Source organism: Thalassophryne amazonica, chromosome 17 (assembly GCF_902500255.1).
Source record: "Thalassophryne amazonica chromosome 17, fThaAma1.1, whole genome shotgun sequence".
NCBI lineage: Eukaryota > Metazoa > Chordata > Actinopteri > Batrachoidiformes > Batrachoididae > Thalassophryne > Thalassophryne amazonica.
In genome coordinates this window covers 58,891,379-59,170,262 of record NC_047119.1, presented here as the reverse complement: position 1 = coordinate 59,170,262, position 278,884 = coordinate 58,891,379, and the positions used below count along the sequence as shown (strand labels likewise).

At 41.3% G+C, this 278,884-nt stretch overlaps 6 protein-coding genes across 11 annotated transcripts; 1 reads left to right on the top strand and 5 right to left on the bottom strand.

Moving 5' to 3' along the window:
* The first annotated feature begins 20,772 nt into the window (after window positions 1–20,772).
* Window positions 20,773–22,527, top strand: LOC117529675 (lymphoid enhancer-binding factor 1-like). Of its 2 annotated transcripts, none has more exons than XM_034192520.1 (3): window positions 20,773–21,077; window positions 21,349–21,452; window positions 22,345–22,527. In XM_034192520.1, exons 1-3 carry the CDS (start codon window positions 20,877–20,879, stop codon window positions 22,409–22,411), a joined length of 372 nt encoding a protein of 123 aa, XP_034048411.1. In that variant the 5' UTR covers window positions 20,773–20,876; the 3' UTR covers window positions 22,412–22,527. The 2 variants fall into 2 exon arrangements, with proteins under 2 accessions (XP_034048411.1, XP_034048412.1); XM_034192521.1 differs by having other exon boundaries at window positions 20,775–21,077; window positions 21,349–21,441; window positions 22,351–22,527.
* Window positions 22,528–28,357: 5,830 nt separating this feature from the next.
* Window positions 28,358–44,669, bottom strand: oclna (occludin a). The gene is made up of 9 exons (XM_034192629.1): window positions 44,600–44,669; window positions 44,264–44,344; window positions 39,794–40,427; window positions 39,524–39,691; window positions 33,223–33,332; window positions 31,949–32,134; window positions 30,112–30,283; window positions 29,833–29,874; window positions 28,358–28,982 (listed from the first exon to the last, which is right to left on the bottom strand). Exons 2-9 carry the CDS (start codon window positions 44,311–44,313, stop codon window positions 28,884–28,886), a joined length of 1,461 nt encoding a protein of 486 aa, XP_034048520.1. The 5' UTR covers window positions 44,314–44,344; window positions 44,600–44,669; the 3' UTR covers window positions 28,358–28,883.
* A 7,114-nt stretch (window positions 44,670–51,783) lies between these two features.
* marveld2a (MARVEL domain containing 2a) lies at window positions 51,784–88,438 on the bottom strand. Of its 3 annotated transcripts, XM_034192342.1 has the most exons (9): window positions 75,737–75,755; window positions 75,581–75,654; window positions 71,009–71,980; window positions 70,701–70,921; window positions 69,258–69,305; window positions 68,868–69,037; window positions 60,692–60,863; window positions 57,462–57,512; window positions 51,784–52,625 (listed from the first exon to the last, which is right to left on the bottom strand). In XM_034192342.1, the coding sequence occupies exons 3-9, from the start codon at window positions 71,961–71,963 to the stop codon at window positions 52,494–52,496; spliced, it is 1,749 nt and encodes a 582-aa protein (XP_034048233.1). In that variant the 5' UTR covers window positions 71,964–71,980; window positions 75,581–75,654; window positions 75,737–75,755; the 3' UTR covers window positions 51,784–52,493. The 3 variants fall into 3 exon arrangements, with proteins under 3 accessions (XP_034048233.1, XP_034048234.1, XP_034048231.1); XM_034192343.1 differs by lacking the exons at window positions 75,581–75,654; window positions 75,737–75,755 and adding an exon at window positions 88,262–88,438 and having other exon boundaries at window positions 69,258–69,302; XM_034192340.1 differs by lacking the exons at window positions 75,581–75,654; window positions 75,737–75,755 and adding an exon at window positions 88,262–88,437.
* Window positions 88,439–97,238: 8,800 nt separating this feature from the next.
* Window positions 97,239–156,986, bottom strand: pi4kaa (phosphatidylinositol 4-kinase, catalytic, alpha a). 2 transcript variants are annotated; one of them, XM_034192338.1, is made up of 54 exons: window positions 156,809–156,986; window positions 154,056–154,172; window positions 153,843–153,936; window positions 152,439–152,527; window positions 149,936–150,008; window positions 149,592–149,854; window positions 149,432–149,498; window positions 148,608–148,756; window positions 148,454–148,519; window positions 148,268–148,364; window positions 147,964–148,155; window positions 147,784–147,884; window positions 146,222–146,351; window positions 146,006–146,135; window positions 143,119–143,214; window positions 142,848–143,031; window positions 142,632–142,732; window positions 140,484–140,652; window positions 138,656–138,706; window positions 137,156–137,264; window positions 136,639–136,775; window positions 136,434–136,567; window positions 136,242–136,324; window positions 136,086–136,156; window positions 135,848–135,972; window positions 134,853–134,934; window positions 134,608–134,691; window positions 134,410–134,499; window positions 132,931–133,050; window positions 132,528–132,620; window positions 132,273–132,429; window positions 132,027–132,154; window positions 130,533–130,691; window positions 129,045–129,196; window positions 127,969–128,076; window positions 127,615–127,835; window positions 124,477–124,632; window positions 124,307–124,386; window positions 124,007–124,206; window positions 123,012–123,099; window positions 122,620–122,787; window positions 122,422–122,475; window positions 119,205–119,325; window positions 116,265–116,394; window positions 116,089–116,159; window positions 115,570–115,642; window positions 112,551–112,731; window positions 110,640–110,744; window positions 109,480–109,605; window positions 109,154–109,274; window positions 104,662–104,821; window positions 104,346–104,435; window positions 103,611–103,694; window positions 97,239–103,486 (listed from the first exon to the last, which is right to left on the bottom strand). In XM_034192338.1, exons 1-54 carry the CDS (start codon window positions 156,905–156,907, stop codon window positions 103,435–103,437), a joined length of 6,381 nt encoding a protein of 2,126 aa, XP_034048229.1. In that variant the 5' UTR covers window positions 156,908–156,986; the 3' UTR covers window positions 97,239–103,434. The 2 variants fall into 2 exon arrangements, with proteins under 2 accessions (XP_034048229.1, XP_034048230.1); XM_034192339.1 differs by having other exon boundaries at window positions 98,792–103,486; window positions 127,708–127,835.
* Window positions 156,987–166,540: 9,554 nt separating this feature from the next.
* On the bottom strand, window positions 166,541–200,756 carry slc25a1b (slc25a1 solute carrier family 25 member 1b). The gene is made up of 9 exons (XM_034192344.1): window positions 200,455–200,756; window positions 175,631–175,738; window positions 174,380–174,479; window positions 173,191–173,329; window positions 171,367–171,451; window positions 169,703–169,807; window positions 169,505–169,620; window positions 169,358–169,431; window positions 166,541–168,438 (listed from the first exon to the last, which is right to left on the bottom strand). Exons 1-9 carry the CDS (start codon window positions 200,564–200,566, stop codon window positions 168,324–168,326), a joined length of 954 nt encoding a protein of 317 aa, XP_034048235.1. The 5' UTR covers window positions 200,567–200,756; the 3' UTR covers window positions 166,541–168,323.
* Window positions 200,757–205,313: 4,557 nt separating this feature from the next.
* On the bottom strand, window positions 205,314–257,492 carry LOC117529600 (huntingtin-interacting protein 1-related protein-like). 2 transcript variants are annotated; one of them, XM_034192429.1, is made up of 26 exons: window positions 257,363–257,492; window positions 257,219–257,276; window positions 257,057–257,133; window positions 256,827–256,964; window positions 252,349–252,474; window positions 250,224–250,407; window positions 247,041–247,129; window positions 246,831–246,947; window positions 242,985–243,086; window positions 242,292–242,486; window positions 242,096–242,206; window positions 231,391–231,585; window positions 231,159–231,306; window positions 229,976–230,062; window positions 228,978–229,085; window positions 228,763–228,899; window positions 226,605–226,715; window positions 226,466–226,524; window positions 226,335–226,365; window positions 226,187–226,249; window positions 221,213–221,313; window positions 220,964–221,069; window positions 216,744–216,867; window positions 216,597–216,658; window positions 215,990–216,502; window positions 205,314–205,808 (listed from the first exon to the last, which is right to left on the bottom strand). In XM_034192429.1, the coding sequence occupies exons 2-26, from the start codon at window positions 257,262–257,264 to the stop codon at window positions 205,773–205,775; spliced, it is 3,066 nt and encodes a 1,021-aa protein (XP_034048320.1). In that variant the 5' UTR covers window positions 257,265–257,276; window positions 257,363–257,492; the 3' UTR covers window positions 205,314–205,772. The 2 variants fall into 2 exon arrangements, with proteins under 2 accessions (XP_034048320.1, XP_034048321.1); XM_034192430.1 differs by having other exon boundaries at window positions 252,349–252,471.
* Window positions 257,493–278,884: the final 21,392 nt, after the last annotated feature.

Sequence of the window (278,884 nt, the reverse complement as noted above, 5' to 3'; positions counted from 1 at the left end):
CATACAGTAGCGTTCAGAATAATAGTAGTGCTATGTGACTAAAGATTAATCCAGGTTTTGAGTATATTTCTTATTGTTACATGGGAAACAAGGTACCAGTAGATTCAGTAGATTCTCACAAATCCAACAAGACCAAGCATTCATGATATGCACACTCTTAAGGCTATGAAATTGGGCTATTAGTAAAAAAAATAAGTAGAAAGGGGGGTGTTCACAATAATAGTAGTGTGGCATTCAGTCAGTGAGTTTGTCAATTTTGTGGAACAAACAGGTGTGAATCAGGTGTCCCCTATTTAAGGATGAAGCCAGCACCTGTTGATGATGCTTTTCTCTTTGAAAGCCTGAGGAAAATGGGACGTTCAAGACATTGTTCAGAAGAACAGCGTAGTTTTATTAAAAAGTTGATTAGAGAGGGGAAAACTTATAGGCAGGTGCAAAAAAATTATAGGCTGTTCTCCAATCTCTGATCTCCAATGCTTTAAAATGGAAAAAAAACAGATGCGTGGAAGAAAACGGAAAACAACCATCAAAATGGATAGAAGAATAACCAGAATGGCAAAGGCTCACCCATTGATCAGCTCCAGGATGTGTAAAGTTTAACGGCTGATGAGAGATTGTGGAGTTTCTTTCGCTTTAAGCACAGCCCACAAAGCGGATCGGCGTGGTCGGAGGTGGCGTCCGTCTGGCTGTTTCGAGCTGAAAACATCCTAATTTAAAGCTCTGTTCACCCAGGACATCATCAGAGAACAGAGAAGTTTCAGAAGAAGCCGGCATCAGGAGTTTACCCCGGCATTCCACTGTTAAAGGAGATTTTGTAATGAAAGAACGTGCGGACGAATTTGCCGAGTCGGATCCGTGACGACGTGGCAAATCCGTCTGCGCCGCGACATGAAAAACACCTCTGTGTTGAAAACCATTTGTAAAATTCAGGCGGCTTTTGATGGCTTTCAACAAGTGAGTATCTGAGAAATTGTTTAACAGCTGGGCATGTTCCAACTTGTCTGTTAAGGTTTCCAACGGAGGTGTTTTTCCTGTGGCAACCGCCTGCGGTCAGGTCCGGCCCGACATGCCAATCTGCCCGCACGTTCTTTCATTACAAAATCTGCTGCCTCGGAGCGCAGATTGCCGTCAGGCGCCGTGGGCCGTCCTTACGGCGACAGTAAAACTCCAAAATCTCTCATCAGCCGTTAAAATTTTCACCGAAAACCAGCTGAATTTATCGAATGGTGTCCACTCAGTTGTGCCTTACAGGTTTTGAAAAAATTTTTATCAAACAAAGCAGCAGTCTCTGAGCGAATGACGTAACCGACAGGCGTGGAAAAAACTCTGGCATGCCCACGAGGGTTCAAGCATGTCTGATGTAATCAAACGTGATTCAAATCCATATAGTTTTTGAAAAAAATAATAAGGTCCGTTACTTTTCTCACAGACCTTGTATACTCAAAACCTGGATTAATCTTTTTAGTCACATAGCACTACTATTATTCTGAACACTACTGTATATATCAGTGAAATATTGCTGTCTGCAGGCACAGCATGCTGGGCAAGGTCATCCCTTGCCCAGCATGCCTATGTTGAACACGTGTTTCTCCACGTCCACGGCAAAACATCCGACTGTGGCCCAGACTAGCTAAAGGCCATGTTTGTAATATGTATTTGTTTATACTATAGCAAGGGTCCTTAACACGATGCTCAGAGTGAAAGCTGTAGGGTTACTTTGTATGCGGTAGCCCCGAGAGTTTCTCCAGGTGCACCTGTTTTCTGCTTCAACTGTAAATAAATCTCTCTGCATCGTGCTCCAGCTGTTTTATATCCACGTCTAATGACATCATGAGAAATTCCACAAGAATATCAATCAGTTCCTCACAAGTGGAACTTTCTGTGCACGCTGTCTGTGGGTACAGGACGTTATATGGGTAAAGTTTTGTGATGTTTCCTTCATGAAATTATCTTTCTTGTAATATTACATTTTTAGTCCAGATCTGCAGGTTGATGTGGTTGAAAACATCATATCCTTTGCAGAAGTATTAACAGTATATGGTGCTTGTTGTTTTCATTGCTGTCAGTGTCTCATGTTGACAGTCGTAAGTGCAGGTTGCAGTCAGGAATTTGACCCCTTTATCTGCACTTAATTCAGCTTTTATCTTCAGAGATAACGTCTTTTAAGTTTTTTTGGGGTTTTTTCTGATGAACGCCAACTCAAGCTCTCATAAATGTCAGAACTGTCCATCTGTCCACATTTAAGAAATATATTCATCCACCCAGATGTCTCTGCTGAATAAACGCTCCACATTTGGGAGCCACATCTTCTAACGCTCCAGTTACCACGGTAACCACGTTGGATATTTTCTTCGTGTGATACACAAAAAAGTTCCTACTTCAGCCTGTGGTACTTCTGGATCTTCTCCTGCCACTGAAGTTGGTGCTATTTAGGATTATGTCCATGACAACAACCCTCTGTCTGTCTCTGTGCTTTTTATTTTATTGTATTTTATCTGGGATTAATGATTTTCCTGTTGCCCTAAAAACAAATGTTTCTTGTGTAACATTAAAACACATGGGTTCAAAGGTCATTTTCTGCTCTTTCACAATGTATTTGCAGTGAGTGAAACTGGAGCGATTAAATAACAGGTGAGGTTAATTACAGCGGTGACCTTTGACCTCTGACTGTGCTGTTGTGAAGGAACACGTGCATGTTGAAGGAAGATGGATGTTGAGCTCAAAGAACTTTTTTCATACAGCAGTATGAACATGCAGTGTGACTGAAACACTAGGTGGCGCTAAAACCATTTAGCATTTTTCACTAAAGGTGTTTGCTCTGAACAGCCTCACTGACAGATCACGTTTATTGAAACCATCAGAATGTTAGCTAGAAGCTCTTTGCTGCCACCTGGTGGAAGGATGACTTGCAGCTTGTGATTACTTGTTCTGTGCTCGTTATGTTCCAGAGGAGCAGCTCCCACAGATGAGCTTCCCGCTGCACTTTCACCTGCTGAGGTCACAATAGCCCGACAACCGACCCTGAATTGGGTCAGATATTGGCCTTTCTCTCCTAGCCTGTGATTGGGTGGTGGCTAAGACGCTGACGTCAGCCTCACTTTGATGTGGCGCGAGCGCTGCTCTCCTATTGGTCGTTTAGGAGTGGGAATTCGCAGACCGAACAGTCCGCCCCTAAAAATCGGTCACCGCCTTTCACATCTGTACATTTTGGACCACAGCAACACGTCTGAAACAGAGTCTCTTCACCCAAAGCAATCAAATGGATTAATGGGATTATTAACCGTCAGATGATAAAGGTAAAATCTCTTAAATCATTCTAGAGTCAGTTTTAAGCAGAAACAAGACTAAATTCTGTATTGCTTTGAAATGTCTGACGCACAGTGAATGCATCTGCTAGCAGCTTGTTTAGCCGCAGCGCTCTGATGGCTTCCTTTTTCTGATGAAATAATGCTGAATTTATGTGGAAATGATTGTTGTAAAAAAGCTTCAGATATCTGTCGCTGAGATAGATGATGACTGATGTGCAGTTTGAAGCAGAAACGAGGTCTTAATCCGTGAATCGCATCATCGGGGGACAGATTTTTAGGGGGACGATTCGGTCTGCGACACCGGTTGTGGGGGGCTGAGGTCACAAAAACACGTGACTGCACTGCTCCGCCAACACAGGTGTGTTCAACCAGTAACCAGCCGGGATGATGTCAGTAGTGTGCTGGTGTCATGTTTCACAGCATCCACCAAAATACGGACCTGCCTTGAGTCCTGGATGGCAACCATAGAGGCAGACACCTGGTTCATCCCCACCTCCCAAAAAGCAGCCTCATTCTGCCATAGCCAGATGAGACATTGGTGTCTCATCCCTCCTAATGATGGGACGGATGACTCTCCTGATGGCTCCCTTCATGACTCTCCTGATGACGTGAATGACTCATTACCATGAACAAAAGACTGAAACTGCTTTGACCTGAGTACCCCATTGTAAACAGGGGACAAAGCGTGTCTCAGACCCCCTCCCTGGTTAAGGCTGGGTTTCAAACATTTCACATAGCATGCCTCCTTCACTCTTCTCTCAAACCATTTCTTCTCTCTGGCTAAGATTTTAACTTCCTTGTCCTCAAACGTGTGGTTAGTGTCTTTAAGGTGGAGATGAATTGCAGACTGAGGTCCACTGGCGCCCTCTCTGCGGTGCTGGTATAGCCTTTTGTGTAAAGATTGCTTAGTCTCACCTATGTAGTGTTCGTTACAGTTTTCCTGACATCTGATATAATACACTACATTGCTCTGTTTGTAACTAGGGATCATGTCCTTAGGGTGAACTAATTTCTGTCTCAAGGTGTTAACCGGTTTAAAGTAAACTGGGATTTTGTGCTGTCTGAAGATCCTCTGTAGGTTTCCCCTACTCCTGCTAAATAAGGGAGAGACACTCCTCTTCTTCTTGTCTCCATCTCCTGTTTATCTGGTCTCTTTGTTCTCTGGGACTTCTGCACTTTGTCCAGGGACCATCATGAGTACCCACATACTGTGAGGGCTCTCCGGACAAGTTGTTGTTCTTTAGCCCTTCCCTCTGCAGTTGTGGGCACCTGTAGGGCTCTGTGTTGAAGAGTCCTGATCACTCCGAGCTTGTGTTCAAGGGGGAGCAGATGCGACCAACTGTGGGCACGAGGCCCTGGCACTGGTATGTAAGCTGGAAAAGACTGCTAAAAAGATAGCTAACTTTAGAAACCACTTAAGATTTAACCTGAGATGCAAACAAAACAATGTTTTTCCCAAATGCATGAAGCAAAAGGCACTAGAAGCAGGTCACACAGCAGAAAAGATCCAGTTTGTTCATTTGTTTGTTGCCTTCACCGTCCCTGATACAGCATCATACAGTCAACACTGCTTTTTGGACTTGAAATCTTCTACATCCAAGAACCAAAGGGGCCAAGAAATTCAAATCCTCATAAAACATCACACTGACCAATAACAGTGTTGATGACACAACAAGAAATGTTCAAAAGAAGTTTGATTTTACTGAAATAATATAAGATTAGGAAAATGTGCCTTAGTGTCAAAGGTCTGATGTTGTCACGGTGTTGAGGAACTGCTCCAGAGGCTGCAATAAAAACACACACATATACATTAATGCTTCCATTGGAATATGATTTTAAAACAAAAGAACAGATAAATCATTCTAAAGTCAGATTTAAGCAGAAACGAAGCGATACTTGGTGACGCTTTGAAATGACCGACGTGCAGTGAACGCATCAGCTAGCAGCTCGTGTAGCTGCTGCGCTCTGATCGGTTCCTCTGTCTTTTCTGATGAAATAATGCTGAATTTATGTGGAAATGATTGTTGTACAAAAGCTTCAGATATCTGTCACTGAGATAGATGATGACTGGAGTGCAGTTTGAAGCAGAAACAAGGTTATAATCAGTGAACCACGGCTAATGACGCATGCGCAGTGAAGGCAAGGTGGATCGATTTTGGGGGGGGGCATTCAGTCTACGACACCGGCACAAAGCAACACACAGCGCAGTGCAGCTGTCATTCCTTGTGTATTATAGGGGTTATACAGGCGTGTTAGGTTCTTTTATGTGGTAAATGATCTCAAAAAGAATTGGACAGGAAACGGACTTCAAAGTTTAGATGTTGTATTGAAAGGTGCCTACACTGATACAGAGTCATCTAACAGCGCTGGGGTCTTGAACAGATGCAACATCTGGAACAAAGGGGCCAGATTTCCTCTCTACGCTAACTTTTATTTCTGCACCTAGGCTGGCCCCATGTGGGCGGTCCTTAGCCTGTCGTGAATCCATGGCTATGTGATTGGCTGCAAAGTGAAGTAAGCAGGTATAAGCAGGTGTCTGTTCACGTTGTGTTCAAGGCTGTATGTAAAAATGTTATGGTTTATGTCTGTGTGTCACGCAACACATCAGTGTTCCATCATGTCGTCCAAATAGATGCAAATACTTTGGTATTATCAGTCAGACAGCTAGAAAAAGATCAGATAGTCATGCCAAATACAAGAACATTTTGGATGCGCGTCGGCCATTTTGTGTTATGCATCATGGAACACTCTGACAAGCGTGTCGATCAGTCAGTGTTAATGCTGTTCAGTGAGGCTTTAATCATGACGTCCATAAGTCACTGATCAAGTGATTATGACACTCATGTCCACAGCACTGACAGCGGGTGTACCGAGGAGACTCTGTCCCAGGCTGCATTCAGGCAGAATGTTTGCAAACTGCCTGATTAGACCGCCTCCTCCACCTCACATCATCGCCTTCCACTTCCTGTTACTCCACGCTGAGTACAGTGACGCCTCATAGCACGTGCACTAACATTAGCGGCTAACATGTTCTATGACATGAAGAATAAATCAAACCAGCCCGAAACAGGACGACCAACAGAACGCAGCACGTCACTATTATTAGGACGTGTTTGTCCACGTGTCCTTAGCTTTCAGCGGGTGCGCTATCATACGACTTTTTAAGAGCAGATGTCTTGTTATTCCTTGGGCTACAGATGAGTTTGATACACACAAGACTGGATTTTGTGAGTTTAATTTTCTTTTTTAATCCCAACAGTTTAATCTTTCTTCTTCTTTGACACTAAAGTGGAACTTTAACTTGTTTCTGTCAAAGTTTTGCATTAATTTTTTTTTCATGGACACACATTTAAAACATTCCATTCTCCTGTGGTTTTATTCATCACTTCATTATTAATGACGTCATCTAGAGTTTGGTCAACCTCGGCTTTTGTGACATAAATGTTGACTTGAACAAATCTGAAATCGTGTTCAAACAATGTAGTTGTAATTTTCAGGCCCACGTGGTGCAACTGCTGAGCAGAACTTATTTTTCTTGATCAGCTACAACCAGGAAGATCTACAAAAGCTTCTGGTCAAAAGCTTAACATTTACTGTTTGATAGAAGCCTTTAAAATGCATTCTTCTGTTTCAAGTTGACCCTGATGAGACTACATTTCCCATGAAACCTTGTTCTTCATCATAGTTCTATCTCACCTTCAACTCCACTGGACATCTTTGACCTCGACCATTTTCAATTGCGGCTGCACGAAAACAAACATTTTTATCAACACAAAGACGTCTCGCTGTAACACAGTGGACACGAGCTCAACAAACTGGACAACAAAATAAATTATGAATTTCTGCTGTCACATTAAAATTTACTTCTTCTCCTGGACTGGATAAACAGTCTCCCTGTTGGAACACATAAAAAAAAACAAAAAAACATTCTACATGTTATCATTTACTTTTTAGCGTTTTGTTTTCCAGGAAAAAAGCAATAGCATCAGCAGTGCAAAGGTGACTGCAGTGTCTCACGGTCATTAGCTAATTTTTTTATTTACTTCACTTGACTTCTGATACTTTATTAGCCTCAAAGGGCAGAAAACTATGTTTTAGCATCTCATCTTTTCCCTGAGATATGGTCACTAGTGTATTTTCAGTGGTGACCTCTGATTTGACCTTGACCTTGATATGACCTGTATTGCAAGATGATGGTCCACTGAGTTTATGCACCTAGTTTGATTGAATGAACTCTTTGTGTTTTGCAGATATGATCACAGACAGCGGTGGATTGTTTCTGATTTCAGTTTATTCAGTTCAGTGTATCGTTTTTATATAGCGCCAAACCACAACAACGCTGCCTCATGGCATTTCATACGGGTGAGGTCTAACCTTACCAACTGACCTGAGCAAGCACACAGGCAACAGTGGTCAGGAAAAAACTCCCTCTGCTGTTTTTGAAGATGAAACTTCAAGCAGGCCTGGCTCAGGGGACTGACCTTTGAACTATGACCTTGACATGACCCCCAGAGGAATATTTCACTGCTTAAAGTTTGATCTTCTGCAGCACCAGAGAAAGAAAAAAGTGAGATTGTCACTTCAGTGTCATTTTTTCACTGGAGTTTTTGGGCCACACTGAATTTCTTTTTTCTTTTTTTTTTTTCTTTTTTTCTTTTTTTGGACTTCGAGAATAAAGTCGTAATATTACGAGAATAAAGTTGGAATATTATGAGAAAAAAGTCGTAATATTACAAGAAAAAACTCGAAATATTATATTATGACTTTATTCTCATAAATTATGACTTTATTCTCATAAAATTAGGACTTTATTCTCATAATATTATGACTTTTTTCTCGTAAAATTACGACTTTATTCTCGTAATATTACAACTTTATTCTCAAAGTCTTAAGATTACGACTTTATTCTCATAATATTACAACTTTATTCTCGAAGTCTAAAAAAAAAAATTCTCTGTGGTCCTAAAACGCCGACGTACATTTTAGCTTTTGTCTGTAAAAATTATTTCAGAGTTTGATGAGATCTCTTCTGTAACTTTGGAGGAGACTAATTTGAGGCTTTGAGCTCTGGAGACAAAACTGAGAGACAGGACAAATAATCTCCTTGTTTCTGAGAAATAATCAATCAATCAATCAATTTTATTTATATAGCGCCAAATCACAACAAACAGTTGCCCCAAGGCGCTTTATATTGTAAGGCAAGGCCATACAATAATTATGTAAAACCCCAACGGTCAAAACGACCCCCTGTGAGCAAGCACTTGGCGACAGTGGGAAGGAAAAACTCCCTTTTAACAGGAAGAAACCTCCAGCAGAACCAGGCTCAGGGAGGGGCAGTCTTCTGCTGGGACTGGTTGGGGCTGAGGGAGAGAACCAGGAAAAAGACATGCTGTGGAGGGGAGCAGAGATCAATCACTAATGATTAAATGCAGAGTGGTGCATACAGAGCAAAAAGAGAAAGAAACACTCAGTGCATCATGGGAAACCCCCAGCAGTCTAAGTCTATAGCAGCATAACTAAGGGATGGTTCAGGGTCACCTGATCCAGCCCCAACTATAAGCTTTAGCAAAAAGGAAAGTTTTAAGCCTAATCTTAAAAGTAGAGAGGGTGTCTGTCTCCCTGATCTGAATTGGGAGCTGGTTCCAGAGGAGAGGAGCCTGAAAGCTGAAGGCTCTGCCTCCCATTCTACTCTTACAAACCCTAGGAACTACAAGTAAGCCTGCAGTCTGAGAGCGAAGCGCTCTATTGGGGTGATATGGTACTATGAGGTCCCTAAGATAAGATGGGACCTGATTATTCAAAACCTTATAAGTAAGAAGAAGAATTTTAAATTCTATTCTAGAATTAACAGGAAGCCAATGAAGAGAGGCCAATATGGGTGAGATATGCTCTCTCCTTCTAGTCCCCGTCAGTACTCTAGCTGCAGCATTTTGAATTAACTGAAGGCTTTTCAGGGAACTTTTAGGACAACCTGATAATAATGAATTACAATAGTCCAGCCTAGAGGAAATAAATGCATGAATTAGTTTTTCAGCATCACTCTGAGACAAGACCTATCTAATTTTAGAGATATTGCGTAAATGCAAAAAAGCAGTCCTACATATTTGTTTAATATGCGCATTGAATGACATGATCAAAAATGACTCCAAGATTTCTCACAGTATTACTAGAGGTCAGGGTAATGCCATCCAGAGTAAGGATCTGGGTAGACACCATGTTTCTAAGATTTGTGGGGCCAAGTACAATAACTTCAGTTTTATCTGAATTTAAAAGCAGGAAATTAGAGGTCATCCATGTCTTTATGTCTGTAAGACAATCCTGCAGTTTAGCTGATTGGTGTGTGTCCTCTGGCTTCATGGATAGATAAAGCTGGGTATCATCTGCGTAACAATGAAAATTTAAGCAATGCTGTCTAATAATACTGCCTAAGGGAAGCATGTATAAAATAAAAATGTATAAAAATGTATAAAATTGGTCCTAGCACAGAACCTTGTGGAAATGAAACTTTTTTGAGATCTTGTTTCTAATTTTCTTTTCCTCTCATGGTCTAAGTTTATCGACCACATTTGATTCAAACTGCTCTTTACACTGTGAAAATATCACCACAGACACTAGATGATGACCTCTGATTTGACCTATGACCTCGACATGGCCGGTGTTGTGAGAGGACGAATCACTGAGTTTATCGATACAGACAGAATTCAATATGAGTAGATTGTAAAATAAGATGGAAGTGCTGAAACGTGTCTTTGTCTTACTGTTGAATGTTTTATTTCCAAAAGTCCAACAGCTTCGAGTTCAACAGCTGTAAACAGCTACTGTGCACGAACAGCCTGTGCACCAGCTGAGAAGTCTGGAAGAGTCATCAGAGATGAGCAGGATGGTGGCTGATATTCAGTGGTACCGAAGATCTGCTTGGCCCACGGACTAACATGTGAGTTTAACTGCAGCTGTTTGTTAATTTCTACCATCCAGCAGGTGGCAGTCACATCTATGAGATATGACTTCAGCAAAACAAAGTGGCTCTTTGAATCCACCTGCTGCTTCAAAGTTCACCAGATGCAAAAGAGTTGGTCCTTATTTTAATTAAATTTATTTATTATTATTATTTAATTTGGTGAGTTACAACATGATGACAGTTACTGTTTTTTATAGGTCTTATCGACACAATCTGGCTGGAATCTGCTCTTTTCATTTTTTGCTGTCCAAACTCCAGTACAGGAAAAAGTTCATCTGTTTCCTCAGACTGTTGGAGGTGAACCAACATATCGGCCTTTGCAGTGATATATACTGTCAGTGTTGTACTCTCCACTGCAAATACTGGACATGGATACTGTTTCTCTCTCTCTTTCTCTCTTTCTCTTTCTTTTTGAGGAGAAATATGCTGATTTTACCAGTAATTATCTTTGAACGTAGTGTTGCAAAATATTCTGCACAAGCAATCTGAATAAATGAAAACAACTTTGATCAAAATACATGAGATCAAAGCCAGTGGTACACTTTAAATATACCGTATTTTCCGGACTATAAGTCGCACCGGAGTATAAGTCGCACCAGCCACTTTATCCATTATAAAGAAAAATAAACCATAGATAAGTCGCACTGGAGTATAAGTCGCATGGACATACAGGTATGTTAACTTAACATGAAAGTTCAGATGATAATATTATGATATTATGATGATAATATCTGCACATTGTTCGAGCACCCATGTGCGGACTCGTTCCTCTAGCTGTGGCCGTCTAGCTTTTAGCCCGCGATTAGCTTTTTTTGTTTTTTTTCATGGTGGTTAGAGTAACCTCTGCTTTCCTCCAGTCCCTCACAAGTTTCTCACTCACTCCAAACTCTCTCTCTGGTGATCAATTACCGTTTTCGGATGCATATTTCACCAGTCGCCACTTGTAATCTGCAGAGTATCCTTTTCTTTTTGGTGGCATTTTTTTCTGGCCTTCTCCATTGTCTTGTTAAGTTATCAGTAATGTTGAAATTTCTATTTTTCTATGGTAGTCAGAAGTCACAGGAACAGTCACACAAGCCTTGAGCGCCCTCTCGTGAGCTGCATTTTACCTACAGATATGTTTGTATTTTGCGGACCACATTGCGAGCCGAACCATGCAGCACCTACCTGCGCAGCTCATGACCTCCCTGTGGTGTCGAAGCCAGCTCCTTCCAAGTGCAGATGCTAATCCTCCGCCGTCGCTCACCCAGTGCTCCCACACAGCTCTGAGCATCAACTCTGCTCACACTGATATCCAAGGGTTGAAGCCGTTTTGTTAGCCCTCCCGGAATAAGCACCGTGTTCGTCTGCTTCACACGCTGTTTCACAATCATTGTCTGGGTGAAGTGAGGAATACGCGTCCAATGTTCTGTTCTCTGATTGGTTATCGCGACCAGCGTGACCTATAGGACGGCTGCCATACTACAGTGCCCATGATGCATTGCATTTCCGGCCATTTTAAATCTTAGAGCGACTCTGTCACGTAAAATTGTTTTATTACGGTAAATTAATTGAGAATCTACCGGTATATTTTTCATTTATAAGTCGCACTGGAGTATAGGTCGCACCCCCTGCCAAAACATGTAAAAAAGTGCGACTTATAGTCTGGAAAATACGGTACATGGTCTTTCAGACGTCATTATCATGTTCACTATGCAACAAAGCCCAGTTATCCATTCCAGTTTTGAGTCACAGGTTGTTGTTGGTGAGCTGATGTAATTTTGGATGTTAACAGGGTTTGTATTTTTAGTAGCTACCTGTGTTTTCATGATGTTAGGTCCATTTAATCCAAAGTTACTGATGAAATAAGCGGGTCATCATTTTTCTTTCGGCGTGGTGTCTCAGCGGTTAGCACTGCTGCCTCACAGTGAGAAGATTCTGGGATTGTTTCCCACCTGGTCCTTTCTGTGTGGAGTTTGCAGGTTGGTGTGGGTTCCCTCTGGGTGCTTTCTCCCACTTCCAAATACATGCAGGTTATGAAAACTGGTAAATCAAAATTGACAGTAGATGTGAATACAGTGATGGCGCCAAGGGGGGCTTAAGCCTCCCCAATAATGAGCCAAGCCCCCCTCAGCCCCCCCAATAATTCTGCCAATAATGTGAATTGGAAATACGAGGGCTGTCAATAAAGTATAGGTTTCAGAAGAAGTCGGTTTCAGCATTTTATCCGGATAGTCCACTGTTAAAGGAGATTTTTTTAATGAAAGACGTGCGGACGGGTCCGCGCGTCGGGACGCAGCCGACGCGGTGCGGCGGCACAGGAAAAACACCTCTGTGTTGATAACCATTTGTAAAATCCAGGCGGCTTTTGATGGCTTTCAGTGGAGTGAGTATATGAGAAATTGTTTAACAGCTGGACATGTTCCAACTTGTCCTTAAGGCTTCCAACAGAGGTGTTTTTCCTGTGGCGGAGCGTCGCGGTGGCTGCGAGCCGACGCTGCAATCCGTCCGCACGTCTTTCATTAAAAAAATCTCCTTTAACAGTGGAATATCCGGATAAAATGCTGAAACCGACTTCTTCTGAAACTTCTCTGTTCTCTCACGACGTCCTGGATCAATAGAGCCTGAAATGTGGAGGTTTTCAGCTTGAAACAGCCTGACGACGGCACCTGAGAGCGCTGAGCGACGTCTCGCTCCGTGGGAAGTCATTAAAGCGAGAGTATCACCTCAAAATCTCTCATCAGCCGTTAAAATTTTCACTGAAAACCAGCTTAATTTTTCGAACCGTGTCCACTTCGATGTGTCTCACAGGTTTAGAAAAAATTTTGATCAAACAAAGCGCCAGTCTCTCAGCAACTTCTCAGACAAAGGAATTCCGACGAGGGGCTGGACGACTCCTCCCACAAGGAGTGCTCACAGTCGAATGACGTCACCGACAGGCGTGGAAAAACTCACGCATGCGCACGAGGGTTCAAGCATGTCTGACGTAAAAACATATGAATGAAATCCATATAGTTTTTGAAAAAAATAAAAAGGACCTACACTTTATTGACAGACCTCGTAAATCTTTGATATAGACGATTTGTGTAAGGTTGATTCCATGCATTGTCTTGAGCACCATTTTCATGAATTCAGTTTGTATACTTATGTACAAGTTTACTGAACTTGCAATCATTCTAAGTGATGTGTGTGTGCATTGATACCACATTTTAGAGGAGCACGGGTGACTAAAACATATACCTTGGTATTTATAAAGCAATTTACTATATATTGTTCATTTCAACGACATTTTGTGGAGCCCCTCCAACAAAAAGTTCCTGGCGCCGCCACTGTGTGAGTGTAACTATGCAATAAACCGATGTCCTTTCCTGTCGCCCACTGACTGCTGGGTTATTGGACTTTATGGTTTAATAAAGTACAATAATTGCATTTAAAAATTTGGGATTCTGTGCTTACTTTTGTTTTAAAACGAGCACAGAAAGTAGACAAGATCAACTTTTCTTCCTGCGTTTGTGACAGTTTTTAACAGGCCACCTTTCTATCCGGAACACCGGCAAGCGCGTCTCCTTAGCAACCAAACGTGTCTCCATGGCGACCAAATAACAAACGCGGTCTGAGCGACGCTGTTTCGACGTCGTTTTTTAAAGAAGAAACATATAAAGGACTTTCGTGGATATTAAGAGAATTACCTGATTTTTGAAACACGCAAGTACTAGAATTTAAGTGTTGTTGTTGTTATTGTTGTTTTTATATAAAACGTTCCAAAACTTTTTTTCATATTAGCAATGAGATAGCTTTGATATTTTTGTGAAAATTGTTTGGATTATCAATAACAAGTTTTTAATCTTTTACGTTTAGACATTTTTACTTTTGCCAAAGTCACGCATTAATGATTTGTGTTTCTGAGCAGGATTTGCTCATTATGTTACCAAAAGATTAAAACAAAGTCCATTAAAATTCGGATCAAATGATTGGGGGGCGAGGAGGAGATAAATATTAAATTTTGTTAGTAGCCTATAATTTTCATCACAATGCCAGGAACTAACAAATGCATTATAAAATGTATTTACTGTATTAATACCTATGGGCATGTGTGATTTGATTCAGTCTGGATCCACTAAATAAGAATAAATGCTCGTGGATGAGGGGAGATCTTTATTAAGTGGTTTATTTTGCTTAAAAGGCTTAAAGTAAATGGTCTGGGAATGTTCAAGTATCAGTTTTATATACTTCAATGAATATGCACCATTTGGAAATGTACTGTCAAAGTGAAATAAAAGTGATGATGATGATGATGAACTGACATATAAATTATTGTGAATTAGTGTGATTTCATAAAACTGTCCACTCAACAACAAACACAACCAGTCAAAAGTTTGGACACACTTTCCCATTCAGTTGAATGAAAGGGTGGATTGGCCATTGAGAGGACCAAGATTTTTCCCGGTGGGCCAATCGATAAGGGGCTGATAGCTGCCGGTGTCGCAGACCGAACGGTCCGCCCCCAAAACTCAGTCCGCCTTTTGTATCTGCGCATGCATCATTTCGGACCACAGCACGTCTGAGACAGAGTCTCTTCACCCAAAGCAATCAAATGGATAAAAGGGATTATTAACCATCAAATGATAAAGGTAAAACCTCTTAAATCATTCTGAAGTCAGTTTTAAGCAGAAACAAACCGTTTTAAGCAGAAACAAGGCAAAATTCCGTGACGCTTTGAAATGTCTGACGTGCAGTGAACGCATCAACTAGCAGCGTGTTCAGCCACGGCGCGCTGATCGCTTCCACCGCCTTTTATGATGAAATAATGCTGAATTTATGTGGAAATGATTGTTGTACAAAAGCTTCAGATATATGTCGCTGAGATAGATGATGACTGGAGTGCAGTTTGAAGCAGAAACGAGGTGTTAATCCGTGAACCGCATCATCAGGGGGCAGACAGATTTTTAGGGGGACCGTTTGGTCTGCGACACCAGGTTTTTTTGTTTTGTTTTTTTGCTGCGCCTTGCCATGGTAACTTTCCCGGCCCAGGGAGAGAGACATGGACTGTCTCACACGGCTCAGCTGTAGCCTGCAGACACAGCATAGGCCCATTGGCTTGTCTGTCAAAAGAATACCTGACCCAATTGTGGCCCTATGATAGGATTCAGACACTCAGGAGTACCAACCATGCATGTTCTAGACACCCCCCCCCCTTTTGTCCAATCACCTTTAATGATGAGAGAGAAACAACACAGCAGAACACGAAAAAAAGTGAGTCACAAAATTGAAAAAAAAAAAACAAAACAGAAATGTGGTGCAGAAAAACTAAGGGAAAAGAAAAAAAAGCTCTTCTAACTGATGCTGCTAAAAGCAGAAACATTTCATAGATGTTTGCTGTGGGGGCTGGCCTGGCAGCAGCAGCAGGTGGTGTCAGACAGTGAAAGTGACAATGTGGCTCCTGCTTCCATGGAGGTGGTACAGGATCAGGTGTGTGCCAGCATGGTGTGGATAAACACTCATTCATATCAATATTTAGCCTTTCATATAACTCTAACCCTAACTTGGACCCTTTTCAGTTGCACCTACGCGTCCAAGTGAGCAACATACTGTGTAGTCATCATTTATTTTATTCAAGCCTCCAGAATATAAAGGGATATTATTCAGTATAGTAGTGCTAATAAGAGCTTGTGTGTTTATATGTACTTTAATGGGGTGAGTTGGCACAGTATCTGCGCGCAGATTTTTATCCCAGTCCAGCCCCGGTTGAATGGGAAAGTGTGTTCAAACTTTTGACTGGTGTATCTTGAAGAGAGTTGTCATCTTCACAAACTTGCCTTTTGATGGAGCCCAGGAGTTCATTTATGGAACTGATGAGTATTACAATAACTTATTGTAAGATGGTCAACTTGATGTTTAAACAGAGTGTATTCTTCAGGAGACATATCAATGGAAACACCTCCTGATGATCTGACACAGTCCAGCGCTGTGTTTGAGCGTGTCGTGGAGGAGATGGAGTGGTCAGAGGTTTTTTCGACTTTCCACTCTGCGGTGAAGGAAATGTTGCGTGATGCAACATGTACACAACCCGCTCCTCCATCTGTCACAGAAGTACAGGTATATGATAGGACAATACAATAGGAGACATTATTTTCCATTAGCAACACTACTGTGAAGTGTGATCACTTTTTTTGCATTTGCAGACTGAAAATGTTCCAGAGGTGCAAAACCCCCAGATGATCCACCTGCAGCCTGTGATTTCCAGCAGTCTAGCTGTATCTTCCCCTCAAATGCCCCCACAAACCTTTACGGCACCCCAGGCAGATGTTTCAAAACCTCCCAACATTATCTACATCCTCGTCACTCCTGGAGGCCCAGCTGAGAGTTTACAGCTTGTTGGTCAACTGTAAGTAAGAAAACACAAATGGAAAAGGAAACGTAAACCTGATAGTGCAGCAAATAGGCAAAATAATTGTGTTTTTGTGGTAAAAGCCTGAAATTTGGCACACATGTTCTAAATTATTTAAAGTTTATTTCCAGACATGGAGGTATCTGGGAGCTGACTTCTAATGACCTACATGGGCCAGTAAAGAATTACACAGGAGTCAAAATTGAAAAATGCTCCAACTGTATTGAAATATACCGTATTATTTGTCTTGTCATAAAGATTCCAAAAAGGTATAGTTTGGACTATCTATGACTGAATGTTATGGAGTTATGGTGTGAAACTGAAGTTATTGTACTTGGCCCCACAAATCTTAGAAACATGGTGTCTAACCAGATCCTTACTCTGGATGGCATTACCCTGACCTCTAGTAATACTGTGAGAAATCTTGGAGTCATTTTTGATCAGGATATGTCATTCAAAGCGCATATTAAACAAATATGTAGGACTGCTTTTTTGCATTTACGCAATATCTCTAAAATCAGAAAGGTCTTGTCTCAGAGTGATGCTGAAAAACTAATTCATGCATTTATTTCCTCTAGGCTGGACTATTGTAATTCATTATTATCAGGTTGTCCTAAAAGTTTCCTAAAAAGCCTTCAGTTAATTCAAAATGCTGCAGCTAGAGTACTGACGGGGACTAGAAGGAGAGAGCATATCTCACCCATATTGGCCTCTCTTCATTGGCTTCCTGTTAATTCTAGAATAGAATTTAAAATTCTTCTTCTTACTTATAAGGTTTTGAATAATCAGGTCCCATCTTATCTTAGGGACCTCGTAGTACCATATCACCCCAATAGAGCACTTCGCTCTCAGACTGCAGGCTTACTTGTAGTTCCTAGGGTTTGTAAGAGTAGAATGGGAGGCAGAGCCTTCAGCTTTCAGGCTCCTCTCCTGTGGAACCAGCTCCCAATTCAGATCAGGGAGACAGACACCCTCTCTACTTTTTTTTGCTAAAGCTTATAGTTAGGGCTGGATCAGGTGACCCTGAACCATCCCTTAGTTATGCTGCTATAGACGTAGACTGCTGGGGGGTTCCTATGATGCACTGTTTCTTTCTCTTTTTGCTCTGTATGCACCACTCTGCATTTAATCATTAGTGATCAATCTCTGCTCCCCTCCACAGCATGTCTTTTTCCTGGTTCTCTCCCTCAGCCCCAACCAGTCCCAGCAGAAGACTGCCCCTCCCTGAGCCTGGTTCTGCTGGAGGTTTCTTCCTGTTAAAAGGGAGTTTTTCCTTCCCACTGTAGCCAAGTGCTTGCTCACAGGGGATCGTTTTGACCGTTGGGGTTTTACATAATTATTGTATGGCCTTGCCTTACAATATAAAGCGCCTTGGGGCAACTGTTTGTTGTGATTTGGCGCTATATAAAAAAATTGATTGATTGATTGATTGATTATGGTGTAAAAACACCAAAAACTGTGACAAAGATCAGTTTCAATTTGTACAGGGGTCAAAAGTTAAAATTGCTCCAATTTTGGCCAAAAAATTGTGTAAATTAGTGGTTTAGAAAATAGGGTTTGCAGCGTGTGTCATGCTTTGATATCACTTTACGGGGTAACATATGTCATTGAATCCAATGGACGTCAACCTTGTTTGACCTTTACTTTGGAGACCAAGCATTCAACACAGTCAAAACTATTCCATGTATTAATCCTATTAACTCAACCAGTATTAGTGTTTAATATCAATCATGTGTATCTGTGACCAATTCATCAAACTAGCTATTCTAAATATGCTCATTGGGCCAAAATTTTCACCTTTGGCCTGTGGGTTTTGTTTGTTTGTTTGTTTTTGACAAATTCAGATCACTTTGTCATTGGCTGACCCTCAGTAATTCCACCCAGTTTGGTCCAAATTGGATCAAATATTTTTGAGTTACTTCATTCATATGTGGAGGGCTGGACAATTTCTACATCTTCAATCATGCCATGTGTAGGGCCACCACAGTATTATGCGGGTATAATACATTTGGTACACATGCTGGTATTTCCATCCCCACATTTTCAGTATATCTGCACTGAATGTGGTGAACATTAAAGTCCTCTGTTTTGTGCAGCAGCTCAGAGCGCTTTACAACAGTTCGTGCTGCCTCGCTGTGAGACATAGCAAGGAAGCAATGCATCAAACAAGAGCAGCACATAAAACCTTCTTACCTGTCTGTCAGGTAGTGCTGTACAAATACATGAGTTCTCCATTCTTCCTGGTGAGGGGCCAGGGCCGATGTGGGCCAGGGCCTCAGCCAGAGCCACTCCTTTGATATCTTGGCTGTGTGCTTAGGGTCATTGTCCTGCTGAAAGATGAACCATCGTCTCAGTCTGAGGTCAAGAGCACTCTGGAGCAGGTTTTCATCCAGGATGTCTCTGTACATTACTGCATTCATCTTTCTCTCAATCCTGACTCGTCTCCCAGTTCCTGCCCCTGAAAAACATCTCCACAGCATGATGCTGCCACCACCATGCTTCACTGTAGGGATGGCATCTGATTTCCTCCAAACATGACGTCTGGCATTCACGCCAAAGAGTTCAATCTTTTTCTCATCAGACCAGAGAATTTTGTTTCTCTTGGTCTTAGAGTCCTTCAGGTGCCTTTTGTCAAACTCCAGGTTGGCTGCCATGTGCCTTTTACTAAGGAGTGGCTTCCGTCTGGCCACTCTACCATACAGGCCTGATTGGCGGATTGCTGCTGAGATGGTTGTCCTTCTGGAATGTTCTCCTCTCTTCACAGAGGAACGCTGGAGCTCTGACAGAGTGATCATCGGATTCTTGGTCACTCCCTTAATAAGGCCCTTCTCCCCTGATCACTCAGTTTAGACATGCGGCCAGCTCTAGGAAGAGTCCTGGTGGATCTGAACTTCTTTCATTTACGGATGATGGAGGCCACTGTGCTCATCAAGGACCTTCAAAGCAGCAATAATGTTTCTTTATCCTTCCCCAGATTTGTACCTCATTTGCAAAAATCTCATAAAACCTTTTTTCACATCGTTATTATGGGATATTGTGTGTAGAACTTTGAAGAAAAAAATAATTTCATCCATTTTGGATTAAGGCTCAAACAATATAGAACCCTGGTTGTATGAGTGTAATAAAACCAGAGAGTTCATGCCTCTCCCAAGGTCCACCAATCTTCTGTTTATGTCTCTGTTGATATTTTGCTTCCATCTCATCATTTTCACTATGCTAGAGTTATTCTCTCTGTGTCTTCTCTGGAGTTCTTTGATCCTCTTTGTTGAGCTTTGATCCTGGACTGTGTTCCTCACCACTAATCTTTAATCCTGATTTCTTATCTTTGATCTTGATCACTCATCTTTGATACTGATCTTTGAACCATATAACTCATTTTTGGTCCTGTCCTTGATCTTTGAACCTCACCAAGGAGGCTTTGTTTTTGACACCGACTGTCTGTCTGTCTGTCTGTCTGTCTGTTTGTCTGTCTTAGCAAAAACAAGCCCACAAACAAACAAACAAAAACTCTTAGTTAGTTCTTAGTACATATGGAATCAGTATCCAAAATCAATAAATCATATGCCTACCAAGTAATTTACATACTTTTACTCCTGTAAAAGTATTCTCACGATTTGTATCTCTGCCATTCTTTATGAATGTAGCTCTGGCAACCCTCTGCATGTGAATGCTGCAAGCAGATCTCACTCTTCCACTCTTCCAGTGAATTCTTCTCTGTTAAGGTAAGTGTGCTCATGCTGAAGATAACATAAGAAAAGGTAGCACTTTATTAATATAGGTTAGCATGTGCTGCAGCCACATATCACCGCATTCACCACACTATGGTACCACCTCGGGCCCGTGGTTGCAGCCTCCTTGGCAGACAACCAGTCTATCCTGACCAATTTCTTAACCACACCCAGGTGAAATATAGGCATCCACTTGGCTTTCTGCAGCCGCTGTGCTCCTCAACAGTGCATAGTGGGTCATGCTCAGAGAACTGTGCCACATATCCAAAATGTCATATGTGATGTTCTTTCACAATGCAAGTGTTATTGCTCACCTTGAGTCTCCCGTTGATCCTTTGGTACTGAACGTTTGACTTTGTGTCCAACACAAGATCTTCTAAAGACACCTGGCACCACAGACATCAAATTGTTGCTAGTGATGGCCAAATGAGGCCTCATGAAGCATTTGGTGTTTTGTTTTTTCCTGAGCCCACTAGTTGGCAACCACCAAAACTATACAATGTTACCAAATACTAATGAGCTCCTTCTCTGTTTTCATGTGTTCCAATAGAAACAACATGCAGGAAACCCAGCAGCATACAGTAGACCCCAGCAGGGTGTTTGTTCAAAGGTCGCCCAACGCCTTTGCGTTCTTTGCGAGGGAGCACAGGTCCGATGTTGTCGCAGGCCACCGTGTGAAAAATAGTCCCACTGTCAACCAAATATTGGGAAGGAAGGTCAGTATGTACACTCCTGTATGCAGGTGTCAGTGTTGACATCTCATTGATGTTTTATGCTTTTATTCAAAGTGATTTTTTTTAATTTTGTAACATAGCAAAGTTAAGTTAGCTACATTGAAACCTGGACCTGTATGACTGAACATTGCTAAGGCTTGGGTAACTTTGTATTTTATGGGTGTGCAGAGGCTGCGGTACTCGTTAATGTGTGCAGTAGATGGGCTGCCATTGTGTCATTGTGTGCATGCTGACAGTTTGTTTTTGTCTTTAGTGGAGAGCTATGAGCATGGACGAACAACTCAAGTATTACTTAATGGCTCATAGTGAAACCTACACCCCCAACTGTAAACCACCTAATCAGCCAAGGATAGCTACGTGAGTATACCAACCTTTGAACAAATAAATACACATGTATTCATAATTAATTAACAACAAAACTACCCAATTTTGTTGCAGGCAAAAATATTGGAACATGTAACTGGCAGATGTTGATTTGTTGATCAGTGTTTCAAATCGAAGAAAGGTCCGTGTTATTTTGTCAAAACTACAAGTCCAATATTGAAAATGTCAATTTATTTTAGCTTCTGAAATACAGCTACTTTAATTTCAGTTCTGATTATAACCTTTGTATGCAAATGTAAAATATCTCTCAAAATACACTTCTCAGCTTTGCAACTATAAATGCAGTTAGACTGGCATGTTGTCTGTACCTTTTTATAGAAAACTAGCAGAAGTACGCGACTTGATCCACTGATTCTAACACTGTGCTTAATTTGAATTATTTGTAAGTTTCAAGTTTATTTTAAAACTGTGGTTGACAACCTGACAAAGGCTTTAAAGTGAACACTATGAAGCAGCGATTCATAATGGAGTTAATCATTCACGTTTGCTGAAAACACAGTCATGCTAACGTTAGTGCTAATGGTAATGTTAGCATGAGCATGTCTGAGCATTGTACTACAAATATTAACTGTGTGAACTGTGTGCGCTTGCATGCCAGTGTGCAAAGAAAATTTTGAAATGTTTAAAATTTCAGGCACGCATTAATTTCATGCCACTTGGGTGAACTAGTCCTGAACATTGTGAAAACTAAATTTATAGCATCACAGCATCAGTGATAATAGTCAGAATAAAAATGTGCAATAAAAAAGCTGCTACTTCTTCAGAAATGCAAATAATTTACATCCTTTTTAAATTTAAAGTGTTTTAACTCATTATTTAAAAAAAAAGTTAGTCGAATGATCAAATGCATTTGTTTGTTTTGCAGCATCCGCAGCCACAGAGCCAATAGACGTGCTGCAAAGAGAAAACCTGCACGTGAGGTCAGGAAGTGAGACGCCTCACATGCATGTTGCAGCGATGCAACATGCTGTGTCGGTAACATGTCTCAGTCCATCCCTGTCTTTGCACTCTGTGGACTCCGAACACAGCGATGACAATGTTTTGTATTACTGGGGGTCACTCATAAATTTGGATATTATTCAGGATTGGGGGAGAGGGGGGCAAGGCCATTGAAGTTCTAATTAGTTTGCAGTATAAACGTAGTTGTTTTCTACAAAGTGAGGCATGTTTTAGATATTTGATTTAGATTCTTGCAGTAATTCAACTGGCTCTTTTTCACATTAGTTTTGTTCACTTGTAGGATACATTTCCATTGAAAGTATTGGAATGACAAGGACAGTTTATTTGTCTGTGATACGCTGTAGACATTTTGGTTTTAGATCAGACGATGGAAATGAAAACATAATTTCAAATGAAACCTTTAACAAATGAAATGGCTTTAACTACACAAAATATGAAATGTCTTTGGTTCATACTGTCTGAAATGAAATAGAAGTTAAAATAAATGAAAGGATCACTGCAGTTTTTTTTTTGTTTTAATTTTTCAAATCATCCCAACTTTAGTTGACCACCCAATTTTAGGGTTCGCAAAAACTTCAGTACATTGATAATTGGTGGAGAGTGCATTCAAAAGTCCACAGGAACATTTTATTTCTATCAGTGCATCTAGAAATGCTTCTAAGTTCATCATCACACTGTAAGTGGAAGGTTTGAGACCAGCCAAGTCAGTCACCAGACATTAATCAAAATAAGCAGCATTATAGGGAAGAGGCCCTGTGAAACCATTTTAAAAAGGGTGCATGAAAAAGAAGAACAAAAGAAGAATTTGGCATCATTGAGTTGCAGGTTGGTGCTGTTAAGTTCAGCAAAAAATACAAAATGAAATATTTATACTATAATGCTTTAATTTGTTTCCGTATTTTTGCTCACCCAAAATTTTTAGGTGGTCTGATGTAAAAGGTGCTAATTTCTATGTTGTTTAACAGATCAGGATTTAAAGTACAGGACATGAAAGCTGACATTCAAACCTGTCTTCTCATACACTATTCATTCACCTTTTGGTTTTAAACCCTGTTTTCAGTGTACAGCAAAGACAAATGAACTGGACGTGTTGTTCGAATACGTTTGGCGGCGATTATGGTATATTTGTGACCTCATTCGCGTCCAGAGGAACAGCAGAGTTTATTTGATCGCTGCTGTCTCTGTTTGTCTATTGGTCTCTGTTTGAGTATAACTACCTCTAAAGTTGAGGATGGTCTGAAAAAATTGGTGTCTAGATGGACATTTGTTCAGGGAAAAGTTGATTAAATGTTGATGATAATCTGGTTCTGTCTCTGACATTTAGCTTTTACAGTATCTGTAACATTCTTCAAACCCTGTCAATGACGAGATTGATTAAGATGAACATAATACTTCCACTATGTTGTGATAAATCTACATTTAATTCCCCACATTCTTTTGGGTGCATCTTGCAGCACAGCTTCAAATTAGGTCGATTGTCACATCACATCCCTTGTTATCGGGACTTCCTGCATTCCTGCATTATTGTGTTTATTCTGTATGAAAAGAATGACCTCATGATCACTTTTTCCAAAACCTGGTTGCAGAATTGACTTCTAGTGACCACTTATACTGTGTTTAACTCATACAATAAGCTGCTATCTCTTCTTGGGCAGGGAACATTGATAAAAATGTGGTACAACCAAATGTGGTTCAGACCAGTACAATTGTATCCACCTGTGGTGAACTTAACAGCTGTGGCTCTGCCCGATGTAAAGTCAGGGGGTCGGTAAAACAGCTTGTACAGTAGTGTTCAGAATAATAGTAGTGCTATGTGACTAAAAAGATTAATCCAGGTTTTGAGTATATTTCTTATTGTTACATGGGAATCAAGGTACCAGTAGATTCAGTAGATTCTCACAAATCCAACAAGACCAAGCATTCATGATATGCACATTCTTAAGGCTATGAAATTGGGCTATTAGTAAAAAAAAAACAAACAAAAAAAACACAGAAACGGGGGTGTTCACAATAATAGTAGTGTGGCATTCAGTCAGTGAGTTCGTCAATTTTGTGTAACAAACAGGTGTGAATCAGGTGTCCCCCATTTAAGGATGAAACCAGCACCTGTTGAACATGCTTTTCACTTTGAAAGCCTGAGGAAAATGGGACGTTCAAGACATTGTTCAGAAGAACAGCGTAGTTTGATTAAAAAGTTGATTGGAGAGGGGAAAACCTATACGCAGGTGCAAAAAATTATAGGCTGTTTATCTACAGTGATCTCCAATGCTTTAAAATGGACCAAAAAAAACAGAGATGTGTGGAAGAAAATGGAAAACAACCATCAAAATGGATAGAAGAATAACCAGAATGGCAAAGGCTCACTCATTGATCAGCTCCAGTATGATCAGAGACAGTCTGGAGTTACCTGTAAGTGCTGTGACAGAAGACATCTGTGTGAAGCTAATTTATTTGCAAGAATCCCCCGCAAACTCCCTCTGTTAAATAAAAGACATGTGCAGAAGAGGTTACAATTTGCCAAAGAACACATCAACTGGCCTAAAGAGAAATGGAGGAATATTTTGTGGACTGATGAGAGTAAAATTGTTCTTTTTTGGGTCGAAGGGCCGCAGACAGTTTGTGAGACGACCCCCAAACTCTGAATTCAAGCCACAGTTCACAGTGAAGACAGTGAAGCATGGTGGTGCAAGCATCATGATATGGGCATGTTTCTCCTACTATGGTGTTGGGCCTATATATCGCATACCAGGTATCATGGATCAGTTTGGATATGTCAGAATACTTGAAGAGGTCATGTTGCCTTATGCTGAAGAGGACATGCCCTTGAAATGGGTGTTTCAACAAGACAGTGACCCCAAGCACAGTAGTAAACAAGCAAAATCTTGGTTCCAAACCAACAAAATTAATGCCTCGCAGATGTGATGAAATCATGAAAAACTGTGGTTATGCAACTAAATACTAGTTTAGTGATTCACAGGATTGCTAAAAAAGCAGTTTGAATATAAGTTTTGAGTTTGTAGCATCAACAGCAGATGCTACTATTATTGTGAACACCTCCTTTTCTACTTTTTTTTTACTAACAGCCCAATTTCATAGCCTTAAGAGTGTGCATATCATGAATGCTTGGTCTTGTTGGATTTGTGAGAATCTACTGAATCTACTGGTACCTTGTTTCCCATGTAACAATAAGAAATATACTCAAAACCTGGATTAATCTTTTTAGTCACATAGCACTACTATTATTCTGAACACTACTGTACATGGTGGATAGGTGCCACAGGTGAGGTTTCGGTCCAGTCTCAGCTGTTCTTTCCGCTCAAAACAGAAAAAACTAGAGCACCGCACTCTTAGAGCGCAAACCTCTGCCAACACTAGTTTTCAATTCCACAAAATTTTACCTTATAAAAAAATTTCAAAGGCAAAGTCCTGTTATAAGTGGCTTTTCATAAGCTATAATATAAAATATATAGATCAAAAAGGCTTTTCAATGTTAAAATCAAATATCCACTAAATCCACAATACAGATCAGACGCAGATCAAACTTGATCTATTTATTGAGCGTGTCAGTCTGCACCTCACTTTCAAATACGAGAGTGATTGGGGCATGTTTGAATAAGATATAATGTTAAATTTACATTAAATGGGGTTTTCAATGTTAAATTTAAATGGCCACAAAATCTGTAATCTGGATCAGATCTGGATCAAACCTCATCGGTAAAGATAAAGAATACATCCTACATAATACTGTCAAATATGAAAGAAATTTGATCTTTTTTGACAGAGTTATGAATTTTTGAAAATACGTTCAACATTAAAAATGATTTTTCTTACTTTGACCTATGAGCTTGAAAAATCACTTCTTGCTCATCAGGATATGAATCTTCAGTAAAAATTTCATAACAATATATGAAAATTTGTGGGCTCCAGACTGTTCACAAACAAACAGGGGTGAAAACATATAACCTCCTCAAACGTTGTTGGCAGAGGTAACAAATAAATTCCAACAGAGTCACTGTCGGAAGAAAGAACTGCAGGAATCAGTCGTGTTTTAGAAAAAACAGACAGCCCTTGATGTTGCCCCAGAACTTTACTCTGGCTGTGAATGAGAGATCATCCAGTTTGTTCTCCAGTGACTGGACACTGAAATCATATCCTTTAAACTCTCAGTGAAAAGTAATCTCAACATCATGAATTAATAGAAATAAACTTTGTCCAGAGACTAGTGAGGAAAGCCACCAAGACCATGTGACAGTCTTGAAAATGTTATTGGCTTCTGCACGTGTGATTGGAGAAATTGCACATAGTCCAAGTTTTGCATTTAATTCACCAGTTATTAGGTTTCATCACAAAATGTTACAGAGAAGGATTTTCTTCAAAAGAAAAACTGAAAGTTCAGTTACAGTTTGCTAGAAGGCATATGAGAGATGTAAGCCTAAATTTGATCTGTTTTGTTGCATGAAAATCCTTCTATGAAGCTATGAGTGGTGATGCAAAATGAAGAATTTGCACTATGCACAATTTCTCCAATCACAGACACAGAAGCTAGTCATATCTTCAGGATTGTTTGTCATCTTGGTGGCTTTCCTCACTAGTCACCTTCCACAGTCACTCAGTTTTTGAGAACTGCTGCCTCCCGACAGATTTACCATAGGGTACCCTACAGTTTGTATTTCCCAATAACTGAGGTTAAAGTCCAAGACATACTATATTTTCCAGAGTATCGCACCGGTCGTCGCACCGGTGTATGAGTCACACCTTTTGGATTTTTATGCATTGTGGTGTATTTTTTTTTTTTTATTACTAGGATTTTATTGGCGTGTACTTTGTTTAGTGTTTTGATTCTTGGGAAAGTTCTATATAAATAGTCATTGCAATTGCCATTACCAAAAATAAAATTGTGAATTTTCAAAATATAAATCAAAATAAGTTTGGCCAAAAAACAAAACAAAAAACATAGCTTATACTCAGGAAGATGTGGTAATCCATCTTGGAAATGTTCATGTATCTGTCCCCTGACCTGTCTAAAGAATGCTGTAGAAGTTGTCATATTAAAGGGTGCCGGTGTCAAAATTCCACCACTCGGCCACGCTGTAACACCTGGCTAACAAATCAAGTAGGGAGTTGCTTGTTGGGGTGAGACACAGTGAGGCCCTTGTGTGCCCCGTGGTTGCCGTGGCAGCCATGAAGGCCCAACAGGAATCTTCAACACGAGGTGGCTAATGGGGCTCTGGTGAAATAAGTCCTCAACACCAGATCAGGTGGAGGATGCTGAGAAGGTGGATGAAGGCTTTTTGTTGTGTGTGTGTGTGTGTGTGACGGTTGATGATCACTGCACACACACCAACATAAAAATTAAACGTTCCACCAATCATTGAATGTTTCATTTCTAATCCACTGTGGCAGCACATGGAGCCAAAATCACGCTCTTGGTCTTGTTGTCCAATAATATAAAAGTAACCGTCCTTAAGGAAAGTCCATTTACTCACGTACTACACTCGAGTGCAAATTTGAGGTAATTATACTTTGAGCTTTCTGATTTTCTGCAACTTACTCAAATCCAACAGCTTTAGCTGGTTTGCAGATTTAGAATAACAAAAATATATATAATCAAAGAAATTATATTATGGCATCAATCAGGCTTCAATTCTCAAACAGTTTGAAGTAAAGTAACATAGAACCTATGTATAAATGTAATATTAGCTCCACATTTCTTTGTTTCAACAAGTAAAGTTATGTACACATTAATGCACCAACAATTATAATCAATTTAAAAATAACCTCAAAGGGGCCTTTCTGCATAATGAGCGCTTTTAATTTTGGTGTTTTAAGAATATTTTGATGCAAATACTTTTTTACTTAGCCACTCAGCTACAGGAATCTCAGAGTTTACTGTGGGAGGGAATAAAAACAGCAACAAAAATGTTTAATAAATGAATTTAATACAGTAAAAGCATAAGAAATACTTGTAAAAGTACATCATGAAACATTTCTACTGATTTATGTGTCTTTGTTCTAATGTTGATAAATGCACCATAATCAGACTGTAAAAAGGATGTTTAAAACAGTTCCCACATATTTACACATTTATATCGACTTTAAAAATGACAATGAGTTAAAAAAAAAAAGAATCTGAAGCTGGGTGAAAGTCAAAATGAGTAAAGCTTGGGATGGATTATGTGTTATTATTCATTCCAGTCAAGCAGCAGAACTCCACTAGCTCACATTTGGAAAAATAAATACAGATTACAGCATTGTAGGCTTCTGACACTCGATACAAACAACAGCTTTATACACAATGGACACCGTGTGCTTCCGAAGTATAAAACAAGCTTTGCGATGACTGACCACTTCATGCACTAAGTGTAGAAGAGCTCCATCTGTTCCAAGAGCTTCCTCATCCTGAAAACGCAAGTCAGTCCCGACGTGGGATCCTCAGCCAGTTCTTCAGGCTCTGCGGTCAAAATCACTGACCATCTTCTTGATGTGCGACAGTTTGCCCTTCAGATATTTACACCTGTGCTTCTTCACCTGATAATCTGCAGACTGGGGATAATAAAAAAAAATTATCCTACATAATCAATATCTATAGATTAAAAGCCAAGTGGCCTCTGTGTGCATGTATGTGTGTATGGCTTCAATCACAAACAAACTGGGGAGAGCTGACATTTGTTGTTTGGTATGTTTATGTAATTTGGGTAAAGGATAAACAGCGTTAAAAAATTCTAAGTTGATAGGACAAATATTTTTGTAGAAATTAGAGATATTAGCTAACAACAGTGAACAATGGGCATTGATAATTACATTCTGGACACACATGCTGTTCCAGTAGGAGGCAGTAAATCATCTATATATTAAATGCAAAGTGGAATCTGTGCATGTGTGATGTTAAGTAAGTTCAAGTACATAATATAATTGTAAATACATGGATGACACAAAAAAGTGAAAATACTTATTTCCATTGTGGTCCATTTAAAAATCAAATGACAAAATAGAAGTAATAATAACATAATAATACTGATAATAATAATAGTGTATATGATTACAAGAACCTAAACAATTTATAAATACATTAAGACAGTAAACTAATATTAAAGAATTATGTAATTAAGAGGAAATAAAAGGGCTGAGCGCTTCCTCTAAAAAAATGTTGAGGTCTAAAATTGTATTCATGTAACATTCTGGACTCACTCCATTCCAATTCATTATAGAAACTTTGCTTAATTTATTACCACCCTTGAATAATGTCAGCTACCTATTTTAGAAACACTACCTAATCTAGAGCCCGTGGATCCCCACGGGCAACACGCTAGTTACCCGCTATTACCACTACATGCTACCAACAGCTTTAATTTGTCAAAATTAAACTGTTGATGTTACTGTGGAACACACATACCTTTTTTATTTTCGTTATCCTGTGATACTCATCCAGAGCATCCTGTCAAAAAAAGAGCAAAACACAGATTTCAGTAGGGGGGGAAAAAAATAATTTTTTTTTGTTGTGCATATATTTTTGGACTGGTTGCACAATCATGTTTTTGGATGTCACATTATTCCCAACATTCAAAGGAATGGACTGTTAGATTCCATGTATATCGGTGGTGACTCCATTTCCTGAAAGTGCTTCAGAGTAAAAGGTATTTTAAGGTCAAAGGGCAGCTGGAGCTGATCTCACCAGGTACTGCGGGCTGCCCTCCTGCAGCTCATCCAGCTCTCGGTCCACGTCGGCCAAGTTCTTGTTGATGCCATCGAGCTCCGCCTGCAGGTCTTTGTACTCCTGGTGGTCACGGTCAAATTCATGCTTGTAGTCGTTGCGCTCCTGCTCATTTGCAATGGGAGGAAACTCACTGAGGCCCAAATGAGAGGAGGGGTGAGGAAAAAAGAATATTAAATATTAAAGCAAAAATGTACAGTTTAATCCACATGTAGTTGGACGCTGACAAACACGTTTAGCTGAGTAAACTTTTCAGGTATCTGATTAATAGTTATCAAAGCTAACTTTTTGGTTAGCTGTGCCCACCACTGGTCAGGAGCACAGAAACTCACTGGCCTTTTATATACACACACAAACACACACGCTGATTACAAGCAAACAGCGCTCAGATGAGGAGGGTGGTTGTCATGATCCTCTGGCTCCCCCTTGTCACTGTCCCTAGTGTAGATATTGTTTGGGGTCCCTGTGAGTTTTCATGTATGTCTGCTGTCTTTATCCTTGTATGTCTTTGGTGTTTATTTAAATGTTCTGAGTCATTGTAGTCTGGTGTTATTGTCAGTTTCATTCCAGGGTTTATTTCATCATGGTTTTGTTTCTGTATTTATTGTAGTTAGTTCTTCCTGTTATATTGTGGTGGGCATTGTTTCCTTGTGTGTTTTGTTAACTTTCTTACTGTGTCTTTATCCAGCTGTTGTCAATTAGTGTTTAGCTGTTGTCAATTAGTGTTTACCCTCACCTGTGTCTCGTGTGGGATTACCTCGTGTATTTATACCCCTGTATTTCTCTCATGTGTCGCCCAAATGTGGTGTGCTTTTGCCATCTTTCTCACCCTCGTTTCCAGTGTACAACTTCTCGTTGCTGAACCTTGTTTCCTAGTGACCATTTAGATTTTGCCTGCCGGTTTGGACACTTTGCTTGTGATTGTTCCTCTCTGCCTTCCTGACCTCTCACCTGCAAATCCCCTCACAGACACTGTTGCCAGTTTGGGACTCCTCTCCCATGTACTGACCTTTGACCTCTACCTGAGTGAGTCATTAAAGACATTGTTGTTGTTTTGTTTTTACTTCCTGGTATTATCTCTGCATTGGGGTCTGAACCCATCTCCCACCCGTGACAGTGGTATGTAGTTTTTGGATCTCACACATTGTTTTGACTTTGACCTTCAAAATGATCTTAATTCGGGACATTGAGGTGTGCAACTGTGAGGAAAAAGTGGTTTCTTGTTCACACAACTCCTCCAAGGCTGTGAAATATTCAAAATTGAAACAATTACAAAAAGGTCTGTAACTTTACATCTGACCTTTTGCTTTGATCTTCAGATGACCTTTATGCAGGACAGTGAAACAGATGCTGATCTCGAAATAGACGAGATATCAAAACCAAATTAAAACTACGATCGTTGCCAATGTTGAAGGATCATTCTGTGTTCCTTACATTATGGCAGTCATCTCAGATTTACTGCATCTTCTATCCATTGATAAACAGGTTACTATCTTTTCCAATCAAATTACTGGCAGGAGCACGTCGGACACACATTAAAATGAAGGAAAATGACAAACCACAAGGAGTCATTGTAGAGATTTGGCCGACTGAGGCTTGTCAAAGTTAAATAAACGTGCATAAAGTATAGATTTAGAGTGAGTGGTCCTTAAAGTCTCTCTCTTGTCCACTCTACCAAGATGTCATGACCTTGAAACTGGTGAAAAACCTGCTCTTTACAGTATTCACCCAACAATAACAAATTACATTAACGCTTAAAGACAAGTGCAACTTGTCAGCAGTTAGAGTTTCTTCTTACGTGTCAAAGTCTGTGTCGTCCAGCTCGTCCCCAGAGGAGGCGTAGTCGGTGTCGTAGTCCTGACCATCAGCCCGACGTGCTCGACCGGGGCGTCTCTTTTTAGGTCGCCCAGCAGAGCTGGTTTCTTCTGAGTTATTGCTGTATGGAGCACCATTCTGCAGAGGGCGCTCTTCTTCAACTACAGGCCTGTGGGGAGAGACAGAGAATTCATATTTTTTACATTATAAACAATTAACGATCAGTTTTGCTGTGTTGCTGTTATTGTAAATCTTCCTTTGTATTTGCAAGTTTCCAGCAGTAGATCCATAATAGTGTGAGTATACAACTGAAAAATGTGTGGTCTGAAATACTGTTTTAAAATGTAGAACAGGGATAGCAAACTGGTGCTGTGGGGGCCACATACAGACGCCACTGTCAATGAATGAAGCCCAGTCATAATATTTAACAATACAGATATTTCAACGTGCATGTTGATATGTTTGCAAACAATATCAACCATGAAGGACTTCAACTTATTGTCATAACAGTGTGCACAAATTTTTTTTTTTTTTTTTTTGGCAGGACTTGAGATATTGATTCTCATTGAAAAAAAAAAAGAAAAAAAAAACACTGTTTACTTGGTTTTAGCACTGTAACCTCTTAGAGACTTAATAATAAATCTGTTGATGTACAACAATATCCTATTCACAAGTTCAAACATAGGAACACAAACCCCTCTTAAATTCTTTGTCAGACTTCAAAGTATTCCTTGATACTCTTAAAAATGTCCGTAACAGGAAAGATGTGAAAACCATAAACTTCCATAAAAGAATGGCCGCTGCCACAGGTAGATGTTTTTTTTTTGTCATTGTCCAGTGTGTTTTTATCATAATTGAGAGTAGATTTAACTTGTATTTTTAGCTTGTGCTGACTAGTAAGCAATTATAAAAAATATTCCGCTCAAATTTCCCATCAAAATTTCCCATCGATGGGATACACAGGCTTAGAAGGGGTTTTGAAGTGGACCTTCTTGGTGGTCAAGGGGTATTTTAGATAACCAATTTGTATGTGAATAGTTTGTAACCATTATTTCAAAAATTTGCAGTTTGTCAGCCTGTAACAACATGTTACGTTTTTGTTTGTGAAGCAGCATTAAACTGTAAAAGGTATGACTTCTTTAAATGTGACCTTGTGTAGCTGTAACTGGATCACAGAGCTCTGAAGTGCCACCTACATTGCACTTGGTGCATAAAAACAGTGTAACTCGTACTTCTTATGGTGGGGCTGGTACTCACTCTGGTGTGTAGCTGTAGGGAGGTTTGTCGTAGTTGGTGCTCGTGTCATCTAGGTGACTCCTGGAACCAGACATAGGAACAGCCTCAGGAGGGACCGACACGTTGTTCACCTTAAATAAATAAATTATATATTTAAAAAAATATACCGTGATGATCAGTGTCCCTCTGTTTAGACAGTCATACACAACACAATGATTCAATTAAATTTATTTATACCGTGCTTTTTAAAATCACAAAAAAAGTAACCCCAGTGCACCTCGCAAAAGTAAAGTCTAATCTTACAAACCCCCTGAGCAAGCGTGTCAGCAACAGTGGTTGGGGTTAACTCCCTCCAACGTTTTTGAGGAAGAAACCTCAAGCAGACCAGATTCAGAGGGGTGACCCACCGCTTTGGCCACTCTAACGATAACAAGGATCAAGTGAACATAACACAGAATTGTAAAATATGCAAAACAGAAATAAGCATCCCAGTGATAAAGTCCAACAGGCATTGTGACACCACGTCCTCAGACGGGACCGCAGCATGGACAATCTTCACTGATATTATTACAAGCAGACAGACACGGGTGCACAGACTGTGGGAGTGGCCACAGGGAGGACAAACAGGAAAAACTAAAGTATCCAAAAGGTTATTGTGTGTGCATGCCAAATATAATTTGTTGCAGGTGTCCAAATACTGTAAATATGGATCCAGTTCTGCCTTGTGTATCTGACTGGTGCTGAACACACAATGTGAGATCACGGATGACCAACACAAAGAAATGAAAAAGAAAAGAGGACATGCACACGTTTACCACAAGAAATTACCATTTATCATTTCCTCAAGGTGGAAAGTACCAAAAACTGACAAATGAAGAAAATAGTTGTAAAAAAAAAAAAAAAAAAAGTCAGGCAGTTTATGCTTTGCTGAAAGTTTGCTGGCAGGGGGTCAAGCTTTCCCACCATTCAACAGATGCAGCCTTTCCAGCGAACATTTTCTTTTTTGTTGTTTTTGCTCATTTCAGATTATCACATGGGATTTATTTGTGCCATGGTGGTTTGTAGCACACAGCATCTGAGTGAGAGAGTTTTCACCACAGGCTGTAGTTCCTGGACCCTGTCCACCCTGCGCTGTGAAACACTCCTGGGACTGTGTAGGAGGAGAGTTTCATGTTTAATAATGTTGTCATGTACTGGTGAAACAGTTCCACGTCATACCTCCTACAGAGTTTAGATGGCGATCAAGTAATCTGTATATTACAGCGGTGAGATCCGTTCAGCTCCAAGCCTCTGACGCGTGCAATGGCACATTACTGCACATGAGATCATGGACAGGCGTGCCTGCCCGTGGTATCACAGATATGATGGGCACAATATTTCATATCATGTCACCCATGGGAAGGATTGGAAATCTATCGGTGCTGTAAGGTCTATTATGGAAATAACAGCCTGTTCAGATCTGCAGTGGCATGCGCTGTGCAACACATTGACCTGCAGTGTCACACGGTGTTTGATTTGATTGGGCACTCTTCACATCCACTGCACATGATGAATGCATGCCACATACATCTTATTACATAAACATTTCCTTTGCCCGGGAAACAGTGAAGGTGGACATATGTGGCACAACATGCTTGCAGGCTTTACCGTGACCGATCCTTCTCAGAGCTCAATCAGATCATTTCATATGCTGTTATGACACCATCAAAATATGTAGATTGCAATCAGATGATGCACAAACTGCACATAGACCGCCGTCAGATGTGTGTCCCATCTCGATAGCGCCAAGAGTGTTTTGAACTGTGTAACACGCTCGGGACAGCCAATCGAATGGGACCAACTACGTATGTAGACTGCTCAGAAACTGTTGTCCATCAGTCTTCAGACCGCACCTCAATACTTCCCGACTGTGGCTGGAAGTGTCATTCTGTTGCCATTCAGCCTCAACTGGCCTATGTGTGACGGGGTCTAAGCAGTCACAACAGCCATTTCCTTTTTTTTTTTTTTTAAACAAAGTCTACTACCATTTGTCCTACCACATTCCTGTCCGTGACACTATATCTACCCATTACTTCCTCATCACCTCTGCTCCTTTCACCCTCATGCCCATTGAAGTCTACTCCTATCACCACTCTTTCAAGTTTGAGTACATTCCCTATTACTTCATCTAACTCAGTCCAGAAATCTACACACACAACATACTTGTGGGGCATATGCACTGATGACATTCATCATCACCCTTTCAGTTTCCAACTTCACATTCATCACCCTGTCAGACCCCCACTTATCTTCAACATACTTTTAACATGCTCTTCTTTTAGAATGACCCCAACACCATTTCTCCTCCCATCCACACCATGATACAACTTGAACCCACCTCCGACACTGATGGGCTTGCGTCCCTGTGTCCTTCAATCAGCGCATGTGTGACGGGGGTATTATCCTTTACACTGAGCAATTTTTCGAACTGGGTGGCACAGTGGATTAGTGGTTAGCACTGTGGCCTCACAGCAAGAAGGTCCTGGGATCACTTCCCACCTGTTTTTTTCTGTGTGGAGTTTCCATGTTCTCACTGTGTGCACTTCAGCTTCCTCCCAAACTTTAAAAATTGACCGTAGGTATGAATGTGTTTGTCTGTCTACATGTAGCACTGCAATAGACTGGCAGCTTGTCCAGGGTGTACACGGCCTCTTGCCCGGTATCCGATGGGATCAGCTCCAGCTCCCTGATGACTTAATTAGAATAAGTGGGTATAGAAAGAATTTTTCCAACTTCTGCCCCACACACACACATATATATATATATATATATATATATATATATATATATATATAAAATCACACACCAACACCACACTAGACTGTCTTGTTCTGTCTCCAGTGGCTTTACCATCCTAAATGCCAGCTGATGTGCAGACCTTCCTGCCAGTCAAAGTGTAACGGCACAGTGGAAAAAGGTCAAAGTAAATGTAAGTAAGCTTACGTTTAATGATAAATATCAGTTGAGTATTGTGAATAATGATGCAAAATAAATACATATAAAAATAATATTCCTCAAACAAATATCAGCTGGGTATTGTGCATAATGGTGCAAAAATAAATAAATAGAAATTGGCTGTATCAACTAAAAATATCAGAATGACCAGATTAACAACCCGCCTGCCGTCAATGATAAATATCAGATGAGTGTTGTGAATAATGAAGTCAGAGGTTGAGTGTATCACTGGAGTACACAGTTCTTGAATTTCACATCCATTTTCAATACTCCATTTTTCAAGTCACAAGCTTTTTCATAATAACCTTCATTTTTATTAAATTTTTGTTATTGATAGATGGACGTCATTTTGTGTGTTGATGTGTCATACAGTCACTGATGGAACTCGTGGAGATAAATCTGGGATTAAACTGTTGCACACCTACATTAATCAAACCTTCAAACTCTGCATCATGTCTGAATAAATAATAATAAAATTAAGGGCAGGTTCAGACTCGTCCTCTTAAATTAACCTGTAAAACTGAACTCCACCCAAATGTTGGCACACACCAGTGTGCACGTATGTGCTGCAGGTCTGAACCGTGACACCACGTCAGCACGTTGTACAGTAAAATGACTCCTCGGTGTCAGGTTACAGTGACACCAGGTGGGCTTTATGGAGTTCCAGTCAGACCAGTTCTACCTCGACGCTGTTCTGAGGTAAACTCACCTTTGACAATTTTCCTCACCTGCGTCTCATTTTTAGCTGTTAAAATAAAGTGTCTCATTTGCTCCTACATCATACGCTAAAAATGACAAGTTGCACACCTCAGTAACTCCACGAGCAGGACGCTGACAGTATACAAGAACATCTCCTTGAACCGTTCATGTTCACTCAAGTTCAAATTCCTGGGAAAAAAAAAAAAGCTCCAGTATTCATAGATTAACTTTTCCCCTCATGGATCCATGTTCAGAAAGAGTAAACGTTTTCACAACCCAAAATGATTTGATGCATTCTGCGCACGACTCTTATACACAGTCACCAGTGGCTGGTTGAACGGCAGAAACTTTTCAAAATCACACGTGACAATATACCCAAAGGTCCTCAGAATTTCCCATGAAGGGAAGACGAACTGCAGAGGTCTTAAAAATCTTTAACGGTTTTGGTGCCCAAAAATAAAACAAGTTCTGTAACGTATATAAACCACCTATTCATGTTAGTCTGGTCCAAGGGGTAGAAGGAGAAGAAAGGTAAAAGGGTGTGATTCTGCTGTTTTTTTTTTTTTTTTAAATCATATCTATTGGTTGGTAAGGTTAGACCTTACTTGTGTGAAGCGCCTTGAGGCAACTTGGTGCTATATAAATGAAAATACTATTCATGAAATGCAGAGGCATTTCTTTTGAAATATTCAATATACTTTGTTACTATTAACCCAAATGTAAATTACATATTACAGACATTATGTGTTTATATGTATAGATCACATTATTGAAGGGTCTTTGATTATTGTTTCCATCAAGGCCATTTATTACTTGGCACATTCCATCCATTCATTCTCTAAACCCACTTAATCATCACAGGAGGGCTCTGGCCTGTCTCAGTGGTCATTGGGTGAGAGACGGGGTACACCCTGGCAGGCCGTCAGCCTATCACAAAGCCGACACACAGGAAGGAAGCTGGAGCAAACCCACGCAAACACAGGGAGAACATGTAACATCCACACATTCGCCTGTGAGCACACCTTGTGGAAGGAGTGGTCCAGCCCCCTTATCGGAATTCCTTTGTCTGAGAAGTTGCTGAGAGACTGGCGCTGTGCTTGATCAAAATTTTTTCAAAAACTGTGAGGCACATCCGAATGGACACCATTCGAGAAATTCAGCTGGTTTTCGGTGAAAATTTTAACGGCTGATGAGAGATTTTGGATTGTTTCTATCGCTGTAGCGCTCCGAGGCGACATCGTCATCCTGTTTCAAGCTGAAAACCTAATTTAAGCCTCTGTTGACCGAGGACGTCGTGAGAGAACAGAGAACTTTCAGAAGAGGTCGGCATCAGCAGTTTATCCGGACATTCCACTGTTAAAGGAGATTTTTTTTAATGAAAGACGTGCGGACGGATTGGTGCAGCCAGCGCGGCCTGCCCGCCACAGGAAAAACACCTCTGTTGGAAGCCTTAAGGACAAGTTGGAACATGCCCTGCTGTTAAACAATTTCTCAGATACTCACTCAACTGAAAGCCACCAAAAGCCGCCTGGATTTTACAAATGGTTATCAACATGGAGGTGTTTTTCATTAAAAAAAATCTCCTTTAACAGTGGAATGTCCGGATAAACTGCTGATTCCGACCTCTTCTGAAAGTTCTCTGTTCTCTCACGACGTCCTGGGTCAACAGAGGCTTAAATTTGGAGGTTTTCAGCTTGAAACAGGATGATGACGTCGCCTCGGAGTGCTGCGCAACGTCCCGCTCCGTGGGAAGTCCTTACAGCGATAGAAACAATCCAAAATCTCTCAGCCGTTAAAATTTACACCGAAAACCAGCTGAATTTCTCGAATGGTCTCCACTCGGATGTGCCTCACAGTTCTTGAAAAAATTTTGATCAAGCACAGCACGTCTCTCAGCAACTTCTCAGACAATGAAAATCCAACGAGGGGGCTGGACTACTCCTTCCACAAGGCATGCTCACAGGCGAATGACGTCACCGACAGGCGTGAAAAAACTCATGCATGTGCACGAGGGTTGAAGCTTGGCTGATGTAATCACACGTGATTCAAATCCATATAGTTTTTTTTTTTTAACTAAAACTGTCGGTTTCTTTTCTAATAGACCTCGTATTTCAATAACAGGTCAGTAAAACTGCTCCATTAAAAAGGGATGAACTTAAAATGTGAAAAATAAAAGTTGAATATCTACAATATCTTTCAACTTATGTCGACATAATGCAGAAGGGAAATTTTAAATACTGACAAATTTTACCCAAAATCAAAAAGTATACAAACAGGTTTGTATGGGGGGCAGTTAGGGGCTTTTTTCCTGGTATCACAGGTTGGTTTGCACATTAAGAGAACTATGGGTCCTAGGCAGAATTTGTTAGAGTTCTTTTTACTGTACATGGTTTCAACATTCATCCAGGCGTTGGCCACACCTTGAAACCAAGCACAGTGAAGCAAAAGAAGGCATTGCACTGTTCTTCCCCCTCCGATAAACATTTGACAGTCGCCAAACAGGTTGCACCACTTCAGCAGAAGAGCAGACTGCGAGCGCACCAGCAGAGACTCATGGATCGACTATGCCAGCAGGCTGCATTTCGTACGTGGGAGAATTCAGCCATTTACCAACACGCTGATAACTCACCCATGCTTCTACGTCCTGAGGAGGGGTCACGTCGTCAATGACCTTCACCCGCTTCCACAAAATGTTGCTTTTGCCATAGCTGTTGATCTTCTGTCGCGTCTTCAGAGCAAAGACGAGCATGATGATCAGCGCTGCAGCAACGAGGAAACCAAACACCACAGCGATGGCCTAAAATTACAAAAAAAAAAAAAAAAATGCAGGGTAGAATTAGCAAACTCCATGTATGAAAATGGCTGCCCTAACGTGCTCATTATATATGTGTGCATTCACCTCCTGAGGCTCCACGACACAGTAGTGGTAGAGGTACTGATTGATAAACACTCCTGAAGGTTGCGGTTGCTGATACTGGGCGCACAGGCCGGCGATCTGGTTGCCGTAGACTGACCCAGTAGACTGGGCCATAGGGTTCACTGCCATCAAGTACACCATGGAGGCGATTAGCATTAGCAATGCTAGAATGGCACATATAATCAACACTGCAAGGTAGAACCTCCGGCTCTCGGAAAGGCTTTGGTGAGACACAACGATGATGAAGATGACCAGGGTGAAGATGAAGGTGATGCCTGCCATAGCAATAATAAAACCCTTCGCCTTCCGAGGGTCGTTGTAGTTGCCTCCAATTCCGCCGTAACCATAGTTGTTTCCAGCTCCATATGCGCCGTCATACCCCCCATAGCTCCCCCCATAGGTCCCCCCATAGCCTCCACCAATGCCAGCAAAGCCAGTCAGCCCCGCCTGGGTGTCCCACGCTAATGTGGACGCAACACAAGCAAATATGCCCACGCACAGCACAATAACTATGATGGCCATGATTTTGAGAATGCCTGGTGGAGACGTCCAGCGGTAGAAATGCTGAAACTCATCGTCTGGGTAATAGGAATATGCTGGCTGGGGTGGGATGTTACTGCAAAGAGTGAAACATAACAAAAACATTGTCTTAATATAGATTTTCAAATAATGACTGGTTTAGTTAGAAATTCTTTAAACATGCATGTTCTGTGCACTTTGTGAATCTGTACTGTTCACAAATGGGACCTGGGCAATATTGGAATTGTGCTACTGCGGAAGACTCCCAGAAGTGTTTAAGGCCATGGTCCACTATTGTTCAAGTTCCAAAGTTTCATGTATTTTACAAAGATTATGTCCTAAACCAAAACAACTTCAGATAAAATAAATTTACAAAGTTGCTAGGTAGCTGACACGGGTTCACAGGATCATCCCAACTCCAGATGTTCTTCAGGAACTAGCAGTCAATATTTGTAGAAAAATAATTCCCATTATTCCATGCTTGCCAATTGTGTAGAAAATAAGCACAACGAAAAGGAAAACTCAACATATAAATTAATTGGATTCAGAACCATCAACTCAACATCGCTGATTGAACTCAGAGGAAATCATGTACAGCATAGAAAAGAAAGTGTACTCAGTGAGAATCTTCATAAATTAAAAAAAAAAAAAAATTAAGAGCATTTGACACCATTAACCACAATATATTAACTGAAAAATGGAAAGGTATGACATCAGGGGAACTGTACTAAACTGGCTGAAAAGCTATTTAGCAAACAGGCAGTAATTTGTACAGATAGATGAATATACACTCAACAAAAATATAAACGCAACACTTTTGGTTTTGCTCCCATTTTGTATGAGATGAACTCAAAGATCTAAAACTTTTTCCACATACACAATATTACCATTTCCCTCAAATATTGTTCACAAACCAGTCTAAATCTGTGATAGTGAGCACTTCTCCTTTGCTGAGATAATCCATACCACCTCACAGGTGTGCCATATCAAGATGCTGATTAGACACCATGATTAGTGCACAGGTGTGCCTTAGACTGTCCACAATAAAAGGCCACTCTGAAAGGTGCAGTTTTATCACACAGCACAATGCCACAGATGTCACAAGATTTGAGGGAGCGTGCAATTGGCATGCTGACAGCAGGAATGTCAACCAGAGCTGTTGCTCGTGTATTGAATGTTCATTTCTCTACCATAAGCCGTCTCCAAAGGCGTTTCAGAGAATTTGGCAGTACATCCAACCAGCCTCACAACCGCAGACCACGTGTAACCACACCAGCCCAGGACCTCCACATCCAGCATGTTCACCTCCAAGATCGTCTGAGACCAGCCACTCGGACAGCTGCTGAAACAATCGGTTTGCATAACCAAAGAATTTCTGTACAAACTGTCAGAAACCGTCTCAGGGAAGCTCATCTGCATGCTCGTCGTCCTCATCGGGGTCTCGACCTGACTCCAGTTCGTCGTCGTAACCGACTTGAGTGGGCAAATGCTCACATTCGCTGGCGTTTCGCACGTTGGAGAGGTGTTCTCTTCACGGATGAATCCTGGTTCACACTGTTCAGGGCAGATGACAGACAGCGTGTGTGGCGTCGTGTGGGTGAGCGGTTTTCTGATGTCAATGTTGTGGATCGAGTGGCCCATGGTGGCGGTGGGGTTATGGTATGGGCAGGCGTCTGTTATGGACGAAGAACACAGGTGCATTTTATTGATGCCATTTTGAATGCACAGAGATACCGTGACGAGATCCTGAGGCCCATTGTTGTGCCATACATCCAACAACATCACCTCATGTTGCAGCAGGATAATGCACGGCCCCATGTTGCAAGGATCTGTACACAATTCTTGGAAGCTGAAAATGTCCCAGTTCTTGCATGGCCGGCATACTCACCGGACATGTCACCCATTGAGCATGTTTGGGATGCTCTGGACCGGCGTATACGACAGCGTGTACCAGTTCCTGCCAATATCCAGCAACTTCGCACAGCCATTGAAGAGGAGTGGACCAACATTCCACAGGCCACAACTGACAACCTGATCAACTATGCGAAGGAGATGTGTTGCACTGCATGAGGCAAATGGTGGTCACACCAGATACTGACTGGTATCCCCCCCAGTAAGACAAAACTGCACCTTTCAGAGTGGCCTTTTATTGTGGGCAGTCTAAGGCACACCTGTGCACTAATCATGGTGTCTAATCAGCATCTTGGTATGGCACACCTGTGAGGTGGGATGGATTATCTCAGCAAAGGAGAAGTGCTCACTATCACAGATTTAGACTGGTTTGTGAACAATATTTGAGGGAAATGGTGATATTGTGTATGTGGAAAAAAGTTTTAGATCTTTGAGTTCATCTCATACAAAATGGGAGCAAAACCAAAAGTGTTGCGTTTATATTTTTGTTGAGTGTAAATCATCATGTAGGAATATCACCTGTGGTTACCTCAGGGATCTGTTTTGGGCCCAAAACAGATCTTTCTGTACATAAATGGCATATGTTGAGCATCCAAAACATTAAAATTTATTCTGTTTGCTGACGACAAACTGAAAAGGTTATTGTTAAGAGAGTGTATGAGGTATGAAAATACATATTTATATTGGACCACAAAATCAGATGGAAACCTCACTGAAGTTATGTTCAATCAAAGATGGGGAGTTATAATTTAGGAAGAGCGTTTAAAAAAAAGCACCGTGTTCACACAACTATGTGTATTTCAGTTTGTGGGATGGATTTGTGGAACAAGTCAGATGAAGAATTTCAGAGATGCACTGATCTAGAGCCCTTTAAAAAAATGCACAGAAGGAACACTTTAAGAACGTATGCAAATGAACATGTTCACAATGACAGATTGTTATGTCTAGCTAAAATAAAATCTTTTTGACTATATCATTTTTTGATTTATTCGATTATATTATTATTATTCCTTTCTTCGAAATGAATTCTAGTCAATTGTCAGACGGTCCCTAACTTTTTTGTAGGCTACTTCTGCATGATATTGGAAGACAAATCACTTGATTGTGCATGCTTCAGGTCACTGCACAGCCAAGGAGGACACATCCAGGCTGGACAAACTGATCAGGCGGGCTGACTCTGCGGTTGGCATGAACCTGTACTCTATGGACAAACTGCTGGACATTATGGACGATGCCAGTCACCTTCTGCACACCGTCATCAGCAACCAGAGGAGCCTATTCAGCCACAGACTGCTCCTTCCCAAGTGCAGGACCAACAGACTGAAAAACTCCTTTGTCCCACAAACCGTCAGACTGTACAACTCCTCACTCAGGAGGAGGAGTAACAGGAAGACAGGAGACAGGAAGGAGAGGAACAGTAGTAGCGAGCTGTATTTCTGGTATTTATATTTACATTTTGCAAATTGTTTTACTTCTACTTTTGATACTCAGTGTGTTTCTTACAATGCAGCTGGAACCTTGATCTCCCTGGACGAGTCTTCCCAAGGGATTAATAAAGTTCTGTCTAATCTAGATAATCTGACACACACACACCTGAAACCAAACCTCGCCCCAACTCCTATATGCCAGAAAACCACCTGTTTCCATTTCACTTTATTTTTATATTGCCAAATCACAACAAAGCTGCCTGAGTAAGATCTAACTGACCCACACATGTCACAGTGGTAAGGAAAAACTCCCTCTGTTCTACACAGAATGTATACCACAGAACATGATTATATGTTTAATGTCCAACACCTTGCTGATTTTGTCGGCGTTGTTTCTCCAGGGATGTGAGCTCGGATCATCACTTTGAACTCACTCTGCCGTGAGAAACACTACACACACTACTGTTACTGTAAAACACTGCAAAGAGTTCTCGTTTATGTCCAGATCACTTCTGACGCAAAGACCTACTTCATAGGTGGACTGAAGGCATCTGTTTGACAGAACACACGAACAAGATGTACTATTCATACTTACTATCCATTATCCTCGTAGGGAGGTGGACTCCCTTTGGGCCTGGAGGACATTGTTGCTGAACCCAGAATTAACAGATTTCTCCTGTTTGGACACAGAAATTAGAAATAAATCACTGTGGCACATCCGTGAGTGGGTTAAAACTTTACAGTATTCTCCTCATGATATTTTTAATTAAGTTATCACATCCTGCTTTTTGACTGGTCTGTATAAAGTAGCAGCCAATCAATAAAATATCTGTTTGCTGGTGGATTGTTAATAAAAAAAAATAATCCACACTGTTTTACAAGCTGCTGTAACAATGAAAATGTGAAAACCTCCAAAAAGGAAAAGACTCACCTGTTGTCAGAATCCTCAGTGACTCACCTGAAGTCTTTCAACTGAACCTGGTGCTGAGATGAAAAACAATCCAGGCCACACCCAAAGCCGTGACAACTCAGCCACGCCCACTGCACAGGTGTCAGGTAACGAGGTGGGAAGTCCTTCCTCCTTTGGAGGACGTGAAATTAATACATAGAAAAAGTAACTGTGTCTCATGTGAAATTAAATTTAAAAAATATCTATTATTATTGTTATTCACCTTTTGGAAGATAACTGTGTTATTATTATTATTATTCATCCTGGTATTCAGGTTTTACCAAATCACTTCAAAATAAGTTACGAATAATATTTTGAACCCGAGTCCTCTTTAAATTGGACAACATACTGCACGTGTCTACATACGTCATCACTTTATATGAGTTATGGAACAATGTAACTAACTATATTTAATAATAATAATAATAATAAAATCCTGCCCAGGGTTACAAATACATCTATTAATTTATTTTTTTTTTCACTCTGCTATGAGGACTTGGAATGACTCACCAAATCATATAATATTAATAACAGATAGGAGAAATATTAAAAAGCAGTTGAAGCACCCCCGCCCAAAAAAAGACAGTGAAATCAAAGTTATAATTAATACTGTGATAACGCTGTAGTCAATTCTATTATTTGCCTTATTTTTTATTTAAAATTTTAGACATATTCATGTTTATAGCTTTTGCCGTTTTTAAAGTCAGTATGTATTTTTTATATATATATTTTTAGGTTTCTGTTTTTATCTCCTGAGCAGCAGTGGAAATAAACACGGTTACTTGTGCCAGCTTTTCTGGGTTACCCTGGTGCTTTTAAAAGCAACTAAAACTGATCTAATATTTTACTTTCAAAGTCTTAATCGAATGATTTAAGATGTAGCATTAAAGTCTATTTTCAGAAGTGATTTTAGAATATATATATATATAATTTTTGACTCTGATGTATTTATTTATTCATGTGCCCACCCTGTCAATCTTTATTAATATGCTATGATTTGGATGTATTAAATCATTTTTTTTTTATGTTGGAGGGTATGAATTGGTAATAAAGCTTAAAAACAGCAGAGGTTGCTTAATATTCTCGAATTAGCAAACATTAGGTGAAAGACAATGATAACATTTACAACCATCATCACTCATCTCTCCAGAGATGTTCAGTCATATTCAGGTCTGAGCTCTGGCTGGGCCACTCAAGGACATTCACAGAGTTGTCCTGAAGCCACTCCTTTGATATCTTGGCTGTGTGCTTAGGGTCATTGTCCTGCTGAAAGATGAACCATCGGCCCAGTCTGAGGTCAAGCGCGCTCTAGAGCAGGTTTTCATCCAGGATGTCTCTGTACATTGCAGCATTCATCTTTCCTTCAATCCTGACTAGTCTCTCAGTTCCTGCAGCTGAAAAACATCCCCACAGCATGATGCTGCCACCACCATGCTTCACTGTGGGGATGGTGCCTGGTTTCCTCCAAATATGATGCCTGGCATTCACGCTAGAGTTCAATCTTTGTCTCATCAAACCAGAGAATTGTGTTTCTCATGGTCAGACTTCTTCAGGTGCCTTTTGGCAAACTCCAGGCGCGCTGCACTGTGCCTCTTACAAAGGAGTGGCTTCCATATGGCCACTCTACCATACAGGCCTGATTGGTGAATTGCTGCAGAGATGGTTGTCCTATTGGAAGGTTCTCCTCTCTCCACAGAGCTGGAGCTCTGACAGATTGACCATCGGGTTCTTTTAAGGCCTTTCTCCCCTGATCGCTCAGTTTAGACGGGCAGCCAGCTCTAAAAAGAGTCCTGGTGCAGCAAAAGAAAATCTGTTTTTATCCACACCATCTGAAACATGTTAAAGTTTCAGCTGACGGCTCTGCTGAAAGCAGACTCATTCTGTTGTTTCATAAAGGGCGAAGAAAGAATGCAAACAGATTGGCTACTATCGTGGCTGATCACCTACAATTGTCTCCTTTTAACATGCACTGTGCAGTGCACTGTGCTCGAGCACATGTAGAGCATTCCTGTTTTAATTATTGCGACACAAGTACAAAGCGCATGAGTGCAGCACAGGTAGTGTGCATGTGTATTGCGATGATGCGAATATGATGGCAGAAAGCTGCAAATGTGGGTCTGACCTCTTGATTTTTTTTTTTTTTTTGCTGGAGTGGTAATAATACAAATAAAAGTCATTGTGAAGCCACGCTTACAGAGGCAGTTTTAGCAGGTGGGCTCGGGGACAACAGCCCACCCGGGTTATGCAATTTGGAATCAGCGAATGAGTGTGACACAGGTGCAAACATAGCCAGGCTGTTAAAGAATATATTAGAAATACATTTGTTATGGATCACTGCAAATACTTTGATTTGAAAAGTAACAAATATTCACCCAGTGAGAAAAAAAGAAAGCCTGTGTAGAAAAAAGATCCATCAAGATGCATTGATAATTGTTCCATAATCAAGTTGCAGACCTCTGAATTGTAAACTAATCAAATCATGAGATGATTAAAGATTCCTACCACTATAGTAGAGAAGCTTGAATCTTCTACTAGACTGGGTTGCTTGATGAGAGGAAGTTTCGCTTCTAATCGCAGAAGCTTCCTCACCTACATTTCTTGCTTGAGCAAGAAATTCCAGACGAAGATTCAAGCTTCTCTACTATGGAAACCCCTTGGACAACTGAGAGCCTTCACACAAACATTCCTACCACTAGTGTATGCATGAGATGAATCCATGGGCAGCCAGCTCTCGAAAGAGTCCTGGTGGATCTGAAATTCTTCCATTTACAGATGTTGGAGGCCACTGTGCTCATTGGGACCTTCAAAGCAGAAATGTTTCTGTACTCTTCCCCAGATTTGTGCCTTGAGACAGTCCTGTCTCGGGCGTCTACAGACAATTCCTTTGACTTCATGCTTGGTTTGTGCTCTGACATACACTGTCAACTGTGGGACCTTATATGCAGACAGGTGTGTGTCTTTCCAAATATGTCCAATCGAATGAATTTACCCCAGGTGGACTCCAATTAAGATGGAGAAAAATCTCAAGGATGATCAGTGGAAACAGGAGGCACCTGAGCTCAATTTTGAGCTTCATGGCAAAGACTCTGAATACTTATGTACATGATTCTTTGTGTGTATATATATATATATATATATATATACACAACAAAAATATAAATGCAACACTTTTGGTTTTGCTCCCATTTTGTATGAGATGAACTCAAAGATCTAAAACTTTTTCCACATACACAATATCACCATTTCCCTCAAATATTGATCACAAACCAGTCTAAATCTGTGATAGTGAGCACTTCTCCTTTGCTGAGATAATCCATCCCACCTCACAGGTGTGCCATATCAAGATGCTGATTAGACACCATGATTAGTGCACAGGTGTGCCTTAGACTGCCCACAATAAAAGGCCACTCTGAAAGGTGCAGTTTTATCACACAGCACAATGCCACAAATGTCGCAAGATTTGAGGGAGTGTGCAATTGGCATGCTGACAGCAGGAATGTCAACCAGAGCTGTTGCTCGTGTATTGAATGTTCATTTCTCTACCATAAGCCGTCTCCAACGGCATTTCAGAGAATTTGGCAGTACATCCAACCAGCCTCACAACCGCAGACCACGTGTAACCACACCAGCCCAGGACCTCCACATCCAGCATGTTCACCTCCAAGATCGTCTGAGACCAGCCACTCGGACAGCTGCTGAAACAATCGGTTTGCATAACCAAAGAATTTCAAACATTGATGATGTTTATCGTGTTTACGTTTTCTATCAACAGCTGCTGAATAAAGAAAACAGCCGCAAAAGTGTCAGTGCAGAAGCAGAGCTGTATTCTGAAGACAGAAAGCACCAATTCATCACTTAGTACGCCACAGAAATCGGTACACTGAATTGGACCGGATCGGAGTTTGTAATTTCCCACTTTCTGGCATGTGATGAATGCAGCATAAGTACAAAATGCTTAATCTATGAAATGGTAGAACTTATAAAATACAATTATGACAAAACATTACATTGTGCTGTTGGAGGAGACAAGCATTAACAAATGTAGCCACTTGTTAGGTACATACAAAACAGCGTGCAGAAGGAGGAAAGAAAGACAAGAATTCTGCTGCGTTGGGGATCTGTCCCAACAGGCAGAGGCGTTCATGTCAGACCGGTAACTCGTGATGTCTAAACAGATAAATACTCAAAGGAAAAAAGTTAGAAATAATATACAGAAATGTAGTGTCTCCATTTTGCCAAAAAGAATCATCGTCAAAACGTTAAAACATTCAGATTGTATAACGGCGGTGTTGTGAAATCTTCAGATATAATTACATTCACAGTATCAGACACAAATTGTGAAAACCAAAGAATTTCTGCACAAACTGTCAGAAACCGTCTCAGGGAAGCTCATCTGCATGCTCGTCGTCCTCATTCAGCTTTCAGGCTCCTCTCCTGTGGAACCAGCTCCCAATTCAGGTCAGGGAGACAGACACCCTCTCTACTTTTAAGATTAGGCTTAAAACTTTCCTTTTTGCTAAAGCTTATAGTTAGGGCTGGATCAGGTGACCCTGAACCATCCCTTAGTTATGCTGCTATAGACGTAGACTGCTGGGGGGTTCCCACGATGCGCTGTTTCTTTCTCTTTTTGCTCTGTATGCACCACTCTGCATTTAATCATTAGTGATTGATCTCTGCTCCCCTCCACAGCATGTCTTTTTCCTGGTTCTCTCCCTCAGCCCCAACCAGTCCCAGCAGAAGACTGCCCCTCCCTGAGCCTGGTTCTGCTGGAGGTTTCTTCCTGTTAAAAGGGAGTTTTTCCTTCCCACTGTAGCCAAGTGCTTGCTCACAGGGGGTCGTTTTGACCGTTGGGGTTTTACATAATTATTGTATGGCCTTGCCTTACAATATAAAGCGCCTTGGGGCAACTGTTTGTTGTGATTTGGTGCTATATAAAAAAATTGATTGATTGATTGATTGGGGTCTCGACCTGACTCCAGTTCGTCGTCGTAACCGACTTGAGTGGGCAAATGCTCACATTCGCTGGCGTTTGGCATGTTGGAGAGGTGTTCTCTTCATGGATGAATCCCGGTTCACACTGTTCAGGGCAGATGGCAGACAGTGTGTGTGGCGTCGTGTGGGTGAGCAGTTTTCTGATGTCAATGTTGTGGATCGAGTGGCCCATGGTGGCGGTGGGGTTATGGTATGGGCAGGCGTCTGTTATGGACGAAGAACACAGGTGCATTTTATTGATGGCATTTTGAATGCACAGAGATACCGTGACGAGATCCTGAGGCCCATTGTTGTGCCACACATCCAAGAACATCACCTCATGTTGCAGCAGGATAATGCACGGCCCCATGTTGCAAGGATCTGTACACAATTCTTGGAAGCTGAAAATGTCCCAGTTCTTGCATGGCCGGCATACTCACTGGACATGTCACCCATTGAGCATGTTTGGGATGCTCTGGACCGGCGTATACGACAGCGTGTACCAGTTCCTGCCAATATCCAGCAACTTCGCACAGCCATTGAAGAGGAGTGGACCAACATTCCACAGGCCACAATTGACAACCTGATCAACTCTATGCGAAGGAGATGTGTTGCACTGCATGAGGCAAATGGTGGTCACACCAGATACTGACTGGTATCCCCCCCAATAAAACAAAACTGCACCTTTCAGAGTGGCCTTTTATTGTGGGCAGTCTAAGGCACACCTGTGCACTAATCATGGTGTCTAATCAGCATCTTGATATGGCACACCTGTGAGGTGGGATGGATTACCTCAGCAAAGGAGAAGTGCTCACTATCACAGATTTAGACTGGTTTGTGAACAATATTTGAGGGAAATGGTGATATTGTGTATGTGGAAAAAGTTTTAGATCTTTGAGTTCATCTCATACAAAATGGGAGCAAAACCAAAAGTGTTGCGTTTATATTTTTGTTTAGTGTATATATATATATATATATATATATATATATATATAGAAATTGGCAAAAATCCCCCCACCATAAAAAACATAGTTCACATCATCGTTATTGGGTATTGTGTGGAATTGTGAGGGGAAAAAATGAATATCATCCATTTTGGAATAAGGCTGTAACATTAAAAAATGTGGAAGTGAAGCACTGTGAATACTTTCTGGATGCGCCGTATAAAAGCACTGTATAAATTTTAAACTTTACATCTGACTTTTTAAACTTGATAGGTGATATTTTAACTTTTTTTTTTCTTTTCTCCAAAATCATATATTTTTGTCTTTGAGGTTCAAACATTCAAGAAAGTTTGATCAAAATCATTATAAAACCTGAATTGTGTGGCTCTCTCACAATCGCTCTCTCACACACACATGAAAATAATAAGACCTTAATAATGTGACCTTCTGTCATAGGACAGAAAAAATCCCAAAGTCACAAATCGAGAAAAAGTGGACGAATGAGCCAGCACTTCTCCAATCACAGAAAAGCCTGTGAGTGCAGAGCACATAAAGAATGAAACAAAACCAAAACTAACAAAAGAAAAATGAAGGGAGCGACGACTTACGCATTGCAGCTGTAAGAGCTAGTTGTCTTGACAACAGGTCTGTCTTCACTACAATGTGTGCATGCACATGCACGTTGCAGCCAGAGACAGCAACATGCATAAATAGTTAAAGTAGTTGATAAAACGTTTTGGTGCTATTGTTTCTGTATGAAAACGCTGCTTTTTGTCCCACACATGGACGAGTCACGTTCAGCCCGTCGGATCTTTAGTTATTGATCCATTCCGATATGTTAATGTTCATGCAAGACGTCAGACTTGGGAGGTTCGACGAAGTTGAATGACAGTCAAACGAAACGCTGATGGTATGGGAACTACGCAAACGATGAGGAAACCTCAAGACAGAAAGCAAAACGGAATACGGACGAATTGAGGTTGTCCTTAGGATTCGTTCACATTTTTCAAGTTTTTGATAATTCTGATGAAGCAGCAGCTACAGAAACTAAGCTGGATGACGGTTAAACAATGTCTCCTAAAGTCAATGTAAGTCCAGATTTCTTGTTTTGTTTTGGCTTCGGTGTCTTTCATTAGTGCCGCGTGACGGACTTTACTGCAATAATAATGATAATGATTCAGTTTGCATCATGTTTATCGTGTTTACGTTTTCTATCAACAGCTGCTGAATAAAGAAAACAGCCGCAAAGTGTCAGTGCAGAAGCAGAGCTGTATTCTGAAGACAGAAAGCACCAATTCATCACTTAGTATGCCACAGAAATCGGTACACTGAATTGGACCGGATTGGAGTTTGTAATTTCCCACTTTCTGGCATGTGATGAATGCAGCATAAGTACAAAATGCTTAATCTATGAAATGGTAGAACTTATAAAATACAATTATGACAAAACATTAAATTGTGCTGTTGGAGGAGACACGCATAAACAAATGTAGCCACTTGTTAGGTACATACAAAACAGCATGCAGAAGGAGGAAAGAAAGACAAGAATTCTGCTGCGTTGGGGATCTGTCCCGACAGGCAGAGGCGTTCATGTCAGACCGGTAACTCGTGATGTCTAAACAGATAAATACTCAAAGGAAAAAAGTTAGAAATAATATACAGAAATGTAGTGTCTCCATTTTGCCAAAAAGAATCATCGTCAAAACATTCAGATTGTATAACGGCGGTGTTGTGAAATCTTCAGATATAATTACATTCACAGTATCAGACACAAATTGTGCTTTTTGCATATTAAGACCATTTTAGTAAAAAAAAACAAAAAAAAAAACAAGTAAATCATTTAAACCTTTGGTTCAACACATGACTTTAAATATACAACTAGAAGGCCACAGAAAACTGCTGCAGAAAGAAATCTATAAAGTCTGGTCGGTAGATCTGTATTTGTATCCTCCGGTGGTGTTTCAGGTCAGAGAATGCAAAGGTCCATCATTCCACTCCATCACTTTGTCATATTCCTGAATCTTCTGTTTGATGTGCGACAGTTTGTTCTTCAGGTATTCACAGCGATCCTTCTTCTCCAAGAAAGACGGATCCTAGGGTGGCAAAGCACAAATCTGATTCAATTACAGGCTTATAACCTTCGCTGCTTTGTCTCACATTAAGTACAAGATGTCTTAAAAAAAGTACAGCTTCATCATGGGTTTTCCTTTTATTACTTTAAGATTCTTGCTTTATGATTTCACAAAGATAGAAAAGCCCTGAAGAGGCTATACAATACTAAGCAAAGGTTTTAGAGACTCTAGAATTTTGAAACTTTTGTCACAGCATTCCTTTTCAACAAAACTCCCAAAATTCGCAAATATTACACTGTCATCCATGAAATTCAGGTCAGTAGGCCTTTCCTCGCTACCACAGACAACTCTACTCAACACTTACAGTGTAGGATCCAGGACACATCCTTGATGAACACCAGTATTCACTGGGAAGAAGAAGTCAGACTTTCTGCCCCGACCATATCTGTGTAAAGACTGGCTATGATGTCCAGCAACTTGTTGGAGATCCCACAAATCTTCAGAGTTGTCCCAAAGAGCAGCCTGGTCAACTGAAGCATTGACACTAAACTGCTCTGTTGGCTGAGTTGAAAGTATTTGGGACTGAATTCACTGCCAGACTGCAGTTTCAAATTTCAGGGCGTATACATTGGGGACTTCTCCCGGACTGCACACAGCTCTGCTGTTATCAGCAAGGCATAGCAACACCTTTAACTTTTGAGAAGGCTGAGAATACCTCAACTTTGGCAAGGTCTCCTCCTCAAGTTAAACCGATGTACAGTGGAATATTGACTTACGATATTATAACATGGTACAGCAGCTGTACTAAACAAGACCAGAGGGCTGTTCAGCGCATTCTAAGGACAGCACAAAACATCACTGGCACACAGGTGCCTACACTTGAGGACATCTACTGGTCCAGAGAGAGACCTCTAAGATTATTACAGGCCCCACTCATACTGCACACCACCTTTTTTAACGGCTCCTCCCTGGCAGGCATTACTGGACCTGTGGACCAGGTACTCACACGCCACAAGCTGCTTCTTTCCCCGAACTGTTAGACAACTGACCAGTACCTGACTTTGGATGCGAACAGATACGTGGTGTCATCACACGTGTCACTTCAGCTGGTGGTACGAATCTTCCAAAGCATACGTGGTCCATTTTCCAACAGAGACCACTCTTAAGAGGGTTTTCTACGCACATTTCTACATTTTTTTTAAACAAATTTATCAAAGAAGCTCTTTATATGCAGACACGGAGAGCACAGGCTTCCAGAAACCTTTAGGTCAGCTGTTCGTGATACTGATCCAGCAGAAAATGCATTCAAAAATGACTGTTGCAGTAATTTTAGTGTCCAGTGTCCATATTTTAAAGTGATGCAGATGTTCTGTTATTTGCAACTGTTCTCTAAACCATAACATTTAAAAGAAGAAGTGAAAAGCAATTCTAACTGGATTCTCACTGTGTTGTTGGCTTCAATTTATTCTGGTGCACATTAAAATCAATTCTTGGATGCATCTCAATGTGGACGTGGACAATGAAAATCAATACAGAAATGTCAATATTTGATTTTATAAATGCTAATTGCAGGGGTTGGAACGTGGCTGCTGGACACTGTTGGTGAGCATTTTTCACATTTCTTACGTAAACCTGTGTTTTTAATTTCACTCAAGTAATTTTTTGAACAGATAATGTACTTTTTATGTAAGTATAATTGTCATGCAGCTTTGTTACAGACTAAAACAGGAGGAGACTACGTATAGAGGAATTGCAGCCTCTATGCTTAGAAAAAACAACTGTTTTTGGACTACATGTGACACACCACAGGACAAGAAACATCTAGTAACTAGTTCTGGCCAAAACTAATCTGTTTTTAAATTCAAAATCTAAAAAACCAAACAGTTTAATGACAAAGTGCCTGTTTGTGCAGCAAAAGAAAATCTCTGTTTTTATCCACACCATCTATAAACATGTAAAAGGTGCAGCTCACGGCTCTGCTGAAAGCAGACTCATTCTGTTATTTCATAAAGGGCAAAGAAAGAATGCAAACACATTATTTGTCTAGTATCGTGGCCGATCACCTACAATTGTCTCCTTTTAACATGCACTGTGCAGTGCATTGTGGTGGAGCACATGTACAGCGTTCCTGTTTTAATTATTGTGATAAGTACAAAGCGCATGAGTGCAGCACAGTCAGTGTGCATGTGTATTGCGATGATGCGAATATAAAAGCAGAAAGAAGCTGCAAATGTGAGCCTGACCTTTTGTTTTTTGTTTTTCTATTTTTTTTGTTGTTGTTGTTTTTTGCTGGAGTGGTAATAATCCAAATAAGAGTCATTCTGAAGCCACACTTACAGAAGCAGTTTTAGCAGGTGGGCTCGGGGACAACAACCCACCCGGGTTATACAATTTGGGATCAGTGAATGAGAGTGACACAGGTGCAACATGGACAGGCTATTAAAGAATATATTAGAAATATATTTGTTATGGATCATTACAAATACTTTGATTTAAAAGTAACAAGTTGTCACCCAGTGAGAAAAAAGAAATCCTGTGTAGAAATAAGATCCATCAAGATGCATTGATAACTGTTCCATAATCAAATCGCAGACCTCTGAATTGTAAACTAATTAAATCATGAGATGATTTGTTGTCATTTTCCATGTACATTGATGCATTAATACACAACACTATGCATAAAAGCAGCGTGCATGCATGTTGAGAACCCACCTAAGAGTATCTGATAATCGCACTGTATAAATAGCAAAAAAAAACAAACAAAAAAACAACACTGCACCAACTTAACCCCTTAATGTCCGAATTTATATAGCTGTATATAAAAAAATGTTTTGTGTGTGTTTTTGCCTTTAAGTAGATGGTAAATAATGTTGAGATTATTAATTTCACTTTTGCACAAAAACTAGATAGTAATATTGGGCATTCTGGTAATGACTTTATGTTATTATGTTATAATGTTATAATAATAATGATGGTATGTTGCAAATTTGTGACAACGGGCATACAGGTCAATTTGGTAAGTTGCATATTTGAGTCAGAGATTGTAGCATATATGCGACGATGGGCATTAAGGGGTTAATGCCGCCTTTGCATGTTGACAGTTGTCATACTGTGCAGTGTCACATAACTACTGTGATCTACAGCTGAAGCTGGAAGGTGCTGAGAGACGGAGAATAATTTAATTAACTGAAAGATACATCGTTTTAACATTTTGCACAACACTGTATGTAAAAAAAAAAAAGGAACCACTGGTTCTGACGGTTACTTAAAAGGTCAATTTTAGTGATACAACACCTTAAATTCAGTTTGTAAATCCCAAAATTATTCAGGTTCACCTGATATAAAAGAGGAATTAAGAAGTTATAAGTTAGTGGAACTAAATTTAGCAGAAGCTTCTTGGTCCGACCTGTTCTCGTGAGGGTGTTGGACTCCATGTTGTCACCTAGCACCTTGCTGCCTTTGATGTTCATTAACAGGATTTCAAGGCACAATCAGTGACCAGAGGGTGTCCAGTTTAGTGACATCAGAATTTCATCTCTGCTTTTTGCAGATGATGTGGTTTTGTTGGCATCATCAGTGACCTCTGAGGTACACTGAGCAGGTCTGAGGATGAGTGTGATGCATATCACCACCTCCAAATCTGAAACCATGGTCCTCTGCCAGAAAAGAGTGGATTGTCCCCTCTGGGTCAGGGCAGAGTCATCACCCCAACGATCTCTGGGTCTTTTTCATCAGTGGGATACGTTCAATCGTGAGATCGATAGATGGATTGAGGCTAATGTTTCATCATCTGATGTTTTGCAAGTGCTGTACCAGAATATCGTGGTGAAGAAAGAAATGAGCCAGAAGGCAAGACTCTCGATTTAGCAATTGCTCCTATACTCAGCTATGTACGTGAACTTTGGGTAATGATTGAAAGAACAAACTCATGAATACGAGTGTGGAAATGAGAACCCTCCAGTGGGTATATGGGGGGTTACACTAAGGGACAAGGTGAGAAGTTTGAGTATCTATAAGGAAATCCGGGTGAAGCCTCACCATTGCATCAAAAGGAGCCAGCTGAGGTGATGCGGACATCTGGTGAGGATGCCGCTGGTGATCTCCCTACAGATGTCTTCCAGGAACGTCCAACTGGGAGGAGGACATGGGGAAGAGCCAAGACACACTAGAGGGATTCAGTTTTGCCCAGGAAGATTTAGAGGACTTGCATGATGATATGGAGGTCTGGGATGCACTGCTTTGTCCAATGCCATGGCAACTTGGACCCGAATAAGTGGAAGAAAATTAATGAATGAATAATTAGTACTCGAATGATTTCAGAGTTAGTTGAAAAGATAATCTGCTGACGAAAAAGTTAACTTTGCTAAGTAGTGTTTAGTGGATTGGTAGAAGTGTGGTGCCCACTCAAAACTACCAATGACACTTAGACTATGCTCTGCTTTGTTCGGGTGAAAGTTTGGGCTAATAGTGTTTTACAGCTCCGAGAGGTAGGTAACACCAAAATATAAGAACCACAACGGCAGCCTGATAAGGAAGGAAAATCTGCTGTGAACTTCTTCTTTACAGTTTTATTGTGTAGAAACAGGCATGTTACATCTATGTTTGGGCTCAAACAACAAAATGATGGGTATTTTTTTGTCTTAAAGGGAGATGAAGACGTGTGATCTGTTTTTGTTTCATGTATTTTGGAGATGTTACATACACTACTTTAATCCATCAGTGTTAAAGTCGAAAAGAACCCAGAGTCACCCCATGGACAGCAGTGAAACAGCTGATCTTTCACCGCGGATAAACACGCTGCTCTACGAATCACATGACAAAAAATAAAATAAAAACCAACAAACAAAAGAAGCTCACGTTTTTCTTCCTCTGGTACTCCTGAAGGATTCTCTTAATGCGATCATACTCCTACAAACACAAAGAGAGAGAGGACAAAATGATGCTACGGGAGGCCGTGTGGATGGTGCAAGGGAGGAATGTGAGGGTGGAGGGGAAGTACAGCGGGAAGAGGAAGCACAAACACAGCAAGCAACAGAATGAGGACATGAGGCACGCTGGAACAACAAAAAGACTTTGTGCGTTAATCCAGACAGTCTGTGTCCAAAACACTTCATCGGGACTCACGTCAAAACCGAATCACTGCTGGACCTGATTTCACAGAAATGAATTAGCACATAAATTCCACATACACCATTATTACAAGCAGTTAATAAAAGTCGTGACTCTTCTACTGAAGGTTTTCAAACAGAGTCCACCTGAGTGGAAACGGATGTTCTATTCAAGAAACATGAAGGCAGTTACGCTGTTCAGCAATCCAAACATAAAAATACCAAATTCACCGTACTGAGGTTTCAATTCTCATATACATCTCGCAAAATCTCAGAGCGGTGGCAGCACCACGGGAATTCAACAACTGGGTGAACTGCTACAGGACGCTGAGAAAACACTGTAATTTCTAATCCAATTACATTTTCTTCCATGAATCTGATTGGTTAAGCGTGTGAGATTGCAGGCCGTATAATACTGGGATAACACTGTCAATTTAGCAAGTTTTCCCACCTACAAAGAATGGAGAGATCGGTGGCAAAATATTCGACCGTTTCACTCCGCGCCCTGACTGGTGTTCTGACAAGATGTGATTCCTGTCAAATGTCATTCCTGTCCTCCGCGCAACTGCATGTCGGGACGTGGAAGTGTTGATTTATGCAACGAGATGCACAATTCGACAGATCACCGGGCGCACGTGCTGCTAGCTGTTGGCGCTGTTAGCTGAGAGCGAGAGAAAGTTGCGTACAGACGACGATGCCTAAATGGGTGAATTTAAGCTACCATGGAATCTGATACAGAATTACATTTTCACATTTGATGGATTACTCCACGCCCTGACCGCTGCTGGAGCGACATGGCCTCGGCTCGACGGTAAGCCTCGCCGACCGAATTACCTACAGAAAAATAAACCGTGCAAAGATGGAATTGAATCAGAATGTGAATAATCCCCTTGTGTCTGATGATTTTAGACGTTCATGCTGTTATACGGTCGCAAATAGCTGTTTTAAAACTCCTTTTTACAAGCTCCGCTAACGTGTCACAGCTAAAGCTCTATTTGGGACTGTATAACCAGCATGAACGTCCGCAAATCAGTCACAACAGAGTTATTCCCTAATTAACCGCTGCACACGGACAACGGCATCAACATCAACAAGGTAAAAGTCTCTGTCTATGGTGCCTCAAACTCTCGTGAATATATTATCTATGTATTTAGATGTTGTTAGTGTTTGTATTCTGTAAACACACAAGAATCTCAAGTGATTTAATCATTATTTACAATGGGAACTGCGTTGAGCCACGACCTCATCCTGCTCTTTTCACTGCAGTGGAAAGTGAAGTTTGCTCTTTAATGTCCTGCTTATTGTCCTTTACAACACTGTTTGTTCCAGAGTAATATATTTAAGATGTCTGAAATTCAGGTTGGGTTTATGAAGTTTCATGTGGATTAAACGGAATAATTGTTTTTGCAAGTTTTCAGGGTCTCATGCACGCATATAAATGTATAAATGTTCTGAAAGGCATAAAAATTTACATTTTGGTTGTATAATGTACATTTGCAACTGTCATCATGTGGTTTCTCCATGTTGTTTTGATTGCAGTGCCTCTCTGGCACCCAAGGGATTATGGGATACATCAATAGGGCAAATTGTACCATGGTTTACTTGTTTTTAATGCTATTCTGAACAGAGAAAAATAGTAATTACAGAGACTCAACGATCCATTTTATTGAAATTGTATAGAAAAATCACAGGGAAAATAGAGTGGAATATTTGGAATTCAATTTCTATACTTGCTTACTCCAATTAAGAGTCACAGGGGGCTGGAGCCTATCCCAGCAGTTATAGGGAGTGAGGGGGGGTACATGCTGGACAGGACATCACTCTGTCACAGGGCTACATACAGACAGACAAACACAAACATGCAATCTGATCCACTGTGGAGATCTGTGCGCACGTCGGTGGATTCACCTGCTCTGGTTGCTCGTCCAGAACAAAAGAGGGATCATCTCCTTCATCATCAGAATCCTCACTGTCTGGTTCAGACTCTGATGATGCGCTGCACACTACATCTTACGCCAATTAAAAAAAAAAAAAAAAAGACACCTCATTTTTTACAAAACAAACACCACCAAACGAACCACACACACTAAATACTCCACCGAAATAATACACACTCCAAACATGTCAAATATTTCTCAAATCTCTCAAATACCAAAACTCTAATCGCTGTGTGCTTTTCTCTCTCCTCGCCAAATCACCCACAATATCCCTTCACTCAGCTACCAAATTACGTGGCTTGGGGATCATTGTTGGCTTATGTAGTTTATTTTCCACCAGTGATGAACACAAATTCATGTTTTGTTTTTTACCTGTGTTGCTTCGGGCAGAGAGGGAAGAAGGAAGGAAAGAAACTCCATTCACGCGCGTCATGCGCGAAGTGCGCACCCACAAACAAAACCAAGTGGAGTGGGTGGGCTGTGATCAAACACGCGTGGAGTTAGTGACTTGTGATTGGTTAGCTTGTGTGTTTTCCACCAATGAAAAAGAAGAAGTCATGTTTCATCCCACTGTTGTCACTGCTGCAGCAGAGAAGGAAATGATCCTTTTCGCTGCGTGTGTGACATAAATGCACAGAAAACGCTAACAAAACTCTAACATTACAAAAACAAAGCAAACAATAAGAAACCTTGAAGAACAACAGCAAAACAAAGTATGGACGAATTAAGGTTTTCGGCGGCATTTGTTGAAATTTTTCGACAGTTTAAAAATCCTGACGAAGCGCCAACTGCAGGAGCGAGGCTGAGCGAAGGTTAAATGATGCCAACGAAAGTCCAGATTTCTTGTTTCGTTTGGGCCTCGTTGACCTTCGTTAATGCCGTGTGACCGCGACATGAACAACAATTTCAGATTCATTCAATACTTTGCTACAAAAAAGTAAAACCAGGTGTTACACAGAACGAGTATGAAGGCATGCACCTGTTAAGAAAACATCTTGGAACATTAATGTGCAAAGTCAATGAGATGGATAGAACCGCTCACCATCTGGTTGCTTGGGTGCTGGGGGAGACTTTGCATCATGGCATCCATCTCATCAAACTTCTTGACGGTCACCTGAACATCAGCGTGGAGTTCTTTGTACTCAGCATACTGGTCGTTAAACACAGCTCGGTATTGGTCCCTCTCTTCATCCAACTTGATTGGTGGGTATTTACTGCAGAAAGGACACAAACAATTACATGTGGCATTAATATAAACTCTGCATGGCACTACCAAGGAACTGGACTAAACTTTCTGAACTACATACTCATATACACAGTGAGGCAAATAAGTATTTGATCCACTGTCAATTTTGCAAGTTTTCCCACCTACAAAGAATGGAGAGGTCTGTAATTTTTTATTGTAGGTACACTTCAACTGTGAGAGACAGAGTCTAAAAATAAATCAATCAATCAGAAAATCACAATGTATGATTTTTAACAAGTATTTGATACAATAGAAAAACAGACCTTAATATTTGATACAGAAACTGTTGGGAAAGTGTAGTGACACGGACCCACAACAGGGGGCGTAAATGAACGGACAATAGAAGGAGTTAAATTTGAACACTTTACTGTTGTGAATGCCACAACCACACACAGCAGATTATAGAATAAATACAAAGTCAATGGATAAAGGTGTCGTGTGGGCAGGCTCGACGATAGGAGACGTCCGTCTAGAGAAGAACCGGAACCACACGATTTCCTCCGCCACCGAACCCGAAGGATACTGGAGCCGCCAGGTCCCGAGTCCCCCAGGTGGCCACCACCTCCGCGTGTCGGATCTGGTACTGCTGGCGAAGAGCAAAGACAGTCAAGTGTGGGTGTGTGTACACCCAGTAACAACAACGGTGGGAATTCCACCTCCACCTCTAACACACACTCGTGCAGCGTCTGTCTATTCACTTATCTGGCGGAAAGCAGAGCGAAGCAGTCGCGGCCCACGCCGGTGCTCCGGGGAGACAGCTGCAACAATGTATCTACTGGAACCAATATTGGAATATTCAGGCTGAGAGTATTACCTCCATAGAAGAACAATATCTCGGCGACGTGGTGGAGGTGTCATCCTGCTTCTATCCGGGGTGAAGTGCAGATGATCAGTGACAGCTGTCATAGTTGATGAGTGACAGCTGTCACCTCGGCTGTTCCTGTGAGGCGGCAGCGCCCTCTCTTGCCTGAAGCCCGCACTTCAGGCAGGGCGCCCTCTGGTGGTGGGCCAGCAGTACCTCCTCTTCTGGCGGCCCACACAACAGAAACCTTTGTTTGCAATTACAGAGGTCAGACGTTTCCTGTAGTTCATGACCAAGTTTGCCACTCCTCCAAACAGATGATCTCCAGATCTTTCATGGTTTGAGTTTCAAGCTCCTTCCAAAGATTTTTGATTGGGATCAGGTCTGGAGACTGGCTAGGCCACTCCAGGACCTCCACTCCTTAGTTGTCCTGGCTGTGTGTTTGAGGTCATTGTCATGCTGGAAGACCCAGCCATGACCCATCTTCAATGCTCTTACTGAGGGAAGGAGGCTGTTTGCCAAAATCCAGTGATACATGACCCCATCCATCCTCCCTTCAATACGGTGCAGTTGTTCTGTCCCCTTTGCAGAAAAGCACCAGCAAAAACAAAGTTTCCACCCCCATGCTTCACACCTGGGACGGTGTTCTTGGGGTTGTTCTCATCCTCCAAACACAGCGAGTGGAGTTGATACCAAAAACCTCTATTTTGGTCTCATCTGACCACATGACCTTCTCCCATGCCTCCTCTGGATCATCCAGATGGTCACTGGTGAACTTCAAACAGCCCAGACATGTGCTGGTTTGAGCAGGGGGACCTTGCATGTCCTGCAGGATTTTAAGCCATGACGGTGTAGTGTGTTACTAATGTAATCTTTGCGACTGTGGTCCCAGCTCTCTTCAGATCACTGACCAGGTCCTCACGTATACTGTAGTTCTGGCTTTCTCAGAATCATCCTTACCACAAGAGGCGAGATCTTGCATGGAGCCCCAGACTGAGGAAGACTGACAGGTATCTTGTGTTTCTTCCATTTTCTAATAATTACACCAACAGTTGTTGCCTTCTCACCAAGCTGCTTGCCTCTTGTCCTGTAGCCCGTTCTAGCTCTCATTTACCTCACTGAACATACATACAATCACTCACTTTTGATCCTCATTCCTGACCTTTGATTGGATTCTTTATCTTTCAACCTAACCACAGATGTTCTGTTTTCACTGGTGTTTGTCTCAACATCTGTCTTGCTTTGATTCTGAAGTCAAGCTCAAAAGAATCAGAATCAAAGGGCACAAACTCACCTTTCATCCTGATCTCTGAACTCATCAGCATGATTACAAGATTAAATGAGTCAGAATCACAGATCAAAGACAGGATCACTGCAGTGTGACTGAAACTTCCAGGATGCCTAAAACCTGGCCTTTGTCCCCTGCCCCACCCACCACAGCGGTTGCTATGCCAACCTACTGCCACAGCCCCTCCCCACTCCCTCCCATGATCTGAGCATGAGGTCATCAGGGAAACGGTTCACACGATGTGCACAGAGCTCCTGCTCACTGCAGTAACAACACCATGGAAATGTCTCGTTAGTAGTAGTTATTATAGCAACAGCTATAGATAAGCTAATGAAAATAATATATGTTACTTTGGAATATCTATATGTATGTATACACACACACACACACACACACAGCAGGTCAAATAAGTATTGTTCGCATCACCATTTGTCGCAGTACGTATATTTCTAATGGTCGTACCAACATGAAATTTTCACCATATGTCAGAAATAAACCAAGTAATCCAAAGATCCAAAAATCCAAGGATTCCTGTTGCTGGACAGCAACCTGGACTGTACAACCCACACCAACCACCTGTACAGAAAGGGACCGAGCAGGTTGTACTTGCTGAGGAGGGTGCAGTCTTTTAACATCTGCAGGAAACTCCTGTGGATGTTCTACCAGTCTGTAGTAGTCAGTGTCCTCTTTTACACCGTGGTGTGCTTGGGGGGAGCAAACATCATAGTTTTGACAGAAACGTGTTAGAACCAGCCGCTCGCCCACTGTTAACGTTAGCTCAATCCCTGAGCATAAACAGCTATGTGCTATTATATTTATCCAGATGGCCACTGGTGAACTTCAAACGGGCCTGGACATGTGCTGGCTTGAGCAGGGGAAACCTTGCTGCCCTGTAGGATTTTAAACCATGACAGCATCATGTGTTACTAATGTAATCTTTGTGACTGTGGTCCCAGCTCTCTTCAGGTCATTGACCAGGTCCTCCTGTGTAGTTCTGAGCTTTCTCAGAACCATCCTTACCCCACAAAGTGAGATCTTGCATGGAATCCCAGACCGAGGGAGATTGACAGTCATCTTGTGTTTCTTCCACTTTTTAATAAATAATCAATCAATCAATCAATTTTTTTATATAGCGCCAAATCACAACAAACAGTTGCCCCAAGGCGCTTTATATTGTAAGGTAAGGCCATACAATAATTATGTAAAACCCCAACGGTCAAAACGACCCCCTGTGAGCAAGCACTTGGCTACAGTGGGAAGGAAAAACTCCCTTTTAACAGGAAGAAACCTCCAGCAGAACCAGGCTCAGGGAGGGGCAGTCTTCTGCTGGGACTGGTTGGGGCTGAGGGAGAGAACCAGGAAAAAGACATGCTGTGGAGGGGAGCAGAGATCGATCACTAATGATTAAATGCAGAGTGGTGCATACAGAGCAAAAAGAGAAAGAAACAATGCATCATGGGAACCCCCCAGCAGTCTACGTCTATAGCAGCATAACTAAGGGATGGTTCAGGGTCACCTGATCCAGCCCTAACTATAAGCTTTAGCAAAAAGGAAAGTTTTAAGCCTAATCTTAAAAGTAGAGAGGGTGTCTGTCTCCCTGATCTGAATTGGGAGCTGGTTCCACAGGAGAGGAGCCTGAAAGCTGAAGGCTCTGCCTCCCATTCTACTCTTACAAACCCTAGGAACTACAAGTAAGCCTGCAGTCTGAGAGCGAAGCGCTCTATTGGGGTGATATGGTACTACGAGGTCCCTAAGATAAGATGGGACCTGATTATTTAAAACCTTATAAGTAAGAAGAAGAATTTTAAATTCTATTCTAGAATTAACAGGAAGCCAATGAAGAGAGTCCAATATGGGTGAGATATGCTCTCTCCTTCTAGTCCCTGTCAGTACTCTAGCTGCAGCATTTTGAATTAACTGAAGGCTTTTTAGGGAACTTTTAGGACAACCTGATAATAATGAATTACAATAGTCCAGCCTAGAGGAAATAAATGCATGAATTAGTTTTTCAGCATCACTCTGAGACAAGACCTTTCTGATTTTAGAGATATTGCGTAAATGCAAAAAAGCAGTCCTACATATTTGTTTAATATGCGCTTTGAATGACATATCCTGATCAAAAATGACTCCAAGATTTCTCACAATATTACTAGAGCTCAGGGTAATGCCATCCAGAGTAAGGATCTGGTTAGACACCATGTTTCTAAGATTTGTGGGGCCAAGTACAATAACTTCAGTTTTATCTGAGTTTAAAAGCAGGAAATTAGAGGTCATCCATGTCTTTATGTCTGTAAGACAATCCTGCAGTTTAGCTAATTGGTGTGTGTCCTCTGGCTTCATGGATAGATAAAGCTGGGTATCATCTGCGTAACAATGAAAATTTAAGCAATAGCGTCTAATAATACTGCCTAAGGGAAGCATGTATAAAGTGAATAAAATTGGTCCTAGCACAGAACCTTGTGGAACTCCATAATTAACTTTAGTCTGTGAAGAAGATTCCCCATTTACATGAATGGGGAATCATAACAGTTGTTGTCTTCTACCAAGCTGCTTGCCTGTTGTCCTGTAGTCCATCCCATCCTTGTGCAGGTCTATTCTGTCCATTGCAATGAAGCACAAAGTTCAGTCAGTCATCAACGCTACACCTGCTGTGATAGAATCATTAGATGCAGAATTGTAAAGCCACATTATAAATACGCACACAGGGACAACAAACACCTGAATTAGGGAGATGTCCAATGATAATTAACATTCAAAAAGGGCACTCAAAATCTTTAAGAACCTTAAAACCAGCCCCTGTGACAACCCAGAGCCAAGAACTCAGCTGGTACTGACACCGACCGTCTTCTCTCAAACACACTCATATGACAACACCGCTACCTAAAAGTACAACGTCAAGAAAATTATTTAAAACACTGAAGAGAAGAAACACAAAGCTGAAATCAATCACATTATTACTGGGCCATAAACAGAGATTATGAACTGACAGATGACCTTTAAAAGCAGAATGGAACAAAACCAAGTATCAGTTCATGGAACACAAACTGACAATCGAGCAAGGAAGGCTCTAAATAAATAAATCATGTTGCCATGCTCTGCCCCAAATAACCTGGAACATGTGGTCAGAGTTTGACAGGTAATGCTGAGACAGAGATTCACTTCCTCCTGGCATGCAAATAATAAAATGAAATAAAGAAATTTTCTGTAACCAGTGAAATTCAGCAACTCCAAATTTCAATGCACATCTCGAAATTAAAACAACCCAAAGAGAAGAACACAGGACAAATCTTACTACCTGATATATCAACGTACCACAACCTGAGTCCCCCCCCACCCCCCACCCCAAAACCACACACACATCATAATGCAAATGAGTAAATAAATAAATGTATGTACTGGGATTGTGCAAAATTCATTAATTTTATAATTGTAATTTTCTATCCTCGTTGCTATCACAGTTCAAAATTCAACTCAAATTCAAGAACTGAATTGAAATCAAAAAGTATTTACTCCATTAAAGACTCCTCTCTAATAAAAGCCCCCCTTGATTTTTTTTTTGTCACACTGCATGTAGTGAAATTGTGAATTCCTGAGAGAACAGAGTAAAATGAAAATGAAATAGCCCTACCTCATTGCCACGAAATCTAATCAAGTCTGTTCTGGTTTTATGTTGCTTATGCAGCCACAGTGCCTTGTATTTCAGACCCTTTCCTGTCACGCAAATGCCTGCCATTCCTCCCCCATCAGACAGCCGTTTTGCTGTTTTGGCCAGGGTTGTAAGCTTATCCTTGTTCCTACACCACTCCCAGATGCGGTTCCTATCGACTAGGAAAATCCGAGCAGCATGGTGCCTCCCTTTCTCTTTTTCGCAACTTTTAGCTTGAACACTGCCGCATAAAAATGTTTGCGCTGAGCAATTTTATGTAACTGTGTAGTAGTTAGTCTTGTACAAAGTACCTCAAAGTGACACTTGAGTGAAAGTACAAGTATCTTACCATAAAATTACTTTAGTAAAAGTTAGTCTCCTTTAAAAATATTACTTGAGTAAAAGACTTAAAGCAGTGGTGTCCAAACTATTCCAGAAAGGGCCGAGAGGCTGCAGGTTTTCTTTGCAGCCACTGACTCCAGCAGGTGATTTCACTGATGAACTCCTCCCACTTGCTCAAAGTGATGTTAATCAGTGTAACATGCTGCAAAGAAAACCTGCACCCTCTCGGCTCTTTCTGGAATAGTTTGGACACGAATGGCTTAAAGTGTCTGACATTTACTGTACTTAAGTATCAAAAGTAAATTTCGCAAGCAAAAGTGTTGAGTAAAAGTAAAATCCAAAATGAGTGGAGACTGAAACAGCAACATGAAAAGAAAACCAGTGTGGTGTCTGGAGAAACCAGAAGGGGGCCTCAGCGCCTATAAAAGTCTGGATGCGCTTCTATCAGAGCAGTTGGTATTGGTGACGGGATGAGTCAGCAACAGGTGGATGTATATAGCTGTAATGTTGTTCTTTTTGTGAAGACGCAGTCTTTTTCCTGGAAGATCTACACACAGTTCTGTTAAACACAACAGCCAGGCTCTTGCGAAACAGAACAGTCATTTATAGCTACACAGTTGTACCAAATTTAAGGAGAAGGGGAAAAAAAAAAAGCCAGCATCACCACCATCAACCACTGCAAAGCAACCAAACGCAGCGCTCTTTGCGTTCTCAAATCCAATAGGTGCCGCCGCTTTTACGCACTGCATCTACACGGAAATTTCAAATAAAATAAATAAAACGAAACAGCCACGCCTGCCAGTTTTTCGGTACGGAGGTTTTCCTCTTAAGTGCGTGTTAACTCCCGTGGGAGCTGATCTGTGTATGTCTGTGTGCGCTTGGAGTCCAAAGTGTAGATGGCCCCCTTTTCACACTCCAGTCTCCTCTTCCTCGGCGGCGCGCAGATTCAACCTGTCATCTTTTACTTATTTATTTTGTCTTTTAAACTTGTTTTATGTCAAACACAGCACTTGCTGCAGGGGTGAAAACCGGACCTCTGCGCTGCGGCTGAAGAGGGTGTCTCTTCCCGGTACGGTGCACCGCTGCTTTCACCTCTGCACACAGGCATTGCCCAATCAAATTTCTTCTACTTTTATATTGTAGTAGCGAGTAACGAAGATGGTTCAGGGAAATGTATCGGAGAAAAAGTATACATTTTATTGAGGAAATGTAGTGAAGTAAAAGTGAAAGTCGCCAGAAATATAAATAATGAAGTAAATTGCAGATTCATCAAAATTCTACTTAAGTACAGTAACGAAGTATTGTAATGTAAGAAAGTGTTTCTACTTTGTTACATTACAACACTGCACCTACTGCATGCAGAAAAACAACATTCAAGTCTGTGCTGCTTCTCTTGCATGCAGTACCCATGTCCCTAAATACCGTAAGGCATACGCATGCATATGCAAACAGTCAATAAATGTTCCCCTTCATGAAAATTTCATGCCCCTGGGGAATTTAATAGAGTAAATACGGTACATCAGTCTTTGTGTTGTTTCATTGTTCTTTCTTTGTTGTTGTGTCCGGTGTTAAATTGGACTTTGGTGCTTTGGACACGTTGGTTTATCAAAACGTTTGTGTGATCTAAGCAGCCTGAGCTGATTTTAACTGAGAGAGAGAAGAAAAGAGCAATTAGATATGAATGATCACATTTATTCTGTTATTGTATTTTTTCCATCTTCTCCATCTTTACATTTAGCTATTCTTTTATTAAATTTTATTTAAATTTTCCATTTTCTAATGCATTTATTTATTCCTCTTCATATTCCTACATTTACATTTTTTTTTAAATTGTCTTTCCTATGGCACCAGTAGTATACTGGATTCACTTTTTTGAGTAAATTGGGGTACTTACGCAATGTAATCTGGCACAACAACAGGTTTTGGGATGTGTCCTGATGGTATCATTCCCTGCAAAATCTTTGGGGGTCCAGTTTTAGGGGTGGCCTGGATGGGCACCACTGAAGATCCCTGGACCTGCTGTGGCAATTTGGGAGCAGAAGCTGAATCTGGAACAGTTTTCATCTGAGGTAAAGCAAAAGAAAGGTCAACACCAATGAATAAATAAATAATTGGAGGGCATCATTCCAGTTGTAGCCTGGCTGCAACAAACTAAAATATTCAGAATAATATAGGATAATAAAATGATTACTCATGAATACAATAATAAATCATGAATTGAATTGAGTAAAAATGTCTTAATATTATTAGTTATTATTATTAATCTGTATTACAGAATGCTTACCAGTGTTTGTGCACCTAGAGGCTCAGAGGGCTGCATCTGTACATGCTGCTGAATAAAACATTTGTATCCCATCAACATGCAGCTAATACACAATGACAAAAAACACAGCAGTGATAATTCGCACAGTGTACGCTGCTGTGCTTCACATATAAACACACTTAAAACCACCGACGGGTGTTTGTCGACGGGTGGGATTTTAGGATCCACCTTCTTAACGGTTCGGAGTTGATGACGACCGTCCTCACAGATCACGTCCCATTATGTTGCAGTCTGTGCGTGAACACAATTGTAAAGGGTGTTTAATGTCGAACCTACCCTGGATCATAAAATTTAGAAAGGTGTGACCAAAGAGCTGGCAAATTTGGACATTTTACAATCTACAGGACTGAGTACTTCCTTGGCACAATAAGAAAACTATAAAAAAATTTAGGGGATCACATTCCATAATCAATGCATAGTTCTGTGAAAAAAATCTGTCATGTGTGTCATCCTCTGACATATATAAAGAAAATGGTCTGAAGAACAGGATTTAATTGTGTTATACTAATGGGGCAATTTCATCTTTGACATCTATTTAATTTATTAATATAATTTAAAGATGTCAATCATGACTACCAGGACTGTTGTTGTGGTCAAGAAAAGAGAATCGTCCGCCGTTTATGTTGTTTATTAATTTATCTCAAGTTGTAGAGAATTGTCTTCACTGTGAATTTAAAAGGTATACAATTATTAAAAGGCAAACTATACACACTCATGTGTGTGTGTGCACGCATGTTTTGTTTTTTAAATATGATGTCATAAAAAAGTGCAAAAGCTCAAGGGTGTAAAAACATTTTCAAAGCACTGTATTACTGTGTTTCTCAATCCTGGTCCTCGAACGCAGTGCAGGATTGCCACCTCAAAGGCAGCGCGGTTTTTACTGCTTCAGCCTTCAATTTCCAAGCTGGGCGGCGCGGACCCCTCCTGCCGAGGCCTTCACCCACTTTGCCTCAATATGGATGACGGACTGCTTCAAGTTTAGAGCAAATAAACAATGTCAAATGTATATGTGTTGTCTTTAATTTTGATGTGTGCCATTATTACTGTACAAGTAATAATTGTGGATTAATTGCTGTATCCTGTCTGGAGTGTAAACATAATTGCCCTTTTTGGGATCAATAAAGTTGTCTGAGTCTGAATCTTAAGAATTGGAGTCAAATCGATTCTTAAAATTTGAATTGATACCCAGCCCTCGTGGTTGATTAGCTGAACATACCTGACTGAGTTGATCTGATGTGATTAACTCACGGACAAATGGAAAATGTGTATTAGTTTGGGTCAAGAGGACCAGGACTTGAAAACACTCCTCTAATGTATACCATACCCAGTAATTTTATAGACTGCTACTGTTGTACTGGAAGTTCTACTCTTTAACCTTAAACCTAAATGTAGCTGAGGTCTTACCTCCTGGTCATACCGTTCTCGATATCTACGTCTGGCTTCGTGCCTCCACAGTTTGAGACAAACGATGGCTCCTATCAGGTAGATAACCATAGTGACAAACAGAAAGATAATGGCAGCGGTCTGGCCAGCCTCTGTTCGACAAAATGCCCCATTGATTCCATTGTTGAACATGGGGTAGGAGCAGAGCCCTCCACGAATTGTGTCTCGGACATAGACAATACCTAAAAAAAGAAACAAACATACATAATAAAATAACAGACAATTTGTTCTCCATCGCCATGAATAAGAGACATCACTACATTACCCACCTGCTGCCATGTACAGCACTGCCAGAGCAAGGTTTATGGTAAACTCAGTCAGAGGCCACCAGGAGGAGTCCAGCAGGATGGTGCGGTAGTACATGGTCATCCCCAGTACTAATACAATCACAGTTACCAGCCAGGCTAACCCTGCCACCACCAACACAAATGGCGTCTTTGGGCCTGTATAGTAGACTCCACCTATTCCTGCACCATATAAACCTCCTCCGTATCCTCCTCCAGGATATGAGTATCCAAACATGTTGAACCACTCATTGTCCTTGTGGATGTAAGCACAGACACAGGCAAATACTGCTGCCCCCAGTAAGAGCTCCACACAACCCAGAATCCTCAGCAGTCCCGCCCAAGATTTCATGAAGCCGTAGCGTTGATGATACTCTTCCACTCGTTCACTATAAGTTAACCCTGTGGGGTGGGTGTGTCCTGACATGGACTCATGAGAGTCCTGATCTTTCAGCAGTTCTTTGTGAGAGTTGTAGCTACTTCCAGAGCCCCCATAGGGATCATGGTAGGAACCAGGAACAGATGGAGAATGCGGAGGAGAGCAACGCACCCCCTCAGTTGTACTGTTGTTGTTGTTACATGAGGAGGAAGGCATGGACCACGCTTTTTTGCTGCTCCTTCCACTACCACTGAAGAAGTTCTTCCAGGAATCCGGGATAAAGCGGTGTACTGGTTTAATGTCGATGGCTGGGTCAGGATCTAGATCAGATTTATCCTCACTGTCGGTGGGGTCAAACTCTGGGCCCACAGGGGGTTGGTCTGGTAGTGGCGGAGGGGGAAGGGGATCAGTGCTCTGAGCAAGGTGGCCCACTCTTTGCTCTCTTATAGGCAGAAGGTCTTGGGAGTCTACTCTAGGTAAAGAGCCTTGAGGAACCTGGTCATAGTGCGGCGCCTGGCGAAAACGCTCAGTGCGTCCGTTATATTCTCCTCCATAGGACATGAGGACAGCGAAGAACCCTGAAACCATGCAACACATGCACATGTATATAACCAGAATTGTAGACACACACATTAATACTTACAAAGTACTGTTAAACTACAGTGCATCCAGAAAGTATTCACAGCGTTTCACTTTTTCCACATTTTTATGTTATAGCCTTATTCCAAAATGGAGTAAATGCTTTTTATTGTCTCAAATTCTACTCACAGCACCCCATAATGACATGAAAAAAATGTTTTTGTTTTTGCAAATTTATGAATAAAAAAAAAAAGAACTAAGAAATCACATGTACATATGCATTCACACCCTTTGCTCAATATTTTGTTGATGTACCTTTGGCAGCAATTACAGCCTCAAGTCTTCTTGAATATGATGTCACAAGCTTGGAGCACCTATCCTTGGGGAGTTCTGTCCATTCATCTTTGCAGCACCTCTCAAGCTCCATCGGGTTGGATGGGGAGCATTGGTCCACAGCCATTTTCAAATCTCTCCAGAGATGTTCAGTTGGATTCAGGTCTGGGCTCTGGCTGGGCCATTCAAGGACATTCACAGAGTTGTACTAAAGCCACTCCTTTGATAACTTGGCTGTGTGCTTAGGGTCATTGTCCTACTGACAGATGAACCGTCGCCCCAGTCTGAGGTCAAGGGCGCTCTGGAGCTGATTTCATCCAGGATGTCTCTGTACATTGCTGCATTCATCTTTCCCTCAAATCTGACTAGTCTCCCAGTCCCTGCTGCTGAAAAACATCCCCATAGCATGATGCTGTCACCACTATGCTTCACTATAGGGATGGTGCCTGGTTTCCTCCAAATATGATGCCTGGCATTCACTCAAAGAGTTCAATCTTTGTGTCATTAAACCAGAGATTTTTGTTTCTCATGGTCTGAGAGTCCATCACGTGCCTTTTGGCAAACTCCAGGTGGGCTGCCATCTGCCTTTTAATAAGGAGTGGCTTCTGTCTTGACACTATACCATGCAGGCCTGATTGGTGGACTGCTGCAGAGATGGTTGTCCTTCTGGAAGTTTCTCATCTCTCCACAAAGGAATGCTGGAGATCTAATAGAGTGACCATCAGGTTCTTGGTCACCTCCCTGACTAACGCCCTTCACCCCAATCTCTCAGTTTAGATGGGCGGTCAGCTCTAGGTGGATCCAAACTTCTTCCATTTATAAATGATGGAAGCCGCTGTGCCCACTGGGACCTTCAAAGTAGCAGAGATGCTCCTGTATGCTTCTCCAGATTGTGCCTCAAGACAATCCTGTCATGAGGCACAGGACAATTTCAGACAATTCCTTTGACTTCATGCTTGGTTTGTGCTCTGACATGCACTGTCAACCGTGGGACCTTATATGTAGACAGATGTGTGCCTTTCCAAATCATGCCCAATCAACTGAGTTTACCCCAGGTGGACTCCAATTAAGCTGTAGAAACATCTCAAAGATGATCAATGGAAACAGGACACACCTGAGCTCAATTTTTAACTTCATAACAAAGGCTGTGAATACTTATGTACATGTGATTACTTAGTATTTTATTTTTAATAAAATTGTAAAAATCTAAAAAAAAAAAAAAAAAAGTTTTTCACATTGTCATTATGAGGTGTGTGTAGAATTGAGGGGAAAATGAATTTGTCTCAAGTTGTAGAGAATTGTCTTCACTGTGAATTTAAAAGGTATACAATTATTAAAAGGCAAACTATACACACTCATATGTGTGTGTGTACACGCATGTTTTGTTTTTTAAATATGATGTCATTAAAAAAGTGCAAAAGCTCAAGGGTGTAAAAACATTTTCAAAGCACTGTATTACTGTGTTTCTCAATCCTGGTCCAGAGGACCAGGATTGAGAAACCTCGAAGGCAGTGCAGGATTGCCACCTCAAAGGCAGCGTGGTTTTTACTGCTTCAGCCTTCAATTTCCAAGCTGGGCGGCGCGGACCCCTCCTGCTGCGGCCTTCACCCACTTTGCCTCAATATGGATGACGGACTGCTTCAAGTTTAGAGCAAATAAACAATGTCAAATGTATAGGTGTTGTCTTTAATTTTGATGTGTGCCATTATTACTGTACAAGTAATAATTGTGGATTAATTGCTGTATCCTGTCTGGAGTGTAAACATAATTGCCCTTTTTGGATCAATAAAGTTGTCTGAGTCTGAATCTTAAGAAATGGAGTCAAATCGATTCTTAAAATTTGAATCGATACCCAGCCCTCGTGGTTGACTAGCTGAACACACCTGACTGAGTTGATCTGATGTGATTAACTCACGGACAAATGGAAAATGTGTATTAGTTTAGGTCAAGAGGACCAGGACTTGAAAACACTCTAATGTATACCATACCCAATAGTTTTATAGACTGCTACTGTTGTACTGGAAGTTCTACTCTTTAACCTTAAACCTAAATGTAGCTGAGGTCTTACCTCCTGGTCATACCGTTCTCGATATCTACGTCTGGCTTCGTGCCTCCACAGTTTGAGACAAACGATGGCTCCTATCAGGTAGATAACCATAGCTCTAGGTGGATCCAAACTTCTTCCATTTATAAATGATGGAAGCCGCTGTGCCCCACTGTCATTATGAGGTGTTGTGTGTAGAATTGAGGGGAAAAATGAATTTTATCCATCCTGAAATAAGGCTGTTAGATTTAAAAAAAATGTGGGAAACGTGCAACACTGTGAACACTTTCCGGATGTGCTGTAAGCAGTTGTGTACAAAAATGAATTCTATATTAGCTGTTGCCTTATCTAGTCTTTAATAAAGGGATGGTTGCAGTGACTGTATTTCAATCAGGACAGCAGGCGTAAAGTAATATCAGATTAATGGGTTCAATTCCAAAGACACTGAACCCCAAAACTGGTCAACTTTGGACATGCTGACCACACACACACACACACACACACACACACACACACACACACACACACACACACACACACACACACACACACACACATCAACCCTACAAGAAAGTGGGAAAACCATGTGGCACAAACAGCCAAAGAGTTGAAAGTTTTGATCCACCCAATTATCTCTCCAGGTAACTGCACTGATGACCACCTCAAGTCAAAGTAAAGACAACGCATTCATGGCCATGAGACAAAATATTATAAACTTTGAGAATAGTTGTACATGATTAAATAATATGCACCTCTGTATCACGATATTAAATAGCAAAAACATTTACAGAGCGAGTTAGCAATTCAGTTCATCAGGAGCAGGACTGTGTTATTATAACAAACCAAATGTCCTTGGTTTTGTCTGACAGTTAGTCTTGTGAGACAAATAGTAGCCACCTCTTGTTGGGAGGATTTAAATACTTGATAGCTTCAAAGCTAAACACAGCAGTTTCTGAAAGTCAACACATCAAAGCTCAGCGGACAGAAACCTGCAGCCAAAGCCACTGGGCGTGAGCGGAGCAGCAATCAGAGAATGCCCCCGCAAGTTGAGTCAAGAACACATGCATTTTTGTGCAACAACAAAGCACTGTGTATTATATCCAGGAATGCACCACTTGCAAGAGCTGTTGCACACGGCACAAACATTTATTCTCAGGAAGAAGTAAGGAAAGTTCTTTAAAAGATATATGATCTTGAAAAGTATCCATTTGAAAATACAGACCTCTTTCACACGTAGTCACTCAACACGATTTACACTGTTCTACAAGGCAAAACAACCAAACAAACAAAAGTCACCTGTAGAGACAAAAAATGCAAAGGTTGTTACAGGAAAAGATAATATGTACAAAAAAGTTAATATTTGTATTATTATTATTACCTCCACCACCAAAGAGGTTATCTTTTCATCCACACCTGCTGGTTAGTTGGTTGGTTTGTTTGTTAGCAATATTAATCATAAGGTTGACTTCCAGGAAAGCTGGAGGAAAGACTGATCATGTTAAGAAGTAGCACACAATTTAAATTACTGTTATTAGTATTATTATTACGTCCGCCAAGGACATAATAACATCATCAGTGTTTATTTGTCTGTCTGTTAGCAGGATTATGTCAGAACTGCTACACAGATTTTGATGAAATTTTCCACCACAGATAGATATTAGGCCATGGAAGACGCCATTTAATTTTGGAGGTGATCCAGATCCAGATCTGGATTGTGGATCAAGTTTCACTTTATATAGGCTTTGAAGAATTACTGTTAGCATGATTATGTCAAAATTACTGTACAGATTTTGACAAAGTTTTTACCACAGATAGATATTAGGCCATGGAAGACTCCATTAAATTTTGGAGGTGATCCAGATCCAGATCTGTATTTTGGATCAAGTTTCACTTTATATAGGTTTTGAAGGATTACTGTTAGGAGGATTATGTCAAAATTACTGCACAGATTTTGATGACATTTTCCACCACAGATAGATATTAGGCCATGGAAGACTCCATTAAATTTTGGGGGTGATCCAGATCCAGATCTGGATTGTGGATCAAGTTTCACTTTATATAGGCTTTGAAAGATTACTGTTAGCAGGATTATGTCAAAACTACTGCACATATTTTGACGAAATTTTCACCACAGATAGATATTAGGCCAAGAAAGACTCCATTAAATTTTGGAGGTTATCTGGATCCAGATCTGGATTCTGGTTCAAGAATTCACTTTACATAGGCTTGTAGATAGAAGCTTGTACATAGAAGCTTGTAGCGTTAATAGCACAGAGAAATAATACACAACACTCGTGCAGTAGGCTATGTCATGCAGCAAAATATAACAATAAAATTAAAATGTGAATCAAGCCCCTGCCCTCTGTTCCCAATTCAGAAATATGACAATTGACCATCATATTACAAATTTAAATCCAGATTATGATCAACTCCCAAAAGTTCCAGTGGCATCCTCCATTACTTCAGAAAAAGATGAGTCCTTCCATCCTTCCATTGATGTAATGTCCAAGTTTTTCCAAAGTCACAACCTCTGAGATCAGAGATTTCCACACAGAGATGGGGGGGGGGTCCTCTCCGATCCATTTTACCATTATGGCTTATTTAGCTAATATTAAAAGCAACTGGATTACATCTTCATTTGCTTCAGCAAATGCAGGGACCATCCCCAGTAGACATAAAAGTGGGTCTACTGATACCTGTTGACCTGTTGCTTTACTAACATTCAGTGGTGGGCACAGTTCCGATAATGCGATAACCGATAATTATCGAAGATAATGTTTTCATTATCGGATTATCTTTTCAGATAACTTTGAAAACCATTATCGGACTAATTATCTTCCAATAAATTTTTGTCCGATAATTTTTAGACTTAACGTGGTAAACAAAGCTGAACAGCTACAAACTCTTACAAAATTTAAAGACAGTTGAGCACCTACCTGTTAAATGTTTTGTAGCAAATGTGTAGTTCTACCCTCTACAAAACAGAGAGCTGCTTCTAGAAGAAACCGCTCTATCCTCTGCAAGCAAAGGAGAACTGGTCACAAAAAAAAACTAATTTCTTTTAACCCCATACTGATACGACAGCAATATCACCCAAGTCATCCAGAGGCATACATTTTTAACTTATGGTTCAAATTTTAACCAAACTAATTTCGGACAAGTTATTTAAATTAACGTCATGTCTGAAGTGAAAATAAAAGATATATGTTTTAGTTTTAAAGTAATGCGCTAATTTTTAAGTTTTAGTGTGGACATGCTGTGTCCAGGCGCATTATGGGTGTAGGATAATCTCAGTACGTTCACAACATAAAAAAATGCATTTGACACACTCTGATCAGGCTCCACAGATAACAGCATTAAACTCTAATGTCTAAAACTCTTGTGAATATATTCTCTGGGTTTATAGACATTACTGTGTTTGCGTTTATTAAATTCCACGCATCTTAAACGTAGCAGAGTAGCAGCAGACACAGATTATCTGGAATTTTGTTTTGGCAAGTTTCTACTGCCATCTACTGGCCAGTAGTGTTCATGGCAGTATTCAAACTGAAGCTGGGCTGATATTTTCAATGACTGTACTCGGTTCCAGCTCAAACTGTACCACAGAACCGCACGGTATAAAAGTTCAGAGCACACAATTTATGTTCTCACACACATTGTACGTTCAAAAACCACACGTTGGACTCGTATTTCCAGAAGCAAAATGTAAACAGAAGCATTTTTTATTCCAAACTTAATTTACAAAAAGTCTCGACGGGAGACATCAAAGTAAAAAAAACAAAAAAACATTACAAGACAGGTCTGAGCTTTGTAGCTCCTCTCAGCTGTGTTTGTGCTGGAAGCCATGTAGTAAAGTGGAGCTTTCTGCAGGGGGCAGGACACTCAAAGACAGAAGTGCTGACTCATTGTTTGGGTCTGTGGTCGCCTTTGATGCTTTCAGAAGCGATTGTGGTGTTAAACTCAAAATCAGCTTGTTAGTAGTTCCAACTGTACCGGAGACAATACTGGAATTTATCGGTTATCGTTATCTGTAACTTCTGATACATTCTTGGGTGGTTTATTGTTTTAGCTTTATCAAAGATAACTTTTCAGTTATCTGATTATCTGTTATTGAATTTAATTTTTTGGTTATCTGTGCCCACCACTGCTAACATTTCCAGAAGGTTTGGATTTTTTTGCATTCCCATAAGCAATGCAACCTGGTGCCTATGCAAGATTTACATTTGGGACAATTTGGTGAAGCTCCTGTTCTATATTTACTATAGATATATGGAGATATGTAGACATGGTGCAAAATATTATACTGTAACTCTTTATATCTACTGCAAATCAAAATTCTGGAAGACAGTCGCAATATCTCATCCCACGCATCATCAATTACACAACTGAGTAAAGTACCCCATGATGTTCTTAATCATAAACGTTTACTCAGGTTCAAACTTGACATCTCAGAGTAGAATCTGGACATAAAATGTTTTTGTTGTGTACAGTTAATAAAAAAATCTATCTCGCGGATGGCAATTGTTTGGGATTTCCAATGAACTGTTCTTCGTATACACAAAGTGCCTGACCTGTAAATATTTGTAGAAGTCTTTGTTTGGTATATGCAGTAGTGGGCACAGATAACCAAAAAATTAACTTCGATAACAGATAATCAGATAACTGAAAAGTTATCTTCGATAAAGCTAAAACAATAAACCACCCAAAAATGTATCAGAAGTTACAGATAACAGATCATTTCCAATATTGTCTCTGGTACATTTCCAACTACTAATAAAACCAATTTAAGTTTTAATGCCACAATAGCTTCTACTAATATTAAAAGTAACACAACAGACCCAAACAATGAGACTACACTTTTTTCTTTGAACATTCTGCCCCTGCTGGAAGCTCTTGTTTACTACAGAGCTCCCAGCACAGAGGCACTCAGAGCAGCCATAAAGCCAGCTCTCTATCAATCTCAATGCTCCGGTCAGGCGGAGGTCTTGAAAAATAAAGTCATACTGACTTATGGTTTTGATTTATAAATAACATTAATACCGATAGAATAACTCCATTAATGTCAATTCTGTCATTTGTACAAAGTTAAAATATAGCATATATCTTTTAATGTTGAATAATGCACTAATTCTGAGGTTTTGTAACAAATACAGGCAAAGGATTCTGGGTAAAAGTGCCTCTGCTAAACACTGATTGGTTCAGTCATTCATTATGTAAACCAACACGTTAATGTGACGTTTGTCGTGTGTTGGTGTTTACAGATAAATGTCCTTTTGTAAAATATTCCATTTTTTTATTTGTAAAAACAGGCATTTTTACGGAGCCCCGGAAGTGTCATCGCAAGATGTTTTGCATGTGGAGAGAATGTGCGCACGTTTTATGATGTGTTCATGCAGGAATTTTTTGGACCGAGTTTCAGGTTAATCGCGCATCCTGCATCATGTAGTGTACATGGAGTAACAAGCTGCGTTTAACATCTCAGGACCACCTCCTGATCGCCGATCGTATGGTCCAATGAAACTCAAACCTGTTTGATATTATTCTGGTCGGCCGTCGTGAGGGTATGCTGCTGAAAAGCTACAAGCATCTAACCGCTCGCACTTCCATCTTTCACCTCATGAAATATTCTTACAATTGCACTCAAACATTTGTTATTTGTATAATATATATATTTATATAACGGCTGAGTGGATCCTTGTCATTTGATTGGTGACTTGTATGTCACATGACATGGATTATTCGAATCATTTGCTGTAGTGTTTCATTGAGGGGGCAATAGGTCTTTTTAGCATGCAATTTTGGTGCTATATGAAATGTGGTATTCCACACCCCAGCCACCACACATGCTCACACTGCCGGGGACGGTGTTTACCTAAACATGGCGGAGTTTGTTTTGCTGGTGGACAATGATTTGAAGGAGTTAACTGACGCTGCTAATTCTTCTAACACACACTAAAAAAATAAATGCACTACGCCATAAGCCATCTGAAGGCATGAACACCTGTTAAGATGAAGTCAGGATGGACAAATTTCTGACACAATTTTTCACTGGAGTGAGGAAAGCAAACGGCAGTCTGCACACGAAGTCAGTGGACGGCATCACGGACAACTGAGAACAATTTTGGACTCCTATTTAAAGTTCGTGTTGGACAGTTAAGCACTGCTGAGGAGCACCAAAATGTAAGTCTGTTTTCTGTTACTTAAAAATTTATAAAATATCAAATGACAAGGATCTACACTCAACAAAAATATAAACGCAACACTTTTGGTTTTGCTCCCATTTTGTATGACATGAACTCAAAGATCTAAAACTTTTTCCACATACACAATATCACCATTTCCCTCAAATATTGTTCACAAACCAGTCTAAATCTGTGATAGTGAGCACTTCTCCTTTGCTGAGATAATCCATACCACCTCACAGGTGTGCCATATCAAGATGCTGATTAGACACCATGATTAGTGCACAGGTGTGCCTTAGACTGCCAACAATAAAAGGCCACTCTGAAAGGTGCAGTTTTATCACACAGTACAATGCCACAGATGTTGCAAGATTTGAGGGAGCGTGCAATTGGCATGCTGACAGCAGGAATGTCAACCAGAGCTGTTGCTCGTGTATTGAATGTTCATTTCTCTACCATAAGCCGTCTCCAAAGGCGTTTCAGAGAATTTGGCAGTACATCCAACCAGCCTCACAACCGCAGACCACGTGTAACCACACCTGCCCAGGACCTCCACATCCAGCATGTTCACCTCCAAGATCGTCTGAAACCAGCCACTTGGACAGCTGCTGAAACAATTGGTTTACATAACCAAAGAATTTCTGCACAAACTGTCAGAAACCGTCTCAGGGAAGCTCATCTGCATGCTCGTCATCCTCATCGGGGTCTTGACCTGACTCCAGTTCGTCGTCGTAACCGACTTGAGTGGGCAAATGCTCACATTCGCTGGCGTTTGGCACGTTGGAGAGGTGTTCTCTTCATGGATGAATCCCGGTTCACACTGTGCAGGGCAGATGGCAGACAGCGTGTGTGGCGTCGTGTGGGTGAGCGGTTTTCTGATGTCAGTGTTGTGGATCGAGTAGCCCATGGTGGCGGTGGGGTTATGGTATGGGCAGGCATCTGTTATGGACGAAGAACACAGGTGCATTTTATTGACGGCATTTTGAATGCACAGAGATACCGTGACGAGATCCTGAGGCCCATTGTTGTGCCATACATCCAAGAACATCACCTCATGTTGCAGCAGGATAATGCACGGCCCCATGTTGCAAGGATCTGTACACAATTCTTGGAAGCTGAAAATGTCCCAGTTCTTGCATGGCTGGCATACTCACCGGACATGTCACCCATTGAGCATGTTTGGGATGCTCTGGACCAGCGTATACGACAGCGTGTACCAGTTCCTGCCAATATCCAGCAACTTCGCACAGCCATTGAAGAGGAGTGGACCAACATTCCACAGGCCACAATTGACAACCTGATCAACTCTATGCGAAGGAGATGTGTTGCACTGCATGAGGCAAATGGTGGTCACACCAGATACTGACTGGTTTCCCCCCCCCAATAAAACAAAACTGCACCTTTCAGAGTGGCCTTTTATTGTGGACAGTCTAAGGCACACCTGTGCACTAATCATGGTGTCTAATCAGCATCTTGATATGGCACACCTGTGAGGTGGTATGGATTATCTCAGCAAAGGAGAAGTGCTCACTATCACAGATTTAGACTGGTTTGTGAACAATATTTGAGGGAAATGGTAATATTGTGTATGTGGAAAAAGTTTTAGATCTTTGAGTTCATCTCATACAAAATGGGAGCAAAACCAAAAGTGTTGCATTTATATTTTTGTTGAGTGTATTTTATATAAAACAAATAATGAATGTTTTTCCCATTCTTTCAATGGAACAATATTTGATTCAGTATTTTGATTCAGTACAATATTTGAATGGTACGTTCTATCTTTCACCTCATGAAATATTCATACCTTTGAACTCATAAACATTCATTATTTGTATAATATATACTAGGTACAGACAATCATCAGCGAGGCCGATATTGAGCGATGCCAATCAGTCTATCCCTAATATATATATATATATATATATATATATATATATATATATACACACACACACACACACACACACAACTCCAAGTCAACTTGCATCAACTGAATAAGGCACGTTAAAGTGTAGGTGACACCAGAAAATGTGCACAAATAATCACTAAAAATGTTGAAATGTTGATAAGTGCGCAGGTGAAGGATAAACAACAGCTGTCTGAAGCTTGCGCTCTATTTCATTCCTCAGCCACGGCCATAATGATACTGCATCATCACAAGAACGGCACCTGCTGATTCAAGCCCAAATCAATTGCAAACACAACGGAGGTTGAGCTGTTTTCAGAAGATTTTTTTTCCTCGGGTGGAGCTCTTTTTTTAAGTCCAGTCTGAAGGTGATTCTGAAGAAGCTGTGTGGGATACAGCTTATGGTTTTGAGCCTTAATTACACCACAATGAGGGAGATTAAACCTTGGAGGAAGACCTTCAGTGTGACAGCAGTGATGATATTGGCAGAGTTCAGGACACGTAATGGTGATTATAAAATAAATAAATAATTAAGGAGATTTCGGCATGCGGGTGGAGAAGATAAACTTTTTTTCCAGCTCTGTGGTCATAATCGACTAATAAAATAAAATGTTAAAAGTTTGTTTTACTATTCTTGACATCAGAAAAAAACTGATGAGGAAGTGTAGTTTTTTTTTCTTAGAAACAGGTACATACATTTCAAATCTGAAAAATGACACAGCACCTGTGAGGGACTGAAAATATCAGATATTTTTTAAAATAAATGTTGTTTCCTTCTTAAAGTGAGATCATCTTCACAAACTGATGAAAACATATCCACATAAAGCCTGATTTTGGAAAACAATGTCTGAAAATAATTTAATTCCTTGTCCTGGCTGAAGAGAAGTCCCCCCGTGACACCGGCAGTTTGGTGCCAGGATACAGCACCAGCACAAGTGTAATCCCTTAACTGCATCTGCGGCTGATGGTTCGAGTCTCTGCTGTGAACGGAGCCTCCTCCTCCTCCACCGCAGGTCTCTCTGCGCCGCAAGTTGAAAGATTGGCAGCACCTCATCTGCTGCACGCAATGAAATTATCCCATGATCCACAAAAAAAATTAATAAAACAATGTGAAAATACTCAGTTTTGCCTCCGTGTGGAGTGGAGATGCTGCACGATACCGGCACACACGCTCGTCCATATAAGTGTTCCACCTGCCAACCAAAATGGTCCTGCGGCCAGGATTAACGTTCTGACACATACACTCAACAAAAATATAAACGCAACACAGTTTGTCGTCGTAACCGACTTGAGTGGGCAAATGCTCACATTCGCTGGCATTTGGCACGTTGGAGAGGTGTTCTCTTCATGGATGATGCAAAGGAGATGTGTTGCACTGCATGAGGCAAATGGTGGTCACACCAGATACTGACTGGTATCCCCCCCAATAAAACAAAACTGCACCTTTCAGAGTGGCCTTTTATTGTGGGCAGTCTAAGGCACACCTGTGCACTAATCATGGTGTCTAATCAGCATCTTGATATGGCACACCTGTGAGGTGGGATGGATTATCTCAGCAAAGGAGAAGTGCTCACTATCACAGATTTCGACTGGTTTGTGAACAATATTTGAGGGAAATGGTGATATTGTGTATGTGGAAAAAGTTTTAGATCTTTGAGTTCATCTCATACAAAATGGGAGCAAAACCAAAAGTGTTGCGTTCATATTTTTGTTGAGTATATAACAAAAAAATGTACAGCACCGACCCAAAGCACTCGGTGGAAACCGCATCATTGTTTAAGCCCCAGTGTTCAAAGAGTGTGAAAAAAGTGCACCTGGTCCACAATAGAACCCCCACAATTCACTCATTCCGATGCACATGGCCCTTAGGAAACTGAAACCATCGGACTCCACCTGCAATAGTATTTTAATAAAAACTTGCAGCAAACTCATCCAGCTGGCACAACTCCAAAAATGAAGCACTTAAACACAGAAATACGTCCAATCTCTAACCAAACAAATTGGGCTGTTAAGTACATGGTTCTCGTGCTGATGTCACTTCCTCCTTCTTCTCCAATATCGTGACTCGCCCAGACGTTCCTGGATTTTAGTGGCGCACAGTTCAAAATCTGAATGTTTATCTCTTCAGTAACCATACACCGGGAAGCATTCATTTCAAACTGTTGTTTAACTGTAGTCTTAAATACGCAAAAAAAAAAATAAATAATACATATCGTGTCACCTAGGGTGGGGCATTGGTAACCGGTTCTTTTTGGGTATCGTTAAGAAATTATTAGATCCACCGACATCAATAGCCTTTCTGCTTAATGATTCCCTTATCAGTCCTTCAGAGCGGCCGTTGTTTTTGGGGGTGTTTGTCAGGAAAATGATCATTTCTCTATGTTGATTGCAGACCCTGAAGGGGGTCTGTAATCAACCGTTTTGGCTCTGCTTTAAAGCTTGAAGCAATGAAACAGTGCTCCAACCCGTTGCTTCGTTGGTTCTTTGCTTCAATGCTTTTCCAAAGCAGCAACTCCGCTTCTTAACCCCTCTCAAAGCCATTAAAATATGTCAATTGTGAGCCACTTCTGTGCAGATTAAAGGCACTAACTGGGACTCCTGTCTTGTTGTGCGAAAGAAACAAGAGTTGCCCTCCATTACGTTCACACAGCTCCAAACGCTGCGCCACTCTCTGCTGAGTCAAGTTAGAATTATAGGAAATGTTTTTGACAAAAACTACAGATTATGTTGATTTCTATTTATGTCCAGAGATCAAGGAAAGGATCCAGTGACCAATTTCATATTTATTTACTTTAAGACTCAATAAAATGTTGTTGACATAGAAAACCTGTAAAGCCTACTTTTAGTACACAGAAAATTCACAAGCAGTATCGATAAGAGAGTCGATAAGGAATCGGATCGATAAGCGGAATTGATAATGGCATCGATAGATAAACTTATCAATACCCATCCCATTTTAAAATAAAATACTGTGATAATTTCTCAATTGTTTACATCTTTTTTAAATAATTTGCAAATTATGCCTGCTCGATACGAGGAGAACCTGCGATGTCACTGTTCAACACACATACTCGTGATAAATAAACACACATCCTTTCTGGCTCTTCCGTTTCCCCTGATGTACCACAGTTTGACTAAAAACACAAATGCTGAACACCTTTTACCAGCATCAAACTCTACTCACAGGGTGAGAGGTCAAGTCATACCTCACACCATGGTGTGTGCAAATAAAATGATTTGTCTTATTCGCAGCACCTTCGACAGCCTTTTACCATGTGCTCATTTGCATGCTCATATTACGATGAAGATGCAATTAATGCTGCAGCACTACTGCAAAATGCAAGACTGCAAAAGCACGTGACAACACTACCTCGGAATGACAATCACTGTTTTGCTGCAGTTAAAACACTCACTGGAAGATTTACTCCAGGACATGGTTCATCATTTCCAAAAGCACATAACATGAAAAGGGAATACAGTGGTCCCTCATTTATCGCGGGAGTTACATTCTAAAAATAACCCACGACAAGCGAAATCCACGAAGTAGTCAGCACTATTTTTTGCAATTATTATAGATGTTTTAAGGCTGTAAAACCCCTCAGTACACACTTTATACACTTTTCTCAAACAGGCATTAACATTTTCTCACTTTTCTCTCCTGTGTAAACACTCTCATTTTTCTTCTGGGCGAGAAGATTATAAACAGACACACACAGAACTCTCCCTTCGCTCACTGCCTCCGGAGGTACGGATGCGGGACCCGCAAAGAATCCAAGTCCTCTCTCGGTGGCCACGGAGCTCTGCGGCTGCAGTCAACATCCGCATCAAAACAGCAAGCGTAGTCTCTGGACCTGTTGCCAGATTTGGCGCAGCTCCGCACAGCAGACAGGAGGGCGGTATGAGTGGCCCGCTGCTGTGTTTACTGAGCCTGCAGACTCAGTAAGCACATCGGAGGCAGTGAGAAAAATCGCAGTGATGCCGACCGGTGCTGTGACCGGCCCGCCTGATAAGGACGCAGAACACAATGCGCTGTAAAAAAAAAAAAAAAGCATGCAAAATTGCACTAAAAAAATCTGCGAAACTGTGAGGCCGCGAAAGGTGAACCGCGTTATAGCGAGAGACCACTGTAACGTTTTTTTCCACATTCCAATTTCTGTAATTAACTAGAGGACAGGGTGAGACAGAAAGATTGTTCTGCTGTGGCGACCCCTAATGGGAGGAGCCGAAAGAAGAAGAATATCTACAGCAACTTTAGTAAACCTCTGCCAACACTAGTTTCCAATTCCACAAAATTTACCTTGGAAAAAAATTTTCAAGGTCAAGTCCTGTTAGAAGTGGCTTTTCATCGGCTAAATTAGATGTGATCGTCATTTGAATCTTTTTTTGTGTGTGTGTGTGTGTTGTCAGGGTGGGGAGGTTCAACTTTTTCAGTTTCTGAATTCTTTTTCAGACAATTTTCACAAAACATTGGTTATCTGTGCACAGTTTGTCATTGCTTTTTGGCAGTTGGTTTCTGACTGATAACTGGAAGATAAACAGGCAGGCATAAAATTGAAACCTCCATCCAATATTGGTGGTGTAGGTAAATCCAAAACTGAAAAATGAGAGTGACTGAGGCTCTTTTGATTGAGATATAATGCAAAATGTACACCAAATGGGCTTTTCAATATTAAATTCAAACGTCCACAAAATCCACAATCTGAATCAAACTTTGTCAGGTGATAGTGAGTGCCAGTCTGCACTTCACTTTGAAATATAAGAGTGACTGGAGCATGTTTCATTAAGCCATAATGTAAAATATACATTAAATTGGGTTTTCAGTGTTAAATTTAAATGGCCACAAAATCTGTACTCTGGATCAGATCCAGATCAAACTTTGTTAGTTGATAAACCATCCTACATACGTAACGCTGTCAAAGATGAAAGAAATTTAATCTATTTTGATAGTTACAGATTTTTGAAAATTCGTTCAATGTTAAAGATGGGGATTTTGACAATTTCCAAAGATTTTTCCTAGAAAATTTAATCAGCTCATGCCTATCAGGATACGAATCTTAAGTAAAAAAAAAAAAAATGTAAAAACTATATATGAAAAATTGTGGGCTCCAAACTGTTCACAAAAAAGCAGGAGTGAAAACATAACCTCCTCCAACTTCGTTGGTGGAGGTAATTAGCATTTTCAAAATGCTCATAAGACTATAATAACACCTACACTAAGTGTAGATTTAAATTTTGAACCCACCCCACCCCTTCAAAATTAAATTCTGGGTGCACCCCTGCCTCAGCCACCCAACAATCAAACTTTGTGGTAAAAGAAAAGAATGAATCTGATTTCCTCAAACAGGAAGTGGAACTATTTTTATTTTCATACAATAAAAGAACATCAGCTGCACCTGATGTCACATGTATAAGACGGACTGTAACGTTAAGAAGCAGTGTTACAGCTGTTACAAACACCTGTGTGACATCATGAGACGATTTAAAGTGTAAAAGTAAATACTGCAAGTAGAAATGACGTCACACCAAAGGCGAGCTGACGCAGAGTTCTCGGTCACAACCTAAAATAAGCAACAACACACCTTCATTCCATTCGCTAACAACGCATTTTCACGTTTTGTGTCATTTCCAGAAAGCTTTGTTCACGATCATTTTCTAACCTATCGTTTCGAACAACTTTAGATTCGCTGTAACCACCGTAAAGTAGCCACGGTGTAACTTTGTTAGCCGCGGGTTTGTTTTTAATTTTAAAGGTTAACATTTTAAATGAGACACAAACATTCCACGGCACTAAACTGGACAGAGCGGAGTTACTCACCTTGTTGCGTTTCCCTCCGTTTCTGCTTCTTTCTCCCATTTCAGTGTAACATTAAACCGCAGGTTCTGCTCTCACACAACCACGTGACCTGCCCATCCCTCTACGTCACCAAGCAGTGGAGCACTTTTGACCTGTGTGAAAACAAAACAAAACAGCCACAAGGCCCGTCTGCTAAGCTAAAACAAACAAAAAAGAACAGAAAAGAAAAGGCTAAAAACAACCCGGTTAGAATAATAATAAAAAAAACAGCCAAAAACCTGTCTGCATTGATAGATAAGAAGATAGATGCAAGATAGATAGATAGACACAAAGTAAAAAAAAAAACCTGACTCTACAAACAACCTGGTTAGAATATAAAACAAAAAACAGCAACAAGGTTTGTCTGCATACCTAAAAAAAAAAAAAAAAAAATATATATATATATATATATATATAATTCAAATTTTAACAAACAAGGCACAAACAGTATGGCACTTTATGGTCAATCTGCATGGAGTAGACAGTTCTCAAAAACTGAGTGACTGGGCAATAAGTAGACAAGTGAGGAAAGCCACCAAGACAACCAAGGAGAAGTTATGGGCTTATGTGGCTGTGATTGGAGAAATTGTGCACAGTGCAAGCTTTGCATTTTGTATCACTTCTCTTAGCTTCATAGTGGAGTAGAGCAGAGAAGGATTTTCTTTCACCAAAACAGATCCAATCCAGGCTTGCATCTCAGATGTACCTTCTGGCAATTTGTAGCTAAACTTTCAGGTCTTCTTTTTAAGAAAATCCTCATCTATACCACTTCATCATGAAGATGGATAACTGGTGATACAAAATGCACAGCTTGCACAGTGCATAATTTCTCCAGTCACAGCCACATAAGCCCATAACTTCTTCTGAGTTGTCTGGGTGTCTTTCCTCACTCTTCTACTTCTTGCACAGTCACTCAGTTTTTGGGAAGTGTCGACTCCATGCAGATTTACCATAAAGTGCCATATTGTTTGCATTTCTTTGTAATTGATGTAAATAAAGTCTGAAACATATTCAGTGGCAGCTTTACCATCAGAAAGCCTCGTCCACAAACTACCACAAAAGACTCCAAGCTGTCAGTGATGTTAAAGGGGCAATACACAGTATTAAGAACAGGGGTATGTAAACTTTTGATCAGGTTCACTTGGGTAGTTCTCTTATCATTTTGATTTAAAAAGAGGAAACACAGTTGTTTGACAATAAATGGCTTCACCCAAACACTAACCATGAGTGAAAAATGTTTTGTGTTGTCATTCATATTCTCTTAAAAATGGCCAAAAAAGCAAAAATACTGCCAGGGTATATAAACTTTTGACCACAACTGTATATATAAGGCTGCATATTAAAAACAACCATGTTTAAATATTAAAAACAAAATCAATGATTAACAAAGGCCTGTCTGCAAAGCTTTAAAAAAATCCCAAATCTAAAAACTACACAGTTTGAACATAATAAAAACAAAACAAACCAGCCATAAGGATGTTTGCATGTCTTTAAAAAGTCTGAATATTATAAACAACCCTGTTTAATATATATAACAACAAAAACAACAAGGCCTGTCTGCACAAATTAAAAATGCCTGCATATGTTTTAAAAAGCCTGAATAGGTTTGCACATCATGCACATTAATTAATTTATTCAATTTATTTACAACACCACAAATGCACAGTGCCCCCTGGACCCCTCTCTGCCAGATGCCCTGAGCAGCTTCTATGCCCACCTTGAGAACCCAAGCGCCCCTGGCCTCAGGGTCACCCAAGCTGCAGTGAGGAAGACCTTCCAGAGGCTCAACCCCCATGAAGCTGCAGGTCCTGAGAACATCCCGGGACAGGTACTGAGAGACTGTGCACACCAGCTGTCTGAGGTGTTGACGGACATCCTGAACACCTCTCTGTCCCAGACAGTTGTCCCCACCTGCCTAAAGACTGCCACCATCATCCCAACACCCAAAAGTTCCACAGTGTCAGGCCTGAGTGACTGTTGGCTGGTACCCCTCACCCCAACAGTCATGAAGTGCTTTGAGAGGTTGATCATGGCACACATTAAGGGCTCCATCGACATCCCAGTTGATGGATGACGTCATACACATGTTGTCCACATGGCCCTCAGTCACCTGGAGATCAAGGCACTCCTACGCCTGCTTACTCTTTGTGGACTTCACATCTGCCTTCAACACAATAATACCACAGATCCTGGTGTAGAAACTCAACACAGTCGGATTGAGCACCATCCCTTCTGTATGATTCATACCTTGAGCTCTTTTAGAAATATTCTCCATGTTCATTATTCCTTGTGCTTTTGCTCTGATGTTTCCTCCGTGTGGCTTTACTTCCTGTTCACTGGTTTCCGGGTTTCTCCACTTCCACGATATTAATGGTTTGTCAGCCTTTATATCCATTCACAATGCAGTACCTCTTTGCCACATTGTCGAGCTTTGTGACTGCTCTCTGGCATTGTTTCGCTGTGTTTGCCTTTGTGTTACTGACCCAAACTGCCATCCTGTTTTCTGAACACACACACACATTATATATATATATATAAGATTTTATTATACAATCTGGTTAGAAACTCCACTGCCATTGCTCCTAAACACTTCCCTTCCTATACTGGTATGTAATCTAGACTACCTGCCTTTCTACTCTTCATAGCTGCCCTCACTACATCCTTACTAATACCTACCACTTCCTGATTTACTCTCTTCACATCATTCAGCCTTTTCGCTCTCATTTTCTACATTAATCAGCTCCTCCAAATATTCCCTCCACCTTCTCAACACTCCCCTCACCCTAACCTGCTGTACATCCTTTCCAGCTCAGTCCCTTTGTCTGTCCAGTCGGGAGACGTTCTTTTCTTCTACATTAGTGTTTAACCTCAGGTATAGCATGCTATATGCCCTCTCCTTAACCACTTCTCTTTTTAGCTTACGGTGCATCTCCTTGTACTTCTGTCTACTTTCATCATCAACCATCTGAATTCCTTTTCACCATCTTTCTCCTTATATATTTCCTGGAATTCATAATTTCACTGTCAAGTCTTTTTATCTTCCTTCAGCCCCTTTCACACCAGGCCTGCATGGAGTTGCATTTGTGCTGCGTATCTATTACACAGGAAACGCCGCGTATGTTGCATGCAGCAGGGGAGACAGCTTGGCCCACTTCTTCTTCTGTGGTTTTGAAGCTTCACTTCCAGCAAAGTTCCACCCTGCTCAGCGTGCCGCTCTCGTTGGAGCGACATCTCTGCTATTTTGGCATTGTGGGATAGCTCACCCACAGATTGAGCTCACCGGACTATTTTTGCCTGACCCAGTTTCCGGTTGTTGCTGGATGAGTGTGAGTATTGACTTACAATCATTTAGGCGTAAAAACACACGAGATACACAAGTTCTGGTGCCAAACGTACTCTTGAAGTTTTTTGTTACCCATGAAAACACACTGTCATCAAGGTCCGGGAACTACTTTTTGCGTAGGAATTCATCAAGCACGTCGGCTGCGGGCACGTACTAACACAGAATATCCAGAAACTGGATAGTTGTTCAGCCAAAAGGAGAGCGTCCACTTTTAGCTTGCAATAAGCTAAGCTCGTGGTGCACGTGAGAGTAAGGCAAAATTCAGCAGAGTGCAGCGGGATGAATAAAATCTAGCAATGCAGGTATGTACTGATAAAAAAACCGAAAAGGATTTTTCGCCGGACTGGTGTAGGGCAGCGCACAATTGTGGAGGCTTGGTGTACAGTAGGGCAGTGTTAGGTAGACTTGCATACAGTAGCGGAGTGTTGTGTACGCTTGCATACAGCACTGCATCCAGTGCTCTGAGCCGAATGTCCTTGAAAAAATTAAACGTTTAATTTTTTCTATCCATTTCACAGACCCCTTTGCATCCCTCAGCGTATTGCCACGTAGGGCTGCATAAGCTCAACGTAGTCGGTACACTGCATTACGCAACTCTGCATTGGCTTGGTGTGAAAGGGTCTTTCGTCCATCCAGATGACACACCCATTACCTTCCTAGCTCTCTCCTTGACCAACTCTGCAGTACTTTTCCAGTGGTTCAAAATTACTTCTCCATCCAATGCCTGTCTCACCTCCATGAATTTCACATGACAGTCTTCCCCCGTCAGGTCAAATCAACAATTTCTTTTCGGTTGGATATCCTACACAGGATATGATCCACCTTGTACCCTTCTTTCTTAAACTAAGTATTCACAACAGCCATTTCCATCTTTTTTGCAAAATATTCTTTCAACTTCCCTTCCACATCCCTGTCCTTGACACCATATCTACCCGTTTACTTCATCATCACCTCTGTTCCCTTCACCATCATGCCTATTGAAGTCTACTCCAATCAGCATTCTTTCATGTTTTGGTACATGTCCTATTACTTCATCTAACTCTCTCCAGAAATTTACACTCTCCATCTTACAACCTACCTGTGGGCCATATGCACTGATGACATTCGTCATCACCCTTTCAAGTTTCGAACTTCACACATCACCTTGTCAGACCCCCACTTAACCTTCAACACACGCTTAATATGCTCTTCTTTTAGAATTACCCCAACACCATTTCTCCTTCCATTCACACCATGATACAAGTTGGACCCACCTCTGACACTGATGTTCTTACATCCCTCCTACTTGGTTTCTTATATGAACAATATGCCTACCTTTCTCCTCTCCATCATACAAGTCAACTCTCTCCCTTTATTAGTCATAGTGCCAACATTTCCCGACTCACTTCCAAATTTTCTCCTGTTCCGCTGCCTCCGGACATGTTTCCTCCTCGACTTCGCCCAACAAAGGTGGTGATGGTATAGTGGTTAAGTGTTGGGCTTTAGACCAGAGCATCTTCAGTTCAAAACTCAGCCAGACCGTCAAATCAATAAGGGCCCTTAGGCAAGGCCCTTAATTACCTAGTTGTTCCCGGTGTGTAGCAGCTCCCTGACATCTATGTGCGAGTGTGTCTGGGTGAATGTGAGGCATAACTAAACGCTTTGAGGTTCTGATGCAGATGGAAAAGCACTCTAAGTGCAGTCCATTTAACAAAGCTGTATATCTTAAAAAAATGCATAACCTACAAACATCTGGATATAAAAATATCTAAATAATAAAATGTAAAAAAAAACAAAACAACAAGGGTACTTAAAAAATTATTGCAAAATTTAAATTTTGACTTACAATATATTCATTCAGGTTGGGACTCCGACGAGGGCAGTCACATCTCCTCCACTCTCCCTTGTGTCTGTTCTCTGCTTTGACCTTCAAGTCCCTACTTCACTAGACTGTGAATTCCTCAAATTATATTGGATTCTGGATCTATTGGACTACTATTGGATTAACCATGGAATTGATCAGCTGGTCTCTGAACTCTATTGACACCATTTTTTCTACAAGAAGGTCAGGACCCGGGGGATCCTACCTGCCTAGATGGAATGTATCCTGCGAGCTATGTTCTCGACTCCTGGAGTTACTGGTGTGTGGCATGCTTGGCACCTTTCTCCGTTGAGGATGTCGAGGATTTATTCATTTTTTGGCTTATGTGCTGCCCTGATCTACCGGAAAATTGGCAACACAGTGGCATCAAGATCAATGGTCCCTCGCTTGTCCGTCATGATTAACGAGGTTGGCAAGGCAGTGCATTCTCAGACTGCGATGACTCTTGAACTCAGCCGCAAATTGGATGATATCTTGGAGCAGATGCGTGCCTTGCAGTTGAAGTTTAAGATTTCAGAGGCCGGTGAATATTCTTAATTCATAATCGGGAATATTCTTAATTCATAATTGTGATTTGGTTGTTCAAGTGGAACTGTTAAAAGTGTTTTTCACTGCTCAAACCATAACATTACAGGCTTATCAAGCCTGAAGTTCAAATTGCCGACTGTTTTCCTCCAGAGGAATTTCTTTGGCCTGGGGATCATTTGGCTGTTTCTTATCTCAACTCACAAACTGCTTTTCACAGGATTGAAGCATGCTCCATTACCTCCCCCCACCCCCTCAACACTCCCCACTCCGGCGCCTGCTCACGTCACTCCTTTCCCCTTCTGCGGGGGCGGTGCAGTTTTAGCTGCAGCCCCCGTTACTCCCCCCAAAACAACAGCAGCGCATCTCCGGGTTGCTGCGTGGCCTTCACCCACTTGCCTCAATTCGGATAACAAACTTCTTCAAACTTAGTGTACATAAACAACGTCAAATGTGTATGGGCTGTCTTTAATTCTGATGTGTGCCATTATTACAGTAAACAAGTAATAATTGTGGACTAATTGCTGTCTGAGGTAACTGGAGTGTAAATGTAATTTCTCCACTGTGAGATCAATAAAGTATATCTTATCTCAATATTATAACTGACACAAAATACAAACTCTGACTTTACAAATTCTGTCATTTATTATTTACAGTCATAATTGTTATCCAATACCTTATAACTGATACAAAATTAAAATTTTGGCTTGGCATCATAATTCTGCTTCTGTTTATTCATTTCATTAAAAGAAAATCAGTACAGGGGGTATTTCAGAAAAGTAGAATTTATCAATTCTAGCTAATGGCTTTTTACTCTGGCAAATCTGACCAGGTGTGACCAGGTTTATGCTATAAATACAGGCTTATGAGGAGGTGAAATTATCATTACCAAAAACTAAATACCGTGGCAGTAACAACAGAAGGAAGCATGCATGACATACAGAATGCGTAAGACCTAACATTTTAAATTTAATAACCACGATATTACCTGAAACTGTCCAGAATAGCCTAAGCATTTGACGGACCCACCAATGAAACACATTAAATAATTTAAAATCAAGGAAAACCTTGATTTATAAATGCTGAAAAAGACAGAATGAAAATGTGATTTCTTTCATTATTTTCAGGAACATTTTTAGGCTACTGCACCAGTGTTTCCCAAAATGTTACATATGAGCCACAATGCAAAGGGAGGAGACTGAACCTCAAACAAATGTGATTTGATGTACAATTATATTTAGTTTCCTTTCTTCCAACATTTTTTGTTTTTTCTTTTTTTAAAGTTTTTATTCAGTAGCCTCCAGGCTACTGCTAGTTTTAGTTACAGTGCATCCAGAAAATATTCACAGGCATTCACTTTCTCAACATTTTGATATGTTACAGCCTTATTCCAAAATTGAGTAAATAAATTTTTCCCCTCACCCCATAATGACAACATGAAAAAGGTTTTATTTTAAGTTTTGCAAATTTATAAAAAAAAAACAAACAAACAAAAAAAAAAAACTAAGAAATCACATGGACATAAGTATTCACACCCTTTGGCAACAATTACAGCCTCAAGTCTTCTTGAGGCTTTTTGTTAAAATCTATTACTGAGCACCTCACCTTTGCTAAGATGCTGAGTAAACAGCATGATTATTGCACAGACGTGCCTTAGACTGGACACAATAAAAGGTTACTCTAAAATGTGCAGATGTTGCACAAAAAGACCATTAGGTGCTGAACCACAGTGTGGTCAACAGGTGATCTGTCTCATGTAGATCGTGCAAGAACTGAGATGACCTCCAGGAATTGTGTACAGATCCTTGCAGCATGGGGCTGTGCATGAACATGCTGCAGCACAAGATGATGGGAGATCTCAACTGTAGAACATCGGACCTCAGGGCGACGTCACGGCATCTATGCATTCAAACTGCCATCAATAAAATGTACACAGGTTCCTTCTCCATACTTTATGTTGTGGGTCACTCTGTTCACAATGCTGACATCAGCAAACTGCTCGTCCACAGTGTATACACGCCACCTGCCTGGCGTACAGCGTAAACATTGGATTCATCTGAGTGACGAGAAAAAAAATCAAGTGACATTAAAGTATTTGCCCACTTATCGGTTATGACAACAAAGTGCTGTCAGGGAGGACGATAAACACTCAGATGAGCTTCCCTGAGATGATTTCCAACAGTTTGTGCTTAAATTCTTTGGCTGTGCAAACTATTACATCAGCTATCTGGGTGGATGGTCTGAGATCTGAAGAAACCGCATGTGGCGGTCCTGGACTGGTGTGGTTAATGGCCTACAGTTACACGGCTGGTTAGATGTACTGCCAAAACTGACACGCTGCACCTGCCACGTCAAACAAACATGTTGCACTTATGTTTTTTGTGGCTGCACAGTGTTAATCCAAGTCTCACAGCAGTCACTGCACTCGGCACGGCTTCAAACATTCTGTACTACTTGGACAGGGCTTTTTTGTTTTGTCCATGTCTGTTTTGCCTGCTGCGTCCACCTGTGCGCTGTGCATGCAAATGGGTTTCCGCATAAGAAAACCTCTCACTTCTCAGTGCACCCACTGTAGGGCAGTGCGACTGTGATTATGTGACTAAATCCAACCCTTGGCACTCAAATGTTGCATCACTCCAAAAACAAAAATTTATTAAAACATGCTAAATGTACTTGCCCCCAAAACACACACACACACACACACACAAATCAATATTTTCTCAAACCTGTATTGTTGAGCCAGGCATTACTGAGGTGGCATTGTGTTCCGACTTTCACCTTGATGAATCAAGTCTTCATCAAGATATTATGTAGACAAGTTTTCAGAGACTCTGCCCCCTGGTGTTGGCAATTAGAATCAAAACACCCAATACTGAAATGTTTTGAGGTTTTAGAGAGGTGACATTTATTACCAAGTTTCACCTTCATACATAACATCTTTATGAAGATAACCCTTGTGCATCTCTCTCACACTCACACACACACACACACACACACACACACACACACACACACACACACACACACACACACACACACACACACACACACACACACACACACACACACACACACACACACACACATATAAACAAACCAAAAAAACTGGGACTCAAAAGCCTTATTTTGAGATCAGAAACTCTACAGTTAGTGAAAGTTTTCACTGGTAATCTCCTCACTGAGTATATATAATACATTTACCAAAACACAGTACATGATTAGCTTGATACTGAAGAGACTGTAGACAGCTTTAATAAGTAAAGATTTAGGACAGACACAACAAAGCCACAACCTGAGCAAATAGAACAATAATACTAATTCAAAGAGGAAATATTATATGTTGACCAACAACATTTTAAAATCTCAACATTGACGCACAGTAGCAGACAAACGGGCTCAAACTTGTTTCAGGGAGAACACGCACCTTTTTAAACCTCAGCTTTGTTTTGTTTTTTTTTTTAAAGATGTTTTGAGGGTCATCGTTTCACTCAGAACAAAAAAGAATTTAATTGGTGCATTGCTGACTTAGAATGCAGACAACACCGCAGTCTAATGCTGCATTTACACATAACGATGACAAGTCAGGAACACCACGAATGTAAATTCATGACAGGGATCACAAATTTGAATTGAATTGGATGATTTGGGGCAGAGGCATCAGGTGCTGGCACGGAGTGCTGCCACTGTTACGATTAATGGCACGAATTGCTGGCGATTCATCTGGAATGATTATGCACCGTCACGAATATTGTCCTGCGCTGTTGCGCACCATTGTGAATTGTCACGTACTGCCCCAAAACTGTTTACCTACCTGTAAACAAACTGAAGAAATGCGGTGCGGCAGGGTTTATAACAATTGTGAGCGCGCACCTGTGAGAAATCAGTGATTCGTAGTGGGGCACAGTGATACGCGACACCGCATGAACCATGTGACCATCTTGTCAGTTTTTGACAGCTTTCATGTAACGATGCCCGACAGTATGGACTCTAAGAACCATCAAGAATACACTACGACTGCTGTCACACTCCGTTACAGATCACCATGTATCGAGGCGCTCAGTTGTGAACTCCAGGAATCGGGGATATTTGTGAAATTCGTGCAAGATTTTTTTGCCAGCCAAAAACATGCTCCACGAATATCACATGTCACATACCGACATGCACTGTTAGAGAACCTATTCAGATGCGTTAAGTCTCATTAAGAATGTCAGGAATGTGCCACAGATGACGGGAATATGATATTCAGAAAGCATCCTGCCTATGCGTAAGTGCAGAATAACCAGCTAAGTGACAGGACGGGGCAACAAGAAAAACTCATCACTGAATAGCTGAGGAGCTTGTTTTGTTAGACCCTGTGCCCCTCATCAGCAGTATTAAAAAGGATAATTACATTTAATCATGTAAACATGCACATTTACCTCTGCAGGGAAACTGTCCGTGCAACTGGACACTTCTAATGTTGCCTGTTCAGTGGGGAAAATAAGCAGTTTCCTCAGTATTCTTCATGCCAAGTCCAATAACACTCAGTAGCTGGTTAGCCTGTAGCGGTGTTTGCATTCTACATCATTAATGTGCTGATTAAGTTTCGACCAAATGATAATATGTCCCCCAAAACCTTTAAAAATAGAGCCAAGATTGAAAAAAATGTCAGAGTTGTCCTATAAACTAACAGCAACTACAGTTAATGACAATAAAATGAACGTCATGACAGCTCCCTCAAATATCCTTAAAAAAAAAAAACCCATAAGAGCCAGTTTTTATAAGTCAGGCATGTGGTTTATGACCCCTTCAGATTTGTCCAATTTTTTTTTTTTTTTTTTTTAAATGGGTAGATATGTTAAAAACAAATGCAAATCACATTTTTTAATCCTTGATAGGGTCTGCTTTTTTTTTTTTTTTTTTTTTTTTTTAGGAAGTCCTGGAAATCTGGGGTCAAAATGAGCCAAATGGCGAAAACACAAAATTTAGGTTTTCAAATGCTCAAATTTCCGTGCGTCAAATTGATTTTCATTTGTGTTAGTCTATCAGGTATGGACTCTTCAAAAATGTAAAAACTTTGGCAGCTGACTCAGGGCGCAGGCCATAGGTGGCACTGCAAATCACAATTTTTTGTAATTGTGCATATTTTCACAGGGGCGGTGTGGCCTGCGCCCTTCGTCAGCCAAGGTCTTTCATGCATATAATGATAAATTAGGACCTGTAACTTTGATTTTGCTGAAAATTTTGGTGGCTGACTTTGGCCACACAAGTATAGGGGGCGCTTGTTGCCTCCAAAATGCAAAATGACCACTTTTTCGCATAGTGATTTCCCCATGCGCCTTAAGTCAAAAGTAATAAAATATGGCTCATATTGTCACTCAGCATCTCTAGTTTCAGTGGTAAAGAGAGTTTTGTGGCTGTTTTTTGTATTGAACCTTTTTACACGAGTTTTGTTGGACCACTTCACGAAGAGGCCAGATATGGTAAATTGGCAACTTCCTCTGATTTTCATGAAACTTGCAGTATTTGGCAAAAATGAACACTTTCAAATAACCATATATTTCATGATCCATTTGTCCTATTGTCATCAAAGTTTTGTACATTTTTCATAAGAACCAAACCTTGTTTATTTTTTGCAGTTTAGTTCCTATTTGGCCACCAGGTGGCAGCCTACAGCAAGAATGGCTTGTGACACTGCACTCAAACTTACAGAAGCTTGTTTACCTTGTTATGGGAGCAAATTCCGCAAGTTTCATTAAAATCGGAGATAGTTGCCAATTTACCATATTTGACCCCAAATTTCCAGGACCAAAAAAAAAAAAAAAAAAAAAAAAAAAAAGCAGACCCTATCAAGGGTACAAAATGTGATTTCTGTTCCTTTCCAATGTATATCTACCCATAAAATTTTTTGGGACAAATCTGAAGGGGTCATGACTCACCCTGTAATAGAAATCTGCCTGACTCTTATAAAAAACTGGCTCTTAAAGAGGTTTTTTTTCCTGTGTACTTTTATACCAATATATGATTTCATCCTTAAATATGTTGCGGTAAACATACATACAGTGACTCATACTGCAGCAGTTCTCATAAAACATTAAATTGATGAGTATTACAGCAATCTCATTTGTTCAACACAAATACATCAGTACACATGAAGATATTGCATAAGGTTAGGGTTTTTTTCTTTTACTCAAGTATCACTACAGTTGTGAGAAATGGCTTCTTAGGTAAAATTATCATCTGCATAAATAACAGCAATATACTAAGTCAACCCCAAACCAAGGAGGCTGGACACGAGTAGAATACTGGAGCGGAATGTTTAAAACCGGGCTGCACTCAAGGTAAAGGGCAGGCAGACGTGTTTGAACACAAGGTAAAAAATAGATCTATCATCTATATTTACAGTCAAGAAGATATGTGTTTGGACAGAAACCATTTTTTATATCAAGTCCACCACAATGGAGTTGAAATGAAACAATCAATATGTCCTTGTCATGTGAGGAGATGAGGAAGATGAGTGGTACAAGAGTGGGACTGTTACCCAAAAATCTGGGGTTCAATTCACATTGAAGCTACCAGTTTGTGTCCTTGACAAGACACTTCACCTGCACTGTCCTAGACCACCCAGCTGTAAATGGGTACCAGCCTCAGATGGGAAAGTAACAAGTGATGGATTGTTGTCTGTTCAGTTGGCAGCATAGACTCTCAACCACTTCCTTGTACGATATCTAAAGGTAACAACGGGCTCTGACAGGGCTCAGGACCTGTACAGGACTTACATGTAGTTGGTGGTACACCAGTGTATCAGTCATCACTGGTGCGATGGTGTACCACAATATGAACTGAGCAATACTGTGAGAAATCAGACCAACAAGAACACCTGCCAGGCCAAAAATATATATTTATATAATATAATATAATATGTATTTATATTTCTTTTCACCTTTGACTTTTCCGTTATGAATTTGGCTGTTTGTATATGAGTGAATTTCTGTTATGCATGGGTGTCTAATAAATTCAAATTTATATGTATATATATTTTTAATCATGCCAACAAAAATTTGTATCAATTATTTCAGTGCAGCTACAGCTTGGATCAGCAGCACTGAGGCTGTGATGATCAAAGCTCAGTTTTTTCCCCCATTTCATAACACCTGTTCAATATTTTTATTCTAAATGTACCGCATTTTCCGGAGTATAAGTCGCACCTGTTAAAAAAGGCCTGTTGAAGCCGCACTGGAGCATAATCACGTTTTTTCAGTATTATCAGATAATTAATCTGGGATTTTTTGTACACTGCAGCAGTGTATGTCTTATTATTGGCATTTATTCTTTTAATATTAACAGGTTATTAATTGAGCCAGCAAGGTTAAGAAATCGTTTATTATGGCTGTTTTTAAGCTGCATCGTCAAAATTTAATAGATATTTATGGAGTATATTCATGTCCAACTTGGTTTTCCTAATCATGTTTTTAGCTTTCTGGTTTGTAAAGAAGTTTCCAATCTGTTCTTGACTGTTAGGAGCTGTGTTTTCATCTTGTTGGGCTTCATTTTGCATGTCCACTTCAATCTTGTTTGCTGTTAATTCCTCTAATTCAACGAGGGAAAACATCAAATGTCAAAGTTGTAAATCTGATACGTGATTCGGACTGATTGTCATGGTAACGGTCTGATATGGGAAAATATCAGACCGGAAATCAGCCAATCAGAGCAGACGTAGCGTCGTAGCCATATAATAATATAGTTTATTTTGTTTAGTGCTTTCATTCATTTTAAAGTCTTATATAAATAGTTACTATAATTATTATTCTGAATAACAAATACATGATTTTTCGGTATACAAGTCGCACCTGAGTATAGGGTCATTTAAAAGCCTCAACAATCTCTAACAAAACAACCACAGATGTGTTAAACATTTAAAACTGTAAAAATCTTTGATTCATGAATCTTTTCATCCAGATTTTAACTTTGAAGGTGCAGATATGAAAACGTAAAAGATATAATTGAAATTGGTTTTGCACAACACGAACCTCTTTAATCATGAGCTTATTTGAGCAAGACTTTAATATGGACTATTTTAATTTCCAAGTGTTTGAGGTTTAATATTAAACATCTACCAAGTCCCACAATTCCATGAGTGCTTTCACGGACATTCTCTTGCTATGAATATAGTTTAGGCCTGAGAGTTTATCTATGACCTCTGCTTCATATGTAACAGAAATACAACCCAGATGCTTTCATTTTACCTCGCATTAATAAGCTCCACCCAGATACATTCAATATTGAGAATGCATATTATTACTCTCCTATATCTCCCAATTGACAATGACACTTTCCATGGTTTTAATGAGCAAAATATACATTTTTTTTTAATAACATAAAAGGACAGGATATGCTTGTCCTCCCGTAACTCTGAGGAAAAAAATAAGTAATACTGTGATATAACACCATCACTGTCCAAAAAGGCAAAAAATACTATGATATTAATTTTAGGTCTTACAGCCCACCCCTGTTTGACTGCGTCATTTCAGCTCCATTGTGGTGATGTACAGAGGCAAAATATAAATTGCTGTCCAACTGCTTATAAACCTGACTGTACTCGTTAAACATGCAGACTGTGAGCTGCATCACATCCATGCAACCAGTTTAATCTCAAAGCCGTTGCATGTCTGGCTCTGAGGGCGCGCATCAAGGCAGCACAATTAATTCTCTAAAAACGGTTTAAATATCCTCTTCACATATAACATCTATCAGTAACAATTCATTGAACAGCAACTCATCTTAATGTGATTATACAGTAAATACTACAGCATATTTGGTCGGTTTTCTACTTACTTTATATTGTAAGGAGCACTGTCAGACTTTGATTAGTACATAAATATTTGAATTTCATCTATACGTTACCTCATCTCCTTGTCTAAATCGAAACACTGAAATCTAATTGTTCAGTTATATAGTTACAGACTTTTAAAACGTTTAATGTGTAACATTTAATCTATTGATTTTTTTTCAGGCAGGCAAAGCCAATGAAGTAGTCTGATTAATAAAGTACACAAAAGTGCAAAACAGCATAGTACAAAGAACATTCTGTTAAGATAAATTCTGAACAGACAATTTAACAAACATAGTAAATATGGCTCCCTTTGCTGCTAGCTTCCTCTTGTGTTTTTACTTAAAAAAAACAAACAAACAAACATAAAAAAAAACAGCGGCATCAAGAACGAACACTTAAAGGGTGATTCAAATCCCTGTTCTGGTCAAAGTTATACATGTTCTTAACTTTCAAGTTAAAGTTATGCTGAATAAAAGTGGAAAATTCTCATCAAAGTGCCACAATGTTGTCACTCACTCCACCCCACCCCCCCCAACAACAAAAAAAGGTTTGCATTGCTTGTGTAGATATTTGTAAAGAACATACAGTAGAAACTGGAACACAAGACCACGTCTTCAGTACGGAATTTGGTTCTGGTAGTACTGCAGCATGTCGTACGTTTTGCTCCTGTTGGTGGAAAACAGAAATGTAGATTAACGCTGTATATTCCTGAATAATTCATACACTTGTGATAAAGCTTTCATGTGAGAGGATGGAAAACTGTGTGAAAATTATAATTTTTTTTAATCACCTGCTGCTGAGGAAACAGCTTTGGATGACTTTGATGATGTATGCCGCTGCTTCTTTCTCACTCATTTGAGGATTAAAGCGTCCTCTGATAAAACACAGAACATTCAAAACACAGTTTCTAACATACGGTGCAGCACTGTACAAATGTTTTAAGCATTTGACAAAAGGTACTGCAAAAATGTTTTGGGGGGGGGGGGGGGGGGGTTCAGTAGGTAAAAAGAAAATCCTATTTGAAGTGTTCAAATATTTTTATCCAACAAAAATCCATTAAGATTTATTTATTTATTATTTTATTACATTTTTTTATTCTTTTATTTAATTTTTGATTTAAAAACCTAATAAATCATCAAATCCCAAATCTCATTTCAATAATTCAATTGCTTGATTTAATTAATTTATTAAAATAATTTCATAAATAAACTTGCTTTGTTGACATGCTTATACAATTTTGGTATCAACAGTTGCAGAAACTCAAGTTTTTTTTCTCTTTTGCAGATTATTCTTCTTCAAAATTCAAAAATTATTAATGTAACTTTTGATATTATAAATATTTGAAACCAATGAGTGTTTTTTCATGTTCACCCTGTATATAAACACACACACACACACACACACACACACACACACACACACACACACACACACACACACACACACACACACACACACACACACACACACACACACACACACACAAATCATCACTTTGTGAACATGTTTAGGTCATCTTACTAACTTGAGGAGTTTAATAGTTTGTCCTCTGAAACATGGCAGTCCAGTGTCCAGCATGAGGGTCACTAAAGAAACCACAGCGTCCATGTAGGGTCTACGTGTTGACAAAAAAACAAATAAGAACAAAATTCAAGAACTTACAGAAAGTAAGAAAGCAATAAAATACAATATAAAACATCCCTTATGTTGATTTTTATCCACACCTTCAATGATAAGCAAACTCTCACAACCCTCAAGTGATTTAAACCAAGAACCCCAAAAACTCAGCAATCACTGTGTTACAGGGGCAGCATGAAATTCTGCTGTGAGCACTTTCTTACCGAACAGACAGATATCCACGGACACACATCTCCATGAACCATTTGAAGGGCGTGGCCTCCATCTTGCCTCCCATGATCATCACCATCTCATCGGTCAGCTTGATGTCTGGCTCCCAGCCCAGGTTCCCACCAGGAGAGCTCTCAAACATGAAACCAAAGTCTGAGCAAACACACACGTCAGTGGAAAAAATATTAGCATTCCCAAAGCGTTACAGTTCAGTGGCCCATATATGCACTTTGTATAAACAGCACAATGAATAATGAAGACAGACCTTAAGTCACACAACTTTAATCTTATACTCAAATTCTTTTGTGCAAGTTTCTAAGTGCAGGTTTCTATATGCTCTTAAATATGATCAATCTGTCTTTATTAGTTGGCTATGTACCACAGGCTTTTAAGGTGGCAGTAATTAAACCATTACTTAAAAAGCCATCACTTGACCCAGCTATCTTAGCTAATTATAGGCCAATCTCCAACCTTCCTTTTCTCTCAAAAATTCTTGAAAGGGTAGTTGTAAAACAGCTAACTGATCATCTGCAGAGGAATGGTCTATTTGAAGAGTTTCAGTCAGGGTTTAGAATTCATCATAGTACAGAAACAGCATTAGTGAAGGTTACAAATGATCTTCTTATGGCCTCAGACAGTGGACTCATCTCTGTGCTTGTTCTGTTAGACCTCAGTGCTGCTTTTGATACTGCTGACCATAAAATGTTATTACAGAGATTAGAGCATGCCATAGGTATTAAAGGCACTGCACTGGTTTGAATCATAGTTATCTAATAGATTACAATTTGTTCATGTAAATGGGGAATCTTCTTCACAGACTAAGGTTAATTATGGAGTTCCCAAGGTTCTGTGCTAGGACCAATTTTATTCACTTTATACATGCTTCCCTTAGGCAGTATTATTAGACAGCATTGCTTAAATTTTCATTGTTACGCAGATGATACTCAGCTTTATCTATCCATGAAGCCAGAGGACACACACCAACTAGCTTTACTGCAGGATTGTCTTACAGACATAAAGACATGGATGACCTCTAATTTCCTGCTTTTAAACTCAGATAAAACTGAAGTTATTGTACTTGGCCCCACAAATCTTAGAAACATGGTGTCTAACCAGATCCTTACTCTGGATGGCACTACCCTGACCTCTAGTAATACTGTGAGAAATCTTGGAGTCATTTTTGATCAGGATATGTCATTCAATGCGCATATTAAACAAATATGTAGGACTGCTTTTTTGCATTTGCGCAATATCTCTAAAATTAGAAAGGTCTTGTCTCAGAGTGATGCTGAAAAACTAATTCATGCATTTATTTCCTCTAGGCTGGACTATTGTAATTCATTATTAGCAGGTTGTCCTAAAAGTTCCCTGAAAAGCCTTCAGTTAATTCAAAATGCTGCAGCTAGAGTACTGACAGGGACTAGAAGGAGAGAGCATATCTCATCCATATTGGCCTCTCTTCATTGGCTTCCTGTTAATTCTAGAATAGAATTTAAAATTCTTCTTCTTACTTATAAGGTTTTGAATAATCAGGTCCCATCTTATCTTAGGGACCTCATAGTACCATATCACCCCAATAGAGCGCTTCGCTCTCAGACTGCAGGCTTACTTGTAGTTCCTAGGGTTTGTAAGAGTAGAATGGGAGGCAGAGCCTTCAGCTTTCAGGCTCCTCTCCTGTGGAACCAGCTCCCAATTCGGATCAGGGAGACAGACACCCTCTCTACTTTTAAGATTAGGCTTAAAACTTTCCTTTTTGCTAAAGCTTATAGTTAGGGCTGGATCAGGTGACCCTGAACCATCCCTTAGTTATGCTGCTATAGACTTAGACTGCTGGGGGGTTCCCATAATGCACTGAGTGTTTCTTTCTCTTTTTGCTCTGTATGCACCACTCTGCATTTAATCATTAGTGATTGATCTCTGCTCCCCTCCACAGCATGTCTTTTTCCTGGTTCTCTCCCTCAGCCCCAACCAGTCTCAGCAGAAGACTGCCCCTCCCTGAGCCTGGTTCTGCTGGAGGTTTCTTCCTGTTAAAAGGGAGTTTTTCCTTCCCACTGTCGCCAAGTGCTTGCTCACAGGGGGTCATTTTGACAGTTGGGGTTTTTCTGTAATTATTGTATGGCTTTGCCTTGCAATATGAAGCGCCTTGGGGCAACTGTTTGTTGTGATTTGGCGCTATATAAATGAAATTGATTTAATTTGATCTAAGAGAAATGGCCCTTATTTCAGTAACAGGTCAACACTTACTGTCCTGTGAAGAGAAACTTTGCAGAATGTAAAGAATAAAATCTGGATATCACTTTCACTTGTGGTGACATAATGCAGAAAGAAAATGTTTTTGTACATTGTGACTTGTATGATCCAATAAATAAATAAAAATATGGAACTCTACAACTGGTCCAAAAATCTGCTTGAGGGACAGTTATGACATAGCAGGTCATGCACCATAGGAAAATTTTGTCTTGTTCACACATCAATGCCGGGACCACACAAGAGTTTCTCAAAGTCTTTCTCAAAGATATTTGAACACACTGACAGGAGGAACTAGGATTTAATACACCTGATCTGATTTAATACAACTGTGGGAATTAACATCCTGCTTGTTTTTTACAGAGCAACACTTGAGAGCCTCATTTGTTATGGGATTACAGCGTGGTTTGGTACCCTGTCTGTCCAGTTGAAAAACAAGCTTGCTCACATCCATTAAACAGTCATGAAAGTAGTAGGACTAAAAGATTACCTGCCTATTCAAGCCTTATATGAAGAGGCAGTGGTAAGAAGTGGGAAAATCATTTCAAAGGACCCAGAGCATCCTCTTCAGTGAATATGTCCTGCTGCCTTCAGGACGGAGACTGAGGGTGCCACAGTGTAGGACTAACAGATTTAAGTTGTCCTTTGTCCCATCTTCTATTAAACTGCTGAACACTAGATCTTCACGTACATCAAATTCTCTGCACAGTACTTAACCTACACTTTACCAACTCTGTGGCTGAATGTGTGTTGTTTGTATCTGTTTTATTGGGGTTTTTTTTGTACTGTTTTTAAGCAATATGTAGCACTGTGCCCAGGACAAATTTCCCTTTGGGGACAACAGAGTTTTTTCTATTCTATTCTATTGATAATGGACAACCCGCTTTACCAAATGAACTTCGGTCATCCTAAAACTGAAAAACAAACAAACTTAAATGAGGCATATGGTGCATCCAGAAAGTATTCAGTATTCACTTTTTCCACATTTTGTTAAGTTACAGCCTTATTCCAAAATGGATGATTTTTTTTCCCTCAAAATTCAGCAGCAGGAACTGGGAGACTAGTCAGGATTGAGGGAAAGATGAATGCAGCAACGGACATAGACATCCTTGACCTCAGCCTGGGGTAACGGTTCATCTTTCAGCAGGACAATGACCCTAACCACACAGCCAAGATATCAAAGGAGTGGCTTCAGGACAACTCTGTGAATGTCCTTGAGTGGCCCAGCCAGAGCCCAGGCCTGAATCTGACTGAACATCTCTGGAAGATCTGATAATGGGTGTGCACCGACACTCCCCATCCAACCTGATACAGCTTGAGAGGTGCTGCAAAAAGGAATGGACAAAACTACCCAACGATAGGTGCAGCAAGCTTGTGGCATCATATTCAAGAAGACTTGAGGCTGTAATTGCTGCCAAAGGTGCATCAACAAAGTATTGAGCAAAAGGTGTGAATACTTATGTACATGTGATTTCTTAGTTTTTATTTTTAATAAATTGGCAAAAAAAAAAAAAAAAAAGAAACAACAAAAAACCTTTTCATGTAGTCATTAAGGGGTGTTGTGAGTAGTAGTTTGAGGGAATAATTTAATTTACTTTATTTTAACATTTATTTATTTGTTGTAATATTACAAAAAGTGGAAAAAGTGAAGTGCTGTGAATACTTTTCGGATGCGCGGTACAGTCTGAGATTTTTATCAGCACAAAATCTCAGACAGATGTAAATAGTGGTGAGCTGATAGTGACATCTGACAAACACCTACAGAAAGCAAATACCTCACTCTACCTGTTGGGCAAAATTACACCAAAAAAGTCTACCAAAACCAATAAGTCATTCATTATACATCACACAGCTTTCAAACAAATCACATCACCTTATTGCATTCATACCAATGGCAAATGTGATTACACAATATCTAAAATCCCAGTTGTTACACTTCTTCAAATTCACCTGTGTTTTGGCATTTCCTGGAACAGAACTAGAGCCCAACTTAGATGGATTTATTCTGTAAACAATCATGTCAATACCGATATGTTTGTGAAAGGCTCATATCGGCTGATACTACTGACCAACTGATATATCTGTGGGGCTCTACACAGAACCTCCCGCAAACACCACACAGGCTCTATTCTTACATTTCATAAGTAAAACTCTGATCATAAGTAAAAGTTAAAACCAAATGTGCGTGTATGAATGTGTGATGGAAGCAACGTAATTATAGGACACAGTGTTCCAGACCGATGTGGATGAGATGGCCTTTGCTGTCCAGCATGATGTTGCCGTTGTGTCTGTCTTTAATCTGAAGCAAGAACAGCAGCAGACTGTAGGCGGCCATACTGCGGATGAAGTTGTACCGCGCCTGTGGAAAGGAGAAAACGTGAGATCACACACATTTTGCTAGAGTTAACGCTGGCTCACAGATACTTAACATTTACAAAACATTTCCCTCCCTACCTGCGGTAATAATAAATAACCATGAAGGCGTTTGGCAGTGATGCTTCTCTTTGAAACAAAGGATCCATGCAGGTTAATAGAACAATGGTCAAAGCATTAAACCAACACACCTTCTGAAAATCCAGGGTGGATTCATCTCCGTACTGGTTGCAGAAGTAATCGTACATCCCGAAGTCAGTCTGCCGGCCAAGTTGGTCCCGGGATTTACAGTCTGGGATACACTCGATCACGCCACACTGAAGCAAAGATCAGTTCACAAATAAATGACTGTTAAAATAAAATTCTGGACTATTTTTCATTGAGGAACTTTTCACTTTATGTTGCCTTTCCTTCCGTCCACTTCCTGTGACCCCTGACATTACTGCCCACACTGTCAGTTAATACTGAATCTCTGCTCTGTACACCTTAGCAGAGTTCATTTTTAAACCCAAATAACACAATGCCCCAGACTCTAAACAGACGATCACTTGTTTTGATGTTCATAAAAGTGAACCTGGTTGTGTTCCCACCATTAAGCTGGACTTGATTAAATCCACTCCGTCTGTCATCAAGCTGTCTCACTGATGAGACCTCATGAGATGTTATATTTTTATTTCAGTCTGTTAGTAAGATATCTCAAAAGAATATGAAATGTGGAGGAGAAGCCGGTCATGGGTCACGTGAAACCTGATTCATTTATGGTGTGGATCCAGATCAAGCTCTGGATCTGGCCTTTGATCTTGGATATTTGAAAAGGACATGAACGATGCAAAGGCAGACTTTGGGCTAAGGACGAGTTGATTACATATGGGTGTGGATTTGAATCAACGGATGAATTTTGCCCTTTATCTTTGGGCTTTGATCTTGATTTATTTGATTTGATCGTAATCCTGATTACAGCAATCAGGATCATCTTGCAAAAATGTCAAACAGCAAACTGCAATTAAAACATAACCTCATTGTGAAAGTTCAAAGATCAAAATCCAGGATGAAAGTTAAGCAATCAATATCCAAAGTAAGAGATTCAAATCAAGTACCAGATCACAGCGCAGGATTAAAGATGGGTAGTCAGAATTAAATGACGGCTCAAGATCAAAGAAAGTTTTTTAAAGAGACCATGTAAACAGAGAACTGTTGAAGGAGGAAAGATTTCTTTGACTGCCCTTCTAGTTATAACAGAAAAAAAAAAACTGATTGGCAAAGCTTAAAAACATGCATGCTATCAAAATTATGAACATTTTAACTGGCCACAGGATCTTTAGGTGGTGGTACAGAGTAAAGAAAATCTTACCCCTGGTGCAGTTGCCACCACTCTGTAGGGGAAAACAAACAGATCAAGACCCACTAACTGGAAAATATTCTTGAAAAGTCCAATAATCTGCAGAGCGAGCATGTCCTGTAGTGGAGAGGAACAACAACAACAACAGAAAGATCATACAAGAGGAATTTAGACTTCAGAGTCTCCTCCCCTAAAATGTTACATTAAATATCTCAGTGTGTTTCACATTAACTCAAACATCGTGAGAGTGAAAATACACAGAAAAATGTGATTTATTTTCATAAATACTCTGACCTCCACATTAATTCAGTGGTGTTACGGCAGTAACGCTATCCTGGACTGTCTCTGGAGAGATCAATTTGTGCATGTCTGCATACAAAATTACACTGACATTAACAGGATTTCAGAAAGAAATGCAGGATGGCAAAACATTTTTACTAGGTCCGGGTATTTAACGATGCTCCTCAACTTTGATTACTAAAAAGTGCACAGTGACACCACCCAGTCTCTCTTGAATAAACTGATTAAATTAAAACATTAAGTATGGAAGTATTGTATTGTAGAGTAGAATCCATTCTGTTTTTGTGTGGCTCTGGATACAACTGCATATCTTGGAAATTTTTGCTTTGGATGAGGCTTTTTCCAGTACGTTTTGTTAGTTTCACAACAGGAAATACAAAGAGAATAATGTGAACATGCATGAACAATATTATAAAATGTACAAAATGATCAGAATTTAAAACAGTTATGGACATAGGTTTACATACGTCTTATCTTAAAATGTTTAAACCCAGTTGATCAAACTATATGTGGATTATGTCAGACAGATTATCTATTTAAAAACAGTTGGATTTGGAATGGATTTCAGTTTTTATTCACAATTTCAGATTTTCACTGGGTTAAAAGTTTACACAGTCCAAGTTGAATGCCTCTTTAAAAAGCAGGAAAGATTCCATAAGATTTCAGAAGTGAATGGAATTATTTATAAAAGCTTTTAAATGACAAACTGGCAAGATAAAGGGTTGATTGGTGAAGCTTTGGCTGCATTAAAAAGTCCACCTCTAAACCCAGTGCCTGGATCTCCACAAGTCCTGTTCCTACTTTGGAGCCGTCTTGAAAAGATTAATGGAACCATCACCAACTGTACATGCTATTGCACAACAACATAAGACAGAGATCATACGGGGTTTATATCACTGAGGAAGGAGGCCTGAATTAACAAACATCAGAGCCCCAGCAAAGGAACTGATGGAGGTCAAAGCATGAAATGTGACATCAGTCACCTTTAACAGAGCACTCCACTGCTGTGGCATAAAAGACCGCTGACAAGGAAGGAAGAAATTAATCCAAAACTGAATTTAGAAACAAAATATTTAATTAAATCAATAAAGACATGGTTCAGCATTTTTCCTGGTGATCAACTGTAAGCCTGGTCAAGGTTTTTACGTTGATTTTAGAGTAATGGCTTTTGTCTGTGGCCAGCAGCATTTTAGGACATAGTGCGATGTTATGTGTTTAGAAAAGTTGAGGTTTGATTTACATACCAGTGATGAATGATAGTTAAACCATTCTCTGAATCCTCTGCCCACCCACTCTATGATAATCTGCTAATAGGTTCCAGCAGGACCACCGGCAGCATGAACTCACACAAAATATACCTGAATGACTGTACTACTGCTAATACACCTTTATTTCCACTTCAACTTCTGAAGTCACCCCCAAGGAGGTCACAAATCAGACCAGTAGCTGCTGGGAGGTTTGAGTTTGAGATGTGTCTTCTTACAATACTGTTTGTCTAATGGAAGCCAGAAACATCTGAAACTGTTTTGTAGGTGCGGTGATGCTTTATGTATTGGTCTTCATTTTACCTTCTACGTTAAATGAGCAACGTGTACATGTGGTTTGGTGTTAAAGACACAGTACCTGTCGACAGTCATCTCCCACTTTGAAGATGGCAGCCTGCCAACAAGCTCTGCGTGTTCCATCTGGGTTCTCCTCTCCATCTTCTGTGGAGTCCATGTGGCAGCTAAGACCCTCCCGTTCCAGTTCATTCACCCCACAGCGCTTCACCTTAAACTTGGCTAGATAGGGAGCTTTGGCAGCACTGCGACAACACAGAATACCATGAGATAAATACAAGTATATTGCATTAACTATTTAGGAATGGGAGCCATTTCTATGCAGTCTGCCATTCCCAGAGGGCATAAATAATTAGACAATTTAATGATGAGCAGTTTCACGGCCAGGTGTTGTCTGTTCCTTTCATGGCAAAATAACCAGATGAAAGGTATCGAGATAGTTCCAAGTGTTGAATTTGCATCTGGCAGCTTTTCATAGGAACTCTGACATAGGCCATAATTAGGCTAAAAATCAAAATCAACCTATCAGACAGATAAGAGAAACTTGCCCAAAGTGTCAAAATCAACAATGTGGTATATTCTTAAAAATAATGAATGTCCTGCTGATAAGCAACAGCAAAAGGCCTGGAAAATCACGGTGCAATTTTTTTCCTGGGTGAAGAAAACTCCCTTCACAGTATCTAGCCAAGGTAAGAACACTAAGAGTATAAGGTGCAAACCATGGGTACCACTCAAGAGTACAAAGACCAGAATAGACTTCTCAAGAGAACATCTTAAAAACCCTGGCCAACACGAGAACAAGATTCTCTGGACAGATGAAAGCAAGATTAACTTGAAGCAAGATGATGGGAAGACTATGGAGAAGAAAGGTGTGGCTCCATGGGCATGTATGGCTGCCAAAGGGTCATTAGTGTTTAATGATCACGTGACCGCTGATAGAAGTACCACAATGAATTCTGAAGTATTTGGGGCAGGGGTCTGCCACATGGGGCTCTTTAACCCCTCTGCAGCGGCTCCCCTTACCTTAAAGGCTCTGTGTCAGTGAATGTTTTTGTTTTTTGTCCTGTGAGGCAGCATCTTTTAAGTAGAAAATTTCAGAGGATTTCAGACTGAGTCACGCTATGACATAACTGGAGCACCTTGGCAGGCCTCCAATCACACGGCGTATCTTCACAAAACAACTAAAATAAAGCGAGCCACACAAAACATGAAATATGTTGGTTTCATACAGTCTGCAGTTATGTAAATAGAAGTCAAAGAAAATGTCAGGATCATTAGGATCCCCCCTCCCCCAACACCAGATTTTCTGTAACATCCCAACTTTTTAGATTTGGGGTTGTAAAAAACAAACAAAATTAAAAAAAAATACAAAACTGTATACAAAAAAACCTTAGAAGCTGTGTTATCTTTATTCATTCATTTTAAAGGTCAAATATGTTTTGCGGCTCCAGAATAATTTTATTTGTGGAAGACGGGACAAAAATAGCTCTCTTGACAGTAAAGGTTGCAGATCCCTGATTTTGGGCTATAATATCCATTCAGATTATAGACTGTACACATACTGGACAAAGCCTACATGAAGCCACCAACAGGTCTCCTATAGAGACCTGGAACAGCCGACATGAAGCCAGTATCTGGGCATCGCCATGTTGACGGCAGTGACACGATGAGCTCATTAATGCATAAAGGGGTGGAGTCTGGGTGGCTCAGTGTGTGATGAAAAAAGCCTGAACATGCCCCTCTCTTGGAGTCTGCCCACCTAACAGGCTAACCTCGGTTCGGGTGTTTATTAAATAAGATTGTTGAGGACTGCGTGGTGGTTCACTTAACGATTTACTTTGGTGTGGATATAAAAAGTTATGAGACACTAATTTCCTCAGTAACCCTACATTAACGAGACCTAACGCATGAAGCTACCGACAGCTGCTACAATTGCTAACGCCGTTAGCATACAACATTAAATAGAACAAGAGCTTCATTCAGTGTGAATATTGCAACAGAAACATCTTAGATGATCAGTCAGGATGTTTCACCACACAAGAACTATTATTCCAGGTGTTTGTACTAAAATACTCAAAACAAAACAGACACAGTGCTCCACAACGGCTAGCAGCCGCACTGAACGGACTGAGTTACGGTCGGACACTACGAGAGCCGCAGATGCTAGGCTCAGCCGCTTTCAGTCAAAGTGGCCACGCCTCCAAATTAAAAAACTTTGTCTTAAAACATCTTCAACTAAGAAGCTACAAAATAAATAAATAAAAATCACCACCATACAGTTGTCATGGAGGAGGAAATTATAGAGCCCAAAACCGTTATTTGTACAAGGCTATAGACATGTTTATTTTTCCTCTAAAGTTGGACATTTTAACATGGACTCCTATGGGAATGTGCTCTGTTTTAGAGCCAGCCTCAAGCAGCCAGTCAAGGAACTGCAATATTTTTCACTTCCAGGACGGCCTCATCTAACGCCATTGAAGTTTACTGCTCAGATCAGATTCAGTCAAATGCTGCCAAACAGAGAAGGATGCTTCAAAGTGCAGATGGATCATTATCCATCTGACTCAAGCGCTTCTGCCAAAGGAAACCAAAGTCAGTTTCTCACTCAAAGAAATTCACTCCTCAGTTAGTGATATTTCAATTCCACTGCAGTGGTGTACAGAAGGAAAACTACAAACATTGTCAGTCTCCAGGTACTTATGTACCTGACTGATAATTCAAGTCCAGAGAACTCAGCAGTTTTAAAACTCATTTGTTCCTACCATTACCAAACTTAAATAATGCTGCTTGAAGCTGAGGGGAGTTTGTAACAGTTTCATGGTGTTTTACTATGGGGTGTGCAATATGTGGTTGTAATGTGCATTGTGTATTACTGTGGCATGTGTGCAATATTCTTTACGCACAGTTATTGTGTGAGTGGCACAGTTGTGCTGCCTTGTTTATATGTAATTAGTTTTACTGTGATTACGAAGCCATTTGAGTCCAAGTTGAATTTCTTCCGACAGGGACAATTAATTGTATCAAACTGTATGAATTTGTCAAAAATATATATATATGTATATAAATAATAAACCTCTCATCACCTCTGCATTGGTGTTCCAGACTTGTAGTCGATGTCGAGGACAATGGCTTCAGGATTACTTGGTAGGTAACAGCCTATAAAACACACCAAGAGGAGGCAAACAACTGTAGACTATACAAAAAGGGTCACAAACATCACATTACATCTTAAATTTACAATTGACTTAGTTATACATTTAACTGTTTTCCTTTTACAAATCCTTCTCTTATACCTAAGAGAAGCAAGTTCTATGCAGGCTCTGAGGTCCGCGTTTACCCCCAGATACATCAGCATTAAGTGAATGAGAGTCTACTACTCTCGCTGGATGGGACGTCACTCCATCGCAGTTTACTTCTTTCTCCAGCGCTGATGCCCATTTATAGCCGGGTAAACTCGGACAACACAGATGAAATGTCTTGTGGAATTGGTCTACACATTGGTCGTCCAACTTCTATCCCAGAAAGCCACCTGCTCGAGAAGACCCAGGACATTTTAATGGTGGGACGCAGCATTAATGACCTGTTATTTTATAAATAGTTACCTGGCTGCACTTTGATATCAGACAGAGCTTTGAGACAAGCCCTTTTTCTCTCGTCCCCCTTTGGAACTGGCCTGAAAGACAAACAACGGTCGTCAAATCACACAACATTTCTTCCTTTCCAGGATTTTCCAAATAGGAATAGTGAAGCTTTTGCTAGCTGGAGCAAATGAATTTACTTTATAACTGCAGACACATTTGTGATCTTGTTGAAGAAGTCAAACTCCCTCTGGTAGAAGTCCTTTGCTGGGCCCGACAGAGAGCCTGTGATCTCCTCAACCATCTGCTCCAACAGCTCCCCAATGTCCGCTACGTACAAAGATTAATGAGACGATGTAATTACACCAATTTAACTAGTAGACTTAAACACAATAAGACAGAACATGAATTTAGCATATATGAGCCAAATACACAACATGCTGCTAAAATAACACAAGTGACAAGAAAGAAATACAGGTCTATTAGAAAAGTATCCGACCTTATTATTTTTTTAAAAACCATATGGATTTGAATCACGTGTGATTGCATCAGACAAGCTTGAACCCTCATGCGCATGCGTGAGTTTTTTCATGCCTGTCGGTTGCGTCATTCGCCTGTGAGAGGCTTTGAGTGAGGAGTGGTCCACCCTCTCGGCGGATTTTTATTGCGAATAAATGTCTGAACGATTTGGAGCTTTGCTGCATCAATTTTTTTCCAGAAACTGTGAGAGACCTCCAGGTGGACACCGTTCAAAAAAATAATATGGCTTTCAGGGACGATTTTATGGGGATTAAACAGATTACGTAGTGTTACTGCCGCTTTAAGGACTGCCCACAACTCCTGAGAGCGCGGCGCTTCCAGCCCCCATCGACAGGCTGACACCCCGCTGGAACAACCAGATCATTTCCAACGTGAAGGCTTTGTTGATCCGGGACCTCGTCTGACTTTCACAAAAGGCAGAAGATGTGGACATCAGCGCTTTTTCGGCACATTCCACCGTTACAGGAGTTTTTTCATGGAAAGAAAAGCGGAGGGACGCGCCACGGAGCCGTTCATTACAAGGGACAAAACCACCTTGGTGTTGGTCTCTCAGGACGGCTTTCAGGTGGATTTCAGATGGATTCCGGTTGCTTTCCAGTCATGGGAATATCCGATTGTGAATGAGCTGGACATGCCAGAACATGTCCCGTGAGGCTTCATCACGGCGTTGCTTTGCGCCGAGCGGCTGCACCGCGACGCGCGGAACTCCTTCGCACGTCTGTCTTAATGTGTCGAAAAAGTGCTGATGTCCATGTCTTTTCACAATTCCTGTGCTAATCAGATGACATACCGGATCAAGACAGCGTCCAGTTTAAAAATGAACGGCACATTTCACTGTTACAGGAGTTTTTGTCATGGAAAGAGAAGCGGCTCCACCGCGTGTCACGGTGCAGCCGCTCGGCGCAAAGCAACGCCGTGAAGAAGCCTCACGGGACATGTTGGGACATGTCCAGCTCATGCACAATCACAATTGGATATTCACACGACTGGAAAGCAACCGGAATCCGTCTGAAATCCACCTTTAAGCCGTCCTGTGAGACCAACACCGAGGTGGTTTTGTCCCGCGTAATGAACGGCTCCGTGGCGCGTCCCTCCACTTTTCTTTCCATGAAAAAAACTCCTGTAACGGTGGAATGTGCCGAAAAAGTGCTGATGTCCACATCTTCTGCCTTTTTGTGAAAGTCAGACGAGGTCCCGGATCAACAAAGCCTTCACGTTGGAAATGATCTGGTTGTTTGTGCGGGGTGTCAGCCTGTCGATGGGGGCTGGGAGCGCGCCACACTCTCAGGAGTTGTGGGCAGTCCCTAAAGCGGCAGTAACACTCCGTAATCTGTTTAATCCCCATAAAATCGTCCCTGAAAGCCATATTCATTTTTCGAACGGTGTCCACCTGGAGGTCTCTCACAGTTTCAGGAAAAAAACTGATGCAGCAAAGCTCCAAATCATTCAGACATTTATTCGCAATAAAAATCCGCCGAGAGGGGTGGACCACACCTCACTCAAAGCCTGCTCACAGGCGAATGACGCAACCGACAGGCATGAAAAAACTCACGCATGCGCACGAGGGTTCAAGCTTGTCTGACGCAATCACACGTGATTCAAATCCATGTTTTTTTTTTTTTTAAATAATAAGGTCGGATACTTTTCTAATAGACCTCGTACATGTGGAGCATGAGCTAAAGATAAGGCATGGACACTCTCCGCTCAGCAGCTGCCACTCAAAGCAACCACGCCCCCAATTATACAGAACTTTATGGCTTAAAACATCTTAAACTAAGATATAAAAAAAAAGAAATTAACTGCCCATACAGTTTCCATGGAGGAGGAAACTGTTGAATGAGAACAAAACCGTTTTTTTGTACTCGGCTGTAAACATGTTTATTTCTTCTCTAAAGTCGGACATTTTAACATGGAGCACTATGGGAAAGTGCTCTGTTTTGGAGCCAGCCTCAAACAAGCCAGTCAGGGTACTACACTTCCGCGTCGGCCTCAATTCCAGCGGGCTCAAGTTGCCGCTTGGTTATAATGCACATCGAAATGCTTTTTCTCATAAAAGTTTGATGACAAATGAGAAAGAGAATTACAAGATCATAAATTTACCACATCACAATATTTTCTGTGATAACTGCAGTAGTCATCAAACCATGCAACCCTAATAATGTACCACATATCGTACACAATACCAGGATAGAAAATCATAATAATCTAAGTTTAATTCTGAGTGTAGATGTACATTACCCTTATTATTTAATTATCAGTTATATATATGATGTCTTATCTTTCTTATGTCTTATTATTTCATATTATATATATCCTTTTTCTTGAGCAACTTGGGTGGGTAGTGAGAGTTCCCATGGGATAAAAAAGCTTTTCAATCTACCATCCCTGGTTCTCAAGACCAGGCACCTAAGTGGCTCTACTCTTTTTTACTCTTCCTTTTTAGATATACCTTAGTATACTGGCATAGTTTCACCTTAGAATTGGAATATATAAGATAAACCTACTGAATTTTCATGGAACTCTCTGAAAAGAGTGGCTTTAGGTAATGTAACAGATGCATGAGAGGTGCTGCAGTAAATGTGAATTAATTTAATGCTCACGATCCTTCTGGTGTCCCTCCTCATCCAAGTAGATGTTGGTCTTCATGTTCCAGATGAACTGGTGGGCGAGTAGCTGAGACGTTTGTGCTGCCCACAGGATGTATTCTCTCACATAACCCATCTGTGCATGATGAAGTATCAGGGTGCACTGTGATCGCTCGTTCTAGTTAAAGACATCTTGACACTACAGAATTTGCTGTTGTTTGGCATTTTCTGATCATTTATATCTATTCATAGAAGCAACACACTGAGATCATTAACAGTCTTTAGGATCCAGATCAAAAACCAACTTTCCCCATTTCCAAATATATAATGTTATCAAACTATGTGTTGACTCAATTAAAATGGCTGCTTCAGTTCCGTATAAGTATATTACAAAAAAAAAAAAAAAAAAACTTAGAGGCAGATCCCATGAAAGGAGCATTTCATCAACCTGGCTGTAAACCAGGAGGAAGTTCTCAATCCAAAATCAACATAAAAAGCCAATCCCAGCAGTCACTGGGCAAGAGGTGGGGTACGCCCTGGAGAGGCCGCCAGTCTATCGCACGGTCGACATATAGACACACAAACACATTCATACTCTCACCTATGGTCAATTTAGAGTCATCAATTCACCTCACCTGCATGCCTTTGGAAGTGGGAGAAAGCACATGCATGTGGTAGTCAATACTGAGGCCACAGCCGATACTGAGCGCCTGCCTCCCATGCCAGAGTGGGAGGAGTCAATCACAACATAACACAGAACCAGAGAGGGTAAAAGTCACTAAACTCCACACAGAAAAGATCCAGGTCAGAAGTGATCCTGGGACATTCTTGCGGTGGGGCAACAGTACTAACTATGAAGCCACCATGTTTCCTGTCCAAACAACATTTTCCAATTATCAGTGCACGAGTTCTCAAAGCGCAGGAAAATCAAATGTTCAAAATCAGGCTGTAAATTTTGTAATAGGGATGTAGAAGAATTGATAAACACCATGTACTCTAAAAGTTTAGATGTTTTTGCTACAAAATTGTACAGACTTGACATACCTGCATCGCCTAGCAGATTATATATATATATATATATATATATATATATATATATATATATATATATATATATATATATACACACTCAACAAAAATATAAATGCAACACTTTTGGTTTTGCTCCCATTTTGTATGAGATGAACTCAAAGATCTAAAACTTTTTCCACATACACAATATCACCATTTCCCTCAAATATTGTTCACAAACCAGTCTAAATCTGTGATAGTGAGCACTTCTCCTTTGCTGAGATAATCCATCCCACCTCACAGGTGTGCCATATCAAGATGCTGATTAGACACCATGATTAGTGCACAGGTGTGCCTTAGACTGTCCACAATAAAAGGCCACTCTGAAAGGTGCAGTTTTATCACACAGCACAATGCCACAGATGTCGCAAGATTTGAGGGAGTGTGCAATTGGCATGCCAACCAGAGCTGTTGCTCGTGTATTGAATGTTCATTTCTCTACCATAAGCCATCTCCAAAGGCGTTTCAGAGAATTTGGCAGTACATCCAACCAGCCTCACAACCGCAGACCACGTGTAACCACACCAGCCCAGGACCTCCACATCCAGCATGTTCACCTCCAAGATCGTCTGAGACCAGCCACTCGGACAGCTGCTGAAACAATCGGTTTGCATAACCAAAGAATTTCTGCACAAACTGTCAGAAACCGTCTCAGGGAAGCTCATCTGCATGCTCGTCGTCCTCATCGGGGTCTCGACCTGACTCCAGTTCGTCGTCATAACCGACTTGAGTGGGCAAATGCTCACATTAGCTGGCGTTTGGCACGTTGGAGAGGTGTTCTCTTCATGGATGAATCCCGGTTCACACTGTTCAGGGCAGATGGCAGACAGCGTGTGTGGCATCGTGTGGGTGAGCGGTTTTCTGATGTCAATATTGTGGATCGAGTGGCCCATGGTGGCGGTGGGGTTATGGTATGGGCAGGCGTTTGTTATGGACAAAGAACACAGGTGCATTTTATTGATGGCATTTTGAATGCACAGAGATACCGTGACGAGATCCTGAGGCCCATTGTTGTGCCAAACATCCAAGAACATCACCTCATGTTGCAGCAGGATAATGCACGGCCCCATGTTGCAAGGATCTGTACACAATTCTTGGAAGCTGAAAATGTCCCAGTTCTTGCATGGCCGGCATACTCACCGGACATGTCACCCATTGAGCATGTTTGGGATGCTCTGGACCGGCGTATACGACAGCGTGTACCAGTTCCTGCCAATATCCAGCAACTTCGCACAGCCATTGAAGAGGAGTGGACCAACATTCCACAGGCCACAATTGACAACCTGATCAACTCTATGCGAAGGAGATGTGTTGCACTGCATGAGGCAAATGGTGGTCACACCACATACTGACTGGTATCCCCCCCAATAAGACAAAACTGCATCTTTCAGAGTGGCCTTTTATTGTGGACAGTCTAAGGCACACCTGTGCACTAATCATGGTGTCTAATCAGCATCTTGATATGGCACACCTGTGAGGTGGGATGGATTATCTCAGCAAAGGAGAAGTGCTCACTATCACAGATTTAGACTGGTTTGTGAACAATATTTGAGGGAAATGGTGATATTGTGTATGTGGAAAAAGTTTTAGATCTTTGAGTTCATCTCATACAAAATGGGAGCAAAACCAAAAGTGTTGCGTTTATATTTTTGTTAAGTGTATACACACACACACACACACACGTTCAATATAGCTAACAATGTTTGCTTCATAATTTGGATGGTTCAAAATTTTCTTCCAGGTGAGACTGTCAGTGGACCGCACTAGTTTGGTGGTGGCAACTGTGCCACGTTAACTTTAACTCACTTTTCTGTACATCACTCAATAAAGTCACTCACTCTTTTAAAATACTGTAAGGTTTGTGAATATAAATTCTGATATTCCATCTGACTTCTATAGACCATTTAAAAACATGAAATGTTTGGAGTGGGGAAATTTAAGTTTGAAAGTTTTGTAGCCAATGTCTGTGTGTAAATTAATGCAAAGGCCTCACTTGCTGAGTGGCTACTGATCCTGAAGCTGCATTAATAACAGCTATATGAGCAAACAGCATGCATAGAGGACCAGGAGGGCCTGAAACCTTAGAAAATTTGTCATTTATATTTTTTAGATAATAAAAATCCAAGTTTTAAAACTTGTTCTATAGGAAGTAAAAGGTTACCTTGTCATAGCGGAGGGCCTGTACAATCTGAGGAATGTAGAACAAAATGGCATCCTAAAAATAAAGCACAAAGTGTTGAACAATGAATTACTGGAAATGACTTTCATACATTACAGGGGGTGGGGGTGGGGGGGTAAATAATCCCTGTGAGCTAGTGGAAAGACTTCAAAAAAACAACACAAAGTACATTCTACTCACTGGAGGGAAAGACCGCAGCACTTTTACCCCGTACTGAGCAGTGAGGGGATGAGGAGGATACATGCTGCTGAAGTAGGACAGACCGGTGGGTGGATCTGCTGGAGCCCAGCATAAGATGTGGCTCAACTCAGGAGAGTCAGCATCAATCGTGTGCCACGTGACCAGGAACTACAGAGTCATGAGAAAATACCTGTACTTATTCACAAACACACACACACACACACACACACACACACACACACACACACACACACACACACACACACACACACACACACACACACACACACACACACACACACACACACACACACACACACACACACACACACACACACCACAAAAGTTACATTTCCAAAGATCATCGTTTCAGCTTTGATAAGACGTCGAACCTTGACGGCCTCAGGTACGTCACTGACTGCTCCAGGGTCCAGTCTCACCAGCCTGGTTACCTCAGCAACAATGGCCTCATTTTTGAACCTGGCAAACAAACCATGAATGTATGAAGCTGTTTTTAATAGAACCCCCCCAAAACACACACACAGACACGGAATAACTCCCTTGTGTCTGATGGTTTGCGGACGTTCATGCTGGTTATATGGTCGCAAACTGAGCTTTACGGCGATGCGTTAGCGGAGACGTAAAACGGCTATTTGCGACCGTATAACAGCATGAACGTTCGCAAATCATCAGACACAAGGGGGTTATTCCCATTCTAATTCAATTCTATCATTTGCATGGTTTATTATTCTGCAGGTAATTCTGTCGGCAAGACTAACCATCGAGCCAAGGCTGCGTCGCTCCAACAGCGGTCAGGGTGCGGAGTAATCCATCAAATGTGAGAATCCATCAAATGTGAAATGGTAATTCTGTATCAGAATCCACATCAGTACTTCTGTATGGTAGCTTAAATTCACCCATTTAGGCGGCAGCGGCGGTACATGACTTTCTCTCGCTCTCAGTTAACAGCACTAACTGCTAGTAGCGCGCAGCCAGTGTTCTGTCAAATTGTGCGTCTCGTCACATAAATCGACAGTTCCGCACCTCAATAATATTCCAGAGGACAGGAATGGCATTCGACAGGAATGACATCTCATCAGAACAACGGTCAGGACGCGGAATAATACATCCAAATGTAAAACAGTCGAATATTTTGCCGCCGTTACCCCAATATTATACAGTCTGAAATCTCACACGATTAACCATTCAGATTTGTGGGAAAAAATGGAATTGGATTAGAATCTCTGATTGACTCCACTAACCCCGTGCTTGCCCTGTTAATTACAAGAAAACAAAACTTTTTTCTGTTTCCTGAAAATCTGCCACCACATTACTAACAAGACACACTGAACAAGAGAGGAGGAGGAGAGAGAAAATGAATGAAAACCTATTTGGCAACTGGATAGCCAGGTAGGGTGCAATATTCCAGGCCAGGTTGACATTGTCCTTCCACTGTTTCTCAGTCAGACTGATGTACTTGGACCTCCAGTTGGCGATACTGGTCTCCACGGATTGCTCTGTGAAGATGGCCAGTTCTTGGGTGGAAAGGGGGTTGTACCATGTTGTCAATCTTTCAATCTCACTGGCCTAGAAAGACATCAGAAGGCAGATGCTGATGAAGAGCAGTCACTATAACTGGAGTCAAAATCACAGAACATCTTTGGCCAAAATGATTCTCATTGCTCACCAGTAAGGAAAGCAACAGCGTCCTACGTTTCATGTAGTATTTATGCAGCTGTGTCCCTCTGTTATTTTTCTTGGATGTGCCTGATAACAAAAAAAAAAGGTGCGGTAAACCGGATCATCGTGTAGGTTTTGGGGTTTTTCCCTATGTCATGTAGCTGAATTAATCAGTACCTGATTTCTTGGAAGTGGTGGACATGCCACTGGACAGTGGGTAAGTGTTGATCCAACCCTGGCTGCTCTGCTGGGAGCGAGAGCTGGAGTCCACAGTGCTCCTGAGATCAGCGGCATTCATCACTGTCAAACTATTCAGTGATGGGTCCTGATTATCTGTGTAGGTATAAATACATTCACTGTGACCCAAAACATAAGAACATGTAAGCTCTCAGTCTCCCGTTGCCTCTGGATACCTTCATCATCATACATACAGTACAGGTCAGGTCTGGGAGCATGTGCTGGTGCCGCACATCTCTATGTCCACCACGCTACGGAAACACCCTGCCTCCTGGATGGCAATCAGTCAGGCAGTCGCTCCATCCCCATGTCACAAAAGGAGCCATATATCTGCTGCAGCTAGGTGACATGTGAGCAACCCCAACTCTGAGAAACACTCCACGTGGACAAAACGTTACAGCTGATGTACCCTTGCATTGCAAGTGATACTCCTCATCTGAATCTCGTCATGTAACCGTTTGTTTAACGCATGTCACTCCAGTGCTACCCATCGATCCTACAAAAACGCCTTGTACCAAGTATATCCAGTCGTCGTTTTAGGTCACTGGATAACTTCCCAAGTCCAGCGGTCCAAGTCTCACAACCAAACAGGAAGTGCCAGGACACTAAGGATTTGGACCTTCACTGTCCTTCAAAGCTATAAGCAACACGAAACACCTCCATCCTGAGACCTCATGACCCCATAAGCTCTTCTAAGACACCTCTCGATCTCAAAGGCCAAAGACCCAAAAGAATGAATGTCACTGCCAAGATAAGTGCATGTGTCAACAGGTTTGACACATTGCCATAAGTGTATTTATATACAGTCCATTCAAAGTCGATTCAAAACTTGGGCCTTAGTCTTGATCCAGGACAATCTTAAACTCAGACACCGTGACTCCTGACTTAGTCTCTCATGTGCTGCAATCACCAATTCGTCAAAGATTATAGTATCCCCTGTGAAGTAAACCTTTCCTCGCCAACAAAGGCACATAACTGAGTCTTTAAAAGCAACATTGTCGGTACCAGAACACATCCCTACTCCTGCTCTGCACAGCACTCACAGTAGCTCTGTACAGACGGGCTACGACGTCCACAAACATGTTGAGGATCCTGCAAATTCTCATGGCCCAGACAGCAGCCCAGTCAACCCAATCAAACACAAAAATCACCAAAAGTTGCAAAGAAATACTGCTGACATTTGTGCTTGTGACCATTGAGTACTCAGAGCTAAGATCTGGTTGACATTTTATTTCCTGGGTGTGAAGCCAGACTGCGCCATTCACTGAGAAACAAGTAACTAGGACTGAATCCTCTTGAGAATAATCCTTGGACGTACCTTTCTTCCAGGTGATCACCCTTTCCTTTGGGTAACAAGTCCTTTCTTACAGTCCATAGGGATGATACCTGTCTCCCAGACTGAAACAAAGATTATTTGCAATGGCAGAAGAACAGCTCCACCTGCCTGGACGAGCTCAGCTCCAATCCTTAGATCTGAGCCTCATAATATGCTCATTGATGGGGGTGACATCTGACACCATCGGAAGGAACCAGCTCACCACCGAAACTGCCAGAACTGCACGGACCCTTGGGGTGACCAGATCAATAGCTGCTGTATCCACCAAGATCTGGCAACTTCCAGGTCTCCAAACATCAGCCAGCTCAGCCATTGTGATGCAGAGCTTTCTAAACTACCTCAACAACAGCAGTATACAGTCCTCATTATTGAGAGAAAAGAGATTTCAGGTGCCCGCCTGCATGAGCTGCCTCACTTAAATATTTCATATAGTAGCTGAAACTTTCTTACACACAGTCTTTCTCATTCAATATTAAGAATTACAAAGAGTGAAAAATGAGCAATATGGTTATGATAATGGGTAGCTGCTCTTCTGTTTTGATGGTCATGCATGTAAAAAGGCAGAAAATCCAATCAAAATTAAAAGGAAAATTAAAGCGCAAAGGACAAAAGGGAGATGAATCTGGGCCAGCATTTGTGGCTAGAGGATTTGTCTACCTTAAATGGTTGGATGTGTATGAGAATGAGACCATGTCTGTTCTCGTGGACGCGAGGAATGAAGACGACAAGAGATTCTGGGATGGAGAGAAAACATATTCCAATTTTTAGTGTTTTGACTGATACCAATTTGATAAATTGAGGGAAGAAGCAGATGGGTGAGCTGATATAATGAACAATCATGCATCTTAAAGCAGATGACAAATTTGTGTTTCTCCTCACAGCTGATAACTACGAATTAAAGTAGAGTATAGAATAAGTAAAGCCAGTGTCCCATTGCGGATTTATGGCCCCATCACGGTAGGTTCCCATCACTGCATGTTTACCCACATGCCCACCGTTATCTACTTTTACCACATAGATATCATACACGTATATAATATCTATGCTTTTTCCAGAGTGATTTGTGCACCTCACGGCACGGAGCCACTGCACACAATCGGTACCCACTCCAGTTCAATGCTCACTCCAAAAAACAGAACGAATAAAAAAATCTGCATTGTATTTTAACTTCAGCCTTTAATTGTAGCTTGGCATCAAAACAATAGCGCGACCAAATCTGCATTCAAGCAGAAATGATTTATTTTAAAGAAATAATCTGTAAAATTTAAATAAAAGGCATATTAGACCCTATATGTACATATTACATCCAATTATTCAAGTTCTGTGGATCACCCGTCCCGCCAAATTTTTAAAAATATGTTTAAAACTTTCCAGATTGGTCACCTTGTTCTATAACATACTTTTACTAAAGATTACTGGTTTTCAGGCCCTGACTGGGTATTTGATTATTTTTCTATGCTTGCACAAAAAGGTGCACAATCAGGTGTCAAAAACTTTCAATGGGAATCCAGCTTAAGACACTGAGAAAATAAGACGACGAGACAAAGCTCAATATAATGAGATTGGAGAATAAAATAATATCATCAGAAAAAAGACCAGCAAAAGAATAATAAATTATACTCATACTGTATATAGACTTCTGGACCAATCAGCATTGTGAGGACAAACTATGCCAAATTTGACATGCGTAAAAAGCATGCCACTGCTTAACTGCAGCCCGTGCGCCATGGTTTTAGGCTTACTTAAGATTGATATCGGAGAAGTGCTGGACACGATAAGCGATCCAAATATCCCAGCAGAGAGGGTGCTCGGGGTTGGAGTAGTGCCAAGCTCACCAGGTGGTACCAAGTGGCACGCAGCCAGGTACTTCTTGTCAGACAGGATGCTAGCATAAAACCGAATCATGATACTGATGTCCTCGCGGAGACGCTTGTCACCCTGGGTGGGAAACTTTGGAGACACGCTGGAGATGAAGAGAACCAGAAAACAGAGTTAACAGTTTTTGCTACTTGGGGCTATTTTTATTTTATTCTTTATACCTTTTCAGGCAAACAAATAAAATGCTAACAAGCGCACGCAGCACTGTAAGGACACACCTGAAGTAATCAAAGGCTGTGGAATAGATCTTCTCTCGCAGCACATTTCTTACAGTCGCATTGGTAATGACATCAGAGTGGAGTAGAGCCAGACCAAGAGTCAAAAGCCTGAAGTACAGAGAAATATACTGATGACAAATTCATCATATCCACGTAAACTGAAGGAAAAAAAAAAAAAAAACCCTCTGAAGCCCTCTGGACAAAGATAGAGTAATTTTGTTTTGACCAAATATGAGGAAAGTGGCAATAAGCCAGTAATTTGTAAGAAATTGCCAGAAATTTGTTAGCTTTCTGGGGGCTCGGGGGGCCCACAGGGATTCATTTGAAAGTCAGTGATGGTCAGGCGGAGATGATGGTCTCGTGGTTAAGCGCTGGGCGGGAGACCAGAGGAGCCTCGGTTCAAACGCCGTCAGGCTGGAAAACCACTAAGGGCCCTTGGGCAAGATGCTGAATCCCCAAGCTGCTCCCGTTGTGTAGCTAAGCACCTTACATGGTAGCACCCTGACATTGGTATGGGTGGATGTGAGCATCACTTCTGATTCAGATGAAAAGCGATATATAAATGCAGTCCATTTAAAATTCAACTCACCATGACCAGACAGTCCCTCAAGGATGGTTTGCACCAAATTTCAGAAACATTTTATGAACAGATTTTCTGTAATAAATCAAACAATGATCTTTTAAAATGGCTTTTTTTTTATGTGTCCCCTCTTGGGGGTCTCTTGGGGGGCGGGGCATAAAACAAATGAAGCACAATGGGTTTTATTTTCCTGTCTGTAAGCTGCCTCCCAAAGAATCTTTAGGGCAAATTACAGAAAAAGTTACTGAACAGCACCCCCCCCAATTACTTAAATATGAAAATCGCCTCTTCTTTCTTTGCCTTCTTTGTTAGGTCCTGGGGGCACCAGGCCTCAACTTTTTTGAAAAAGTGGGATGGCACACAGTGCACGGCACAAGGCGTACCAGGGAGACATCTTGATGGCATTAGTCCTTTTGGCTATTCTATAGGACTAAACATGTTTTGAACATTCTATTCTAAGTACTCTGAAGACAGTTTACAGAAAATATTTATTCACCTGAAGCGAGGTCCAATAGCAGCTACATGGCGGTTGAGGCTACTCGTAGCCCCACCAACATTCAGAGAAATGGAGCGCTGAAGCAAACTGCCAAAGATCTCCACTTGATCTGCACTAGAGTACTTGGCTATCTCAAACCTCTGGACTAGAAACTGTAAGAAAAAAGTGGCAAAAAGGGACAAGATTAACACAAAAAGCTGTTTTCAATACAGCCCCTCTCAGAAATGTACCTCATTATGCCAAAAGCCTGGAGATTTTGATGTCCGTCTCATGGTCTTAAATGCCTGTGTCAGTTTTCTCTAAAATATACAATGGTCTGTTGACGATCTTACGAGGTTGGACATTACAGCAAGCTTTCTGAAAATGGTTCTAGTCCACTCAAATCTGAATTGCGAGTTGTCACAGTAACACAAACGCTACAGCAATACAAACCTATATGTAAATCCGTTCGGCTGCTTCTTTGTTTCACTCAGGGTCGCTACAGCAGATCAGAGGTGGATATGCATGTTAATTTGGCACAACTTTTACACTGGATGCCCTTACTGACACAACCTCACATTACATGGAGAACAAGCAGGGGTGGTCTTGAACCAGGAACCTTCCACACTGGAAACAAGTGCATTTAATTGCTAGGCCACCACTCCTGCCTGAAATATACATAAACTTATATATCCTGCAAAAAATGAAACGCACAAATTCTAAATCCTTCTTTTGTGTACCACAGACTTTTGACAATGATTACTTTAAAAAGATCAGGTCTGGGAATGTGTGCTCATGCTGTGCATCACAAGCACAGCATCATATTGTAGAACTGCGATAGTTCATGGACGGCAACCACCCAGGCAAACAACCACTCCATCTCAACCTGTTGAAGGCAATCATCTGTCTGCCGCAGCCACGGCAAACATGCATGTTCCCTTGTCCTTTTCTAGTTGCTGGGTTCTCAACACTGAGGCTGTTCCCTTGTCCTTTTCTAGTTGCTGGGTTCTCAACACTGAGGCTGTTCCCTTGTCCTTTTCTAGTTGCTGGGTTCTCAACACTGAGGCTGTTCCCTTGTCCTTTTCTAGTTGCTGGGTTCTCAACACTGAGGCTCCTGAGTGCTGGATCACACCCAGAGAAATACACCACATGGCTAAAACATCATAGTTAACGGTCCCCAACAATGCCACATGCTAGCATTAGCTGATGTATTTGTATGGTTGAGCATCCCTCATGCTCATAATGATCATTAGTTGAGGATTAAAATGTAAAAAAAAAAAGGGTTTTAAAATACATCTAAGTAGCCTGTGAGAAAGCCAAACAACAATGCTGCGTTCACTGTGATGACATTTTTTAGGCGCTACTCCAAGTTGAAAATCCTCTGCTACCTGTGACAGAGCCGAACGTTTAGAAATCCAAATAAGCAACTATTTTAATTGAATGATAATGCCAGCAATGTTATGTACTGTGACTGAAAAGGCTTAAGAAAGGATCATCTCAGTGTCTCACCTCTATCCAAATGTGGTGAGGAGTAACCTCTGGAGGGCAAGGGACAGGCTGACTCTCCTCTGATGCAGCCAGAGGATCAGCTTCCAGCTGAGCATCCGAGAACAAGCCCATCTTCAACTCCACAGTCATCTGCCATGCTCCTGCCATCTCCCGCATAAACTAGGCAGGCAGAGAGGCTAGTGTTTGTGTAAATACACACACACGCGCAGAACATAATTTCATACGCAAGATATAATGGTGCGTTTACACATAAGCAAGACACGTTACGAATGTCATTTTTCTGTCATTCGTGACACATTCCTGACATTCTTAATGTGACTTAACACATCTGAATAGGTTTCTTAATAGTGCGTGTTGGTGCGTGATATTCTTGATATTCGTAGAACATGTTTTTGGCTGTCAAAAAATCTTCCACGAATGTCACACACCGCCCTCATTTCATCTCATGTCGTAGAGGTCGCAAGTGAGCGTGTTGATCCGTCTTGATGACTAGTGATCCTTAACAGAACGTAACAGCGTTTGTGGTGGTTCCTGTGATGGTTCTTTGAGCTCAAATTGTCACGCGTTATTACGAAGTGACACGGAAACTGTCAAGTTTTGACACGACTTGTAACGCGGTGTCACATTTCACTGCGCGTACAACGAATCAGTTTTCTGTCATGTGCGCACAGTGTGATGCAGTATGCTGAAGAGGAATAGTTACGCGAAGTTGGCCAAGTGTGATTCCACAGTTCCTGCTGAAGCTCCTCCTGCTGTGACCGATGAGCAGGAGAACGACTCTGAGCCAGAGGAACCAGAGGAGACTCATGTGCAGCCAGACATCTCTGCACCTCCTCCAGTCCGGCGGAGGAAGAAGAGTGCGCACAATTAAACCCTGCTGCACCGCATTCAGCTTCATTGCTGCAGTATGCTGAAGGAGGACAGTGATGCCAAGTCGGCTAAAAGTTTCATTTCAGTGCTCCTCAGCACGCTCCTACAGATGTTCCACCTCCTGCATGTGCCTGATGTTTGGGAAAACGCGCGAGATGAGAGCCGCATGAAGCCACACATCTGGCTCTCAGTCCCCTCCTCCTTTCTGTGCCACTCCATGGCACAGAGCCCAACTAAGCACGCAATCACAAAGTTCTGCTGTGCATTAATATGGATTTTGAGGAGAAAACTTTGTTCAGCAACTGATGGTTGGATGAATATGGGAGTGTGTGTGGAGACAAATCACCTTATTCACAACGTGACAGAACTTAATGATGCGTTGTTGCGCGCAACAACGTGGAACGTTATTCTTGACCGTGCGTAATGGTTCCTGATAATTCTCCAGCAACACGTGCCATTAATCGTAATGCGTGGTAACAGGTTGCAGCAGTTCCTGAGGACACTTGATGCCTCTGCCCCGAATCATCACATTCGTGATCAGCGGCCAAGAATGTATACTTCGTGGCATTCGTGACGTGCCGTCGTTATATGTAAACGCAGCATAAAACTAAAATTGGTAAGTACCGGTACTTCAACACCAGCTCGTGCTGCCAGCAGCCACTCCCAGCAAGCAATAGCAGTTTCCATGCCGTGCTCTGTGAACATCTTAAGAGGAGACCAGCAGAGGTGGTGCAGCAGCTGAGGGTCACAGTCTTAGCAACCAGGACAGACAAGAGACACAAAAATGTCAAAACAAATCCACGGAATGCAAGATGATGGTAATAAACTTCACTGTACATGGAACAGTAAAGAATAAATAAATAATCACACCTTTGGTGCTGATGAGTAACGCTGCCAACTTGAACATGGCCTCAGTGAAGGCCTCAGGCTGTGCAGAGTCCAGAGCTTCTCCCATCTCTTTAACCATCAGCCGGCTAAGATCAGACTGCGCACGTACCGTCTGTGCAAAGTGAATCATACCTGACACCTGGAGATAACACAGCACAGGTCTGAGCAAGATCAAAACAGGAAAAAGTCCTTTTATTTTACACAGCAAAATGACTGAAAATATGATGTGATTGTTACCTCTCCTGCATATCTGTTCCTGAGGTTGAGGGAGGCCATGAAGTTAGAGTAGTCCTTTTTCACACAGGCTGGCCTCTCAGTCAGCTGAGTTGACTACATGTGACAGCACCAAAAAGAGCAACAAAGACTAAATTTAGAAAAATTCTGAATAATTCTTCACCTTTTTTTTTTTTTGTTGTTGTTGCTTTTTGTGTTTTTTTTGGGGGGGGGGGGGGAGCACATGATATCACAATAATATCTGCAATTTATATCAGCATGTGAAAGGACCTTGTGAGTGACACGTGTCCCACAAGGTTCCATCTTGGAGCCCTTGTTATTCCAATTTCAGATTGATTAGATTTGCACTGTTACAATTCACCAAACAAAGAACTATCACAAAATGAAGTATCAGTTGGTGACTCACCCCAAGAGTGACGCTTTGTCTGTTGTAACCAGCAAAATGCAGGATGCTTTCTGTAGCCATGGCAAGACCTGTGTGCTGGGAGAGGCCTGACACCCAGTTCTGATGTTTGTTCAGATACTCCTGAATTCAAACAAAACAAAACACATACAGTGCAATGGTTAAAAGAGTCTGAAGAAAAGAAGTCTCCTCCAAATATCATTTTCATGGAGGGCAACAGCTCGTTATTCAACCAGTAATTACAGTGTTCCAGGTACAACAGAGGCACAACCAAGAAAAATGTCACTTTAAAACATTCATGGAAACTATTAGATACTTCTCTTTGCAAAAAGCAACAAAAACTAAATTTAAAAAATGGAGGTGATGTAAATGTTAATTTGAACAAAAAAAAAAAGGAATGGAGGTGAACTATAAAAGTAAAAATATGAAATAATTTAAGTAATTTCATAATTTTTAATATATATGAATGTTCCAGAACCATCCAGCAGGTGACAGTGTTCACCAGGTTGTGATGTCTGGTTTCCTTTTCATGTGGACTCTAAAACAATGTTTAAAACTGGGGTGTTTGAAATTGGGAAGCACTGTTTAGAATTATTTGCACTAACAGTGCAACTACAAAAGGTCTTGGCATCAGACAGCCACGTGTTTTATCTATGCTGTTCTCCCATCAGAGGGCCCATAGCTCTCCACGCAAAATTCTGCCTGAAGAGGAAGTGGGCCGATGCATGAGCATGGTCATTATCACGTACATCGCAATGGCAATTTCAATAAAATGTCTAATTTCATCACAAATAAAAGGCATATCACAAATTCTGTAACTCGCCTGATTGTGTTCACTTTTTGTCCTTTTTTCATTCATTAAATGTATTCCATATAATTTAATTTAATTTCAGATGGGTGTTTAGCCAACTTTCTTCAACAAAGGGGGGTGGGCTGATACTTGGCCCTGGGCCCTCCAACGGGCAAATGTGGTATTCGTAACTTTACTTTCCCGTGTTGTTGTGCATTTCCTGTGCTGGCACCATGGTTCTGCTGGTAGCTGCAAGCTTAACTCCACCCTTGGTGGAACAAGACATGTCTTTGTGATGTTACATAGGCAAAACAAAGTTGTTTTGGGGATAGAGCTGGTGAAACAATGTTCACCACAAACTAACTAGTTCATCTTCATTATGTGCAGTTTTAATTTGTTGAATTAAAAGATAACAATTGTTTTTGAGTAATCATCCACAGAAGCTGGCTGGGATCACCAAACTTAACCCCTCATCTACATTTTGAATGTCTAAGCCCTACAGTGTTGCCAGAGCAGGAAAGAGGGTATGAGTGAGATCATAATTTCAACTGTTAAGTACAGAATACTCAATCAGTGTTTGTCAGAGTGCTCATTTATTTTAACTCTGTGAGTGCTCAAGGTATAGAGATTTTGTTATTTCTAAAACCCAATGCTTCTGCTGGATCTCATGAGAAGATTTCAAAACACATTACCTGTAGGTGAGATTTGGTCACGGATGGAGCCCATTTCATAGCCTCCTTAAGGATCTCTCCACATCGAGCTGCAAAATCCTTCACTATGCTCTAAAAACAAGGTGTCCTGTTAAAGTTATGTTTACAACATGCTTACATCTGTACTGAGGAATAGGTAGCATTATATTAAACTGGACATTGCTAGAATAACAATCTTACCTCTCTGGCTTCATATGTATCTGGGACAGTGATCCTGTAAGGCGTGTCTGGTATGTCATAATAAGGTTGGTCTTTGTGAATGTCCTGCCATAAAATATATACATCACCATGAATGCAACATATACACATCTATCATTACAGGCATAAACACACACTATATATATATATATATATATATGTATATATATATATATATATATATATATATATGGCTTTACTGACGTGTACATGGATTCATTACTTACTGCACTGAGTGAGACAGAGAGCGTCTGCAAGATGTCCAACATGGTTTTCAGCACGCGACCACTCCACAACAAGTGTGGAAATCTGAGAAGAGAATTGATATCATTATACATCTAACTGAAATCCTTTGCTCTGATTGGCTGAATCGAGAGTAATAATTGCAATACTTTTCACAATAAATCATCCAAAGTTAACAATAGCCACATTATTGACTGATTCTGCACCATTTCGGGCAACATTATGAGCAACTGCAGACTGATTTTGTCATAACGGGGCAACAATGTTTCACGCATGCGCAGGGGTGATGCATCGCAGACGCCATCAATGATTTGTTTCTAGTAAAAATAACCAAAAATAAAAAGAATAAAAAATAACTTGGCAAATTTTTCACACCATTATAAAGTCACATTTATGAACTACAAAGATGTATAATAAAACAAATGGTGACTGGTTTATCTGGCAGCATAATGGAATGTCACCCCTCAGGATCATTGTTCCAATAATGATCCCTCGGGGGATTATTGTTCCAACAATGATCCCCCGAGGGATCACTATTTGTATAATGTTGATATTTCTGGGTGTGATCAAAAACTTTAAATAGTTTATACTGTATCAAGTACAGTAATAACAAATTACGTCCGTAAGTCAATTCAACAATGACATCAAAATTTTGAGATGAACCAGTGCTTTACTGAATCACATAAGGCCCCCAAACTCGTGTTCTTAGTGGTAAAGAATTGTCTTGATTTTTGACTTTCACACATACACCCCTAACTCCTGCAGAGTGTTCTTTACCTGACAAACTGCTGTGGAGCTAATTTCTTGTGGCCCTGCTGCTGATGTTCCACCAAAGTTGATTTAGTCCCAACTTAAGTGACATATTGATTATTTTATGTTAAATCAACTGTGGCTGCACACAGAGCCCAAAAGATTATTTTCAGGTTATTATCAAATATCGTATGGGGCTAACACTACATATGGATGAATGCATTCTCACGTTTCAGCAAGGCCAGACAAATACTTGTCAGCCACTCTTCGGATCCTCTTGTGAATGTGATTGAAGTTGACCAACAGGAACTGAGCGTGACATTCTAACTCTTCCTCATGAGCTTTAGTTTTTGGCTGAAAAGAAACAACTTCATCACAGTCTGTCCACATGGCATAATGATACAGAAACCCAACATAACGCAAAAACAATGAAAAGTACAAAAGCAGGAAAACGAAAGAGCCCTTACTTTGTCAGCCATCATCTGTAGGAAGACCTCAAAAACTTTGTCACCAACAGCAATTACACACTGCATCATACCTGGAAATGATATACAAGATATTAGTACAATTATAGAACAAGTGACGCCATGTTTTTATAGGGTTTGGCTCGCTCTTCTGCCTACCAGATTTATCCTTTTGTATTGCTCTGTCTTCAAAGTATCGAAACATCACCTGAAAACGATCAGAGTCCAGAGCATGCAGCATCCTAATAAATGTTAGAAAAATGACAACGTAAGAATAAGCAACAAATTTAATGATGCTAAAAAGACAAGTGCATATGGTAATAATGGAATACACATATACATTTTCCCTACCTCATGTATTCTAGTCTGTAAACCGAAAGCAAATACGTGGACATGGCAAAGTCCAATTTATTGATGAGAGCAGCCACCTCAGGAGGAGGATCAAGAAGGTTGATGATGGTACTACGCAGATCATTCAGCTCAGCCTGAAATTCAATAATCAATCATAAACTAGTGCTGAAAGTTTTACTGTACGGACATGTGCGCCTTCTCTTACTGGAGTGACGGTGTCATTCTTCAGTGCAGAGTTGTACTGTAGTTCAGAGCGTAAAGGTTCTCCGCTGGGAAATGTGAGCAGTGACGATTTAGTTGCAATTTCGCAAACTCCCTCATACCATTCTTCAGGCCACAGACCTGAAGAGTTCACCATAAACAAATCACAACAGACAACAAATAAATAAAAAGGGGATCTTACGATGTGAGCTCAAACTGTACTACAGTAGGGCTGGACAGTAGGACTTTAACTGGTTAGAGTTTCATAGGTTTTTATTATTATTATTATTATTGTTGTATTTTATTTTTTGCAGCACTTTGTATGTATGAATACAAAATGCTATATAAATATTATATAGCTTTATATACATTTTATTACTAGGGAGTATCACTTTATGGTATGATGGAAGCAACACACTGCACATGGTCCCAGACTTGACCTGTATATGCACCATCTATATTGACAGATAATTTTAAAAAAAAGTCAGACAGTTTATATAGTATTAAACACTTATCTCTACCTGAACCCTCAACAGCAAATCCCATGACCACAGAATACAGCCAGAAGTCCCTGAAAAGCTTCTGCAAACGTGGCTTTGCCTCCTTGATTGGTGGTAACCTCTTCGTGAGCTAAGATTAAAGAGAATGAATTACTGTAGTTAAAGCAGATATATGACCCCAGTGAGCATCACAAAAAAACTAAAACATTGTTGTAAGTGATGACTTAGGCTGGTGTCTCATTGCCAATTTTAGGCCCAGGTTGACGTCTGGATTCCATATAAGTGGTAATCAGGTCTGACTGTCTACAGCTGTGTGTCCCCAGATCACTGCCCATTACAGGTGTCATTGAACGCAGCACCATGTGCTCAGTCACAGTGTGCATGTGCGCTAATGTCTGTGGTATAACAACACGTTACAAAGCAAGAACACATCTGCTAACATTTGAAAAAAATGTATTCTTCTGAAGAGTGTGACATCCTTTTCATGGGAGTATGGATGTATATTACATTGGCACATGAGATTTAAAGAAGTCAGCCAACAGTGAGTCGTTGAACTGCACACACATTGACGGCTGCGCTCACTTCACAAATACATAATACAATCTGCAATGTATCTTAATTTCTTAGACTGTAGCCTGGCATCATCAAAATAACTGACGTGCCCAATCCACATTCAAGTGGACATAATTTACAACAAAAGACACTGACAAATAAATAAATAAAGTCATTTATAAAAACAACATCTGTACTAATAAAATACACGCAGTGTGTGCTGCCCAGCACCTGGTATGCAACAAGTACTGCATACAGCTTATACGTAAACCACCACTGTGCTTTTGCTATAGCAATGAGCAGAGCTGTGCACACTGACATGGAGCCATGCCAATCCCCCACCGCTCTCCCGGCACACAGTTATGACACCGCTGTGTACGATCTCTGTCCACTCAGATCCATGAAATCTATCTGCCCCAAAGTGGATAAGAACCTGCTTTATATTTTAATTTCAGCCTGTAATTTTAACTTTGCATCAAAGTAACTGAGCAGCCAAATAAACATTCAAACAGAAATTATTTATTTCAAGGTGCAGTAAGGAAATAAAGACTAAAATCACCTGTAAAATTAAAGTTAAAAAGATGGATATCGCACCCCCATTAGCAGAAATTATAAATCCAATTATTCACATTTGTGGATGACGATGGTTCACAGTGTCACAAATTTGTTGAACATTTTCAAAACCTTTACAACAGTCTGTAACACCACGGTTACTCACTATAGCGTGACCCAACTGGGTATCCAATTGCTTTGTTTACTCACTACAGGAACCAAACAGATGCCAGAAATTGGCAACAGGAGATCTGCTTAATGAGCAAATGGCTCAAACATGGATTGTAGACATTTTTGTGATTTTGCCTATATGTAAACTTGATATTATAGACTCCAACTACAGTGTGCCACAAAAAGATCACAATTAAGTTAACTGCTTCCATCCAATTACTTAATAACCAAGTTGCAAATACTCACCACTGCAATAACTGGAATAAGCACACCAAGGTTTCCAGCACTGCTTGAAGCCTACAGATAAAGCATGAGAGCACAAATGAAACAGCTAAAACTTTGTTTAAAAAAAGCAACTTGAAATCAACACAAACACTTCTAATGTTGCATTCCCATGTTGGCTGTAAGCAGTAGATGTTCCATTATTTAAGCGCAGTCAACCTGTTTAAAATCAGGTAAACATGAATAATTTGCTGGATTATTTAAATGCAGTCACCCTGTTTAAAAATCAGGTAAACATGAATAATTTGCTGGACTATATACAGGCATGCACATAACTAGTACTCATGGTGCTTGTGCATGCTAAAAATAAATGATGTGCAGCAGAAAACACAAGGGAAGCACTTTATAAGAGGAAAGCAATGACAGATTGTAGGAAAGGTGTTTCCCTCTGTGTGCTGTCTGCTGTGCATCAGTGATTTTTAGCACATGAGCATGATGAGTACCAGTTATGTGCACCCCTGCTTATATAAATACAGTCACCCTGTTTAAATCAGGGAAACATGAATAATTTGTAGATTTATTTGTGTGGTCATCCTGTTTAAAATCAGGTAAACATGAATAATTTGCAGGATTATTTAAATGCAGTCACCCAGTTTAAAATCAGGTAAACATGAATAATTTGCAGGATTATTTAAGTGCAGTCACCCAGTTTAAAATCAGGTAAACATGAATAATTTGCAGGATTATTTAAGTGCAGTCACCCAGTTTAAAATCAGGTAAACATGAATAATTTGCAGGATTATTTAAGTGCAGTCACCCAGTTTAAAATCAGGTAAACATGAATAATTTGTTGGATTATTTAAGTGCAGTCACCCAGTTTAAAATCAGGTAAACATGAATAATTTGTTGGATTATTTAAGTGCAGTCACCATGTTTAAAATCAGGTTTGTTGGATTATATAAATGCAGTCACCCTTTTTAAATCAGGGAAACATGAATAATTTGCTGGATTACTTAAGTGCTGTCACCCTGTTTAAATCAGGTAAACATGAATAATTTGATGGATTATATAAATGCAGTCACCCTGATTAAATCAGGTAAACATGAATAATTTGTTGGATTATTTAAGTGCAGTCACCCTGTTTAAATCAGATAAACATGAATAATTTGTTGGATTATTTAAGTGCAGTCACCCTGTTTAAAATCAGGTAAACATGAATAATTTGATGTATTATATAAATGCAGTCACCCTTTTTAAATGAGGTAAACATGAATAATTTGCAGGATTATTTAACTGCATTCACCCTGTTTAATTCAGGGAAACATGAATAATTTGATGGATTATATAAATGCAGTCACCCTGTTTAAATCAGGTAAACATGAATAATTTGATGGATTATATAAATGCAGTCACCGTTTAAATCAGGTAAACATGAATAATTTGTAGGATTATTTAAGTGCATTCACCCTGTTTAAATCGGGTAAACATGAATAATTTGGTGGATTATTTAAATCCAGTTTTAATTTGTCATGCCTAACATAAGAAAAAAAAGAGAGAGAGAACTAAAGAGCAGTAGCTTTACAAGAGCACCTTACTGCGTACCACAGCAGTAGACCCATAATTAATGTAGTGAGTACATAGGAAACACCACTTCGATAACTTTTTACTTTGAAGAGAGGTGGCCAAAAATGCAAGACAAGGCAACCTATTTCCACTCTACGAAAACCTTTTGTGATCAATTTAATTTTGAAAAATATTAAACCAGTATAAAATTAAAATTTCATGCACTAGTGTCATTGTTAATGTTGTTCTTAAGGGTGTGTGTGTGTGTGCACGTGCACCCATGCCATACCTTTAGAGTGGGGCCTTTGTCCGAGGCCCTCTCACTGGCTCTCTTTCCTTCTAAACCCAGTTGAACAAACAGCTCAAGCAGGTTGACCAAGAGTTCATCCACCATGTGCTCAGCCTGAAGGTTCGCTGCTATGTTGCCCAGAGCATTTATCACCGCCAAGGAACAGTGTCTATACAAACAAAGTCGAACTTAGTGCTCAAGACAAAAGCATTAGCAATACAATGTTCTCTGATTTTGGTTATTGCATACCAACTACAAATAAAAATCATGTCATCATCAAAAAGAGTCACTGAAAGAGGTCACATTTCCACAAGCTAGTAAAAGTCATCAGGTGTCATAATTTAAAATACTTTAAAAGCACTAAAGCTAAATGCAATGATAAGACAACATAATAAATGACACACCTCTCAACCCACTGTAGGTAGGCATAAGGCAGTACTGTAGACAAATGACACACCTCTCAACCCACTGTAGGTAGGCATATGGCAGTACTGTAGACCAGGGTATAAACTGTTTAAATGTTTAAAGTTATCAAAAATTGGATACCGCCCAACTCTAAAACATTTATCCTTTCAAGTTAAATAAATAAATAAAATGACCACCATCGCTTTGGGGGAACTAATGCGTGTGAACTTCAAATTGTAGGGTACCATAATACGGCATAGCCAACAATCATTTCTACCAAATTCACATCTCATTCCTCAATTTCCATGAGCAGACTAATTTTTTGCCAAACTCAATTCGTCACAATATTTACTGAATTCATGTGATGTAAGTTTTCAAAGTCAACATTCATTCCATCTGTCAAGAGGTACACAAAAGGTTTAATTGTTTGATAATCTCAGTCAGTACATGATTATATACTACTGGAGAAAACCAGGGAATACAACAGAATTTTTTCCCCATGCACAAAAAAAAAAAAGTTCAAAATAATTTATGTGGTACAAGTATGTATGATTGCCTTACCTTATATGTGGGCAAGTTTATAGAAGTTGATTAAGTAATATGAAATACAGTGAGAGAAAACAAATCATGCACGTATAATTATCAAGTACTCCCCAAACAAATTTGTTTAAGATGAAAATTTCAACAATGCGAGATCAACTGTTGCACCACTTCCCTGGCTGTTAAATAATCCTTTACATGCCACGGATATAATATATAGATCACTTTGGACCATTGTCCCCACAGTGGATATAATTAACAATTCAAGTCCTATTGAAGACTGTTAAAATACAAAGCATTTTACATGTAAACTTGGTACCAACGCATGTTTTCCAGCTGGCTCAAAGGGAGTTATCACATGGTGGATGATAGTTTCAGCTCAGTTTGGTTGAGAAATGAATGATCCAGATTCATGATTTTAATTTTTCTCCTATAGGCCAAATGGGCGCTGAAAACTAGCTCATGGTCATGTCTTTGGGCACAGACAAGTTCAGCTACATCATTTTAGGCCTGCATTTGGCTTAGCGCAGGTAAGTGTCTACATGTACAGACAGAACTGTGGGTTTGCAATTACACACACACACACACATATATATATATATATATATATATATATATATATATATATATATATATATATATATATATATATATATATATAAATAATTGTATAAGGTAGGAGTGTAATGCGACAGCGAAAAATTAGACATGTACCAAACTATGGGCTGTGTACCGTAAACAAACCTGACCTCAGCAACACTGACTATGAATTATTTTGTCCTTTTCAGATATTTATTTTTAATGGGATTACAAAAAAAACAATGTAAAAACTTCAGAAAGAATATTCTGAAGGTGGAAAATTTAGATCCTCAACCCAATTGTTGAACATTTCGAGTGACATTATTGAATAATTTTAATTTTGTGAAGACTTTTGTTCTATACTTGTATGAGGAAACCTGACAGGAATAAACTCTGAGTTAAACCATACCGTGACTCACACCCAACCATGAGGGGGGTGTATTATTACACCCCTAGTATAACTTTATTTAACCAAGTTAGTCCCATTGAGATCAAGATGTCTTTTACAAGGGCGACCTGGACAAAAAAGTTTCCAATTCACCTATCCTGTGTGTCTTTGGATGTGGGAGGAAGATGGTAGATAACTGTTTTCACACAATATGACTCCTTTGAGGTGCTGGTTACCTGTAGCCATGGTCTTTGTAGTCTTTGGCAGAATAGATCATGGAGCTGGCCTTCACACTTATCTGCTGGAACAAATTCCAAACTTCCTGATAGATGTATTGCTACAACAAAAACAGAAAGGATTATAAATCTAGAAATTTCAGAAGTTTCAGAAGTGGTGTCTATATTATTTGAAATCAAAGCATTTAAATCAATAGAGACCATATAAACATTTACATTGCCTGTGATGACCATGCAGCCTAGCTGGTCTATGATGAGGACATCAAGCTGGGAGGGGGGCTGACAGAATTTCTGCTGAAGGATCTGAAGGATAGGCTCCATCACTCTAGGAGTGTCTCGTAAGGCCACAGCAATGTGACCCAACGCTCTGATGGTGTGGTCTGGGATCAAATGGGCATCTCTTGAATAACAGAGGGAAACATTACTAAGGATTTCAACCAGGTGGATGTCAAACAAAAACATCAGAATTGCAGGACCCTTGACTTACTTATCATTTTCCTGATATATATACAGACGATTAGACAGACTGGCAAGAAAAGCTTCCACGATTACATTATCCATCGTCAATCCAGCTTTCAGGCACCTTGGACAGAAAGAAGAAGCAAACAGTGACGATGTCCTTAAAACTCCTATAGTTTAAGGCTTTGGGTTTACATATGAAAATTCACTAAGGTATATCTTCTATTATACATTCCAAATCTAAAGTACAACTCTACTAGTGTACACTAAGTATATCTAAATATCTAAAAAAAGAAGAGCAGAGCCACTTAGGTGCCTGGTCTTGAGAACCAGGGATGGTAGGTTGAAAAGCTTTTTTATCCCATGGGAACTCTCCCTACCCACCTAAGCGGCTCAAGAATATGGACAGCATGTATATAAGTGACATTTACACAATCAGGGTAGTAAACAACATCATACAGGAGAAGACTGTAGTATACATCTACCTAGTCTGTAGACTTGTAAAATTAAATTATAGCTAGTAGGCTAAGCTATAAATATGGTTATGTTATTATAGAAACAGAAGCTATGATGTAATATGTTTTAGGCTTCTATCTAAAGTTCACCCTGCTAGCTTACTATAGGAAGACAAAATCCATACTCTACTATCTATTGATATCAATTAAAGAACCCATAAACTGAAGAACCATTAAAAATCTAAACCATGCAAAATAAAAGTGTAAATCACGAAAGTAGGCTAACTAGTATAGCCAGAATAGCTACCGTTAATTTAGCCATTAACTAGCCAACTGTACTTTGTTAGCCAACAAAGCTGGTAGCTGCCGTATAAAGTACAATAGCATCGCTTCAACCTACAATAGCAGTATTAACAACAAATACATATAACAACAAATGTAAACAAAAGTGTGCATTAATGTTAGCTTCCCAAACAGAACAGAACCGTTATTATTATTATTATTATTATATGTTACTGCCAAACTACACAAGCATTAAATCAAATCTTGGAACCATAAAACTTTACACTGTTCAGGATGGAAGGAGTCTAAAGTTAACACCCAATGAATAAAGTTTACGAGGTCTATTAGAAAAGTATCCGACCTTATTATTTTTTTCAAAAACCATATGGATTTGAATCACGTGTGATTGCGTCAGACAAGCTTGAACCTTCGTGCGCATGTGTGAGTTTTTTCACGCCTGTCGGTTGCGTCATTCGCCTGTGAGAGGCTTTGAGTGAGGAGTGGTCCAGTCCCCTCATCGTTGTTTCATTGTCAGGAAATGGCGGAATGATTTGGGCTTTTTTTTCCCCATCAGAATTTTTTCAGAAACTGTTAGAGACTGGCAGCTGGAAACCATTAGAAAAATGTATCTGGCTTTCGGTGAAAATGTTACGGGCTTGGTAGTGCCGCATGGCGCACAGCAACGCCGTGATGAAGCCTCACAGGACACTTTCTGGCATGTCCAGGCACATCCACAATTTCTCGGATAATCACTCGATGGAAAAACCACCGACAGCTGTCTGAACGCCATCTCAAAGCCGTCCTGTGAGACCAAAACGGAGGTGGTTTTGTCTCGCTCCAGTAGCGAATCCATCGTGACGCGCGAAGCCTCCGCTCAGCTTTCCATGTCAAAATCTCTTGTTAAAAGTGAAATCTGCCAGAAAATGGTTGATGTCCAGCTCTTGTGATAACCAGAGAAATGGCACACGATGGTCACGGATCCAGACAGCCATCCGTTTAGAAATGAAATGGTCGTTCAGCCTGTCGATGGTGGCTTCGGAGCGCGGTGCGCCCCACAGCCGCTGAGGGCCGTCCTTAAAGCGACAGTAATGCTCATTCTCTACCAAGCCCGTAACATTTTCACCGAAAGCCAGATAAATTTTTCTAATGGTTTCCAGCTGCCAGTCTCTAACAGTTTCTGAAAAAATTCTGATGGAAAAAAAGCCCAAATCATTCCGCCATTTCCTGGCAATGAAACAATGACGAGAGGGGTGGACCACTCCTCACAGGCGAATGACGCAACCGACAGGCGTGAAAAAACTCACGCATGCGCATGAAGGTTCAAGCTTGTCTGACGCAATCACACGTGATTCAAATCCATATGGTTTTTGAAAAAAAAAAAAAAAAAGGTCGGATACTTTTCTAATAGACCTCGTAGCTTGAAAAATCCAACAGAGTGTCAGGATCACAACTAAGAAAGTGATGGAGCTGGAGGCATCCGATAGAAATGTGACATCATCTACCATTAAAAGAGGACTACGTTACCATGGCCTAAAAGACTGTCAACCAAGCAAGGAGACATGAATCAAAAATCCAAAGTTTGCAGATGATCACCACTACAATTCCCTGTCTTTTAAGACATAAATGAACTGTTCAACCATAACATTTATCATTGCCGGAAAAACAGGCCAGTGTACTCAAAGCTGTGACACAACGGTCTGCAGACAACAAAGTGAAAATGCTGGCATGATGATAATAATGATGCAAAATCACTGATGTGATACCTATTTATAACAAAATTGTGAGCCAAACTGGGGATAAAGTGTAAGAGGTAGCAGGCCCATAAACTTGACTGATGTACACCATTTTTGTCAGACGGAATAACCCAAAAGTCCAGCAAGGAGCTTGCAGAATGCTATCCTGTTTGATTCAAGATAAGCTATTAAAAAGATAAGACAACTTGTACATAAATGTTTGTCCCACTGAAAAACTGTAAATATAAGTTGAAATAAATATCTCAATAAATTTGAATAAAAACTGACAGAAATAAAGCAGACATTCTAGTTGACTTAACATATGTGTTGCTTCACAACAAGAAATGTGTGGAGTTGGGGAAAACTGAGTTTGAAAGATTTTAGCCGAGATATATTTAAACTTGTGACCTCAACTGTACACTTTCACTGACCAAGTTGTGCTTACCTGCAGATATTATCGATGGAGATGTCCCGCAGCTGTTCATACATGGAGGGCTGGTTCTTCTTACTGGACTGCGTGGTGAGGGTCGACTGAAAATGTTCGTTGGTTATGTGGATCTTTATCTCACTTCCTCCTTCACAAGTTGATTCACAACACAGAACTGGAATCAAACTGTTTCAGAACAATGAGGCATTCAGCTGCTGAGTGTTTGGTTATTACCTGCAGTGTACTGACTGTGGTATTTATGGAGCTTCACTAAAACAGGAGACGGAACGACCAAGAAGTCTCTCAGTGACGTGGTGACAGAGTGGGCTACCACTGGAAAGCGCTCACACAGACGACCCAACCCCTGAACACACACACACACACACACACACACACACACACACACACACACACACACACACACACACACACACACACATTTACATAGTACTACCAACAATGATAATCAGCAGTAATATTCTTTTTTAAACTCATTTTTTGTAGTAGTAAGTATATCAGCAGAGCATCAACCACTGAGCATTCTTCATTAACCAGCTGTCCAATAAAAGAAAATTAATGTCTCTTATTCAAGTCTGTACAATTCCAGTGATCTTCAATAAGATCACAAAATGATTGCACTGCCCGCCCCTCCAGTGTTTCCCCTAGAATATTTTTTCAGGCCCAGTGTCACTGACCGAATGGTCCCCCCTAAAAATCAGTCCACCCTGCCTTCACTGTGCATAAGTCATTTCTGTGCGTCACCAGCAATTCACAGATTATTGCCTCGTTTCTGCTTCAAACTGCACTCCAGTCATCATCTATCTCAGCAATCATTTCCACATAAATTCAGCATTATTTCATCATAAAAGACCGGGGAAGCAATCAGAGTGCCACAGTAGCACATCTGAGTCCGACTTGCTGCTGCGCCTACGTCATTTCGGCGTGATTTTCCAACTGTCGCCTAATTTCTGCTTAAAACGGACTTTAAAATGATTTAAGAGGTTTTACTTTGTCGTCTGGTGGTTAATCATCAAATTATTGCCTCTGATCGCTTTGGATGTAGAGAGTAAGACTCAGAGTCAGACTCAGACATGCTGCTGTGGTCCGAAATGACGCATGCACAGTGAAGGTTTGGTGGACCAATTTTTAAGGGGGGACCGTTCGGTTGGCGACACTGGTAGTACTCACCAAAAAACCCCCACCATCCATCAGCAATGTGTATTATGCAGAAAAATGTGAGGTGCTCAGAAGTGCAAAAGCTAAAGTTAAATGATGTGTGCATTACTTAAGACATCCTGCCACAGCACTGCACTGGGGTCAAACAAACAAACAAACAAACCCCCCAGCTCCACCTCCACTCACACGGTGTAGATCATCACAGCTCATGACATTATAAACTTCCTGCCAAGATAAGTCAATGTCTCTATAAGTTCAACACTTTCACCACATACAGATACGCGTCTGATGACTGAGTCCAGCAAGTCCTTAAAAGCCTGGATCTTAGGCTTCATCCCGGACAAAGCCAGGCACTCCAACTTCTCACTCAGCTGTAATCAACGTATACATTATTTCCACAAAGATCACAGCATTGTCCATGAAGTTAAGGTCAGCAAAACCTTCCTCATAAACAAAAGGACAAAGTCATGACTTTCTATAACCTTAAACCAACACCCAGTCCATGCAAGCACTGAACAGTGTAGGAGCCAGAACACATCACATAATGACTGTGCACACCACAGTGAACACTGACAGAAGAACACTGGATAAGAAATAAAAATCAAGCAGCAAAATGTCACCTGTAAGCAGCAAATGAGGAGGGGCATGTGAGCAATGATGACTTTGCTCGATGTCTTCGACTGGAGCTTCTCTGATAATTTGGTGCAAAGGTTCTCAGCTCCTTATGAAAGATAGAAAGTTTGCAGAGATGACTGCCAGGACAAATGGTGTCTTCTCAAGCATGTGAAGCCAAACCTTACCCTGCTCCTCGGTAACAGCCCACACCATCAGATCCACACAGGCGGCGTTGGCCTGACAGCGCAGCTTGAGTGGGCTCAGTTCACTCTGAAGGTACTCCACATCATGCAGGATCCTCTGCAGCTCTGACTGACTGCTGCTGAACTGTTCCAGGACAAAGTCGTGAACCTCCTTCACAAAGTCTATCTGAAGATCTGAGGAACAACATCAATTAATGAAACTTCAATCCAATTTTATTAGAGGAATTTGAGGTTTTAAAATCCCCAACTGCTGCATAATTTGAAGGATAGGGAAACATTTTCTAACCTTTCAAATTGTACAGGGTGTCCCTTAGCATTTTAAAGGTTGCTACATACAGTGGGTCACTGAAGGTTTTGTAGTACAGATGAATACCAGGATTCAACTGCCAAAGGAGGGAAATAAATAAATATGATGGTACATTTCAGGGGATTAAAAAGGCAGACAAACAGCTACAGCATTTTGAGGTCATACCTCTGTCAATTCTGTCAAGGTGTCATCCAGGGATTTCAAAAACGATTCAGAGACAAACTGATTCACCTTTTAAAAACAGACAGTTAAAACAGATTTTAAACTTTTTGGACACTTCTTAGCTCTAAGTATATCCACAGAACATTGTGCTGCTAACCATGAGAAGGAGCTGTCTAAGCATATCAAGAGGGATATGAAAGTCTCCACCACTGCTGCCAGTAAAGAGAGGAGAAACCGAGAAGCTGGAGCTTATGGTTGAGAAGTAGTAATCAGGATCCACTGCACTGCCATCAGGGAGGTAAGAGCCTGAAAGGGGGGAAGAGAGACATTGTAACTCAATAAATCACTAAAGATTCCTGAAATGACAAGAGCTCTACATCTGTTATGACTACAATCCAACCAATATATAGAATTTTGGGGGCCAATACAAATATTAGGGAGTAAAAAAAATTAACACCACCAATATATACATGAAAATTGGCAAGGATTCCTAATATTTCATTTTCAAACCCTTATGAAAAGAAATGTAACTGAGCCTGGATGGTTTTTTTTTTCATTTTAAAAGATTAACTTTATTAGATACGAGTATAACTATAAATATAACCAGCATACATCATGCTGCCGTCACACTGTCTTCACCCAGCTTGCCAGTCCCCATGTTGCATCACCCAGCATATGGATAAAATACACTTCTCCTCTATTTTGGTCCTGCCTAGGTGCCAGCATAGTGACCCCTTGTCACCCGTCACTGTAAAACTCCAAATTTGACTGAAAATGATTATAAGCTTGTCGCTTTGCCTCTGTCTTTTGTAGATAATGTGACCAAGGGGTGATGTGGTCCCAGCCATGCTTGACAGCACTGAAAATCATGCTACTGTGGCTCTTTCTACTGGATGATATGTTTGTGAAAGGCTCCTGTCTGGAGATATTATTGGCCATCTGATACATCGGTCGAGTTGTAGTTAAGACCATTTTGTTTACCTTCGTAGTAGTGTGCAGAGGGATCTGCAGGTGAGCTGGGGGTGAGACCTGCTCTCTCTGGACTGGCCTGACAAAGGACAAACATGTACATCAAACTTCTCCTTCATGTTTCCTACAAACCATTGGCAAATATAACTGATTTTAAAAATTGTTTTCATACCTGCTGTGACATACTGGACACAGAAGAACCTTTCCGCCTCAAAGTGTCTGCCTGACATACTGTGAGCAAAGAGCTGGGCAAGATACAACGGAAGTCATTGAAAGACCGGCGGTGAGTTACATCACCGTCGTCATCAACGGACAACACGGGAGGGACTGGTTGGGGGAACAGCTTTGAGAGTAAAGGCTCATCAGTGTTGGTGTATCTGCCAAATGCTCGGGCCACGCCAAGTAGACATGGCACTGTGTACCTGCACAGGTACTCTGTAAGAAAACAGTGCATTCAAAATGTTAATTTGCAGAAAAATTCAAGTAACACACAGAAGTTATTTTTCATGTTGGTACCTTTATCATGAGACTCTGGAGTCTTGCAGATACTGTGCAACACATGCATAACATCCATAACTGCCGCCAGGATCTGACAAAAATGTAACAACATGATACAGTATAAGCCAACTCAAACAGAAATTCTATCAATCTATTGCTAAAATTAAAAACAATACTTAGGCAGAAAGTAAATACAGCTTATTAGTACCACAGACCTGCCAAAATCCACAACTCAATACCTCCCTTTATAGAACAGAATTAAGGAATACCTCAACATATGCCATGCGATACTTGATGCACACACACTGGCACTCGCCGCCATTACTGGTGACCGTCGGCGTGTGACCGCTGCACGTGCATGCTGTGTTCAATGGCATTTAATGTAACATGTCACTGCTGCTTCCTTGACAGTGTTTTATTAAGTTTGTTTGTTTTCTTCCATTTTATCTTGGATTTGGAGTTTCTGAACAACCTGATGCTTTCTAGCCTGTCACACATGGTGTGTGAGTGGCATGTGCATGGAGAGTTAGTATTGTGTAAAGGGACATCTGCGCGACAAGTGAAGCTGAGTGGCGAGTGTTCTGAACACGTCAAAAGTTTTGAACATGTCCAAAACACTTGCCACACTGTGAGGAGTGCCAGGCACGATGTGGCGTTATGTGAAATGTTTGTAGCGAGTAGTGGAGCATTTGTGGCAGACAGTAGTGAGTGCTGCACACGCCTCTATACCCCACACACAAGCCTTCTATGTGAGAAGGGCTTTACAGTGTAGAAAGAAAATTTACAAAATCAGTGCCCTGACCTTTATGGCTCATGTTCATGTTTTGTGCTCTAAATATCAGCTTCACCAAAGATGAAATGTTTTCATTCCCATTTATTTCTCTGTTTACCAGCAAAATCTCTCAAAAACAAAGACTTCAATCAAATTTGGAATGATTCACCTTGGGGCATGAAATAATACTCAGTAACATCATGAGGCCAATGTGAATCCAGGATAATTTTGAATTCATATTTTTTAATATCTCACAAGGATTTCAATGTTATTTGTATTTTGGCACAACATTTGTGTGCATCTGTGGGCATTTTAAAGCATAACCAGGGTTTCACTCAGCCCACACTGACTCGTCAGATCTGAATCTTTAACACCAAATCTATACCACAGCATTTAATTACGAATGAAGTCTGTATTGCTGTCCAATTTTAAGATATTCCTGTGTTGTATGCTCACTCCATATTAAAGCAATGTTACACTTTATTAAGGTGCCTGACAGTTTCAGATTGGAAAAAGGAGCAGCAATGATACACAAATACACTGAAGCTGCCAGAATATAAACAGTGCACACATGGGTCCAAAAGAAAATACCGACACAAAGAGTCTTTACATTGGTTTGTGACAGCCACATTAAAATTTTGCACATTTTGCTTCAGATCTGTGGGTGGACAGCAATGTAGCTTAGAGAGACTAACAGTGACATCTGTGTGGAGGAAATAATAGCCATGTCCTTATTGTAGATGAGGGCACCCAGGAGCCTAATTCTGACGGAGCCTGGAAGTGAAAACCAGGTCATTTTGATGTATGCGCTTCCAATTACAGACTTCAGGGGTCCCGAATCTGCACATTTTGTATCTCTACCTGCTACACACAGCTGATTTAGAGCACTTAGAACTGAGACTACAACAGCAAAGTAAAGGGATCGTTCGGAAATTAAATTTTTTTTTCCCAGTTTCAAATCAACTGCAAGTTAGTCAAGTTGATCATAAAATCACGCTCCAACCAGAGTACATGGAAATGAGACCTATGTACATAAGGCACAGAGAACAAACACTGCTGAACAGCTTCATTACATTTTAACAAGTGACCAACATTTGGTAACTTCAAACATGCAGTGACTGAATTATGAAATGAGCAAACGCAAACATCACGTGTCCATTTTTACAGAAATATAGAAAAGCCAACACAAATGCAACTACACAGCCCCACAGCATTCAAAGCAGTTTCTTCAGAAGTGAGGAAATTACTTTTGCAAATCATCAAAAATTCATACTCAGCCAAATCTGACAATGACTCAGCTGAATCACCCGCAGCAACGCTGTTTAATCAGACTGACAATGACCTCTGATGTGCTAAAATAAACAGCACACAGAGCCACAGCAGAGGACTGTTCCTGCCCCGAGCAAGCAAACAAAGGTTTAAAGCTTTAAACCTCACTTCACAAGTCACAAACAGACAGAACATCTTCTCAACTCAAGGCCAATATAATGTAAGAATTGATATTACTAACAGATGACTCTAAACTGACTTTAGGTGTGAATATGGGAGTGAAATTTCTCTCTGGATGCGTTAACCTGGACACAGATTGTTCAGGGTGCACTTTTTCACCCAATGTAGGTTTGCAGAGAGAGGGTCTTAATGGGCTCAGTGAAAGGATATCAATGGCTGGATGGTTGAGATTAAACTTAGTCACAGTTTGGTGAAAACCACAGGCTTGCAATGAGTCTTCACATCAACAAACACACGCACCTGTCCTCGTAAGGTCTCATCGCGGTGGGCAACATCTGACAGCAGCGTTACAAGACAAAAGCTGAAGTTCTCTGCAACAGGAAGGCTCTCTGCAAAACAAAGACAACCATAACTTAAAACACAAAAACACCTGAGAGTATCGGGCTGGGTCCTGATTGAATTTCAAAACTTTTGTGATACCATTGGAAATTCTCCAATACTATTGAGAATATTTATATATATATATATATATATATATATAAAGAGAAATCTCACCTTCCGCAAGCCAGTACAGGCATACAAGAATGTAATACCATGAACAATGATTGCCAGTAACTGACTGGTTAATAAAACATTACAAACACGTCACAGATACATGAAAGAAAAACATTATACCCAGAAAACTGGCTCAAGTGTGTGCTGTTTTTCCAACTCTAACACTCTTTGTGGGCCCTAGAGCTTTACCGCTTCTTAGTTGGACAAACTGGTCGCTATGACTACTGTAACTGATAAGTACTTGGATGCTTAGTTCCATCATCTTTGTCTAGGATGTTGGACATTCATCTGATAGACTTTAGTTGATATATATTTGGTAGTATGGTCAAACCAGATGCTCACCCCTGTTAGTCTAATCTGCTTGAGGTTTCTTCCAACAATCAAAAAACACAGAGGGAGTTTTTCCTTACTACTTTAAGGTCAGACCCATGTGAAACACCTTTCAGATGACATGCTGTGATTTGACAATTAAATTAACAATGCAGTGGTTCATGAGGTCCAGCAATCATAGTTCTTAGTCTGATGGTGAGTTTACCCATGTTATTCATTTATATTATATTACATGTTGAACTTGTCGTAAATAAATCATTTTATGTTTAAACTGAGTGGAAAAAATGGCAAAGTTCTGAAACATAAGGGCTTAAATTTTTAATGTAACCTTTATTTAACCAGGTTACCCCATTGAGATCATGATCTCTTTTGCAAGGGAGACCTGGACAATTATAAAGTTTCCAATTCACCTAACTTGCATGTCTTTAAATGCAGGAGGAAACTGGATTACCCGGAGGAAACCCACGCAAACACGGGCAGAACATGCAAACTCCACAAAGAAAGGCCACAGGTGGGAATCGAACCGTGACCTTCTTGCTGAGAGGCAACAGTGCTAACCACCAAACCACTGTGCTGCAAAAATGGAGAATTTATGCTTTATGTTTTGAAGCTATTCTGAAGGTGCCACAGAGCTTACAAATAAAACAAAGATTTGTACAGTCATATAATTTTTCATTTAAAATAGATTAAAAATATATATTTGTATCAAAAAGTATCCATATTGAAGTCAATGTATCAGCATTGGCACTATGTCAAAAATATTTGAACAATACCCAGCCCTAGTTTCATAAAATTGTAATAGAATCAAATTAGATTTACCTTTTCCTTTGCGCTCTGAGCTTTCTTCAATCCATTGTACTTTATGAAGCCCTTTAAGTAAGCCCAGAAGGTAGGGGACGATAGACTCTTTGTGCTGCCACACAAATATTTTGTTGCATGTTAGCAAAGACAACTGCTACAGTAGGTAATGGGAGACCAACATGAGCTACATTCACTGTATACACAATCACAAAGAAGACAACTAACATTTACCTGCAGGTCTGACTCAACAAGAAAGATACCCAATGCAACAACAGCGTCCCTCCTCCTCTCATCCAGGTGGAAGATGCCTCTGAAGTCCACCGGGCACATGCATTGTAATTTCTGCACCTACATAAAGATATCATGCAGATTAATTCAGCTTCACTTATCAATGCACCCAGTGGGTGCAGTGAGGATGTTAAACTAAGCATTCAGAGACCCAAGAAAAATCAGATGTAGAATCAAGCTCACAAAATGAGTCACACCACTTACATGAATGTATTACATTATCAGTTGGAGTAAATCTCTTGTGATAAAATATCTGAAATGGTCAACCTCTGTACTGAAGAGCCCAGTTGACAATTAAGATGCATTTAAATAGATAAATAAAGTCTTACTGCCCTGAGACAGACTGGTGTCCTGTCCATGGGATACCCCACCTCACACCCTGTGACTGCTGGGATAGGTTAATTAGAGTAAGCCAGTAAAGAAAATGGATGGATGGATAAAGTCTTATTATTACTTTATAAATGCAGTCCTTTTACAATTTTACCACTGTCTGATGCTTCATTGAAATCCATGAACTAGTTAAATTGCTTACAAGTGTCATGGACAGACAGCCAAAGGGGGTTCATAATTAGCAATCCTGGTGGATAAACACATCTCGACACACCTTCACTCTGGTTTAGGCTGTGTCTTTAAACTTTACAATTCAATCCTTTAGAATTTGGTATCCTCTTTGAAAAGTACAATGCTGAATTTGTTTGCTGACATAATGCTTGTCTAGTTCCATTAGAGATAATGACTTTGTCAGCTTAAATGTTTTTCAGTTATGAAGCCAAACCACTTTCATTTGGCATTAATGAGCAAAATTCCATTGAGGTTCACATTAAGAGGGATAAATTCATTTAGGCACACACAGAGGTCACTAAGGCATACGTGCCTGGATCAGGTCGGAGCAAACTTATAAAGCTGATGAAGCCTAAAGAGACAGTGATGGAAATAATGAGAAATCTAGGCTGCTCTGATGCAGAAAAAAATAACACCAGAACAAAAAAAAAAGCAAAAAGTCTATAATTGATAAGCAGTAACAAACAAATAAATAAGAAGCTTATATCGAGCTAATTTCAGCCACATGTGCTCATAAATTAGTTAACACCATTTGTTAAGCATAGTGGGAGTTCACCAGAGGTTGGAGTTCACCTTGTTTGCACTTTACTTTGAGGTGGTGACTAATCCAATGAGCTCAACCAGTAATAAATTGTTCTTTCTTTATTTCTAAACTAAATTTCGACAAATTTAACTTAGACTCCTCAACAAACTGAAATTGTTTTTCACTTTATTATTTATTTATTTATTTGCGATTTTTAATCCCATAACTCAATAACTTTAGTCCATAGATAGTACAAACTAGAACTTTTTGGAATCCTTGTGATCAGCCAAATATGGCGGCATACTTATAAACACGATTAGGGCCTTCTTATATTCTGGTCCCTGCGTTATCCTCAATTGAACCCAAAGCGGGTATACAGTAACTACAACTCTGAGATGGTCATACATTTTTGTGAAAAACATAGCATACTGGAACTGGAGTCTAAATGTTGTTTTGACACCTCAGGTGGTGCCAAAAACTTGTGTGGCTTAAGGACTTTTACTGGTATAAAGAGGGGCAAGGGACCAGAACCTCAGACATGCATGCATATATATATATATATATATATATATATATATATATATATATATATATTTTTTTTTTTTCCCCTCACACAGAATACTCAGTCTGATGATTTATTTACTATGTGAAACGAGAGTTTCTGTCACAACATTTGTATTAATATTAATACTTAGAGCAATACAACGACAAAGTAAGGCCCTTCAGCTTGTTCCTTCTTTCACCTGTAGTCGCCATAGGTGATCTGCATGTTGATTTGGCCCACATTTCACCTGGCTGCAGCACATATGAGTTACTTTCACTAGGCAGGGATGGATCGTTGTCGATGTTTATGACTGCAATTCAAGATGTGCATTGGTTCCATGGTGTGGTGGATGCAGTGAAGCGCAGCATCATTGTCAGGTCCCGGACTTGAGGCTGAAAGTCTACACCACAAGAACATGACTCTTGTGTCATTGCAGTGCTCAAGTGCTTATGGTATGTCACGTGCATAATAAAACCCAACTGTCACATTCATATGCTATTGTCCCCGCCCAATGGAAGAGGATCATTGAAATGGGTTGGGTTCAGCCCTGTTCCTCACAACCCTAGCTGCTGCAATAATTCAACTGTTCCAGGTATGACTTTCAAATCAGACACATTTTGTCCACAATGTTGGACAAAGTTGGATGTAATCCCACTGTGATGCAACAAAGTAGGTCACTGTTAAAACTCATTTTACATATTAATAACACGCTACATGAGATGGGGACACAGATTACACTTTTTTTTGGAGTCTGCAGTACATCTAGTTTAAAATCTATTGATAAACACATACAGACAAGTAACATATATTTAAGTTAAAAAAAATGTTAACATTATCCAGCACTAGCCAGTAGCAGCTAACTGTAACCGTGTCATGCTTAGACAAGTCACAATTTAGCACACCTGAACTCAAATATACGAGCATAAACACTGCACCCAATAAAACGCTGCAAAAATGAAATATAATCAAGTTAAGGTCGTTTTTGTTTACGTCAAATAGATCTGACAGAGATTAAAGCTAGCCGGCTAATGCCATTAGCGTCAGGTACAACCACAGAATTACAGTCACCTTTTCTATGGGTGCGTGCCGGTGAGCTGCCAACGACCGTGCCAAAGATAAAACGGTGTTAAAGTAAAATCCCCTGGTTCCTCCTCCATTAAAAGACATGTTTAGAGAAGCCGAAATGCTGTGCTACATAAAAAACGGCAGCAACATCCTGAGAAAGTCGCACTGACAACTACGGCAAGCACAGCGTCCAAAATACTGTAAAGGTCATTACTGACTGCCGTCCTGGCTGTGGTCGCCTCATGATTAAACACATAATTAAAGTATTAAAAGTGCATATACAACTTTTATCTGCTGTGTCGACGCCGAGTGAAAACAACGGAGCAGCCGAAGGGACTTACTTACCGTTGTACAAGGGTCTAGTTTGGGGTTTATGTGTATCTTTTTAATTAAAGTTTTTTATCAGTTTTAGTTATTTTTTATGTGCATTGTTGGATTGTTATCATTGGTTTATGAAAAGCATTAAAATTATTATTTACTTATTTATTTTTGGATCCAACTAGCATTTAAACTATAATGAAGCAATTACGTAATTGTGAAATCCAAGATGGTGGACCAACATGGACACAAAAGTACGAAAATCCCTAGAAAAGTAATTTTGGTGAATTATCCCATGTTTTTGGGATCCAGGAGTCTAAATAACCATATTTTAACTGTAATTACAATTACAAAGTAGTATTGCCAACTCCAGCAGAGTGAAGTAGTGTTGGGCGTGGCAGCATTGCAGCCCCATGGTGATTGATTTTATTTAGTAAAATTCAACTATACATTGTATACATGTACATTAAAATACACAAGGATAACACAAGAAAGTGATAGAACACTTACTTACATTGTGGTCCTTTGACACTTGAGGTAATGAAATGAACAGGGAAAATAATAATAATATAATAATAAAACATTAATACTGACTAGTTATTTTGCCATCTTGGATTATGTCATTTCAGCCAATCTGCACTTTGTACGTCACCATCAGACCTCGCTTCTCCACACTGAATGTAAAATCCATCTGTCTTCCGTAAATCAGGCCATCCACACTCCATTTGTCAGACACATTTAATCTGCACCGGGATTTACAAATAGCCAAAGATTTACAAAGTGAATTGGTGTTCTTACCACCAAACATAATGGTCATCCTTGCTCCCAAGATTCTTGATGACTGTTTGCCTGATTTGGGAGCAGAAATGCATTCAGACAGATTTCAATAGTTGATTCACCATTTGCAAATTTCCATGCTGACTTTTTGCCAATACCATAAATGTACAAAGTTGTATCATATCTCATGAATGTGTGAATAACCAGCAACCGAGAATGCCTACGTTTTCACTTGCTATTTGGTGGCTTTGCCACAATTTCAATTGGCTGAGATGGATGAAGCTTTGAAAAATTAAACAGCCACCTACAGTTGTGTTCAAAATAATAGCAGTGTGTTTAAAAAGCTGAGCTAAATTCAAAATCCTTAAAATATCTTTTATTTCCATACATGCAAATGCATTGGGAACACTGCACGTTCTATTCCAAATCAAGACATGAAGAAAAATGTATCAAATTTGATGTTACTTTACATAAAGTTAAGAAAAATGAATGGACTATTCAAAAAATAAAGATAGCAGTGTCTACATTTGTGTTTACATACTCAAACATTTACAGTATAAATTGAAAAATGCTTGAAGATTTATCTTTTCTGTGAATCACTGAACTAATATTTAGTTGTATAACCACTGTTTCTGAAAACTGCTTTACATCTGTGACATGGAGTCAACCAACTTCTGACACCTGTGAACAGGTACTCCAGCACCGGACAATTGGACTACGTTCCACAATTCCTCTGCATTTCTTGGTTTTGCCTCAAAAACAACATTTTTAAAGTCATCCCACAAATTTCCTATTGGATTAAGGTCCAGGGATTGGGCTGGCCACTCCATAATGTTAATTTTGTTGGTCTGGAAACAAGCTGCTGCTCACTTGCTGGTGTGTTCGGGGTTGTTGTCTTGTTGAAACACCCATTTCAAGGGCATTTCCTCTTCAGCATAAGGCAACATGACCTCTTCAAGTATTCTGATGTATTCAAACTGATCCATGAACCCCGTATATGATAAATCAGCCCAATACCATAGTATGGGAAACATCTCCATATCATGATACATGCTCCGCCATGCTTCAGTCTTCACAGTGTACTGTGGACTGAATTCAGTCTTTGAGGTTCTTCTGACAAACCATCTATGGGCCCTAGACCCAAATGAACAATCTTTTTTCCCCATCAGACCACAAATGTTGCACAATTTCAATTTTGGCCAGTCAGTGTGTTGTTTGGCAAACTGTAACCTCTTCAGCGTGCCATTTTTTCCAACAATGGGACTTTCTGGGGGATCTTGCCCATAACTTGGCTTCACATAGATGTCTTTTAATTGTTACAGTATCACAGGTAACTCGACCTTCTTTGATCACCCTGGAGCTGATCTTTGCCGAGTCTTTGTCATTCTGGCTTTTCTTCGATCCATTTGAAGGGTGGTTTTCCATTTTCTCCCATGTCTTTCTGGTTTTGTTGCCATTTTAAAGCATTTGAGATCATTTTGAGCAGCCAATCATTTTCTGCATTTCTTCATGTTTTCTCCTCTCCAATCAACTTTTTAATCAAAGTATGCTGTTCTTCTGAACATGTCTGGAACGACCCATTTTACTCAGATTTTCAGAGAGAAATGCAGAACAACCAGCATGTACATTTGTTGCCTTCATCTTTAAATAAGTGCCACCTGTAAGGGTGCAGTAAGGGTCACAGAAAGAAAAATGCACTTTTTTTTTCCTTGAAGAACTTAATATTCCTTTTTCTTCACTTTCTGTAAAGTAATAATGAATTTTATCAATTTTTCTTTGTGTTTTCATTTGGAATGGAATGTGTCATCATTGCATTCATGTGTATGGAAAGAAAAGCCTTACTGAGTTTTTCAATTACACTGCCATTATTTTGAACACAGCTCTACATAGAATTGTAAGGCTTGGTCTGAAGATCAACTGTGCCTTTTTGTTTGTTTGTTTTTGTTTTTTAGATAAGAAACATGTTTGGCCTGTGAAAAAATCTTCAAGCTTTTCCATAAAATCCACTTGATCCAAGGAATCCAGTGGTACCAATATTAAAAATCTGGGTTATGGTTCAAAAACTGCCTGTTTGCCAATTGTTGGCACTATAGATTACAGGACATTAGTGATGGCCAAACAAGGTCTCATGAAGCATTTGATGTTTTTCTGAGTCCACAAGGTGCCCATGTCTATTCAAAGAAATGGTTCCAAGGAAACTGAAGTGCATTGTGCTTTGAATTCTTTAAAATTACACTGCCATCTAGCGAAATAAACAAACATGTTTCTTAATGCCTGTTTTGGCAATCACTACTTTAGACACAGACGTGAAACTTGTTTCAAATAATTTGAGAACTGTCTCCAGTAAGTGTACCAAATTTCAGAGTTTGATGACATGAAATGTGAGGCATGCACAGATGGCGCACATTTCTATTGAAACAAAAACAATGTTCACAATAGTGATGTAGCTGTAATCTCTGTAGTCATTTATAACCCAAATTGTACATGCAGGTTGCAATAAGCAAGACAATATAAACAGTCAGATCCAGTCTTTATTCAATAACATACACAATACAATCATATAGATCGAAGGCACCAACTACACTACTGGTAGCTATTAATATTGAATGGGGCTGCGCAGTCTCATTTAACCCCTTCATGATATTGCGGTATTTGACCACTTCAGGGGACAGCCTGCCACTGCGCAACACAAACACAGCATCACTTCATATGGAAAGATCGTGTACTGTTTTGTTTCAGCTACAATCATCAAAGCAGTCACGAAAAGTGGAGTTTTTCAGTTCCCAGTGGAGAAGTTAAGAAAGGGAAGTTTCTGTGTAGGCTCTCAGTTGTCCAGGTGGTTTCCACAGTAGAGAAGCTTGAATCTTCGACTGGACTGGGTTGCTTGACGCAAGGACGTTTTGCTTCAAATCGCAGAAGCTTCCTCAGCTAAAATTCTTGCTCTGGAAGTCTGACTTTTGTCTGACTCTTGTAGAGTAGAATAAAACAGAAGCCAACAAAAGCTGGAGTTTTAAACCTAACCAGACCCCTCCTACTGAGAGGCAGACTGCTATAGGCTAGTGACTAAACAATAGCTCTAATTAGCAACTATTGTGCTATAGTTAGCACACCTAATGGCAGGACAGCTGTCCCTCTAATGATGGGATGGATGCCTTTCTGATGGCTCCCTTGATGACATGAATGACTCATTACCATGAACAAAAGACTGAAACTCCTTTGACCTGTGTACCCCATTGTAAACAGGGGATAAAGTGTGTCTCAGACCCCCTCCCTGGTTAAGGCTGGGTATCAAATGTTTCACACAGAATGCCTCCTTGACCCCTCTCTCAAACTATTTCTTCTCTCTGGCTAATATTTTAACTTCCTTGTCCTCAAACGTGTGGTTAGTGTCTTTAAGGTGGAGGTGAACCACAGACTGAGGTTCACTGGCGCCCTCTCAGTGCCAGTGGAGGCGCCAGAGACAATCCAGCCTCAGTGTACCATGGTCTATACAAAAATGTAGTACAGCCATCCCAGGGTGGCAGCTGTAGCCAGGTAGGGATCAATGAAGAATTACAAAGAGGTCAAAATGTAAAAATGCTCCATTCATGTTGAAAACTATACCACATTATTTACCTGATCACAATGATTCCATAAAGTATAGTTTGGACTATCTATGACTGAATGTTCTGGAGTTATGGGGTAAAAACAGCAAAAATGGTGACAAAAGGTCAATTTCAGTTTGTACAGGGGTTAAAAGTTAAAGTTGCTCCAATTTCAGTAAAAAATTATGCAAATTATTGGTTAAAATAAAATGATTAATAAATGGATAATTTAACTTTTGACCCCTGTACAAACTGAAACTGACCTTTGTCACCATTTTTGCTGTTTTTACCCCAAAATTCCATAACATTCAGTCATAGACGGTCCAAACTATACCTTTTTGGAATCTTTATGATCAGACAAATAATGTGGTGTACTTTTCAAGATTATTAGAGCATTTTTACATTTTGACTTCTGTGTAATTCTTCATTGACACCTACCTGGCTGCAGCTGCCACCCTGGGATGGCTATTCTACATTTTAGTATAGGCCATAGTACGCTAAGGCTGGACTCTATGTGTTGTTTCATCACCTTAAGTGGTACCGAAAACCTGCATGGCCCACGGACTAAAACAGTGCTTCCAGTTTGCTGTCACTAATTCATGGTAACAACAAATAGTTTTGCCTGGAAGGCCACAAGTAACAAGTGTGGTGAGTGACAAGATAATCCTTTCCCTATAGTGAAGAACAGTCAGTCAGATCAAGAATACCCACGAGAGGTATGCGTATCCGAGTCAAAGTCAACACGCAAGAGTAGACTTCAGTAGTAACTGCAGGTGGTTTACCTCAAGATGTAAACTTAAAAACAAAAAAAAAAAGGACAGACTGTGGTGAAAGGAAGGAAGTGCTGTAAAAGTGTACACCACCTCTGTGAAACAACGTGGAAGGATGTCGAGTGCTGATATGAGCGTGTGCAGCTGCCAAAAGTACTGGTTCCCCTTGTCCAAGATCTGACTGCTGACAAAACTGGCATGGTTAATTCTGGAAGGTTAGATGCTCACATGCAGCCAAAAGGAGATTACTGCAAAAGCGACCAAACTCTGGAGACTGGACAAGAATCACAACAGACAAACGCCACCTCCTGCAGGATCCAGACAGGTGATCAACACGATCAAAGCATTTGCAGCTAAATATTTAAAAAGTTACCGTTGGACCCTTAGAAATGGGGAACCACATGCAAAAAGTGCTGCAGTTTCTACACTGTTCACCAGATACCACTAAACTAACGCACCATTGTCACCGAGTCTATAACCAAGTCGCGATAGAAAAATGGTCTGTACTCGCCGTCACCATCAGCAACTCCCACTGCGGTTGCAGGCTGGTCACAATCGGTTCGGAAAAGAGATCCCTCTTGGTCACTATCACCCCCCATCAGTCTCCAACAGGTGTGCGAGTGAAATGAACTGTTTAAAACACTCGCACAAGTTGTGTGGCCAGTTAACAGATACATGGGTCTTATAATCAGTCTTGCTAAACTCTCATGTCTCAGCTAACTCTCAGCTTGATCCTGTGGGTCGTAAGACTCTCAATAGACTCTGCATGGGGTTGCATCAATGATCACGGATATTAACATATTTTTCACTCGCAATGCAAGCTTGGTGTAAACGCAAGTAACAGATCACAACAGAAACAAGCTAAGAGTTGTGAGAGTTGACAGAATGTCATAATCTTATAGGTCTTATATACGTTGGTCTCAGTCCGTTGTAAACGGGGCAAAACACTGGAAGGCTGCACTTTGAGCGCATGTTCCTTTTTGTTTTGTCCCCCCCCACCCCCTTCTCTACTCAAATATTTCACAGTTTAAAGCTTAATATTGCCCCAAATAATTATGGACACACTTATATATTCTTGTCACAATTTTCAGTTAATAAAAGATAAAAGCAATTAATATGTTCTCAATAAAAGTTAAAAAAAAATCTAATAAAACAATTAGACAATTCACTGTGGAATGAGATTAAAGGCACTGATGACATTTTGTAAGCAGGCAGGTTTATACAGTAGTCACAATTTTTTTTTTGGGGGGGGGGGGGGCGGAGGGGGGTGCCAGAAAAAAACAACTATCATATATACTCCCCAGTGCTATTTTATCATATCTGTGATGCAGCAAACCGAGCTCCTCTGTTCTTCACCAGAAACTCAGATTTTAGTTGAGAAAAAAGAAACCTGCTCCCTTCACCAGAGGAATGTGGGGCAAAGTACTGCAGAAGACACCACAGTGTGTAGCGGTATGCACAAAGTATGTGAATCCTTGAGATTAGAAGCATTTTCTTTTTTTAAGGTCATAAATAATTGAAGCTTCTCCACAGAAAAAAAATTCTTAAATCATCTCACTTTAAACTCAAAAACATATCTGCAACATGTTATCAATGAAATTAAAATATCAAAGCTAAAAGCAGCATTATGTAATTACTTTATTAGAATCTGACAAAAACTTGCAACTGCCAAAAACTTGCAACTAATAAGTAATGTAACTAATAAGGTAATTAGTTATCTAATTTGGTTACGCTTAAGATTGAGCAATCAGCAAAGTTACTAATCAGCAAAGTAACTTTTCTAAGTACTAAATCTTAAAAATAACCAAGTTAGATTATGAGTTACTTTATTAAATATATTCAGCAGCTGCCGACAAGTTGTCTGCAGCTGCTAATGAAGTAGCTGTAAAATATATCGGTATAAAGTAACTAATGGAGTAACTTTTCAAGTTACTTTCCCAACACTGACAATAAGTAACTCATTACTTTTACAGCCATTTTGCTTTACACAAGACTGGGCATAAATATATTGTCCCCAGTCTGTTAGTGAAGCTTAGGGCTAGCGGCCAGTGATCACTTTAGTAATTTCTGTGTTTTCTTGTTTTACTGCTGATGAATTATACCTTGGGTGTAGTTTTTTCTGGCCAACTGATTATACTCTTTTTCTCTCTGTTTGAGGTATGGATGACGTCACATAGGATTGGAGGATTGACAGGTCCAAACCACAAGGGGCCAGACTGATCACGAGATACCAGGCCTGAAGCAGGTGCTGCATGCTGCAGTCTGCGTGAAAGTCACCCCATCATGGGAACAGGCCCACTGACGGCGTGAAGAATGCCGGACGACCCCTGCCTGTGGTACTAAGGCCTGCGTGGACTTCTCACCTTCTTTATATTATGTTGTTTGATTTCCTGTTTTCTGTTTCTTCAGCTTTTAAAATTTTGCGAAACCTTGTAACTGTTAGAATGGCCTAAGTAGTGGGTCACCCCTTTCAGCCTGGTCTGCTTGAGGTCTCTTCCTGAATATAATCAGAGGGAGTTTTTCCTTACCACTGTCGCCTGTGTGCATTTTACTTGCGTGAAATGCCTTGAGGCAGCTTTGTTGTGATTTGGTGCTATATAAATTAAATAAATTGCAAATAAAAATTAACATATGAATATTTCCAAGTCACAGAATATTTCAGAACTGATTTACATCTTTTATTAAGAAATGGAAACAACAATGTGGTAAATCTGTCTGATGTAGGCAGATCTCAAAACCTGCAGGATTATGAAAGAAGAGACTACTGAGGGAAGCCACCAAAGCACACCGACAACTCTAAAGGAGCGATAGGCTTGTATGATTGTGACTGGAGTGACTGCACATCATGCAACTTTTGAGTGTTGTTTCACCAATCACAGCTACAGAGGGAGTGGAGCACAGGAGTACTTTGTCACAAGAAAACAGATCAAATCTCGGTTTAAGTCTCGTGAACTAAACTGTAGATGAAACTTCTGTCTTCTTTAAAGAAAATCCTTCCTTATTGCACTCCACCATGAAGACAAAAGTTGCACTATGCACAGTCTGTCATGGGTGTCTTGGTGGCATCCTGCACTACTCTCCTTGCATGGGCCACTCTGTTTTTGAGAACTGCTCACTCCAGATAGATTTACCATTAAGTATGAGCCTATTTTTTCTTAATGAAAGATGTACATCAAGGGTGCAGGGAGATCACCTGCCCTGCACGCTTTCCATGTTGACCTGCCAGAACCACAGCTGATTGGTCAGGTCTGGTGCTTCCTAGCTCTTGATTGGCCGAGCTCACCTGACTGAGTTAATTAGCAGTGAGTGGAGTGGGAAGAGTTGGAAAACATGTAAAGCAGGTGATCTCCAGGAGCAGGCTTGGTGACCCGTAATGTAAATAAAGTCCCAAGACATGGTCAGTGACTTGACAATGTTCATTTATTCATCTCCAGTGTGTACAAAAAAAAAAAAAAAAAAAACTGGCTGTAAAGTGATGATTTAGTCGCACTAAAATAAAGGTTGCCCATAACTATGCATACCTGCCAACATTTGAATTTACTAATGTGGGACACCTGTGTGTGACCGCGAGCGCCAAGGGTGCGAAACGCAACTAGAGAGGTCCAGGGGCGTGCCGGGACCCACAAAAATGCGGGACTAATGGGCGTCCCGCACACACTCATGTGAGACGTGGGACACGGGGGTAAATACCGGGACTGTCCCACCCAATGTGGGACGGTTGGCGGTGCTGCCTATGTACTCCATTGTTTGGGCAATTATTTTTTTGTTTATGTTATATTGTAAAGACATACTTTCACCAAATTTAAAAGGGGAGACTTAAATGCCGAAAAGCCCAATATTTATTTAATTTTTATATGTCATAAGAAATTTAAAGCCTGTGAAACCCCAATAATCAAACCTTTGCTTGCTACCACATAACAAAAATAACCATAAGGGGAAACAACTGTTTTTTTTTTGTTGTTTTTTTAAATGAAGAGTATCTTTAACAGTTTAGAAGAACCAAAGATATGAACGACTTGGAAAAAAAAAAACTGCCTGGAATGATTCACTCTGTGCAATTAGTGAGTAAAGGCAGCGAGGTGATTTGGACCCTTACCTTCAAAAAACAAGGTCCCCGATTCAAGTTGCATCAGGAAAGACAACTGGCGTAAGACATGCAGATTCATACCAGATGTACTGTGTTAACCTCCAGCAAAATGCAACAAGGCAAAAGAAACTGGTGACTAAGTAAACGCACCATTAAATGAAATACCCAAAGTGAGCCACATGACACAGAGGCACTTTTCAAAGCTCGACTGCAGTGAGTACATCAATTTAAAGCCGCCACGCAACTTTCATGTGAATAACTTTGCACCACCTTAGTATTTCTAAATAAACTAAAAAGTATATATGCAAGAAAACCGATGAATCTGCATCATGCAATCATGGTTAATACGGCCAACCTGATATCAGGTATCTACGTCTTAATATACCTGAAGCGGCTGCAACATGTCACAGTTAAGTGTAAATTATTCAGAGAGTGTATATTAGGTAGTTCTTGGGCTAAACAAATCTAAAAATGTGCATATAAAAATGAGTTTATGATTATTTGAATCTTTCATATTTTCAAGTACAAGTTCTTTTGCACTGTGTTTTAAACATATTGCTTTGGGGGAAGTATTGGTTTGATCTTAAATGATCTTTAAAGTACTGTTGGTAAGTCACCACGTGTTTTCGTCCAAATATCAATTCCCTCTTAGGGAATTTCCCACATTTAGAATGACACAGAATAGAGTAATTCACTACCTCCGCCAAAGAGGTAATGAGTTCAGTGCTGTTGTTCCGACTGTTAGTGGGATTATGCAAAAACTGCAAAACTGATTTCCTTTAAACTTGGTGAAAGAGTGGGGGATGAGACAAGGGAGAATTTGTGAACTTTTGGAGTGAATCCAGTTAAGGGGTTTGAATCCAGGATTCCCCCCCACACACACACACTTTCTTTACCACTGAGAGGGAATTTTTCAGCATTTTCCTGAGTTCTTCAAGATGCACAATTCTTTATGGGCAACGGGGGTGAATCAGAGTTATGCAGTGTGCTAATATCAAGAAATATCTGTATGTGTGTATTTGGCTCGCATATCTCTCAGACTGTTTGTCGGATCAATCTCAGCTTTCGGATATGGCACAATGATGTGCATCCTTCATCATGAAAAGTTTTGGGATTAATTTTCAAAACTTTTATTTTGAATTCATCATCATTATTATTGGCACAAGACAGAACGTTTTCACCCGCCAGCTTCGGCAAAGATCACTCTCTGCCTTAAACAGATGCCTATCTCTAAACGTGTTCACGGTTGAGACAGAAAAAAATAAAGCAATAAATAATACACAAACAGTATGAGAGATATGCGAGCCACAGACAGACACTTCTTGCTTTATGATCACAAGGCGGAACGCTCTCAGCGCCAGCTTCGACAAAGATCGTCAACAAGGATGAGTCACTCTCTGCCTTAAACAGATGCCTATCTCTAACCCGTTCACAGGGAGAGACGAAAAAAAATAAAAATAAATAATAAACAAACAGTCCGACAGATATGCGACCCACAGGCGCTTCTTGCTTCATGATCACAAGGCGGAATGTTCTCAGGTTCTCACACGCCAGCTTCAACAAAGATCGGCAAAGCTCCCACTTTTCTACATGCTTACTACGAGCACTAGTATCTCATAATTCAGGAAAATGTTCCCTCAGTGTAAAAGAAAGGCCCTCACCCCACCCTTTCACCAAATTAAAAAGTAAATAAAAATATTCTCTTGAACAGTTTTTGTGTATTTGTGCTAAAATACATCTCTAATAGTTACATGTGATGTGTTGGCGGAGGTATGAGCTCAGGGGGCACTATCACATTCTTTATGCAGATTAGGCTTCAACTTGCAATATCTGCTGCAAATAAAATCAATGCCAGGCCAACGTCGTCACTTAGAGGTAGACATTAGAACCTGCAAGCAGCGTTTAAGGAGACCTGACGTGGTTAGCAATGTGCGCAGTTCGTCCTAATGTCCCCGCTTGCAGAGCGCAGGAGGGTGTCCGCTTCAGTCCGTCTTCCAAACCAAGTTCAGAAGCTTCACAACTTCCTCATAGATGACAAAGACGATCGCCACATCCAGGCATACTCGGCCCAGTCGAGGTACGGTGCCTTTGTAGAAGCTGAACGCGACAAAAAGAGGAAATGTTACTTCAGAGCCATAAACATTACTCACTATCTCTGCCTCTTAATGGTCCACCTCCATCCTACAAGTTGAACTGCATACATCCTACTCCAACCCCAGTTCTCTCAAATCATTAAAGACCCTTTTTTAGGGGATTCCTCAGTCATGACTGAGCTGAGAAGTGACAAATACGGTGCCTTGTAAAAATATTCAGCTCCTTGGTATTTCATACATTTGAATTTATTCCATTTCAAATTAAATAAAAGTAAATCAGGCTTCTCAATATAAAAATTATGTTATATATAAAAATTATTTAAAAAAAAACCCTTGCACATTCCCGTGACACACTGAATGATGGCAGAATCCATATAAAGGTTGATTTGGTGAGACTCAGACCATCAGAGGGCACTGCAGAAACTGTGACACAATTCTCTGAAAAAACAATCAAGTAAAGCTGGAAGGATTTAAGTTGTGGGTTTTTTTTTTTTTTTTTTGCTTCATCTCATGTGGAACTTGTTAACAGAGTTGTACTTTATCAATGACCAGAACAGTTTTCTCCTCCAGCATCAGCCCGCCTGTGTGACAACTCTGCTGTGGTGACGACGTAGGAGTTCTTAGCCCCTCAGTGCCCGATGTGCACATTCAGGATTCAATGGCTCCATCACCACTTCAAAACTGATAAACATGAGTGGATCCATACCCTCATTTTTGAGGGTGGAATTACAAAAGATCAGAGACTACGATGTTGGCACTATGTGTCAATCTCAGCCATGTGCGATCTGTCCTGTGATAAGGCACCGTCTGATTGCAATCCGATGTAACTAAATTATTTGCAACAAGAAGAATCAATCTTTGCATTAAACATCTGTCTATAATGTACAGTTTGGCACATCCAGAAAAAAAAAGTTTTAACTTACGCCAATGGCCCCTCATATTTCAGGATCTTGACTGCACAATCCACTGTGCCTTTGTACTTGTGAGCTTCGAGACCCTGTCGAGTGACATGCAAACATCTTTACTTTTCTTGAGAATAAAATGTGTGATTCTGCGTAACCAAAGTTTACCTGCATCCTGGTCTTTATGACGTCCAGGGGAGTGTTCCCAAACACACTGGCAGCTCCAGCAATTGCTCCAAAGAATCCAGTAACCAAAGGATTCATAGCTTTGTTAGGGTTGTCACCTTTGTATTTTAAATAAATAAAAATGAGTCATGATCCTTTTGCTGTAATAGCGATTCTGTGAGATGTTCCAATCACACGCACCTTTGTACGAGTTCTTCAGTGTTGTCATCACATAGAAGCGAATGGCCTGATTGGAGCCTTGTTTCAGCACGGTGGCCGTTAAGCCTTGGTATGTCCCCTTCAGGCCTGGAGACACATTAGTGTAAGAACAAGAGTGCACAAAATCCCCCGCTGGCTGCTTTAGTACAAGAGCTTGTTACATTCTGATGACATTTCAAGGTATCTGATGACATTTGTTTTGTCAACACACATCAGCTGCACTAGCAAAAACTGTAAAATTAGCTCATTTTAGTGAAGAATTTATTTCCTAAATCAAGAGAAACATTTCTTGCTCATGAAACACATGATAGAATAATATATTACTTCTGCAAGTTAACCTGCTGATTCTGACTCTGCACTGAAGAACAGAAATGAAAAGGAATTTTGTATGATACACCTTATTTGTTATGTGTGTATAATTGTAAGGCAGTTCTGGATAATATATACAGATAAGTAATACATATTTTGTGTACAACATCAAGGAAATAATATGATGTAATAATAATTATGTAATGTAATGAAACTGTCAATAAGCTTTTCACAGGCCATAACTCTGCTAAAATGCTTATAACTCAACTGATCCAAAAATGCAACAAGAAGTTTTACCAAGTTTCACAAAATGTCTCCAAAAAGGGTGAGAGCAATTGATTTCACACCGCCAACACACAACCCCTAGTCTAGGTTTGTTAATCAAGTACCATAACTCTGCTGAAATGTTTCCAATTCAAATAACAGTATAATATGCATATAATCAATGTACAGTTCACAAGTGAGGGGACAATGGAGCGTGAGATTGGCCGGAGAATCGGTGCAGCAGGGGCGGTATTGCATTCGCTCTGCCGTTCTGTTGTGACAAAAAGGGAGCTGACCCAAAATGCGAAGCTCTCGATCTACTGGTCAATCTTCATTCCTACTCTCACCTATGGTCATGAGTGTTGGGTCAGGACCGAAAGAACTAGATCGCAGGTACAAGCGGTCAAAATGGGCTTCCTCAGGAGGGTGGCTGGTGTCTCCCTTAGAGATAGTGTGAGAAGTTCAATCATTCGTGGGGAGCTCAGAGTAGAGTCGCTGCTCCTTCGAGATGAAAGGAGCCGGCTGAGGTGGTTCGGGCATCTGGTAAGGATGCCTCCTGGACGCCTCCCAAGGTACGTGTTCCAGGCACGTCCATCTGGGAGGAGACCCCGGGGAAGACCCAGGACTAGGTGGAGAGATTATATCTCCACACTGGCCTGGGAACGCCTCGGGATCCACCAGTCAGAGGTGGTCAATGTGACACGGGAAAGGGAAGTCTGGGGTCCCCTGCTGGAGCTGTTGCCCCCGCGACCCGAACCCAGAAAAGTGGTTGAAGATGAGTGAACGAGTGTTGAGTGTGTATATTACCAACCTATAACAAGAACTTGTACCAAGTTTCAGTAAATTCCTCCTCAAAGTGTGAAAGGAGTTGATTTCAGAACACATACCTTTTTGGGGATGGACAGATGGACTAAAAACTGACCTAACTACTTAGAGTCAGTAGCATTTAAAATTTGTTATCTCATAACAAACTGATAGATGACTGTAAGATGACCAACAGCCTGAAGAAGCATTCCCTATCTGACAAAATTATTATGTGGTGAAGACAGAACAACCGGTGACAACCAACTTACCTTGAGATCTAATAATCTCTCTCACGCCATGGAAAAACCCTTTGTACTTTGGATTTGCTGATGTCTGATCATGGATGAATTTGACCTACAATGAGATGAAACACTGTGGAATATTGAAGTCAGAACAGATGGCTCTAGTCCTAAAAATGAACAGCTATCAGTTAACCAGACATATTGTCCACACAATAATAATAATAACACAAATTTATTATGTAAAAGAACACAAGACAAAATGAACCATTTAAAAACAGTTGAACAAGATGCCTAAATGCCTAAATACATAAGATTACAATTAAAGCACAACAATTTGTAGTGTTATTTCTGCCAATTCCTATCAGCCGTAACACTGTGACCACCTGCCCGATATTGCGTAGGCCCCCTTTTTGTCACAAAAACAGCCTTGTCCGGTCGACTCAGGAACTCCACTCGACCTCTGAAGGTGTGCTGTGGTATCTGACACAGAGATGCTAGCAGCAGACCCTTTTGTTGGATTGGAACACATGGGCCAGCCGTCGCTACCCACGACCATCCATAACCCTGTCACTGGGTCACTGGTTTGGACATCACAATTTGATCTTTGTGAAAATCTCTCAGATCTTTATGCTTCCCCATTGTTTCCACTTCCAACAAGTCACCTTCGAGGACTAACTTAACTTGCTGCTTAATATTTCCTACCCACTGACAGGTGCCATTGTATCAAGTCAGTCAATGTTATTCACGTTACCTGTCAGGGGTGGTGGCCAAATGGTTACGGCGCTTGGTTTCAGTGCGGAAGGTTCCTGATTCAAACCCCACTCCTGCCGGTTTCTCCGTGTAATGTGGAGCTGCATCACGAAGGGCATCCGGTGTAAAACTTGTGCCAACTCAACATGCAAATCCACATCAGATCTGCTGTGGCGACTCCGACTGAAAAACAATGGAGCAGCCGAAGGGACTTACTATTCATGTAACCTGTCAGTGGTCACAAAAGTATGGCTGATAAATGTACGTCATATCCCGTAGACGTGTCTGCCACCGGCTGGATGGTTAGTGGATTCTGGAAAATTAGAAATAGCTGTGGCTCAAATTACATGTCTGTCGCCTGCCCATGGGGTTAGAGCCAATTTTGACCTAACTGGTGTCACTACAGAGAGCAAAACAAAATTTTGCAACTGGCTAGATTAGGTCAAGGCCTCTACAGTGATATATGATAATGTTTCCTGGTCAAAAATGTAAAAATGGTCCAATCATGTTGAAATGTATAATAACCCCACCCCCATCCCTTTTTTCGGTCTTATAGTAAAGATTCCACAAAGGTATTGTCTGTGCTACCTTCAGTTGATAATTAAGGAGTTACAGAGTAAAAACAGTAAACACCCCGCTTTTAAACATCATAACACAACCACAGCTACAGTTTTGTCAATTCTTTATCATCCTTTTCATGATAGTTGTAAGAATAAGTCGAAGCTGACTTGGCTTCAAAGCCACATTCCACAGTTCCGGTGTGGGAACATTTTAGGTTTAAGCTGAATGAGAAAGCCAATTAATGTAAACAATCCTGTATTCAAAGCTAGTTACTGTGACACTCCTAACTTTGAATGACTGTACTGACAACATTATAATGTGGGATTTAAAAGATTAATAACACCGATTGGTGATGTATACCTTAATTAAGGGTAATTACTGTGTAGCCAAGCCAGTCCACTAACCAGACAGTCTTTGGGTTTTATTCTTGACTATGGCTGAGTGTCAGTGTACCCGAGCCAGATGTTCAACCCCTGAACTCTGTACGCAACTTTAACCTCACAAATCCAAATGTCGGAAAAGAAGAAAAAGACACTGTACCTTGATTGTCTCCATAGGACACACTACGACCACAGCTTCTGCCACTCCAGCTCCAAGGCCACAGAAGAATCCTTGAGTGCTGTTGAGTTTACCATGCTCATCACGCATCTTATTACTAAGGAATTCAAACATTCCAAATCTGGAAACATCAATGGAGACACAAACAAGTAAAAAAAAGTTACAGCTCTTTCTTCATTATGATGGTCCAGTACAGCACCCGTATGACTTCAGACACGGCACCAATCCATCTATCGATATCGTGCTCAATCTAACCCAGGGATGGGCAACAAGGGCTGAGGAAAACCTGCATTGTCTTGGCCCTTCATGGCACGATTGCCCACCCCTGATCACTCCGACTATTGAACAACAACCTGAGATACTTAAAGTGCTCCACTTGGGGGAGTCTGGTTGACACTCAGTTGTGGAAGTATTTTAACTAATGAAATGAGGTTGACCACATGAAACATGGAATGTATTGGGAAAACAAGTCAATGTGACCTGACCTTTTTTTGTGAGGGGCACATTTTCCACACATCCCAACGCTTTCTTTATACTAGCATATTCAGCCCTGTGTCACAGACTGAACGGTACCCCCTAAAAATTGGTCCGCCCTGCCTCCACTGCGCATGCGTCAGTTCGGAGCATCAGCAGCTCATCCGAGATGGACTCTCTTCACCCAAAGCGATTGAATGGATTAATAGGATTATTAGCCATCAGATGATAAAGGTAAAACCTCTTAAATCATTCTAAAGTCAGTTTTAAGCAGAAATGAGGCCATTTTAAGCAGAAATGAGTGACAAATCTGTGACACTTAAACTTGAAATGACTGCGGCGCAGTGAACGCAACAGCTAGCAGCTTGTTTAGCTGTGACGCTCTGATCGCTTCCTCTGTCTTTTATGATGAAATAATGCTGAATTTATGTGGAAATGATTGTTGTACAAAAGCTTCAGATATCTGTCGCTGAGATAGATGATGACTGCAGTGAAGTTTGAAGCAGAAATGAGGTGATAATCTGTGAACCGCGGCTAATGACTCATGCGCAGTGAAGGCATGGTGGGCCGATTTTTAGGGGGAACCGTTCGTTCTGCGACACCGGGTTCTCATTGTTTATAATATGATAGTGATACAGACAATATCATAGTGTCACAACTCTGTGTGTGTGTGTGGGGGGGGGGGGGGGTCCTATACCTGACAGCTGCTTTGGGAATGGAGCCGTAAACAAGCGAACTTAGACCTCTGTAAAGACCTTTAATCCCGTGATCATTCACCGTCTGCTTCACGCAGTCAACTGTACGACAAACGGATGGGGGAGAACAAAATGAGAGAGGAGAAACCAAAACAACGCCAATTTATTTCACATTTATCACACTCTGATTCACCAAAGATTTTTTTCTTATTTTAAATCATTAACTGAGCCGTTATGTACTAACAAAGTTACAGTTTAAAGCTAAGAATTAAGATTTGCTGAAGACAACAGCTCCCACAGAGAAAACGGTTCTTTGCCAAAGTTCACAAGCTCTCAGACAGACAGATATCAAAGGTCAACTTCCTACACAAATACACGTTTTCACTCAAACCTGCAACAACACCACATCTGAATTTAGTGTGAACTACAGAAAAATGTTACACACAGTCAATTCTAAATATCTGGCACTGAACACAACTGCTGATAAAATCTGAAAAATTTTCCACCAGTGCTTCTTTGTCTTTATATTTTTCACACACTAACATGAACAGCAGACAGAATCGGTGTTTTGTGTGTAGCCGTGTGCTGATGAGTTAATTCATGTCCAACCATTCATCTTTTGAATATTAACAACGAGAGCAAGTACACAATCCCGGCACTGCTTATATAACAGGGCTGCCTAATTCGACGCCCGTGGGCCATGTAAGGCCCACCCACCCTTTGGATTGGTCCCCAATTCACAAGCTCTTTGCTTACTAATAAATTACTGTTCAAGAAATGCTGAGTTTTTATTGCTTTCAAATTTTACATTAAATTTAGAATGTTCAGTTTATATAAAACATAACATGAGATTCTTTCAGCAGCACACACGGGGGACCCGCTGTGGATCTGCATGTTGATTTGGCACGGGTTTAATGCCGGATACGCTTCCCAACACAACTCCAGATGTAGAAACTGGGCACTGGTGGGCTTGGAAACCAATACACTGCTCCACCTTGACACTATAATATATGTATATTCACATAACATTAACATTTAATTCTGCTCTGCGACACGCAGGTCATTTTATGACCCCTCAAACAAAGCAATTTAACCTCATGATTGTGCATTAAGTTAAATCAGACAAATGCACATAAATAAGGAAATATTATTACAATTAACCTCAGATGTGATAACGGCAATAAAATGAAGGTTTCTTATTATGTGCTTTTGGTTCTGTCATAATTCAGTTAAATAACATCTTAAAAACTCACCAATGCCTTTGTATTTTGGAGGATTTGCCTTCTCGTCCAGCTGCAGCTGTGTTTTGACATACTCTGTGGGGAAGGTGATGCAGATTTCTATCCCACCGGCAATCCCACCTGAAATTATTAGAAAGAAAAATAAAACGTGAAGCACAGCCTCATTTATCTAAGAGCCAAATCTTCATTGTGCCCAAAAATATAAATAAATCAGTTAAACAAAATACAAATAATCATGGAAATACAAACAGGAATAAATAAAAGAATGAAGTGTATGCAGAAAACATTAAGAAACACATAAAAGAGTGATTTGGATCATTATTATTTATTTCCACATTAATTCATACATTCATTTCTGCATTCATTTACACACACATTGACAGTTTGGCCCTTAAAGGGGTGAATCCACTGATGACAGCATGCTATGTGATACACCATAACAAAGTTTTTCCCACAATGCACTCTGACAGGCTGGCACCGGTGTCGTGGTCTGAGTTTGCGCCGGTCTCAATTCACCACGCGCATTCGCAAATCGATTTTTTTTCGCGGTCAACTTCCGGGAGGTCTAGAATTACCATTTCTTGCGGCGATCTTCAATCGAGCAGACGTATTTTGAAACACACACTTTTGATTCAGAAAATTTGAAGTGAGACTATATTTGTGATCGATTTTTTTTTTATTACCATTTCTTGCGGCGATCTTCAATATGGAGGAGGAATCACTTGTTTCTGAGCCTCAAAATGAATGTCAGGAAAACGCACACCCCAAAGAAGAGCGAAACCAGCGATTTTCAACATTCAGGAAAAAAATGTCCCAACTGATAGTCTTCCTACAGACTGGGAAGTACTCCAGTGATACAGACAAAAAGGACCATCGCAACATCAGGAACCAGTCCAAGAAGCATGTTTGGGATGAAGACAGTAAGTACATATCTTTTTGTAGTCTAAGCTGGTAAATTCAGACTTGCAGGCTGGAAATTTCAGAATAGCTAGGTAACTAGTAACCAGAATTATAATGGTTAAATCAATAAGCATCAATATAAAGTGACAAGGTTTACTTGTGGTTCCAATTAAAAAAAATTTAATATATTTGCTTGGCAAATTTGGACCAGGGTCAGTAACACACAAGTCTCAATATACCAAGATGGTAAAATCAGACTGGTGGTAAGTTCAGACTGTGGCTGCTACAGTCTCATTTTACCTGGTAAATTCAGACTGGTGGTAATCTCAGACCGTGACACCGGGTCTGACCAGACTTGGTGAGATATTCTGTGGTGCAGTCTAGCTGGGGCCATGCCCCAAACCAAGAGAGTAAAAGTTAAAATACATATGAGTTGGAGCATTTTAAAATTTTGACCCTGTGTAACACTTCATTGACCCCTACTTGGGTACAGCTGACACCCTGGGATGGCCAGCATATATGTATTTTTGTGTAAGCCATGTTATACTGAGGATGCAATTTCTTCAACTTCGTCGTGAACCTTTCGACGTTCTCTGTCGAGATTATTGCATTGGTGGGTGTCACAATGCAATTCACTGCAAGAACAGTAGGGGGTACACTGTTTTTTTGTAAAGATACTGGCTTGGTATCGCATGACATCTATGGTCATGAAAATCATCGACTGTGAAACTGGAAAAGTGAGATTTCAGAAATTATGTAGTTAGTGGACCAATTACTTCCTGTGCGCTTTCTGTGCGGTCTCAGATGTCTCAACATGTAGTTAGAATTTTTCGGAGGTGCACATCAGGCTATGGAGAGTGGATAGGAAGGGGGTGCAATGATGCAGAGACCTCTGCATGGCTGCAAAGTTGCACACCCATAAATTAAAATACAGCAGCACATGCTGGCAGACAACTAAGTGTATAATTACCAAAAAACAAAAAAAACAGGTTTTGCAATATAATTGTGCACCAAATATCATGATTCAGTTTCTTGTGGTAAACAAGTCTGCAATGTATTTGCAATGTTTTTCTGCTGTAGTCTTCATGAGACTATTAAATGCCAAAACTTCGAAGGACTCAACAAAGATTCCACAGTATCACAAACCATCTGTCGCTCAGAGTTCTATCTGCACGCGGCCGGCTCCACCTTAAATCACTGGGTGTCACATCTGCAGTTCAACAGTAAACATGCAGAGTGCAGCTGATTGGTTCAGCTGATCTCAGTGTGACTCTCCCAACAGGGGGTGTGAGTGCAACCTCACAGCACACATTGTCTGCAACACTTCAGCTCGATCTCATGTCCTCAGAAGTGTCAGATTTGCAAACACTAGAATGCAAACTGCTTCCAGTTCCATCTGCGACAAAGTATCTGACCTCCATCTCTGTGCTTCTATAAACAAATGCCTGTGCTCACTCAGTCCACCTGGCTGTGAAAACCTCATACAAGCTTAGACAAGTGATGAGTCCTGGAATTAATGTTGCACCTATAATTTTACAGTGCATCCAGAAAAGTATTCACAGTGCTTCACTTTTTCCACATTTTGTTATATTACAGCCTTATTCCAAAATGGATGAAATTCATTTTTTCCCCTCAAAATTTTACACATAGTAATACCCCATAACGATATGTGAAAAAGTTTTTTTTTTGTTTTTTTTTAGATTTTTGCTAATTTAATAAAAATAAAAATTAGAAAGTAAGTATTCACAGCCTTTTGCCATGAAGCTCAAAACTGAGCTCAGGTGCATCCTGTTTCGACTGATCATCCTTGAGATGTTTCTACAGCTTAACTGGAGTCCACCTGGGGTGAATTCAGTTGACTGGACATGATTTGGAAAGACACACACCTGTCTACATATAAGGTCCCACAGTTGACAGTGCATGTCAGAGCACAAGTCTGGGCAAGAGTACAGAAACATGTCTGCTGTTTTGAAGGTTCCACTGAGCGCAGTGGCCTCCATCATGTGTAAATGGAAGAAGTTCAGATCCACTAGGACTCTTCTTAGAGCTGGCCGCCCGTCTAAAGTGAGCAATCGGGGGAGAAGGGCCTTAGTCAGGGAGGTGACCAAGAACCCGATGGTCACTCTGTCAGAGTTCCAGCCATCCTCTGTGGAGAGACGAGATCTTTCCAGAAGGACAACAATCTCTGCAGCCTGTATGGTAGAGTGGCCAGACAGAAACTACTCCTTAGCAAAAGGCACATGGCAGCCTGCCTGGAGTTTGCCAAAAGGCACCTGAAGGACTCTCAGAGCATGAGTAACAAAATTCTCTGGTCTGATGAAACCAAAGTTTAACTCTTTGGTGTGAATGCCAGGCGTCATGTTTGGAGCAAACCAAGCACCATCCCAACAGTGAAGCATGGTGGTGACAGCATCATGCTGTGGGGATGTTTTTCAGCAGCAGGAACTGGAAGACTAGTCAGGATTGAGGGAAAGATGAATGCAGCAATGTAAAGAGACATCCTGGATGAAAACCTGCTCCAGAGCGCTCTTGACCTCAGACTGAGGCGACAGTTCATCTTACAGCAGGACAATGACCATAAGCACACAGCCAAGATATGAAAAGAGTGGCTTCAGGACAACTCTGTGAATGTCCTTGAGTGGCCCAGCCAAAGCCCAGACCTGAATCTGATTGAACATCTCTGGAGAGATCTGAGAATGGCTGTGCACCAATGCTCCCATCCAACCTGATAGAGATTGAGAGGTGCTGCAAAGAAGAATGGGCAAGACTGCCAAAGATAGGTACACCAAGCTTGTGGCATGATATTGAAGACTTGAGGCTGTAATTGCTACCAAAGGTGCATCAACAAAGTATTGAGCAAAGGATGTGAATAGTTATGTACAGTACTGTTCAGAATAATAGTATTGCTATGTGACTAAAAGATTAATCCAGGTTTTGAGTATATTTCTTATTGATACATAGGAAACAGGGAAACAAACATGGCAAACCAGGAGATTCAGTAGATTCTCACAAATCCAACAAGACCAGGCATTCATGATATGCACACTCTTAAGGCTATGAAATTGGGCTATTAGTAAAAAAAATGTAGAAAAGGGGGTGTTCACAATAATAGTAGTGTGGCATTCAGTCAGTGAGTTCATCAATTTTGTGGAACAAACAGGTGTAAATCAGGTGTCCCCTATGTAAGGATGAAGCCAGCACCTGTTGAACATGCTTTTCCCTTTGAAAGCCTGAGGAAAATGGGACGTTCAAGACATTGTTCAGAAGAACAGCGTAGTTTGATTAAAAAGTTGATTGGAGAGGGGAAAACTTATACGCAGGTGCAAAAAATTATAGGCTGTTCATCTACAATGATCTCCAATGCTTTAAAATGGACAAAAAAAAAACAGAGAAGCGTGGAAGAAAACGGAAAACAACCATCAAAATGGATAGAAGAATAACCAGAATGGCAAAGGCTCACCCATTGATCAGCCCCAGGATGATCAAAGACAGTCTGGAGTTACCTGTAAGTGCTGTGACAGTTAGAAGACGCCTGTGTGAAGCTAATTTTTTTGCAAGAATCCCCGGCAAGGTCCCTCTGTTAAATAAAAGACGTGCAGAAGAGGTTACAATTTGCCAAAGAACACATCAACTGGCCTAAAGAGAAATGGAGGAATATTTTGTGTACTGATGAGAGTAAAATTGTTCTTTTTGGGTCCAAGGGCCGCAGACAGTTTGTGAGATGACCCCCCAAACTCTGAATTCAAGCCACAGTTCACAGTGAAGACAGTGAAGCATGATGGTGCAAGCATCATGATATGGGCATGTTTCTCCTACTATGGTGTTGGGCCTATATATCGCATACCAGGTATCATGGATCAGTTTGGATATGTCAAAATACTTGAAGAGGTCATGTTGCCTTATGCTGAAGAGGACATGCCCTTGAAATGGGTGTTTCAACAAGACAATGACCCCAAGCACACTAGTAAACAAGCAAAATCTTGGTTCCAAACCAACAAAAGTAATGCCTCGCAGATGTGAAGAAATCATAAAAAACTGTGGTTATACGAGGGCTGTCAATAAAGTAACGGCCCTTTTTATTTTTTTCAAAAACTATATGGATTTCATTCATGTTTTTACGTCAGACATGCTTGAACCCTCGTGCGCATGCGTGAGTTTTTCCACGCCTGTCGGTGACGTCATTCGCCTGTGAGCACTCCTTGTGGGAGGAGTCGTCCAGCCCCTCGTCGGAATTCCTTTGTCTGAGAAGTTGCTGAGAGACTGGCGCTTTGTTTGATCAAAATTTTTTCTAAACCTGTGAGACACATCGAAGTGGACACGGTTCGAAAAATTAAGCTGGTTTTCAGTGAAAATTTTAACAGCTGATGAGAGATTTTGAGGTGATTCTGTCGCTTTAAGGACTTTTCACGGTGCGAGACGTCGCGCAGCGCTCTCAGGCAGCGTCATCAGCCTGTTTCAAGCTGAAAACCTCCACATTTCAGGCTCTATTGATCCAGGACGTCGTGAGAGAACAGAGAAGTTTCAGAAGAAGTCGGTTTCAGCATTTTATCCGGATATTCCACTGTTAAAGGAGATTTTTTTAATGAAAGACGTGCGGACGGGTCCGCGCGTCGGGACGCAGCCGACGCGGTGCGGCGGCACAGGAAAAACACCTCCGTGTTGATAACCATTTGTAAAATCCAGGCGGCTTTTGATGGCTTTCAGTGGAGTGAGTATATGAGAAATTGTTTAACAGGCAGGACATGTTCCAACTTGTCCTTAAGGCTTTCAACAGAGGTGTTTTTCCTGTGGCGGAGCGTCGCGGCGGCTGCGTCCCGACGCGCGGACCCGTCCGCACGTCTTTCATTAAAAAAATCTCCTTTAACAGTGGAATATCCGGATAAAATGCTGAAACCGACTTCTTCTGAAACTTCTCTGTTCTCTCACGACGTCCTGGATCAACAGAGCCTGAAATGTGGAGGTTTTAAGCTTGAAACAGGCTGATGACGGCGGCTGAGAGCGCTGCACGACGTCTCGCTCCGTGGGAAGTCCTTAAAGCGACAGAATCACCTCAAAATCTCTCATCAGCCGTTAAAATTTTCACTGAAAACCAGCTTAATTTTTCGAACCGTGTCCACTTCGATGTGTCTCACAGGTTTAGAAAAAATTTTGATCAAACAAAGCGCCAGTCTCTCAGCAACTTCTCAGACAAAGGAATTCCTACGAGGGGCTGGACGACTCCTCCCACAAGGAGTGCTCACAGGCGAATGACGTCACCGACAGGCGTGGAAAAACTCACGCATGCGCACGAGGGTTCAAGCATGTCTGATGTAAAAACATATGAATGAAATCCATATAGTTTTTGAAAAAAATAAAAAGGACCGTAACTTTATTGACAGCCCTCGTACAACTAAATACTAGTTTAGTGATTCACAGGATTGCTAAAAAAGCAGTTTGAACATAATAGTTTTGAGTTTGTAGCGTCAACAGCAGATGCTACTATTATTGTGAACACCTCCTTTTCTACTTTTTTTTACTAATAGCCCAATTTCATAGCCTTAAGAGTGTGCATATCATGAATGCTTGGTCTTGTTGGATTTGTGAGAATCTACTGAATCTACTGGTACCTTGTTTCCCATGTAACAATAAGAAATATACTCAAAACCTGGATTAATCTTTTTAGTCACATAGCACTACTATTATTCTGAACACTACTGTACATGTGATTTCAAAAACACTTTTTTCATGTCATTATGGGGTGTTGTGAGTAGAATTTTGTCAGAAAAAAATGAATTTACTCCATTTTGAAATAAAGCTGTAACATAAAATGTGGAAAAAGTGACGCGCTGTGAATACTTTCCAGACGTGCTGCAGGTGCAGAATCTATGTCTTTATAAGTTTGCGTGATATTTTTTATCATTTAATAAAATGCCTGAAATTGACCAACAGCAAAATTAAATTCTTTCAAATACTGAAATACTACTACTAATACTACTACTACTAATAATAATAAAGTTGTATTGTACAGATGTGGTCAAAGGAAGTCTCTGTGCTGACATACACTGTAAAGATTTGTCACTACTACAACCAAAGTAGCATGTGGAGGCCTGTGGACCTTCACGAGACAAAAGTAAAATGTGTAGTTCTTTCTCAGAACATTAAACCATTTTTATTACTATTACATGGGAGAAAATTTTGGATTATTCACAAGCAGAGATGTAAAGGCCCCCTGACACTTGCACAATATTGATCTGCGCACATCATAGTGATGATGCCACCCGCTGTGTTCCCAGCTGGACACCATGTTTTGTTCCACCTCCTGCCAAATTAATTAATGGTACTTGTACATGTTGTATGTGCACCTTTATGTTTTACAATGTCAATGAAAATTATAACTAATGATATTATTTGTATAGTCTCATTTAGAAGAGTGAAATAAAGAAAGTGGATTTAGTCAATTTAAATAAAAAAGGTCAAATTAAATAGAAAAAAAAAATACAAAAATCATGACTTGTAAGAAAAATAAGTTTTTTTTGTTTGTTTGTTTTTTTTAAACCAGCCCCGTATAGTGGTGAGCAGTACAACCAAAAAACTATCACTTTTTTTTTTAAATTCTGAACAGGGGTACACAGAGTATTAATTTAATTACGTATAATCTCCAGCCTCAGTCTCTTCATTCTCCTTGTTCTCTACTATAGCCATAGAACCTCAACGCTAAATAGTACGTCCCTTCAGCTGCTCCCTTGTTTTTGCTTGGGGTCGCCACAGCAGATCCAAGGTGGATCTACATGTTGATTTGGCACAAGTTTTACACCAGATACCCTTCCTGACGCCACATGACATGGAGAAATGTGGCAGGGGTGGGGTTTGAACCTGGAACCTTCCACAATGAAACCAAGCGCGCTAACCAGGTGGTCACCACCCCTGCCAGAACCACTCCAAGCTAATAACTTATTTTGCTACCCAGCTAGCTAGTAAGCGTTTACTTTTGGTACTTTAAGTGTATTTTGACAACAATACTCTAGTTTCACGAAAGATTTTCAATGCAGGACTTTTAGTTTAGTATTTTTACAATATTTACACTATTTGCTTCTCGGTCTGTTGGAACACACGATTGCCAAGTTGGTGGCGGTAATGTGCCAACAGCTTTTCCAACTACCGTTAAAGTTGCAAGATGAATTAGTTATTATCCGCCCCCCGTGTGTTTGTACATTCCGTCTCTTGTGGTATGAATGAGTAAGAGTGAGAGGGCTATTGCGTGTCAGGGAAGGGGAACTCACCCCCAATACGCTGTCTTAATGTAGACATTGTCTACTGTAAAATGTTCATCACATTCTGATTACGTCCACTGGTTGATGTCAGAACATCCTTGTTTCTTTTTTCTGTACCCTTCCCTCAAATGGAAAAATCAATAAAAAGTTGCAAGATTAAGAAGAAAGACACACACACACACACACACACACACACACACACACACACACACACACCCTGCTCACTTAGCTAATGTTACATTACCATTATTAATCAATGATAAATTCTGCAGTAATGTTATCTGTTTGCTATGGTACACAGGTGATAATAAAACTGTTCAGACTAGAAGTTAACTGCGGTGAACACTGTAACCTTTACTACACACAAAACACAGTTTGTTACTTCAAACCGTGTTCTGATGTATGGAAGCGTGTTGCATTCACTTGATAAAATTTATTTTGGTTTGTTTTTCGGAGTAATTATTTGTATTTTTTCTGAGTAATTTATTTTTTGTCTGTTTTTTGGAATAATTATTTCTGTTTTTCTGAGTTTTTCAGAGTAATTTATTTTATGGTTGGTTTTTCAGAGTAATTTTTTCCTGATTTTGGAATTTTTTTTTTCTTCTATTTTTCGGACCAATTTTTTTCTGAGTTTAGAGAGTATCTGAAGACGCATTCATTCATTGAGAGCTCGATTTGGTAACAAACATGACATTGTTCAGTTTAATCAAGTTTTACTTTGATCTGGGTTTAAGACACTGGGAGATTGTCCTGTCTTTAAGTCATATAGATGGTATTATCATTAGTTTATCAACTCTACGCAGGCACCTGAAAAACAGAACAACAACAATAAAAAAAATAACTCTGAAAAACAGAAAAATAATTACTCAGAAAAACTGGAAAAAATACTAAAAAAAAAAAAAAAAAAAAAAAAACCTGGAAAAAAGTAAGAAAACAACAAAAAAAAAAAAACCTGAAAAAAAATTGTCAAAAACAAACCTAAAAATAAATTACTCAGAAAAATAAACCAAAAAATAAATTACTCACAAAAACAGAAATAATTATTCCAAAAAAAGACAAAAAATAAATTACTCCAAAAAACACAAATAATTACTCCAAAAAACAAGCCAAAAAATAAATTTATCAAGTGAATGTAATACGCTTCCATACTGTAGAGTCTTTCCGATGTACACACTTTTTGACAGGGACACTGTAACCTGTGATGTCCTGTCACAGTTTCACAATGAGATGAAAATACATTTATTCACAGTTTATGGATAACTGATAGCTGTTTGTTTTAGTTATACAACAACCCGTAATCAGAAAATGATTGGACGGTATGGAAAATTGGGGGAAAGCAACAATTCATACATTTACTTCTACTTTGCAGACAGTATGAACCCAAGACACTGTATTTCATGTTTTCATTTCCTTTTTTATTAATATACATCCAATTGTGCAACGGCCTGCAACACATTCCAAAAAAACATTTTTTACTACTTTGTAACGTTGCCATTCTTTCTCGCAAGTCTAAAGACGTTTTGGCACCGAGGACACCAAGTAATGAAGCGTTTCAGGTCCCATTTTGTCCCATTTGTCTTGAAAACACATTTTAAGGTATGCAGCAGTGCAGGGTTGTACTTGCTGCTTTTGTTTCAACATTTTTAAGGTATGCAACAGTGCAGGGTTGTCCTTGCTGCTTTTGTAGGCCATATTTATTGTATGGCCTTGCCTTACAATATAAAGCGCCTTGGGGCAACTGTTTGTTGTGATTTGGCACTATATAAATAAAATTGATTTGATTTGATTTGGTTTCAACATTCTCCACACATTCTCTATTGGGGACAGGCCAGGAATGCAGGCAGGCCAGTGTAGTACCTTTATCCACTTCTTCTGTGGCCATGCCTTTGTAATGTGTGCAGAATGTGGGTTCTTGTTGAAAAATGCATGGACGTCCCTGGAAAAGATGTCATCTTGAAGGCAACAATATATTGCCCTAAAATCTCTGTACTTTTCTGCATTCATGTTGCCATCATAGAAGTATAAATTACCGTTGACAAAGCCACTGACAACTCCATGGACACAGCAATATTTGGTCTATAACTGTACATAAACTATAAACCAGCCAGCTTCAAAAGGTATAAAGGACTATCCAGACTGTTATTACTCTGGATGGCCCTTTTTTGTCTTTGGTCCAGAGCACATGGTGTCCAAAGTTTTGTCACTGTTTCTGAATTTAGCCTTAGTCTTTTGTCAAATGTCCGTTTTAGTTTTAGTCATATTTAGTCATTCACCCATTTTTATTTAATCATGTTTTAGTCGATTAAAAATCTGTTCATTTCTGATTACCATTTCAGTCAATATAATGTCCCAAATAAGGAATGTTAGGGCCCCTTCACACATAGCATGAATAAGTAGAAATCAGGGCGAATAACAGCGAAAGAGCACAAATGAATGAACCTTGAAATCATTGAGCCGACATCGAGAGGGACATACGGTCAGGCAGGCGTGAATGATCCCACTGCGATGGTTTTGTGCACGCTCGTGCCCGTGCATGAACACAGTGCGAGCAGCTGGAACGTGTGGAACCACATCGCACCGCTTACGTGGAGATAAAATAAATAAATAAAAACCAGCTGGAACGTGTGGAACCACATCGTGCCGTTGCTGTGGAGAAACAAAAAATAAATACGCACCATAAAAAACGCCGCAATGCCCAATATTTAATCCCTCTTATCGAGCGGATAATACAAGTATGATCCATCTGTGCCTCTGTATATGACCCATGGTCACAGACGTACAGTCATGAAATAATATGAATGAAACAGTGCGCTCTCATTATGTCTTATTATGTCCAATGGGCTATATAAATAATTAATACAATCACCGGACACTGATAGATTAGATATTGGTGTATAATTAGTGAAAATCACTGGGTTGATATAAATAATAAATACAAGGAGACCCAATACAGAACCCTGCGGTTAAATAAATGGCACTTGTGGGATTCAAACCTGCAATTTACAAAAGCTCTGATTAACAGAAGAAAACTTTACCACTGCGCTACAATCGCTGTCTTATAACAGGAGTGTGAAATGCTTAAAATCAACAAGGAGATAAAATTATGTTTTCTAAAAAAGAGAAATTAGACAACGTATGGACACGTGTGTCGGGCTGGCCTGCACATCAGCATTTTATGCAAGTGTGCCTTCCCCCCCCCACCACATGTGTTGGGGGAGTGGGGGGTCACGACACACGCACGATACACATGCCGCATGTGTTGGGGGGAGCCGACACACTGGCACGCCACGTGTTGCTTTTTGCCACGCCACATTAGTGGGGGCACTTAGACAAATTTCACAGCCAGCTCGAAAGTGATTTTCTGCTCACTGTTTTTGTGCTAACAGAGCGAATGGCCACACATTTTCTAAGTGTCAAGTGAGCGGTGTGGATGTTCGTGTGTGTCACCTGGAATTTGGCTGACACCTTCCACAAAAGGGATTGAATGGGCTCTCACAGGGCACTCTGTGTCTTTCGGCTGCTGGTGTGCATGAATAGTTGCAGCGACAGGTGTACGAGGCATTAGAGGCAGCTCCGATTTTTCACAAATCGCATGCAATTCCTCCTTCATGCTAGTCAGCTTCAATCATGTTATGTGTGAAGGGGCCCTTATCGTTACTTGACAAAATACACTTGTTGAATTACTGAAGGCTTATGGCAGCTGTGCCCAACCTTTTTTGAACCAAGATCTACTTTAAAGTTAACAGTGTATCCAGACCTACCAAGCCATATCGAACGCCATAGCAGGACGTCCCACGCATTCAAAAGATGAAAATGGAGATATACTCAACAAAAATATAAACGCAACACTTTTGATTTTGCTCCCATTTTGTATGAGATGAACTCAAAGATCTAAAACTTTTTCCACATACACAATATCACCATTTCCCTCAAATATTGTTCACAAACCAGTCTAAATCTGTGATAGTGAGCACTTCTCCTTTGCTGAGATAATCCATCCCACCTCACAGGTGTGCCATATCAAGATGCTGATTAGACACCATGATTAGTGCACAGGTGTGCCTTAGACTGTCCACAATAAAAGGCCACTCTGAAAGGTGCAGTTTTGTTTCATGGGGGGGGATACCAGTCAGTATCTGGTGTGACCACCATTTGCCTCATGCAGTGCAACACATCTCCTTTGCATCATCCATGAAGAGAACACCTCTCCAACGCGCCAAACTCCAGCGAATGTGAGCATTTGCCCACTCAAGTCGGTTACGACAACGAACTGGAGTCAGGTAGAGACCCCGATGAGGACGACGAGCATGCAGATGAGATTCCCTGAGACGGTTTCTGACAGTTTGTGCAGAAATTCTTTGGTTATGCAAACCGATTGTTTCAGCAGCTGTCCGAGTGGCTGGTCTCAGACGATCTTGGAGGTGAACATGCTGGATGTGGAGGTCCTGGGCTGGTGTGGTTACACGTGGTCTGCAGTTGTGAGGCTGGTTGGATGTACTGCCAAATTCTCTGAAACGCCTTTGGAGATGACTTATGGTAGAGAAATGAACATTCAGTACACGAGCAACAGCTCTGGTTGACATTCCTGCTGTCAGCATGCCAATTGCACGCTCCCTCAAATCTTGCGACATCTGTGGCATTGTGCTGTGTGATAAAACTGCACCTTTCAGAGTGGCCTTTTATTGTGGACAGTCTAAGGCACACCTGTGCACTAATCATGGTGTCTAATCAGCATCTTGATATGGCACACCTGTGAGGTGGGATGGATTATCTCAGCAAAGGAGAAGTGCTCACTATCACAGATTTCGACTGGTTTGTGAACAATATTTGAGGGAAATGGTGATATTGTGTATGTGGAAAAAGTTTTAGATCTTTGAGTTCATCTCATACAAAATGGGAGCAAAACCAAAAGTGTTGCGTTTATATTTTTGTTGAGTGTATTTTTATTTCAGTTTTTATTTCATGCAAACATTTTAGTCTTCTTGTTTTTTGTCAACAATAATGCATGTTAATTTCATCTTATTCAGTGTTTTAGAACACTGATGTAATGCCATCATCTCGTTTTCGTCATAAAAAAAAAAGGTCATTGAAAAATATATTTCGTCTCATCTGACAAAATTGACATTGATGGTCCAATCCAGATGCCTCTAAGCCCAGTCAAGTCAACACCACTTCTAGACAAGGTTAACAGGGGGCTTCATTTTTACACAGTAAAGTTTTAAGTGGCATTTGTGAATGTAATTCTGTATTGCAGTGGTTTTCCCAAAGTCATATCTTGCTCATGTGGTTATATCAGCTATTGATGAATTAAGATTCTTGATGCAGTGCCATTTTAGGGATCAGAGCTTACAGCTGTTCATCTTAGGCTTGTTTGCCCTTTACTGAAATTCCTCCAGGTTCCTGGAAATCATTTGATGATATTATGCACTGGAGACGGAGAAATATGCAAATCCTTCCAACTTTTCTTTGAGGAACATTGCTTTTAAACATTTAAACTTATATCACGTATTTGTTGAGAAACTAGATATCCTCCACCAATATTTCTTCCTCAACGACTCAGTCTTTCATGGACACTACCTTTGTACCAAATCATGATTACAATCATCTGTTGGCATCACCTGTTTGACATAATAGGATGTTTTTAGCCTAATTACTAGCCCTAAATTGCCTGTCCAAATGTTTTTGGGAAGGTGTAGCAGATCTTAACTGCAGGAATGAGTGTGTATTAACAAATGAAATGAAATTGAGCACAAAAAATATAAAACATCTTTCATCCACAGTATTTGCAATGAAAGAGAAGTAAATGATAAAATGGACTGCATTTATATAGCGCTTTTCCATCTGCATCAGATGCAGAAAGCGCTTTACAGTTATGCCTCACATTCACCCCGATGTCAGGGTGCTGCCATAAAAGGCGCTCACTACACACCGGGAGCAATAGGGGATTAAAGGCCTTGCCCAAGGGCCCCGAGTGATTTTCCAGTCAGGCGGGGATTTGAACCAATGATCTTCTGGACTCAAGCCCAACACCTTAACCACTAGACCATCACCTCACTAGACCACCACCTCAAAGTAAATGGAAGAATCACTGCAGATATTTTTTTCCACTGTATTTTTCATACCATCTCAACTTTTTCTGATTTGAGGTTGTAAATGTAAACATTAGTAAAAATGGAAGCGTGCTCACGTTAACGTAACATTTACCATAAAGATGATCAGGAACACAGCAGGTTGAGGTGATGTGTTCCCTCTTTCTCACATCAAAGTGATGTTGCAATGCTGCCAATATCGGCCTCGTAATACACACTGAGCCCTGAAGTTCGTCATTCTGTCATTGATTAACTGTTAAGTCAAGCAGACCATTGGATTCCACGTCAGAATCACTGTTGCCAGATTCACTTGGCAAATATCCCCACCCGCAGCAAACATCACACAAAAAAAACAAAACAAAAAAAAAAACACCTTGACATCATTATAAGGAGTCACAGAATCCCTAAAAATTAATTAATTAAAATCCTGTTGTGTTGTTGTGAATTCTGTTGTGAAGAAATATGTAATTTAATATTTGACCTTACTTTCAAATGTTTGACGATTGACTTGAGAATTTACAATTTCTACATACTAAATATTCTGCCTGACGTCTTTCCATTGTATTTTACATAATGACCTTAAAAATTAACATCTGAACATGACAGTATAATTTATAATCAATGTTGCAGACGGCAGAGTAGTGTTCAGAATAATAGTAGTGCTATGCGACTAAAAAGATTAATCCAGGTTTTGAGTATATTTCTTATTGTTACATGGGAAACAAGGTACCAGTAGATTCAGTAGATTCTCACAAATCCAACAAGACCAAGCATTCATGATATGCACACTCTTAAGGCTATGAAATTGGGCTATTAGTAAAAAAAGTAGAAAAGGGGGTGTTCACAATAATAGTAGTGTGGCATTCAGTCAGTGAGTTCATCAATTTTGTGGAACAAACAGGTGTGAATCAGGTGTCCCATATTTAAGGATAAAGCCAGCACCTGTTGAACATGCTTTTCACTTTGAAAGCCTGAGGAAAATGGGACATTCAAGACATTGTTCAGAAGAACAGCGTAGTTTGATTAAAAAGTTGATTGGAGAGGGGAAACTTATACACAGGTGCAAAAAATTACAGGCTGTTCATCTACAATGATCTCCAATGCTTTAAAATGGAAAAAAAAAAAAAAAACAGACGTGTGGAAGAAAAAGGAAAACAACCATCAAAATGGATAGAAGAATAACCAGAATGGCAAAGGCTCACCCATTGATCAGCTGCAGGATGATCAAAGACAGTCTGGAGTTACCTGTAAGTGCTGTGACAGTTAGAAGATGCCTGTGTGAAGCTAATTTATTTGCAAGAATCCCCGCAAAGTCCCTCTGTTAAATAAAAGACATGTGCAGAAGAGGTTACAATTTGCCAAAGAACACATCAACTGGCCTAAAGAGAAATGGAGGAATATTTTGTGGACTGATGAGAGTAAAATTGTTCTTTTTGGGTCCAAGGGCCACAGACAGTTTGTGAGACGACCCCCAAACTCTAAATTCAAGCCACAGTTCACAGTGAAGACAGTGAAACATGGTGGTGCAAGCATCATGATATGGGCATGTTTCTCCTACTATGGTGTTGGGCCTATATATCGCATACCAGGTATCATGGATCAGTTTGGATATGTCAGAATACTTGAAGAGGTCATGTTGCCTTATGCTGAAGATGACATGCCCTTGAAATGGGTGTTTCAACAAGACAATGACCCCAAGCACACTAGTAAACAAGCAAAATCTTGGTTCCAAACCAACAAAAGTAATGCCTCGCAGATGTGAAGAAATCATGAAAAACTGTGGTTATACAACTACATACTAGTTTAGTGATTCACAGGATTGCTAAAAAAGCAGTTTGAACATAATAGTTTTGAGTTTGTAGCGTCAACAGCAGATGCTACTATTATTGTGAGCACCCCTTTTCTACTTTTTTTACTAATAGCCCAATTTCATAGCCTTAAGAGTGTGCATATCATGAATGCTTGGTCTTGTTGGATTTGTGAGAATCTACTGACTCTACTGGTACCTTGTTTCCCATGTAACAATAAGAAATATACTCAAAACCTGGATTCATCTTTTTAGTCACACAGCACTACTATTATTCTGAACACTACTGTATAAGAGGTGTGCGAGACTGCAGCTTTTGCTTCAATGCCTGATACAAGAAATATGTTTTCATATCTCAAAAACATGATGTCACTGGCAAAAACAAAACACCAGATTCGGATTCAGCACCCCCCAAATGAACCAAAATCCCTTGAACAACTCCATGCGAGAAAAATCGTGTTGACCAGTGTTATTTATTGCATAACATATGCTGCATTAGGAATATCTAGGTGTACCTAATAAATTGGCAAAGGAGTGTCCATGTAAACAAACTTTTACTGAATTAAAGTCATTTTCAGCTTATCTGTTTGAGTGCTTCGGTTTCACTGTGTGCTTCTGTTTTTTGATCACTGATCAATATCTCATGTTTGAACAGAGCACAGTGGGATCAATGTGCAAACACCAATCATTCATTTGACTGAAATCCATCTGTAGACGGAGCTCTTGCGCCCATGCAAACACCAGATGAAACAACAGAATGGGAATGTAAAACCTGACTTAAACAACAGATAGAATGTGCGACTGGGGATGACACCAAAACACTCCAAATTACTGATGACTGCTGATTGCTGCAACATGCATGGTTTCAAAGAATGCTCTGAAGTTTGTGTGAAAGGCATCATGTGTTGTGCTGTCACCTGCTGAACTCTGCCACCTGCTGGACAGTTCAGGAATGTGCATCCATATCAAATTTGTAGTTCATATTCCTGCCCAGGATCTGTACATGCACTACAACAGAAGATGTTTACACAGACAAATTTGCTTGTTTCTGTCAGATATGGCAACTTTTTTTCTGAAGTTTCTAAATCTTTGGACAGATCAGGGGCATGTTTCAGAAAGCAGGTTCAACAAACTGAGTGTAAACCTGAAGTCTGGATTGACTCATTCTGAGCTGGAAACCTCAGACTTTTTGGACATTCCACAGTATTTTGCAGTATTATTTGCAGTAATAATGGTTCGTATTCTCTTGACTAATAAAGAAAAACAGGCCCACCTGGACTTTCAGGACAGTGGATGAAAAATATGGGAATATGCTCAGGTTGAAATGCAGAAATTAAGTACATATTCCATGAGATGAATTGTAAATTGCAGTTACATTATACTACTTATGTGTACATATAGAGAACTTATTCTGTGCCTTGTACGTTTTTCTTTTCAGGCTGAATATGCAACCACATGTAGTGTCACGGAGGGGACATCACGGACATTTGTCCACTCCTTCATATTGTATAATAGAACAGTTCTTTCATCTCCTAAATACAAAGTTTTAATTCCTAGCTGTTTTATGTCATCATGACAATACAGAAGTCAATGTTCAAATTAATTTACACATCATATTTAATAGCTTGGGCTGACAGGGCCAAATTAAGTCAGAAGAATTAAAGCTGTACGGCCTTTGGGTTTTTTAAGATTTAAGTCATGCAAAAAAAAAAAAAAAAAAAAAAAAAAAAAATTGGCACCACTATAATTTTATTCCTCAGCATGTAATATTATATTACCAGTAAGGTCAAAATTTGCACTGTCTGGAAACAATTTAGAATTTAAACCCCTGATGGGTAGAAATTCAAGTGATCATATGTCATGACCTACATTTGGTACTGATGTCATAAATCCCGCAGGGGCATCCCCCAGTCTGCTCAAGCGATGCTGGGTAGGATACGGCGACAGCCAATCAAAGTAAAGAAAAGCAGTGTGACGTCAGCCGGCTGCTAACTCGAATCGAACACTCCGAAACAGCTTATTTCTGTATAAATCAAATATGTTTCTCTTATGTTTTATAAACATTAGTGAGAAATAAACACCAGCTAACACCTCTGAATTGATTCACAAGACATCTTACGCAGTGGAAGACAATCCCCCAACATGTCTTGGTCAACCAAAGAAAAGACATTTTGCCTGGAGGTCTATTTCACCAACAAATCATACCATTTGACTTGACTTTTATGTAAAGTAATAACTGAAACTTTGGGGAATGATTATACACAGACTGAAGTTTAAGTCTTTGTCAGATTTATTACAATTTTTATTAGTTCTGGGGCACTGGATGTGGGCTGATTTTCCTCTTGGTTAGTTCTACAACCATGGATCAGCAGAAAAGGGGAACGTATCTTGGCCCTATACAATTGTGAAAATGTTTTGTTCCCCCATGACATTTACTACTGCCAAGTTAATTTATAATGTATAATGTACATAAACGTTCATAAGAGGATATACATTTTACTCAAGCTAGTGATGGAATGTAAAAAAAAAAACAAAATTCACCTTATTTGTCATGTTACGGACATTTTATACAAGGATATGCTATTATTTTCTGACATGAAACTATAAATGAAAAGTCATATGCTATGATGTCTGTCAGAGGTGGGACGAAGTCTCCAGCAAGTCACTCTCAAGTCATGAATCGGCAAGTCGCAAGTCTCAAGTCAAGTCCCAAGTCAAGTCTCAAGTCATAATGACCACCAATTGGTGCAAGCTGACTTGGGACTTGAGAGTTGCCAATTCACGACTTGACAGTGACTTCGTCCCACCTCTGATGTCCGTACATGCGAGGGACAACAATATCTATTACTGAATGAAAGACTTCTACAAGAAAAAGAAATACTCCTGCCATTTAACAACTGTCCCCAGCATGATACTGGATTTTGCTTTTTGGACAATTTAAAAAAGTGCAAAATTGGGATGAAACAGGTTACAATCGTAAAGGCTGGCTTATAAAAAGTGCAGACCTGGCAACTGGCTGTCTTATAAAGTGCAGATTTGGCAACCCACCCGAAAACAAAAGTAAGGAGCTGCACCAGAACTGCAACAAACACTTCTGCTTCAAATTTTTACCCAGATGTCCGATCAAGCAAGACTACAGACACACGGAAATTATCATGCACTAACAACTATTTGGCGACTCGGGATGAAATTTTCGAATAGCTGGAAAATTTCACTCTGATTTCAAAACTGGTGCCAACAATTTTTGGAGACTGTGCAATGGTTCTCACTAACACTTTATTTTGGTGTGGACAGTATACAAATAATGAATGTTTATGAGTTCAAAGGTACGAATATTTCATGAGGTGAAAGCTGGAACATACCATTCAACAAGGCTTCGCCTCGTTGAATGGTATGTTCCAGCTTTCACTCATAAACATTCATTATTTGTTTTACATAACGGCTAAAATAGATCCTTGTCATTTGATATTCTATTAATTTATAAACAACAGAAAAGGAACTTACATTTTGGTGTTCTGCTGGTAAAGTCCAAATTGTGACGTGTAGTCTGTGATGCTGTACACTCACTGACTTCGGACTTCCATAAAAAAAAAAAAAAAAAAAGGACTTCGTGTAAAATCACATCAGCTTTTCATCTGAACAGCTCTTCATGCCTCTTGATGGTTTACAGCGGAGTGGATTTTGTGTGTGTGTGTGTATATGTTACAAGAAGTATCTTAGCTCAATCAAATCTTTGTCTTGTTTGTGGTGTTGTCCTGCGTGCGTGTGGTGCACTACAAAAAAAAAAAGACTGTGTACTCCTTAGTGCAGCGAAAAAAAAAAATCTCTTCAGAAATTAGTCCAGCTTTTAATTCTAACTTTCTGCAAACAGCCTCCAGGCGGTTTACAGAGCAGTGGATTTGTTTTTTGTGTGTGTACGCGCGCACGCTGTGTGTGTGCACGTTGTGCGTGTGCACGTTGTGTGTGTGCGTGTGTGTGTGCGCATAGGTGTGTGTGTGTGTGTGTGTGTGTGTGTGTGTGTGTGTGCACGTGCAGAGTGCAATGGTACCAAATGTATGGAACCAAATTTGCACTCTATATGGAACCAGGCTGCACTCTAAATGCAATGCAGCACAAATGGGATGAATTAATCTATGTCATGTGACATACAAAGCAGCAATCAAATGACAAGGATCCACTCAGCCGTTATACAATGAAAGTTATCCGCTGCTTATTTACTCAGTAAACGTGCATTAAATGGACCAACCGACAGCTGTTAAAAGTTTTAACACCACTAGCATACAACATTAAATAAGACGAGTTTCACTCGGTGTGAATATTGCAACAAAGATGTCTCAGATGATCCATTAGGACGTTTCATCCCCACAACAAACTGTATTATTCCAGGTGTTTGTAATAAAATACTCCAAACACACACAAAAGCGAGTGGCTACATTTCATTTGGAGACTATGAGAGGTGCAGTCTATGGACACAGCTCTGTCAGTCAAAGCAACCACACCCACAATTATACAGAAATGTATTAATTAAAACATCTTAAACTAAGAAGTTAGAACTGTACAGTTGTCATGGAGGAGGAAACCATCTATATGGACCAAAACTGTTTTTTTGCACCAGGCTTTAAACACGTTTATTTCTGCTCTAAAGTTGGACATTTTAAAATGGGCTACTGTGGGAATGTGCGCCGTTTTGGAGCCAACCTCAGGCGGTCAGTCAAGGAACTGCACTTCCTGGTTGGGGTGAAAATACGAGCTCAAATGTTGCAGCTTAGTAAGTTACCCATGCGAAGAGCTTGGGGCGACATGCTGCGATTCAGCTATATTAAAATATGAAATTCAGTACTTTAACATTTCCCTGAAGCGGAACTCTGCTGAAACTGACCTCTCACGTGAGTCACGGACAGTGGCGGTCCTAGAGTGATTTACTCCCCGGGCGAAACCCCCTGCATGCCCCCCCCGCGCACACTAACGTGGCCACCACCTCCGCCCCACCACCCATGAAAACACTAACTTCGTCCAGAACACCCACAATCCCACAAATTAACTCACAACAGCTATTTTCAAGAACAAATTTCCAGTTATAATGACTACTGCAATAACAAACACAAAGAAATTGGCACAGTCTAATGTGTCATCATCCATGGACTTATCTGCAATGATCATCTCAAAAGTTTGCAGGAGGGCATCATAATTGTTTGCCACAGTGCTCACTATCTGTGATGTGAAATTCCATCAAGTAGGAGCATTTCTGGGCAACCTTGAGCAACCTGCAGACTCAAGAAAAGACATCCTCTTTGTGGATTTTGAGAAAAATGTGGCAAACCCAGAGAGTGATGCAAAAAATATTCTGCACTCAGATAAGCATTTAGCCCCCTGAGACAGAACCAGATTCAGTCTGTGTGCATAGTAATGCACAAACATTGCACTGGGGGCTGTTGCTTTAACTTTGGCCTGCAAACCATTGAGAGCTGAAGCCATGACAGCAGCCACGGCTTCTTCGTAAGGAAGACTATCAAATGGCTTCGCCAAAATCCGGTCCACAACATTCAAATTGTCTGCCATTATGTGCAGCTTGCTACCTAGCTAGCTGGGACTGGTGTGAGGCTCGTGTGAAGTTTGTCCGCCTGTGAGTGCTTTGTGACGGTGGAGGAGCTCAGCAGCACCCGCTGCTCGGTAGGGACAGAAACTGTGATAGAAGTCAGAAAGAGTGATAGACGTCAGAAAGAGTGATAGAAGTCAGTCTCCAAACACAAGCAGCTACAAAAAAACACACCAGAAATAGAAGCTCGATTTGTCGCTAGTCATTTTTAACAAAGAAAATGCCGCTAAGAGGATTAGGAAAGTCTCCAGTTCAACTCAGAAAAGAATGAAAATTAAAAAATGCTCCCACGGATGTTTACACCAAAAGATCGCTGATTTGCTCATTTCGCTGTCAATCAAAAAGGGATTCAGCCTCAGACAGATCATCCAATCATCATGCAGAAGCTGAGTGTCCGGGCCAGCCGAGGCCCGCCCACTGCCCCATAGACCCCCAGACACGCTGAGCGTCCCATGGGCGGGACAAAGCCCAGCATTTATCCAATGACTCGTCTCGTTTCGCTGCACTCTTTGCTTCGCTACTGTTTATAGCACTGTGAAGCTGCGGGAATGAGTGAGAGGAAAGCTGCCATGTAAATCGTCCCTCAAATCGCCACGTAACGTAACCACGAACCCCCCCCCCCCCCCCCCGTCAGGACAACCCCCCCCACCCCGTTTTTTTTTTTTTACTGTTTTTTTTTCCCGCACGGTCGTGCCGCCCCCCCCTGCGATGCCACCCCGGGCGGCTGACGGTCGGCCCGCCTCCAGGACCGCCCCTGGTCACGGACCACAAAATGGCGCAAGATTCACAACTGCGAAACAGTGAATGGACGAAACGTAAAGAAATGGAACAAAATGGGGACTGGTAATTATGAAATGGGGGTAAATAATCATGAAATGCGAACAATAAACATTAATTTCATGAAATACATACCTTAATTGCCTACCCAAACCCACGTAAGGCTATAAAACTCTATTACCTAGTGACGATTACCAATAATCGACGAAATGGGATGAAATGTTGTTGGTACTGACTTCTGAGATGGATTGTGACATCAATTTTGCATTAACCCTCTGGGGTCTGAGAGCATTTTTTGGACAGTTCACTCGCCTGGCATAAATGTTTTATTATTGCTGTTAACAGCTCTCCCTGCATCCCACAATCAAGTTTTATGTCTCTTTTTTTTCAGGACAACCTGTGCTTTCAGAATATATATTTTTTATTGTGTTTTATAAGTGTAATAAAGGTTTACAATCAAAAATAGGCAAGGAAAAAATAAAGCAAAAAATCATTTTCCACACACATTTATTCAAAACACACAGCAAACTATAATAAACAACTGTTTTGACACTTTATAAAGGTAGTTTGAGGTGAAAGACTGAACAACAAAAATGTTCAAACAATAAACACAAATGGACATTTTGAACAATATATACAAAATCGTCTATGCGTTTTGTTGTCCAGTGATATGGTAAACAAGTGCTTTACGCAGAGAAAGCAGAGTTATCCAGTAACATTCACATGCAACCTAGTGGAGCGCTCCTGATGGTTACACACTCTTTGTTTGAGCACATGACATTGTCATCAGAGGCTCTCCGTCTGCTCACTTTCGCTGTGCGTAATGGCGCAGGGCGCACTGAGTATGTACTAATAGTATGTACTCATTGGAGCACCCAGGGGGCTATTTAAACGGGCCAACTAGTAACATCACTCCTGAAAATGATCTTTGGCTTTTCACGGGAGGTAAATCTGCCCTAAGATTGGAATTTGGAAAACCATGTGATGGTAAACCAATTCCTACTGGACACTCACATTGCGCACATCATCACACAGCTTCTATGAGGAGTACAAAGATGGCAGATGGCTGGCTCAAAAGTCCGTGGAGTTAACTTTTCAGCAAAAAAAAAGTATGTTTCTATCTCATATCATTAAAAAGTTATTTATAATTTAGTAAAGCTTGGTCTTAGCCGTTGTATACGACGGCGTCGACCCCAGAGGTTTAAGCATATTTTATTATGCGAGTAACCTAAGATATAAAGTTTGTTTTGTCATAATTAAGTACATGTTAGGGATGTGAATGGTACAACAACTCACGATTCAATTAGATTCCGATTCTTGGGGTGACGATTCGATTCAGAATCGATTTTCGATTCAAAGAGCTCTGAGAAATAGTTATATTACTTAAAAAATATTTATGTTTAAGATAATGCAGCTTTACAAGGTTAATCAAGTGATTCTAGATGTAAATTTACTTATCTGCTTTGCTCGTTCGGAGTTGGCTGGCAGTTTAGCGAAGCGCTGGTCAGTAGTTGGCAGAGACCACTGCTCCCCTCTTTTAGCTCCGGGTGATAGCGTAGCATGTGGGCTTGCGGATTTGAAGTGTTTCTGAAGTATTTGACTTTCATTTTGCAGATTCTGCACACTGCATAAGTCATGTCAGGCTCCTTCTTACACAGCAAATAATAAAATCCAAAATGCGCCCAAAGATTTGCCTTCAGCAAAGACGGTGCTGGCTGAATTAGCTCTTCGTCCGCCATGCTAAGCTACAGCCACTGAACTCTGCAGCGCACGAGTGTTTGAAGCACGCCGGACAACCCCCCCTTGCGGGGACGCTGTAGTACGGAAGCCGTTGCCTGACTGAGATTACGTTTAAAAAATGCTTTTAAAAAAATCGATTCTTGGACATTGTGGATCGATTCAGAATCGTAATAAATAAGAATCGCGATTCGGACGACACCCCTAGTACATGTATCTAAATGTAGCGTAAGTTTAGGCCCCATGTCGCATTTTAGTATGGCTCGTTGTGATTTAGCACTATATACACTAACTGAATTGTAATGGTCTTAAAAATGATGACTAGAGTCAGTATTTAGCATCACAGATTGACCTTAGAATGTAGGACAAAGGTGAGAAATTTTAAGAGGAAGCACACAGCCCCCCCCCCCCCCCGCGAGCCCCTTCAACCGGAGGTGGATACGCCCCTGTTAACTCTGCGTTTTCACTAGAGCTGGTTTGTAAAAACAGGCTCAAGGGTATCAAACATCCGGTTCCAAATATTCTGCTGATCTGTGACTTAAGACTTGAAGATTGAAGTTGTGAGTCTTTTAAGTTTGGCGCGCGCCTCCAGCTGCTGTTGTCGCAGCTGTAAACACGCAGGTAAAGTGCTTAAAAACAAAGCGGGCGACCTGCGGTAGAGGCAACACAAACTTCCTTACCTGCCAGAATGGCTTTCCCGGGATGAGTCAGTTTGGCTTTTCCCGCAGGAGCAGCAGCAGCCAGACACTCAGGTCTGTGAAATGGATTCACACATCGGTTCCGTCCGGACATGACTGCGGCCCAGCACAACTTTGTTTCTTCTTTTTCAGTCAGCGCGGTCGAGTTCGACGCTACCAGCCCGGACAGCCTTCAGGTCGCGGTGGAGGACCCGAGCTTCTGTGGACCATTGGATTTGCTCTGATAAGGTCCGTGGACTTTTGACAGTAATAAAGTTGCCTCCGTTAGGGCGGGCACGCGGGCACGCACGCACGCACGCACGCGGAAAGACGCCCTGTTTGTCACAAAAACATTTAAGGAGGACCGGAGATATTAGCTGGTGGCGTTTTTAACATGCCGACAGCAGATGGCGCTGTTTCATTTCTATTTGACTGATGGAGAGAAGCGCATAGAAGAAGTGGTTAAGAATTAGCGGCGAGTCTGACAGGCAAAAATAAAAATGAACCTAATCTTGCAATGAAAATGCTGTCCATCACATAGATAAAATGACACTAACTAAATAAAGACTGCATGCTACTGTACATCCGGAAAGTATTCACAGGAGTTCACTTTTTCCACATTTTATGTTACAGCCTTATTCCAAAATGGAGTAACTTCATAATGACGTGAAAAAAAGTTTTTTTTTTGTTTGTTTTTTTTTTTTGCAAATTTATTACAAATTAAAAAAAAACTTAAATCAGATGTACATAAGTATTCAGCCTTTGCTCAATACTTAATTTCTCTGGGTTGGCTGTGTTCACCATTTTGGCAGTGGTGACTCAAGGATGTTTCCAAGTTAGAGAGAAAGGGCAACATTTTACACATCTATGCACAGTTCCCTGTTTAGTAATGTGTCTATATATCACCAGTTTTTCTTCTGCTGTTGGTTACAGCTTCACATTTGCTTCTACAGTGCATATGGGAAGTATTCACAGCGCTTCCCTTTTTCCACATTGTTATGTAACAGCCTTATTCCAAAATGGAGTAAACTAATTTTTCCCTCAAAATTCTACTCACAACACCCCATAATGACAATAGGAAAAACACTTCAATTTTTTTTTTGTAAATTTATTAAAAATAAAAAACTTAAATCCAGTGTACAATACATAAGTATTCACACTCTTTGCTCAAAACTTTGTTAATGTACCTTTGGCAGCAATTACAGCCTCAATTCTTCTCGAATATGACGCCACAAGCTTGGCGCACTCTGGCTGGACCACTCAAGGACATTCACAGAGTTGTCCTGAAGCCACTCCTTTGATATCTTGGCTGTGTGCTTAAGGGTCATTGTCCTTTCTCATGGTCTGAAAGTCCTTCAGGTGCCTTTTGGCAAACTCCAGGCGGGCTGTCATGTACCTTTTACTAAGGAGTGGCTTCCTTCATTCCACTCTACCATATAGGCTTGATTGGTGGATTGCTGCAGAGATGATTGTCCTTCTAGAAGGTTCTCTTCTCTCCACAAAGGAATGCTGGAGCTTTGACAGAGTGACCATCGGGTTCTTGGTCACCTCCCTGACTAAGGCCCCTCTCCCCTATTGCTCAGTTTAGACAGGCAGCCAGCTCTAGGAAGAGTCCTGGTGGATTTGAATTTCTTCCGTTTACGGGTGATGAAGACCATTGTCCTCATTGGGACCTTCAAAGTAGCAGAAATGTTTCTGTACCCGACCTCAGATTTGTGCCTCGAGACAATCCTGTCTCTGAGGTCTACAGACAGTTCCTTTAACTTCATGCTTGGTTTGTGCTCTGACATGCACTGTCAACTGTAGGGCCTTATGTAGGCAGGTGTGTGCCTTTCCAAAAAGTGAAGCGCTGTGAATACTTTCTGGATGCACGGTACGTATAGACCTTCTTTCTTTCCAACTACTTTTTTGTGGAGCCACCTCTAGCGAGAACATTCATTCATGTCCATCACTGATTTTCACTTTTACACCAGAAATACCTCATTTATGATCATTTTGAACAAACAAACGTGCAAATGTGCACTGATAAAGAAATCTGTTGCTCTCTGCACAGCACATCTGGACCCAAAAGTCATATTAAACCCTTTGGAGCTTTCTGTACATTGTGTAGAAGAACGTATTTTAGTCAGCTGGATGTCTTCTACCTTGAAATAAATAAATCCCACAATATAATCATTGAGCTTTCAAATGCCTACTTCTGTGTCAATAAAATGCATAATTGCTCTGTGTGATCCAAATGAGAACGGGGAAAAAAAATTACATTTTTTGTCCATAACAATTTCCATTTTTGATGAACTGAAAAATTGATTACACCACAGTTCAAATCATGTATAAAGTCAAAAACAAACTTTTTTCCTCAACATGTCCAAGATGTGTTTAAAATGAGGGAGTCCAGCTGCAATTTGAGAGGAATGTTAGTATTTAAGAAGTCAAAGATTCAAACTTCTGTAAAAAGTCATTGCATTTCTGTTAAAGGTGTTAATATTTGAAATAATTGTCCTGATAACATCAAATTATCTGGTACTTTAGTCAGCTTTAAAAGGCTCTATAAGATCAATATGATTGCTTGTTATAATCTGATGAACTCGGTTTATAGATTTGTTACTGTTTTGGGGAATTGTACAGTGTGTTTGGTTGTGTGTGTTTTTTTTTTTTTTAATTGATTAATTTATACTGTCTGTGTTGGCATTTACTGTTGGAAGTGTGTGTGTGTGTGTATATATGTATGTATGTATGTATATATATATATATATATATATATATATATATCTATATCACGAGGTCTGTTAGAAAAGTATCCGACCTTTTTATTTTTTCAAAAACCATATAGATTTGAATCATGTGTGATTGCATCAGCCAAGCTTGAACCTTCGTGCGCATGCGTGAGTTTTTTCATGCCTGTCGGTTGCGTCATTCACCTGTGAGTAGGCTTTGTGTGAGCAGTGGTCCACCCCTCTTGTCGGATTTTTATTGCGAATAAAAGTCTGAACAATTTGGAGCTTTGCTGCATCAATTTTTTTTCCAGAAACTGTGAGAGACCTCCAGGTGGACACCATTCGGAAAATTCAGATGGCTTTGAGGGACGGTTTTATGGGGATTACACAGATTAAGGAGTGTTACAGCCGGTTTAAAGACCGCCCACAGCGTCTGAGAGCGTGCCGCGCTCCGAGCGCCGATCAACAGGCTGAATCAACCAGATCATTTCCAACGTGAAGGCTTTGTTGATCCGGGACGTCATCTGACTTGCACAAAAATGGCAGGAGACGTGGACATCAGTACTTTTTCGGCACATTCCACTGTTACAGGAGTTTTTTTCATGGAAAGAAAAGCGGATGGATGCGGTCTTGGCTTTCAGACGGCTGTCGGTGGGTTTTCAGTCGTGTGACTAACCGAGAAATTGTGGATGAGCCTGGACATGCCCCAACATGTCCTGTGAGGCTTCATCACGGCGTTGCTTTGCGCCATGCGGCTCCACCGCGACGCACGGAATTCCTCCGCACGTCTGTCTCAATGTGCCGAAAAAGTGCTGATGTCCACGTCTTCCGCAATTCCTGTGCTAGTCAGAGGACGTCCTGGATAAAACACAGTGTCCAGTTTGGAAATAAATGGCACATTCCACTGTTACAGGAGTTTTTGTTATGGAAAGAGGAGCAGAGGAATTCTGCGCGTCGCGGCGGTGCCGCATGGCGCAAAGCAACGCCGTGTTGAAGCCTCACAGGACATGTTGGGGCATGTCCAGGCTCATCCACAATTTCTCGGTTAGTCACACGACTGAAAACCCATCGACAGCTGTCTGAAAGCCATCTCCAAGCCGTCCTGTGAGACCAACACGGAGGTGGTTTTGTGCCGCGCCATGAGCGGCACGGTGGCGCATCCGTCCGCTTTTCTTTCCATGAAAAAAACTCCTGTAACAGTGGAATGTGCCGAAAAAGTACTGATGTCCATGTCTCCTGCCATTTTTGTGTAAGTCAGATGACGTCCTGGATCAACAAAGCCTTCATGCTGGAAATGATCTGGTTGTTTCAGCAGGGTTTCAGTCTGTCGATTGGCGCTCGGAGCGCGGCGCGCTCTCAGACGCTGTGGGCGGTCTTTAAATCGGCTGGAGCAGTCCTTAATCTGTGTAATCCCCATAAAATCGTCCCTCAAAGCCATCTGAATTTTCCGAATGGTGTCCACCTTGAGGTCTCTCACAGTTTCTGGAAAAAATTGATGCAGCAAAGCTCCAAATCGTTCAGACATTTATTCGCAATAAAAATCCGACGAGAGGGGTGGACCACTGCTCACACAAAGCCTGCTCACAGGCGCTGGTTATGTGATCACCAGCCTGAAGGATTGCTATGAGTGAAAGATCATCTTGAAAGAAGATGGAAACGCTAGCGAAGAAGCTATTCCTTCACTGATCTACGAATAGAAGTGTGACAAAAATGTAACCTGCATGTGACCCCCCCCCCCCCCCCCCCCCCCCAAAAAAAGGACAAGCATTTCATCCCACGCTCAGTTTTATTTATTTATTTATTTATTATTTTAAAGGACATAGAGTAATCTGGAATTTTATTTTTTGGTACCCTGGAATCTTCATCAAAATGTTTTGTTATACCCCCCCCATGAAAAATATGGTGAAAAGTCATAGTCCAAGGTCAAAATTCTGGCCCAAAACTCTTACATTGGGTGACCTTGTTAACTCAAACAGTTTGAGTGAGTATGGATTAAATGTGGTGGAGTGCTTGTGTGTTAGTCACAGATAAAGTGGTTCAGTTTGGGATAAAGTTGATAAAACGTCAAGGCCACAGAGAACTACGTTTTCTGGAATCGCAAATAAATAATTTGCATGACTTGGTGACGTAAAACATGTAAGGTGCTGGTGTTGCCCTCAATGAGTGCTCCTTCTAGTTGGCCTTTTTTTTTTTTTTTTTTTATATATATCAAAAAAAAAATCATCAACAACAACAACAAAAAACCCTTGAAATGTTAAAACAGTTCTTATATACAAAGACATACATTCTGGAATAAGATACAATATCAGCAATTTTGTTGGGTATTTAATGTTATATCACCTTTTATTTGGTGCATGAAGTATAGTTTTATTGTTAAAATATAGATGAGTGAGATATGAGGGAATAATAGTCTAGAAAAATCATATTTATGTTCCTCTGAGGATGACATGAGTTTGACTAAACGACGTATTGAGACAACAATTTACAAAATTCTTGCTTCAGTGTGATTCCAAACCAGTGTTTTCCACTTCAGAAAGGACATGCAAATTGTGCTGGGATCACTGAAGCAGAAAGGTGCCATCAGGTCCTCTTTCATACAAGCAGACTTCAAGATTCTCCTCCTCCAGCTTCACCTCGTTTGAACTGCAATTAACCGGGAAGGGAAAGAAACAGTCATGTGGAGTTTCTAACAATAAAAATAATCTTTGTATATATCAGGAAATGAGTACATTTTTCCCTATAGGGTGCGACTGACTTTCAAACTGCCCCCCTCCCCCTACCAATAAGACTACTGGACTTGTGGCACAGTCTTGTTTTTAACACCAAATTATTCTAAATATACAGAACTGTTTTCCCACCAACATTATGTTATTAAAAAAAAAGTGGTTAGATTATTATTTTTTCTATTCCTTTCATTTTCTCTCTTAAATGTGCTATGAATGATCTTTTTGCCACTAGATGTCGCACTTGTGCCACTCTTCATGACCTAAACAAAGATTTAAAAAAAAAAAAAAAAAACTTGCCATAGGAAAATAGACATTTTCACGGCATATGTGGGTTATCTTCAAAGGACAGGTATGATGACGGCGGCATAATATGTCAGAATCGTGGTCCTATTACTTGCTTACTTCTAGTATATACTACAGTAATAGTAGGGTTGTAGGATCCAAACCAATGTGGGTACATATGGAGTTTTCAGATGTAGAGAATGTATAGATTTTGGAGCTAGAACTCAGCACATCTAACAATGGACCTCACTCACGAGCTGTTCTTAAGAACAAATTTGTTCCTAAATCCTGCTTATGAAGTTTTTACAGAGATAATGGCATTCATCAATAATACGATATTGCAGTGATATTTCCGTGATATCTCTGTCCATTATTATATGATGTTCTCCACTCAGATTGCAATAGCCAATCACAGATTAGCCTTTCTGTCCATCATTTACCTGTATTTTGGCATAGCTTGGCGCCAGAAAGTTATGTTGGATCCAGAAAGGCTAGGACCAAAAGTTATATTGGATCGGTTCCCACTGACCAATAGCGTTAGAGCTTACTGCCAACAGCTAGCCAATCAGAGCGCAGCATACGAAGGTCAGGAACTAGCTGACAGATGCTGGTTGAAAAAATGGCAACAAACATGTCAACAACAGCAGAAAATCGTCTGCCAGCGAGGTTTGCTGAGTTCAGAGGAGGAACTGGTGGAAATATTGAACTCCAAGGATGCCAAAAACACTAAGAAGGTAGACAAGCACGCTACTGATGGTTTAGAAACAATCATCGCATCAAAATCGTCGATCACAGCAATTGGAGCTGAATCAACAAATTGTCACTGGACAGAACTTGACAGGCAAGGGCTTGCAAAGTTGTTACGAAAATTTTACGCTGAGGTGCGGCTTAATTTGCGAGGGGGGTGGAGAACATAATTGATGGATGGCAAGTCGTCCAACATAGAGAAATATTGGATGAAGAAAAGTTATATTGGACGAGGCGTAACTTTTCTTCATCCAATATTTCTCTATGTTGGACTCCTTACCATCCATTATTTGTATATTATGTTTTGGTAATTTACAGAGTATTGTTTTTATTCTAAAATAAATTAAATGTACACTGTAAGAAACGATAGCCCCATTAAGTTAAGTGAACTTGTGTCTTCTCTTTTCTAATGGCAAGTTTAAGATATTGGACTCACGTTTATATGTTTTCAAAATGTGAATTTAAAGCTATCCATTGTCTTCACTAATTGTGAGTTGAAATGATGCTTATCTTTAAGGTGAGGTAACTGATATTCAGTTGAATTAATTCACATCTTCACGGCAGCTGGTGACCATCAGTTTTTACAGTGTAACCTGCACTGAGGCTACTGAATAGAATTTTCTTCCTGGAGCAGTACCTCCACCTCTGAACTGCTGCAATTCTTTTTTCTCTTTGCCTGCTGCGCTGAAATTGATTCGCTTTTTGCTTTCTGCATTTTGTTTCCTCTTTGAGATCTGTTGTTGAGAAAGTGTAGGTACACGGACCCACAACAGGGGGCGCAAATGAACGGACAATGGAGGAAGTCAAATAACAACACTTTACTGTTGTGAATGGGCACAACAAATACAACAGATTACAACAATGGACAAAAAGCCAAATCACAAAAGGTGTCGTGTGGGCAGGCTCGAAGATAGGAGACGTCTGTCCAAAGCAGAACCGGAACCACACGATTTCCTCCGCCACCAGACCCCGGGAATACTGGAGCCGCCAAGTCCCGAATTCCCAGGTGGCCACTGCCTCCACGTGTCGGACCTGGTACTGCTGGCGAGGAACAAAGAAACAATTAAATGTGGGCGCGTTTGCACCCAGCAATCCGCACAGCAGGAAAACTACCTCCACCTCTCGTTGGAAAAGGAGTCTGTTATACAACGCACAAAAGTCACAAAAGGTTACTGTCACACAGTTAGCTGAGAATGTTACCTTCCAGGTAGAACGATATCTCGGCAAAGAGGTGGAGACGTCGTCCTGCTGATGTACCCCTGCTGATTGGTAACAGCTGTTGCAGGTGATGCGTGACAGCTGTCACCCTGGCTGCTCCTGTGAGGCGGCTGCGCCCTCTGGTGCCTGGAGCCCGCACTCCAGGCAGGGCGCCCTCTGATGGTGGGCCAGCAGTACCTCCTCTTCTGGCGGCCCACACAACAGGACCCCCCCCCCCCCCCAACGGGCGCCTCCCGGCGCCCGACCAGGCTTGTCCGGGTGGCGGCGGTAGAAATCGGCCAGGAGGGCCGGGTCCAGGATGAAGCTCCTCTTCACCCAGGAGCGTTCTTCGGGGCCGTACCCCTCCCAGTCCACCAAATACTGGAAGCCCCGGCCCATCCTACGGACATCCAAAAGTCGGCGTACAGTCCAAGCCGGCTCGCCATCGATGATCCGGGCAGGAGGCGGCGCCGGACCCGGAGTACAGAGGGGTGAGGAGTGATGAGGTTTAATCCGGGACACATGAAACACAGGATGGATCCGCAGTGAGGCCGGCAGCTGAAGCCTCACTGCGGCTGGACTGATGACCTTCAGGATCTTGAATGGGCCGATGTAACGGTCCTGTAACTTGGGGGAGTCCACTTTGAGGGGGATGTCCTTTGTGGATAACCACACCTCCTGCCCTGGCCGATACGCAGGGGCCGGGGTCCGCCGACGGTCTGCATGGGCTTTTGCCCTCATCCGGGCCTTTAGCAAAGCAGAACGGGCGGCACGCCACACCCGACGGCACTTCCGTAGGTGGGCCTGGACCGAGGGCACACCGACCTCTCCCTCAACCACTGGAAACAACGGGGGCTGATACCCCAGACATACCTCAAAAGGGGAGAGGCCGGTGGCTGAAGACACCTGGCTGTTATGGGCATACTCGATCCAGGCCAAATGGGTACTCCAGGCCGCCGGGTGTGCGGCAGTCACGCAGCGCAAGGCCTGCTCCACCTCCTGGTTTACCCGTTCTGCTTGCCCGTTGGTCTGAGGGTGGTACCCGGACAAGAGACTCACCGTGGCCCCCAGTTCCCGGAAGAAGCTCCTCCAGACTTGCGAGGAGAACTGGGGACCGCGATCGGAGACGATGTCTGTTGGAATCCCATGCAGCCGGACGACGTGGTGGACCACGAGGTCCGCTGTCTCCTGGGCTGTTGGGAGCTTCGGGAGGGCCACGAAGTGGGCCGCCTTGGAGAATCGGTCCACTATCGTGAGGATGGTGGTGTTACCCTGGGACGGCGGGAGGCCTGTGACAAAATCCAGGCCGATGTGGGACCAGGGGCGATGAGGCACAGGCAGCGGCTGGAGTAGACCTGATGCCCTGCGATGGTCAGCCTTGCCCCTGGCGTAGGTGGTGCAGGCCTGGATATAATCCCGGACGTCGGCCTCTAGGGACGCCCACCAGAAGCGCTGCCGGACAACTGCCACGGTTCTTCGCACCCCTGGATGACAGGAGAGCTTGGAGCCGTGACAGAAGTCCAGGACTGCAGCCCTAGCTTCTGGTGGGACGTATAGTTTGTTCTTCGGCCCAGTTCCGGGGTCCGGGCTTCGTGCCAGGGCCTCCCGGACGGTTCTCTCTACGTCCCAGGTGAGGGTGGCCACGATAGTGGACTCCGGGATGATGGGTTCCGGTGGATCCGACAACTCCGTTTTGACTTCATCTTCATGTACCCGGGACAAGGCATCCGATCTCTGCTTCTTGGTCCCGGGACGGTAGGTGATCCGGAAGTCAAAACGGCCGAAGAACAGTGACCAGCAGGCTTGCCTGGGGTTCAGCCGCCTGGCGGTCCTGATATACTCCAGGTTCCGGTGGTCAGTGAAAACCGTGAATGGCACGGACGTTCCCTCCAACAGATGTCTCCACTCTTCAAGAGCCTCTTTCACCGCAAGGAGTTCTCAATTGCCGACGTCATAGTTCCGTTCGGCCGGGGTCAACCTGCGGGAAAAATAGGCACACGGGTGAAGGACCTTATCGGTCTTCCCGCTCTGGGAAAGCACGGCTCTTATCCCTGAGTCCGAGGCGTCCACTTCAACCACTAACTGGCGACTAGGATCGGGCTGCACCAGAACGGGTGCAGACGAGAAGCGCCGTTTCAACTCCTTGAACGCGGCATCGCAACGATCCGACCAGGTGAAGGGGACTTTTGGTGAGGTCAGGGCTGTCAGGGGGCTAACTACCTGACTGTAGCCCTTAATGAACCTCCTGTAGAAATTTGCAAAGCCGAGGAACTGTTGCAGCTTCCTACGGCTAGTGGGTTGGGGCCAGTCTCTCACCGCCGCAACCTTGGCCGGATCAGGAGCGACGGAGTTGGGGGAGATGATAAACCCCAGGAAGGACAAAGATGTGCGGTGAAACTCACACTTCTCGCCCTTCACAAACAGCCGGTTCTCCAACAACCGCTGCAGGACCTGACGTACATGCCGGACATGAGTCTCAGGATCCGGAGAAAAGATGAGTATATCGTCTAGATATACGAAGACGAATCGGTGCAGGAAATCCCGCAAGACATCATTAACTAATGCTTGGAATGTCGCGGGGGCGTTTGTGAGGCCGAACGGCATGACCAGGTACTCAAAGTGACCTAATGGGGTGTTGAATGCCGTCTTCCATTCGTCTCCCTTCCGGATCCGAACCAGGTGATACGCATTTCTAAGATCCAGCTTAGTAAAGATTTTGGCTCCATGCAGGGGGGTGAACACGGAATCTAATAATGGCAACGGGTATCGGTTGCGAACCGTAATCTCATTCAGCCCCCTGTAATCAATACATGGATGAAGTCCGCCATCTTTCTTGCCCACAAAAAAGAAACCTGCCCCCATCGGGGAGGTGGAGTTCCGGATCAGCCCGGCAGCTAATGAGTCCCGGATGTAGGTCTCCATTGATTCGCGCTCAGGTCGTGAGAGGTTGTACAGCCTGCTGGACGGGAACTCAGCGCCTGGAACCAAATCAATGGCACAATCGTACGGACGGTGCGGGGGAAGGGTGAGTGCCAGATCCTTGCTGAAGACGTCAGCACCCAGACGGCCAATCGATCCGGGGATTGTGCTTTAACATCCATGGGATGCCCAAAATCACGCGGGAGGTAGAAGGAGTTACAAAAAACTCAATCTCCTCCCGGTGGTTTCCAGACACCACCAGAGTTACTGGTTGTGTCTTGTGTGTGAGTAAAGGGAGGAGGGTGCCATCTAGTGCCCGCACCTGCAATGGCGAAGGAAGCGCCACCAGAGGGAGCCCTACCTCCTTTGCCCATCTGCTGTCTAGCAGATTCCCTTCTGACCCCGTGTCCACCAGTGCTCGGGCTTGAAGGGTTAAATCCCCGCTCAGGATTGTGACTGGGAGTCGTGTGGCAATTTGTGTGTGTCTCACTTGAATGTCTTGACCCCCCCTTAGCCCAGTCTCTAAGGGTGAGTGTTGACGTTTTGGCCGTTTGGGGCAGTCGCTCTGTTGAGCTGCAGAGAAAACACTCTCCACGGATCAGCCTCCCCATTTTGGCCCTGTGCGTTTCCCTAACAATGTCACCAGGGGGAGCTGTTGCCCCACAAAGCTCTGCGGCTGTGGAGCGTGGGGAGGGCGGCCCCTTTTCGAACCCGGAAGGGAGAGGGGGGCGCGTATCCGGTCACGTCCTTCGCCTCGCTCCCGACGGCGTTCCTCTAACCGATTGTCTAATCGTATAACGAGATCAATAAGCCCGTCTAAATCCCGCGGTTCGTCCTTGGCCACCAGGAGCTCCTTCAGGACCAACGACAGTCCATTTACGAAGGCGGCACGGAGGGCAGTGTTATTCCAGCCGGACCTCGCAGCCACGATGCGGAAGTCGACTGCATAAACAGCTGCGCTGCGGCGCCCCTGTCTCATTGACAGCAGCACGGCTGAAGCGGTCTCTCCTCTATTTGGGTGATCGAACACTGTTCTGAACTCCCTCACAAACCCATCATATATCAGAAGGAGCCGTGAATTTTGCTCCCAAAGCGCTGTAGCCCAAGCGCGTGCCTTGACGCGAAGCAGATTAATTACATAAGCTATCTTACTAGCATCAGTCGCGTACATGACGGGACGTTGTGCGAAGACGAGCGAACACTGCATAAGAAAGTCCGCGCATGTCTCCACACAACCCCCGTACGGCTCCGGAGGGCTTATGTATGCTTCAGGGGAAGGTGGGAGGGGTCGTTGAACGACCTGTGGAACGTCACTGTTGCGCACAGGATCGACAGGAGGGGGAGCCGCAGCAGCGCCCTGAGGGCGCGCTTCCACCTGCGCGGCGAGAGCCTCCACCCTGCGGTTAAGGAGGACGTTCTGCTCGGTCATCAGATCCAGCCGAGCCGTAAAAGCGGTGAGGATTCGCTGCAACTCACCGATCATTCCTCCTGCAGACGCCTGTGCGCCCTGCTCTTCCATTGGCCGTTCAACAGCCGGTTGACGCCCCAAGGGGTCCATGACGTTGGCCGAGATATCCTGTTGAGAAAGTGTAGGTACACGGACCCACAACAGGGGGCGCAAATGAACGGACAATGGAGGAAGTCAAATAACAACACTTTATTGTTGTGAATGGGCACAACAAATACAACAGATTACAACAATGGACAAAAAGCCAATCACAAAAGGTGTCGTGTGGGCAGGCTCGAAGATAGGAGACGTCTGTCCAAAGCAGAACCGGAACCACACGATTTCCTCCGCCACCAGACCCCGGGAATACTGGAGCCGCCAAGTCCCGAATTCCCAGGTGGCCACTGCCTCCGCGTGTCGGACCTGGTACTGCTGGCGAGGAACAAAGAAACAATTAAATGTGGGCGCGTTTGCACCCAGCAATCCGCACGGCAGGAAAACTACCTCCACCTCTCGTTGGAAAAGGAGTCTGTTATACAACGCACAAAAGTCACAAAAGGTTACTGTCACACAGTTAGCTGAGAATGTTACCTTCAAGGTAGAACGATATCTCGGCAAAGAGGTGGAGACGTCGTCCTGCTGATGTACCCCTGCTGATTGGTAACAGCTGTTGCAGGTGATGCGTGACAGCTGTCACCCTGGCTGCTCCTGTGAGGCGGCTGCGCCCTCTGGTGCCTGGAGCCCGCACTCCAGGCAGGGCACCCTCTGGTGGTGGGCCAGCAGTACCTCCTCTTCTGGCGGCCCACACAACATCTGTGTCTGCTCGTGGCCATGCAGCCTCATGCCCCTTCATGGGCATTGATGGACCGTTACTCATGCTAATCATATGTTAATTAGGCTCACTTACGTGGAGATGGGATTCATTAAGTTAAGAACACAGCTGCGAGCAATTCTGCGGTTTAAGAACATGTTGATGATTCTGATGTAGAGTTTTCTTCGGAACATCTTAAGAAGGAATCTAAGAAGCTATTGGTGAATGAGGCCCAATGTGCACTTGTGGCGTAAATTTATGGCATAAACTTGAAATACTGTTGTGTGGGCCGCCCGAAGAGGAGGTACTGCTGGCCAACGCCAGAGGGCGCCCTGCCTGTAGTCGGGTTTCAGGCACCAGAGGGCACAGTTACTACCCAGGAGCCAGGACTGACAGCTGTCAGTAATCATCATCACTGCACCATAAAAGCCTGGAGGAGACACCACATCTCTGCTGAGATATCAGTTTACCACTCAAGTAACCTTCTCAGCCTTTCTCTGTGCCGTACGCACATATTGAATGCTAACCTGTTTGCAGTCGTTACCTACCGTAACTAACAGCTTGGAGCTGGTGTATTGGAAATTTGGAGGAGTCGGCGATTCTGCTCCTAAATTTCTTCGTGTTCAGTAGGCACTGTACGAACTGGTTTTCCTGCTACCTGAGAGTGAAGGACTTGTCACTCCAGAAAGAACTGTGAGTTTGCTGACTGCTTACTGGGTGTCCACACACCCACCATTAACCTGTTTTTGTTCCTGCCAGCAGTACCGGATCTGACCACCTGGGGACTCGGGACCTGGCGGCTTCTGTATACTGCAGGTCTTCGTTGGCGGTAGAACCTTGTGGGCCCCGGCTCTTCTCTGGATAGGCGTCTCCTACCCTCGGGCCTGCCCACACGTCAGCTATTGTATTTTGTGATCGACTGTCTAAAAGCAGTATTCGACCTGTTGTGCACATTTGCCACAATAAATTGTATTTATTGGATTATCTATTGACCATTCATTTGCGCCCCCTGTTGTGGGTCCGTGCATTACACTTTCCCCAACAAATACACCAAAGTCGCCGTGACATGTATCAAGCAGTGCGCACCTGCCCATTTCTGGCATACGCCTGACGTGATCTTGATAAATGCGGCGGGTGGAAACGATCGTAATTATAATAAACACGCCCATAAATATTCAGACTCCGCTTCAGACACACCCTCATTTTACGACATGGAAGCCGGGTAGACGGCAATGAAAAAGAACTCCACCAATCACGACGCGTGCCAATAGAGCGTCAAAAGCGGCCGTCGTATTAATTGTTTTGTAGTATATAATCAATAAAGTGTTACAGTGGTCCCTCATTAATCGCTGGAGTTACGTTCTAAAAAATAGCCCGTAATACGCGAAACCGCGACGTAGTCAGCGTTATTTTTTACAATTATTATAGACGTTTCAAAGCTGTAAAACCCCTCACTACACAGTTTATACACTTTCTCAGTCAGGCATGAACATTTTCTCACTTTTCCTCTCGTGTGTAAACACTCTCAAAGTTCAAACCTTAGTAGGAAAATACCAAACTGTTTTCAGGCCCAAACATTTGTTTGAGAAATAAAAATAGAACGTTTCCTTATAAATAATTATGATGGCATTTAGAATTAACTAATTAATTTTAACAATCAACGAACGAGGTCGGACACATAAGAAACCAGTATTTCACAGATTGGGCCTCTGCGTCCTGACCTTTTCCACTCACATCTCGCTGCAGCAGGTGTGTGTTTCCGTGTGACAAACAGTTATGAGTAGTTGTTGGCGCTCTTTTCTCTTGTGGGCAACAAGATTCTTATAAACAGATACGCAGAACACTGTGTAAAAAAAAAAAAAAAAAAAAAAAAAAAAAAAAAGGCATGCAAAATTGGACTAAATGCTCCGCGAGACTCCGAGGCCACGACAGGTGAACGGCGTTATAGCGAGGGACCACTGTGTTCTCTTTTCACGTCAATAATTCTTGACATGTGGATATTTGCTCGCTCAATTAATAAGACACGCCTAATCTGTCAGATTTCTTTATTTTTTAAATGTATTTCTGTATTTATTTTATTGTGTCAACTGAATGGAGACGACAAAACCTGGTTGCAGCACGAGCGAATTAAGGGAATGATGAAACTACAGTTGTTATCAATTTCATAGTCTAAAACGATCACACCACATGAAGTTAAGCTCAGCGCTGCTCTGGCTCCAGGCTCGAAGTCTGGAGAAAAAGGCGAGCAGCGCTGTCTTTGCAGTCAGCGCTGTGACCACGGCTCGTGCTCCATAACAATCCCGCAAAAGCGGGATTTGTATTGATTATTATGTAGTATAATCAGGAAAGTGTTATTTATGTAACATATGCATTGATTTGTATAATGGCACTGTTTATCATGTTGATCATCTTCATTTTTATGTGGATTCCAGCGCTGGTTCATTTTGGTGTATAATTTACGCCACCTCTCGACCTGGTGTATATTTTCAGCGCAGCGTACGCCAACGACCACATTGATAAATGCCAAGTAGCGCAGCCGTTTTGGCGTACACCCCATATACGCTCAAATATCGCCGTACACAACATTGATACATGAGGCCCAATGTCACTAAAAAAAAGGGAGTTCACACTAAAGTGGTCTGTTAATGCTGTTGGTATGCTAGTGGTGTAGTATCCTATTACACCACATTCTTACCACATTCTTCAGCATGTTTCCAGATTTGATGAAGATGCTGGGCTTCTTGAAGTGTGGTTTGGTGGTCCCTGTGGTGTTCTGCTGGCTGGGCTGGTCCTGAGAATTGGAGGCAGTGGCTGCGTTTGATGTAGGCTGTGCCAGAGGGGAAGACTGAGGTTGTAAGTAACTCTGGGTTTGGTTTGGTGAGTACGGCTGAGCTGCGGTGAAGGGCTGAGCCGGGGTGTAGGGCTGGGAGGATGTGTAGGAGTGTGTTGGAGTGTAAGACTGAAGCGGGAAGAAGGCCGGCGTTTGAGGTGATGTGTAGAGACCGGACTGAACCATGGGGTAAGACTGAGGCTGGGAAAATGGCTGAGGTGCTGTTGTGGAGTTGAGCAACAACGATGCCGGTGGCGATGGTACGCTAAGATCCTCTGCGGTCGTCCCAGAGACACCGAGATCGTAGTGTCTCTTCCTCAGCTCACCCAGACGGACACGTTCCTGCTCCAGCTCGTTCTCCAGCTGCAGCACCTTCACCTGAGAGATTCAAACAGAAAGAAGAGTCTTACATGAAACCAGTGGACACAAGAACAAGCTTAATGTGCATTTCGGTGCAAGCGATGATGCTGACCTGAGCCTCCATTTCTTCTTTTTTCAGCTTGATCAGGGACAGGCCGGAGAAGTCCATCAAACCTGTGAAGACAGCGGAAGAAAGGTCGTCGTCGTCATCACTCATCCTCCTGCCCGTAGGTGCATTAGGCACAAAGTTATCTCTCACCTTTGTCAGTGATCTGCAGCTGCCCGTGTTTGGTGGAGGTGACGACCACAGCCGCCATGTCATTTACGTGCCGTGACGCCTGCTGCAGCGTGTGCAGCTTCTTGTTGTTGCGATCAGCCTTCACCTGAAAACATCATAGTTCTACTCAGAATATTTATGTAGACGTCTCACAAGTACGCAGTCCTAATTAACATTAGCACATAGTGACAGTGTGGCAAACAATACCGTTTTTTTTTCCACCTTGTTGCTCACCAAACTGCACTGTATGTGTAACTAAAATTGTTCAAGTTTGATCGTTCAGGCTCATCCAAGGTCAGCAGTCATGTAACCAACAGAAAGACGATACATGACGTCATATTACTGAAACTAGGAAATGGCGATTCCAGATGTCTCCTACATATAAGAAGAACTAAGTCATCTTCGGGCCCTGAGACCCGCTGGTGCCCGTCCTTAACCCTGGATTCCATAGAAAAGGATGATCGTCTATGGCTGTGTCTCAATTCAGGCGCTGCATCCTTCGAAGGCTTTGTTCTACAAAGATCTGACCTTCTGAGACAACAGAGGCTCAGCCAATCAGTCTGAAATGATACGGTCTATCCCACAGAGCATTTACTATTGCGTCATTAGCGTTTCTTGCCCCTCCCCTAGTCTCCTGGCAACCTTGACAGATGAAAAACGACAAGCTAGCTAGTAGTGGGTAAAACCTGGAATGTAGCAGTCGTTTACAATACTTATTTATGCTTTGCTTATAAACATTACATATTGTATTTAATTTAATTGTAAAAATGGAGCCCAACCTTCCTTCCTTCTTTTGTTTAAAAAAAAAAAAAAAAAAAAAAAGTAAAAATCATGCATTGACTCTTGGAATTGTTTGGGCTGTGAGGGATACACCCGTTGTATGCTTTGTTTTGGGGAAAGAAGGGTACAGTAGTGTTCAGAATAACAGTAGTGCTATGTGACTAAAAAGTTTAATCCAGGTTTTGAGTACATTTCTTATTGTTACATGGGAAACAAGGTACCAGTAGATTCAGTAGATTATCACAAATCCAACAAGACCAAGCATTCATGATATGAGAAAGAACAACTTTACTATCATCAGTCCACAAAATATTCCTCCATTTCTCTTTAGGCCAGTTGATGTGTTCTTTGGCAAATTGTAACCTCTTCTGCACATGTCTTTTATTTAACAGAAGGACTTTGTGGGGGATTCTTGCAAATAAATTTGCTTCACACAGGCATCTTCTAACTGTCACAGCACTTACAGGTAACTCCAGACTGTCTTTGATCATCCTGGAGCTGATCAATGGGTGAGCCTTTGCCATTCTGGTTATTCTTCTATCCATTTTGATGGTTGTTTTCCGTTTTCTTCCACACGTCTCTGTTTTTTTTTTTTTTTTTTTGTCCATTTTAAAGCATTGGAGATCATTGTAGATGAACAGCCTATAATTTTTTGCACCTGCGTATAGGTTTTCCCCTCTCCAATCAACTTTTTAATCAAACTACGCTGTTCTTCTGAACAATGTCTTGAACGTCCCATTTTCCTCAGGCTTTCAATGAGAAAAGCATGTTCAACAGGTCCTGGCTTCATCCTTAAATAGGGGACACCTGATTCACACCTGTTTGTTCCACAAAATTGACGAACTCACTGACTGAATGCCACACTACTATTATTGTGAACACCCCCTTTTCTACTTTTTTTTTTTTTTTTTTTTTTTTTTTTTTCTAATAGCCCAATTTCATAGCCTTAAGAGTGTGCATATCATGAATGCTTGGTCTTGTTGGATTTGTGAGAATCTACTGAATCTACTGGTACCTTGTTTCCCATGTAACAATAAGAAATATACTCAAAACCTGGATTAATCTTTTTAGTCACATAGCACTACTATTATTCTGAACACTACTGTACATTTGTCTGTTGCATTTCAAGGAGCCTTCGAAATGGGCAGCGTAGTCGTGCCACTGTGACATATGCAGCCGATGAATGGAGTCTTTGAAGGGTGCGGCCCCTGAATTGAGACAAAGCCAGTGTCTAATGTCATCTCGTTTTCTTTGCTTTCTCCCTGTCTGCTCTCACGCCTGTGTTCACTCAGCCGTCTGGGCCCGGTTTTATAAAGCAGTCTAATTTTGTTCAGTCAAATTAACTCACTTAGTTGACTAATCTTTTGACGTTAGTTGTTGCACAAAGCCCTTAGTCAGCTAAAATTTCACATCACCCGACTAAAGTTTTTAGCCTGGTACAGAGGAGGCTAATCTTACTTTAGTCAACAAAACTTCAGTGTCTTACCTCAAAAAATGGTGGCTACGATGAACCACCACACCGCTCGTATTCAGTGGTGGGCACCGCTAACCAAAAAGTTTGCTTCATAACCATTAGTCAGATAACTGAAAAGTTATCTTTTATGATGATAAACTGATAAAAAATTATCTTTATTACAGATAACCGATAATCGATAACTATTAGCACTGATTTGGACGTGGCCACATCAGATTTCACTGTTGGCTTCTGATAAACCAGTTTCACTTTAAGCACCCCAGGGACTGCTGGGTAAATTCAAGGATCACAAACACAAAGAACACATGAAAATGAATAAATAAAAAATAAAACCCCAAACACTGTCATCATCTTTCAAAAGCAGTAAAACACAGTATTAGAAGTCACAGTTATATCGGATTAGATACACTGTCATTATGAACTAAAAGCTGTTGCTTTTTTCGTATGTGTTGAACCCTGCGGCTTAAATAACTGAAATACATCCATTAATGCATTGATTGGCAGAGTAAAATACACGTAGTAAATATAAATTCTTACCTGTAGTTTCAGTGGGATTCATGACGAAAATAATCCACATAAAGTGGCCTTTTTTTAAAATCCAAAACAGTGTCTAAACGTGAAGAAAGTCCCTCCTTCTGTACACACAGCTGCCCCGTGAGAGCTTCTCTCCCCCACGAGTCTTGGCAATTAAATTACAGCCACAAAGAAATAAAATAAAAAAATAATGTTAAAATTAGTCTGTTTTGTTTTTGTGTTGAACGGGCTCACTTTAACGTCCAAAGTGAACCTGAACTACACTACCCACAATGCTCCCTGCATCGACCGGCCAATCACGTTTTGCGCTTAATGATGACGCCATCAGCAAGCGACAGGCAGCCAGTCTGCTCAGTGGCTAAAAAACACACAACAAATGGACAAAAAAAATGTTTGAATTTAGGGTTTACAAACGTTTTTGACCGTTAAACTTTACCAGCAAAGAAAATATTAGCGGACTGAAAGTTATCGGAACTAAATTTATCAGAAGATTATTGGTCCGATGATGGTTTTGAATCTTATCTGAAAAGCAAATCCGAAAGCAAAAACATTAGCTTCGATAATTATCTGCTATCAGATTAGCTGAACTGTGCCCACCACTGCTTGTATTCTTTCAAAAGGAGAGCTTCCTTTGCTTTTGGCCATGGTTGCAGCAGACGACTGTCATGTGTTTGTGACAGTTCTCACACGAGCCACCGGGCTTCGCTGTTACACTGAGCAACGTTGTGTGCACAAAAAGGCTTTATGGAAGTGAGTGAGTGAAACTGCTAGGTTAAGAGCTAAGTATGTTAATAAAGCCAGTTAATGGAACAAAGGCTACATAGTTCATGACAATGACCAACCTGGAAGTAAACAAAACTGTTGCGCACTGGCGTCGTCTCTTGACAACGGCATACGTTAGGCCGTTATGCCCGTGAAAACCGTTGACTAAGGTAAGACAGCTAATCTACAAGTTTAATCATCGCTGTGAAATGGTGATTAGACAGATATGTTTGGGTGACTAACTGTAGTTGACTAAGTTTAGTAGACTGAAAGATTAGATTGCTTTATGAAACTGGGCCCTGGTGTACCTACCCTTAATTGTCGATCACTTCCTAGTTTACTTTAACCCTGCTTTTGTGTTTCTCCATTGCTGAGATGCCAGTTGTTTTTCCCTTTGTTTGTTTTATATTTTTCAAGTTTGATGAACAGTTGTCAACTTCTGCTGCCTCTCCGTATTCCTGATTGTAGTCTGCTGATTCTGGACTTGTCAGTATGATCAAACTTCTGGATTACCCATTTACTTTTCCCTTTAGAAAGACTGTTACTCACTGGACTGATCAACTATGTACCCGACACAGCAATGAACTAATTTCGTTTAAGAAAGTTCATGAAGTTCTTGAAAAATACATTATGACTGCTGTTGAGTTAGTACCTTGGAGGCAGCGACAAGCTGTGCAGTGCTTCCAGCAATCTCATGGGAACAAACGATAAGCTCCTCATATTGACCATTCTCTCCCACAACCCGATCAGCTGATGCTCTGACAGAAAACAGGTAAATATACAAATCGACATACACGTGCACAGCTCATTTTGAGTACAAATGCATCATATAATTGGAAAAGTACATTAACTCATATAACTAATAATCTAACAACTACACTTGTTGGCATCTGATACTTACAGCAACTCTGTGGCCCCCCAGCCCACAGCTTTAGAGGCAGAGATGAGTCCTTCTGTCCATCGAGAGTTTTTTGCATAAAACTCATCAACAGATGCTGCTCCCTATTGGATGAAAAATACAAGTTGCATGAATTGCTGTATCTCTTTAGTTTAAAATAACTTCAGTCATTCCTATTCACAAAATTATACTATCATTTGAGAAACATTTGGGTGGGTGGGTGTGTGTGTGTGTGTGTTCCACTACTCCTCCGAGGTGCCTGGCCCATCTTCTTCCAACTCTCTGTGTGCATGTAGGTGGACTGCAGTATTTGCCCTTAAAGGGTTTGTTTTTACAAAGGTCAACGACACTGGAATCAACAGCCAAAAATCATTGGGTTCAAATTCAGTTTGCATTTAACAAGACACACACACACACACACACACACGCACACAGTATATAACCCTAACCCACTAAAGTCAAATTTGCCAAAGCTCAGTCATTAAGGTTAAAGTCATTTATGCGTGTTCTACCAAACCTTTATGTCATGGTTCATGTTTCTGGTGTTTGCAGTGTTCTTGGTATTTTTTAATTACCTTTGGTTATTATTTCTTATCGATTCCTCACCCTTCTAGTGTTTCTACTTTGTGCTAATTACTCCTCATACCCTCTCTCCGAGTGAAACCTCCTCTGTGTCAGTTTTAGTCACACTCTTATTTAGTCATCTCCTCCGTGTTTATTTTCAGTGGCTTTACTTTCTGTCATTTGGGCTTCTGGGTTCATGTCCACCTTTGTTTCCTAATTGATTATTTGATACACTGTTTAATGGTCATAATTCCTTCATTTCTTTGCCAGATTTTCTCACGTCAAAGCCTGCTGTCTTGTGTTTGACCTACAGTCACTGACGCACACTGCCATCCTGTGTTCCTTCAGGTTATCCTGTTGTCTTCTGGACTTTCTACTTAGTATGATTGCCTCCTGTGTTTTTACCTTATGCCTGTTCCACTGATTAGCCTGTTTGCTTTTCCCCTCACAGACACTGTTGTATGTCGGACAGATTTCCTGGTTTGTCCCGACTGATCCTCTATTTCAACGGTTGACCAATCTGTATTTTTCCACCCAGTGGCATTTGTTGAAAGGATTTGTGCTTTGCTGTACTCTGACCTCAGTGACAACAACAGCTAAGAATAAAGCCTCTTAAGATTTTACATCTGTGTTTATCGAGGTAAAAAGCAAATTTAGTGGGTACTGATATAATCATTATTTTGCGAGTTTGAAACCTTGGTGTTAACTGATGTTTGATACTGTTTGTATGGCCTAAAGGCCATACAAACAATATCAAACATCAGACTCAGAGGGGTGACCATCTGTTTAGACCCTAAACAGATGGTCACCCCTCTGAGTCTGATCTGTTCAAGGTTTCTTCATCAAAAAAGGCCAGGGGAGGTTTCCTTAACAATGTTGCATATGTGCTTGCTCAAGGTGGTTGGTAACCTTACCCTTGTGAAGTGCCTCGGGGTGACTTATGTTGTGATTTGGCACTATCTCAATAAGCTGAATTCAACTGATTGCACTTGACAGACTGCTGTTCCAGAATACTGTTCAAGCACAGAGGTTGCATGGAATTTAAAAAAAAAATCATTAATTGTAAACATTGTATTTAATATTTAACATTATTCTGTGCTTGTGTCTTTACGAATACATGTCTCCTTATGTAACAAGTAAACCAAAAATAGACCCACACAGAGTATGTGTGGGGCATCATGGCTGGGCACAATGGATGTAAAGTGCTTGAACATGCTCAGGTGCTGTGACATCAAAACAAAATAAAGTAAAATAAAATAAAAAAAAATCACATTTTAAATTATTGCACGAAGAAATGCATATATAACTGTGCAAAGTTGTCTGTGTACAGTATGTTCCAACTGCAGAATGCCTCATAATTATTCGCCAGTTTGCTAAAACACTACTGATAAAGCAAGAATTAAATGTTGAAATAGGAGAGCATTTTTGTTTTCTTTTCTTTTTAAATTGCCAGTACGTTAATATGCTTAGTTGTGGCAGAGTTCATGTATAATGAAGCACAAGGCACAAATTGCAAGTGGATGTAATCCTGATCTCACATTATAAGAGGACAACACAAGGAGTCACAGTAAGGAATTATTTAAAAGGAGCTCATATCTGGATCTGAGAAAGTTCTCATTGACAAATGAGAGTGGTGGATACACGGAACAGCCTGCCATAGGATGTAGTAACAGCATTGAGTGTAATCAGTTTGAAAAACAGATTGCACAAAAGCTGGAGAAATAATGGTAGGAAATATAATATAGACAGCATTAGATTAATCAATAAAATACACTACTATTTCAGTACAGAGTTGTCTTCCACATCTGAATAAAGAGGTGCCTTTCACCTGCATCTAATAATTTAAGTGGCTCTCTACATCACATTACTGTTCACTAACAATGGTGCATTTACTCTTAGCATGTCACCCGCAAATGTGTCCACCCCATCGTGCAAAAGTTTGTATTGTCCATGCAATTTAATTCTCATTATCTGGGGTCTTAGTAAATCAGGCGCTTGATCTTCTTTTTGGAGGACCCGATCTGCCAGTCTGTGCAAAGCTGGTGTGCAGTAGAGGTGGGCGGATCGATCCTAATATCGATACCAACGCGGGTATTGATATTGAACAATCCTTGTGTAAAAAGATCGATACTCAAGCTTTTTTCTCTACTGCACGCACTGACTGCTGCGCACGCAGATTCATCAAAGTCTACTCTCTGTAAGAGCAGCGCTGCGCTGTGTCACACAACACAGAGCAGCGCACCCTTGTATTGTGGTTTGTCAGCCCTCTATCTCAGATTTTAAGTTGTGTTGAGTGATATTTTTTAAACAAAAATGTTGATTGTGATAAAGTATTTTGTTGTCACGTACAATGTTTGGCGAAATTCTATCCTAGGTCTTTTGGATCCTTTGGATTTATGAAGCTTAAATATGAAAAAGTATCGGTATCGATATATGCGATACTGGGCCTGTATTTACTTGGTATCGGATCAATACCAAAATTCCCGGTATCGCCCACCTCTAGTGTGCAGTACAGCACAAGTGCCATTGCAAATTTTGTCATTTTCATGCTCAGTGATCACATTGTTTAAATCGTAGGAGTACTTTGAGCCATCTGTGCACCCATGGGCGTACTGTTCTTAAAATGACATCAGTCAGGGACTGTGTTGGTGCATTATGATGCAGCAGAATGTGATTGCACCACAGACCACAAAAAACCTGATCTAAAGTTTAGTGCAGTGTTTTGTTGTTGTTTCCATGGTACAATAATGGCTGATGTAAATGAAGTCCAAGGCATGTTAAATGACTTGGAAATGTTCATGGTTGCATCCTCTGACTTGTTGAAAGAAAATTTGCTGCCGAGTTACAAAAAATGGTGTCACTGCCCAAATACTTATGGGCCTGACTTGTATATGACATCTTTGAAATTTGGCAAAAAAAAAAGTTGAATTAAAAAAAAAACACTATTGAAAATGTACGATACAATGAGTAACATGGATTCACACAAATTGAATTTAGCGGATATTTGATTTTTAAGACTGAAAAGCCCTTTTGATCTATATTGTGTATTTAGCTTATGAAAAGTCACTTCTAACAGGACTTTGACCTTGAAATATTTTTTCCAAGGTAAAAATTTGTGGCATTGGAAACTAGTGTTGGGGGAGGTTTGTTTGTTTGTTTATTTATTTATTCTAATTTTCCATAACATCCCTGTATGGAGTTAAATTTGTCATTTGTTAAATGAATACCTCCAAATGCACAGAGGGTGATCTACAAATATTCCTTGATTTGCACACGTTTTGGAATCCACAGACACAAATTTCCAATTTGTAACTTGTCTTGTTTTTTTTTTACAAATAAATGTGTATTTGTAAATGTCGTTTTTTTTTTCATTTGTAAAAAAAAAAAAAAAAAAAAAAAAAAAGGCATTTGCAAAACTGAAAATTCTGTTTTGCGAAGTGATTCAGCATTTGGGGATCACCAATCACACGCATTCATCGTTTTTCTCAGTTACACAATATTGAGAAATTCTGAGCGCAAAACTGCTCAGAGGTTCACAAATATGTAGGTCGCTATTCACACTCCCCTCCAGTAGATGGCAGTGTTGTTCTATGGATTTTGAAGGGGGGGATGACACAGAGACTCAGTTTAACTTCCCATAATGCCTTGTGCCTTTTGGCGCGTGTATCGGCTAATGGGCAAACCTTCAGAATTACCGCACATAGAATTAAAAGCTATGTGCGGTACTTTCACTTTGTAAAAATTACAGATTTGCTGTTAATGTCGATAAACTGTCCAGAATTAGTTTTGTTTGTAAATGAAACCATGAGTAAAACTCCAGCAAACCAACACACGCACCAAAAGGCATTATGGGAAATGGCATTTTCTGTTTCCATCTGATCACTTTCCACTGTCAAAATACAAAGAGCAACACTGCCATCTACTGGATGGGAATGTGAATAATGACCTATATATTTGTGAATCTCAACTGCAGTTTTGCGCTCAGAATATCTCAAAATTGCGTAACTGAGGAAAACGCTGAATCCGTGTGATCGGTGATCCACAAATGCTGAATCACACTTCACAAACAGAATTTTCAGTTTTGCAAATGCCTTTTTTTTACAAATGAAAAAATGATATATTTACAAATATGCATTTATTTGTAAAAACCAACACACAAGTTACAAATTGTTTGTGGGTCTCAAAACATGCAAATCAAGGACTACTTGTATTTGTAGATCACCCTCTGTGCATTTGCAGGCGTTAATGAGACAAATTTGACTCCATATTCCAGCTTTTTCTGATTTGGGGTTGCACTTGAAAGAAACCTTAAAAACCAATGGTGAAGCAAAGGCTGCACTGAGAGTCAGTGTTTGGTTACAGAAAGTCACTCCTTTGATTTGACTTTGAGAAGATGGGGTCACACCAGCTTACCCTGCCTCCTTCCACAATGTCTTTTTGTAAGTCAGTAGCAGCTGTCACCAGCATATGAACGGCCTGCAGAGGAGAGACACGACAGTTACTAATAAATATGAACGTCCACATCTGTTTACAGAACATTGTCTGAAAGCAGACCTCCTACCTTCATCAGATCTGAACAGGATCCCAGGATACTGCCATGAAACAGGAAAAACCCCAACAAACAGGTAATTAATATGTGGAGGAAAGCTTTAGAAGTGGAACTCTGGGGGTCAGTGTTCTCCATTAGCTCACCTCTGGTTGACCTCTAGTTTAATACCAGTATTGTCTCTCCTGGCCTGACTCAGCATCTCCTAAGGACAAGATTAAAGATGACAAAGTTTGGCCTATGTGTCCAGAACATGGGGTATTTTCTGTATTGATGTGTCTTTACATCCATGCGCAGCACAGCCTCTTCGATAGCCGTAGACGTAGCAACCATTTCTTTATCCACCATGTCTCCCAGCTCCTCCTTCAGCACATCCTGCCCTTTGGGGCGGAGCTCCTAAACACCAAATACGAGCAAGATTCTTACAGTCAACATCAAAGTATGACTGGACAATTAACCGTGTTTTACAATGAATCCAAATATGTCAGTGTTAAATGGGTCGGGTAGCGGATCAGGCATAATTTTGCGTTTATTAATATTTGCGGTTGGTTTGAATAAAAGTCTTGGGCAGGTTTGGGTCACTCATCAATGGACCTGCACATCACTGTTTCCAAGTCAGTGGATGTGTGTTGGACATCTTTTACATCAATCATAAAGGAACACAAATGGTGAGTTCAATCTGTTTTGGGGTAGAAGTTCTCAAAAACTGAGTGACTCTGTAAGATAAGTGAGGGAAGCCACCAAGCTACCTGTGACAACTCTTATGGAATTATAAGCTCCCATTATCAGCAGTTACATCTTCATGGTGGATTGGCACAGACAAGGATTTTCATACAAGAAAACATGAAATCTAGGTTTCTAGGTGTGTGGATTCCAGCTAATTATAGCTGAAATTTCAAGTCCAATTTTTCAGAACATCTTGAAGAAGAGGGAGGCAGCAGAAAGTGATTGCACCACAGACCACCAAAACTGTGGCCTAAAAAGGAACAGGTGGTTTTATGGTGTAGGAGTTGCACTGTATAGGACTCACTTCCAGGTCTGTGTTTGATGCTACCTGCCTGTGTTCTTGGACAGGACACTGCATCTGCATTATCTCAGTTCACCCAGCTGAAAATGACCATCAGCCTTGGATGATAAAGTAACCCATGGATGTATATCAGAGGAATCCCACCCTGGTAGAGTCATAGACACACTATGGAATCCAGGGATAAGCACCAGCCCAATGGGCCTCAGGGCCTGTATAGGACTCACTTCTACTGCTTGTATTTTGTTTGCCAATTGGTGTACAGAAGCAAAATTATTGCCCAAAATGCTTATGAACCTCAGCTTGACTCAGCTTTGCTCACTGCACCCTACCATCTCTTGAATCCCTATCTGCCATTCTGACCATTAAGGTATTGCAAGAGCTCCAGAATGTGCAGACAGGCTACAACATTGAAGCTGGTACCCTTTTACAGGTGGGTGGACTGAGACAATGTAGATTAAGTGTCTTGTGAAAATAGACAGGTAACGTGAGCAGGATTCAAACCCAAATGTAGTCCACGGACCAAACAGGATTTCGGAACCACTTAAGGTGACGAACAACACTTAGAATCCAGCTTCAGGGCCTGTTGGTTTGGTTAATAGAGTAATACCTGTAATTGTTTGGGTTAATAGGGTTGTAATAAGGAACAGTTTTCACCAATCTGTCATGTTTAGTTATCATGTTACAGGGTAATATATGTCACATGTTATAGAATCCAATGTACATCAACCTTGTTTGACCTTTACTTTAGAGACCAAACATTCAACACAGTCAAAACTATTCCACTTAATCATTTTATTTCAACCAGTAATTTTCATCTTTTTTTTTTTTTAGCAAAGTTGGTGCAACTTTAACTTTTGACCCCTGCACAAACAGAAACTGACCTTTGTCACCATTCTTGCTGTTTTTACCCCATAACTCCAAAACATTCAGTCACAGATAATCCAAACTATATCTTTTGGGAATTGTTATGATCAGACAAATAATGTGGTATAGTTTTTAACATGATTGGAGCATTGTTTACATTTTGACCTCTGTGTAATTCTTCATTGACCCCTACCTGTCTATAACTACCACCCTGCAATGGCTATCATACATTTTAGTATAGGCCATGGTACACTGAGGCTGGGTTCCAAGTGTGGCTCATCACCTTATGTGGTACCGATTAGGTCAAAATTGATGACTGACTCATATACTAATGTACTTTATCCACTCAGCTAGTCTACACAGGACTCTACGCTCCATCTTCCATCTAGGAATTGTTAAAATTACAAAGCCAGTCCTCAATGGCAATTACGATATGATACATTTTAATATGAAGTTTTATTGTAATATCTTCCAGCCCTGCATCGACGTTGAACGTGTGCTGAGAATTGGATGGATTTGAATATTTTGTGACATATTTTAGAGCTACCATACCTGTCCCAGAGTGAGGATGTGCTGCACAGTGTAGCGTATTGCGGTGGGGTCAGCTCGTTGTAAACTGTTCTGGAACTTCAGCTCCTTTAAGAACTGAAGGCAGTGATTTGCACAAGTCCGACAGCTGTCGGTTAAACCTCCAAGAGACAAAAAACTAAGTTGAACTTTTTGTTATTTTAATGGTGTACATTGTATTTACTGTGTGTGTTCCTTACGGTCAGCCTGGTCGGTGGGAGCAGAGTGTGATGTTGCTGATCCGTTCACGATAGTGTCCGCAGCAAGGTGAGAGAACTGAGTGACTGCTCTCAGCAAACCACTCGCATCTAAGGAAAAGATGAGAACATCATGTCCACTCAGGTATTCCAGATTATAAATTGCATATTCAATGGTGCCTTCTGATGTCACTGTTCCAAGTTCTGACCCAGAGGGTTTCCATTTGGCATTGTTCTCCAACTTCAGCCACTTCCCAGGTGATGTTTGCCTGGTGCCCCAACCTCCTGTTGTGACACTGCCGTACCATGATCATTGCTGTTGGTTCCTCAAACCTTGCTCTGAAGATGTAATACTGTAAATTTTGGTGTGGGCATTCACTGCACTGTAATCGTGGTTGGCCATAATAATCAAATCAAAGATCTGGAACAAGAAGTTGATCACTACCATCACCAACCTATGACTGATGTGTCCAGTAGCAACATATGGATTTGAATTTGACACTGATGACAGAGGACAAATGAATTTGAGCTTTTGAAAATAAGTGCATCAGGAAGCTTCTGAAAATCTTATGGACAAAGATGACGACGACCAATGAACAAGTCTACAAAATGGCAACAAAAGAGAGCGTATTACTGAATTACGTTAGATCTTGCGAACTAATATACTTCGGACATGTGATGACAGATCTTGTGAAAGGTGTCAGAAGCTATGGAAGACCAAGAATATGCTTGTTTGACAGCATCATGGCGTGGACTGGCTTCCTGGGAACTAGACTACTACATGCCACCAGAGAGACACATTGGACATGGCATTCAGGGCCTCCTAATGGTTTACGAAGACCATAGCAGGCCTCACGTGTTGTTTGTGGTAACCAGTAGGAGATATGATGTGATTCAGCTTGGATTAAGTGAACTGTGTGACGTGGAACTATAGTATCACAAAGTTTACATCATGAGTGTGAACATATTTCTCCTGCTTATTGAACACAAAACGTTCATACCGTTCTTGTTTCCCAGGTAGACCGATTGGGTCTGTTGCATTTTATCTATAGAACCCAGAGTGATTTCAGCACGGTTTATCAGATAATCTGAAAAAAAGCAGGAGAACTGGTGAAAAAATGGGAAAGAAATGCAATATTTCAAGAGAAACGAATCAATGGATTTGGCAGCACAGTGTCGTTTGAGGGCGGGTGCTAAAGGGGTAAAATACGACGCATATGACGTAATTTTTCTACATCTGGAGACAGCCCTCATCTGTCCCCAGCAGAAACACGGCACTTTCTCTTAGTTTCTTGGCAAATTAGGTAGAGGAGGTGATGGTCAAGTGGGTAAGAGCTGGGATTGAGACCAGGGGATCCTTGGTTCTAATCCCAGCCTGACCGGAATATCAGTAAGGGCCCTTGGACAAAGTCCTTAATCCCCTAGTCCCCGTTGTGTAGTGAGCACCATGTATGGCAGCACCCTGACAATGGAGAGAATGTGAGGCATTATTGTAAAGTGCTTTGAGCGTCTGGTTCAGATGGAAAAGCGCTATATAAAATGCAGTCCATTTACCATAAATTATACACAAACAAAGTGAAAATGCAAAGAAACAGTGACGATGCAGTGGAAACCGGACATGTGTTGCAGTTTGTTTATGACCTGGAGCTCAAACGTGTCGAGGCGGTTGTGCAGGCGAGAGAACGGAGCTACTCTGGTTAGCTGTGTAGGCTAACACTGATCATCATGACCTTCCCATTTGCCTCGTCTTCCCTTCTCCACTGGGAACTGAAAACAATTGCACTTTTTGCAACTGCTTTGGTGGCTGCAACCGAAAACAAAACAGTACACCATTTTTCCATTAGAATTGGTGCTTTTTATGGGGAGAGACTAATCCCTGGGTGGAGTATGGGAGTGTAAGCACAAACCATTCGGAGGATGGGGGTTTTAGTGGAAACCATTTTAAACCGGCACGTCTTAAACCGGCAACATCCGCTAGATGACGGCGAGTATGCTTTGAAGTTTACCAAGCTGGGCTGAACGGTTTGTGCTAAAAGTCCCACACTCCACCCAGGGATGTTGGTGCTGGATGTCCCCGGATGTGGTCAAATCCGGCGACATCACGTAGGGTTTCAAACAAGACTGTGCTGCCCTATTGTGACCATGATATTAAGTACAGTGTAATATGACTGAAATTGGATTTACCAGGTGAGGTGATACAGCGTAAATGTATGGGATCATCCAGTTTGGCCACAGCGTCCAGGATGATGCCCTCAGCTTCCACCACAGCACACTGCAGTAGAGAGAACTGCTCGTCCTGTAGCTTCTTAGCCAGCTCACCTTCACGGTACGCCTACCGTCAAAGACACAAACTCATTGGCACCGAGTCTTTATGAAGTTCACCGAACCGTGCCATCATCACAAACGATCACAGTACCTGCTGCTGTAACTGGGCATGTAAGGTTCCCACTTCCATGTTGCTCCGTTGCCGTTCCTGCTCTAGGGAGCTCTGTTGGAACTGCGCCTGTTGTCTGAGGGAGTTCAGCTCAGCCTCATGCTCCCGAACAGACCGCAGCAACACTTCCTTCTCCGCCTGCAACCCTGCTAGTGTACTGCTCAACTGGGTACCACTCTTAAAGAAAGAGAGTGAGAATAGAAACATCAGTGGGAGAGTGCATGCCTACACATCTCTTCTTTGGCCTTCCTCTTCTCCTCCTGCCTGGTGGCTCCATCCTCACCATCCTTCTCACTATATATCTTGCATCCCTCCTCTGTACATGTGCTAACCATGTTACCTCTTTGACATTGTCTGACCGTCATCCCTGCGCTGGTCCTCTGATATGTTCATTCCTAATCATGTCCATCCTAGTCACTGCCAAGGAAAATTGCAGCATCTTCAGCTCCGCCTCCTGTCTTTTTGTTAGCACCACTGCCTTTAAGTCGTACAACACAGATGGTCTCACTGCCAACTTGTAAACTTTCCCTTTCAGTCTTGTAGATACCCTTCTTCTGTACCTGCCAACACTTTCTGCTGGACCCTCCTACCATACTTTGCATTATTTTGAACAGTTGGTCCCAAGTTATTAAACACATCTACAGTACCTTCACCACCTCCTCTCCTTGCAATCTCACCATTCCAGCATCCTTCCATTTATTCAGGTACATATACTCAGTCTGGAAACTTCTGACTTTACTTCCCCTTCTCTCCACCACATATCTCCACCTCTCCAAGCTCAACTCAACCTCCTCTCTACGCTTACCTTGTCCAACCTGTTCACCACTCTTGCAAACCAGAAAGAGGTCAGAGACCATCCTTGATTCAAATTCACCTCCAACTTGAATACATCTGTCATTCCTACTGCATTTCTCACAGTGTCTCACAGATGTCTCTTATACGTATCCATCACCATTTTCACGTGCTTCTTTGCCACTCCCAACTTCCCCACCTACAATACCACTAGACGTTTCTTAGCACCCTATCATAGGCTTTCTCTAAATCCAATGCAATTCATTCTTGCCTTCACTATGCAAGATAGTTTAAGTTCGGGAGTATAAGCTGATGTCGTATCACGTCCATGTCACATCCACCACAACACTAAACTGCCCCGGGTCCTGGATGGCAACTACTGAGGAAACCAATGGGTCCATCTCCACCCCTCAAAAGTAACCACCCATCTGTTGCAGGTAGGTGAAACGTGGGCTTCACCTTGGCCTTCTCCAACTGCTGTGGTCCTCAACACTGAGGTACCTGCATACTGATTCACACCATCATGACCAAAATGCTGTCACTCAAAAAGCTGACACTCCTTCACCATGTAAGTCATGCTCTTCAACTAAGTCTCTGAAACTGCTGGCTAAGGCTAAGCGTAAATTTGGTAAGATTGTAATTCACGTCGGCAGTAATGACACCCGGTTACGCCAATCGGAGGTCACTAAAATTAACATTAAATCGGTGTGTAACTTTGCAAAAAACAATGTTGGACTCTGTAGTTTTCTCTGGGCACCGCCCCAATCACGACCGGGAGTGACATGTTTAGCGCATGTTCTCTTGAATTGCTGGCTGTCTGAGTGGTGTCCAAAAATGAGGTGGGCTCATATATAATTGGCAAAGCTTCTGGGGAAAACCTGGTCTTGTTAGGAGAGACGGCATCCATCCCACTTTGGATGGAGCAGCTCTCATTTCTAGAAATCTGGCCAATTTTCTTAAATCCTCCAAACCGTGACTATCCAGGGTTGGGACCAGGAAGCAGAGTTGTAGTCTTACACACCTCTCTGCAGCTTCTCTCCCCCTGCCATCCCCTCATTACCCCATCCCCGTAGAGACGATGCCTGCTCCCAGACTACCAATAACCAGCAAAAATCTATTTAAGCATAAAAATTGAAAAAGAAAAAATAATATAGCACCTTCAACTGCACCACAGACTAAAACAGTTAAATGTGGTCTATTAAACATTAGGTCTCTCTCTTCTAAGTCCCTGTTGGTAAATGATATAATAATTGATCAACATATTGATTTATTCTGCCTTACAGAAACCTGGTTACAGCAGGATGAATATGTTAGTTTAAATGAGTCAACACCCCCGAGTCACACTAACTGTCAGAATGCTCGTAGCACGGGCCGGGGCGGAGGATTAGCAGCAATCTTCCATTCCAGCTTATTAATTAATCAAAAAACCCAGACAGAGCTTTAATTCATTTGAAAGCTTGACTCTTAGTCTTGTCCATCCAAATTGGAAGTCCCAAAAACCAGTTTTATTTGTTATTATCTATCGTCCACCTGGTCGTTACTGTGAGTTTCTCTGTGAATTTTCAGACCTTTTGTCTGACTTAGTGCTTAGCTCAGATAAGATAATTATAGTGGGCGATTTTAACATCCACACAGATGCTGAGAATGACAGCCTCAACACTGCATTTAATCTATTATTAGACTCTATTGGCTTTGCTCAAAAAGTAAATGAGTCCACCCACCACTTTAATCATATCTTAGATCTTGTTCTGACTTATGGTATGGAAATAGAAGACTTAACAGTATTCCCTGAAAACTCCCTTCTGTCTGATCATTTCTTAATAACATTTACATTTACTCTGATGGACTACCCAGCAGTGGGGAATAAGTTTCATTACACTAGAAGTCTTTCAGAAAGTGCTGTAACTAGGTTTAAGGATATGATTCCTTCTTTATGTTCTCTAATGCCATATACCAACACAGTGCAGAGTAGCTACCTAAACTCTGTAAGTGAGATAGAGTATCTCGTCAATAGTTTTACATCCTCATTGAAGACAACTTTGGATGCTGTAGCTCCTCTAAAAAAGAGAGCTTTAAATCAGAAGTGCCTGACTCCGTGGTATAACTCACAAACTCGTAGCTTAAAGCAGATAACCCGTAAGTTGGAGAGGAAATGGCGTCTCACTAATTTAGAAGATCTTCACTTGGCCTGGAAAAAGAGTCTGTTGCTCTATAAAAAAGCCCTCCGTAAAGCTAGGACATCTTTCTACTCATCACTAATTGAAGAAAATAAGAACAACCCCAGGTTTCTTTTCAGCACTGTAGCCAGGCTGACAGAGTCAGAGCTCTATTGAGCTGAGTATTCCATTAACTTTAACTAGTAATGACTTCATGACTTTCTTTGCTAACAAAATTTTAACTATTAGAGAAAAAATTACTCATAACCATCCCAAAGACGTATCGTTATCTTTGGCTGCTTTCAGTGATGCCTGTATTTGGTTAGACTCTTTCTCTCCGATTGTTCTGTCTGAGTTATTTTCATTAGTTACTTCATCCAAACCATCAACATGTTTATTAGACCCCATTCCTACCAGGCTGCTCAAGGAAGCCCTACCATTATTTAATGCTTCGATCTTAATATGATCAATCTATCTTTGTTAGTTGGCTATGTACCACAGGCTTTTAAGGTGGCAGTAATTAAACCATTACTTAAAAAGCCATCACTTGACCCAGCTATCTTAGCTAATTATAGGCCAATCTCCAACCTTCCTTTTCTCTCAAAAATTCTTGAAAGGGTAGTTGTAAAACAGCTAACTGATCATCTGCAGAGGAATGGTCTATTTGAAGAGTTTCAGTCAGGTTTTAGAATTCATCATAGTACAGAAACAGCATTAGTGAAGGTTACAAATGATCTTCTTATGGCCTCGGACAGTGGACTCATCTCTGTGCTTGTTCTGTTAGACCTCAGTGCTGCTTTTGATACTGTTGACCATAAATTTTATTACAGAGATTAGAGCATGCCATAGGTATTAAAGGCACTGCGCTGCGGTGGTTTGAATCATATTTGTCTAATAGATTACAATTTGTTCATGTAAATGGGGAATCTTCTTCACAGACTAAAGTTAATTATGGAGTTCCACAAGGTTCTGTGCTAGGACCAATTTTATTCACTTTATACATGCTTCCCTTAGGCAGTATTATTAGACGGTATTGCTTAAATTTTCATTGTTACGCAGATGATACCCAGCTTTATCTATCCATGAAGCCAGAGGGGACACACCAATTAGCTAAACTGCAGGATTGTCTTACAGACATAAAGACATGGATGACCTCTAATTTCCTGCTTTTAAACTCAGATAAAACTGAAGTTATTGTACTTGGCCCCACAAATCTTAGAAACATGGTGTCTAACCAGATCCTTACTGTGGATGGCATTACCCTGACCTCTAGTAATACTGTGAGAAGTCATTTTTGATCAGGATATGTCATTCAAAGCGCATATTAAACAAATATGTAGGACTGCTTTTTTGCATTTACGCAATATCTCTAAAATCAGAAAGGTCTTGTCTCAGAGTGATGCTGAAAAACTAATTCATGCATTTATTTCCTCTAGGCTGGACTATTGTAATTCATTATTATCAGGTTGTCCTAAAAGTTCCCTAAAAAGCCTTCAGTTAATTCAAAATGCTGCAGCTAGAGTACTGACGGGGACTAGAAGGAGAGAGCATATCTCACCCATATTGGCCTCTCTTCATTGGCTTCCTGTTAATTCTAGAATAGAATTTAAAATTCTTCTTCTTACTTATAAGGTTTTGAATAATCAGGTCCCATCTTATCTTAGGGACCTCGTAGTACCATATCACCCCAATAGAGCGCTTCGCTCTCAGACTGCAGGCTTACTTGTAGTTTTCCTAGGGTTTGTAAGAGTAGAATGGGAGGCAGAGCCTTCAGCTTTCAGGCTCCTCTCCTGTGGAACCAGCTCCCAATTCAGATCAGGGAGACAGATACCCTCTCTACTTTTAAGATTAGGCTTAAAACTTTCCTTTTTGCTAAAGCTTATAGTTAGGGCTGGATCAGGTGACCCTGAACCATCCCTTAGTTATGCTGCTATAGACGTAGACTGCTGGGGGGTTCCCATGATGCACTGTTTCTTTCTCTTTTTGCTCTGTATGCACCACTCTGCATTTAATCATTAGTGATCGATCTCTGCTCCCCTCCACAGCATGTCTTTTTCCTGGTTCTCTCCCTCAGCCCCAACCAGTCCCAGCAGAAGACTGCCCCTCCCTGAGCCTGGTTCTGCTGGAGGTTTCTTCCTGTTAAAGGGAGTTTTTCCTTCCCACTGTAGCCAAGTGCTTGCTCACAGGGGGGGTCGTTTTGACTGTTGGGGTTTTACATAATTATTGTATGGCCTTGCCTTACAATATAAAGCGCCTTGGGGCAACTGTTTGTTGTGATTTGGCGCTATATAAAAAAATTGATTGATTGATAAGTAATCGGTTTGTTTGACACAAAGGCATTCCACTTTTTGGGTACCCAAGGATCCTCCAAAGAGCCACAGTGCAAAACATCTATTCATTGCCTTAGGTTAGCACCAAAGTCTTACAACTATGTAGTAAGACAGAAAGCAGCAGGACCCAAAATACTTTGATCATTGGTCTCCTGTAAAGACATCAGCATCTCCAGACATCTTCTGATCTCAAAAGCCAGAGGACCCAAAGCCATGAGACAACAAGTTCGTCTTTCACTGCAAACAGATACACATCTAAGACATCTATGACATAATTGAAGGCCTAGATTAGATTAGATTCAACTTTGTCATTGTGCAGAGTACAGGTACAGGACCAATGAAATTCAAGATCTTAGTTTTGATCCAAGATGAGCGCATACCCAGACAATTAGATTCCTGTCTTTGCTTCTCAAGGGCAGCAATCAGGGTATCCAGTGATTCCACAAAGATCACAGCACACATCAACCTCTCCTCACCAACAAAGGTACCTAAGTAGCTGGTTTCCACAATGTTACCCAACACCCATGCCAAGGAAGCACCGAACAGTGTAGGAGCCAGAACACATCCCTGACAAATGGCAGTTTTCACTGAGAAAGGTTCATAGTATCTGTTGCTGCTCTGTACAGCACTCACAATACCTCTGTATAAGCTGGCTGTGATGTCTAGCTACTTCCTGGGGATCCCACAAATTCTCAGAAGGTCCCAGAGAAGAACTCTGTCAACTGAATCAAACATTTTGTGAAAATCAATAGAGACTGCAAAGAAGCACTTCGGATATTCACGCTGGCATTCAGCGAGTACTCGCAGAGCGAGGATGTGTCAATGGTGGCCAACGTTGCTATGAAGCCAAACTGAGCAGCACATTACTGGTATTGTCTACACCAGCCTGTCTCAGAGTGGTCCCTGGACCACTCATGGGCTGTGAGCAACGCCTAGTTGTTGTTGTCCATTCGGCTCCTCCCATTTTGTGTTCGGGGTCGCCACAGTGGATACAGCCAGAGCCGCATTGGTAGTTGGCACAACCTTTACGCTGGATGCCCTTCCTGACGCAACTCCAGTTTTACCTGGAGAAACACACACAGCCGTTGGTTTTCCAAAGAGGTCTCCCATCCAAGTACTAACCAGATCCCGCACTGCTTAGCTTCTGAGACCTGATGGGATCAGGCTGACACAGAGCAGATTGGCGAGCAACCCCTCGTGGTCTGTGAATATATTGGTAAAATATCACATTTTAAAGTAATACAACACCAATTCCAGTGAAGTTGGGACGTTGTGTAAAATGCAAAAAAACAATACAATGTTTTGCAAATCCTCTTCAACCTATATTCAGTTGAATACACCACAAAGACAAGATATTTAATGTTCATACTGATAAACTTTATTGTTTATGTGCAAATATTTGCTCATTTGGAAATGGATACCTGCAACACATTTCAAAAAAGTTGGGGCGGGGCAACAAAAGACTGGGAAAGTCGATGAATGCTCATGATTGGGTCTAAAAGGAGCATCCTCAAAAGGCTCAGCCGTTCACAAGCAAAGATGGGGTGAGGATCACCACTTTGTGAACTACTGCGTGATAAAACAGTCCAGCAGTTTAAGAACAATGTTTCTCAATGTTCAGTTGCAAGGAATTTAGGGACTCCATCATCTACAGTCCATAATATAATCAGAAGATTCAGAGAATCTAGAGAACGTTTTACACATAAGCGACAAGGCTGAAAACCAACATTGAATGCCTGTGACCTTCGATCCCTCAGGCGGCACTGCATTAAAAACCAACATCGTGTAAAGGATCTTACCGTGTGGGCTCAGGAACACTTCACAAAACCATTGTCAGTTAACACAGTTCATCGCTACATCTACAAGTGCAAGTTAAAACTCTACCATGCAAAGTGAAAGCCATACATCAACAACATCCAGAAACACTGCCGCCTTCTCTGGGCCTGAGCTCATTTGACATGAATAGACACAAAGTGGAAAAGTGTGCTGTGGTCTGATGAGTCCACATTTCAAATTGTTTTTGGAAATCATGGACGTTGTGTCCTCTGGACAAAAGAGGAAAAAGACTATCCAGATTGTTACCAGCGCTAAGTTCAAAAGCCAGCATCTGTGATGGTATGGGGGTGTGTTAGTGCCCATGGCATGGGCAACTTGCACATCTGTGATGCCACCATCAATGCTGAATGGTACATCCAGGTTTTGGCGCAACACATGCTGCCATCCAAGCAACATCTTTTTCAGGGACGTCCCTGCTTATTTCAGCAAGACAATGCCAAGCCACATTCTGCATGTGTTACAACAGTGTGGCTTCGTAGTAAAAGAGTGCGGATATTAGACTGGCCTGCCTGCAGTCCAGACCTGTTGCCCATTGAAAATGAGTGGTGCATTATGAAGCACATAATATGACAAGGGAGACCTCGGCCTGTTGAACAACTGAAGTCGTACATCAAGCAAGAATAGGAAAGAATTCCACCTACAAAGCTTCAACAATTAGTGTCCTCAGTTCCCAAATGCTTATTGAGTGTTGTTAGAAGGAAAGGTGATGTAACACAGTGGTAAACATACCACTGTCCCAGCTTTTTTGAAACATGTTGCAGGCATCCATTTCAAAATGAGTAAATATTTGCACAACAATAAAATGTATCATTTTGAACATTAAATATCTTGTCTTTGTGGTGTATTTAATGAATATAGGTTGAAGAGGATTTGCAAATCATTGTATTCTGTTTTTATTTACATTTTACACAATGTCCCAACTTCATCGGAATTGGGGTTGTATTTGTAGTTTATAAGTCTTTCTTAAACTGTTGAAAATCAACTCCAAAGTCTGATAGATAGCAGCATATTTGTGCTGGTTATAATTTGTAATATGCAAACAGAGTGGTACGCAGACCTGTTGTTTTTGGAGATTTGGGGAGTTATGGTCTGCAACTTTTTTTTTTTTATTGGTTAAGTGGTCCTTGGTCGGAAAACGTCTGAGAAACACTGGTCTATACAAGCGACCAAACATAGTTACCTCAGTCACATGATAAATTTTAGTCAAAATTTGTCCTTTGTGTTTTGAGTAGTATACACAGACAGACAAATAGTACTGCAGCACATAACTGAAAAAATCCTTCAAATGGTGATGCAAGTACCAAATTTGGCACAAATACGAGGTCTATTAGAAAAGTATCCAACGTTATTATTTTTTTCAAAAACCATATGGATTTGAATCACGTGTGATTACATCAGACATGCTTGAACCCTCGTGGGCATGCGAGAGTTTTTTCACGCCTGTCGGTTACATCATTCGCCTGTGGGCAGTCTTTGAGTGAGGAGTGGCCCACCCTCATCGATTTTTTTTCTTCTTCTCATTGTTTAGGAATGGCTCAGAGACTGCTGCTTTGTTTGATCAAAATTTTCTCAAAACTGTAAGGCACAACTGAGTGGACACCATTCAATAAATTCAGCTGGTTTTTAGTAAAAATTTTAACGGCTGATGAGAGATTTTGGTCTGGTAGTGTCGCCGTAAGGACGGCCCATGGCGCCTGACAGCGATCTGCGCTTCGAGGCGGCAGCGTCTCGCCGTTTCAAGTTGAAAACTTCCACATTTCAGGCTCTGTTGACCCAGTAAGTCGTCAGAGAACAGAGAACTTTCAGAAGAAGTCGGCATGAGGAGTTTATTCGGACATTACATTAACGGACATTTTGTAATGAAAGAACGTGCAGGCAGAGTCGCATGTCGTGCTGGACCCGACCGCGGGGGGTCGCCACAGGAAAAACACCTCCGTTGGAAACCTTAACGGGCAAGTTGGAACATGCCCAAGCTGTTAAACAATTTCTCAGTTACTCACTTGTTGAAAGCCATCAAAAGCCGCCTGAATTTTACAAATGGTTTTCAACATGGTGTTTTTCCTGTCGCGGCGCACACAGATTCGCCGAGTCGTCACAGAAACGACCCGGCAAATTTGCGCGCACGTCTTTCATTACAAAATGTCCTTAAACAGTGGAATGTCCGCATAAAGGCCTCATGCCGGCCTCTTCTGAATCTTCTCTGTTCTCTCATGACGTCCTGGGTGAATTAAGCCTTAAATTACGATGTTTTCAGCTCGAAACAGGCCGACGACGGCGCCTGGAAGCGCTGCGCGACGTCCCGCTCTGTGGGAAGTCCTTACAGCGACAGAAACACCCCATAATCTCTCATCAGCCGTTAAACTTTTCACCGAAAACCAGCTGAATTTCTCGAATAGTATCCACTCGGATATTCCTCACAGGTCCAGAAAAAATTTTGATAAAGCAACGCGCGCCGTCTCGAGCAGCGTGTGAAACAAAGGAATTCAGCCGAGAGGGCTGGACCACATCTCACTCAAGGCCTGCCCACAGGGAAATGACATCACCGACACACGTGAAAAAACTCACGCATGCGCACGAGGGTTCAAGCATGATTGGTGTAATCGCACGTCATTCAAATCCATATAGTTAAAAAATAAAAATAAAAGGGTCGGTTTATTATCTAATAGACCTCGTACACCTTAAACACCCTTTTGAAAAGGCAGGGTATCCACTTGAATTTTCAATAGGCAGACAGGTAGGGGTCAATTGGAAGAATTACACAGGGGTCAAAATTAAGATGTTTCAATCATATAGAAAACTATACCACATTATTTGTCTGATCACAGAGATTCCAAAAAGGTATAGTTTGGACTATCTGTGACTGAATGTTATGGAGTTATGGGGTAAAAACAGCGAGAATGATAAGTCAATTTCAGTTTGTACAGGAGTCAAAAGTTAGTTGCTTTAATTTTGGGAAAAAATTATGCAAATTATTGGTTGAGTTAATAGGGTTTTAAAAAGGAATAGTTTGCATCATGTATCATGTTTAGTTATCATGTTACTATTATATGTCTCATAGAATCCAACGGACGTCGTCATTGTTTAACCTTTACTTGCCAGATCAATAATTTCACCATTTATTTTGTTTTTTTTACAAAATTGGAGCAATTTTAACTTTTGACCCTTGTACAAACTGAAATTGACCTTTCTCACCATGTTTGCTATTTTTTAGCCCATAACTCCATAACATTCAGTCATAGATAGTCCAAACTATACCTTTTTGAACTCGTGATGATCAGACAAATAATATGGAATACCTTTCAATATGATTGGTGCATCTTTAAATTTTGACTCCTGTGTAATTCTTCAATTGACTCCTACCTGGCTGCTTATTGAAAATTCAAGTGGACCCTCTGCTTTTTCAAAAGAGTAACATCTAAGGAGTATTTGTTCCAAATTTGGTGCTTGTATCACCATTTGAAGGATTCCTCTGTAAATATTCACTTATCTGCTGCACTATAGGACCAATCACATAACAGGAAAATGCACCAAGCTTACTTGGCAGCAATTTTCCTCAAGGATTTATTTTCTTACCATTTCCTTGCATTGGAGGGTGGTGTTTGCACGTGCCAGTTCTGCCCGTGTTGAGTCCAGTTCTCGTTTCAGCCTGTCAATCTCTAACTTCTGCTCTGCATTGATGGTAAGCTACAGAAAACGGACAAGACACATGCACACCGTCAAAGCGGTGTTTTGTGAAGTTTTCCTCTGTGTTCTTGTTGTCGGCCCGTACCTGCTGCTGGAGCTGAGCTCTCAAAGCCTCCAGCTCTCTGTTGTTTCTGTCTCTCTCCAGATCCATGGAGCTCTGCTGCTGTTGAGTCTGTTGTTTCAGTGAGAAAAGCTCAGAGTCCTTCTCCATGGCTGATTTTAGGAGCACCTCCCGCTCTGCCTGGAGTGCCGCAAGGTTGCTGCTCAGCTGGGACCCCTCCTGAAGAAAATACCATGGAAATAACAGAAACACTGGTTCAACAGTGTCTCGTCCACACACTGTGGCTGCGATGCGCACAGTGCAAACTGGCTGTGTGGATGTGCGTCACCTCCAAAATTTAATGGAGTCTTGCATGCCCTAATATCTATCTGTGGTGAACATTTTGTCAAAATCCGTGCAGTAGTTTTGATGTAATCCTGTTAACAGACAGACAGACAAATAAACAAACGGCGATGATTTTATTACGTCCTTGGTGGACGCAAAAACAAACAAAAAAACCAACAAAACAAACATGGTTTGACATAGTTCTGAGTTGGGACGGCAGGTGTTGGAGAAGTGGGCGAGTCAAAGGAGATAGGCCTACCACTTCCACTGTTTGGAGAAGGTGACATTTGCCTACAGTGCCACCAGGGACAGTGTGAATTTATAATGCTGAAACACTGATTCTGATTTTGTACTGATGGGGAAAACATTTTGCGGGAAACGCATCTTTCTTACCTTCTCTTTACTTTCTAGGGCACTACGAAGGTGAGCAAGCTCTGCTCTCTGCTCCAGTAGCTCTTTATTCAGGCAGTCAGCCTCCTGCTGGTATTGATTAATCTGATAAACACAAGACACATGTTACCAATAAATTATCAATACAGTACCAGTATTGTGTGTGTGTGTGTAAGTTGCATGTGTAATTTATTGCTGCATTGTCCAGTGTGTTGTAATTCCCAGCATACACTGGGGCAGTGTTTTATTGGTAGTCTTGCTATAAATGCTCATTATTGTCTTTATTACCAGGCATGCACATAACTGGTACGCATGGTGCTTGTGCGTGCTAAAAATAAATGATGCCCAGCAGAAAACACAAGGGAAGCACTTTATAGGAGGAACGCAATGACAGATTCAGATCAGGTGAAATGTGGGAGCATGCACTGATACCACATGTTGCCACATCCACCACACTATGGAACTGCTTTGGTCCTGGATGGCAATTACCCAGGCATATGACTGGTCCATCTTTACCCATTGATTCTGCAAAGACTACAGCATCACCTTCAAAGTTAAGGTCAATATCAGGCATACACATAACTGGTACTCATGGTGCTTGTGCATGCTAAAAATAAATGATGCGTAGCAGAAAACGCAAGGGAAGCACTTTATAAGAGGAAAGCAGTGACTGATTGTAGGAAAAGTGTTTCCCTCTGCTGTGCATCAATGATGTTTTGCACACACGAGCACCATGAGTACCAGTTATGTGCACCCCTTTATATAATGTTCCTTAAGCCAGTGGTTTCCCAAACCCAGCCGAACACCCAGTCTGTGCAAGCACTGAACAGTGCAGGAGCCAGAACACATCCCTGGTAAATACCAGTACTCACTGTGGAAAAATTCAGAATTTCTGCACAGAACTCACACTATCTGTGCACAGGCTGGCTGTGATGTCCAGCAACTTCCTGGGAATCCTTCTCAGGATATCCCAGACAGCAATCCGGCCCACCAAATCCAATCTTTTTTGAAACTCAACATATAGGCAGTACTGCCCATCTTCACGCTTGCGTTCAATGAATACTTGCATAACTAGGATGCTGTTGATGTTTATCTTCTTTGGTGTCAAGTTCATCAACAGCAGCAAGTAACTGATGCTGAATCCTGTTAAAATCACACACTCAAATTACTCAACCATTCTCAGTTTTAATCCTTACATTAACTGCAGCTGTTTCTCAAATTTGAAGAGATCGGTGTTGATTAAACTCTGTGCAAGTGTAATTATTTACGTTTATGAAGGTGTCACTTTGACCTTGTTCAAAAGTTGAGTTAAAAGTGGTAAAAATAAGTTTTTGTGCCACACTCTAAGTTTTCAGTGATGCTGTTTTGACCGTTTTGATGCCTTCAGGTTGAGGGTTCAAACCCAACGTGAGGACTGTCGTCAGTACAACTTTTTTTTTTTTTTTTTTAATCAGAACAGATTTGGAAATCAGACCAGGTTGAATATTTTACTCTTTGGATTGTGTTTGTTCATCTTAAAGTGTGGAGTCGTATAAACTGAAAATGTTTTAATTATGTCAGAGATGATTTTAATACTGGTGTTTCTGTCGCATACAAGTATAAACCACAATGGAATGTGTGTAAGTGGGACACAAGCTTCCCAGGGAGCGCAAAGCTAAAGTCAGCCACTCGCTACATCATGATTCAATGCGCTCATGTTGGATCAACGCAGTACCATATCAACGTAACTCAAGTGTATTTCAGAAAAACGACAGAACACAGGACACACACACACTATGGTGTGTGACTCCTTCAAAGCAGGAGCACTGCACAGGTTTTCCTAAGTGCATTCTAAACCCGAATGTTAAAATTAATTAAAAAGATTAAATAGTGTAAACTCAAAGTTTTAAAAAAAAAAGTTGGACTTACTTAAATATTTCAAGTTTGTGTAACATGATCTTGCTTATTGAGTAACTTAAACTCAGAATTTTTGACTGACTTGAACTAATTGTATATTAAATAAGCAAAACTTCAAAGTATAACTTAAGTACAACTTCAAAGAATTAAGTAATCATTTATGGAAATATTTGAGTTGACTTAGCAAACACTGTAGCAGGGATGGTGGCCAAGTGGTTAGCACTGTTGGTTTTGGTGCAGAAGGTTCCTGGTTCAAACCCCACCTCTCCCACATTTTTCTATGTAATGGAACCCTGAGTGGTGACCCTGAGTGAAAAGAGAGGGAGCAGCTGAAGGGACTTAATGAACACATTAATTTAATTGTAATCATGAGGTATAAGTAGTATATAATCAAAACTTTTAAGTTCTGCTAACTTGTTTGGATTTACAGTGTGTGGCTGATGCAGAGCTCTGCTCAGAGGGAGAATTTTGAAAAAAAAAAAAAGAGTAAACAAATAAAAAAAACTGTGCGCAAAAGATAATGATATCCCACTTTTGAAAAGTTTGCATACACATAATGTACTGTGCACAATTTCCAAGTGCACATTTGAGATCTAAAATAACACCATGTGTGATAGATGTTATATGTTTATGTGGAAAATCAATACACCTCACAGTGCAGTGGGGCCGAGAGCAGTGCCATCTCAGCTCACACACCAACTTCAGCAGCCCTACGTCACCCCTGGGAGCCCTGATGGGTTATAAGGAGGCAAGCACACAGTGCACCCCCACCACTACAACAAAGGACAGAGAGATGGCACTCCAGACACAGTTCAAGCTCATGGTTGTCCTGTTGGTCTCACGTGCACCTGATCCTGGATTGTGGTCTTTACCAGCTGTCAGCAGGACTTTCCTCGCAGTTACTGAAAGTTTCCCCAAAGTCAGTCCAAAGATGGGTTTTATAATCTCTAAATTTGAACACAGCTGATCCACTCACCTTGCAGTAGGACTGTAGGTCTCTATGATCATGGCATTTATATTGCATCATTGCGTAGTGAACGGCCAATGCACTTTCCCTTTCAAAATAAAAGCATGCTTGTTTGTACATTAAATTGCAGTAATAATGTATTCTATGAAATCCTTGTCTGGGCTTTTCAGGAAGATTACTTACAAAATAATAATAATAATACAATTTATAAAATATCCTCTACTAGTAATTTTTATTAAACTGGCTGAATGTTGTCTTGCTCACTTTGGTAGATAAAGAAATATTCACTGAATCATCTTTAGTGTTCTGATATTGTATTTGTAAAATACAAGTACCAGCTGTGATGCTGATCTAACCACACAACCACGCTGGGATTTGGATAAATAGAATATTGGCAGTTCTGCTTTCAAAATTTAAAACTGGAGGGTTTGATTTATGCAAACCTTTTTTTGTGACTGATTTGTTAGAACAGGGATATGATAAAGAGCAAAGTGATGCTGACAAAAAAAAAAAGTATTATAATTCAGTGGCTTTGTATACACATATTGCAGTAAGAAACAGCTATACTGACTTAATAAAATCTATGAAACACATTCAATTGATTGTTTAGGATTAGGGTTATACCAAATGAAATGCATAAAAATATAACAGCTAATTTTATCTTAACTTTACATTTATTATTTGAGTTTATTTCATTGAATTACAACAAATTGTATTTTCTGAAATACACATAATTTGTTTGGTAAATTTCATCCAGAATATTTGGAAAGGACAAATATACTTAATATTTTTACTTAGGTTTACCAAGATCATCAAGTATATTTAAATGATTTCACAGCTTTTTAATTTACTCAATATTTTTAAGTGTAAAAATGTTTTGCCAAAAAAAATTGAGTAGAGCACAGCAACAGTTTTTAGAGTGTATCGTTACAGCCTTCATTTATTTCTAAAAGTATACGGTTAGGGGATGCTGTCCTATCTGTCACCTTGCTTTGTTTCTCCTGCTGCAGATTTGCCATCTCAGTTTCGAGCTGCTGCTTGATGTTCAGTAATTCATCATGTTCTTGTTTGGTACTGGACATAATCTTCACTGCGTCCACATTCTGCACGTAGACACAAACATCAACAAATGAACTGTGAAGAATTTTTCAAAAATCCCATAACATGAGAAACACGCTGTAACAACAAGTTGTTACCTTTTTCATCAGGTCAGCGTGACTGCTGACCAGCTCTGCATGTTTCTCTTTAAGTTGAGAAAAGCGAAGTTCTGCGGCCTGAGCTCTACCTGGGAGACAACACATATCCAAAATCATGTTTGCCGAAGTTTAATCCCACTTTTAACCCTTTAAGAACATCCCCCCCACCCCCTCATTTTTTAAAATGTTATTTTATTTCCACCAAAATGACAAACCCAAAAGTACAGGTTCATTACACATGAGGAGTCATTTGACAGAAAAACACAGGATTTTACTTCAGTTTATCCATTTTCCTGCTCGGAATAAGATGGTGTGATGTTTCTAACTATCATAGGTGGAAAAACCCTGGCTGGAGTCACAAAAAAAAAAAAAAAACCTGGAGGGAAAAAAGAAAACAAGGTGACCTAGCATATTGTTGTCCAAAAAGCCCTTCCCCGGCAGAAAAGAGTTGCGTGAGCACCCACATTTGTTTATATGACAGCAAGAAACACCCAGCGTCTCATTTAATGTACACCGATAAAAAGTACTCACCCACAGCCAGAACCAAGCATCTGTCCAATCTGCTGTCACAGATGACGTGTGTAAGTATATATATATATATATATCTATATATATATATATATAGATATATATATATGGGTGATTCTTAGACTACGGGCACTTATTATGTCCTTTGATCATACTGTATGAAAAACAGAAAAAAGGGGAAATTTCACACCTTTATAGTTATCTTTACAATGAAAGTGTTGTGGCTGGCGTGCCTGGCTGGCTTTTGTGTTTCTTTTGTTTCTGTCTTTTGGTTTTCCTCCCAGGTGGTGCGCATTTGGGACTGAGTGGCTGTGTAGCTGAGTTTATCAGGACCTCACCCTGATCACCTGAGGCTGATCACCTGCGGCTCGTCAGGACTCACAGCTGTGGTGCATCTACATAGATTGGAACATGGTGGCATTTAAGACTGGAGTACACAGTGTGTATTTGCCAGAGACTCGACCTTGTGACCAGACGGGTGAGATCGTCGTCTCTAGAGCCATCTCCCATCAGTGGATGCAGAGAACGTCCAGGTTTGATGCATGGTCTGTGAAAGAGGAGGGGGTGAGGTCTCACGCTCGTCAGCACACTTCCTGAGGTACGTTTGGTTTTGTGACTAACATTTATACAGTCAGTAAATGTGGTGTCCCTCACACCTTATTATATTGAGCTGTATGTTAGTCGTTTAAATCAGCTTCCACTGCAGTGGAGTTTTGTGAACAGGGTGTTCTATGCCTGCAGGGTGGGAAGCTGATTTGCAATTAAGCCAGGAAGTGTTTGCTGTTTGTACACCTTTGAGTGGTCTCTCTGTGTGTTGAGTGTGGACTCACATAATGATTTCTTCTTTCACAGACTCAGTTTGTCGTGGCCACCTGGGGGGTGTCGGCGGGGTCCTTGGGTCCGAACAGTTTTCTGGCTCCGGACCGTTAACGCTGCTGGGAGCGCACCGCAATCCACCACGCCAGACCGCGCACTCTTTTGTTGTTTTCGTATCACTTCACTGTTATGTTTATTAAACTCTGTTATCCTTTGTACCGTGCTCTGCTTATTTCATACTGGGTCCTTCAAACGCTGGTCGGTTCTCCGGGCTGCGTCCGACACATAACAGAAAGTGTGTTAAGAAGTTTGTTCTAGTAGTCTATGATGACTTTTTCACCTTTTTTCAGCATCATTATATGCAAATATTGCCGTTTTGTGCTTGTCCCACACCCAGACTTTTGATCTTCAATGATAAAAATGAATGATAAAGAAACGTTTTTTCTAATGTTTTAAAATATCTCTGAATAAAATATCAGTAATATAATCAAAACATAATTGGGGTATTTAATGTCATACAACTGTTGTGATTTTTTTTAAATAAAATGTAGTTGTCCCACACTATTGCCGTAATTTCCACCACAGCACTGTAATGTCCCTTTAAACAGTTTGTATGAAAGATTGTTTGGGTAGTTTCTATGGAGATAAACAGTGACATCAGAGCACATGTATATAGCGCCAAATCACAACAAACAGTTGCCCCAAGGCACTTTATTACATTTACAAGGCCAATAGTGCCCGTAGTTAAAGAATCACCCATATATACAAATTCAGAGAAAAACTTTAACATTTAGATTAAGAGAAGAACTTTAACATTTAGATCTCTCTGAGAAGTGACACCATCAGGAATCTTTGAAGTTATATCTGGATCACAAGGTCATAAAATGTCATATTTCAGCTCATTTTTTTTCCCTCGTGAGGGTAATGTTTCCACAGATATCTACCTTTTTGTTGCGAAATCAGAAATATAAAACATTGCAAATGTTAATTTCAGGAAGAATCTTTAATTTTTGGGGATGATGTGGTTCTGTTGGCTTTATCAGGCAGTGGCCACCAATGAGCACTGAGCTTGTTTGACACAGACTGTGTAGCGACTGGGATGAGAATCAGCACCTTCAAGTCTGAGACCATGGTCCTCTGTCAGAAAAGGGTGGACTGTCCCCTGCCCCAAGTGAAGGAGTTTAAGTATCTCGGGGTCTTGATCACAAGTGGGGGTAAGTTGGAGCTTGAGGTCGATAGATGGATTGTGGCGGCATTAGATGTTTTATGGACCATGGTGGTGAAGAAGGACCTGAGCCAGAAGGCAAAACTCTGAGTTTACCAGTACATTTACGCTCCGATCCTCACCTATGCTCATGAATTTTGGGTAATGACCAAAAGAATAAGGTTGTGGATGCAAGCAGTGAAAATGGGATTCCTCTGTCAGGTATCTGATCTTACACTCCTGGACAGGTGAGAAGCTCAACTATCCGAGAGGAACTCTGAGAGGAGCCACTGCTTCTTCACATCGAAAGGAGCCATCTGAGGTGGTTGGGAACCTGGTGAGGATGCCCCTGGTTGTTTCCCTAGGGAGGTCTTATAGGCACATGTCCAACTGTGAGGAGGCGCCGGGGAAGATCTCCCAGCTGGATTGGGAACACCTGGGGATCCTTCAGGAAGAGTTACAGGACTTGGCCAAGGATAGTAAAGTGTGGGATGAGTTGCTTGGTCTGCTGTCATGGTGACCCAGACCCGGTTATGTAGCAGAAAATGAATGAATTAATGAATTTTAGGGAGCAACTTCCACCTGCAGGCCATTCCAGTTTTAAGGGTTAAAACAAAGCAAATTTGTGCACTCACTGTCTGCCTCCTTAAATCCGATTTGTGCCCCAACGTTGGCGACATTAGCACTTCGTAAAGCGTCCACCTCCATCCGCAAGTGTTCATTTTCCACCAAAGCCATCTGTTTCTGGGTGCGCTGGTCCTCGACCTCTGCTTCCAGATGGTTGACTTGAGACTTGAGTTCAACAACACACTTTTGAGCCTGAAGAAAGGAACAGCAGTGTCAATGTTTCAGTTTTTTTTTTTACATCATCACTGGACCAAATTCAGGATAGTAACCAAGAAAGCTCATTGGCTGAATCTTTATGGATGATAAGACATTACAGTGTTTTATTTTCATGTCACTCCAACCAGTGTGTCTGTTAAGTTAACAGCAACAATAACCGTAGAACAAATTAAACATGTCAACACCTCAACAAGCAAAAAAACAATACAATGAAGAGATGATTCCTATTCCCTATGATTAACATAGGGTGCCTACGTCATTTCGGAGCATCAGTAGCGATTCACCTATTATCGCCTCATTTCTGCTTAAAACAGCCTCGTTTCTGCTTAAAACTGACGTTAGAATGATTTAAGAGGTTTTAATTTGTCATGTGATGGTTAATAATCACATTATTCCCTTTGATCGCTATGGAGAGTCAGACTCAGAGAGTCAGACTCAAAGAGTCAGTCTCAGACACAGGCGCAGTGAAGGCAGAGCGGACCAATTTTTAGAGGGGATCGTTCAGTTGGCGACACCGGTTCAAGGCCACCCCTACCCATTCTCCATGTAATGTGGAGTTGCATCTGACTTAAAATTTGTGCCAAATCAACATGCAGATCTGTATTGGATTTGCTGTGGAGACTCCAAGTGATGAAGTGAAAAGTTAAAAGAATTTACTTTTATGTTGATTTAGTTTTAGTCATAGTCTTGACTAAAATGTTATTTAGTTGCCTCCGGCAACAAAGTTGGAAGAGGTTATGTTTTCGCCCCGTTTGTTTTGTGAACAGCCTGAAGCCCACAAATTTTTTTTTAATATATCATTATGATTTTTTACTGAAGAGTCTTATCCTAATAGGCAAGAACTGATTCAATTTTCAAAGTCAAATGTCAAAGCCAGGAAAAATCTTGGAAAACTGGAAAAATCCCTATCTTTAACATTGAAAGAATTTTCAAAACTTCATAACTCTGACAAAAAAGATAAATTGTCTTTCATATTTGACAGCATTATGTAGGATGACATCCTTTATCGACTGACAAAGTTTGATCCGGATCTGATCCAAATTACAGATTTTGTGGCCATTTAAATTTAACATTGAAAACCCTATTTAATGTGTATTTTACATTATATCTTAAACATGCTCCAGTCACTGTCATATTTGAAAGTGAGGTGCAGGCTGGCACTCACTATCACCTGACAAAGTTTGATCCAGTTCTGATCCGGACTGTGGATTTTGAATTTAATATTGAAAAGCCCATTTGGTGTATATTTTGAATTATATCGCGATCAAAAGTGCCTCAGTCACTCTCATTTTTCCGTTATGGATTTACTTACACCACCAAAATTGGATGGAGGTTCCAATTTTATGCCTGTTTTCTTTCTTCCAGTTATCAGTCGGAAACCAAGGGCCAAAACGAAATGACAAATTGTACATAGAGATATTCTGTGAAAATTATCTGAAAAAGAATTCAGGCACTGAAAAAGCTGAAAAACACCACAAAAAACTTTGATTCAAGTGCATGAACTAAATACATACTCCTGATATTTGATCGGCTCTAATTTAGCTTATTAAAAGCCACTTCTAACAGGACTTTGACCTTGAAAATTTTTCTAAGGTGAAATTTTTGTGGAATTGGAAACTATGAGAGCGCTGCTCTAGTTTTAGTTATAATTTGGTCATCTGACGTATGCACTGGGCAGTTTGGCACAGCACAGAGGTCTCAACACAATACGGAAACTGTTGGCAAATTCTGATAAGTAATAGTAATAGTAAATAAGCACCACTGTTAAAGGAAGGGTCCATCTACAGTACAAAAGACACCATCCCACCTGCACCTCATGGTAGAGGCAGTCCAAGAGGTGGACATGATTGACCTCCAAACGACGAGGCCAAGAACGCTCACTGACTGTACGACTGGAAGGTGTGTGAGTCTGCTTACCTCAGTCTTAATGAGCTGCAGCTCTGGTTTCAGCACCTCGAGCTCCTTCCTCAGGTCATCATTCTGTGTTTCTCTGAGCTCTTGTCCAGCATCAGGTGCACCCATTTGGTTGAACAAGTAGTACTGCTGTGAAAGGAGAATGATGTCAGTATGACTGTATTTTCCAGAGTATAAATCGTGCTAGTTTTTAATTCGTTTGGAAGGTCCTGCAACTTATACACTGAAAAATACTATGTATATATATATATATATATATATATATACACTCAACAAAAATATAAACGCAACACTTTTGGTTTTGCACCCATTTTGTATGAGATGAACTCAAAGATCTAAAACTTTTCCCACATACACAATATCACCATTTCCCTCAAATATTGTTCACAAACCAGTCTAAATCTGTGATAGTGAGCACTTCTCCTTTGCTGAGATAATCCATCCCACCTCACAGGTGTGCCATATCAAGATGCTGATTAGACACCATGATTAGTGTACAGGTGTGCCTTAGACTGCCCACAATAAAAGGCCACTCTGAAAGGTGTAGTTTTGTTTTATTGGGGGGGGATACCAGTCAGTATCTGGTGTGACCACCATTTGCCTCATGCAGTGCAACACATCTCCTTCGCATAGAGTTGATCAGGTTGTCAATTGTGGCCTGTGGAATGTTGGTCCACTCCTCTTCAATGGCTGTGCGAAGTTGCTGGATATTGGCAGGAACTGGTACACGCTGTCGTATACGCCGGTCCAGAGCATCCCAAACATGCTCAATGGGTGACATGTCCAGTGAGTATGCCGGCCATGCAAGAACTGGGACATTTTCAGCTTCCAAGAATTGTGTACAGATCCTTGCAACATGGGGCCGTGCATTATCCTGCTGCAACATGAGGTGATGTTCTTGGATGTATGGCACAACAATGGGCCTCAGGATCTCGTCACGGTATCTCTGTGCATTCAAAATGCCATCAATAAAATGCACCTGTGTTCTTCGTCCATAACAGACGCCTGCCCATACCATAACCCCACCGCCACCATGGGCCACTCGATCCACAACATTGACATCAGAAAACCGCTCACCCACACAACGCCACACACGCTGTCTGCCATCTGCCCTGAACAGTGTGAACCGGGATTCATCCATGAAGAGAACACCTCTCCAATGTGCCAAACGCCAGCGAATGTGAGCATTTGCCCACTCAAGTCGGTTACGACGACGAACTGGAGTCAGGTCGAGACCCCGATGAGGACGACGAGCATGCAGATGAGCTTCCCTGAGACGGTTTCTGACAGTTTGTGCAGAAATTCTTTGGTTTCTTTGGAAACCGATTGTTTCAGCAGCTGTCCGAGTGGCTGGTCTCAGACGATCTTGGAGGTGAACATGCTGGATGTGGAGGTCCTGGACTGGTGTGATTACACGTGGTCTGCGGTTGTGAGGCTGGTTGGATGTACTGCCAAATTCTCTGAAACGCCTTTGGAGACGGCTTATGGTAGAGAAATGAACATTCAATACACGAGCAACAGCTCTGGTTGACATTGTGGGCAGTCTAAGGCACACCTGTGCACTAATCATGGTGTCTAATCAGCATCTTGATATGGCACACCTGTGAGGTGGGATGGATTATCTCAGCAAAGGAGAAGTGCTCACTATTACAGATTTAGACTGGTTTGTGAACAATATTTGAGGGAAATGGTGATATTGTGTATGTGGAAAAAGTTTTAGATCTTTGAGTTCATCTCATACAAAATGGGAGCAAAACCAAAAGTGTTGCGTTTATATTTTTGTTGAGTGTATATATACAGACTGCCCACAATAAAAGGCCACTCTGAAAGGTGCAGTTTTATCACACAGCACAATGCCACAGATGTCGCAAGATTTGAGGGAGCGTGCAATTGGCATGCTGACAGCAGGAATGTCAACCAGAGCTGTTGCTCGTGTATTGAATGTTCATTTCTCTACCATAAGTCGTCTCCAAAGGCGTTTCAAAGAATTTGGCAGTACATCCAACCAGCCTCACAACCGCAGACCACGTGTAACCACACCAGCCCAGGACCTCCACATCCAGCATGTTCACCTCCAAGATCGTCTGAGACCAGCCACTCGGACAGCTGCTGAAACAATCGGTTTGCATAACCAAAGAATTTCTGCACAAACTGTCAGAAACCGTCTCAGGGAAGCTCATCTGCATGCACGTCGTCCTCATCGGGGTCTCAACCTGACTCCAGTTCGTCGTCGTAACTGACTTGAGTGGGCAAATGCTCACATTCGCTGGCGTTTGGCACGTTGGAGAGGTGTTCTCTTCATGGATGAATCCCGGTTCACACTGTTCAGGGCAGATGGCAGACAGCGTTTCTGGCGTCATGTGGGTGAGCGGTTTTCTGATGTCAATGTTGTGGATCGAGTGTCCCATGGTGGCGGTGGGGTTATGGTATGGGCAGGCGTCTGTTATGGACGAAGAACACAGGTGCATTTTATTGATGGCATTTTGAATGCACAGAGATACCGTGACGAGATCCTGAGGCCCATTGTTGTGCCATACATCCAAGAACATCACCTCATGTTGCAGCAGGATAATGCACGGCCCCATGTTGCAAGGATCTGTACACAATTCTTGGAAGCTGAAAATGTCCCAGTTCTTGCATGGCCGGCATACTCACCGGACATGTCACCCATTGAGCATGTTTGGATGCTCTGGACCGGCGTATACGACAGCGTGTACCAGTTCCTGCCAATATCCAGCATCTTCGCACAGCCATTGAAGAGGAGTGGACCAACATTCCACAGGCCACAATTGACAACCTGATCAACTCTATGCGAAGGAGATGTGTTGCACTGCATGAGGCAAATGGTGGTCACACCAGATACTGACTGGTATCCCCCCCCAATAAAACAAAACTGCACCTTTCAGAGTGGCCTTTTATTGTGGGCAGTCTAAGCCACACCTGTGCACTAATCATGGTGTCTAATCAGCATCTTGATATGGCACACCTGTGAGGTGGGATGGATTATCTCAGCAAAGGAGAAGTGCTCACTATCACAGATTTAGACTGGTTTGTGAACAATATTTGAGGGAAATGGTGATATTGTGTATGTGGAAAAAGGTTTAGATCTTTGAGTTCATCTCATACAAAATGGGAGCAAAACCAAAAGTGTTGCGTTTATCTTTTTGTTGAGTGTATATATATAAATTCAGGCTTTTCTAGGGTCCAAGCTCTAAACAAAATAAACTCCTAATAATGAAAGAATAAATATCAGTGATAAACTTACAATGCAAAAACTCCAACATTAAAGGTTTAGTGCCACTAGGTATTTTAAGATTTAATTCATAAGAATAATTTTCTTTGGCACCACTTTAGTTTTATTCCTTAGCATTTAGATAAGGGATTCATAATATGATATTGCTAATATGTTCAAAATTCATGCTGTCTGGAAACAATTTAGAAATTCAACTGCTGAGGGGGAGAAATTCAAGAGATCAATTTTTTTTTCAATTTGTTTCATTTATATAGCACCAAATCACAACAGAGTTACCTCAAGGTGCTTCACACACGTGAGGTCTAACCCTTACTAACCCCCAGAGCAGCAGTGGTAAGGAAAAACTCCCTCTGAGGAAGAAAACCTCAGCAGACCAGACTCAAAGGGGTGACCCTCTGCTTGGGCCAATGCTACAGACATAATATGACAGAACAATTCACAAAACGAATATACAGGAAATGCTGCTGGTGCCCAGGACAGGAGGGTTTGCCCAGCACAAATACCACACCCATCTCTGGATGGAGCTGCACCTTAACAGAGAGAAAAAAAACAGAATCAGCCATCAGAAAGACAAGAAATACAGTATAATTTGTCAGCATTAAACAACAAGAAAAAAACAGGAAATACTAGGTGATCACAGGCCACTAGCCCTAAACTTCACTAAAAGACCCAGAATTTAGGTAAAGTGAGGCTGTGGCACAGTCCATTTCCTAATAAAAGACTTAGAGTAAAAAGCGTAGAACACTATACTATGTCAGTATGCTTAGCCATCCGAAAGGGAAATAATTGTTTTAAGTCTGGGGATGCTATGAGCAACATTTTAGTGAATCTAGAAGTGATTACAATAAATCTTATATATCTTATATCTATCTCTTCTATCTTAAATAGGAGTTAACGTAAATGGATCACAGGGAATCTCAAACGTCAGGCATGTGCACACGCTTCCTCCTGTAGTTAGTCTGCGTGATGGTGATGAAGGAAAAGACAATATTCACTATGGAAATTCCTCCCAGATAAATATGTCCTCTTCATTAAAATAAACTGTAATTTTATAGTTACAAAATAACCTACATCATAATCATTGGATGGCAAGTAGAAACTACATTTTCTCAGTTTTGTCAAATTGAAAGGCCCTACAGCTTTAAAGAAGTGATAATACAGAAAAGAGGTGTGACTTATATCCAGAAATACAGTAATCAACTACATGATTTATGATGCAGGATGATACCTGTGACATTTGTTCTGCATCTCTAACGTCTGGTTTTGGTTCCACGGCTTCGTCCTCATAAGGTTCACTACCCGGCATTACCACCACCGGCTTCTTATATTCAGCCCAGGCACCGGCACGGAGGAAGTTTGGAGGAGACTGTGAATGTATAAGAAGTGAAAGAGAAGTAAAACAGGAGCAGTCACATGCATGGATGTCAAACCTTTCGATATAGCACAACCTATGCTTACATCTGGGAGATCTGGGATTTGGATGATACTTTTAAAGAACTCGCTTTCTCTGCTCTGTTGAAGACTACTGCACGAGGCTGCAGAGCATACAACAGACACACAGCTGTGAGTCACTCACAACAGACCGAACTATAACCATAAGGAGTTATAATCAAAATAAACCTTGTAAATAAATCACGGAATCGTTCTCGATGTCCCAGAAGAACATCTGGACTGACGCCTGTAAACACCAGGATGCGACCAAATTTACAATTGATCTAAAAATTGTTTTTTATTAAATGCAAAGGAACGTGTGGTTGTCACTTAAGCGTGAAGTTTGAACAACAGTAAAACAGAAAAATGGTACAGGAAGCTGCAGTCCAAGTATGAGCGGTATCAGAGGTGTCAGTCTGCACTGCCCGGCTGGGGTCTGGATTTGGCCCTGTTGGCATCCAGCTGACGCCGAACTTCACACAAGAAAAATGAAAAAAGAAACTTTACATCAATTAAGAGGTACTCATGGTACATTAATATGTATATGTCGCAGATATGAACAAGCGAAGCTCTTCGCATCTCACCGTGTGATTTAGGTCCTTCAGACTTTTTTAAAATAATACTTCTGGGGAGCATTAGCATGGCTAAAAAAACACCCCCAGACCCCACCCCACCCCCCCCCCCCCCACCTATAGCCCTCGCCATTTTAAACATTTTTACCTTATTTATATCTCACATGCCTGAAAAAAGTCCTCACCATCTCATTTACATCCTTCAGACTTTATTTTCTGTAAATGCTTCTGGGTAGCATTAGCATGGCTACTAGTCCTGACCGACCTGTCTGTCAAGGTACGCGTCACCTTCAATTTGCTTTCCCGGATTCAGTGTCAACTCAACATTTAGCATTTCCTGTTTCAGTGTCGACTATGCATTACATTCCCGCGATGATCTCCTCTATCCATGAATATCCTCTTTCTCTTTTTGTAAATTTTAGTTTTTTTTGAAATTGTGACAAACAAAACCTACAGAGGAATAAATATACCAGTGCAAAAACAACATAATGAAAAACAGGCTATATTCTCTGCTGTACTCCAGGAAGGTTCAACATTTGACATTTCCTGTTTCACGGTGGACTCAAAATTTGCCATTTTTTGTTTCAATGACAACTTGCCACTGCATTCCACAAGATCCCATGAGATCTCCTCCATTGTCAATCAGGAAGTGTCGATCCAGGAAGTGTTCAACATGTGACATTTTCTGTTTTAGGGGCGTCAGACTGGGGGGGAGGGGGGGGGGTGTAAAGGGTACTATGTACCCAGGGCCTAGAGCATGGGGGGGGAGGGGTGGCAAAAAAAACCTGGCATTAAATACATTTTTGGGTTGCATGTTATTAATGTCCATACAATTCATGTTGTTAAAAGATATAATTAGAATGAAGGTATAAATGTTGCAAAACATAATTCTGCTCTAACAATAATATTGAATGTTCTCTGAGGGCCCTTCCACCCCTGCACAGTTGTACAATGGTTTAGTCCAGGCGCACAGCTGACCCCCCCCCCCCCACACACACACACACAATCCAAATGGGATCTAACAGAAAGAGTAGGTGTTAGTAGTGCTGAAACAACTAATCGATTTAATCGATTATTAAAATAGTTGTCAACTAATTTAGTCATCAATTAGTTGTTAAATACCTTTGTTTTACCGCAAATGTTTTGTTTCTTCCATTAAATCATCGTTTCTGCAGCGCAGCTTGGCTTTGAACCTTGAACCAATCAGAAGCAGTGATTCGCAGATCGAAGCAGTGATTCGCAGATCGAAGCAGTGCTTTGATCTGGTGCTTTGATGATTCAGTGTTTTATTTTGCTAATCTTAATTTTTCCCACTAAACCCCCAAAGAGCATACCGGTATGTCTGTGAGTAACATTTACCTTTTTATGTTAAACTGACCTGTTAGGGTCTTCTGAAACAGTTGATAGATGTATTTTATAACCTTAAAAACGGGACCGATGCTAACTACGTTAGCATGTCTAAGCGTTTTCAATGTGAAGTTAGCAATTAAGCTGTTGCAGCTGTAAGCACATTTGTTTTTCTGTATAATAATTCATGGCTCAGTGTTTGTTGTCATAAAGAGTCAAATGTATTACAAATTGTAATATTTTATTTCATTTATTGTATTATATACAATAATAATACTAGAAACAACAACAATAATCGTAGTAATAATAACGAATAATGCCCACAATACAGTTTTAGAGAAACGGACAAAAAGAATCTAATAAAACAACAACAGAAAAGATTAAACCAACTAACCAATGACATCAATAAATATAGAAATTCTCTTTTCCTGTGAACACCTAGTGACTCTTAAACCTCAACTTCATCCCTGTTTTATTAAGTTTATGACAATTGTTTCGGTCAACACCACATCTAAGTTGTGTTTTTACACAAGAAAAAAAGAAATAATAGCCAGTAAACTGCACATTTGTGTCTTTTTTCATGAAAATATCTTATTAAATATAACATATTACACTTTCGTCAGGCCTTTAAAATACTTTCGTGGACTCTTGCTGTAATATGTTGTCAGTGGTTGAGAAAGTTGCTGTAGGCATCTAAACCTGATGGAAATCTCTTTGTGGTGTGTCGGTGATGTATGTAGTGCAAAATAAAAACAAAACACTACTCTAGGTATGTTTTTGGACGAGAATATAACATCATAACTTTGTTACAAGGTCAAACATTGAGTTATGTGACAAAGGCCTTTTAATAATAACTCAAAGAAGTAATGGCAAAACTACATGTAAGTAAAAACAAACAACAACAACAAAAAAACGATTAATCGAAAAAATAATTGACGATGAACTGATTAGTAAATAATCGTTAGCTGCAGCCCTAGTGTTTAGGCTGAAATAAAAATGTCTTTCCTAAAAATCAAGTCCGGAGTTCAAAAAAGAAGAGAAAAAGGACAGGCAAAGAAAACTAAATGAGGGAAATAGGCTGCCTAACTAAATTATTTGAAAGAAGGTGAGCTTGAAAGCCTAGCTATATTGAGTTGGGGTATTGCTCCCCCAACTTTAAAAAGGGTTCTGACTCCCAGGTGTGATCTAAGGTATACATGATTTAGACCTGGTTTGACTACGCATTAGAAATTTGGTGTTTGCGTTAATAAAAAAGAACATAACAGTGGTGTGGGGGGGAGGGGGGGTCTTCAATATGGCTAGTACCTAGGGCCCAGAATTGGGTGCTACGCCCCTGCCTGTTTTTACTGTGGACTCATAATTTGGACCCTTTCTGTTTGTAACTCCTGGTACCAGCTTCTAAGTGCAAAGAGTTGCCACCCTCTGGACTAACCTGTCTCAGCCATTTTCAGGCCAGCTTCCATGTGATCCATGAATTCCATTGTCAGGTCTAACCTAGAGCACATGAAGACATGCAGGTTACACACATTTAATAATAATTAAAAGAAAAGTCTGCAAACCAGGAGAGTCTTCAAAGATCATTTATGCCTGTAGTCCCTCATGCTTTAGTGCTGCTGAAGGATACAGAACACTGAGTGATCCATGTGTACATTATTACCCCTACGCAGAAGTAAGCCAACTTTAGGAATCAAAGAAAATGTGCATGTTTGTCAATACTGATATCTGCAGTAGAATGAAGGTATAGTTGTGAGATTGGGATGCTACCCAGTGACCTAAGTTGACGATTACATGTCTAGCAGTTGGTCTTTTTGATGAATGCTCTGGGACCATTGGCTAATGAGCGGTTACACAAACTCGACGGGTGTTCATGTAGGCATGGACAGCTCGTGGTACTTGTGTTATTGTGCTGAACTTTTAACAAAACTATACAGAACGGGGAAACCCGACACTGTCACTATGAACTTTTACTCCATGCTTGACTTCTTAACGGAACCAAAGTTTGTGATGTTCCTGTATTGATAGTTAGCATGCTAACATCTCAATGTCTTGTATATCGTTTCAGAGATATTATCTGGTTACAAAAACAGTGTTTTTAGATTTCGAAGTGTTTATTTAAAGTAACAATTACAAAATAAAAGAGAAAAATGCAAAACTATTAGGTTTATATGGAAATACAGCTGTTTCAGAGACTATTCTGCCATCTGGATTTTGTTCAAGCAAGCAATCAGTGCACATCATGCTGTCTCATGCTGGATCATCACTGCGTCACATCGCTCAACATAAACTACACTGCATGTGTATTTTGCCCTCGCCTAGCTGACAGTGTCACCATTTGACTCTTGTAACTGTAAAATGCCCACACAGTGGATGGCAGCTGGTCACTTTCCCTATGTCGCAAGTATCCAGCGGGCCACAACATTTTTGGTTGTATTATATTTTAAAATCAATCACCATGATATCAGTGTAGCTCCAACGTCAATCTCCCGCTGTTGTAACAATGTCCGAATATGATATTGATACAACATTGAAATGTTTTTAGGTAGCTGATGTGACTAAGGGGTTACTGGTGCACCCGTCTCTTAAAGGCAGTGATAGCTGAGACTCTGAGGGGGTGGTTACCATCCAGGACTTAAGATCCGTAGTGTGGTGGATTCACAGGCGTGTGGCACCAGCGCAGGTTCCCAAACCAGACCAGAGACCATTGGTACTAGAACTATACACTGAGAAAAGAGAATAGTTGAACTAACGTAACTGAATTGTTTCAATTGGTAACATCTAAATTAATTAAGTTGTTTGAACTTAAGTTAGTAAGTTAGAGTTGATCTAACTTACTAACTTAAGTTCAAGCAACTTAATTCATTCATGTGTTACCAATTGAAACAACTTTTTAAGTTGGTTCTTTTTTCACTCATTTGTAGTTATGTTTATTTAAATATTTCTTGTCTTATTTATTTGTTCATTGAAGTCAATGTATCATCTAAAGGTAGGACAGTCAAGATATGATGACATATAATCTCAAGTTTTTATTTCTAATTGAAGATCTAATACAACCCCAATTCCAATGAAGTTGGGGCATTGTGTAAAATGCAAATAAAAACAGAATACAATGATTTGCAAATCCTCTTCAACTTATATTCAACTGAATAGAGATAAACTTTATTGATCTCACAGAGGAGAAATTCACAATACAGCACAAAGACAAGATATTTAATGTCCAAACTGATCAACTTTATTGTTTTTGTGCAAATATTTGCTCATTTTGAAATGGACACATTTCAAAAAGGTTGGGACACCTAATTGAAAACAGGTGAGAGTCATGATTGGGTATAAAAGGAGCATCCCCAAAAGGCTCAGCCGTTAACAAGCAAAGATGGGGCGAGGATCACCACTTTGTGAAAAATTGCATGACAAAATAGTCCAACAGTTTAAGAACAATGTTTCTCAATGTTCAATTACAAGGAATTTAGGGATTCCATCATCTACAGTCCATAATATAATCAGAAGATTCAGAGAATCTGGAGAACTTTCTACACATAAGCAGCAAGGCCGAAAACCAACATTGAATGCCCGTGACCTTCGATCCCTCAGGCGGCACTGCATTAAAAAACGACATCATTGTGTAAAGGATTTTACCGCGTGGGCTCAGGAACACTTCAGAAAACCATTGTCAGTTAACACAATTTGTCGCTACATCTACAAGTGCAAGTTAAAACTCTATCATGCAGTGTGAAAGCCATACATCAACAACATCCAGAAACGCTGCCACCTTCTCTGGGCCCGAGCTCATTTGAAATGGACAGACGCAAAGTGGAAAAGTGTGCTGTGGTCTGATGAGTCCACATTTTAAATTGTTTTTGGAAATCATGGACGTTGTGTCCTCTGGACAAAAGAGGAAAAAGACCATCCAGAGTGTTACCAGTGCAAAGTTCAAAAGCCAGCATCTGTGATGGTATGGGGGTGTGTTAGTGCCCATGTCATGGGCAACTTACACATCTGTGATGGCACCATCAATGCTGAAAGGTACATCCAGGTTTTGGAGCAACACATACTGCCATCCAGGCAATGTCTTTTTCAGGGACGTCCCTGCTTATTTCAGCAAGACAGTGTTAAGCCACATTCGGCACGTGTTAGAACAGCATGGTGTCATCATAAAAGAGTGTGGGTACTAGACTGGCCTGCCTGCAGTCCAGACCTGACACCCACTGAAAATGTGTGGTGCATTATGAAGTGCAAAATACGACAACGGAGACCCCGGACTGTTGAACAACTGAAGTCGTACATCAAGCAAGAATGGGAAAGAATTCCACCTACAAAGCTTCAACAATTAGTGTCCTCAGTTCCCAAACACTTATTGAGTGTTGTTAGAAGGAAAGGTGATGTAACACAGTGGTAAACATACTACTGTCCCAGCTTTTTTGAAATGTGTTGTATTTAAACAAAACAATAGTTTATCAGTTTGAAGATTAAATATCTTGTCTTTGTGGTGTATTCAATTGAATATAGGTTGAAGAGGATTTGCAAATCATTGTATTCTGTTTTATTTACATTTTACACAACGTCCCAACTTCATTGGAATTGGGGTTGTAATACAAAACAGTAAAGGATATCTGAGACCCTCTCCGGGCCATTTGACACCCTTCAGTAGCAGTGATGCATGATGGGAATGCATGGTTATCCTTGAAGACTGCCCCTGTAGAAACCTACACTTTTGCCATGTCAGTTCCTGCTTCCCTGTCCACCGTCTCATCGCTGGCCTCCAGGTTTGCTGGAATTGTCTTGTGCTGCGGAATCATTATTTTTAAAAGGTCATTTGCCTCAGTTTTCATCGCCTGATAGTGATATCCGAAGTAACTAACAATAAACCAAATCGTTACCTTTGTATGAAAGTCCATTTTGAGGCAGAGGTATTTGGCGTACAGAGCCACAATGTGGCCATATCGATCATGCAAGTTTCCCTACAGCCGATAAAAACACAGAAGTACTCGTTATTTGGTAATGTTTCAAAACTTGTGGCTCTGTCATGGCAGATAGTTACCCAAAGAGTTCCCATAGATTTCACGATTTGACAGTGTCGAAAGGAATCCTCAACAGCCTGTAGGTCAGACACAAAGGACAGGAAATGAATGCAGTGTATTTTACAGGGAACGTTAAAGCAATAAATGGATGTATGGTGATAACATATCTGAACTTACATTTCTGTGTCCATCCCTCAACACTTTGTGAAGCAAGTAGCAGAACTTCCAGCTGACCATGGAGTTGCTGGACAGAGGCAGGTTTGTGGCGTACGACCAAAAGGTGTTGGCTCCGCCCTCTTTATGTGTTCCCAAGATAATAGCTTTACATTTGTTAAGGAAATTTGTTGTGTCCAAATATGTACAAACTGCAAGTAACCTCATGGCCTTTCTGAGGAACATCTAAGGAACTGGGTGTTTGACGTGTTGACTGAGAACATTCATTCAATCAGTTTTCAAAAGCTTTTTGATCAGTAAGAGTACACATTTACAGTGGATACTCTTATTTTTGTTATACCATAAACCTAAGCTCCTTTTAGCTCTAAAAGTACTAAAAGTATTTCAACTGATATTAAAAGAAAGACGCACTAGAACACTACAAAAAACAAAACAAAACTGTGGGTACAAAAATCGTAGGATTGCTCCTTCATGGCAAAATCCCATGTCGAAATCTATTATTATTATGATTATGATTATTATTATTATTATTATTTGTATTATTATTATTACTATAATTACTGTCATCATCAACTGGGCCCAGATAGACTTTAAGCCAGTCAAGTCCAGGTCTCTGGTTGTGAAGAAGGGGAAGGTGACAGACCAGTTTTGCTTCTCACTAGGAGGCATCCAAATTCCATATGTTGGAGAGAAGCCTGTTAAAAGCTTGTGCAAAATCTACAACTGCACCTTGAGGGACACTGCAGCACTTCAAGCAACCATTGACCAGTTGGGAACCTGGCTGACAGCAGTGGACAAGTCTGGGCTACCAGTCAATTTCAAAGCCTGGATTTATCAACATGGCATCATGCCACAACTTCTCTGGCTACTGCTGGTCTATGAGGTGCCAGTGTCCACTGTTGAGTGCTTCGAGCAGAAGGTCAGCTATTTCCTGCTGAAGTGGTTGGGCCTACCCTGAAGCCTAAGTACCATCGCCTTGTACGGGAGGAAGAACAAGCTGAAACTACCTCTTAGTAGTTTAACGGAGTAGTTTATGGTTACCTGAGCAAGAGAGGTGCTACTGTATAGAGACTCCAGTGACAGCAAAGTCTCCTCAGTTGGCATTGAAGTAAGAACTGGTAGGAAGTGGAGTGCTCATAATGCAGTCCAGCAGGCGGAATCAAGGCTGCGACACAGTTAGCTGGTGGGAGCAGTGGCATCCGGTCAGGCAGGGCTTGGGAGCAACCCAAGACCCTGGTACAGCAAAGCCCAGGTGAAGGAAAGACACCAGTTGATCCTGGATGAGGTCTGAGTAGAGGTGGAGGAAGCCACAGGGGGCATGGACCCGATGGGTGCAGGCAGCAGACCGGAAGATATTGTTGTCAGAGCTGTGGAAGTCTGAACCACATCGGATAAAGTTCTTGGTTCAGTCGGTCTATGATGTTCTCCCCAGTCCATCCAACCTCTTCCGCTGGGGCCTGGCAGACACTCCACTGTATCCAATCTGCCAGGGAGGAGGATCGCTGGAGCACATCTTGAGAGCACTGGGAGATGGCCGCTACCATTGGCAACATGACCAGGTGCTGAAGGTTATTGCAGAGGTCATCAGCACAGGGATCTCTAGCAGCAGACAACAGCAACCAGCAGGGTATTCCATCACCTTTGTAAAGGCTGGGGAGAAACCACGGCAGAGCCTAAGACCAACAGGAGGGCTGCTGGCAACAGCGCGGGACTGGCAACCGAAGGTTGACCTCGGGAGACAGCTTAAATTCCTGGAAAACATAGTCCTGGTGTCAGAAACAACAAGGCAAGTGGTCCTGCTGGAGTTGACTGTTACCTGGGAAGACCGGATGGAGGAGGCCTTTGAGAGGAAGAGGGCCAAGTATGAGGAGTTGGCAAGCGAATGCCGAAGGGGATGGAGGACTCGATGCAACACCACTGAGGTTGGCTGCAGAGGATTTGTTGGCCAGTCACTCATCAGAGCACTCAAGATGCTGGGAGTGAAGGGACTGCTTTGCAGAAGAGCCATCAAAAACATCACTGACGTGGCAGAAAAGGCATCAAGATGGCTGTGGATCAAACGGGGTGATCCGTGGACCGTTAAGCTACTCAGACACAAACAATCACCTCCGGCTGGGTCGCCTGAGCGAGGGTGTATGATGTTGAGAGACCCGAAACACCCAATGACCCCAGGGTACATCACTGAAGATGTGCCTGAGTTGCACCAAAAGTGTTTGTGAAAACCATTATTATTATTATTATTATTACTATTATTATTATTATTATTAACTCAGCCACATGGGGTGTGCAGCCAGTACATTCTGAGTGCCAGTCCCAAGCCCGGATAAATGAGGAGGGTTGCATTAGGAAGGGTATCTGGCATAAAACAAGCCAACCCAACTATGCAGACTAAGAATCGAATTCCCAGCCCGGGTTAACAACGTCCACCACCGGTGCTGTTACACAACAGGATGCCGGTGGAAATTGGGCTACTGCTGGGAGAAGACGACGAAGAAGAGGAGGAGAACGTTTCCACAAACAGCGGGAGAAGAAAAAAACTAGAAGGGTGGAAATGAGAGTAGGGACTTTGAATGTTGGTAGTATAACTGGTAAAGGGAGAGAGCTGGCTGATATGATGGAGAGGAGAAAGGTAGACATATTGTGTGTGCGAGAGACCAAGTGGAAGGGAAGTAAGAGCAGGAGCATCAGCGGTGGGTACAAGTTGTTGTACCATGGTGAGGACAGGAAGAGAAATGGTGTTGGGGTCATTTTAAAGGAAGAGTATGTTAAAAGTGTGTTGGAGGTTAAGCGAGTGTCTGACAGGGTGATGAGTGTGAAGTTGGAAATTGAAGGGGTGATGATGAATATCATCAGTGCATATGCCCCACAGGTAGATTGTGAGATGAAGGAGAAAGAAGATTTCTGGAGTGTGTTAGATGAGGTGGTGGAGAGTGTGCCCAAGCATGAAAGAGTGGTGATAAGAGCATACTTCAATGGCCATGTTGGTGAAGGGAACAGAGGTGATGAGGAAGTAATGGGTAGATATGGTATCAAGGATAGGAATGGGGAAGGACAGATGGTAGTTGATTTTGCAAAAAGGATGGAAATGGCTGTGGTGAATACCTACTTTAAGAAAAGGGAGGAGCACAGGATAACATATAAGAGTGGAGGAAGGTACACACAGGTGGACTACATTCTTTATAGGAGGTGCAAGCTAAAAGAAATCAAAGACTGTAAGGTGGTGGCAGGAGAGAGTGTCACTAGACAGCATAGGATGGTTGTTTGTAAGATGAATTTAGAGGTAAATAAGAAGAAGAGAGTGAGAGCTCAACAAAGGATCAGATGGTGGAAGCTGAAGGAGGAAGACTGTTGTGTGAAATTTAGTGAGCAGGTGAGAGAAGCACTGGTTGGAGGGGAAGCAATTTTGGACAACTGGAAAAGTACTGCAGATGTGGTGAGGGAGACAGCTAGGACAGTACTGGGTATGACATCTGGACAGTGGAAGGAAGACAAGGAGACTTGGTGGTGGAAGGAGAAAGAGGTTGGCGAAAAGGTTTTGGGATGAAGAAAGTAGATGGGAGTACAAGGAGATGCGGTGTAAGAAGCTGCCTTTAAAGCTGTACAAGAAGTTGAATAGTAAGGAAGGAGAAAAGGACTTGTACCGATTGGCCAGACAAAGGGACAGAGCTGGAAAGGATGTGCAGCAGGTTAGGGTGGTAAAAGATTCACATGGTAATGTGCTGACAAGTGAGGAGAGTGTGCTGAGAAGGTGGAGGGAATATTTTGAAGAGCTGATTAGTAAGGAAGAAGTGAGGGCTGCTATGAAGAGGATGAAGAGTGGAAAGGCAGTTGGTCCAGATGACATTCCAGTGGAGGCATTTGAAATGTCTAGGAGAGATGGCAGTAGAGTTTCTAACCAGATTGTTTAATAAAATCTTGGAAAGTGAGAGGATACCTGAGGAGTGGAGACGAAGGGTGCTGGTTCCTATTTTCAAGAACAAGGGTGATGTGCAGAGCTGCAGTAACTACAGAGGCATAAAGTTGATCAGCCACAGCATGAAGTTATGGGAAAGAGTAGTAGAAGGTAGGCTTAGAAAACAGGTGAAGATCTGTGAGCAGCAATATGGCTTCATACCGGGAAAGAGCACTACAGATGCAATGTTTGCTCTGAGAATACTGTTGGAGAAGTACAGAGAAGGCCAGAAAGAGTTACATTTGTATTTGTGGACTTAGAAAAAGCTTATGACAGGGTGCCCCAGAGAAGAGCTGTGGTATTGTATGAGGAAGTCTGGAGTGGCAGAGAAGTATGTTAGGGTAGTGCAGGACATGTACAAGAATAGTGTGACAGCGGTGAGATGCGTAGTCGGAATGACAGACTCATTCAAGGTGGAGGTGGGATTACACGAAGGATCAGCTCTGAGTCCTTTCTTGTTTGCAGTGGTGATGGACAGGTTGACGGATGAGATCAGACAGGAAGCCCCATGGACTATGATGTTTGCAGATGACATTGTGATCTGTAGTGAGAGTAGAGAGCAAGTTGAGTCTAGTCTGGAGAGGTGGAGATATGTTTTGGAGAGAAGGGGAATGAAAGTCAGTAGAAGCAAGACTGAGTACATGTGTGTGAATGGGTGGGAGCCTAGTGGAATAGTACAGTTACAAGGAGTAGAAGTGGTGAAAGTAGATGAGTTTAAATATTTGGGGTCAACTGTTCAAAGTAATGGAGAGTGTGGTAAAGAGGTGAATAAGAGAGTGCAGGCAGGGTGGAGTGGGTGGAGAAAGGTGGCAGGAGTGATTTGTGACCGAAGAATATCAGCAAGAGTGAAGGGGAAAGTTTACAAGACAGTAGTGAGACCAGCTATGTTGTACGGCTTAGAGACGGTGGCACTAACAAAAAGACAGGAGGCAGAGCTGGAGGTGGCAGAGCTGAAGATGTTGAGATTCTCTTTGGGAGTAACAAGAATGGACAACATTAGGAATGAACATATCAGAGGGACAGCTCAGGTGGGACGGTTTGGAGACAAAGTCAGAGAGGCGCGATTGAGATGGTTTGGACATGTGCAGAGGAGGGACACAGGATATATAGGGAGAAGGATGCTGAGGATGGAGCCACCAGGCAGGAGGAGAAGAGGGAGACCAAAGAGGAGGTTCATGGATGTGCTGAGAGACGACATGCAGGTGGTTGGTGTGACAGAGGAAGATACAGAGGACAGGCTGAAATGGAAACTATTGATCTGCTGTGGCGACCCCTAACGGGAACAGCCGAAAGACAAAGAAGAAGAGTATTATTATTATTATTATTATTATTATTATTATTATCCTTGATTCTTCCATGCTCTGCAACACCCTGGCATCCTGTCCAGGGAGTACTTCTCACCCAATAACTGCTGGGATAGGATCCAACCCCCATGACCCTTAATTGGAGTAAGGTGGTTTAGAAAATGAATGAATGATTCGTCCATGCAAAATGTCTTTGGACGATACCTCAGAAACTGTTAAACCAATTTTCTCCAAACTTTGTAGACATCTACCCCTCAGTAAAGACAAGAACTTTTATATTTCTACCCATGCCCGGTTTGGCCATTTGTCATGAAATAAAAATTTGTTTTATTTTATTTTATTTTTTTGTCAAAAGCAAAATCTCACTCTGAGTGCAATTTTTTTCACATTCTAAATTATGATTGATATTAACCTGGTTCCATTATTATTATTTTTTTTCACCATCTATGCCTTGTAAAATTGTATCTAGAGATTCCCACATGATTAACAACTTCCCTGTGACTACTAATCTTTTTTTTTTCTTTGTGAAGTTTCAGACAGACTGCCACCCTGAATTAAACATGATAGGCCTAAAACTGATGTTTGAATTAAGTCGTTGGATGCAGTTAGGTTAAGGTTTAAACATTTGGTGTATATATGTATTCAAAGACATATTTTCTTTGTATTTGCAGGAAACAAGTAGCCACAGCAACTATAACATTACTTAGACTCCATATATCAACCAACATGGCAGAGTCTTCATTTAACAAGAAGTCAAAAACTGTGGATTTTGGACTTTGCCTTATTTGTCAGATGAGCGGCAAACAAACAGATTATACAAATTACTAGCATGTTGTCCGTGGGGATCCATGAGCTCTAGATAGAGTAATGTTTATAAAACAGGTAGCTGTCATTTTTCAATGGTGGTAATAAATTATGCAGTTTCTGTAATGAGTTGGAGTGCTGTGTGAGTCCAGAATGTTTTAGAACCTTAGACCTCAACATTTTTTAGAAGAACTTAACCCTTTATATCTTGTTATTTACGTAATGTAATTACATAATTTGATGATTCCATTGGTTTCCTTGTGTCAGAAGTCCTATATTTAGATACGTTTTATGTAATTCTGTCTTGTGTATTAGCAAAGATATTGCATTGTTGCTAAACAGAGACAAAAATTGTAGACCTCCACAAGGCTGGAAAGGGCTACGGGGCAATTGCCAAGCAGCTTGATCAACTGTTGGAGTAATTATTAGAAAATGGAAGAAGCTAAACATGATTGTCAATCTCCCTCGGACTGGGGCTCCATGCAAGATCCCACCTCGTGGCGTATCAATGATCCTAAGAAAGGTGAGGAATCAGCCCAGAACTGCACAGGAGGAGCTGGTCAATGACCTGAAGAGAGCTGGCACCACTGTTTCCAAGGTTACTGTGGGTAATACACTAAGACATCATGGGTTAAAATCATGCATGGCACGGAAGGTTCCCCTGCTTAAATCAGCACACGTCCAGGCCGGTCTTAAGTTTGCCCATGACCATTTGGATGATCCAGAGGAGTCATGGGAGAAAGTTATGTGGTCAGATGAGACCGAAATAGAACTTTTTGGTCTTAATTCCACTCGCCGTGTTTGGAGGAAGAAGAATGCTGAGTACCATCCCAAAAACACCGTCCCTACTGTGAAATATGGGGGTGGAAGCATCAGGCTTTGAGGGTGTTTTTCTGCACATGGGACAGGACGAGTGCACTGTATTAAGGAGAGGATGACCGGGGTCATGTATTGCGAGATTTTGAGGAACAACCTCCTTCCCTCAGTAAGAGCATTGAAGATAGGTCGTGAATGGGTCTTCCAACATTACAATGGCCCGAAGCACACAGCCAGGATAACCAAGGAGTGGCTCTGTAAGAAGCATATCAAGGTTCTGGAGTGGCCTAGCCAGTCTCCAGACCTAAACCCAATAGAAAATCTTTGGAGGGAGCTCAAACCCAGTAACTTGGCTGATCTAGAGAAGATCTGTGTGGAGGAATGGGCCAAAATCCCTGCTGCAGTGTGTGCAAACCTGGTGAGAAACTACAGGAAACGTTTGACCTCTGTAATTGCAAACAAAGGCTACTGTACCAAATATTAACATTGATTTTCACAGGTGTTGAAATACTTATTTGCAGCAGTAACATACAAATAAATTATTTTTAAAAAATCATACATTGTGATTTCCAGATATTTTTTTTTAGATTATGTCTCTCACAGTGGACATGTACCTAAGATGAAAATTTCAGACCCCTCCATGATTTGTAAGTGGGAGAACTTGCAAAATCGCAGGGTGTTCAATTACTTATTTTCCTCACTGTATAAAAAAAGTAACATTTTCTCTACATGCCTGACACTTCAAACTGTGGGTGTGTCGTTGCCATGCTCTTGGAGCACTTTTAAGATGGTTTCAGAATGTTCCACTTATGATCTGTTGCCCGGCAGAATTTTTGTGCCTTTTAAAGTCTCCAAACCTAAAGTTAGTTCTTTGTTGAACAAAAGTGGGATGAATGATGCGATTATCCCTGTGACAGCCAAGGAAAGTGTTGAACTTGCTGGGATATTCACTTACTGGTATCTCTGCACTGACGTTCATGTCTGTGGGTCCTCACCCTTTGCGATCGGGAGACGCAGTCAGCGATATCTGAATGTCTTTGATACTAGGTCCCTGCAGATGAACCATGGGTACTGCTACAATGACTTTGTGTTAAATGATACATAGGGAGAGTCAGATGAAAATGACTAGGTGCATTGTGAGGGAGTATCAGCTACGTCATTTTGCCTACGTGGCCCATTTTTCTGTGCATGATCCAGCATGAAATGCAAAAAGGATACTGCGTATGTATTTCTCTTTTGGTGGTTTTTCTGATGAGGCAACAGTTTTACTCATACAATTGAGCTGAAAGAAAAGAGAACAGTTTGTCAAAACAACATTGTTTGCTGTGCTGCAAATATCAGTTATCTTTTTCATGCGGACAATGGTGCAAAAACCTTTATTTATCTCAAATGAAGATTAACTTAGAAGCTTCTATTGTTTCAGTTGAAATATTCAGCACGGAACTGGTTTATAACCACCTTAAGTGGAACTGAGGACAAGTATAAATCCATTTGCAGTCACTAGTGTAATACCTGTAACTATTCAGTTTTATTGCCAGTTTTCTTCAGACAAGTCAGAGGATGGATACATGAACATTTCCAAGTCATTGAATATGTCTTGGACTTTATTTACATTGGTTATGAAGAAATGCAAACAGTATGGTAAATCTGTGTGGAGTAGACAGTTCTCAAAAACTGAGTGACTGTGCAAGAACGAGAAGAGTGAGGAAAGCCACCAAGACACCCAGACAACCCAGAAGAAGTTACAGGCTTCTGTGGCTGTGATTGGTGAAATTGTGCATAGTGCATGTTTTGCATTCTGTATCCCCAGTTATATAGCTTCATGATGAAGTGGTATAGCAGAGGATTTTCTTACAAAGAAGAACTGAAAGTTCAAGTACAATTTGCCAGAAGATACAGCGGAGATGCAAGCTTAGATTTGGTATTTTGGTGAAAGAAAACACACACACACACATATATACATATACATATATATATATATATATATTATTGTATTGTATTGTTTTATTTTTGCTTGGGTTTTGTGTTGGGACTTTTCTTATCTGGTGTTTGGTGTCGGACATTTCCCTCCTGCTTGCCACGTCTGTTCTGCATTTCCTCCTTATCACTTCCTCTTCATTAGCTGCACCTTCTCCTTCACCTGGTTGTGACATTGTTGTGCCCTCCACCTTGTTCGAGTGCTTGTCTTCTGAGTATTCAGTCCTGTTTTTGACTACCTGTGTTTTCAACCAGTCTGCCCGTATTTAACGGCCTGCCTTTATTGTGCGCCAAACCCAGCTCGAACTGACATTAAACTCAGTAATCTTAACATTGAATCCTGCGTTAGTGCCCATCCTGCGTTAGTGCATCACGGGAACGGCCGGGAGTGACAGCTGTCACTAATCACCAGATCTTCACCCACACACACAAAAGCTGGACGACATCTCCACCTCGACGCCGAGATATCGTCTGCCTCCAAGGTAAACTCTCAACCTTTTTGACTGTGCCGTACGCACGTAATTCTCTGAGTTTGTTGCAGGAGTGCCTGAGGATTCTACTCGCAGCGGGACGCTGAGTTTGGGGAAACGTGACGAGTCACGGACTTCACTCCGCACGTCAAACTAAGTAGCCCTCAGGTTCTGCACTAAGTGTGTTACTGTGTTGGAGGTGGAGGTGTTGTTTTCCCACCTGGAGAGAAAGACTGCAGTTTGCTGACTATTTACTGGGTGTGTTTTCTCACACACTCATTACATCTGTTTTTCTGCTTCCTGCCAGCAGTACCAGAACCGACAGTCCGAGACGGTGACCACCTGGGGTCTCAGGACTTGGCGGCTCCAGTATCCTTCGGGTCCGGTGGCAGTGGAAATCGTGTGGGATCCGGTTCTACTCAGGACGGACGTCTTCTATCCTCGAGCCTGCCCACACGTCACCTTGTATATTTTGCTTGTGATCCAAATTCTATGTTTGTCTGTATTTTTGTTGTGCACGTTTCACAACAGTAAAGTGTTGTACTTTTGGCTCATCTATTGACCGTTCATTTACGCCCCCCTGTTGTGGGTCCGTGTCACTACACCTTCTCAACAGGATATCTCGGCCAATTGTCATGGATCCCGAGGGGCGTCAACCATCTGTTGGACAGCCAATGGAAGAGCAGGGTGCACATGCGTCTGCAGGAGGCGTGATTGGTGAGTTGCAGCAAATCCTCACCGCTTTTACTGCTCGGTTGGATCTAATGACTGAGCAGAACGTCATCCTCAATCGTAGGATGGAGGCTCTCACTGCGCAAGTGTAAGCGCGCGCTCAGGGCGCTGCTGCAGCTCCTCCTCCTGCTGACCAGGTGCAGAATATAGACATTCCACTGGTCGTTCAACGACCCCCCCACCATCCCCTGAAGCATACATAAGTCCCCCAGAACCGTACGGGGGTTGTGTGGAGATGTGCGCGGACTTTTTAATGCAGTGTTCGCTCGTCTTTGCACAGCATCCCATGATGTACGTGTCAGACGCCAGTAAGGTGGCTTATGTAATTAATTTGCTTCGAGGAGAGGCACGCGCTTGGGCAACGGTGCTTTGGGAGCAGAATTCACGGCTCCTTACCTCTTATACTGGGTTTGTGAGGGAGTTCAGAACAGTATTTGATCACCCAAACAGAGGCGAGACTACTTCAACTGCGCTGCTGTCAATGAGACAGGGGCGTCGGAGTGCAGCTGAGTATGCGGTCGACTTCCGCATCGTGGCTGCAAGGTCCGGCTGGAATACCGCTGCACTCCGCGCTGCCTTCGGAAACGGACTGTCGTCAGTCCTGAAGGAGCATCTGGTGGCTAAGGATGAGCCGCGGGATTTAGATGGGATTATTGATCCGGTCATACGATTAGACAATCGGCTAGAGGAACGCCGTCGGGAGTGAGGCGAAGGACGTGGTTGGGTACGCGTCGTCCCTCTCCCTTCCGGGTCCGAAAAGGTACCGCCCTCCCCATGCTCCGCTGCCTCAATGCTCCGTGTGGCGACAGCTCCTCCTGCTGACGATGCTATGGACACGAGCAGGGCTAAAGTCAGAGCTACTAACAGACAAAGGAGACTGGCCCGTGGAGAGTGCTTTATCTGTGGCTCAAGCGAGCATCAGCAGAGAGACTGCCCCAAACGGTTAAACACCAACGCCCGCTCTTAGAAACTGGGCTAAGAGTGGGCCAAGAAATTCACGTGGGACAAACCTGTCTTTCTGCACAACTCCCAGTTACGATCCTGAGTGGGGATCTAACCCTTCAGGCCCCTGCACTGGTGGACACGGGATCAGAAGGGAATCTGCTGGACAGCAGATGGGCAAGGGAGGTAGGGCTCCCTCTGGTGGCGCTTCCTTCACCATTGAAGGTGCGGGCACTAGATGGCACCCTTCTCCCTTTAATCTCACATAAGACACTACCTGTAACTCTGGTAGTATCTGGCAACCACCGGGAGGTGATTGAGTTTTATGTGACTCCTTCCACCTCCCGCATGATTTTGGGCTTCCCGTGGATGATTAAACACAATCCCCGGATTGATTGGCCGTCTGGGGTTGTGGCTCAGTGGAGCGAAACCTGTCACTGGGAATGTTTAGGATCCTCGGTTCCGCCCGGTTTGACCGCTAACGAGGTGGTTAAAGTTCCCCCCAGTCTTGCGGCGGTGCCTGAGGAGTACCATGATCTTGCTGACGTCTTCAGCAAAGATCTGGCACACCGTCCGTACAATTGCGCCATTGATCTGATCCCGGGCGTTGAGTACCCGTCCAGCAGGCTGTACAACCTCTCACATCCGGAACGCGAATCAATGGAGACCTACATCCGGGACTCGTTAGCTGCCGGGCTGATCCGGAACTCCACCTCCCCGATGGGTGCAGGTTTCTTTTTTGTGGGCAAGAAAGACTGCGGCCTCCGTCCATGCATTGACTACAGGGGACTGAACGAGATCACGGTTCGCAACCGATACCCTCTGCCCCTGTTAGATTCGGTGTTCACGCCCCTGCATGGAGCCCAAATATTCACAAAACTCGATCTTAGGAACGCATACCACCTGGTTCGGATCCGGAAGGGAGACGAGTGGAAGACGGCATTTAACACCCCTTTAGGTCACTTTGAGTACCTGGTCATGCCGTTCGGTCTAAATAATGCCCCCGCGATGTTTCACGCTTTGGTAAATGACGTCTTGCGGGACTTCCTGCACCGATTCATCTTCGTATACCTAGACGATATTCTCATCTTTTCTCCGGATCCTGAGACCCATGTCCAGCATGTACCTCAGGTCCTGCAGCCGTTGTTGGAGAACCGGCTGTTTGTGAAGGGTGAGAAGTGTGAGTTCCACCGTACTTCTTTGTCCTTCCTGGGGTTCATAATCTCCTCCAACTCTGTCGCCCCTGATCCGGCCAAGGTTGAGGCGGTGAGAGATTGGCCCCAACCGACAAGCCGTAGGAAGCTGCAACAGTTCCTCGGCTTTGCGAATTTGTACAGGAGGTTCATTAAGGGCTACAGTCAGGTAGTTAGCCCCCTGACAGCTCTGACCTCCTCCAAAGTACCATTTACCTGATCGGATCGGTGCAAGGCCGCGTTTAGGGAGTTGAAACGCTGGTTTTCGACTGCACCAGTTCTGGTGCAGCCCGATCCTAGTCGCCAGTTTGTGGTAGACGTGGATACCTCGGACTCAGGAATAGGAGCTGTGCTGTCCCAGAGCGGGGAGTCCGATCAGATTCTCCATCCTTGTGCCTATTTTTCACGCAGGTTGACCCCAGCTGAACAGAACTATGACGTGGGAAAGCTGGAACTCCTCGCGGTGAAGGAGGCTCTTGAGGAGTGGAGACATCTGTTAGAGGGAGCCGCGGTACCATTTACAGTTTTCACGGACCACCGGAACCTGGAGTATATCAGGACCGCCAAGCGGCTGAACCCCAGGCAAGCCCGCTGGTCATTGTTCTTTGGGCGTTTTGACTTCCGGATCACCTACCACCCCGGGACCAAGAACCAAAGATCGGATGCCCTGTCCCGGGTTCACGAAGTCGAAGTCAAAACCGAGCTGTCGGATCCGCCGGAATCCATCATTCCTGAGTCCACTATCATGGCCACCCTCACCTGGGATGTGGAGAAGACTGTCCGGGAGGCCCTGGCACGGAACCTGGACCCAGGTAACGGACCGAAGAACCGCCTCTATGTCCCACCAGAGGCCAGAGCTGCCGTCCTGGACTTCTATCACGGTTCCAAACTCTCCTGTCATCCGGGGGTGCAAAGGACCGTGGCAGTGGTCCAGCAGGGCTTCTGGTGGGCGTCCATGGAAGCCGATGTCCAGGAATACGTCCAGGCCTGCACCAGCTGTGCCAGGGGTAAAGCTGACCATCAACGGGCACGGGGACTCCTCCAGCCATTACCCGTGCCCCATCGCCCCTGACCTGAAGAATGCTCCTGGGTGAAGAGGAGCTTCATCTTGGACCCGGCCCTCCTGGCCGATTTCTACCGTCGCCATCCCGACAAGCCTGGTCGGGCGCCAGGAGGCGCCCGTTGGGGGGGGGGTCCTATTGTGTGGGCCGCTGAAGAGGAGGTACTGCTGGCCCACTTCCAAAGGGCACCCTGCCTGAAGTGCGGGCTTCGGGCACGAGAGGGCACTGCCGCCTCACAGGAACGGCCGGGAGTGACAGCTGTCACTCATCAACTACGACAGCTGTCACCAATCACCAGATCATCACCCACACACACAAAAGCCGGACGACATCTCCACCTCGACGCCGAGATATCATCTACCTCTAAGGTAAACTCTCAGCCGCTTTGACTGTGCCGTACGCACGTAATTCTCTGAGTTTGTTGCAGGAGCGCCTGAGGATTCTACTCGCAGCGGGACGCTGAGTTTGGGGAAACGTGACGAGTCACGGACTTCACTCCGCACGTCAAACTAAGTAGCCCTCAGGTTCTGCACTAAGTGTGTTACTGTGTTGGAGGTGGAGGTGTTGTTTTCCCACCTGGAGAGAAAGACTGCAGTTTGCTGACTGTTTACTGGGTGTGTTTTCTCACACACTCATTACATCTGTTCTTCTGCTTCCTACCAGCAGTACCAGACCCGACAGTCGGAGACGGTGACCACCTGGGGTCTCAGGACTTGGCGGCTCCAGTATCCTTCGGGTCCGGTGGCAGTGGAAATCGTGTGGGATCCGGTTCTACTCGGGACGGACGTCTTCTATGCTCGAGCCTGCCCACACGTCACCTTGTATATTTTGCTTGTGATCCAAATTCTATGTTTGTCTGTATTTTTGTTGTGCATGTTTCACAACAGTAAAGTGTTGTATTTTTGGCTCATCTATTGTCCGTTCATTTACGCCCCCCTGTTGTGGGTCCGTGTCACTACACCTTCCCAACAGATGGTCCTTAAAGCTGTAATGATACCAGTCATAATAACTGAAAAAGTACACTTTGACAAATTTATCACTTGGGATTGGGACCTAACAAAAAAAGATGTTGACTCGAAGGACTCCTAGAGCCATACCATCCACTCACAATGTCCAACATTTCAGTCCAGATTAGTCTAATTTGAGGGCATTCGCAAATACAATGAAGAAAGGCTCTGGGTGATATCCAGTATTTTCAGCATAAATTATCAGGCAGCAGTTTCATTCTTTGTAACTTTACTGGTGTATCTTAATATTTATGAAGTATTTTGTACTTTTGCTACAATTATATACTTACCACATTCTGCTAGAATAGTCAACCACCTCGCTTGTTAAATTTCTTCTCCAGAATCCTTCTCCCATAGCTTTTTCATATTAGCACCGTCAGTGTTCATAAAACTACTGGGAAATTTATAATTCTGTGACGCTGTGAGAGACTGCTGTGGCAGACCCAAATACCTAAGACTGCCATTGCTAGCAGTTGTATAGCTGTAGAT

Bases quoted from the DNA above. Each gene is read 5' to 3' on its own strand.
- LOC117529675 (XM_034192520.1), top strand. From the start codon at position 20,877: ATGAGCTCCTTCTCTGTTTTCATGTGTTCCAATAGAAACAACATGCAG. The intron at 21,078-21,348 runs GTCAGTATGTAC...TTTTGTCTTTAG, and splicing joins ACCAAATATTGGGAAGGAAG to TGGAGAGCTATGAGCATGGA. The intron at 21,453-22,344 runs GTGAGTATACCA...TTTGTTTTGCAG, and splicing joins AATCAGCCAAGGATAGCTAC to CATCCGCAGCCACAGAGCCA.
- oclna (XM_034192629.1), bottom strand. From the start codon at position 44,313: ATGTCCTCCAGGCCCAAAGGGAGTCCACCTCCCTACGAGGATAATGGA. The intron at 40,428-44,263 runs GTAAGTATGAAT...CACTCTTTGCAG, and splicing joins CCCTACGAGGATAATGGATA to TAACATCCCACCCCAGCCAG. The intron at 32,135-33,222 runs GTGAGTACCAGC...CTCTCCCCACAG, and splicing joins CCCTACAGCTACACACCAGA to GCCTGTAGTTGAAGAAGAGC.
- marveld2a (XM_034192340.1), bottom strand. From the start codon at position 71,963: ATGTCCTATGGAGGAGAATATAACGGACGCACTGAGCGTTTTCGCCAG. The intron at 69,306-70,700 runs GTAAGACCTCAG...TGTTTTATTCAG, and splicing joins GAGAACGGTATGACCAGGAG to CAGCATGTACAGATGCAGCC. The intron at 57,513-60,691 runs GTGAGCGGTTCT...TTGTGTTTGTAG, and splicing joins AGCACCCAAGCAACCAGATG to GAGTATGATCGCATTAAGAG.
- pi4kaa (XM_034192338.1), bottom strand. From the start codon at position 156,907: ATGTCTTTTAATGGAGGAGGAACCAGGGGATTTTACTTTAACACCGTT. The intron at 153,937-154,055 runs GTAAATGTTAGT...TTTGTGTGGCAG, and splicing joins TTGTTGAGTCAGACCTGCAG to CACAAAGAGTCTATCGTCCC. The intron at 112,732-115,569 runs GTGATGAGAGGT...GTGTTGTCGCAG, and splicing joins TCTGGAACACCAATGCAGAG to TGCTGCCAAAGCTCCCTATC.
- slc25a1b (XM_034192344.1), bottom strand. From the start codon at position 200,566: ATGTCCGGACGGAACCGATGTGTGAATCCATTTCACAGACCTGAGTGT. The intron at 175,739-200,454 runs GTAAGGAAGTTT...TAATAATTTCAG, and splicing joins CGGGAAAGCCATTCTGGCAG to GTGGGATTGCCGGTGGGATA. The intron at 174,480-175,630 runs GTGAGTTTTTAA...TTTGTCGTACAG, and splicing joins TCCAAAATACAAAGGCATTG to TTGACTGCGTGAAGCAGACG.
- LOC117529600 (XM_034192429.1), bottom strand. From the start codon at position 257,264: ATGTTCTTCTGGGACATCGAGAACGATTCCGTGATTTATTTACAAG. The intron at 247,130-250,223 runs GTGAGTGCACAA...GTTGTCTCCCAG, and splicing joins CGGATTTAAGGAGGCAGACA to GTAGAGCTCAGGCCGCAGAA. The intron at 229,086-229,975 runs GTATGAACGTTT...TCTTTTCCTTAG, and splicing joins CTACCTGGGAAACAAGAACG to ATGCGAGTGGTTTGCTGAGA.